The following is a 288,358-nucleotide window of genomic DNA, read 5'->3' as shown; positions in this document are numbered from 1 at the left end:
ACTGGTCATCTTCAGCGCACAGTGAGCTTTGCAACTCTGAAACACACATTGCTGTCACTCCTCACTTCATCTCCTAATAGTCCCTTTGAATCCATGGTCTCTCGCGCCCTCTCTCGTTTGAACAGCAGCAGTGACAGGTGAACACGAGCTCTTGGCCTCTGCTCCCACAGCCGAAGAGCCAGTAGTGAAAGCTCCGGCTGGGCATCATCAGCAACTAGTCAGCTTTGCAACTGTGACACATATATTGCTGTTGCTCCTCACTTTCCTACCTCAAAGTCCAATTGAATCCAAAATCTCTGGGCCCTTTCTCTGCTGGGCAGCAGCAGACAGAGTAGAGCCGGAACGTTTTGTCCCTGCTAAAAGAGCAGAAGAGCCAGGACAAAATGATCCTGCAGATCATCTTCAGCGCACAGCGATCTTTGCAACTCTGCAACAGACATTGCTGTCACTCCTCCCTTTCCTGCCTGAAAGACCAACTGAATCCACCATCTCTGTGCCCGCTCTCTGCTGAGCAGCAACAGAGAGAGTAGAGCAGGAATGTTGAGACTGTGCTAAAACAGCAGAAGAGCCTTGCAAAAAAGCTCCTGCTGATCATGTTTAGCACACAGCGAGCTTTAAACTGTGACACAAACATTGCTGTCACTCCTCACTTTATCTCCTAAAAGTGCATTTGAATCCAACGTTTCTGGGGCGCTCTCTCGTTTCGAGAGGAGTTGTGACAGGGGAGGACGAGCGCTTGGACTCTAATCCCACAGCCGAAGGACCAGCAGGGAAACTCCTGCTGGGCATCTTCAGCACACAGTGAGCTTTGCAACTCTGCAACACGCATTGCTGTCACTCCTCCCTTTCCTGCCTGAAAGACCAACTGAATCCACCATCTCTGTGCCCGCTCTCTGCTGAGCAGCAACAGAGAGAGTAGAGCAGGAATGTTTAGACTGGGCTAAAACAGCAGAAGAGCCTTGCAAAAAAGCTCCTGCAGATCACGTTTAGCACACAGTGAGCTTTAAACTCTGACACAAGCATTGCTGCCACTCTTCACTCTTTCTCCTAAAAGTGCATTTGAATCCAACGTTTCTGGTGCGCTCTCTCGTTTCGAGAGGAGTTGTGACAGGTTAGGACGAGCGCTTGGACTCTAATCCCACAGCCGAAGGGCCAGCAGGTAAACTCCTGCTGGGCATCTTCAGCACACAGTGAGCTTTGCAACTCTGAAACAAACATTACTGTCACCTCTCACTTTCCTACCTCAAAGTCCAATTGAATCCTACATCTCCTGTGCTTGCTCTTTGTGAGCAGTAGCAGAATATAGCACTTACGTTTGGACTCTGCTGAAACAGCAGAAGAGACAGTCCAGAAAGTTCCCACTGATCATCTTCAGCGCACAGTGAGCTTTGCAACTCTGAAACACACATTGCTGTCACTCCTCACTTCATCTCCTAATAGTCCCTTTGAATCCATGGTCTCTCGCGCCCTCTCTCGTTTGAACAGCAGCAGTGACAGGTGAACACGAGCTCTTGGCCTGTGCTCCCACAGCCGAAGAGCCAGGAGTGAAAGCTCCGGCTGGGCATCTTCAGCAACTAGTCAGCTTTGCAACTGTGACACATATATTGCTGTTGCTCCTCACTTTCCTACCTCAAAGTCCAATTGAATCCAAAATCTCTGGGCCCTTTCTCTGCTGGGCAGCAGCAGACAGAGTAGAGCCGGAACGTTTTGTCCCTGCTAAAAGAGCAGAAGAGCCAGGACAAAATGTTCCTGCAGATCATCTTCAGCGCACAGCGAGCTTTGCAACTCTGCAACACGCATTGCTGTCACTCCTCCCTTTCCTGCCTGAAAGACCAACTGAATCCACCATCTCTGTGCCCGCTCTCTGCTGAGCAGCAACAGAGAGCGTAGAGCAGGAATGTTGAGACTGTGCTAAAACAGCAGAAGAGCCTTGCAAAAAAGCTCCTGCTGATCATGTTTAGCACACAGCGAGCTTTAAACTGTGACACAAACATTGCTGCCACTCTTCACTCTTTCTCCTAAAAGTGCATTTGAATCCAACGTTTCTGGTGCGCTCTCTCGTTTCGAGAGGAGTTGTGACAGGGGAGGACGAGCACTAGGACTCTAATCCCACAGCCGAAGGGCCAGCAGGGAAACTCCTGCTGGGCATCTTCAGCACACAGTGAGCTTTGCAACTCTGAAACACACATTGCTGTCACCTCTCACTTTCCTACCTCAAAGTCCAATTGAATCCTATATCTCCTGTGCTTGCTCTTTGTGAGCAGTAGCAGAATATAGCACTTACGTTTGGACTCTGCTGAAACAGCAGAAGAGACAGTCCAGAAAGTTCACCCTGGTCATCTTCAGAGCACAGCGATCTTTGCAACTCTGCAACAGACATTGCTGTCACTCCTCCCTTTCCTGCCTGAAAGACCAACTGAATCCACCATCTCTGTGCCCGCTCTCTGCTGAGCAGCAACAGAGAGAGTAGAGCAGGAATGTTGAGACTGTGCTAAAACAGCAGAAGAGCCTTGCAAAAAAGCTCCTGCTGATCATGTTTAGCACACAGCGAGCTTTAAACTGTGACACAAACATTGCTGTCACTCCTCACTTTATCTCCTAAAAGTGCATTTGAATCCAACGTTTCTGGTGCGCTCTCTCGTTTCGAGAGGAGTTGTGACAGGGGAGGACGAGCGCTTGGACTCTAATCCCACAGCCGAAGGGCCAGCAGGGAAACTCCTGCTGGGCATCTTCAGCACACAGTGAGCTTTGCAACTCTGCAACACACATTGCTGTCACTCCTCCCTTTCCTGCCTGAAAGACCAATTGATTCCAACATCTCTGTGCCCGCTCTCTGCTGAGCAGCAACAGAAAGAGAGGAGCAGGAATGTTTAGACTGGGCTAAAACAGCAGAAGTGCCTTGCAAAAAAGCTCCTGCTGATCACGTTTAGCACACAGTGAGCTTTAAACTGTGACACAAACATTGCTGCCACTCTTCACTCTTTCTCCTAAAAGTGCATTTGAATCCAACGTTTCTGGTGCGCTCTCTCGTTTCGAGAGGAGTTGTGACAGGGGAGGACGAGCGCTTGGAATCTAATCCCACAGCCAAAAAGCCAGCAGGTAAATTCCTGCTGGGCATCTTCAGCACACAGTGAGCTTTGCAACTCTGAAACACACATTGCTGTCACTCCTCCCTTTCCTGCCGGAAAGACCAATTGATTCCAACATCTCTGTGCCCGCTCTCTGCTGAGCAGCAACAGAAAGAGAGGAGCAGGAATGTTTAGACTGGGCTAAAACAGCAGAAGTGCCTTGCAAAAAAGCTCCTGCTGATCACGTTTAGCACACAGTGAGCTTTAAACTGTGACACAAACATTGCTGCCACTCTTCACTCTTTCTCCTAAAAGTGCATTTGAATCCAACGTTTCTGGTGCGCTCTCTCGTTTCGAGAGGAGTTGTGACAGGGGAGGACGAGCGCTTGGAATCTAATCCCACAGCCAAAAAGCCAGCAGGTAAATTCCTGCTGGGCATCTTCAGCGCACAGTGAGCTTTGCAACTCTGGAACACACATTGCTGTCACCTCTCACTTTCCTACCTGAAAGTCCAATTGAATCCTACATCTCCTGTGCTTGCTCTTTGTGAGCAGTAGCAGAATATAGCACTTATGTTTGGACTCTGCTGAAACAGCAGAAGAGACAGTCCAGAAAGTTCCCACTGATCATCTTCAGCGCACAGTGAGCTTTGCAACTCTGAAACACACATTGCTGTCACTCCTCACTTCATCTCCTAATAGTCCCTTTGAATCCATGGTCTCTCGCGCCCTCTCTCGTTTGAACAGCAGCAGTGACAGGTGAACACGAGCTCTTGGCCTGTGCTCCCACAGCCGAAGAGCCAGGAGTGAAAGCTCCGGCTGGGCATCTTCAGCAACTAGTCAGCTTTGCAACTGTGACACATATATTGCTGTTGCTCCTCACTTTCCTACCTCAAAGTCCAATTAAATCCAAAATCCCTGGGCCCTTTCTCTGCTGGGCAGCAGCAGAGAGAGTAGAGCCGGAACGTTTTGTCCCTGCTAAAAGAGCAGAAGAGCCAGGACAAAATGTTCCTGCAGATCATCTTCAGCGCACAGCGAGCTTTGCAACTCTGCAACACGCATTGCTGTCACTCCTCCCTTTCCTGCCTGAAAGACCAACTGAATCCACCATCTCTGTGCCCACTCTCTGCTGAGCAGCAACAGAGAGAGTAGAGCAGGAATGTTTAGACTGGACTAAAACAGCAGAAGCGCCTTGCAAAAAAGCTCCTGCTGATCATGTTTAGCACACAGTGAGCTTTAAACTGTGACACAAACATTGCTGCCACTCTTCACTCTTTCTCCTAAAAGTGCATTTGAATCCAACGTTTCTGGTGCGCTCTCTCGTTTCGAGAGGAGTTGTGACAGGGGAGGACGAGCGCTTGGACTCTAATCCCACAGCCGAAGGGCCAGCAGGGAAACTCCTGCTGGGCATCTTCAGCACACAGTGAGCTTTGCAACTCTGAAACACACATTGCTGTCACCTCTCACTTTCCTACCTCAAAGTCCAATTGAATCCTACATCTCCTGTGCTTGCTCTTTGCGAGCAGTAGCAGAATATAGCACTTACGTTTGGACTCTGCTGAAACAGCAGAAGAGACAGTCCAGAAAGTTCACCCTGGTCATCTTCAGAGCACAGCGATCTTTGCAACTCTGCAACAGACATTGCTGTCACTCCTCCCTTTCCTGCCTGAAAGACCAACTGAATCCACCATCTCTGTGCCCGCTCTCTGCTGAGCAGCAACAGAGAGAGTAGAGCAGGAATGTTGAGACTGTGCTAAAACAGCAGAAGAGCCTTGCAAAAAAGCTCCTGCTGATCATGTTTAGCACACAGCGAGCTTTAAACTGTGACACAAACATTGCTGTCACTCCTCACTTTATCTCCTAAAAGTGCATTTGAATCCAACGTTTCTGGTGCGCTCTCTCGTTTCGAGAGGAGTTGTGACAGGGGAGGACGAGCGCTTGGACTCTAATCCCACAGCCGAAGGGCCAGCAGGGAAACTCCTGCTGGGCATCTTCAGCACACAGTGAGCTTTGCAACTCTGCAACACACATTGCTGTCACTCCTCCCTTTCCTGCCTGAAAGACCAATTGATTCCAACATCTCTGTGCCTGCTCTCTGCTGAGCAGCAACAGAAAGAGAGGAGCAGGAATGTTTAGACTGGGCTAAAACAGCAGAAGTGCCTTGCAAAAAAGCTCCTGCTGATCAGGTTTAGCACACAGTGAGCTTTAAACTGTGACACAAACATTGCTGCCACTCTTCACTCTTTCTCCTAAAAGTGCATTTGAATCCAACGTTTCTGGTGCGCTCTCTCGTTTCGAGAGGAGTTGTGACAGGGGAGGACGAGCGCTTGGAATCTAATCCCACAGCCAAAAAGCCAGCAGGTAAATTCCTGCTGGGCATCTTCAGCACACAGTGAGCTTTGCAACTCTGGAACACACATTGCTGTCACCTCTCACTTTCCTACCTGAAAGTCCAATTGAATCCTACATCTCCTGTGCTTGCTCTTTGTGAGCAGTAGCAGAATATGGCACTTATGTTTGGACTCTGCTGAAACAGCAGAAGAGACAGTCCAGAAAGTTCCCACTGATCATCTTCAGCGCACAGTGAGCTTTGCAACTCTGAAACACACATTGCTGTCACTCCTCACTTCATCTCCTAATAGTCCCTTTGAATCCATGGTCTCTCGCGCCCTCTCTCGTTTGAACAGCAGCAGTGACAGGTGAACACGATCTCTTGGCCTGTGCTCCCACAGCCGAAGAGCCAGGAGTGAAAGCTCCGGCTGGGCATCTTCAGCAACTAGTCAGCTTTGCAACTGTGACACATATATTGCTGTTGCTCCTCACTTTCCTACCTCAAAGTCCAATTGAATCCAAAATCTCTGGGCCCTTTCTCTGCTGGGCAGCAGCAGAGAGAGTAGAGCCGGAACGTTTTGTCCCTGCTAAAAGAGCAGAAGAGCCAGGACAAAATGTTCCTGCAGATCATCTTCAGCGCACAGCGAGCTTTGCAACTCTGCAACACGCATTGCTGTCACTCCTCCCTTTCCTGCCTGAAAGACCAACTGAATCCACCATCTCTGTGCCCACTCTCTGCTGAGCAGCAACAGAGAGAGTAGAGCAGGAATGTTTAGACTGGACTAAAACAGCAGAAGCGCCTTGCAAAAAAGCTCCTGCTGATCATGTTTAGCACACAGTGAGCTTTAAACTGTGACACAAACATTGCTGCCACTCTTCACTCTTTCTCCTAAAAGTGCATTTGAATCCAACGTTTCTGGTGCGCTCTCTCGTTTCGAGAGGAGTTGTGACAGGGGAGGACGAGCGCTTGGACTCTAATCCCACAGCCGAAGGGCCAGCAGGGAAACTCCTGCTGGGCATCTTCAGCACACAGTGAGCTTTGCAACTCTGAAACACACATTGCTGTCACCTCTCACTTTCCTACCTCAAAGTCCAATTGAATCCTACATCTCCTGTGCTTGCTCTTTGCGAGCAGTAGCAGAATATAGCACTTACGTTTGGACTCTGCTGAAACAGCAGAAGAGACAGTCCAGAAAGTTCACCCTGGTCATCTTCAGAGCACAGCGATCTTTGCAACTCTGCAACAGACATTGCTGTCACTCCTCCCTTTCCTGCCTGAAAGACCAACTGAATCCACCATCTCTGTGCCCGCTCTCTGCTGAGCAGCAACAGAGAGAGTAGAGCAGGAATGTTGAGACTGTGCTAAAACAGCAGAAGAGCCTTGCAAAAAAGCTCCTGCTGATCATGTTTAGCACACAGCGAGCTTTAAACTGTGACACAAACATTGCTGTCACTCCTCACTTTATCTCCTAAAAGTGCATTTGAATCCAACGTTTCTGGTGCGCTCTCTCGTTTCGAGAGGAGTTGTGACAGGGGAGGACGAGCGCTTGGACTCTAATCCCACAGCCGAAGGGCCAGCAGGGAAACTCCTGCTGGGCATCTTCAGCACACAGTGAGCTTTGCAACTCTGCAACACACATTGCTGTCACTCCTCCCTTTCCTGCCTGAAAGACCAATTGATTCCAACATCTCTGTGCGTGCTCTCTGCTGAGCAGCAACAGAAAGAGAGGAGCAGGAATGTTTAGACTGGGCTAAAACAGCAGAAGTGCCTTGCAAAAAAGCTCCTGCTGATCAGGTTTAGCACACAGTGAGCTTTAAACTGTGACACAAACATTGCTGCCACTCTTCACTCTTTCTCCTAAAAGTGCATTTGAATCCAACGTTTCTGGTGCGCTCTCTCGTTTCGAGAGGAGTTGTGACAGGGGAGGACGAGCGCTTGGAATCTAATCCCACAGCCAAAAAGCCAGCAGGTAAATTCCTGCTGGGCATCTTCAGCACACAGTGAGCTTTGCAACTCTGGAACACACATTGCGGTCACCTCTCACTTTCCTACCTGAAAGTCCAATTGAATCCTACATCTCCTGTGCTTGCTCTTTGTGAGCAGTAGCAGAATATGGCACTTATGTTTGGACTCTGCTGAAACAGCAGAAGAGACAGTCCAGAAAGTTCCCACTGATCATCTTCAGCGCACAGTGAGCTTTGCAACTCTGAAACACACATTGCTGTCACTCCTCACTTCATCTCCTAATAGTCCCTTTGAATCCATGGTCTCTCGCGCCCTCTCTCGTTTGAACAGCAGCAGTGACAGGTGAACACGATCTCTTGGCCTGTGCTCCCACAGCCGAAGAGCCAGGAGTGAAAGCTCCGGCTGGGCATCTTCAGCAACTAGTCAGCTTTGCAACTGTGACACATATATTGCTGTTGCTCCTCACTTTCCTACCTCAAAGTCCAATTGAATCCAAACTCTCTGGGCCCTTTCTCTGCTGGGCAGCAGCAGAGAGAGTAGAGCCGGAACGTTTTGTCCCTGCTAAAAGAGCAGAAGAGCCAGGACAAAATGTTCCTGCAGATCATCTTCAGCGCACAGCGAGCTTTGCAACTCTGCAACACGCATTGCTGTCACTCCTCCCTTTCCTGCCTGAAAGACCAACTGAATCCACCATCTCTGTGCCCACTCTCTGCTGAGCAGCAACAGAGAGAGTAGAGCAGGAATGTTTAGACTGGACTAAAACAGCAGAAGCGCCTTGCAAAAAAGCTCCTGCTGATCATGTTTAGCACACAGTGAGCTTTAAACTGTGACAAACATTGCTGTCACTCCTCACTTTATCTCCTAAAAGTGCATTTGAATCCAACGTTTCTGGTGCGCTCTCTCGTTTCGAGAGGAGTTGTGACAGGGGAGGACGAGCGCTTGGACTCTAATCCCACAGCCGAAGGGCCAGCAGGGAAACTCCTGCTGGGCATCTTCAGCACACAGTGAGCTTTGCAACTCTGCAACACGCATTGCTGTCACTCCTCCCTTTCCTGCCTGAAAGACCAATTGATTCCAACATCTCTGTGCCCGCTCTCTGCTGAGCAGCAACAGAAAGAGAGGAGCAGGAATGTTTAGACTGGGCAAAAACAGCAGAAGTGCCTTGCAAAAAAGCTCCTGCAGATCACGTTTAGCACACAGTGAGCTTTAAACTGTGACACAAACATTGCTGCCACTCTTCACTCTTTCTCCTAAAAGTGCATTTGAATCCAACGTTTCTGGTGCGCTCTCTCGTTTCGAGAGAAGTTGTGACAGGGGAGGACGAGCGCTTGGACTCTAATCCCACAGCCGAAGGGCCAGCAGGTAAATTCCTGCTGGGCATCTTCAGCACACAGTGAGCTTTGCAACTCTGGAACACACATTGCTGTCACCTCTCACTTTCCTACCTGAAAGTCCAATTGAATCCTACATCTCCTGTGCTTGCTCTTTGTGAGCAGTAGCAGAATATAGCACTTATGTTTGGACTCTGCTGAAACAGCAGAAGAGACAGTCCAGAAAGTTCCCACTGATCATCTTCAGCGCACAGTGAGCTTTGCAACTCTGAAACACACATTGCTGTCACTCCTCACTTCATCTCCTAATAGTCCCTTTGAATCCATGGTCTCTCGCGCCCTCTCTCGTTTGAACAGCAGCAGTGACAGGTGAACACGAGCTCTTGGCCTGTGCTCCCACAGCCGAAGAGCCAGGAGTGAAAGCTCCGGCTGGGCATCTTCAGCAACTAGTCAGCTTTGCAACTGTGACACATATATTGCTGTTGCTCCTCACTTTCCTACCTCAAAGTCCAATTGAATCCAAAATCTCTGGGCCCTTTCTCTGCTGGGCAGCAGCAGAGAGAGTAGAGCCGGAACGTTTTGTCCCTGCTAAAAGAGCAGAAGAGCCAGGACAAAATGTTCCTGCAGATCATCTTCAGCGCACAGCGAGCTTTGCAACTCTGCAACACGCATTGCTGTCACTCCTCCCTTTCCTGCCTGAAAGACCAACTGAATCCACCATCTCTGTGCCCACTCTCTGCTGAGCAGCAACAGAGAGAGTAGAGCAGGAATGTTTAGACTGGACTAAAACAGCAGAAGCGCCTTGCAAAAAAGCTCCTGCTGATCATGTTTAGCACACAGTGAGCTTTAAACTGTGACACAAACATTGCTGCCACTCTTCACTCTTTCTCCTAAAAGTGCATTTGAATCCAACGTTTCTGGTGCGCTCTCTCGTTTCGAGAGGAGTTGTGACAGGGGAGGACGAGCGCTTGGACTCTAATCCCACAGCCGAAGGGCCAGCAGGGAAACTCCTGCTGGGCATCTTCAGCACACAGTGAGCTTTGCAACTCTGAAACACACATTGCTGTCACCTCTCACTTTCCTACCTCAAAGTCCAATTGAATCCTACATCTCCTGTGCTTGCTCTTTGCGAGCAGTAGCAGAATATAGCACTTACGTTTGGACTCTGCTGAAACAGCAGAAGAGACAGTCCAGAAAGTTCACCCTGGTCATCTTCAGAGCACAGCGATCTTTGCAACTCTGCAACAGACATTGCTGTCACTCCTCCCTTTCCTGCCTGAAAGACCAACTGAATCCACCATCTCTGTGCCCGCTCTCTGCTGAGCAGCAACAGAGAGAGTAGAGCAGGAATGTTGAGACTGTGCTAAAACAGCAGAAGAGCCTTGCAAAAAAGCTCCTGCTGATCATGTTTAGCACACAGCGAGCTTTAAACTGTGACACAAACATTGCTGTCACTCCTCACTTTATCTCCTAAAAGTGCATTTGAATCCAACGTTTCTGGTGCGCTCTCTCGTTTCGAGAGGAGTTGTGACAGGGGAGGACGAGCGCTTGGACTCTAATCCCACAGCCGAAGGGCCAGCAGGGAAACTCCTGCTGGGCATCTTCAGCACACAGTGAGCTTTGCAACTCTGCAACACGCATTGCTGTCACTCCTCCCTTTCCTGCCTGAAAGACCAATTGATTCCAACATCTCTGTGCCCGCTCTCTGCTGAGCAGCAACAGAAAGAGAGGAGCAGGAATGTTTAGACTGGGCTAAAACAGCAGAAGTGCCTTGCAAAAAAGCTCCTGCTGATCAGGTTTAGCACACAGTGAGCTTTAAACTGTGACACAAACATTGCTGCCACTCTTCACTCTTTCTCCTAAAAGTGCATTTGAATCCAACGTTTCTGGTGCGCTCTCTCGTTTCGAGAGGAGTTGTGACAGGGGAGGACGAGCGCTTGGAATCTAATCCCACAGCCAAAAAGCCAGCAGGTAAATTCCTGCTGGGCATCTTCAGCACACAGTGAGCTTTGCAACTCTGGAACACACATTGCTGTCACCTCTCACTTTCCTACCTGAAAGTCCAATTGAATCCTACATCTCCTGTGCTTGCTCTTTGTGAGCAGTAGCAGAATATAGCACTTATGTTTGGACTCTGCTGAAACAGCAGAAGAGACAGTCCAGAAAGTTCCCACTGATCATCTTCAGCGCACAGTGAGCTTTGCAACTCTGAAACACACATTGCTGTCACTCCTCACTTCATCTCCTAATAGTCCCTTTGAATCCATGGTCTCTCGCGCCCTCTCTCGTTTGAACAGCAGCAGTGACAGGTGAACACGAGCTCTTGGCCTGTGCTCCCACAGCCGAAGAGCCAGGAGTGAAAGCTCCGGCTGGGCATCTTCAGCAACTAGTCAGCTTTGCAACTGTGACACATATATTGCTGTTGCTCCTCACTTTCCTACCTCAAAGTCCAATTGAATCCAAAATCTCTGGGCCCTTTCTCTGCTGGGCAGCAGCAGAGAGAGTAGAGCCGGAACGTTTTGTCCCTGCTAAAAGAGCAGAAGAGCCAGGACAAAATGTTCCTGCAGATCATCTTCAGCGCACAGCGAGCTTTGCAACTCTGCAACACGCATTGCTGTCACTCCTCCCTTTCCTGCCTGAAAGACCAACTGAATCCACCATCTCTGTGCCCACTCTCTGCTGAGCAGCAACAGAGAGAGTAGAGCAGGAATGTTTAGACTGGACTAAAACAGCAGAAGCGCCTTGCAAAAAAGCTCCTGCTGATCATGTTTAGCACACAGTGAGCTTTAAACTGTGACACAAACATTGCTGCCACTCTTCACTCTTTCTCCTAAAAGTGCATTTGAATCCAACGTTTCTGGTGCGCTCTCTCGTTTCGAGAGGAGTTGTGACAGGGGAGGACGAGCGCTTGGACTCTAATCCCACAGCCGAAGGGCCAGCAGGGAAACTCCTGCTGGGCATCTTCAGCACACAGTGAGCTTTGCAACTCTGAAACACACATTGCTGTCACCTCTCACTTTCCTACCTCAAAGTCCAATTGAATCCTACATCTCCTGTGCTTGCTCTTTGCGAGCAGTAGCAGAATATAGCACTTACGTTTGGACTCTGCTGAAACAGCAGAAGAGACAGTCCAGAAAGTTCACCCTGGTCATCTTCAGAGCACAGCGATCTTTGCAACTCTGCAACAGACATTGCTGTCACTCCTCCCTTTCCTGCCTGAAAGACCAACTGAATCCACCATCTCTGTGCCCGCTCTCTGCTGAGCAGCAACAGAGAGAGTAGAGCAGGAATGTTGAGACTGTGCTAAAACAGCAGAAGAGCCTTGCAAAAAAGCTCCTGCTGATCATGTTTAGCACACAGCGAGCTTTAAACTGTGACACAAACATTGCTGTCACTCCTCACTTTATCTCCTAAAAGTGCATTTGAATCCAACGTTTCTGGTGCGCTCTCTCGTTTCGAGAGGAGTTGTGACAGGGGAGGACGAGCGCTTGGACTCTAATCCCACAGCCGAAGGGCCAGCAGGGAAACTCCTGCTGGGCATCTTCAGCACACAGTGAGCTTTGCAACTCTGCAACACACATTGCTGTCACTCCTCCCTTTCCTGCCTGAAAGACCAATTGATTCCAACATCTCTGTGCCCGCTCTCTGCTGAGCAGCAACAGAGAGAGTAGAGCAGGAATGTTTAGACTGGGCTAAAACAGCAGACGTGCCTTGCAAAAAAGCTCCTGCTGATCACGTTTAGCACACAGTGAGCTTTAAACTGTGACACAAACATTGCTGCCACTCTTCACTCTTTCTCCTAAAAGTGCATTTGAATCCAACGTTTCTGGTGCGCTCTCTCGTTTCGAGAGGAGTTGTGACAGGGGAGGACGAGCTCTTGGAATCTAATCCCACAGCCAAAAAGCCAGCAGGTAAATTCCTGCTGGGCATCTTCAGCACACAGTGAGCTTTGCAACTCTGGAACACACATTGCTGTCACCTCTCACTTTCCTACCTCAAAGTCCAATTGAATCCTACATCTCCTGTGCTTGCTCTTTGTGAGCAGTAGCAGAATATAGCACTTATGTTTGGACTCTGCTGAAACAGCAGAAGAGACAGTCCAGAAAGTTCCCACTGATCATCTTCAGCGCACAGTGAGCTTTGCAACTCTGAAACACACATTGCTGTCACTCCTCACTTCATCTCCTAATAGTCCCTTTGAATCCATGGTCTCTCGCGCCCTGTCTCGTTTGAACAGCAGCAGTGACAGGTGAACGCGAGCTCTTGGCCTGTGCTCCCACAGCCGAAGAGCCAGGAGTGAAAGCTCCGGCTGGGCATCTTCAGCAACTAGTCAGCTTTGCAACTGTGACACATATATTGCTGTTGCTCCTCACTTTCCTACCTCAAAGTCCAATTGAATCCAAAATCTCTGGGCCCTTTCTCTGCTGGGCAGCAGCAGAGAGAGTAGAGCCGGAACGTTTTGTCCCTGCTAAAAGAGCAGAAGAGCCAGGACAAAATGTTCCTGCAGATCATCTTCAGCGCACAGCGAGCTTTGCAACTCTGCAACACGCATTGCTGTCACTCCTCCCTTTCCTGCCTGAAAGACCAACTGAATCCACCATCTCTGTGCCCACTCTCTGCTGAGCAGCAACAGAGAGAGTAGAGCAGGAATGTTTAGACTGGACTAAAACAGCAGAAGCGCCTTGCAAAAAAGCTCCTGCTGATCATGTTTAGCACACAGTGAGCTTTAAACTGTGACACAAACATTGCTGCCACTCTTCACTCTTTCTCCTAAAAGTGCATTTGAATCCAACGTTTCTGGTGCGCTCTCTCGTTTCGAGAGGATTTGTGACAGGGGAGGACGAGCGCTTGGACTCTAATCCCACAGCCGAAGGGCCAGCAGGGAAACTCCTGCTGGGCATCTTCAGCACACAGTGAGCTTTGCAACTCTGAAACACACATTGCTGTCACCTCTCACTTTCCTACCTCAAAGTCCAATTGAATCCTACATCTCCTGTGCTTGCTCTTTGCGAGCAGTAGCAGAATATAGCACTTACGTTTGGACTCTGCTGAAACAGCAGAAGAGACAGTCCAGAAAGTTCACCCTGGTCATCTTCAGAGCACAGCGATCTTTGCAACTCTGCAACAGACATTGCTGTCACTCCTCCCTTTCCTGCCTGAAAGACCAACTGAATCCACCATCTCTGTGCCCGCTCTCTGCTGAGCAGCAACAGAGAGAGTAGAGCAGGAATGTTGAGACTGTGCTAAAACAGCAGAAGAGCCTTGCAAAAAAGCTCCTGCTGATCATGTTTAGCACACAGCGAGCTTTAAACTGTGACACAAACATTGCTGTCACTCCTCACTTTATCTCCTAAAAGTGCATTTGAATCCAACGTTTCTGGTGCGCTCTCTCGTTTCGAGAGGAGTTGTGACAGGGGAGGACGAGCGCTTGGACTCTAATCCCACAGCCGAAGGGCCAGCAGGGAAACTCCTGCTGGGCATCTTCAGCACACAGTGAGCTTTGCAACTCTGCAACACACATTGCTGTCACTCCTCCCTTTCCTGCCTGAAAGACCAATTGATTCCAACATCTCTGTGCCCGCTCTCTGCTGAGCAGCAACAGAAAGAGAGGAGCAGGAATGTTTAGACTGGGCTAAAACAGAAGTGCCTTGCAAAAAAGCTCCTGCTGATCACGTTTAGCACACAGTGAGCTTTAAACTGTGACACAAACATTGCTGCCACTCTTCACTCTTTCTCCTAAAAGTGCATTTGAATCCAACGTTTCTGGTGCGCTCTCTCGTTTCGAGAGGAGTTGTGACAGGGGAGGACGAGCGCTTGGACTCTAATCGCACAGCCGAAGGGACAGCAGGGAAACTCCTGCTGGGCATCTTCAGCACACAGTGAGCTTTGCAACTCTGAAACACACATTGCTGTCACCTCTCACTTTCCTACCTCAAAGTCCAATTGAATCCTACATCTCCTGTGCTTGCTCTTTGTGAGCAGTAGCAGAATATAGCACTTACGTTTGGACTCTGCTGAAACAGCAGAAGAGACAGTCCCCACTGGTCATCTTCAGAGCACAGCGATCTTTGCAACTCTGCAACAGACATTGCTGTCACTCCTCCCTTTCCTGCCTGAAAGACCAACTGAATCCACCATCTCTGTGCCCGCTCTCTGCTGAGCAGCAACAGAGAGAGTACAGCAGGAATGTTGAGACTGTGCTAAAACAGCAGAAGAGCCTTGCAAAAAAGCTCCTGCTGATCATGTTTAGCACACAGCGAGCTTTAAACTGTGACACAAACATTGCTGCCACTCCTCACTTTATCTCCTAAAAGTGCATTTGAATCCAACTTTTCTGGTGCGCTCTCTCGTTTCGAGAGGAGTTGTGACAGGGGAGGACGAGCCCTTGGACTCTAATCCCACAGCCGAAGGGCCAGCTGGGAAACTCCTGCTGGGCATCTTCAGCACACAGTGAGCTTTGCAACTCTGCAACACACATTGCTGTCACCTCTCACTTTCCTACCTGAAAGTCCAATTGAATCCTACATCTCCTGTGCTTGCTCTTTGTGAGCAGTAGCAGAATATAGCACTTATGTTTGGACTCTGCTGAAACAGCAGAAGAGACAGTCCAGAAAGTTCCCACTGATCATCTTCAGCGCACAGTGAGCTTTGCAACTCTGAAACACACATTGCTGTCACTCCTCACTTCATCTCCTAATAGTCCCTTTGAATCCATGGTCTCTCGCGCCCTCTCTCGTTTGAACAGCAGCAGTGACAGGTGAACACGAGCTCTTGGCCTGTGCTCCCACAGCCGAAGAGCCAGGAGTGAAAGCTCCGGCTGGGCATCTTCAGCAACTAGTCAGCTTTGCAACTGTGACACATATATTGCTGTTGCTCCTCACTTTCCTACCTCAAAGTCCAATTGAATCCAAAATCTCTGGGCCCTTTCTCTGCTGGGCAGCAGCAGAGAGAGTAGAGCCGGAACGTTTTGTCCCTGCTAAAAGAGCAGAAGAGCCAGGACAAAATGTTCCTGCAGATCATCTTCAGCGCACAGCGAGCTTTGCAACTCTGCAACACGCATTGCTGTCACTCCTCCCTTTCCTGCCTGAAAGACCAACTGAATCCGCCATCTCTGTGCCCACTCTCTGCTGAGCAGCAACAGAGAGAGTAGAGCAGGAATGTTTAGACTGGACTAAAACAGCAGAAGCGCCTTGCAAAAAAGCTCCTGCTGATCATGTTTAGCACACAGTGAGCTTTAAACTGTGACACAAACATTGCTGCCACTCTTCACTCTTTCTCCTAAAAGTGCATTTGAATCCAACGTTTCTGGTGCGCTCTCTCGTTTCGAGAGGAGTTGTGACAGGGGAGGACGAGCGCTTGGACTCTAATCCCACAGCCGAAGGGCCAGCAGGGAAACTCCTGCTGGGCATCTTCAGCACACAGTGAGCTTTGCAACTCTGCAACACACATTGCTGTCACTCCTCCCTTTCCTGCGTGAAAGACCAATTGATTCCAACATCTCTGTGCCCGCTCTCTGCTGAGCAGCAACAGAAAGAGAGGAGCAGGAATGTTTAGACTGGGCTAAAACAGCAGAAGTGCCTTGCAAAAAAGCTCCTGCTGATCACGTTTAGCACACAGTGAGCTTTAAACTGTGACACAAACATTGCTGCCACTCTTCACTCTTTCTCCTAAAAGTGCATTTGAATCCAACGTTTCTGGTGCGCTCTCTCGTTTCGAGAGGAGTTGTGACAGGGGAGGACGAGCGCTTGGACTCTAATCACACAGCCGAAGGGACAGCAGGGAAACACCTGCTGGGCATCTTCAGCACACAGTGAGCTTTGCAACTCTGAAACACACATTGCTGTCACCTCTCACTTTCCTACCTCAAAGTCCAATTGAATCCTACATTTCCTGTGCTTGCTCTTTGTGAGCAGTAGCAGAATATAGCACTTACGTTTGGACTCTGCTGAAACAGCAGAAGAGACAGTCCCCACTGGTCATCTTCAGAGCACAGCGATCTTTGCAACTCTGCAACAGACATTGCTGTCACTCCTCCCTTTCCTGCCTGAAAGACCAACTGAATCCACCATCTCTGTGCCCGCTCTCTGCTGAGCAGCAACAGAGAGAGTAGAGCAGGAATGTTGAGACTGTGCTAAAACAGCAGAAGATCCTTGCAAAAAAGCTCCTGCTGATCATGTTTAGCACACAGCGAGCTTTAAACTGTGACACAAACATTGCTGTCATTCCTCACTTTATCTCCTAAAAGTGCATTTGAATCCAACGTTTCTGGTGCGCTCTCTCGTTTCGAGAGGAGTTGTGACAGGGGAGGACGAGCGCTTGGACTCTAATCCCACAGCCGAAGGGCCAGCAGGGAAACTCCTGCTGGGCATCTTCAGCACACAGTGAGCTTTGCAACTCTGCAACACGCATTGCTGTCACTCCTCCCTTTCCTGCCTGAAAGACCAATTGATTCCAACATCTCTGTGCCCGCTCTCTGCTGAGCAGCAACAGAAAGAGAGGAGCAGGAATGTTTAGACTGGGCTAAAACAGCAGAAGTGCCTTGCAAAAAAGCTCCTGCTGATCACGTTTAGCACACAGTGAGCTTTAAACTGTGACACAAACATTGCTGCCACTCTTCACTCTTTCTCCTAAAAGTGCATTTGAATCCAACGTTTCTGGTGCGCTCTCTCGTTTCGAGAGGAGTTGTGACAGGGGAGGACGAGCGCTTGGACTCTAATCGCACAGCCGAAGGGACAGCAGGGAAACTCCTGCTGGGCATCTTCAGCACACAGTGAGCTTTGCAACTCTGAAACACACATTGCTGTCACCTCTCACTTTCCTACCTCAAAGTCCAATTGAATCCTACATTTCCTGTGCTTGCTCTTTGTGAGCAGTAGCAGAATATAGCACTTACGTTTGGACTCTGCTGAAACAGCAGAAGAGACAGTCCCCACTGGTCATCTTCAGAGCACAGCGATCTTTGCAACTCTGCAACAGACATTGCTGTCACTCCTCCCTTTCCTGCCTGAAAGACCAACTGAATCCACCATCTCTGTGCCCGCTCTCTGCTGAGCAGCAACAGAGAGAGTACAGCAGGAATGTTGAGACTGTGCTAAAACAGCAGAAGAGCCTTGCAAAAAAGCTCCTGCTGATCATGTTTAGCACACAGCGAGCTTTAAACTGTGACACAAACATTGCTGCCACTCCTCACTTTATCTCCTAAAAGTGCATTTGAATCCAACGTTTCTGGTGCGCTCTCTCGTTTCGAGAGGAGTTGTGACAGGGGAGGACGAGCCCTTGGACTCTAATCCCACAGCCGAAGGGCCAGCTGGGAAACTCCTGCTGGGCATCTTCAGCACACAGTGAGCTTTGCAACTCTGCAACACACATTGCTGTCACCTCTCACTTTCCTACCTGAAAGTCCAATTGAATCCTACATCTCCTGTGCTTGCTCTTTGTGAGCAGTAGCAGAATATAGCACTTATGTTTGGACTCTGCTGAAACAGCAGAAGAGACAGTCCAGAAAGTTCCCACTGATCATCTTCAGCGCACAGTGAGCTTTGCAACTCTGAAACACACATTGATGTCACTCCTCACTTCATCTCCTAATAGTCCCTTTGAATCCATGGTCTCTCGCGCCCTCTCTCGTTTGAACAGCAGCAGTGACAGGTGAACGCGAGCTCTTGGCCTGTGCTCCCACAGCCGAAGAGCCAGGAGTGAAAGCTCCGGCTGGGCATCTTCAGCAACTAGTCAGCTTTGCAACTGTGACACATATATTGCTGTTGCTCCTCACTTTCCTACCTCAAAGTCCAATTGAATCCAAAATCTCTGGGCCCTTTCTCTGCTGGGCAGCAGCAGAGAGAGTAGAGCCGGAACGTTTTGTCCCTGCTAAAAGAGCAGAAGAGCCAGGACAAAATGTTCCTGCAGATCATCTTCAGCGCACAGCGAGCTTTGCAACTCTGCAACACGCATTGCTGTCACTCCTCCCTTTCCTGCCTGAAAGACCAACTGAATCCGCCATCTCTGTGCCCACTCTCTGCTGAGCAGCAACAGAGAGAGTAGAGCAGGAATGTTTAGACTGGACTAAAACAGCAGAAGCGCCTTGCAAAAAAGCTCCTGCTGATCATGTTTAGCACACAGCGAGCTTTAAACTGTGACACAAACATTGCTGCCACTCTTCACTCTTTCTCCTAAAAGTGCATTTGAATCCAACGTTTCTGGTGCGCTCTCTCGTTTCGAGAGGAGTTGTGACAGGGGAGGACGAGCGCTTGGACTCTAATCCCACAGCCGAAGGGCCAGCAGGGAAACTCCTGCTGGGCATCTTCAGCACACAGTGAGCTTTGCAACTCTGCAACACACATTGCTGTCACTCCTCCCTTTCCTGCCTGAAAGACCAATTGATTCCAACATCTCTGTGCCCGCTCTCTGCTGAGCAGCAACAGAAAGAGAGGAGCAGGAATGTTTAGACTGGGCTAAAACAGCAGAAGTGCCTTGCAAAAAAGCTCCTGCTGATCACGTTTAGCACACAGTGAGCTTTAAACTGTGACACAAACATTGCTGCCACTCTTCACTCTTTCTCCTAAAAGTGCATTTGAATCCAACGTTTCTGGTGCGCTCTCTCGTTTCGAGAGGAGTTGTGACAGGGGAGGACGAGCGCTTGGACTCTAATCGCACAGCCGAAGGGACAGCAGGGAAACACCTGCTGGGCATCTTCAGCACACAGTGAGCTTTGCAACTCTGAAACACACATTGCTGTCACCTCTCACTTTCCTACCTCAAAGTCCAATTGAATCCTACATTTCCTGTGCTTGCTCTTTGTGAGCAGTAGCAGAATATAGCACTTACGTTTGGACTCTGCTGAAACAGCAGAAGAGACAGTCCCCACTGGTCATCTTCAGAGCACAGCGATCTTTGCAACTCTGCAACAGACATTGCTGTCACTCCTCCCTTTCCTGCCTGAAAGACCAACTGAATCCACCATCTCTGTGCCCGCTCTCTGCTGAGCAGCAACAGAGAGAGTAGAGCAGGAATGTTGAGACTGTGCTAAAACAGCAGAAGATCCTTGCAAAAAAGCTCCTGCTGATCATGTTTAGCACACAGCGAGCTTTAAACTGTGACACAAACATTGCTGTCACTCCTCACTTTATCTCCTAAAAGTGCATTTGAATCCAACGTTTCTGGTGCGCTCTCTCGTTTCGAGAGGAGTTGTGACAGGGGAGGACGAGCGCTTGGACTCTAATCCCACAGCCGAAGGGCCAGCAGGGAAACTCCTGCTGGGCATCTTCAGCACACAGTGAGCTTTGCAACTCTGCAACACGCATTGCTGTCACTCCTCCCTTTCCTGCCTGAAAGACCAATTGATTCCAACATCTCTGTGCCCGCTCTCTGCTGAGCAGCAACAGAAAGAGAGGAGCAGGAATGTTTAGACTGGGCTAAAACAGCAGAAGTGCCTTGCAAAAAAGCTCCTGCTGATCACGTTTAGCACACAGTGAGCTTTAAACTGTGACACAAACATTGCTGCCACTCTTCACTCTTTCTCCTAAAAGTGCATTTGAATCCAACGTTTCTGGTGCGCTCTCTCGTTTCGAGAGGAGTTGTGACAGGGGAGGACGAGCGCTTGGACTCTAATCGCACAGCCGAAGGGACAGCAGGGAAACTCCTGCTGGGCATCTTCAGCACACAGTGAGCTTTGCAACTCTGAAACACACATTGCTGTCACCTCTCACTTTCCTACCTCAAAGTCCAATTGAATCCTACATTTCCTGTGCTTGCTCTTTGTGAGCAGTAGCAGAATATAGCACTTACGTTTGGACTCTGCTGAAACAGCAGAAGAGACAGTCCCCACTGGTCATCTTCAGAGCACAGCGATCTTTGCAACTCTGCAACAGACATTGCTGTCACTCCTCCCTTTCCTGCCTGAAAGACCAACTGAATCCACCATCTCTGTGCCCGCTCTCTGCTGAGCAGCAACAGAGAGAGTAGAGCAGGAATGTTGAGACTGTGCTAAAACAGCAGAAGAGCCTTGCAAAAAAGCTCCTGCTGATCATGTTTAGCACACAGCGAGCTTTAAACTGTGACACAAACATTGCTGTCACTCCTCACTTTATCTCCTAAAAGTGCATTTGAATCCAACGTTTCTGGTGCGCTCTCTCGTTTCGAGAGGAGTTGTGACAGGGGAGGACGAGCGCTTGGACTCTAATCCCACAGCCGAAGGGCCAGCAGGGAAACTCCTGCTGGGCATCTTCAGCACACAGTGAGCTTTGCAACTCTGCAACACACATTGCTGTCACCTCTCACTTTCCTACCTCAAAGTCCAATTGAATCCTACATCTCCTGTGCTTGCTCTTTGTGAGCAGTAGCAGAATATAGCTCTTACGTTTGGACTCTGCTGAAACAGCAGAAGAGACAGTCCCCACTGGTCATCTTCAGAGCACAGCGATCTTTGCAACTCTGCAACAGACATTGCTGTCACTCCTCCCTTTCCTGCCTGAAAGACCAACTGAATCCACCATCTCTGTGCCCGCTCTCTGCTGAGCAGCAACAGAGAGAGTAGAGCAGGAATGTTGAGACTGTGCTAAAACAGCAGAAGATCCTTGCAAAAAAGCTCCTGCTGATCATGTTTAGCACACAGCGAGCTTTAAACTGTGACACAAACATTGCTGTCACTCCTCACTTTATCTCCTAAAAGTGCATTTGAATCCAACGTTTCTGGTGCGCTCTCTCGTTTCGAGAGGAGTTGTGACAGGGGAGGACGAGCGCTTGGACTCTAATCGCACAGCCGAAGGGACAGCAGGGAAACTCCTGCTGGGCATCTTCAGCACACAGTGAGCTTTGCAACTCTGCAACACACATTGCTGTCACTCCTCCCTTTCCTGCCTGAAAGACCAATTGATTCCAACATCTCTGTGCCCGCTCTCTGCTGAGCAGCAACAGAAAGAGAGGAGCAGGAATGTTTAGACTGGGCTAAAACAGCAGAAGTGCCTTGCAAAAAAGCTCCTGCTGATCACGTTTAGCACACAGTGAGCTTTAAACTGTGACACAAACATTGCTGCCACTCTTCACTCTTTCTCCTAAAAGTGCATTTGAATCCAACGTTTCTGGTGCGCTCTCTCGTTTCGAGAGGAGTTGTGACAGGGGAGGACGAGCGCTTGGACTCTAATCGCACAGCCGAAGGGACAGCAGGGAAACACCTGCTGGGCATCTTCAGCACACAGTGAGCTTTGCAACTCTGAAACACACATTGCTGTCACCTCTCACTTTCCTACCTCAAAGTCCAATTGAATCCTACATTTCCTGTGCTTGCTCTTTGTGAGCAGTAGCAGAATATAGCACTTACGTTTGGACTCTGCTGAAACAGCAGAAGAGACAGTCCCCACTGGTCATCTTCAGAGCACAGCGATCTTTGCAACTCTGCAACAGACATTGCTGTCACTCCTCCCTTTCCTGCCTGAAAGACCAACTGAATCCACCATCTCTGTGCCCGCTCTCTGCTGAGCAGCAACAGAGAGAGTACAGCAGGAATGTTGAGACTGTGCTAAAACAGCAGAAGAGCCTTGCAAAAAAGCTCCTGCTGATCATGTTTAGCACACAGCGAGCTTTAAACTGTGACACAAACATTGCTGCCACTCCTCACTTTATCTCCTAAAAGTGCATTTGAATCCAACGTTTCTGGTGCGCTCTCTCGTTTCGAGAGGAGTTGTGACAGGGGAGGACGAGCCCTTGGACTCTAATCCCACAGCCGAAGGGCCAGCTGGGAAACTCCTGCTGGGCATCTTCAGCACACAGTGAGCTTTGCAACTCTGCAACACACATTGCTGTCACCTCTCACTTTCCTACCTGAAAGTCCAATTGAATCCTACATCTCCTGTGCTTGCTCTTTGTGAGCAGTAGCAGAATATAGCACTTATGTTTGGACTCTGCTGAAACAGCAGAAGAGACAGTCCAGAAAGTTCCCACTGATCATCTTCAGCGCACAGTGAGCTTTGCAACTCTGAAACACACATTGCTGTCACTCCTCACTTCATCTCCTAATAGTCCCTTTGAATCCATGGTCTCTCGCGCCCTCTCTCGTTTGAACAGCAGCAGTGACAGGTGAACGCGAGCTCTTGGCCTGTGCTCCCACAGCCGAAGAGCCAGGAGTGAAAGCTCCGGCTGGGCATCTTCAGCAACTAGTCAGCTTTGCAACTGTGACACATATATTGCTGTTGCTCCTCACTTTCCTACCTCAAAGTCCAATTGAATCCAAAATCTCTGGGCCCTTTCTCTGCTGGGCAGCAGCAGAGAGAGTAGAGCCGGAACGTTTTGTCCCTGCTAAAAGAGCAGAAGAGCCAGGACAAAATGTTCCTGCAGATCATCTTCAGCGCACAGCGAGCTTTGCAACTCTGCAACACGCATTGCTGTCACTCCTCCCTTTCCTGCCTGAAAGACCAACTGAATCCGCCATCTCTGTGCCCACTCTCTGCTGAGCAGCAACAGAGAGAGTAGAGCAGGAATGTTTAGACTGGACTAAAACAGCAGAAGCGCCTTGCAAAAAAGCTCCTGCTGATCATGTTTAGCACACAGTGAGCTTTAAACTGTGACACAAACATTGCTGCCACTCTTCACTCTTTCTCCTAAAAGTGCATTTGAATCCAACGTTTCTGGTGCGCTCTCTCGTTTCGAGAGGAGTTGTGACAGGGGAGGACGAGCGCTTGGACTCTAATCCCACAGCCGAAGGGCCAGCAGGGAAACTCCTGCTGGGCATCTTCAGCACACAGTGAGCTTTGCAACTCTGAAACACACATTGCTGTCACCTCTCACTTTCCTACCTCAAAGTCCAATTGAATCCTACATCTCCTGTGCTTGCTCTTTGCGAGCAGTAGCAGAATATAGCACTTACGTTTGGACTCTGCTGAAACAGCAGAAGAGACAGTCCAGAAAGTTCACCCTGGTCATCTTCAGAGCACAGCGATCTTTGCAACTCTGCAACAGACATTGCTGTCACTCCTCCCTTTCCTGCCTGAAAGACCAACTGAATCCACCATCTCTGTGCCCGCTCTCTGCTGAGCAGCAACAGAGAGAGTAGAGCAGGAATGTTGAGACTGTGCTAAAACAGCAGAAGAGCCTTGCAAAAAAGCTCCTGCTGATCATGTTTAGCACACAGCGAGCTTTAAACTGTGACACAAACATTGCTGTCACTCCTCACTTTATCTCCTAAAAGTGCATTTGAATCCAACGTTTCTGGTGCGCTCTCTCGTTTCGAGAGGAGTTGTGACAGGGGAGGACGAGCGCTTGGACTCTAATCCCACAGCCGAAGGGCCAGCAGGGAAACTCCTGCTGGGCATCTTCAGCACACAGTGAGCTTTGCAACTCTGCAACACACATTGCTGTCACTCCTCCCTTTCCTGCCTGAAAGACCAATTGATTCCAACATCTCTGTGCCTGCTCTCTGCTGAGCAGCAACAGAAAGAGAGGAGCAGGAATGTTTAGACTGGGCTAAAACAGCAGAAGTGCCTTGCAAAAAAGCTCCTGCTGATCAGGTTTAGCACACAGTGAGCTTTAAACTGTGACACAAACATTGCTGCCACTCTTCACTCTTTCTCCTAAAAGTGCATTTGAATCCAACGTTTCTGGTGCGCTCTCTCGTTTCGAGAGGAGTTGTGACAGGGGAGGACGAGCGCTTGGAATCTAATCCCACAGCCAAAAAGCCAGCAGGTAAATTCCTGCTGGGCATCTTCAGCACACAGTGAGCTTTGCAACTCTGGAACACACATTGCTGTCACCTCTCACTTTCCTACCTGAAAGTCCAATTGAATCCTACATCTCCTGTGCTTGCTCTTTGTGAGCAGTAGCAGAATATAGCACTTATGTTTGGACTCTGCTGAAACAGCAGAAGAGACAGTCCAGAAAGTTCCCACTGATCATCTTCAGCGCACAGTGAGCTTTGCAACTCTGAAACACACATTGCTGTCACTCCTCACTTCATCTCCTAATAGTCCCTTTGAATCCATGGTCTCTCGCGCCCTCTCTCGTTTGAACAGCAGCAGTGACAGGTGAACACGAGCTCTTGGCCTGTGCTCCCACAGCCGAAGAGCCAGGAGTGAAAGCTCCGGCTGGGCATCTTCAGCAACTAGTCAGCTTTGCAACTGTGACACATATATTGCTGTTGCTCCTCACTTTCCTACCTCAAAGTCCAATTGAATCCAAAATCTCTGGGCCCTTTCTCTGCTGGGCAGCAGCAGAGAGAGTAGAGCCGGAACGTTTTGTCCCTGCTAAAAGAGCAGAAGAGCCAGGACAAAATGTTCCTGCAGATCATCTTCAGCAAACAGCGAGCTTTGCAACTCTGCAACACGCATTGCTGTCACTCCTCCCTTTCCTGCCTGAAAGACCAACTGAATCCACCATCTCTGTGCCCACTCTCTGCTGAGCAGCAACAGAGAGAGTAGAGCAGGAATGTTTAGACTGGACTAAAACAGCAGAAGCGCCTTGCAAAAAAGCTCCTGCTGATCATGTTTAGCACACAGTGAGCTTTAAACTGTGACACAAACATTGCTGCCACTCTTCACTCTTTCTCCTAAAAGTGCATTTGAATCCAACGTTTCTGGTGCGCTCTCTCGTTTCGAGAGGAGTTGTGACAGGGGAGGACGAGCGCTTGGACTCTAATCCCACAGCCGAAGGGCCAGCAGGGAAACTCCTGCTGGGCATCTTCAGCACACAGTGAGCTTTGCAACTCTGAAACACACATTGCTGTCACCTCTCACTTTCCTACCTCAAAGTCCAATTGAATCCTACATCTCCTGTGCTTGCTCTTTGCGAGCAGTAGCAGAATATAGCACTTACGTTTGGACTCTGCTGAAACAGCAGAAGAGACAGTCCAGAAAGTTCACCCTGGTCATCTTCAGAGCACAGCGATCTTTGCAACTCTGCAACAGACATTGCTGTCACTCCTCCCTTTCCTGCCTGAAAGACCAACTGAATCCACCATCTCTGTGCCCGCTCTCTGCTGAGCAGCAACAGAGAGAGTAGAGCAGGAATGTTGAGACTGTGCTAAAACAGCAGAAGAGCCTTGCAAAAAAGCTCCTGCTGATCATGTTTAGCACACAGCGAGCTTTAAACTGTGACACAAACATTGCTGTCACTCCTCACTTTATCTCCTAAAAGTGCATTTGAATCCAACGTTTCTGGTGCGCTCTCTCGTTTCGAGAGGAGTTGTGACAGGGGAGGACGAGTGCTTGGACTCTAATCCCACAGCCGAAGGGCCAGCAGGGAAACTCCTGCTGGGCATCTTCAGCACACAGTGAGCTTTGCAACTCTGCAACACGCATTGCTGTCACTCCTCCCTTTCCTGCCTGAAAGACCAATTGATTCCAACATCTCTGTGCCCGCTCTCTGCTGAGCAGCAACAGAAAGAGAGGAGCAGGAATGTTTAGACTGGGCTAAAACAGCAGAAGTGCCTTGCAAAAAAGCTCCTGCTGATCAGGTTTAGCACACAGTGAGCTTTAAACTGTGACACAAACATTGCTGCCACTCTTCACTCTTTCTCCTAAAAGTGCATTTGAATCCAACGTTTCTGGTGCGCTCTCTCGTTTCGAGAGGAGTTGTGACAGGGGAGGACGAGCGCTTGGAATCTAATCCCACAGCCAAAAAGCCAGCAGGTAAATTCCTGCTGGGCATCTTCAGCACACAGTGAGCTTTGCAACTCTGGAACACACATTGCTGTCACCTCTCACTTTCCTACCTGAAAGTCCAATTGAATCCTACATCTCCTGTGCTTGCTCTTTGTGAGCAGTAGCAGAATATAGCACTTATGTTTGGACTCTGCTGAAACAGCAGAAGAGACAGTCCAGAAAGTTCCCACTGATCATCTTCAGCGCACAGTGAGCTTTGCAACTCTGAAACACACATTGCTGTCACTCCTCACTTCATCTCCTAATAGTCCCTTTGAATCCATGGTCTCTCGCGCCCTCTCTCGTTTGAACAGCAGCAGTGACAGGTGAACACGAGCTCTTGGCCTGTGCTCCCACAGCCGAAGAGCCAGGAGTGAAAGCTCCGGCTGGGCATCTTCAGCAACTAGTCAGCTTTGCAACTGTGACACATATATTGCTGTTGCTCCTCACTTTCCTACCTCAAAGTCCAATTGAATCCAAAATCTCTGGGCCCTTTCTCTGCTGGGCAGCAGCAGAGAGAGTAGAGCCGGAACGTTTTGTCCCTGCTAAAAGAGCAGAAGAGCCAGGACAAAATGTTCCTGCAGATCATCTTCAGCGCACAGCGAGCTTTGCAACTCTGCAACACGCATTGCTGTCACTCCTCCCTTTCCTGCCTGAAAGACCAACTGAATCCACCATCTCTGTGCCCACTCTCTGCTGAGCAGCAACAGAGAGAGTAGAGCAGGAATGTTTAGACTGGACTAAAACAGCAGAAGCGCCTTGCAAAAAAGCTCCTGCTGATCATGTTTAGCACACAGTGAGCTTTAAACTGTGACACAAACATTGCTGCCACTCTTCACTCTTTCGCCTAAAAGTGCATTTGAATCCAACGTTTCTGGTGCGCTCTCTCGTTTCGAGAGGAGTTGTGACAGGGGAGGACGAGCGCTTGGACTCTAATCCCACAGCCGAAGGGCCAGCAGGGAAACTCCTGCTGGGCATCTTCAGCACACAGTGAGCTTTGCAACTCTGAAACACACATTGCTGTCACCTCTCACTTTCCTACCTCAAAGTCCAATTGAATCCTACATCTCCTGTGCTTGCTCTTTGCGAGCAGTAGCAGAATATAGCACTTACGTTTGGACTCTGCTGAAACAGCAGAAGAGACAGTCCAGAAAGTTCACCCTGGTCATCTTCAGAGCACAGCGATCTTTGCAACTCTGCAACAGACATTGCTGTCACTCCTCCCTTTCCTGCCTGAAAGACCAACTGAATCCACCATCTCTGTGCCCGCTCTCTGCTGAGCAGCAACAGAGAGAGTAGAGCAGGAATGTTGAGACTGTGCTAAAACAGCAGAAGAGCCTTGCAAAAAAGCTCCTGCTGATCATGTTTAGCACACAGCGAGCTTTAAACTGTGACACAAACATTGCTGTCACTCCTCACTTTATCTCCTAAAAGTGCATTTGAATCCAACGTTTCTGGTGCGCTCTCTCGTTTCGAGAGGAGTTGTGACAGGGGAGGACGAGCGCTTGGACTCTAATCCCACAGCCGAAGGGCCAGCAGGGAAACTCCTGCTGGGCATCTTCAGCACACAGTGAGCTTTGCAACTCTGCAACACACATTGCTGTCACTCCTCCCTTTCCTGCCTGAAAGACCAATTGATTCCAACATCTCTGTGCCTGCTCTCTGCTGAGCAGCAACAGAAAGAGAGGAGCACGAATGTTTAGACTGGGCTAAAACAGCAGAAGTGCCTTGCAAAAAAGCTCCTGATGATCACGTTTAGCACACAGTGAGCTTTAAACTGTGACACAAACATTGCTGCCACTCTTCACTCTTTCTCCTAAAAGTGCATTTGAATCCAACGTTTCTGGTGCGCTCTCTCGTTTCGAGAGGAGTTGTGACAGGGGAGGACGAGCGCTTGGAATCTAATCCCACAGCCAAAAAGCCAGCAGGTAAATTCCTGCTGGGCATCTTCAGCACACAGTGAGCTTTGCAACTCTGGAACACACATTGCTGTCACCTCTCACTTTCCTACCTGAAAGTCCAATTGAATCCTACATCTCCTGTGCTTGCTCTTTGTGAGCAGTAGCAGAATATAGCACTTATGTTTGGACTCTGCTGAAACAGCAGAAGAGACAGTCCAGAAAGTTCCCACTGATCATCTTCAGCGCACAGTGAGCTTTGCAACTCTGAAACACACATTGCTGTCACTCCTCACTTCATCTCCTAATAGTCCCTTTGAATCCATGGTCTCTCGCGCCCTCTCTCGTTTGAACAGCAGCAGTGACAGGTGAACACGAGCTCTTGGCCTGTGCTCCCACAGCCGAAGAGCCAGGAGTGAAAGCTCCGGCTGGGCATCTTCAGCAACTAGTCAGCTTTGCAACTGTGACACATATATTGCTGTTGCTCCTCACTTTCCTACCTCAAAGTCCAATTGAATCCAAAATCTCTGGGCCCTTTCTCTGCTGGGCAGCAGCAGAGAGAGTAGAGCCGGAACGTTTTGTCCCTGCTAAAAGAGCAGAAGAGCCAGGACAAAATGTTCCTGCAGATCATCTTCAGCAAACAGCGAGCTTTGCAACTCTGCAACACGCATTGCTGTCACTCCTCCCTTTCCTGCCTGAAAGACCAACTGAATCCACCATCTCTGTGCCCACTCTCTGCTGAGCAGCAACAGAGAGAGTAGAGCAGGAATGTTTAGACTGGACTAAAACAGCAGAAGCGCCTTGCAAAAAAGCTCCTGCTGATCATGTTTAGCACACAGTGAGCTTTAAACTGTGACACAAACATTGCTGCCACTCTTCACTCTTTCTCCTAAAAGTGCATTTGAATCCAACGTTTCTGGTGCGCTCTCTCGTTTCGAGAGGAGTTGTGACAGGGGAGGACGAGCGCTTGGACTCTAATCCCACAGCCGAAGGGCCAGCAGGGAAACTCCTGCTGGGCATCTTCAGCACACAGTGAGCTTTGCAACTCTGAAACACACATTGCTGTCACCTCTCACTTTCCTACCTCAAAGTCCAATTGAATCCTACATCTCCTGTGCTTGCTCTTTGCGAGCAGTAGCAGAATATAGCACTTACGTTTGGACTCTGCTGAAACAGCAGAAGAGACAGTCCAGAAAGTTCACCCTGGTCATCTTCAGAGCACAGCGATCTTTGCAACTCTGCAACAGACATTGCTGTCACTCCTCCCTTTCCTGCCTGAAAGACCAACTGAATCCACCATCTCTGTGCCCGCTCTCTGCTGAGCAGCAACAGAGAGAGTAGAGCAGGAATGTTGAGACTGTGCTAAAACAGCAGAAGAGCCTTGCAAAAAAGCTCCTGCTGATCATGTTTAGCACACAGCGAGCTTTAAACTGTGACACAAACATTGCTGTCACTCCTCACTTTATCTCCTAAAAGTGCATTTGAATCCAACGTTTCTGGTGCGCTCTCTCGTTTCGAGAGGAGTTGTGACAGGGGAGGACGAGCGCTTGGACTCTAATCCCACAGCCGAAGGGCCAGCAGGGAAACTCCTGCTGGGCATCTTCAGCACACAGTGAGCTTTGCAACTCTGCAACACACATTGCTGTCACTCCTCCCTTTCCTGCCTGAAAGACCAATTGATTCCAACATCTCTGTGCCTGCTCTCTGCTGAGCAGCAACAGAAAGAGAGGAGCAGGAATGTTTAGACTGGGCTAAAACAGCAGACGTGCCTTGCAAAAAAGCTCCTGCTGATCACGTTTAGCACACAGTGAGCTTTAAACTGTGACACAAACATTGCTGCCACTCTTCACTCTTTCTCCTAAAAGTGCATTTGAATCCAACGTTTCTGGTGCGCTCTCTCGTTTCGAGAGGAGTTGTGACAGGGGAGGACGAGCGCTTGGAATCTAATCCCACAGCCAAAAAGCCAGCAGGTAAATTCCTGCTGGGCATCTTCAGCACACAGTGAGCTTTGCAACTCTGGAACACACATTGCTGTCACCTCTCACTTTCCTACCTGAAAGTCCAATTGAATCCTACATCTCCTGTGCTTGCTCTTTGTGAGCAGTAGCAGAATATAGCACTTATGTTTGGACTCTGCTGAAACAGCAGAAGAGACAGTCCAGAAAGTTCCCACTGATCATCTTCAGCGCACAGTGAGCTTTGCAACTCTGAAACACACATTGCTGTCACTCCTCACTTCATCTCCTAATAGTCCCTTTGAATCCATGGTCTCTCGCGCCCTCTCTCGTTTGAACAGCAGCAGTGACAGGTGAACACGAGCTCTTGGCCTGTGCTCCCACAGCCGAAGAGCCAGGAGTGAAAGCTCCGGCTGGGCATCTTCAGCAACTAGTCAGCTTTGCAACTGTGACACATATATTGCTGTTGCTCCTCACTTTCCTACCTCAAAGTCCAATTGAATCCAAAATCTCTGGGCCCTTTCTCTGCTGGGCAGCAGCAGAGAGAGTAGAGCCGGAACGTTTTGTCCCTGCTAAAAGAGCAGAAGAGCCAGGACAAAATGTTCCTGCAGATCATCTTCAGCGCACAGCGAGCTTTGCAACTCTGCAACACGCATTGCTGTCACTCCTCCCTTTCCTGCCTGAAAGACCAACTGAATCCACCATCTCTGTGCCCACTCTCTGCTGAGCAGCAACAGAGAGAGTAGAGCAGGAATGTTTAGACTGGACTAAAACAGCAGAAGCGCCTTGCAAAAAAGCTCCTGCTGATCATGTTTAGCACACAGTGAGCTTTAAACTGTGACACAAACATTGCTGCCACTCTTCACTCTTTCTCCTAAAAGTGCATTTGAATCCAACGTTTCTGGTGCGCTCTCTCGTTTCGAGAGGAGTTGTGACAGGGGAGGACGAGCGCTTGGACTCTAATCCCACAGCCGAAGGGCCAGCAGGGAAACTCCTGCTGGGCATCTTCAGCACACAGTGAGCTTTGCAACTCTGAAACACACATTGCTGTCACCTCTCACTTTCCTACCTCAAAGTCCAATTGAATCCTACATCTCCTGTGCTTGCTCTTTGCGAGCAGTAGCAGAATATAGCACTTACGTTTGGACTCTGCTGAAACAGCAGAAGAGACAGTCCAGAAAGTTCACCCTGGTCATCTTCAGAGCACAGCGATCTTTGCAACTCTGCAACAGACATTGCTGTCACTCCTCCCTTTCCTGCCTGAAAGACCAACTGAATCCACCATCTCTGTGCCCGCTCTCTGCTGAGCAGCAACAGAGAGAGTAGAGCAGGAATGTTGAGACTGTGCTAAAACAGCAGAAGAGCCTTGCAAAAAAGCTCCTGCTGATCATGTTTAGCACACAGCGAGCTTTAAACTGTGACACAAACATTGCTGTCACTCCTCACTTTATCTCCTAAAAGTGCATTTGAATCCAACGTTTCTGGTGCGCTCTCTCGTTTCGAGAGGAGTTGTGACAGGGGAGGACGAGCGCTTGGACTCTAATCCCACAGCCGAAGGGCCAGCAGGGAAACTCCTGCTGGGCATCTTCAGCACACAGTGAGCTTTGCAACTCTGCAACACACATTGCTGTCACTCCTCCCTTTCCTGCCTGAAAGACCAATTGATTCCAACATCTCTGTGCCCGCTCTCTGCTGAGCAGCAACAGAGAGAGTAGAGCAGGAATGTTTAGACTGGGCTAAAACAGCAGACGTGCCTTGCAAAAAAGCTCCTGCTGATCACGTTTAGCACACAGTGAGCTTTAAACTGTGACACAAACATTGCTGCCACTCTTCACTCTTTCTCCTAAAAGTGCATTTGAATCCAACGTTTCTGGTGCGCTCTCTCGTTTCGAGAGGAGTTGTGACAGGGGAGGACGAGCTCTTGGAATCTAATCCCACAGCCAAAAAGCCAGCAGGTAAATTCCTGCTGGGCATCTTCAGCACACAGTGAGCTTTGCAACTCTGGAACACACATTGCTGTCACCTCTCACTTTCCTACCTCAAAGTCCAATTGAATCCTACATCTCCTGTGCTTGCTCTTTGTGAGCAGTAGCAGAATATAGCACTTATGTTTGGACTCTGCTGAAACAGCAGAAGAGACAGTCCAGAAAGTTCCCACTGATCATCTTCAGCGCACAGTGAGCTTTGCAACTCTGAAACACACATTGCTGTCACTCCTCACTTCATCTCCTAATAGTCCCTTTGAATCCATGGTCTCACGCGCCCTGTCTCGTTTGAACAGCAGCAGTGACAGGTGAACGCGAGCTCTTGGCCTGTGCTCCCACAGCCGAAGAGCCAGGAGTGAAAGCTCCGGCTGGGCATCTTCAGCAACTAGTCAGCTTTGCAACTGTGACACATATATTGCTGTTGCTCCTCACTTTCCTACCTCAAAGTCCAATTGAATCCAAAATCTCTGGGCCCTTTCTCTGCTGGGCAGCAGCAGAGAGAGTAGAGCCGGAACGTTTTGTCCCTGCTAAAAGAGCAGAAGAGCCAGGACAAAATGTTCCTGCAGATCATCTTCAGCGCACAGCGAGCTTTGCAACTCTGCAACACGCATTGCTGTCACTCCTCCCTTTCCTGCCTGAAAGACCAACTGAATCCACCATCTCTGTGCCCACTCTCTGCTGAGCAGCAACAGAGAGAGTAGAGCAGGAATGTTTAGACTGGACTAAAACAGCAGAAGCGCCTTGCAAAAAAGCTCCTGCTGATCATGTTTAGCACACAGTGAGCTTTAAACTGTGACACAAACATTGCTGCCACTCTTCACTCTTTCTCCTAAAAGTGCATTTGAATCCAACGTTTCTGGTGCGCTCTCTCGTTTCGAGAGGATTTGTGACAGGGGAGGACGAGCGCTTGGACTCTAATCCCACAGCCGAAGGGCCAGCAGGGAAACTCCTGCTGGGCATCTTCAGCACACAGTGAGCTTTGCAACTCTGAAACACACATTGCTGTCACCTCTCACTTTCCTACCTCAAAGTCCAATTGAATCCTACATCTCCTGTGCTTGCTCTTTGCGAGCAGTAGCAGAATATAGCACTTACGTTTGGACTCTGCTGAAACAGCAGAAGAGACAGTCCAGAAAGTTCACCCTGGTCATCTTCAGAGCACAGCGATCTTTGCAACTCTGCAACAGACATTGCTGTCACTCCTCCCTTTCCTGCCTGAAAGACCAACTGAATCCACCATCTCTGTGCCCGCTCTCTGCTGAGCAGCAACAGAGAGAGTAGAGCAGGAATGTTGAGACTGTGCTAAAACAGCAGAAGAGCCTTGCAAAAAAGCTCCTGCTGATCATGTTTAGCACACAGCGAGCTTTAAACTGTGACACAAACATTGCTGTCACTCCTCACTTTATCTCCTAAAAGTGCATTTGAATCCAACGTTTCTGGTGCGCTCTCTCGTTTCGAGAGGAGTTGTGACAGGGGAGGACGAGCGCTTGGACTCTAATCCCACAGCCGAAGGGCCAGCAGGGAAACTCCTGCTGGGCATCTTCAGCACACAGTGAGCTTTGCAACTCTGCAACACGCATTGCTGTCACTCCTCCCTTTCCTGCCTGAAAGACCAATTGATTCCAACATCTCTGTGCCCGCTCTCTGCTGAGCAGCAACAGAAAGAGAGGAGCAGGAATGTTTAGACTGGGCTAAAACAGAAGTGCCTTGCAAAAAAGCTCCTGCTGATCACGTTTAGCACACAGTGAGCTTTAAACTGTGACACAAACATTGCTGCCACTCTTCACTCTTTCTCCTAAAAGTGCATTTGAATCCAACGTTTCTGGTGCGCTCTCTCGTTTCGAGAGGAGTTGTGACAGGGGAGGACGAGCGCTTGGACTCTAATCGCACAGCCGAAGGGACAGCAGGGAAACTCCTGCTGGGCATCTTCAGCACACAGTGAGCTTTGCAACTCTGAAACACACATTGCTGTCACCTCTCACTTTCCTACCTCAAAGTCCAATTGAATCCTACATCTCCTGTGCTTGCTCTTTGTGAGCAGTAGCAGAATATAGCACTTACGTTTGGACTCTGCTGAAACAGCAGAAGAGACAGTCCCCACTGGTCATCTTCAGAGCACAGCGATCTTTGCAACTCTGCAACAGACATTGCTGTCACTCCTCCCTTTCCTGCCTGAAAGACCAACTGAATCCACCATCTCTGTGCCCGCTCTCTGCTGAGCAGCAACAGAGAGAGTAGAGCAGGAATGTTGAGACTGTGCTAAAACAGCAGAAGAGCCTTGCAAAAAAGCTCCTGCTGATCATGTTTAGCACACAGCGAGCTTTAAACTGTGACACAAACATTGCTGTCACTCCTCACTTTATCTCCTAAAAGTGCATTTGAATCCAACGTTTCTGGTGCGCTCTCTCGTTTCGAGAGGAGTTGTGACAGGGGAGGACGAGCGCTTGGACTCTAATCCCACAGCCGAAGGGCCAGCAGGGAAACTCCTGCTGGGCATCTTCAGCACACAGTGAGCTTTGCAACTCTGCAACACGCATTGCTGTCACTCCTCCCTTTCCTGCCTGAAAGACCAATTGATTCCAACATCTCTGTGCCCGCTCTCTGCTGAGCAGCAACAGAAAGAGAGGAGCAGGAATGTTTAGACTGGGCTAAAACAGAAGTGCCTTGCAAAAAAGCTCCTGCTGATCACGTTTAGCACACAGTGAGCTTTAAACTGTGACACAAACATTGCTGCCACTCTTCACTCTTTCTCCTAAAAGTGCATTTGAATCCAACGTTTCTGGTGCGCTCTCTCGTTTCGAGAGGAGTTGTGACAGGGGAGGACGAGCGCTTGGACTCTAATCGCACAGCCGAAGGGACAGCAGGGAAACTCCTGCTGGGCATCTTCAGCACACAGTGAGCTTTGCAACTCTGAAACACACATTGCTGTCACCTCTCACTTTCCTACCTCAAAGTCCAATTGAATCCTACATCTCCTGTGCTTGCTCTTTGTGAGCAGTAGCAGAATATAGCACTTACGTTTGGACTCTGCTGAAACAGCAGAAGAGACAGTCCCCACTGGTCATCTTCAGAGCACAGCGATCTTTGCAACTCTGCAACAGACATTGCTGTCACTCCTCCCTTTCCTGCCTGAAAGACCAACTGAATCCACCATCTCTGTGCCCGCTCTCTGCTGAGCAGCAACAGAGAGAGTACAGCAGGAATGTTGAGACTGTGCTAAAACAGCAGAAGAGCCTTGCAAAAAAGCTCCTGCTGATCATGTTTAGCACACAGCGAGCTTTAAACTGTGACACAAACATTGCTGCCACTCCTCACTTTATCTCCTAAAAGTGCATTTGAATCCAACTTTTCTGGTGCGCTCTCTCGTTTCGAGAGGAGTTGTGACAGGGGAGGACGAGCCCTTGGACTCTAATCCCACAGCCGAAGGGCCAGCTGGGAAACTCCTGCTGGGCATCTTCAGCACACAGTGAGCTTTGCAACTCTGCAACACACATTGCTGTCACCTCTCACTTTCCTACCTGAAAGTCCAATTGAATCCTACATCTCCTGTGCTTGCTCTTTGTGAGCAGTAGCAGAATATAGCACTTATGTTTGGACTCTGCTGAAACAGCAGAAGAGACAGTCCAGAAAGTTCCCACTGATCATCTTCAGCGCACAGTGAGCTTTGCAACTCTGAAACACACATTGCTGTCACTCCTCACTTCATCTCCTAATAGTCCCTTTGAATCCATGGTCTCTCGCGCCCTCTCTCGTTTGAACAGCAGCAGTGACAGGTGAACACGAGCTCTTGGCCTGTGCTCCCACAGCCGAAGAGCCAGGAGTGAAAGCTCCGGCTGGGCATCTTCAGCAACTAGTCAGCTTTGCAACTGTGACACATATATTGCTGTTGCTCCTCACTTTCCTACCTCAAAGTCCAATTGAATCCAAAATCTCTGGGCCCTTTCTCTGCTGGGCAGCAGCAGAGAGAGTAGAGCCGGAACGTTTTGTCCCTGCTAAAAGAGCAGAAGAGCCAGGACAAAATGTTCCTGCAGATCATCTTCAGCGCACAGCGAGCTTTGCAACTCTGCAACACGCATTGCTGTCACTCCTCCCTTTCCTGCCTGAAAGACCAACTGAATCCGCCATCTCTGTGCCCACTCTCTGCTGAGCAGCAACAGAGAGAGTAGAGCAGGAATGTTTAGACTGGACTAAAACAGCAGAAGCGCCTTGCAAAAAAGCTCCTGCTGATCATGTTTAGCACACAGCGAGCTTTAAACTGTGACACAAACATTGCTGCCACTCTTCACTCTTTCTCCTAAAAGTGCATTTGAATCCAACGTTTCTGGTGCGCTCTCTCGTTTCGAGAGGAGTTGTGACGGGAGGACGAGCGCTTGGACTCTAATCCCACAGCCGAAGGGCCAGCAGGGAAACTCCTGCTGGGCATCTTCAGCACACAGTGAGCTTTGCAACTCTGCAACACACATTGCTGTCACTCCTCCCTTTCCTGCCTGAAAGACCAATTGATTCCAACATCTCTGTGCCCGCTCTCTGCTGAGCAGCAACAGAAAGAGAGGAGCAGGAATGTTTAGACTGGGCTAAAACAGCAGAAGTGCCTTGCAAAAAAGCTCCTGCTGATCACGTTTAGCACACAGTGAGCTTTAAACTGTGACACAAACATTGCTGCCACTCTTCACTCTTTCTCCTAAAAGTGCATTTGAATCCAACGTTTCTGGTGCGCTCTCTCGTTTCGAGAGGAGTTGTGACAGGGGAGGACGAGCGCTTGGACTCTAATCACACAGCCGAAGGGACAGCAGGGAAACACCTGCTGGGCATCTTCAGCACACAGTGAGCTTTGCAACTCTGAAACACACATTGCTGTCACCTCTCACTTTCCTACCTCAAAGTCCAATTGAATCCTACATTTCCTGTGCTTGCTCTTTGTGAGCAGTAGCAGAATATAGCACTTACGTTTGGACTCTGCTGAAACAGCAGAAGAGACAGTCCCCACTGGTCATCTTCAGAGCACAGCGATCTTTGCAACTCTGCAACAGACATTGCTGTCACTCCTCCCTTTCCTGCCTGAAAGACCAACTGAATCCACCATCTCTGTGCCCGCTCTCTGCTGAGCAGCAACAGAGAGAGTAGAGCAGGAATGTTGAGACTGTGCTAAAACAGCAGAAGAGCCTTGCAAAAAAGCTCCTGCTGATCATGTTTAGCACACAGCGAGCTTTAAACTGTGACACAAACATTGCTGTCACTCCTCACTTTATCTCCTAAAAGTGCATTTGAATCCAACGTTTCTGGTGCGCTCTCTCGTTTCGAGAGGAGTTGTGACAGGGGAGGACGAGCGCTTGGACTCTAATCCCACAGCCGAAGGGCCAGCAGGGAAACTCCTGCTGGGCATCTTCAGCACACAGTGAGCTTTGCAACTCTGCAACACGCATTGCTGTCACTCCTCCCTTTCCTGCCTGAAAGACCAATTGATTCCAACATCTCTGTGCCCGCTCTCTGCTGAGCAGCAACAGAAAGAGAGGAGCAGGAATGTTTAGACTGGGCTAAAACAGCAGAAGTGCCTTGCAAAAAAGCTCCTGCTGATCACGTTTAGCACACAGTGAGCTTTAAACTGTGACACAAACATTGCTGCCACTCTTCACTCTTTCTCCTAAAAGTGCATTTGAATCCAACGTTTCTGGTGCGCTCTCTCGTTTCGAGAGGAGTTGTGACAGGGGAGGACGAGCGCTTGGACTCTAATCGCACAGCCGAAGGGACAGCAGGGAAACTCCTGCTGGGCATCTTCAGCACACAGTGAGCTTTGCAACTCTGAAACACACATTGCTGTCACCTCTCACTTTCCTACCTCAAAGTCCAATTGAATCCTACATCTCCTGTGCTTGCTCTTTGTGAGCAGTAGCAGAATATAGCACTTACGTTTGGACTCTGCTGAAACAGCAGAAGAGACAGTCCCCGCTGGTCATCTTCAGAGCACAGCGATCTTTGCAACTCTGCAACAGACATTGCTGTCACTCCTCCCTTTCCTGCCTGAAAGACCAACTGAATCCACCATCTCTGTGCCCGCTCTCTGCTGAGCAGCAACAGAGAGAGTACAGCAGGAATGTTGAGACTGTGCTAAAACAGCAGAAGAGCCTTGCAAAAAAGCTCCTGCTGATCATGTTTAGCACACAGCGAGCTTTAAACTGTGACACAAACATTGCTGCCACTCCTCACTTTATCTCCTAAAAGTGCATTTGAATCCAACGTTTCTGGTGCGCTCTCTCGTTTCGAGAGGAGTTGTGACAGGGGAGGACGAGCCCTTGGACTCTAATCCCACAGCCGAAGGGCCAGCTGGGAAACTCCTGCTGGGCATCTTCAGCACACAGTGAGCTTTGCAACTCTGCAACACACATTGCTGTCACCTCTCACTTTCCTACCTGAAAGTCCAATTGAATCCTACATCTCCTGTGCTTGCTCTTTGTGAGCAGTAGCAGAATATAGCACTTATGTTTGGACTCTGCTGAAACAGCAGAAGAGACAGTCCAGAAAGTTCCCACTGATCATCTTCAGCGCACAGTGAGCTTTGCAACTCTGAAACACACATTGCTGTCACTCCTCACTTCATCTCCTAATAGTCCCTTTGAATCCATGGTCTCTCGCGCCCTCTCTCGTTTGAACAGCAGCAGTGACAGGTGAACACGAGCTCTTGGCCTGTGCTCCCACAGCCGAAGAGCCAGGAGTGAAAGCTCCGGCTGGGCATCTTCAGCAACTAGTCAGCTTTGCAACTGTGACACATATATTGCTGTTGCTCCTCACTTTCCTACCTCAAAGTCCAATTGAATCCAAAATCTCTGGGCCCTTTCTCTGCTGGGCAGCAGCAGAGAGAGTAGAGCCGGAACGTTTTGTCCCTGCTAAAAGAGCAGAAGAGCCAGGACAAAATGTTCCTGCAGATCATCTTCAGCGCACAGCGAGCTTTGCAACTCTGCAACACGCATTGCTGTCACTCCTCCCTTTCCTGCCTGAAAGACCAACTGAATCCGCCATCTCTGTGCCCACTCTCTGCTGAGCAGCAACAGAGAGAGTAGAGCAGGAATGTTTAGACTGGACTAAAACAGCAGAAGCGCCTTGCAAAAAAGCTCCTGCTGATCATGTTTAGCACACAGTGAGCTTTAAACTGTGACACAAACATTGCTGCCACTCTTCACTCTTTCTCCTAAAAGTGCATTTGAATCCAACGTTTCTGGTGCGCTCTCTCGTTTCGAGAGGAGTTGTGACAGGGGAGGACGAGCGCTTGGACTCTAATCCCACAGCCGAAGGGCCAGCAGGGAAACTCCTGCTGGGCATCTTCAGCACACAGTGAGCTTTGCAACTCTGCAACACACATTGCTGTCACTCCTCCCTTTCCTGCCTGAAAGACCAATTGATTCCAACATCTCTGTGCCCGCTCTCTGCTGAGCAGCAACAGAAAGAGAGGAGCAGGAATGTTTAGACTGGGCTAAAACAGCAGAAGTGCCTTGCAAAAAAGCTCCTGCTGATCACGTTTAGCACACAGTGAGCTTTAAACTGTGACACAAACATTGCTGCCACTCTTCACTCTTTCTCCTAAAAGTGCATTTGAATCCAACGTTTCTGGTGCGCTCTCTCGTTTCGAGAGGAGTTGTGACAGGGGAGGACGAGCGCTTGGACTCTAATCGCACAGCCGAAGGGACAGCAGGGAAACACCTGCTGGGCATCTTCAGCACACAGTGAGCTTTGCAACTCTGAAACACACATTGCTGTCACCTCTCACTTTCCTACCTCAAAGTCCAATTGAATCCTACATTTCCTGTGCTTGCTCTTTGTGAGCAGTAGCAGAATATAGCACTTACGTTTGGACTCTGCTGAAACAGCAGAAGAGACAGTCCCCACTGGTCATCTTCAGAGCACAGCGATCTTTGCAACTCTGCAACAGACATTGCTGTCACTCCTCCCTTTCCTGCCTGAAAGACCAACTGAATCCACCATCTCTGTGCCCGCTCTCTGCTGAGCAGCAACAGAGAGAGTAGAGCAGGAATGTTGAGACTGTGCTAAAACAGCAGAAGATCCTTGCAAAAAAGCTCCTGCTGATCATGTTTAGCACACAGCGAGCTTTAAACTGTGACACAAACATTGCTGTCACTCCTCACTTTATCTCCTAAAAGTGCATTTGAATCCAACGTTTCTGGTGCGCTCTCTCGTTTCGAGAGGAGTTGTGACAGGGGAGGACGAGCGCTTGGACTCTAATCCCACAGCCGAAGGGCCAGCAGGGAAACTCCTGCTGGGCATCTTCAGCACACAGTGAGCTTTGCAACTCTGCAACACACATTGCTGTCACCTCTCACTTTCCTACCTCAAAGTCCAATTGAATCCTACATCTCCTGTGCTTGCTCTTCGTGAGCAGTAGCAGAATATAGCTCTTACGTTTGGACTCTGCTGAAACAGCAGAAGAGACAGTCCCCACTGGTCATCTTCAGAGCACAGCGATCTTTGCAACTCTGCAACAGACATTGCTGTCACTCCTCCCTTTCCTGCCTGAAAGACCAACTGAATCCACCATCTCTGTGCCCGCTCTCTGCTGAGCAGCAACAGAGAGAGTAGAGCAGGAATGTTGAGACTGTGCTAAAACAGCAGAAGATCCTTGCAAAAAAGCTCCTGCTGATCATGTTTAGCACACAGCGAGCTTTAAACTGTGACACAAACATTGCTGTCACTCCTCACTTTATCTCCTAAAAGTGCATTTGAATCCAACGTTTCTGGTGCGCTCTCTCGTTTCGAGAGGAGTTGTGACAGGGGAGGACGAGCGCTTGGACTCTAATCGCACAGCCGAAGGGACAGCAGGGAAACTCCTGCTGGGCATCTTCAGCACACAGTGAGCTTTGCAACTCTGCAACACACATTGCTGTCACTCCTCCCTTTCCTGCCTGAAAGACCAATTGATTCCAACATCTCTGTGCCCGCTCTCTGCTGAGCAGCAACAGAAAGAGAGGAGCAGGAATGTTTAGACTGGGCTAAAACAGCAGAAGTGCCTTGCAAAAAAGCTCCTGCTGATCACGTTTAGCACACAGTGAGCTTTAAACTGTGACACAAACATTGCTGCCACTCTTCACTCTTTCTCCTAAAAGTGCATTTGAATCCAACGTTTCTGGTGCGCTCTCTCGTTTCGAGAGGAGTTGTGACAGGGGAGGACGAGCGCTTGGACTCTAATCGCACAGCCGAAGGGACAGCAGGGAAACACCTGCTGGGCATCTTCAGCACACAGTGAGCTTTGCAACTCTGAAACACACATTGCTGTCACCTCTCACTTTCCTACCTCAAAGTCCAATTGAATCCTACATTTCCTGTGCTTGCTCTTTGTGAGCAGTAGCAGAATATAGCACTTACGTTTGGACTCTGCTGAAACAGCAGAAGAGACAGTCCCCACTGGTCATCTTCAGAGCACAGCGATCTTTGCAACTCTGCAACAGACATTGCTGTCACTCCTCCCTTTCCTGCCTGAAAGACCAACTGAATCCACCATCTCTGTGCCCGCTCTCTGCTGAGCAGCAACAGAGAGAGTACAGCAGGAATGTTGAGACTGTGCTAAAACAGCAGAAGAGCCTTGCAAAAAAGCTCCTGCTGATCATGTTTAGCACACAGCGAGCTTTAAACTGTGACACAAACATTGCTGCCACTCCTCACTTTATCTCCTAAAAGTGCATTTGAATCCAACGTTTCTGGTGCGCTCTCTCGTTTCGAGAGGAGTTGTGACAGGGGAGGACGAGCCCTTGGACTCTAATCCCACAGCCGAAGGGCCAGCTGGGAAACTCCTGCTGGGCATCTTCAGCACACAGTGAGCTTTGCAACTCTGCAACACACATTGCTGTCACCTCTCACTTTCCTACCTGAAAGTCCAATTGAATCCTACATCTCCTGTGCTTGCTCTTTGTGAGCAGTAGCAGAATATAGCACTTATGTTTGGACTCTGCTGAAACAGCAGAAGAGACAGTCCAGAAAGTTCCCACTGATCATCTTCAGCGCACAGTGAGCTTTGCAACTCTGAAACACACATTGCTGTCACTCCTCACTTCATCTCCTAATAGTCCCTTTGAATCCATGGTCTCTCGCGCCCTCTCTCGTTTGAACAGCAGCAGTGACAGGTGAACACGAGCTCTTGGCCTCTGCTCCCACAGCCGAAGAGCCAGGAGTGAAAGCTCCGGCTGGGCATCTTCAGCAACTAGTCAGCTTTGCAACTGTGACACATATATTGCTGTTGCTCCTCACTTTCCTACCTCAAAGTCCAATTGAATCCAAAATCTCTGGGCCCTTTCTCTGCTGGGCAGCAGCAGAGAGAGTAGAGCCGGAACGTTTTGTCCCTGCTAAAAGAGCAGAAGAGCCAGGACAAAATGTTCCTGCAGATCATCTTCAGCGCACAGCGAGCTTTGCAACTCTGCAACACGCATTGCTGTCACTCCTCCCTTTCCTGCCTGAAAGACCAACTGAATCCGCCATCTCTGTGCCCACTCTCTGCTGAGCAGCAACAGAGAGAGTAGAGCAGGAATGTTTAGACTGGACTAAAACAGCAGAAGCGCCTTGCAAAAAAGCTCCTGCTGATCATGTTTAGCACACAGTGAGCTTTAAACTGTGACACAAACATTGCTGCCACTCTTCACTCTTTCTCCTAAAAGTGCATTTGAATCCAACGTTTCTGGTGCGCTCTCTCGTTTCGAGAGGAGTTGTGACAGGGGAGGACGAGCGCTTGGACTCTAATCCCACAGCCGAAGGGCCAGCAGGGAAACTCCTGCTGGGCATCTTCAGCACACAGTGAGCTTTGCAACTCTGCAACACACATTGCTGTCACTCCTCCCTTTCCTGCCTGAAAGACCAATTGATTCCAACATCTCTGTGCCCGCTCTCTGCTGAGCAGCAACAGAAAGAGAGGAGCAGGAATGTTTAGACTGGGCTAAAACAGCAGAAGTGCCTTGCAAAAAAGCTCCTGCTGATCACGTTTAGCACACAGTGAGCTTTAAACTGTGACACAAACATTGCTGCCACTCTTCACTCTTTCTCCTAAAAGTGCATTTGAATCCAACGTTTCTGGTGCGCTCTCTCGTTTCGAGAGGAGTTGTGACAGGGGAGGACGAGCGCTTGGACTCTAATCACACAGCCGAAGGGACAGCAGGGAAACACCTGCTGGGCATCTTCAGCACACAGTGAGCTTTGCAACTCTGAAACACACATTGCTGTCACCTCTCACTTTCCTACCTCAAAGTCCAATTGAATCCTACATTTCCTGTGCTTGCTCTTTGTGAGCAGTAGCAGAATATAGCACTTACGTTTGGACGCTGCTGAAACAGCAGAAGAGACAGTCCCCACTGGTCATCTTCAGAGCACAGCGATCTTTGCAACTCTGCAACAGACATTGCTGTCACTCCTCCCTTTCCTGCCTGAAAGACCAACTGAATCCACCATCTCTGTGCCCGCTCTCTGCTGAGCAGCAACAGAGAGAGTACAGCAGGAATGTTGAGACTGTGCTAAAACAGCAGAAGAGCCTTGCAAAAAAGCTCCTGCTGATCATGTTTAGCACACAGCGAGCTTTAAACTGTGACACAAACATTGCTGCCACTCCTCACTTTATCTCCTAAAAGTGCATTTGAATCCAACGTTTCTGGTGCGCTCTCTCGTTTCGAGAGGAGTTGTGACAGGGGAGGACGAGCCCTTGGACTCTAATCCCACAGCCGAAGGGCCAGCTGGGAAACTCCTGCTGGGCATCTTCAGCACACAGTGAGCTTTGCAACTCTGCAACACACATTGCTGTCACCTCTCACTTTCCTACCTGAAAGTCCAATTGAATCCTACATCTCCTGTGCTTGCTCTTTGTGAGCAGTAGCAGAATATAGCACTTATGTTTGGACTCTGCTGAAACAGCAGAAGAGACAGTCCAGAAAGTTCCCACTGATCATCTTCAGCGCACAGTGAGCTTTGCAACTCTGAAACACACATTGCTGTCACTCCTCACTTCATCTCCTAATAGTCCCTTTGAATCCATGGTCTCTCGCGCCCTCTCTCGTTTGAACAGCAGCAGTGACAGGTGAACACGAGCTCTTGGCCTCTGCTCCCACAGCCGAAGAGCCAGGAGTGAAAGCTCCGGCTGGGCATCTTCAGCAACTAGTCAGCTTTGCAACTGTGACACATATATTGCTGTTGCTCCTCACTTTCCTACCTCAAAGTCCAATTGAATCCAAAATCTCTGGGCCCTTTCTCTGCTGGGCAGCAGCAGAGAGAGTAGAGCCGGAACGTTTTGTCCCTGCTAAAAGAGCAGAAGAGCCAGGACAAAATGTTCCTGCAGATCATCTTCAGCGCACAGCGAGCTTTGCAACTCTGCAACACGCATTGCTGTCACTCCTCCCTTTCCTGCCTGAAAGACCAACTGAATCCGCCATCTCTGTGCCCACTCTCTGCTGAGCAGCAACAGAGAGATTAGAGCAGGAATGTTTAGACTGGACTAAAACAGCAGAAGCGCCTTGCAAAAAAGCTCCTGCTGATCATGTTTAGCACACAGTGAGCTTTAAACTGTGACACAAACATTGCTGCCACTCTTCACTCTTTCTCCTAAAAGTGCATTTGAATCCAACGTTTCTGGTGCGCTCTCTCGTTTCGAGAGGAGTTGTGACAGGGGAGGACGAGCGCTTGGACTCTAATCCCACAGCCGAAGGGCCAGCAGGGAAACTCCTGCTGGGCATCTTCAGCACACAGTGAGCTTTGCAACTCTGCAACACACATTGCTGTCACTCCTCCCTTTCCTGCCTGAAAGACCAATTGATTCCAACATCTCTGTGCCCGCTCTCTGCTGAGCAGCAACAGAAAGAGAGGAGCAGGAATGTTTAGACTGGGCTAAAACAGCAGAAGTGCCTTGCAAAAAAGCTCCTGCTGATCACGTTTAGCACACAGTGAGCTTTAAACTGTGACACAAACATTGCTGCCACTCTTCACTCTTTCTCCTAAAAGTGCATTTGAATCCAACGTTTCTGGTGCGCTCTCTCGTTTCGAGAGGAGTTCTGACAGGGGAGGACGAGCGCTTGGACTCTAATCGCACAGCCGAAGGGACAGCAGGGAAACACCTGCTGGGCATCTTCAGCACACAGTGAGCTTTGCAACTCTGAAACACACATTGCTGTCACCTCTCACTTTCCTACCTCAAAGTCCAATTGAATCCTACATTTCCTGTGCTTGCTCTTTGTGAGCAGTAGCAGAATATAGCACTTACGTTTGGACTCTGCTGAAACAGCAGAAGAGACAGTCCCCACTGGTCATCTTCAGAGCACAGCGATCTTTGCAACTCTGCAACAGACATTGCTGTCACTCCTCCCTTTCCTGCCTGAAAGACCAACTGAATCCACCATCTCTGTGCCCGCTCTCTGCTGAGCAGCAACAGAGAGAGTAGAGCAGGAATGTTGAGACTGTGCTAAAACAGCAGAAGATCCTTGCAAAAAAGCTCCTGCTGATCATGTTTAGCACACAGCGAGCTTTAAACTGTGACACAAACATTGCTGTCACTCCTCACTTTATCTCCTAAAAGTGCATTTGAATCCAACGTTTCTGGTGCGCTCTCTCGTTTCGAGAGGAGTTGTGACAGGGGAGGACGAGCGCTTGGACTCTAATCCCACAGCCGAAGGGCCAGCAGGGAAACTCCTGCTGGGCATCTTCAGCACACAGTGAGCTTTGCAACTCTGCAACACGCATTGCTGTCACTCCTCCCTTTCCTGCCTGAAAGACCAATTGATTCCAACATCTCTGTGCCCGCTCTCTGCTGAGCAGCAACAGAAAGAGAGGAGCAGGAATGTTTAGACTGGGCTAAAACAGCAGAAGTGCCTTGCAAAAAAGCTCCTGCTGATCACGTTTAGCACACAGTGAGCTTTAAACTGTGACACAAACATTGCTGCCACTCTTCACTCTTTCTCCTAAAAGTGCATTTGAATCCAACGTTTCTGGTGCGCTCTCTCGTTTCGAGAGGAGTTGTGACAGGGGAGGACGAGCGCTTGGACTCTAATCGCACAGCCGAAGGGACAGCAGGGAAACTCCTGCTGGGCATCTTCAGCACACAGTGAGCTTTGCAACTCTGAAACACACATTGCTGTCACCTCTCACTTTCCTACCTCAAAGTCCAATTGAATCCTACATTTCCTGTGCTTGCTCTTTGTGAGCAGTAGCAGAATATAGCACTTACGTTTGGACTCTGCTGAAACAGCAGAAGAGACAGTCCCCACTGGTCATCTTCAGAGCACAGCGATCTTTGCAACTCTGCAACAGACATTGCTGTCACTCCTCCCTTTCCTGCCTGAAAGACCAACTGAATCCACCATCTCTGTGCCCGCTCTCTGCTGAGCAGCAACAGAGAGAGTAGAGCAGGAATGTTGAGACTGTGCTAAAACAGCAGAAGAGCCTTGCAAAAAAGCTCCTGCTGATCATGTTTAGCACACAGCGAGCTTTAAACTGTGACACAAACATTGCTGTCACTCCTCACTTTATCTCCTAAAAGTGCATTTGAATCCAACGTTTCTGGTGCGCTCTCTCGTTTCGAGAGGAGTTGTGACAGGGGAGGACGAGCGCTTGGACTCTAATCCCACAGCCGAAGGGCCAGCAGGGAAACTCCTGCTGGGCATCTTCAGCACACAGTGAGCTTTGCAACTCTGCAACACACATTGCTGTCACCTCTCACTTTCCTACCTCAAAGTCCAATTGAATCCTACATCTCCTGTGCTTGCTCTTTGTGAGCAGTAGCAGAATATAGCTCTTACGTTTGGACTCTGCTGAAACAGCAGAAGAGACAGTCCCCACTGGTCATCTTCAGAGCACAGCGATCTTTGCAACTCTGCAACAGACATTGCTGTCACTCCTCCCTTTCCTGCCTGAAAGACCAACTGAATCCACCATCTCTGTGCCCGCTCTCTGCTGAGCAGCAACAGAGAGAGTAGAGCAGGAATGTTGAGACTGTGCTAAAACAGCAGAAGATCCTTGCAAAAAAGCTCCTGCTGATCATGTTTAGCACACAGCGAGCTTTAAACTGTGACACAAACATTGCTGTCACTCCTCACTTTATCTCCTAAAAGTGCATTTGAATCCAACGTTTCTGGTGCGCTCTCTCGTTTCGAGAGGAGTTGTGACAGGGGAGGACGAGCGCTTGGACTCTAATCGCACAGCCGAAGGGACAGCAGGGAAACTCCTGCTGGGCATCTTCAGCACACAGTGAGCTTTGCAACTCTGCAACACACATTGCTGTCACTCCTCCCTTTCCTGCCTGAAAGACCAATTGATTCCAACATCTCTGTGCCCGCTCTCTGCTGAGCAGCAACAGAAAGAGAGGAGCAGGAATGTTTAGACTGGGCTAAAACAGCAGAAGTGCCTTGCAAAAAAGCTCCTGCTGATCACGTTTAGCACACAGTGAGCTTTAAACTGTGACACAAACATTGCTGCCACTCTTCACTCTTTCTCCTAAAAGTGCATTTGAATCCAACGTTTCTGGTGCGCTCTCTCGTTTCGAGAGGAGTTCTGACAGGGGAGGACGAGCGCTTGGACTCTAATCGCACAGCCGAAGGGACAGCAGGGAAACTCCTGCTGGGCATCTTCAGCACACAGTGAGCTTTGCAACTCTGAAACACACATTGCTGTCACCTCTCACTTTCCTACCTCAAAGTCCAATTGAATCCTACATTTCCTGTGCTTGCTCTTTGTGAGCAGTAGCAGAATATAGCACTTACGTTTGGACTCTGCTGAAACAGCAGAAGAGACAGTCCCCACTGGTCATCTTCAGAGCACAGCGATCTTTGCAACTCTGCAACAGACATTGCTGTCACTCCTCCCTTTCCTGCCTGAAAGACCAACTGAATCCACCATCTCTGTGCCCCCTCTCTGCTGAGCAGCAACAGAGAGAGTAGAGCAGGAATGTTGAGACTGTGCTAAAACAGCAGAAGATCCTTGCAAAAAAGCTCCTGCTGATCATGTTTAGCACACAGCGAGCTTTAAACTGTGACACAAACATTGCTGTCACTCCTCACTTTATCTCCTAGAAGTGCATTTGAATCCAACGTTTCTGGTGCGCTCTCTCGTTTCGAGAGGAGTTGTGACAGGGGAGGACGAGCGCTTGGACTCTAATCCCACAGCCGAAGGGCCAGCAGGGAAACTCCTGCTGGGCATCTTCAGCACACAGTGAGCTTTGCAACTCTGCAACACGCATTGCTGTCACTCCTCCCTTTCCTGCCTGAAAGACCAATTGATTCCAACATCTCTGTGCCCGCTCTCTGCTGAGCAGCAACAGAAAGAGAGGAGCAGGAATGTTTAGACTGGGCTAAAACAGCAGAAGTGCCTTGCAAAAAAGCTCCTGCTGATCACGTTTAGCACACAGTGAGCTTTAAACTGTGACACAAACATTGCTGCCACTCTTCACTCTTTCTCCTAAAAGTGCATTTGAATCCAACGTTTCTGGTGCGCTCTCTCGTTTCGAGAGGAGTTGTGACAGGGGAGGACGAGCGCTTGGACTCTAATCCCACAGCCGAAGGGCCAGCAGGGAAACTCCTGCTGGGCATCTTCAGCACACAGTGAGCTTTGCAACTCTGAAACACACATTGCTGTCACCTCTCACTTTCCTACCTCAAAGTCCAATTGAATCCTACATCTCCTGTGCTTGCTCTTTGTGAGCAGTAGCAGAATATAGCTCTTACGTTTGGACTCTGCTGAAACAGCAGAAGAGACAGTCCCCACTGGTCATCTTCAGAGCACAGCGATCTTTGCAACTCTGCAACAGACATTGCTGTCACTCCTCCCTTTCCTGCCTGAAAGACCAACTGAATCCACCATCTCTGTGCCCGCTCTCTGCTGAGCAGCAACAGAGAGAGTAGAGCAGGAATGTTGAGACTGTGCTAAAACAGCAGAAGATCCTTGCAAAAAAGCTCCTGCTGATCATGTTTAGCACACAGCGAGCTTTAAACTGTGACACAAACATTGCTGTCACTCCTCACTTTATCTCCTAAAAGTGCATTTGAATCCAACGTTTCTGGTGCGCTCTCTCGTTTCGAGAGGAGTTGTGACAGGGGAGGACGAGCGCTTGGACTCTAATAGCACAGCCGAAGGGACAGCAGGGAAACTCCTGCTGGGCATCTTCAGCACACAGTGAGCTTTGCAACTCTGCAACACGCATTGCTGTCACTCCTCCCTTTCCTGACTGAAAGACCAACTGAATCCACCATCTCTGTGCCCGCTCTCTGCTGAGCAGCAACAGAGAGAGTAGAGCAGGAATGTTTAGACTGGACTAAAACAGCAGAAGCGCCTTGCAAAAAAGCTCCTGCTGATCATGTTTAGCACACAGCGAGCTTTAAACTGTGACACAAACATTGCTGCCACTCTTCACTCTTTCTCCTAAAAGTGCATTTGAATCCAACGTTTCTGGTGCGCTCTCTCGTTTCGAGAGGAGTTGTGACGGGAGGACGAGCGCTTGGACTCTAATCGCACAGCCGAAGGGCCAGCAGGGAAACTCCTGCTGGGCATCTTCAGCACACAGTGAGCTTTGCAACTCTGAAACACACATTGCTGTCACCTCTCACTTTCCTACCTCAAAGTCCAATTGAATCCTACATCTCCTGTGCTTGCTCTTTGTGAGCAGTAGCAGAATATAGCACTGACGTTTGGACTCTGCTGAAACAGCAGAAGAGACAGTCCAGAAAGTTCACCCTGGTCATCTTCAGAGCACAGCGATCTTTGCAACTCTGCAACAGACATTGCTGTCACTCCTCCCTTTCCTGCCTGAAAGACCAACTGAATCCACCATCTCTGTGCCCGCTCTCTGCTGAGCAGCAACAGAGAGAGTAGAGCAGGTATGTTGAGACTGTGCTAAAACAACAGAAGAGCCTTGCAAAAAAGCTCCTGGTGATCATGTATAGCACACAGCGAGCTTTAAACTGTGACACAAACATTGCTGTCACTCCTCACTTTATCTCCTAAAAGTGCATTTGAATCCAACGTTTCTGGTGCGCTCTCTCGTTTCGAGAGGAGTTGTGACAGGGGAGGACGAGCGCTTGGACTCTAATCCCACAGCCGAAGGGCCAGCAGGGAAACTCCTGCTGGGCATCTTCAGCACACAGTGAGCTTTGCAACTCTGCAACACACATTGCTGTCACTCCTCCCTTTCCTGCCTGAAAGACCAATTGATTCCAACATCTCTGTGCCCGCTCTCTGCTGAGCAGCAACAGAAAGAGAGGAGCAGGAATGTTTAGACTGGGCTAAAACAGCAGAAGTGCCTTGCAAAAAAGCTCCTGCTGATCACGTTTAGCACACAGTGAGCTTTAAACTGTGACACAAACATTGCTGCCACTCTTCACTCTTTCTCCTAAAAGTGCATTTGAATCCAACGTTTCTGGTGCGCTCTCTCGTTTCGAGAGGAGTTGTGACAGGGGAGGACGAGCGCTTGGAATCTAATCCCACAGCCAAAAAGCCAGCAGGTAAATTCCTGCTGGGCATCTTCAGCACACAGTGAGCTTTGCAACTCTGGAACACACATTGCTGTCACCTCTCACTTTCCTACCTGAAAGTCCAATTGAATCCTACATCTCCTGTGCTTGCTCTTTGTGAGCAGTAGCAGAATATAGCACTTATGTTTGGACTCTGCTGAAACAGCAGAAGAGACAGTCCAGAAAGTTCCCACTGATCATCTTCAGCGCACAGTGAGCTTTGCAACTCTGAAACACACATTGCTGTCACTCCTCACTTCATCTCCTAATAGTCCCTTTGAATCCATGGTCTCTCGCGCCCTCTCTCGTTTGAACAGCAGCAGTGACAGGTGAACACGAGCTCTTGGCCTCTGCTCCCACAGCCGAAGAGCCAGGAGTGAAAGCTCCGGCTGGGCATCTTCAGCAACTAGTCAGCTTTGCAACTGTGACACATATATTGCTGTTGCTCCTCACTTTCCTACCTCAAAGTCCAATTGAATCCAAAATCTCTGGGCCCTTTCTCTGCTGGGCAGCAGCAGAGAGAGTAGAGCCGGAACGTTTTGTCCCTGCTAAAAGAGCAGAAGAGCCAGGACAAAATGTTCCTGCAGATCATCTTCAGCGCACAGCGAGCTTTGCAACTCTGCAACACGCATTGCTGTCACTCCTCCCTTTCCTGCCTGAAAGACCAACTGAATCCACCATCTCTGTGCCCGCTCTCTGCTGAGCAGCAACAGAGAGAGTAGAGCAGGAATGTTTAGACTGGACTAAAACAGCAGAAGCGCCTTGCAAAAAAGCTCCTGCTGATCATGTTTAGCACACAGTGAGCTTTAAACTGTGACACAAACATTGCTGTCACTCCTCACTTTATCTCCTAAAAGTGCATTTGAATCCAACGTTTCTGGTGCGCTCTCTCGTTTCGAGAGGAGTTGTGACAGGGGAGGACGAGCGCTTGGACTCTAATCGCACAGCCGAAGGGACAGCAGGGAAACTCCTGCTGGGCATCTTCAGCACACAGTGAGCTTTGCAACTCTGCAACACACATTGCTGTCACTCCTCCCTTTCCTGCCTGAAAGACCAATTGATTCCAACATCTCTGTGCCCGCTCTCTGCTGAGCAGCAACAGAAAGAGAGGAGCAGGAATGTTTAGACTGGGCTAAAACAGCAGAAGTGCCTTGCAAAAAAGCTCCTGCTGATCACGTTTAGCACACAGTGAGCTTTAAACTGTGACACAAACATTGCTGCCACTCTTCACTCTTTCTCCTAAAAGTGCATTTGAATCCAACGTTTCTGGTGCGCTCTCTCGTTTCGAGAGGAGTTGTGACAGGGGAGGACGAGCACTTGGACTCTAATCCCACAGCCGAAGGGCCAGCAGGGAAACTCCTGCTGGGCATCTTCAGCACACAGTGAGCTTTGCAACTCTGAAACACACATTGCTGTCACCTCTCACTTTCCTACCTCAAAGTCCAATTGAATCCTACATCTCCTGTGCTTGCTCTTTGTGAGCAGTAGCAGAATATAGCACTGACGTTTGGACTCTGCTGAAACAGCAGAAGAGACTGTCCAGAAAGTTCACCCTGGTCATCTTCAGAGCACAGTGATCTTTGCAACTCTGCAACAGACATTGCTGTCACTCCTCCCTTTCCTGCCTGAAAGACCAACTGAATCCACCATCTCTGTGCCCGCTCTCTGCTGAGCAGCAACAGAGAGAGTAGAGCAGGAATGTTGACACTGTGCTAAAACAGCAGAAGAGCCTTGCAAAAAAGCTCCTGCTGATCATGTTTAGCACACAGCGAGCTTTAAACTGTGACACAAACATTGCTGTCACTCCTCACTTTATCTCCTAAAAGTGCATTTGAATCCAACGTTTCTGGTGCGCTCTCTCGTTTCGAGAGGAGTTGTGACAGGGGAGGACGAGCGCTTGGACTCTAATCCCACAGCCGAAGGGCCAGCAGGGAAACTCCTGCTGGGCATCTTCAGCACACAGTGAGCTTTGCAACTCTGCAACACACATTGCTGTCACTCCTCCCTTTCCTGCCTGAAAGACCAATTGATTCCAACATCTCTGTGCCCGCTCTCTGCTGAGCAGCAACAGAAAGAGAGGAGCAGGAATCACAGAATCACAGAATCCCAAGGGTTGGAAGGGACCTAAAAAGATCATCTAGTCCAACTCCCCTGCAAGAGCAGGGTAACCTACAGTACATCACACAGGAACTTGTCCAGGCGGGCCTTGAATATCTCCAGTGTAGGAGACTCCACAACCCCCCTGGGCAACCTGTTCCAGTGCTCTGTCACTCTTACAGTAAAGAAGTTCTTCCTGATGTTAACGTGGAACTTCCTATGTTCCAGTTTACACCCATTGCCCCTTGTCCTATCACTGGATATCACTGAAAAAAGCCTAGCTCCATCATCCTGACACCTACCCTTCACATATTTGTAAACATTGATGAGGTCACCCCTCAGTCTCCTCTTTTGCAAGCTAAAGAGACCCAGCTCCCTCAGCCTCTCCTCATAAGGGAGATGTTCCACTCCCTTAATCATCTTTGTGGCTCTGCGCTGGACTCCTTCAAGCAATTCCCTGTCCTTCTTGAACAGAGGGGCCCAGAACTGGACGCAATATTCCAGACGCGGCCTCAGCAAGGCTGAGTAGAGGGGGAGGAGAACCTCTCTTGACCTACTAACCACTCCCTTTCTAATGCACCCTAAAATGCCATTTGCCTTCTTGGCCACAAGAGCACATTGCTGGCTCATGGTCATCCTCCTATCCACCAGGACCCCCAGGTCCCTTTCCCCTTCACTACTTTCCAGCAGGTCAACCTCCAACCTGTACTGGTACATGGGGTTGTTCTTCCCCAGATGCAAGACTCTACACTTGCCCTTGTTAAATTTCATCAAGTTTCTCCCCGCCCAACTCTCCAGCCTGTCCAGGTCTCTCTGAATGGCAGCACAGTCCTCTGGTGTGTCAGCCACTCCTCCCAGTTTTGTGTCATCAGCAAACTTGCTGAGGGTGCACTCAGTTCCCTCATCCAGGTCATTGATGAAAATATTAAACAGCACCGGTCCCAGCACCGACCCCTGAGGAACTCCACTAGTCACAGACCTCCAGCTAGATTCTGCGCCATTGACCACAACTCTGCCTTCTTCCTTTCAACCAGTTCTCGATCCACCTCACTACTTTATCATCAAGCCCACACTTCCTTAGCTTATCTATGAGGATGCTGTGGGAGACAGTATCAAATGCCTTACTGAAATCAAGAAAAACTACATCTACCGCTCTACCATCATCCCTCCACCTAGTCACTTCCTCATAGAAGGCTATAAGGTTGGTCATACATGACTTCCCCCTCATAAAACCATGTTGGCTGTTCTTAATGACCCCCTCATCCTTGATATGCCTAGTGATGGAGTCAAGAATAAGTTGTTCCATCATCTTTCCAGGGATGGAGGTAAGGCTGACCGGTCTATAATTACCCGGGTCCTCCTTCTTGCCCTTCTTATAGATTGGTGTGACCTTTGCCATCCGCCAATCCTCAGGCACCTCGCCCATTTCCCACGACTTACCAAAGATGATGGAAAGTGGCCTAGCAATGACCTCCGCCAGCTCCCTCAGCACCCGTGGGTGCATTCCATCCGGACCCATCGATTTACAGATGTCCAGTTTGCATAGCTGATCCCTAACCCAATCCTCATCTACCAAAGCAAACTCCTCCTTTGTCCTGACTCCTTCTGGGGCTATAGAAATCCGGGGCCCTCGGGGAGAGTCTGCAGGAGTAAAGACAGAGGCAAAGAAGGCATTCAGCACCTCTGCCTTCTTTATATCCTCTGTCTCCAGGGTACCCACTTTATTCAGCAGTGGGCCTATATTGCCTCTTGTTTTAGTTTTATTTGCTATGTATTTGAAGAAGCCCTTTCTATTGTCTTTAACCCGACTAGCAAGATTGAGTTCCAAGGAGGCCTTAGCTGTCCTAATTGCCTCCCTACATCCTCTAACAACTGTCCTATATTCCTCCCAAGCGGCCAGCCCCTCCTTCCATAATCCATGGATTCTCCTTTTCCACTTGAGTTTGCCCAGCAGCTCCTTGTTTAACCACGCCGGTCTCCTAGATCCCTTACTTGACTTCCTACTCATTGGGACGCTCCGATCCTGAGCTTGGAAGAAGCGGTCCTTGAATGCTAACCAACTATCTTGAGCCCCTTTACCGCCTAGTACACTTTCCCATGAGACTTCCCTTAGCAGTTGACTGAAGAGGCCAAAGTTGGCCCTTCGGAAATCCAGAACTGTGGCTTTGCTAGGTATTCTATTCCTCCCACACAGGATCCTAAACTCCACCATCTCATGGTCACTGCAGCCAAGGCTGCCATTGACCGTCACCACTTCGACCAAACCCTCCTTGTTGGTGAATCTAGCAGCGCTGCTCCCCTAGTTGGTACATCCACCATTTGCATTAAGAAATTATCATCAATGCACTCGAGGAACCTCCTAGACTGTGAATGACTGGCTGTGTGAGTCTTCCAGCAAATATCGGGGTAATTAAAGTCCCCCACGACGACTAAGGCATGTAGTCGCGAGGCTACTTCCAGTTGCCTGTAGAAAGCCTCATCAACTCCTTCGTCCTGATCAGGAGGTCTGTAATAGACCACCACAACTGTATCACCCGTGCTAGTCAGCCCCTTGATTCGTACCCACAGACATTCCACTTGCTCCTCATCCGACCCCGGACAGAACTCAATACATTCTAGTTGCTCTCTCACGTAAAGAGCAACTCCACCACCTCGCTTTGCTGACCTATCTTTCCTAAAAAGGACATAGCCATCCATGACCACATTCCAGTCATGTGAACTGTCCCACCATGTCTCTGTAATCGCCACTAGATCATAACCTTTAGCCCGCACACAGACTTCTAACTCCTCCTGTTTATTCCCCATGCTGCGTGCATTGGTGTACAGGCATTTCAGGGAGCCAGTCCTAGTACCCTTTTTCCCCTGGGGGACAGGGTCTAAAGAGCTATCCTTTCCCACAAGTGAAACAAGAGATTGATAGTCCTCCTTAGCCCGCCATCCTTCAATCCCTAGCATGTTCCTCTTGGGCTTGTCCCCAACAGGCCCAGTTAAATCCCCTCCCCCTTTCATAACTAGTTTAAAGCCCTGTCAATAAGCCCTGCTAACTCCTGCCCCAAAACCCTTTTTTTTCTCTGGGACTGGTGTATCCCACCTGTCACCAGCAAACCAGGTGTCCCATACAGCAGCCCGTGACTGAAAAACCCAAACCCCTGCCTTTGGCACCAGTCACGTAGCCATACATTAACCTGCAGAGTCTTCTTATATATCCCTTCACCCTCGCTTGCAACAGGTATGGAGGCAAACACCACTTGCGCTCCAGACCCTTTAACCAGCCGTCCCAGGGCCCTGTAGTCTCTCTTCATTGCCCTTACGTTCCTCGTAATAATTTCGTCACTGCCAACCTGAAAAACCAGCAGTGGGTAGTAGTCAGACGGCTGCACCAGTTCAGAGAGCTTCTTTTTAACATCTCTAATCCGAGCCCCAGGCAGGCAGCAGACCTCCCTGTGGGGTGGATCTGGTCGACAAATGGGCCCTTCTGTTCCCCTCAGAAGGGAGTCACCCACCACAATTACTCTTCTTTTCTTCTTGGTTGGGGAAGTTCTGAGGTATGTGGGTGAGTGACTAGCCCTGGGTGACTCACTAGATAGATTTGCCTCACCATCTCCATTCACCTGGCCCTGAATTTCCAAGACCTCGTACCTGTTATTCAAGGGCAACTGGGAGGGAGGAAGGGATTGTGAGGGTTTTCGCTTACCTCTCCGAGGAGGAACCTCCCTCCATCCATCCTTGTCCATTAAGCTCTCTCCTTCTGTCTGATGGTAGGAGGGAAGGTGATCCATAGCTTGTTGAACCACTTCCCTCTGCCCTTGCCTTAGGGTGTGGTTCCACCAATCTATTTCACTTTCACACTCTCTAATGGCTCTCAACCTTTCAACATCCTCCCTCAGTTCAGCCACCTGCCTGAGCAGGTCATTTATTTGCTCACAGCGAACACAAGCAGTATCACTGGCTCCCTCCAATACAAGTGCCAGGCTCAGGCATTCGCTGCAGCCAGAGACCTGCACAGCTGCATGTCTGCAGGAAGGCTCAGTCTGGATACCCACATTAGTACTCACTACAGCTTTCGATCGTGTTGTAACCATGATCTATCTGGGCAATCAATCCGTCTACGTCCCTCAGCACTCCTTCCCCCTCCTGTACTCCAGGCGAGTCCTCTCGATGAGGCGGTTGGAACGCTTCCCTGCCCGCTCCCCTGCCCGCTCGCCTGCCCGCGCGAACTGCCGCACAACCTGCCACGACCCTCTGCCTCGACGCTCTCTGTTTGCCGGCTCTGTTCGCCGCGCTTCTGGTCGCCGCGCTCCCTGGGAAGGTTTTTTAGCCACTCCCAGCTGGTGCCACTCCTCCTGGCTCCGCCCCCTGTGAGTCAGCCCCTCGCGGGAGCTGAGCTTCCGAGTCCTGGGCGAGTCCTGGGCAAGTCCTTTTGAGGACTTGAGGCTCCCTCCTCAGTGGCTCTTGTCGCTCTGAGGTGAGGCTCCTTGACGCTGATCTCTCCCCTCTCCGCTCCGGTGTTGCAGGCGTCCTCTCTCAAGCTACTCACCTCAGCAACTGATCGAGAGTGGCCCTTGATGGCCGGTTTGAATCTGACACCGAGCCTCCTGGCTCCGCCCCCTGTGAGTCAGCCCCTCGCGGGAGCTGAGCTTCCGAGTCCTGGGCAAGTCCTGTTGAGGATTTGAGGCTCCCTCCTCAGTGGCTCTTGTCGCTCTGAGGTGAGGCTCCTGGACGCTGATCTCTCCCCTCTCCGCTCCGGTGTTGCAGGCGTCCTCTCTCAAGCTACTCACCTCAGCAACTGATCGAGAGTGGCCCTTGATGGCCGGTTTGAATCTGACACCGAGCCTCCTGGCTCCGCCCCCTGTGAGTCAGCCCCTCGCGGGAGCTGAGCTTCCGAGTCCTGGGCAAGTCCTGTTGAGGACTTGAGGCTCCCTCCTCAGTGGCTCTTGTCGCTGTGAGGTGAGGCTCCTGGACGCTGATCTCTCCCCTCTCCGCTCCGGTGTTGCAGGCGTCCTCTCTCAAGCTACTCACCTCAGCAACTGGGCTAAAACAGCAGAAGTGCCTTGCAAAAAAGCTCCTGCTGATCACGTTTAGCACACAGTGAGCTTTAAACTGTGACACAAACATTGCTGCCATTCTTCACTCTTTCTCCTAAAAGTGCATTTGAATCCAACGTTTCTGGTGCGCTCTCTCGTTTCGAGAGGAGTTGTGACAGGGGAGGACGAGCGATTGGAATCTAATCCCACAGCCGAAAAGCCAGCAGGTAAATTCCTGCTGGGCATCTTCAGCACACAGTGAGCTTTGCAACTCTGGAACACACATTGCTGTCACCTCTCACTTTCCTACCTGAAAGTCCAATTGAATCCTACATCTCCTGTGCTTGCTCTTTGTGAGCAGTAGCAGAATATAGCACTTATGTTTAGACTCTGCTGAAACAGCAGAAGAGACAGTCCAGAAAGTTCCCACTGATCATCTTCAGCGCACAGTGAGCTTTGCAACTCTGAAACACACATTGCTGTCACTCCTCACTTCATCTCCTAATAGTCCCTTTGAATCCATGGTCTCTCGCGCCCACTCTCGTTTGAACAGCAGCAGTGACAGGTGAACACGAGCTCTTGGCCTCTGCTCCCACAGCCAAAGAGCCAGGAGTGAAAGCTCCGGCTGGGCATCTTCAGCAATTAGTCAGCTTTGCAACTGTGACACATATATTGCGGTTGCTCCTCACTTTCCTACCTCAAAGTCCAATTGAATCCAAAATCTCTGGGCCCTTTCTCTGCTGGGCAGCAGCAGAGAGAGTAGAGCCGGAACGTTTTGTCCCTGCTAAAAGAGCAGAAGAGCCAGGACAAAATGTTCCTGCAGATCATCTTCAGCACACAGTGAGCTTTGCAACTCTGCAACACACATTGCTGTCACTCCTCCCTTTCCTGCCTGAAAGACCAACTGAATCCACCATCTCTGTGCCCGCTCTCTGCTGAGCAGCAACAGAGAGAGAGGAGCAGGAATGTTTAGACTGGGCTAAAACAGCAGAAGTGCCTTGCAAAAAAGCTCCTGCTGATCACGTTTAGCACACAGTGAGCTTTAAACTGTGACACAAACATTGCTGCCACTCTTCACTCTTTCTCCTAAAAGTGCATTTGAATCCAACGTTTCTGGTGCGCTCTCTCGTTTCGAGAGGAGTTGTGACAGGGGAGGACGAGCGCTTGGACTCTAATCCCACAGCCGAAGGGCCAGCAGGGAAACTCCTGCTGGGCATCTTCAGCACACAGTGAGCTTTGCAACTCTGCAACACACATTGCTGTCACTCCTCCCTTTCCTGCCTGAAAGACCAACTGAATCCACAATCTCTGTGCCCGCTCTCTGCTGAGCAGCAACAGAGAGAGAGGAGCAGGAATGTTTAGACTGGGCTAAAACAGCAGAAGTGCCTTGCAAAAATGCTCCTGCTGATCACGTTTAGCACACAGTGAGCTTTAAACTGTGACACAAACATTGCTGCCACTCTTCACTCTTTCTCCTAAAAGTGCATTTGAATCCAACGTTTCTGGTGCGCTCTCTCGTTTCGAGAGGAGTTGTGACAGGGGAGGACGAGCGCTTGGACTCTCATCCCACAGCCGAAGGGCCAGCAGGGAAACTCCTGCTGGGCATCTTCAGCACACAGTGAGCTTTGCAACTCTGCAACACACATTGCTGTCACTCCTCCCTGTCCTGCCTGAAAGACCAACTGAATCCACCATCTCTGTGCCCGCTCTCTGCTGAGCAGCAACAGAAAGAGAGGAGCAGGAATGTTTAGACTGGGCTAAAACAGCAGAAGTGCCTTGCAAAAAAGCTCCTGCTGATCACGTTTAGCACACAGTGAGCTTTAAACTGTGACACAAACATTGCTGCCACTCTTCACTCTTTCTCCTAAAAGTGCATTTGAATCCAATGTTTCTGGTGCGCTCTCTCGTTTCGAGAAGAGTTGTGACAGGGGAGGACGAGCGCTTGGACTCTAATCCCACAGCCGAAGGGCCAGCAGGGAAACTCCTGCTGGGCATCTTCAGCACACAGCGAGCTTTGCAATTCTGAAACACACATTGCTGTCACCTCTCACTTTCCTACCTCAAAGTCCAATTGAATCCTACATCTCCTGTTCTTGCTCTTTGTGAGCAGTAGCAGAATATAGCACTTACGTTTGGACTCTGCTGAAACAGCAGAAGAGACAGTCCAGAAAGTTCCCACTGATCATCTTCAGCGCACAGTGAGCTTTGCAACTCTGAAACACACATTGCTGTCACTCCTCACTTCATCTCCTAATAGTCCCTTTGAATCCATGGTCTCTCGCGCCCTCTCTCGTTTGAACAGCAGCAGTGACAGGTGAACACGAGCTCTTGGCCTCTGCTCCCACAGCCGAAGAGCCAGGAGTGAAAGCTCCGGCTGGGCATCTTCAGCAATTAGTCAGCTTTGCAACTGTGACACATATATTGCGGTTGCTCCTCACTTTCCTACCTCAAAGTCCAATTGAATCCCAAATCTCTGGGCCCTTTCTCTGCTGGGCAGCAGCAGAGAGAGTAGAGCCGGAACGTTTTGTCCCTGCTAAAAGAGCAGAAGAGCCAGGACAAAATGTTCCTGCAGATCATCTTCAGCACACAGTGAGCTTTGCAACTCTGCAACACCCATTGCTGTCACTCCTCCCTTTCCTGCCTGAAAGACCAACTGAATCCACCATCTCTGTGCCCGCTCTCTGCTGAGCAGCAACAGAGAGAGAGGAGCAGGAATGTTTAGACTGGGCTAAAACAGCAGAAGTGCCTTGCAAAAAAGCTCCTGCTGATCACGTTTAGCACACAGTGAGCTTTAAACTGTGACACAAACATTGCTGCCACTCTTCACTCTTTCTCCTAAAAGTGCATTTGAATCCAACGTTTCTGGTGCGCTCTCTCGTTTTGAGAGGAGTTGTGACAGGGGAGGACGAGCGCTTGGACTCTAATCCCACAGCCGAAGGGCCAGCAGGGAAACTCCTGCTGGGCATCTTCAGCACACAGTGAGCTTTGCAACTCTGCAACACACATTGCTGTCACTCCTCCCTTTCTTGCCTGAAAGACCAATTGATTCCAACATCTCTGTGCCTGCTCTCTGCTGAGCAGCAACAGAAAGAGAGGAGCAGGAATGTTTAGACTGGGCTAAAACAGCAGAAGTGCCTTGCAAAAAAGCTCCTGCTGATCATGTTTAGCACACAGTGAGCTTTAAACTGTGACACAAACATTGCTGCCACTCTTCACTCTTTCTCCTAAAAGTGCATTTGAATCCAACTTTTCTGTTGCGCTCTCTCGTTTTGAGAGGAGTTGTGACAGGGGAGGACGAGCGCTTGGACTCTAATCCCACAGCCGAAGGGCCAGCAGGGAAACTCCTGCTGGGCATCTTCAGCACACAGTGAGCTTTGCAACTCTGAAACACACATTGCTGTCACCTCTCACTTTCCTACCTCAAAGTCCAATTGAATCCTACATCTCCTGTGCTTGCTCTTTGTGAGCTGTAGCAGAATATAGCACTTACGTTTGGACTCTGCTGAAACAGCAGAAGAGACAGTCCAGAAAGTTCCCACTGATCATCTTCAGCGCCCAGCGAGCTTTGCAACTCTGTAACACACATTGCTGTCACTCCTCCCTTTCCTGCCTGAAAGACCAACTGAATCCACCATCTCTGTGCCCGATCACTGCTGAGAAGCAACAGAGAGAGTAGAGCAGGAATGTTTAGACTGGGCTAAAACAGCAGAAGAGCCTTGCAAAAAAGCTCCTGCTGATCATCTTCAGCGCACAGTGAGCTTTGCAACTCTGAAACACACATTGCTGTCACTCCTCACTTCATCTCCTAATAGTCCCTTTGAATCCATGGTCTCTCGTGCCCTCTCTCGTTTGAACAGCAGCAGTGACAGGTGAACACGAGCTCTTGGCCTCTGCTCCCACAGCCAAAGAGCCAGGAGTGAAAGCTCCGGCTGGGCATCTTCAGCAATTAGTCAGCTTTGCAACTGTGACACATATATTGCGGTTGCTCCTCACTTTCCTACCTCAAAGTCTAATTGAATCCCAAATCTCTGGGCCCTTTCTCTGCTGGGCAGCAGCAGAGAGAGTAGAGCCGGAACGTTTTGTCCCTGCTAAAAGAGCAGACGAGCCAGGACAAAATGTTCCTGCAGATCATCTTCAGCGCACAGCGAGCTTTGCAACTCTGCAACACGCATTGCTGTCACTCCTCCCTTTCCTGCCTGAAAGACCAACTGATTCCACCATCTCTGTGCCCGCTCTCTGCTGAGCAGCAACAGAGAGAGTAGAGCAGGAATGTTTAGACTGGGCTAAAACAGCAGAAGCGCCTTGCAAAAAAGCTCCTGCTGATCATGTTTAGCACACAGTGAGCTTTAAACTGTGACACAAACATTGCTGCCACTCCTCACTTTATCTCCTAAAAGTGCGTTTGAATCCAACGTTTCTAGTGCCCTCTCTCGTTTCGAGAGCTGTTGTGACAGGGGAGGACGAGCGCTTGGACTCTAATCCCACAGCCGAAGGGCCAGCAGGGAAACTCCTGCTGGGCATCTTCAGCACACAGTGAGCTTTGCAACTCTGCAACACGCATTGCTGTCACTCCTCCCTTTCTTGCCTGAAAGACCAATTGATTCCAACATCTCTGTGCCTGCTCTCTGCTGAGCAGCAACAGAGAGAGAGGAGCAGGAATGTTTAGACTGGGCTAAAACAGCAGAAGTGCCTTGCAAAAAAGCTCCTGCTGATCACGTTTAGCACACAGTGAGCTTTAAACTGTGACACAAACATTGCTGCCACTCTTCACTCTTTCTCCTAAAAGTGCATTTGAATCCAACGTTTCTGGTGCGCTCTCTTGTTTTGAGAGGAGTTGTGACAGGGGAGGACGAGCGCTTGGACTCTAATCCCACAGCCGAAGGGCCAGCAGGGAAACTCCTGCTGGGCATCTTCAGCACACAGTGAGCTTTGCAACTCTGAAACACACATTGCTGTCACCTCTCACTTTCCTACCTGAAAGTCCAATTGAATCCTACATCTCCTGTGCTTGCTCTTTGTGAGCAGTAGCAGAATATAGCTCTTACGTTTGGACTCTTCTGAAACAGCAGAAGAGACAGTCCAGAAAGTTCCCACTGATCATCTTCAGCGCCCAGCGAGCTTTGCAACTCTGTAACACACATTGCTGTCACTCCTCCCTTTCCTGCCTGAAAGACCAACTGAATCCACCATCTCTGTGCCCGATCACTGCTGAGAAGCAACAGAGAGAGTAGAGCAGGAATGTTTAGACTGGGCTAAAACAGCAGAAGAGCCTTGCAAAAAAGCTCCTGCTGATCATGTTTAGCACACAGTGAGCTTTAAACTGTGACACAAACATTGCTGCCACTCTTCACTCTTTCTCCTAAAAGACCATTTGAATCCAACAACTCCGGTGCCAGCACTCTGCTGAACAGCAGAGTAAGCAGGAATGTCTGCAATCTGTAAGACAGTGGAAGAGACAAGCCAGAAGGCTGCTCTTGTGCTTCTTCAACACACTGAGCTTTACAACTGTGACACACACACTGTTGTCACTCCTCATTGTAGCTCCTAAAAGTGCATTTGAATACAGCGTTTCTGGTCTCCACTCTCGTTTCAAGAGCAGCAGAGACAGGTGAGCACGAGCGCTTGGACTCCGCTCCCACATCCGAAGGGCAGGGAGGGAAAGTCCTTGCAGATCATCTTCAGCGCACAGTGAGCTTTGCAACTCTGAAACACACATTGCTGTCACTCCTCACTTCATCTCCTAATAGTCCCTTTGAATCCATGGTCTCTCGTGCCCTCTCTCGTTTGAACAGCAGCAGTGAAGGGTGAACACGAGCTCTTGGCCTCTGCTCCCACAGCCGAAGAGCCAGGAGTGAAAGCTCCGGCTGGGCATCTTCAGCAACTAGTCAGCTTTGCAACTGTGACACATATATTGATGTCGCTCCTCACTTTCCTACCTCAAAGTCCAATTGAATCCCAAATCTCTGGGCCCTTTCTCTGCTGGGCAGCAGCAGAGAGAGTAGAGCCGGAACGTTTTGTCCCTGCTAAAAGAGCAGACGAGCCAGGACAAAATGTTCCTGCAGATCATCTTCAGCGCACAGCGAGCTTTGCAACTCTGCAACACGCATTGCTGTCACTCCTCCCTTTCCTGCCTGAAAGACCAACTGATTCCACCATCTCTGTGCCCGCTCTCTGCTGAGCAGCAACAGAGAGAGTAGAGCAGGAATGTTTAGACTGGGCTAAAACAGCAGAAGCGCCTTGCAAAAAAGCTCCTGCTGATCATGTTTAGCACACAGTGAGCTTTAAACTGTGACACAAACATTGCTGCCACTCCTCACTTTATCTCCTAAAAGTGCGTTTGAATCCAAAGTTTCTAGTGCCCTCTCTCGTTTCGAGAGCTGTTGTGACAGGGGAGGACGAGCGCTTGGACTCTAATCCCACAGCCGAAGGGCCAGCAGGGAAACTCCTGCTGGGCATCTTCAGCACACAGTGAGCTTTGCAACTCTGAAACACACATTGCTGTCACCTCTCACTTTCCTACCTCAAAGTCCAATTGAATCCTACATCTCCTGTTCTTGTTGTGAGCAGCATCAAAATATAGCACTTACATTTGGACTCTGCTGAAACAGCAGAAGAGACAGTCCAGAAAGTTCCCACTGATCATCTTCAGCGCACAGTGAGCTTTGCAACTCTGAAACACACATTGCTGTCACTCCTCACTTCATCTCCTAATAATCCGTTTGAATCCATGGTCTCTCGCGCCCTCTCTCGTTTGAACAGCAGCAGTGACAGGTGAACACGAGCTCTTGGCCTGTGCTCCCACAGCCGAAGAGCCAGGAGTGAAAGCTCCGGCTGGGCATCTTCAGCAACTAGTCAGCTTTGCAACTCTGAAACACACATTGCTGTCACCTCTCACTTTCCTACATCGAAGTCCAATTGAATCCAAAATCTCTGGGCCCTTTCTCTGCTGGGCAGCAGCAGAGAGAGTAGAGCCGGAACGTTTTGTCCCTGCTAAAAGAGCAGAAGAGCCAGGACAAAATGTTCCTGCAGATCATCTTCAGCGCACAGCGAGCTTTGCAACTCTGCAACACGCATTGCTGTCACTCCTCCCTTTCCTGCCTGAAAGACCAACTGAATCCACCATCTCTGTGCCTGCTCTCTGCTGAGCAGCAACAGAAAGAGAGGAGCAGGAATGTTTAGACTGGGCTAAAACAGCAGAAGTGCCTTGCAAAAAAGCTCCTGCTGATCATGTTTAGCACACAGTGAGCTTTAAACTGTGACACAAACATTGCTGCCACTCTTCACTCTTTCTCCTAAAAGTGCATTTGAATCCAACGTTTCTGGTGTGCTCTCTTGTTTTGAGAGGAGTTGTGACAGGGGAGGACGAGCGCTTGGACTCTAATCCCACAGCCGAAGGGCCAGCAGGGAAACTCCTGCTGGGCATCTTCAGCACACAGTGAGCTTTGCAACTCTGAAACACACATTGCTGTCACCTCTCACTTTCCTACCTGAAAGTCCAATTGAATCCTACATCTCCTGTGCTTGCTCTTTGTGAGCAGTAGCAGAATATAGCACTTACGTTTGGACTCTGCTGAAACAGCAGAAGAGACAGTCCAGAAAGTTCCCACTGATCATCTTCAGCGCACAGTGAGCTTTGCAACTCTGAAACACACATTGCTGTCACTCCTCACTTCATCTCCTAATAGTCCCTTTGAATCCATGGTCTCTCGCGCCCTCTCTCGTTTGAACAGCAGCAGTGACAGGTGAACACGAGCTCTTGGCCTCTGCTCCCACAGCCGAAGAGCCAGGAGTGAAAGCTCCGGCTGGGCATCTTCAGCAATTAGTCAGCTTTGCAACTGTGACACATATATTGCGGTTGCTCCTCACTTTCCTACCTCAAAGTCCAATTGAATCCCAAATCTCTGGGCCCTTTCTCTGCTGGGCAGCAGCAGAGAGAGTAGAGCCGGAACGTTTTGTCCCTGCTAAAAGAGCAGAAGAGCCAGGACAAAATGTTCCTGCAGATCATCTTCAGCGCACAGCGAGCTTAGCAACTCTGCAACACGCATTGCTGTCACTCCTCCCTTTCCTGCCTGAAAGACCAACTGAATCCACCATCTCTGTGCCCGCTCTCTGCTGAGCAGCAACAGAGAGAGTAGAGCAGGAATGTTTAGACTGGACTAAAACAGCAGAAGCGCCTTGCAAAAAAGCTCCTGCTGATCATGTTTAGCACACAGTGAGCTTTAAACTGTGACACAAACATTGCTGTCACTCTTCACTCTTTCTCCTAAAAGTGCATTTGAATCCAACGTTTCTGGTGCGCTCTCTCGTTTCGAGAGGAGTTGTGACAGGGGAGGACGAGCGCTTGGACTCTAATCCCACAGCCGAAGGGCCAGCAGGGAAACTCCTGCTGGGCATCTTCAGCACACAGTGAGCTTTGCAACTCTGCAACACACATTGCTGTCACTCCTCCCTTTCTTGCCTGAAAGACCAATTGATTCCAACATCTCTGTGCTTGCTCTCTGCTGAGCAGCAACAGAAAGAGAGGAGCAGGAATGTTTAGACTGGGCTAAAACAGCAGAAGTGCCTTGCAAAAAAGCTCCTGCTGATCATGTTTAGCACACAGTGAGCTTTAAACTGTGACACAAACATTGCTGCCACTCTTCACACTTTCTCCTAAAAGTGCATTTGAATCCAACGTTTCTGGTGCGCTCTCTTGTTTTGAGAGGAGTTGTGACAGGGGAGGACGAGCGCTTGGACTCTAATCCCACAGCCGAAGGGCCAGCAGGGAAACTCCTGCTGGGCATCTTCAGCACACAGCGAGCTTTGCAACTCTGAAACACACATTGCTGTCACCTCTCACTTTCCTACCTCAAAGTCCAATTGAATCCTACATCTCCTGTGCTTGCTCTTTGTGAGCAGTAGCAGAATATAGCACTTACGTTTGGACTCTTCTGAAACAGCAGAAGAGACAGTCCAGAAAGTTCCCACTGATCATCTTCAGCGCCCAGCGAGCTTTGCAACTCTGTAACACACATTGCTGTCACTCCTCCCTTTCCTGCCTGAAAGACCAACTGAATCCACCATCTCTGTGCCCGATCACTGCTGAGAAGCAACAGAGAGAGTAGAGCAGGAATGTTTAGACTGGGCTAAAACAGCAGAAGAGCCTTGCAAAAAAGCTCCTGCTGATCATGTTTAGCACACAGTGAGCTTTAAACTGTGACACAAACATTGCTGCCACTCTTCACTCTTTCTCCTAAAAGACCATTTGAATCCAACAACTCCGGTGCCAGCACTCTGCTGAGCAGCAGAGTGAGCAGGAATGTCTGCAATCTGTAAGACAGTGGAAGAGACAGGCCAGAAGGCTGCTCTTGTGCTTCTTCAACACACTGAGCTTTACAACTGTGACACACACACTGTTGTCACTCCTCATTGTAGCTCCTAAAAGTGCATTTGAATACAGCGTTTCTGGTCTCCACTCTCGTTTCAAGAGCAGCAGAGACAGGTGAGCACGAGCGCTTGGACTCCGCTCCCACATCCGAAGGGCAGGGAGGGAAAGTCCTTGCAGATCATCTTCAGCGCACAGTGAGCTTTGCAACTCTGAAACACACATTGCTGTCACTCCTCACTTCATCTCCTAATAGTCCCTTTGAATCCATGGTCTCTCGTGCCCTCTCTCGTTTGAACAGCAGCAGTGAAGGGTGAACACGAGCTCTTGGCCTCTGCTCCCACAGCCGAAGAGCCAGGAGTGAAAGCTCCGGCTGGGCATCTTCAGCAACTAGTCAGCTTTGCAACTGTGACACATATATTGATGTCGCTCCTCACTTTCCTACCTCAAAGTCCAATTGAATCCCAAATCTCTGGGCCCTTTCTCTGCTGGGCAGCAGCAGAGAGAGTAGAGCCGGAACGTTTTGTCCCTGCTAAAAGAGCAGACGAGCCAGGACAAAATGTTCCTGCAGATCATCTTCAGCGCACAGCGAGCTTTGCAACTCTGCAACACGCATTGCTGTCACTCCTCCCTTTCCTGCCTGAAAGACCAACTGATTCCACCATCTCTGTGCCCGCTCTCTGCTGAGCAGCAACAGAGAGAGTAGAGCAGGAATGTTTAGACTGGGCTAAAACAGCAGAAGCGCCTTGCAAAAAAGCTCCTGCTGATCATGTTTAGCACACAGTGAGCTTTAAACTGTGACACAAACATTGCTGCCACTCCTCACTTTATCTCCTAAAAGTGCGTTTGAATCCAAAGTTTCTAGTGCCCTCTCTCGTTTCGAGAGCTGTTGTGACAGGGGAGGACGAGCGCTTGGACTCTAATCCCACAGCCGAAGGGCCAGCAGGGAAACTCCTGCTGGGCATCTTCAGCACACAGTGAGCTTTGCAACTCTGAAACACACGTTGCTGTCACCTCTCACTTTCCTACCTCAAAGTCCAATTGAATCCTACATCTCCTGTTCTTGTTGTGAGCAGCATCAAAATATAGCACTTACATTTGGACTCTGCTGAAACAGCAGAAGAGACAGTCCAGAAAGTTCCCACTGATCATCTTCAGCGCACAGTGAGCTTTGCAACTCTGAAACACACATTGCTGTCACTCCTCACTTCATCTCCTAATAATCCGTTTGAATCCATGGTCTCTCGCGCCCTCTCTCGTTTGAACAGCAGCAGTGACAGGTGAACACGAGCTCTTGGCCTGTGCTCCCACAGCCGAAGAGCCAGGAGTGAAAGCTCCGGCTGGGCATCTTCAGCAACTAGTCAGCTTTGCAACTCTGAAACACACATTGCTGTCACCTCTCACTTTCCTACATCGAAGTCCAATTGAATCCAAAATCTCTGGGCCCTTTCTCTGCTGGGCAGCAGCAGAGAGAGTAGAGCCGGAACGTTTTGTCCCTGCTAAAAGAGCAGAAGAGCCAGGACAAAATGTTCCTGCAGATCATCTTCAGCGCACAGCGAGCTTTGCAACTCTGCAACACGCATTGCTGTCACTCCTCCCTTTCCTGCCTGAAAGACCAACTGAATCCACCATCTCTGTGCCTGCTCTCTGCTGAGCAGCAACAGAAAGAGAGGAGCAGGAATGTTTAGACTGGGCTAAAACAGCAGAAGTGCCTTGCAAAAAAGCTCCTGCTGATCATGTTTAGCACACAGTGAGCTTTAAACTGTGACACAAACATTGCTGCCACTCTTCACTCTTTCTCCTAAAAGTGCATTTGAATCCAACGTTTCTGGTGTGCTCTCTTGTTTTGAGAGGAGTTGTGACAGGGGAGGACGAGCGCTTGGACTCTAATCCCACAGCCGAAGGGCCAGCAGGGAAACTCCTGCTGGGCATCTTCAGCACACAGTGAGCTTTGCAACTCTGAAACACACATTGCTGTCACCTCTCACTTTCCTACCTGAAAGTCCAATTGAATCCTACATCTCCTGTGCTTGCTCTTTGTGAGCAGTAGCAGAATATAGCACTTACGTTTGGACTCTGCTGAAACAGCAGAAGAGACAGTCCAGAAAGTTCCCACTGATCATCTTCAGCGCACAGTGAGCTTTGCAACTCTGAAACACACATTGCTGTCACTCCTCACTTCATCTCCTAATAGTCCCTTTGAATCCATGGTCTCTCGCGCCCTCTCTCGTTTGAACAGCAGCAGTGACAGGTGAACACGAGCTCTTGGCCTCTGCTCCCACAGCCGAAGAGCCAGGAGTGAAAGCTCCGGCTGGGCATCTTCAGCAATTAGTCAGCTTTGCAACTGTGACACATATATTGCGGTTGCTCCTCACTTTCCTACCTCAAAGTCCAATTGAATCCCAAATCTCTGGGCCCTTTCTCTGCTGGGCAGCAGCAGAGAGAGTAGAGCCGGAACGTTTTGTCCCTGCTAAAAGAGCAGAAGAGCCAGGACAAAATGTTCCTGCAGATCATCTTCAGCGCACAGCGAGCTTAGCAACTCTGCAACACGCATTGCTGTCACTCCTCCCTTTCCTGCCTGAAAGACCAACTGAATCCACCATCTCTGTGCCCGCTCTCTGCTGAGCAGCAACAGAGAGAGTAGAGCAGGAATGTTTAGACTGGACTAAAACAGCAGAAGCGCCTTGCAAAAAAGCTCCTGCTGATCATGTTTAGCACACAGTGAGCTTTAAACTGTGACACAAACATTGCTGTCACTCTTCACTCTTTCTCCTAAAAGTGCATTTGAATCCAACGTTTCTGGTGCGCTCTCTCGTTTCGAGAGGAGTTGTGACAGGGGAGGACGAGCGCTTGGACTCTAATCCCACAGCCGAAGGGCCAGCAGGGAAACTCCTGCTGGGCATCTTCAGCACACAGTGAGCTTTGCAACTCTGCAACACACATTGCTGTCACTCCTCCCTTTCTTGCCTGAAAGACCAATTGATTCCAACATCTCTGTGCTTGCTCTCTGCTGAGCAGCAACAGAAAGAGAGGAGCAGGAATGTTTAGACTGGGCTAAAACAGCAGAAGTGCCTTGCAAAAAAGCTCCTGCTGATCATGTTTAGCACACAGTGAGCTTTAAACTGTGACACAAACATTGCTGCCACTCTTCACACTTTCTCCTAAAAGTGCATTTGAATCCAACGTTTCTGGTGCGCTCTCTTGTTTTGAGAGGAGTTGTGACAGGGGAGGACGAGCGCTTGGACTCTAATCCCACAGCCGAAGGGCCAGCAGGGAAACTCCTGCTGGGCATCTTCAGCACACAGCGAGCTTTGCAACTCTGAAACACACATTGCTGTCACCTCTCACTTTCCTACCTCAAAGTCCAATTGAATCCTACATCTCCTGTGCTTGCTCTTTGTGAGCAGTAGCAGAATATAGCACTTACGTTTGGACTCTTCTGAAACAGCAGAAGAGACAGTCCAGAAAGTTCCCACTGATCATCTTCAGCGCCCAGCGAGCTTTGCAACTCTGTAACACACATTGCTGTCACTCCTCCCTTTCCTGCCTGAAAGACCAACTGAATCCACCATCTCTGTGCCCGATCACTGCTGAGAAGCAACAGAGAGAGTAGAGCAGGAATGTTTAGACTGGGCTAAAACAGCAGAAGAGCCTTGCAAAAAAGCTCCTGCTGATCATGTTTAGCACACAGTGAGCTTTAAACTGTGACACAAACATTGCTGCCACTCTTCACTCTTTCTCCTAAAAGACCATTTGAATCCAACAACTCCGGTGCCAGCACTCTGCTGAGCAGCAGAGTGAGCAGGAATGTCTGCAATCTGTAAGACAGTGGAAGAGACAGGCCAGAAGGCTGCTCTTGTGCTTCTTCAACACACTGAGCTTTACAACTGTGACACACACACTGTTGTCACTCCTCATTGTAGCTCCTAAAAGTGCATTTGAATACAGCGTTTCTGGTCTCCACTCTCGTTTCAAGAGCAGCAGAGACAGGTGAGCACGAGCGCTTGGACTCCGCTCCCACATCCGAAGGGCAGGGAGGGAAAGTCCTTGCAGATCATCTTCAGCGCACAGTGAGCTTTGCAACTCTGAAACACACATTGCTGTCACTCCTCACTTCATCTCCTAATAGTCCCTTTGAATCCATGGTCTCTCGTGCCCTCTCTCGTTTGAACAGCAGCAGTGACAGGTGAACACGAGCTCTTGGCCTCTGCTCCCACAGCCGAAGAGCCAGGAGTGAAAGCTCCGGGTAGGCATCTTCAGCAACTAGTCAGCTTTGCAACTGTGACACATATATTGATGTCGCTCCTCACTTTCCTACCTCAAAGTCCAATTGAATCCAAAATCTCTGGGCCCTTTCTCTGCTGGGCAGCAGCAGAGAGAGTAGAGCCGGAACGTTTTGTCCCTGCTAAAAGAGCAGACGAGCCAGGACAAAATGTTCCTGCAGATCATCTTCAGCGCACAGCGAGCTTTGCAACTCTGCAACACGCATTGCTGTCACTCCTCCCTTTCCTGCCTGAAAGACCAACTGAATCCACCATCTCTGTGCCCGCTCTCTGCTGAGCAGCAACAGAGAGAGTAGAGCAGGAATGTTTAGACTGGGCTAAAACAGCAGAAGCGCCTTGCAAAAAAGCTCCTGCTGATCATGTTTAGCACACAGTGAGCTTTAAACTGTGACACAAACATTGCTGCCACTCCTCACTTTATCTCCTAAAAGTGCGTTTGAATCCAACGTTTCTAGTGCCCTCTCTCGTTTCGAGAGCTGTTGTGACAGGGGAGGACGAGCGCTTGGACTCTAATCCCACAGCCGAAGGGCCAGCAGGGAAACTCCTGCTGGGCATCTTCAGCACACAGCGAGCTTTGCAACTCTGAAACACACATTGCTGTCACCTCTCACTTTCCTACCTCAAAGTCCAATTGAATCCTACATCTCCTGTTCTTGTTGTGAGCAGCATCAAAATATAGCACTTACATTTGGACTCTGCTGAAACAGCAGAAGAGACAGTCCAGAAAGTTCCCACTGATCATCTTCAGCGCACAGTGAGCTTTGCAACTCTGAAACACACATTGCTGTCACTCCTCACTTCATCTCCTAATAATCCGTTTGAATCCATGGTCTCTCGCGCCCTCTCTCGTTTGAACAGCAGCAGTGACAGGTGAACACGAGCTCTTGGCCTGTGCTCCCACAGCCGAAGAGCCAGGAGTGAAAGCTCCGGCTGGGCATCTTCAGCAACTAGTCAGCTTTGCAACTGTGACACATATATTGCTGTCGCTCCTCACTTTACTACCTCAAAGTCCAATTGAATCCAAAATCTCTGTGCCCTTTCCCTGCTGTGCAGCTGCACAGAAGAACGTTTAGACTGTAGAGGGAACGTTTAGACTCTGCTAAAAGAGCAGAAGAGCCAGGACAAAATGTTCCCACTGATCATCCTCAGCGCACAGCGAGGTTTGCAACTCTGCAACGCACTTTGCTGTCACTCCTCCCTTTCCTGACTGAAAGACCAATTGAATCCAACATCTCTGTGCCCGCTCACTTTATCTCCTAAAAGAGCATCTGAATCCAAGTTTTCTGGTGTTCTCTTTCAATTCAAGAGCAGTGTGACAGGGAGCACGATCGCTTGGACTCTCATCCCACTGCCAAAGGGCCAGGAGGGAAAGCTTCAGCTGGGCATCTTCAGCACACCGTGAGCTTTGAAACTTTGAGCTTTGAGATCTGTGAACAGCCTGCTTCATAAAATGAATTTGAAAAGACACTTTGCCTTATACAGCTCTGAGATCAGTGTGCATTCTGCATTGGGAAATGGAAAGTAGCATCACCAGTGTTTTGAGACTGGGAAAAGCGTTCTTTTTATATGGCAACTTTTAATTAGCTAATAAAAATAGCTTTCCGATATTGTCCTAGGTTCAGCAGTAGCAGTCATTTTTCTCCTTCTTGGTAGCTGGTGATGTGCTGTGTTTTGACTTTTGGCCTGGGATCAGCTCTGATCCCACTGATGTTTTTCAGTTACCACTCAAATGTTTGAGTCTGACCAAGGACTTTCTGAATCTCATGCTCTGCCAGGGAGGAGGGGAAGCTGGGAGGAAGCGAAGACAGGACACCTGACCCAAACTGACCGAAGAGGTATTCCATGCCACAGCACGTCATGCCCAGGAAGTAACTGAGCATGACCCCGAAGGGGTATGGCACTGTAGATTTGAAGGAGGTATCGATTGGTGCTCGGTCGGGTGGGGTTGGGCGAGTTATCGGTTGGCTGGTGCTGATGTGTTTTATTCTCTTCCCTTGTTGTTTCCTTTATCATTATTATTATTATTGGTGGTAGCAGTGGTGGTTTGTGTTATACCTTTGTTGCTAAACTGTTCTTATGTCAACCTGTGGGAGTTGCATTCTTTTCAATCCTCCTCTCCGAGTGTTTAAACCACGGCAGTTCTTTTTGGTGCCCAAGATGGGGCTCGAAGGGTTGAGATGACGACTGATTTGACCAGATTAATAGTCACTCATCACCATGCTGATTTATTGGCTCTCAAAGTTGTTTCTCTTGATGTCACAGTTTCAGAATGCTGTACATGACTTAGAACCGGTATCTGCTGTGTTAGTGTTTATCTAGTGTGGGGCTTGGGCTAAGGTTCTTGTTTCACTGTACTTTATGGCTTGTCATAGGGGCGGGCTCCATCAGCAAGGCGTGATGGCCGTGGCCGTGGACTTTTACCTGGCCATCCAGCTGCTCTTCACCCTTTTTTTTCTCTTGCTTTCCCTGAAGCAGTTCTTTGAGTTTCCTGTGACCCGCTTATCCCTTTTATACAGGTTAGAATAACAAGGCAATGAATTTGGATGTTGAAGTGAAGCAGTCCTCCATTTCAGAATTTGTCGTCTATCAAGGCTGACCATCAGATGTATTTCCATTCCTTATTTCAGGGTGTCTGTACCTGTGGAAAGACCTTGCCCGCTGTAGTGGTTACATTTGGCTTGAATATGGTAAGAAAGTTTGCAATTATTAAGACCCCTGTGCTTATCTAACAAAAGGTCTGCCTATATCTGGGGAGCTGGAGGTGCACGAAGAGGCGTTCATGCAGCTGCCAGGCCCACATATGACATTATGCCTGGGTGCAGCTGTAATGACAATGATGGTGGTGAGATGGGACTACATGGAAGGATGCATTGGCACAAACAGGAGATGTTTTTGCCATCTGGCCCACTGTGTATGTGAGAAAAATACAACTTGCAGCAGCTCAAGCTTCTAGGTTCTTCAAAATGCTTTTTCTTCCTAAGGTAGTTTGCATGTAGTATATGTTGTAGTATATTTCTGAATTTGACTTTATATGTTTCTATTGACATTCTAGTTCTAATGCTAGTTATTGACACATTTCTATTTACACATTTTATTTCTTGGAGATTACATACTTCTAATTAAGTAAGGCTTCTCAATGATGTGCCAGCTGCACTGGGAGAACAGATTTTTCTTGCTTCAAGTGACAAGTGTAGATGTCATTGTAAAGATGACTGCTGAAATATGGCTTATATAAATATCTAGTAACATTCTTCTGGAAGTCTGTAAAATATGTGCCATGTAGTGTTATATGTGTGTGTGATAACAGAAAGGCCATGTTCTTCTGATTCTTGCCTCTGACATATGGTTTCCATAGGTGCATCTGTTTAACACCCTTCTTAGCTGTTACTGGTGTTGGTCCATAGCCAGAGTCTGAAAGACCATGCAATCTGAGAACAAAGAGCTAGAAAGTATATATATATACTGGTAAAGTGCAAAAATATATACTACTAAATATCATGCTAAAACTGCATTCTCGGCCATACTTGAATTTGAAAGAGCAGATCTGAGGTAAAAACGTCTCAAAAAATCTTGCCTACTGCATCTCTGTACAGCAGCGTCGTGGCATCGCTCAGGCTGTAGGTGGCACCGTTGCCGCACATAAAAAGCCGTCTTGGTCCTGCTCTTCCTTACTTCTAAGAGAATTGTCACCCTACAGGCTTTTGAAATAACGTGTCTGATGATAGTATCAGGAAAGCGTTTACTAGAGATGCCATTTCCCTAGAATTAGTATTAGGAGGAAACATGGAGAGAGGTATGATATTATTTCCTCTTTCCTTTTGTATGATGGTGCTTTGAAATGCATTGATTACACAGCTTTTTCTGTGGTAGTGGTAGTACAGACTTGGTCTCTTATTTCTGTTCTCAGTGAAAGCTGACAAGGAATTTCCTAAATTATTTCCTTACTTTCATTTTAGGGGTTTCTGTGCTATTTTGTGTGATTCTGCTAACAATGGTACTATAGCCATGATGTGTTTTGAGGATACTGAAGCTCAATGCTTACACTTTACTAATTTTGTCAGCTTAAACATCTAAAGCCTCTCTTAGAACTCTAAAATGATGGGGTATTTTCCTGCAGAAAGATGATGTCGTGGGCAGGAAAGGGAATGGGTCTGCTCCTATGCAAGGAACAGGGCATTATTAACAGACCAAAGAGTCTTTGGGCTTAGCCTCTACCAGAAACAGTGGGAGGAAATAAACCTGAGCTAAGGAGTTAGAGCTGATGAGTGGCCAAGAATCAATGCTATAAACAATCTGATAGAAATCAGTTTAATTGGGCGTTTGTTGAGTCTCACCTGACATGTTTATTTTTTCCTTTCTGAGAGGAACATCTGTAAGTTATCCCCTTTTGCTTTGGAAAAACATCTGTTTTCCAAACCAAATACCACTCTGAGGTCTGCCTTTTTTTTTGAAATTGAGCACTTGAAACATAAATTAGTGAATGGCTATAAAAAAAAAAAAAATAAAAAAAAAATAAAAAGGGTCAAGGCTCTTGGAAATCTTTCAGACAACACATTTCCAAACTCTGTGGTGTGTACTATAAAGCTGTAAACATCTTGATTTCCGGATCTGATAATATAGAGGGGGCAATAGCGAGAGGGAGAAATTAAGAGTTATTTATTAGCAATCAGGAGAAATCTTGGTTCTGAAATGGTGAAGTTAAATATGTAAAGAGTCTCAAAAACAATTTGTTGATTTGTTTTGCAGTCAGCACAGATATTCATTAAAATGTCATGCACAGAAAAAAGAAAAAAGAAATCAACCTCTAAAATCTCAAAGGGAGTGGGGGAACATTGTGGTTGAGTTAAAAAAGTAAAGAAATAGCTTTTTGTAGGAGAAAAAAAATTAGCAGCTTGTCAAAATCTGCTGTAAAATGTAAGTCTTGCCATAGTGGTCTAAGTTAAAGCTCCATGAACTAATTATTACTTGAAGCTGTTAAGAGTGTAAATGGAGCATAAGAATCCTGGTATCCAGGGTAACACAAACCATGAAAAAAAACTGGAAAGTCTTTGTCATTTGCACCATGCTTATGATCAAGTTCTTCAAAGAGCTGTTGATGCATGTTTATAAAGTCCAAAGTGGAATAAAACCACTTTACTGACTAGAGTGGGGGAGCACAGAAGGACATGGCACAAAAGTGTTTTGGTTTTTCTTGTTTGCTAAGTAACCTGGAGAGATAAAGGAAGTTGTTGAGTTCACAGTAAGCTCTTTTGAATGGAAATGATTGATAATTATATGAAAAGCAAGGGAAATGCTGGTGGTTTTGGGGGGGTTGGTGGTATGTGCTTTTGGGTTTTTTTGTTAAGGAACATACTAAGAAAATACTACTTTTCTTAGCATATGGTGTTTTCTCCTCCAAAGGAAAGTTGTACAGTTTTAACATTAAAGAGAAAAATATCAAGAAAGCCATTGGTTCCTTCATCATCTATGAAGATGATCTAAAACAGGGCCAGCAATAAAGGAGCTTTAGTCATACTCATTTGCTTTTGTACAGATTTGGGTTGGATGTTCTTGGAAAGCAGTAATATATCAGTTTGCAAGAGTTGCTTCTTCCTGTCAATGGTTTTTAGCAATGCTGTTCTGCTTCCACTGCTTTTGCAGAAGCCATCTTATTACTTCCTGGTTTTTAACATATTTTAGAGATCACAAATGCTCCTGAAACTTTTCTTCCCAGAAGCTGTGCTGCAGTTGTTGGTATCTGGTTCATTTATGTTTGATAGATGACCCTGAGCTTTTGAGATACTACCACTGCATAAAATACACAGAAGCCTTATTCTGAACAGTCTTATTTTTTACCCATCTATGCAGAATCACTTAGTTGGTTGTTATAGAAAATGTAAAATGACTGCTTCTCAGGGATTTTATTTGGACATGTTATAAGCTATTACTACTGCTATCATCGGATCACCTAATAGTTAGGGTTGAAAAGGACCTTAAGATCATTTAGTTCTAACCCCCTGCCATGGACAGGGACACCACACACTAAACCATATCACCCAAGACATGGTTTAATGTACCAGTCAATCAGATAAAACACTTCAACTTCACCTGTCATGATTTGTTTTAATTGTATACTGAAGAAATAAAGCCAGTATGATATATGTATTATATTTTTTATAAAGTAGTCTCTGTATTAAACTGATACGTTGATTATACCAGCTTTTGTCTTTTGGACTATCTTTTTGTCTCATAAAGCAAGTATTTGGCCCATAAGAAAGACGGCAAACAAAGCCCTCATATTTCCTATACATAAGCTTGTTAGAGCAATATTACAAATTTAGGTGGAAACATTATATATTTGATTACTTTTTCTATTTTAGTTTGCAGTGGAAGCTGTTTCTGCTGTAAATCAAAATATAAAATTTCTAATGGCATTCAAAATGATTTTTAAAGAATATGCATAAATACTGTGTGTTTGTTTTGTTTTTGGGTTTTTTTTTTTTTTTGATCAAATGGCATCTTAGGGTGCATTAGAAAGGGAGTGGTTAGTAGGTCAAGAGAGGTTCTCCTCCCCCTCTACTCAGCCTTGGTGAGGCCGCATCTGGAATATTGCGTCCAGTTCTGGGCCCCTCTGTTCAAGAAGGACAGGGAATTGCTTGAAGGAGTCCAGCGCAGAGCCACAAAAGATGATTAAGGGAGTGGAGCATCTCCCTTATGAGGAGAGGCTGAGGGAGCTGGGTCTCTTTAGCTTGCAAAAGAGGAGACTGAGGGGTGACCTCATCAATGTTTACAAATATGTAAAGGGTAGGTGTCAGGATGATGGAGCTAGGCTTTTTTCAGTGATATCCAGTGATAGGACAAGGGGCAATGGGTGTAAACTGGAACATAGGAAGTTCCACGTTAACATCAGGAAGAACTTCTTTACTGTAAGAGTGACAGAGCACTGGAACAGGTTGCCCAGGGGGGTTGTGGAGTCTCCTACACTGGAGATATTCAAGGCCCGCCTGGACAAGTTCCTGTGTGATGTACTGTAGGTTACCCTGCTCTTGCAGGGGGGTTGGACTAGATGATCTTTTGAGGTCCCTTCCAACCCTTGGGATTCTGTGATTCTGTGATATGCATGGGATGTGGTGTCAGCAAGCACGGCTGGTTCTTGGAGTGGAACTGTCCATAGAGTGAGCAGCCTCCCTGCAGGAGTACTCAGCAGTCTTCTCTCAGCTGATCAGAACTCTGCTCCTACCTAGAAATTCTCTTCAGTCTCAAAAAACATGATGGGAAGCTCTGGGCATGTCCTCTTTTTAGCTCTCCTCCTAATATTTTATTCAGTTGTTCTAAGCATAAAGGCAGCAGGTAAGCCTTCCAGTTCTGTCATGTTTGTAAGCCTTTTTTGTGCGGCCAGCAGATAAGCACACACACAGATGTTTGATCAGTTCTCCCAGTCATTAGTGCATGATGTTTTTGGGAAGCTTCGATAAGTCTTCTACCAAGAAATATATAGTTAGACATGCCATGAGGACATTACCTTCTACTGTTTTTTTTTCAAACTCTTCCTTGCACAAAATACTTGCTGAACCATTGCTATAAACTGTATGAGTCCCTTTGGAGGGACAGAATAGCTGTTAAGATGTGTCCTTTTAGAGATGTGTTCTTGGCACAGTGTTTGATATCAGGACCTGTAAGGACAGAATACAACTTACCATCAGACAAGCCTGAATCCACAGCCTTAATTCATAGTTCAGGTGTGCAATTTAGTGTGATTTTGTGATAACAGAATGGCAAAAACCTTAGCTACGTGGCTTAATTTTGTCCAAAAGTATCTCTGTCCAAGCTGGATTGTGCAGACAGGACAAGGTTCATTAACAATTACATTGCCTGCTATCACTTTGCAAAGCATTTAAAGGATTGTTTTGTCCTTCCTGCTTCTTGTGGAAAATGAAATGAGGGGGAAGTGATCACTTAAGAAGGGTCAGTACCTAAAAGCTAAGCATTAATCTGCTTAGGTCAGTCCTATGGATCACAGTGTGGGCAGGTTGGACTTGGCTGCTTGTACTGTGTGGAGCGTTTGTTGGAAGCTGACATGTAGCACAGGGATGGGGTGAGCTGACTAATTTCTGCAGCAATTAACTACAGTGCACTGGCTTCCAGGCTGTAAGTAATGCGAGTATATATAATGTCCTTGACTCTAGGTCAGTGAAATGCCTCTGCAATGTTCATCTCTGAGTAAATGTCATCTACTAAGGCTGTAAATGATTGATTTTTCAGAGAATAGGAAAAATTAGGCATTGAAATGTAATTCCTACTTGAGAGTTCTGGCAAAGATGGTTTGCAAATGCTAATTAACCCTTATCTCAAGTCAGTTGTGATTTGTTTCAAGAAAGGGAAATAATTTTTTTTATCCAAGTAGTTTTGAATTTATACTTTGTTCATGTAATTAGTTAGAAAAGGCCTTAAGCAATAACTGTGAATGAGGATATTGCCATGCCATCATATCTGATGTTAACAGCTATTTGCAAAACATGTGTGTACCTTTCAGGGACAGGTGTGATTGTAAAAGAGGAGTCTAAAACTGTGTATAATGGAAATAAAGTGAGACAAAACATCATTCCTGGTATTAGCATGGAACTGAGGCAGAGCTGATGTTCCTCTCTATATGAGGAGTCTGAAAGGGGGGCAGTGAATCTTTCGCCGACTCCCTCTATGTAAATCGTAAAACCCATGGCAATTTTTTTTTTTAGCTAGTTCATTAAAAGTTAATGCCTGAAATTGACTTGCATTTCCCATTGATCTGTATGTACTTGGTTTATTCACTGTTCAAATTATTAATAATTATAAGCCTAGGTGCTTAATAGATCAGAACTTAAAGGGTAGCACTGGACAGGCATGCTTCTGTTCAGATATTAGCTGTATTTCCCACCACACCCATTTTTTTTAATGGTTTTGGGTTTTTTGTGTGGTTTGTTTGTTTTTGTTTTCATGTTTTCAAAGTTGTCTAACATGCTTCATAGGAAGTGGAAGCAAAAATGGGGAGGTTGAGGATTTTGGTTGATGCATCTCTAGTGACACCTTGTGGGATGTTTCACAGCATCTTCTGTAACTCTCTTCTTGGGGAAGAAATAAACTGAAAGTCTTGTTGGGCAAAAATTCCAGATATGGTTGAACTTGTGCACCCGTCTGTAGTTTTCCAGGATTATCCTTGTAACTTATGTTTTTCATTCTGTCTATTAACCACAACATTGAAGATGCTATTTGGCAACAAATGACAGCAGAGAAATGAAAGATGACACTTTTGCTGTCAGATTTTATGGTGTGTTTGGATTTTCCTTCAGTGCAGTTGCTTGAATTACTACTTTATGAGCCAAAACGTCAGATTAAAAATTGAGATTTCAGAACTGATATATCAAATCATTTGAATAAGTTGTTGATCAAATCAGCTAAGCAGAAATCTAGCAATTCTTAAGATTTTTAGAGAGAAAGAAATTCCATTTCTTTATAAGTTACAAGCAAAGCATATTAGACTATTTGGCCTAATCTTAACTGATTTCGTTGTTGTTGTTGATATTATCTATTGTTGTTTCTTGGAATAATCTAAGCACAAAGCATAAAGACTCAGTTTATACCTTTTAATTGGAATGCTGGAAGGAGGCAGCCATACAGATTTGCTTTTTGGATGTAAACAAAACTGAACTATTTGTATGTTGCTTTTTAATTTGACCAGTTCAGCTTAAAGTCTAATGCTACCTTATCAAGACATCCTTAAATAGCAAAGTGATTTCTCCATTTTCCTCAACATATAATATTGTTTAGACCAGAAAATTCATGTTTCCTCCTACAGTCCAGAAATGGATTTGTTTCCTCACAGTAACACTTGAGTTTTAAAAAGAGACTCACTACTGGTTTTACAGTGTATTGTTGTAGAGGAAATAATAAAAGCCACACAGATGTGCAATTTATTATGGCCTTTAACTAACGCTGTAAGAGAGAAGACTTGAAAAAATACACTTGACTGAAGGTGAGGGGATTTCCTTTGGAAGAATGCTTTTAAGGGGCCTTGCTCGAAACTGGTGTCTCGGGAGGTAGTTGTTTCCTAGCAGCATGAAGAGTGTGCTGATAAGTGGGAGGATATAAACACCTCAATCCCTCAACCTGCAAAATACTTTTGGGTTTACTTCTCCTCAAACGTCTTTAAGTAATTAAGACTCAGAATCTCATACCAATGCCCTATATAGTCTAATTTGATTAGGGGGGGTCATCCTCTTAAGGTAACATCCATACTTATCTTACAAACACCATACTCTGAGTGAATGAGTTGCTGAGGATGAAGTAATGCTATTCCCTTGTTAGTCAGCCATCCAGTGGAAAAGAAAAAAAAAATCATTTCACCTCAGACATGTATCTCTTGGCTTTGTGTCATGGTTTAAACAAAATCAGCCATAAATCACGCACTCGCTCTCTCTCCCCCCTGCTTCTTGCCCGCCCCCTACACCCGGAGGGTTGGAGAGTAGAATCGAAAAGAATGCAATTCCCACTGGTTGAGATAAGAACAGTTCAGTAGCTAAGGTATAACACAAATCACTACTGCTACCAACAATAATAATAATGATAAAGGAAATAACAGGGGAAGAGAATACAACACCTCAGCACCAGCCAACGGATAACTCGCCCAACCTCACCCGGCCAAGCACCAACTGATGACCTCGTCCAACCCTGCAGAGCACTAGCTCTTCCCGGTGACCCTCTGTTACATGCCGGGCATGGCGTGCTGTGGTATGGAATACCTCTTTAGCTAGTTTGCGTCAGGTGTCCTGTCTCTGCTTCCTCCCAGCTTCCCCTCCTACCTGGCAGAGCATGAGGCTCAGAAAGTCCTTGGTCAGACTAAAACGTTTGTGTTATCAGCAATGTTCTCAGGCCAAAAATCAAAACACAGTGCTGCACCAGCTACTAAGAAGGAAAAAAAATGACTGCTACTTCTGAACCCAGGACACTTTGATTTCTTTTCCTGCTTGTTAAGATTTGAGTACATGCCACTTACTTCCTGAGACAGTGCTCTAGAGAATTGCTACTGAGCTTTTGCTCTTGGATTGCTTTCAAATGTCCCCTGTGGAGGCTGTTATGCTTCTTATAAATGCTTAAATAAAACTAAACTAGAGGTCAGAGTAAGAAAAAGAGACTGATGTGGAGCTGAGTGAATAGGATACTGTTCTGAGAAGTGGAAGTTGCTGGTACCATTGGGTTTTGGTGGAGTTTTAAAAAATACTCTTTTAATCTTCACTGGCAGACATTAAATCTGAACTCTGTTGTTAAATGTCTGAATCATCAAACTGAAGTCATTGTTTTTTTTTCTAACAAACGAACAGTAAATGCTTCATACGTAGTAGAAGACTGTTATTGCAAAAGACTGAAGAAGTCTCCCTGCAACTCCAGCAGTTACAACATTTATCCAGGAGTTACAAACACAGTTTAACTCCCTTCAGGGAAAGGCACGGGAAGAAGTTGAACCTTGGTTTCCCCCATCCTGACCCTGACCCATTGTTTCCTCTGCTATAATTGCAAATGCCTCCAGAATAGAATTGTGTTAACAAAACTGCAGTGAATTGAATGTGAATTTGCAAATTGTATGCTCACATGTGAGGAGTGGAGTGTAAATGGTTTGACAGAAAAAATCCATCCTGCTGTACTGAGCACATGTGATTTTTCTGCTGGGAGGATGAAAATCCACTCGAGGAGGGCAGTTAGATCACTAGTACTTCCAACCCAGAAGGCAACAAAAGTCTTCTAAAAATGTTTCTGGTCCTTGGTACAAAACTGCACAGGTTTTGTTGTCATCAAAACTGAAAGCAATACAAGAATCGGGTTTAGAGATTAATCTTTTTTCTGAACATAATTATCATGAATCTTTCACTTCGAGGTAACAGCGTGACAATGTTAACTTTTATCATCTGTAAAACATGATTAACTCCTGCGTGCAGCAAGAAATGATACTTACACCCTTGTAAATGTCTCATCACTTCTTGTTTGGGTAAAGGGAAAATGTTTCTCTAGTCCCCACCTTTATTAAATGCCTCATCACTGCTTGTTTAGGTAAAGGGAAAACATTTCTGTAGTCCCCAAGTTTATAACACCCTCTTCCTCAGAAAGAAAATGCAATAAGAAAAGTTTCTGTCTCAGGGCAGAGCTGAATGTCACTCATGATGAGGAGACTGTAGCTGGTTGGATGAAGCCTTGTGTAGGATGGTTTATTGTGAGGTGTCCCTGTCCATGGCAGGGGGGTTGGAACTAGATGATCTTGAGGTCCTTTCCAACCCTAACTATTCTATGATTCTAACTATTCTATGATTCTATGGTTGAAGCGATTCCCTGATTCTGCAGGGAAACCTTTAGAATAAAATATAACTAAAACGCATTCCTAGAAATGGGCTCCTGACCGCTCTGCCACTCACAGTAAATTATTCTACTTTGAGGTTAATATTTGACTTCTTTACCTTTTGAGTTGATGCAACTTTTCCACCATGCTAGACCAGTGCTTTTCCCACAAAGCACCTTTTGCTTCAGCGTGGGTGTGCCATTGTGTTCCATGGTACTCTGAAGAACAAGAGGGTATCATCTGTGGTCTCTTACAAGCAGTGCTTTCAAGTACCTCTGTGTGGGCTGTGTTTGTTTGAGAGAGTTGAATATGCTGTCAGCGTTAGAATGACTTTAAGAAAGGGGTTTCCATAAGCCTAGGGTTAAACCTTTAGAGAGAGAGATACACACACATACTTTTGCCTTCAAACCACTTAGTTCTCATTTGATTCAGAGAGTCTTTGTTGAGAATAATACATCCTAACTTAGCATCACTGAGACGAATATCTTCCCTAAATATGGTAACTTCTGCATTAATTTGAAACTCGTATCAGCGGGTCTCTGCCTAGCCTCAAAATGAATTCATGTAACTCTTCTCGTCATCTACCAAAGAAGACCTCGAATCCAAAATCTAGTAATTTAATTTTGATTTCTAAATGACTTCTTAATTTCTTCATTATTTTTATGTAGCTTACCTATGGCAGAGTTCTCCTCCTGCACAAAGCTGGACAGTGAAAGGAATAGGGAGGGACTATAACCATATAAAGCATTAAGGCTTTGTCAAACAGTTATTTTGGGGTAACTTAGTGGTTTAAGTACTGTGTTTTACCTACATAGCTTCCTACAATAGCGCTTTTGCTACAATAGCGCTTCTGCTGAGACCTTTGGAAGTTTTATCTGTTCTGTAGAGTTTAGGATGCTCCCTGTGCTACTGATTCTGACTGGAGCAGGCACAGGTTTCCCTTAGCTGGGTCTGTCATTAGGAGACAGGCCTTTTATCCTCATCTGCTACAAACTGTTTTCTGTAATTCATGTAGCATTTGAGGCTGGAGTAGGATTCTGGGCTGGGAGGTGTTCTGGTTGCCTTGTTGCTGTGAAATAATATAAACACTGTGTCTCAGAACAAGTTTTGAAGCATTCCAACCCTGAATAAGGAATACATGGAGCTGTTATTGTAAATTTTAAGTAGTATGTTTTGAATTAATAAGTATAAATGAGGTGAGCTTTGAGGACTGGTGAGATTAGATTTATGTAGAGGGGGGAAAATAAAAAGGTATGTGCTTTTTCCCCTCCTTGTTTAAATTGCTCCTTTGATAGAAACATAAAGCTGCAGTACTTCTTTCCATCATAAAAGTATTAGGATATTCCATATCATCATCCACAGAAGCAACCCTTCTCTTTCCAGAACCAGCACAGTTTGCTGCCAGAGGGGACACGTACTTGTGGTATTTCCTACCTGTAGTAGGAACTCGAGACTCTACTGCCATGCTCTGAGAATGAAGCAGAAATTGTCAGTACAACTGTGTAGATTACAAAATGCTCACATCAAACCCTTTAGAAGCTTGGAGAAAGAGAGCTTCTTAAAAGGTCACCTTTCCTTGACCTGCTTCTGGATCCTTAGAGCACCATGGTATGTCGCTGGCAGTGTCCTGATTTCTAGCAGCAACAGTACTATGTTTTCAGGAGCACACTGGAATATATGGAAAACAACATGCTTTTCTGAGTTGCTTAGGAATGGTATTCCTGCCAGCCAAACAATGCCTTGTTCTGGGTTTTGCAAATGGTTCTTTTTTAAACTGGGATTTTGAAGCTTGGCTAGAAAACAAATTTCAATAAACCAGGGATGCATTCCTCATCTAAATCAGAGCCTTGTTACCTTCTGTTCCTGGGTTCAGCAGTAGCAGTTATTTTTCTCCTTCTTAGTAGCTAGGGCAGTGCTGTGTTTTGATTCTTTGGCCTGGGAACAGTGTTGATAAGGCTGATGTTTTCAGTTGCTGCTCAAATGTTTGGTCTGACCAAGGACTTTCAGAGCCTCACGCTCTGCCAGGGAGGAGGGGAAGCCAGAAGGAAGCCAGACAGGACACCTGACCTAAGCTAGCCAAAGAGGTATTCCATACCACAGCACGTCATGTCCAGGATGTAACTGAGAGCTACCCGGAAGTGCTGGGGGACCGCAGGGTTGGACAAGGTATCGGTCAGTGCTTGGCTGGGGGGAGTGGGGCCAGTTATTGGTCGGCTGGTGTTGAGGTGTTGTATTCTTTCCTCTTGTTATTTACTCTATCATTATTATCATTGGTGGCAGCAGTAGTGATTTGTGTTATACCTTAGTTACTAAACTGTTCTTATGTCAACCCGTGGGAGTTGCATTCTTTTCAGTTCTCCTCTCCGTCCCTCCTGGAGCAGGGGGAGGGCAAGAAAGGGGGGGAGTGAGTGGACGAGCTGTGTGGATTGGTTTAAACCACGACACCTTCTCACTGTTAAACTTTTGTTCTTGTAGTGGCACAACTTTTTGTAGGTAGTAGATCTGCCTATAACCTGAATTTTTTTCTCACAGCTTTATTTCCTTCCCAGACATGTGAGCCTTGTAGCTGGAGTGATCTGTTACTGTGCTTCCTCTTTATACTGCAGAACTCAATTCCAAAGCTATTGTACCTGGTAAATCTTACATCTTGGCTTGGGTTGCACAAGAAAATTACATCATGTCTTTTTCCTGTCATAAAATCACTGTTTCACTGTTATGAGATCTCCATTAAAAATTGTTCAGAAAAAAACATCTTGCGCACTATCAGTGAATATCATAGATATTAATCTTGCTTTTATCCAGCAGCATTTTTCCATTTCACTTCTGTATTTTTTCTTGGAAAGTTTCTTGTCCATACTTTCGCAGTCACTTACAATGAAGAGTTTTTTTTGTTTGTTTGTTTTTTGTTTTTTTTGTTTTTTTTTTTTACTGCATAATTGAAAGCTGACAAATACTTAAAGTACTTCCTTCCCATCTTGCTCACCTCCAAATAATTTGTCATGCTAATTAAGGTTGGATATAGATCAGGAGCAAATACCATTTGAAAGGCTCATGCAGAGTTATTCCATGAAATATGCCTAGTTTGCAAGTGTTTTTTTGAAGATTTCTGTATATTTGACAGATCTGTGACTGCTTGATAAATGAATTTTAAACAAATCAAAACTATTTGTTGAGAGTTTTATTTTGCCAACATATTATACTTTTTTGAACTAATTTGTATGTTATTAACACCAATTTGTTTTCACAGAAATTTTATACAATAGGTATGTTCAAAGTATCATTGACTTTGCCCCCAGACCTATGCACACTAATTGGCTTGAGTCAAACCTAACAATTTCCAGCGAAGAATATATTTCTTTGTTTATTAAAAAAATTATTAAGTATTAAAAATATTGTGTATTAAAGTATTAAGAAGAATTAGAGTATAAAGAGAAGTATTAAAAATGATGAGTTTATGTGCAGTATCTGAAAATCCATGAGAGCTGCATTTAAATATCAGAGGGGCTCAGATAACTTAAAAGGTAAAATTTGTTTCGAAATACAGAAAAGTCTTGGGGTTTTCTTCAGGTGACATCTTTGGTTGTCATCCTACATATTTTAGCAACTTCTTAACATGTTGTAAACCTCCCCAAAACAAAAAGCATAAATCCTTCCAACTCCTGAACTCATCACCTTTTAATAATTAGAGGTTAGTGGTTTTTTCTTTCAAATTTTGTGGCCTCTGGTGATTGGAGAGAGAGGGTGACTATAGGCATCCAGAGAAGCAATGAGGCTGTTTGGAGGTATGCTATGCGTGGCTTTGATGGCTTGATGATAATTTCGAGCTTCCTCTGGTCACTTCTTATGTGACTCTTATGAGTGTTGGAAGCATAGTCATGATATCTTTGACACTGAACTCATGTTTTGAAGCCTTTCAAATTAGCTTGTATGCTTTAAACTCATCTGTGCGAATGACCATGTGGAATGATTGATATGGTAAGCTCAAATGCAGGTCTGTGTCACCCAAGCCCTGGGCATGACTGTGGTTATTTTTTAGTAACATTTACGCCACTAATTCCTACTTGAAGAAGTGATTTATATTTTGGGGAGTAATTTTCTCACTTTTAGATGACGGTTCTTGACATCTTAAATACAAATGTGTTTAGAAATTGTTAAATTTACTGATTTACGGAGAGAAATATACCTGAAAATTGGTTTTCTGTTTCAACTTAGTAAAAAAAAAGTGGTATATTGATTTTTAACAAGACTGTCTAGTTTAAAGTGTTTTGTACCTGCTACTTCAACTAGTTTGTGTGCGTCAACAGAAGCATTTTCACACAGCCAGTGGTACAGGCCCACCACTGATAGGACTGAAGAGCTGTAGAGCAGACACTGTCTCCCTGTGCAAAGTCACCCTGCTACATCCAGTACAACAAAGCAAATACAGAGATTACATTGCACATTTTCCTTCCCTGGACTGATTCCAGAGAACCCACAGTACAGAGCTGCTCTGGAATCCCAGCTGTTCTATGCTGAAAGCCAGGCATTCAGTTCTGGATAGAAATGTGTGTAGCAGTTAACAGCTCCTCGGTCTGGTCCACTTCAAGGGTTTTTTGTTATTCTGGGTTTTAATTTACTTCGGCTGCTGCATATTAACTCAAGAAACATAAATAGACTCCTTATGCAGTTGTGGAGACATCACAGCTTCATGAGAGGGCATCTGCAAATTAAGTTCTTTGGGGCAGTCGCTGTTCTGAATCTGCTGTTACCCTAACCAAGGGGAATTGTACTTACTAGTGAGAACAGTTTCACATATTTGACATTAAATCTTCCTGCATCACGTAGGGCTGGTACCAGTTTCATTTTATCTGAACAAAATAGGGTAAGGCAAAATTGAGGAACCTAACTACTCTTTATTTTTGGCAAAAAACAGGCTTTGGATTTTAAATTTTGGTTATGGACTGTCTAATATTGAAGTTTCAGCACTTCATCAGGAAATAACAGGGGAAAGAGAGAACTGGCAGATCATGCTCTGTTTGTGGCTTTTTCTTGTGCTGCATTTACATGACTGAAGCTGCATTTTCAACAAAGAGCATTGAATGCAAAAGCAGACGGCCATGGAATGCAATGGCTGTTTCAAGGTTGGCTGCACTGCTCAGTAGTGCTATTAGAGTATCAAACCTGGAAATATCTAGGTAGGAAGAGGTCACAGAGATGTTACAGATTCTATTTCTTAAGAGAAAAAAAATCTTCAGGACTTTATTCCTCTTTCAGATTAGTTTCAGTGAGTGTTGTTTAGGATCTCTTTTTATGTTTTTTTATTTCTTCAGTAGTTCTTCCATTTTGATCACATTTACTGTAATAATCCATTTCTTCCTCCCACTCCTCCTACACAACACCCACACACAATTAATGTATGACCTACTGGTTTGTTTATCAACAGCATTTACGATTATATACGTTCCACTTTGTTTCAGGGGTATTTTGCAATATGAGTAGTACTTAAATGAGGTAAGTTTACTCAGTCTGGCTATGACATGCCCTGGATATTTTGCAATACAAAAATGGGTATCACTGAAAGGCTAACTTGATAATGGGTTTATTCTTTATGTACAATTTGCTGGTATATGCTTCCATTTATTAGATGTATTAGCTATTTTCTGCTCTCTCCACTGTGACAGTATGTCCCTTTATGGTAATGGTCTGTAAAATTGAATCACTGAGCTGACCTAGGTAGGAAAAAAAAAATCAAAAATCTCCTTTCCTTTCTCTGCGTCTGGCTGGCTTATTTCTGACACTCGTTTTACATTGCATTCCAACAAAATATTGCTTTGGTACAGCTGAATAACAAGTGAATTACAGAGTGGGGTGGGGGGAAGTAAGCAAAGCTTTAGGAAAATAGAATGGTCTTAAGCTAGAACTGGACTTGGACAAAGCAAAAGAGAATGGGTCAAGAGTGGTGTAGGATTTAACATTTCCAGTATGCATGTCTGTGAAATGCATTTTGCGTAACATGCTAAAACTCCAGTGTGATGAGTGCCTGTCTGGTTGTGATTGCCTTTAAAATTAAGGTTCCATTAGAATTCATGAGTCATCCTGTCACTCTTGAGCCATGTATTTTTGCTGTTTTGAAATGTGACTTTTATATGTGTAAGACCTGATTATTTTTAGTGCAAATTAATACACTAACCAAAAAGTGCTTTTTGGGACCTATTTGGGTACATATGTAGGAAGTACTCAAGGCTTGTACCACTGATAAAGGAGGTGGGTGAGCATCAAGGAAATCTCACACACTTTTTACTGAACATTTTCAATTATTGTGAAACCCCAGAAATATGTGAGCAAAACTATTCCCGTTTTGCTTCAGGTTGTTCATGTTCTTAAAACCCTTGACAGAAAGCAGAAAATTTATGTAATTCTGAGCAATCCTTTACATGACCAATATAACCCCTTTCTTCAAGAGTCTTAATATTTGAGGTAACTAAGTTTTATCCATCTTGATTTTAATTTGCCTGGTCTAATAAAAACCTACAGCATTACATTGCATATTATAGTTGTAAAAACACTTGTCTTGGTAACAAACACTTGCACATGGTATGATAACCTGGTTGCATCTCTTTCATTCAATTTCATAAGTGTAGAATTAGATTTAGCACAACCTGTGCTACCAACACAGGTCAGACTCATTGCGGTAATTTTTTTTTTTTTTTTTTTTTTTTGTTGTTGTTGTGAAGAATTATAGAATCATAGAATAGACTCATAGAATAGTTAGGGTTGGAAAGGACCCCAAGATCATCTAGTTCCAACCCCTCTGCCATGGGCAGGGACACCTCACACTAAACCATCCCACCCAAGGCTTCATCCAACCTGGCCTTGAACACTCACAGGGATGGAGAACTCACAACCTCCCTGGGCAACCCATTTCAGTGCCTCACCACCCTAACAGGAAAGAATTTCCTCCTTATATCCAATCTAAACTTCCGCTGTTTAACCCGTTACCCCTTGTCCTGTCACTACAGTCCCCGACGAAGAGACCCTCCCCAGCATCCCTATAGGCCCCCTTCAGGTACTGGAAGGCTGCTATGAGGTCCCCACGCAGCCTTCTCTTCTCCAGGCTGAACAGCCCCAACTTTCTCAGCCTATCTTCATACAGGAGGTGCTCCAGTCCCCTGATCATCCTCGTGGCCCTCCTCTGGACTTGTTCCAACAGTTCCATGTCCTTTTTATGTTGAGGACACCAGAACTGCACACGATACTCCAGGTGAGGTCTCACAAGAGCAGAGTAGAGGGGCAGGATCACCTCTTTCAACCTGCTGGTCACGCTCCTTTTGATGCAGCCCAGGATACGGTTGGCTTTCTGGGCTGCGAGCGCACACTGCCAGCTCATGTTCATTTTCTCATCGACCAACACCCCCAAGTCCTTCTCCGCAGGGCCGCTCTGTATCTCTTTGCCCAGCCTGTAGTTGTGCCTGGGATTGCTCCGACCCAGGTGTAGGACCTTGCACTTGTCATGGTTGAACTTCATAAGGTTGGCATCAGCCCACCTCACAAGTGTGTCGAGGTCCCTCTGGATGGCATCCCTTCCCTCCAGCATATCAACCGGACCACACAGCTTGGTGTCATCGGCAAACTTGCTGAGGGCGCACTCTATCTCACTGTCCCTGTCAGCGATGAAGATGTTAAACAAGACCGGTCCCAACACCAATCCCTGAGGGACACCACTCGTTACTGGTCTTGAGCCGGACATTGAGCCATTGACCAGAACTCTGTGTGCGGCCATCCAGCCAGTTCTTTATCCACCGAGTGGTCCATCCATCAAATTGATACCTCTCCAATTTAGAGACAAGGATGTTGTGTGGGACAGTGTCGAACACTTTGCACAAGTCCAGGTAGATGACATCAACTGCTTTACCCTTGTCCATCAGTTCTGTAGCCCCATCATAGAAGGCCACTAAATAGGTCAGGCAGGATTTCCCCTTAGTGAAGCCATGCTGGCTGTCACCAAGCACCTTGTTGTTCTTCTTGTGCCTTAGCATGCCTTCCAAGAGAATGTGCTCCAAGATTTTGCCAGGCACAGAGGTGAGAATGACTGGTCTGTAATTCCCCGGGTCTTCCATTTTCCCCTTCTTGAAAATGGGGGTTATATTTCCCTTTTTCCAGTCATCGGGAACTTCACCTGACTGCCATGATTTTTTCAAATATGATGGCCAGTGGCTTAGCAACTTCATTCACCAGCTCCTTCAGGACCCGCAGGTGGATTTTATCAGGTCCCATGGACTTGTGCACGTTCAGATTTTTAAGATGGTCTCGAACCAGATCCTCTCCCACAGTGGGCCCAAGGTCTTCATTCTCACAGTCCCTGTGTCTACCTTCTAAGACTTGGGTGGTGCAGTCAGAGCCTTTGCCAGTGAAGACCGAGGCAAATAAGTCATTCATAACCTCAGCCTTCTCCAAATCCTGTGTAGCCAGTTCTCCCGAGAGCTTCCTCAGGGGGCGTATATTGTCCCTAGTCTGTTTTTTGTTTGCTATGTACCTGTAGAATCACTTCCTGTTATTAGAAATTATTAAGAAAAAAAAAAAAAAAGGCTCTTCAGAATTGACATGCTTTACCTAAAAGCCCATCAAAAAGGAAAGGCAAAGCCATTATTCTCCAGTAGCACTCCCTTGTGTATCAATAGTTTGGGAAACAGTGAAGGCAAATCGAAGTGAGTGACAATGCTGTTGAGCTGCCATTAGCCTGGCCATACTCAGCTGTGCCGATCTTGCTGGCTTCAGTGCAGACACTTTTTTACTACTTTGCCCTATATCTTAGACTGGGTAGAAGAGGATGGATGTACTCCATGCAATAGCTTCTGATAGCTGTGCTGGCTTGTATAGGCATGCATTAAATCAAGGTGCTCAGCACTGAGGGACACACTGCAACATCTGCATGTAAGAGTCAGAAGACATACAGCATATTTTGTCAAACCGCAGGGGTGGAGGAGATGCCCCCACCCCAGCAGACGTTAGTGATAGGACTTATGGAGAGCTGCTTGTTTGTGCTGGCTGGGTGTGCGGCTGGGCCACAAAGCAATTTGGGAATTGATGGCTTTAGCAGCTTCTTTCTGTGTGTTTTCTCAGCTCTGCAGAGCTGCGCCTTGGAAAACCTGGAGCACCCACTACAGGTTTCCAGTAGAGGAGAGTGCAGCAATCTCCCAAATCTTGCTCATCATCCCGTCACTGCAGAACAGGAACTGACATTATCTTTCTCTATATTCTTCACTGCTTTCTTTTTTTCTTTTTTTTTTCTTCCCCTTCAGTTTTTCAGAACTTTCTTTGCTTCTTGCATGAATTTTAACAATATAGGTGCTGTCTTTTCAGTAACTGCTAACCTGTATCCCTTTCACGTGGCCTGTTTTCCAGCATATGGCCTGCAATGCTGTGTGTAAATTGTCAAATGCAGCTGAGACTGCCAAAATGTCTAAGCCCAGTGAGATGAATTAGAGGTTCTGAATTAGAATTAGAGGACATTCTGAAATCTGAAGGATTTTTTTTTTTTGTTTGTTTTTTTAATTCAGACAAGCATGGTCAGATTTCATTTAGTAATTTTATTTTTTGTTGTTGTTTCAGTGGCTGCAGAGGGGTTTTCATTCTAGATCAATGTTTTTGAAACTTCTTCAGTCAGACACCTAAAATCCAAGTTTAGGCACTAAGATTAGGCTTAATTCTCATTAGTACCCTGTATTTGCAGCTCCCACTTATAGCAAACAAATACAGCTTTCCATACTTCAGCATCTTTTTGTTATGATTAAACAGACACTCATAAAACAGGCAAGCTGGAGTCAAGTTTCACAAGAAACTGAACTGATCTTTTTGTTAATGGGATCCTTGTAATTAGTGATTACCAGATGCATGTGAAATGTGTGAAATGCCTGCAGGAATGGGAGTTAGGAGGGCGGAGTGATTCCAAACACCTCAGATCTTCTGATTGCAACCTTTCATTTTAAATTTCTGTTCTGCATATAGATGAAGCAGCATGGTTTCTATAAAATGTTGAGCTGTGTTTTCACATTAAGTTGATGTTACCAATAAAGAGAGTGACTTGTAAGTGAAATCTTACTTGCTTATAAATAGCTGGTTTCACTCTTGATGGCTCCCCACCTTTTTCCAGTGGTCACAATTGTAAGTATCCTTACAATAAGTCTTATGAAACCTGTCAGTCTTCTAATTCCAGCAACTATCATATGCTATGGTTTGTAATTTTGATCTGAAGAGGAGAATAAGTCTTCTGGGCTCCTTTTCTATAGAGCTAGAGATGTCCCACATAGCCTGCAGAAACATACCCAGGGCTGTTACCCACCTGCAGCACAGGAGGATAAAAATTCCTCTGCATGAGGGGGCATTGGCTCATTCATTGTGCCTTCTGTTCTCCCACTTGTGATGGAGAGTGGGTGGTGCCTCATACAATTAAGAAAAACGAAACACCTAAACATTACTGTTTTCCGTCTTTGGAGTTTTCATCCGAAAAGGAATATCTGAATATGGACTGCTTACTTTTTCCCTGGTGCGTGTCCTGTTCTCTGGGAGGGGTGTTTTATTCTCTCCTTTCTTTTCAGAAATGCAGTACTAGACACTAAGTGGCCCTGACCAGAGGGAAAGTTGTTAGGAGATTTTACAGTTCTTGAATAACATGCTTGTGCGCAATAACTCCTTTTCTTTTCTCTCCAGGTGATCACAATAAGACATATTACTCAAATTCTTTCAAATTTGGAGCAGTAGTTTTACTGGACGCTTCCATGAAGCATATGAATTTTCTCATTAGTGTGAAAACATACATAAACTCCAGAGTATGTAAGATAGTTGATTCTTGTAGGATGAATAATAAAAGCCCTTCCTGCAAGACTTCCAATGTTCCTCTGACTGCTGACACCTTTGTTCCTTGGGTAGACTCTTGCCACTGCACCCAGAGTTACTGTTCCTACCCTTGCAAGACTGTCCCTGACAGATTGGTAGACTTGAGAAAGGATCATGCTGGGAAGTAGACTCTTGGCTTGCATATCAGCCATTTGTAGTATATGAATAGAAAAGCAGAAATGTGGGCAAGATACAGTTCTCTCTTCCCATTGTAATCATGTACTTAAATTTTCTTCCTAGACTTTGAATTTTTTTTTTTTCTTGAAGTCTGTTTTTTTTTCCCCTCCCTGTTTTTAATAGGTTCCCTGAGAGCAGCTCAAGAGGAAGAATAAAGACACAGAGGATCAACTAGAATTGTGCCCCCATCAGTGTATCGAGATGGAAAGGTATTAACTACCTTAATTTTACATGGAGAAACTTTTATTTTTTAGAAAGTAATTTACATTACATTACTAGAAATATATAGTTGTGTTTTCTGCATATGTCAATTGTTTTCTCTTCCAGAGATCCAGGTTAGTACATTTTTATTTTTTTTCCCTTATTTCCACCCCCCACCGCCTTTTTAATCTGTCCTGTGGAGATCTGTATCAGTTCTGATAGATAAGTGAAAGATGGTACTATAATGAGAAGAGCAAAATCATAGAGAATAATATAGGTTGGAAGAGAGCTCTGGACATAATCTGGACTGACCTCCTGCTCAAAACGGGGCAAGTTAGGTCAGATTACTCAGGGCCTGTCTAGATGACCTGTCAACATCTCCTAATATGGAGATCGCACAAGCTCTTTGAGCACCTGCTTCATTATGAACTAGTATCGGTTCTAATGGTAATGGCAATAAAAGAGATTGTTCATGGTTCTACTGATAATGGTAGTAAAAGAGTAAAAGAGTAGGATATAAAGAGGCCAAATTATGGCTGCAGCCTCTAATGAGGCTGTGATGATGGCAATGCCTTTCTAAGACTGTCAGTGACTAATAAGGAGCTTTAAGAAAAGTGATGGTGCCAAGTATTTCCATGAATGCTGAATTCTGCAAGACAACCTCTGACCAAAAGCAAGTAAGTATTTTTGAGGTAGCTGAGAAGGATTAAAAAGCATTAAGTATAGTGTGTGGGTTTGAGAGAGAGAGAAAAAGAGAAATTGTTTTAAGGTAACTGTAAATTGTTTGGGCAAGCTTAAGAAATAATAGCTTAGTCTCCTTTCTTCCTGTAAGAAACATGTTTCTCAGGTTAGTTTGTTGTGAAATAACTGGATTTGAAATCCCTTGCGGGATGGGATTTCACATTTATTTAGGACATTTTGAACGGCTGCCAGTGTAGTTTGACTCCGACCTGTGAAGAGAAGGAGGCCCCAGGTTCCCATGTGGCGAGGGTGAAACTGTATTCCAGTTCCTGGCAGTTCAAGCCCCAGACCTGTGGTGCAAACAGCTGTGCAGCAAGCTTTTTCTGCCTTTCAGCTCTGTTGCCTAACAGCTACCACCAGCAAGAAGTTGGCTTGACTTGACAGTCCTCCATCAGCTACTGTACGTTAAATTTCCTGGCTGCATTTCCAAATGGTGTTCATCTGTTGATTTTGCTAGCATTGTTAGTACATTACTGAAAATAACTCAGGCCTGTGTGGGAGGCAGACCCAAATGAATCATGGACTTGCTTTCCTTCAAGGGTGCAGCCCAGCTGTGAACCCAGGTCATTAAGGTGTTGGTGATGCATTCACATCCTGGCTGAGGCTGAACTACAGGGTAAATGGGCTGGGCATAGGTCCTGTTCTATTTGTGGTAATGCCCAATTTAGGAAAAGAAAGAATAGTAGTGGAAAGTGCCAGTTAAAAACGTCAGCCATGTAATCCCAACAGAATCATAGCTTCCCACAGAAATCAGTAAATGTAAGACCTGAATTGACTCATCATGCTCAAGCTATATCTGAAGGGCAAGCAGCTAGTCAGAAAGGGCTGTGGAAGGGAATCCTTTCAACAAGGTGCCTACTGAGGCTAAGAAAGTGTCCCAGAAGGCATACAAGCTTTTCTAGCTGTTTGACTTCATAGAAAAAGAGCAAGCACTGGGGAAAAAAAAACAAACAGACAAACAAATAAAAAAAACCCAAAACCAAACAACAACCAACCAACCAAACAAACAAACAAAACACAAAAAAATCCCCAACCAAACCCAGATTCGTCACTATTCTTGTTTTTTAAACTCTTAGTTTTCAGTTCTTTCAATGCTTTCCTGCCATCTCCCACTAACTTCCTGCATGTGTGCATTTCAGTGGGGGAATTCATCTGCTCAGAAAGCACATGCTTGCTCTGCCTGTCTGAGCTTTCCATTTGATTGATTTTCATGACAAAACTTCAGTTCCCTTTCCATTAGAGCTCCACACACAACTATGTGAGTCCTGGGTGATTGATGAGTCAGGGTGAGAGTGATTGTCCTGGGTTCAGCAGTAGCATTTTTCTCCTTCTTAGTAGCTGGTGCAGCGCTGTGTTTTGACTTTCGGCCTGGGAACAGAGCTGATAACACAAATGTTTTAGTCTGACCAAGGACTTTCTGAGCCTCATGCTCTGCCAGGTAGGAGGGGAAGCTGGGAGGAAGCAGAGACAGGACACCTGACCCAAACTAGCCAAAGAGGTATTTCGTATCACAGCACGTCATGCCCAGGATGTAAACTGAGAGTTACCCAAAAGGGCTAGTGCTCTGCAGAGCTGGACGAGGTATCGGTCAGTGCTTGGCCGGGTGGGGTTGGGTGAGTTATCGGTTGGCTGGTGTTGAGATGTTGTATTCTTTCCCCTTGTTATTTCCTTTATCATTATTATTATTGGTGGTAGCAGTAGTGATTTGTGTTATACCTTAGTTACTAAACTGTTCTTATGTCAACCCACAGGAGTTGCATTCTTTTCAGTTCTCCTCTCCATCTCTCTGGGAGTAGAGGGAGGGAAAGAAGCGGGGGAGTGAGTGGACGAGCTGTGTGGCTGGGTTTAAACCATGACAGTGATGCATTTACTGCTTCTTTAGAGAGACAGACACTTGTAACTCGCTCATAGCTCATTTAAAGCCTGAGAAAGTTCATAAAAAAATTTTGATTGGCTTTCCTGAGGTTAGAACTCAGCCCAACTGCTGTCCATCAGGAAGAAATTCAATTATGGTCTTGGTAGTATAATTAAGCAGAAGATCCCAATGAAGGGGATTGACACATTCCTGATGTATGGTCTATATAGTGTGCAGGAGTGATGTGGCAGCATTGAAACCCCATCCCAGAGAACAAGAACCTCCAGGCTCAGAGGAAAAAAGGAATGTGTGATAAGGAATGTGACGTTTAATGTGAACCAGTTAGTTGTTGTCTTTTTACATGTTGCATATTTGTTGAGATGAATAGTCAAAGGCTGAGAGACACTAAGTGCCTGTGTATCAGTTAGCTTCACTTCTCTACTGAGATGGGATGGATTATAGGTGCGGTTTCACTTAACCACTTCCCTCCCCCTCTTCCCGCCCCCCCCCCCCATTATTTTTTCTTGCTTATTTTCAGAGAAACCAGATGTGTTTCCATTAAGAACATGCACCTCTTGTGTTGTTGTGATTTGTATAATTCCTAAAATTAAGCAAAACTATTAAAGAATAATTGTTTCTGTTCAAATTAACAGCACACAGCTTCTCCAGATTTGGCATTTGACAGCCAAACAGCTGCTGGCTATTAAATGTGCCTTAAATGTACCTTCATTCCTTTGTTGCAAAGGGAACAGAAGTGTAGGGATGTTTATGGGGTGATAGGCAGATGCGTTGGCCACATCAGATTCGAGCAAAAGTTTAGCTGGTTTCTCTGCTATAGTTGCAGTACGTACATGATTTAACCCCTATCATACACCTTGCCTTATGGAGCTCTCTTCTTGGGAATGGAGTAAGATTATTTCTAATCTCATACCTCCCAAGGAACAGTACCAGCACTTTTTTTGCAACACCTGGGACATCTTGCTCCAAGGGCAATGCAGTTCTTTTGCTAGGTGGCTGCTGCTGCTAGTGGCTGGCTTTCCATCTCTCTCTCCCTTTGAAATACTGGATGAATTTTTTGGTTTTGTGAAACTTAAGTGAAAAATTAAGTTGGAAATAATTTGAAAAGATATATTGCCATTTTTTTAAAAGCTTACTTTTAAAGTATTTCTTCCTAATGGCAAAAGGCAGGTGTTCTTTTCTGTTTGTACCAACATGTGACTTTTTGCCCAATAAACTTTTTTTTATAGTGGTACATTTGAGGTGGGACGTAGAATGAATGAAGCTCAATTTCAAGAGATAGGGCTCGAATTCCTAAGCCTGAACTCTGAGTGGAGATATACTTGCTGGGTGTCAACTATTGTAATAGCACCACTGATCCTTGGGGAGCAGCACCACACTGTAATTATTCTCTATGAGCTCAAAATCTACTAAACTTGTAAGAGCTCAAGAGGATGCAAATTTTTTTCCTCTAAAAAAAGTATTTTGTTTTCTTGGCAAAATTTTGTTCCTCACATTGCTTGTTGGACCGTAAATTCTTTGTTATTTAGTCTTAACTGGGTAAGATAATAATATAAAAATCCTAATGTATTTACTTGAAGAAAATCTAGGAATTCTACAAAAGTGGACTAAAAGAGAGTAAAAATCCTGTAAAATAATATGGAACATGAAAGAAAAAACTTGTTCTACAGACAAACTGTTATTTTTAGGATTTATATGCCTAATTTTATTCTTAATTTAACTCTTTCTAATACAAATTAGATTAAATATTATGTAATCCAGGTCTCATTCTCTCCCGTATTCTAAAGGCTTTATTTCTGCAATGGAATACATTGTTATAAATAAGGGGGATACTACCTGAAACAGTTTGCCTTGAAAACTGCCACGTTTTTTAATCTATCCAAACCAGCTCATCCTCTATAATTCAAATGCAGAAACTAATTCCTTTCTCTGGATCGGCTTCTTAGGCTTAGCCAAGCAAGAATCTGATGTCACAAATGCCCACTCACAGAGCTGAAGCATGTGTTTAACCCCTAGACTCTGGAATTAATTTCCTGTCAAAACATGACTCTGTGGTATTGGCATCTGGCATAGAATAGTTAGGGTTGGAAAGGACCTTAAGATCATCTAGTTCCAACCCCCCTGCCATGGGCAGGGATATTTCACACTAAACCATCTCACACAAGAAAACCATCTCACCCAAGGTAATGGTATTAATGATGCAGAAATGTACCTGTGAACGTCACAAAACCAAAAGCAGTTTTGAAAAAACTGCTTTCTGCAGAAGCTCAATACTGTATGCCCTCTAGAGCTCACCAGAGGAAGATAGGGTAATCCTCAAGAATGTCATGTTCTGGTATAACTCATTATCAACAGTGTCTTGAAGACATATTCAAGCATTCACATCATCTGCATGCTCTGAAAGTCCAGGCTGTAAAATGGGTCTGTACACCAGATAAGTGTTTTGCATCTCAATAAATATATTCTTCCAGTTATGAGAGTGGCTAATATTAAAATACAGATACTGTTACTCTGTAGTAAGTTTCTGGTCAGAAACTAAGGGAAAATCTATGTACTGGTCTAGAAACTGAGGGAAAATCTATGTACCAAGTGCATGTACAATTGGAGAAATCCAGTCAGTTGAGAGAATTTTTTTACGCTCATGATGCCATTGAAACACATGAATATTGTGGAGCAGCAATCAGTTTGTAGGCATTTGAGTCTTTTGTTTTTCCCTTGCTTTTAGAAGGTCTAGTTGGTTCCTGCTGTTGCCCAGGTATTACTAAAACCCAGGAAGGAGAATGCACTGAGATAGCCAGAGTGGCCAGATGTGAACATTATTTACAGCCACAATGTCAGAGAAACAGTGCAGAACAGAGCAGAGGAATGAACACTTCCTGGCTGAAAAGAAATATTTAAAGACAAACAGAGGGGAACAGGGCAGAGGAATGAAAACTTCCTGTCTGAAAAGAAATATTTAAAGACAACCCACCATCTTTATGGGGTTATTTCTCAGCCTGATTCACACTCTGATCTCAGGAGGCTGAAGTCACCCACCTCCTTTTTACTGTGGCTAAGCTAGCAGCAGAGATGAGTGCAGCCTGCCTAAATACTTGCTCCTGCACTCCTAATAGGGTCCTCAGGACAGCAACTAGGCTTTATTTTAAACAATTGTTTTAGTCTAAGCTGCTTTATTTGATTTCAGAGAATTTAAGAAACCCTGACTACTTTGACCAAGCCTGGAAAGTGGGTTTTGCTGGCAGTTGGCAATGGTAATTTGCAGTAAAGAAGCAGTGAAGGTGGAAAGTGGCTGGGGCTGTAGAGGAGTTAAACCCTGGCTGGTTTTGCTGCAGCTGAAGCAGGATGTGTGACTGCAACCCTCGGCAATGAGTGAAATATCTTTTATTAGAAGCTGCTTCTGGGCCAGACTTTTTTCTCTCCTCTAAGCAGTAAGCTGGTTGCTTTACTGATCTCACAAAGGAGTTGTATGGAGCAAGAGAAGAAATCAGCTAGCCTACCTTTTGTTGGCTGCCTAAGCAGATAAAAACGTGAAGTTTTAAAAACTCAGTTTGAAAATACTGGCTTATACTTGAAAATACTGGTTTAAGCAGCTCTGTCTGATACCCCTCAATACTGTGTAGTAACTTTTCACCTCGCTTTAGTTAACCTCTCCCTTCCTCTAGCCATATTTCTAGGGGCTTTAAGGAGACTGCAGCTAGAATTTCTCCGTTAACATGAAAATATAATTTCATGTACTTTTCCTAAAATTGCACTGTGAGCAGCTGCTGCTGTGCTGTGGCTTTTCAATTCTTCTGAGCGTCCTCCAAAGCACTGAGTGATCTACACAGTGTGCATCTTGTTCTGTTGCACAAAGAGATCTTGGTCTGTGTCAGGTGTGGGAGTCCAAATGAGCTGAAGGTGCTGTTTTCCAGAGAAGTGCACTTGAGAGAAGAGTGGCATTGCTACTGGCATTGCAAAGTTTGCATTATGTAGCTGATTAAAAATTAAGGCTTTAAATTAAGGCTTGGTCATGCTGCTGCCTGAGAACTTACTGTCTGGGAACAGAATTTCTTTAAAAGAAGAGCTACTTGCACTCATCTATCCAGGATTTTGCTATACTTAGTGAGACAGAAAAGGGCTGGATTTCTTTCACAAGGTTTGTTGTTTTCCTCCTGTGGTTTTCTTCCCGTGGTGCCTATGCTGCTGAGCTCACCTGCCACCACACGCAGCTGAGGCTTTGAAAGCTGCTACCAAGTGTTGAGAGCTGCAGCCTGCTGTACCAGCTGTCCTGAGGTCCAGAAGATGTGCAGCAGGAAGGTCTTCCTCTTAACTATCATGGCTTTGAGTGGCTGTTATTGCCACCTAAAGTGGCATAACAAAAGACAACACTCTCTTCTGTTGGCTACTCTGTTTCTTTGAACTTGCACTAGTTGCTATATTGTTAAAAAAAAAAAAAAAAAAAAAGAGAGAGAGAAAAAGGTGAAAGTTTAGTGTGAGGAAAGACAAGACATTTCTGTAGAGAAGAAACATCATGTGATCTGTTGTAATGCCTCAGGCTGTTCCAGCACTACAAAACTCTAGCCTTGATTCTTTCTCTAGAAGTCCTATTTCCTTGTGCCATAGGTCTAACTCTTGAAACTCATCCAAATACCCTGTTTCTGCTGTGAAACCTGTTTGGTTTTGGTGCAGGCTAGCTTCATGGCAGCTCTGAAACTGCCATTAAATTCCAGCTTGTCCAAAAACTATGCAGCAATTTAAAAAAAGTTCTTGAGTTTTACGTGTCCTTATTTGCTACTGCTGGTATTTTATTGTGATACCTCTGCAAATTATTTTGGATTCATGCTTAACAAAAATACATTTCTGTTATAGTCTGCGGTGTAAATATCGAGAATAAAATTAATCATTTTATGCTACCAGCAAGAAATTTGCCATACTTATTTACTCCTATGATTAGAATAGATGGGTTTGTTTACTGGATAATTTTTTTTTTTTTTTTTTTTTTTTGCCATCTTAAGAGTTGCTTCAGATCCTGTAGTGCAATCCCTGTGGATTGCCTGTCTAAACTGCAAGAACTTATACAGTCTTACTGCCTTCAGTTTTTCTGGTAGTTCAAATGCAGAATTTAATATATTCATCTAAATCAAGAAGTAATCTTACCATAACAGGTTGATAATATTATTGAGGCTTGCAGTTTGCTTTCTGGTCATGCATTACTTAGATTTGTTTCAAGCTGACTAGAAATGAAGGTCTGAGCTTACAGAAGAGACAAGTATTTCTTGAAAATCTGGGTTGCTCAAGGGCTTTGAGGGTCGGTTTTAATTATGCCCCGGTCCATATTCTAAAAATCTCATTCCTTCCATTGTAGTGTATGAAGTGAATCAGCCCTCACTGCTAATTAGCTCTGAGAATTTTGAGTTAGCCCTTAAATACTGTGTGACGTTAGCAGAGAGACCAAAATAAAGGAATTTTCCCACCATTTTAGTGTCCTCAATAGACCACTTTTACAGGGAAAAGTTTTTTAAAAGGAGCTTTCAGGAGAAAAAAGTATTGAAAATTCGTGTCAGGTATCCATTACAAATTGTTACAGAAAACAAAGTGTGCCATCAGAAAACTCCGCAAACTGAGCACCTAGTTTTGCTGTTGAAAACTAGTTTAGCCATTTTGATTGCAGCACTTGGAGACAGACTGTGTGACACTGCCCTAGCACTCTGTGATTGCATACCAGGAAGGAAGGTAGCAGGAGCTTGCTGCAGGACTAGTTCTGCTGTCTGCATTGTCAGACTGGGAAGACAGCTGATAAATTTACCTTCTCTGTGCTTCTAGCTTTCATGTGAAGTTTAACATTGCTATTTCTTTCAAAGCAGGTGTGAAAGCCAACAGCTTGAGGTTGAAATAAGGAGTCTGATACAGAAGAGTAACACTTGCCAGTCTGGTGAAGACCCCAAACCTATTGCCCAAGAGAGTGCAAAACCTCAGAGACCTTCATGTTCCCTTAAGGTAAACCACAGGCTGCTTTTGCAGTGTTTATCTGCCAGGAAAGAACGTTCAGGGGATATTCCCTGGGTGACTTGATTTAGAGTTTTTAAATGATGCAATGAACTTGCTACACGTTTTTGTTTTTGTTTTTGTTTTTTCTAATACAGCTTCTTTCTGTTATGAGGAAGAATGAGGGAGAAGATACGTTTTATAGTGCTTTAAAATGTCACCTAAACCCACTGCTGATCCAAAGTGGCAGTCCCTGTAGCCAGTTGTGCTTTTTGGATTGTGCTTTTTGTCTCTAAATTGGAGAGACATCAATTTAATAGATGGACCACTCAGTGGATGAAGAACTGGCTGGAAGGCCACACGCAAAGTGTTATGGTTAATGACTCAATGTCCAGTTGGAGACCAGTAACGAGTGGTGTCCCTCAGGGATTGGTGTTGGCACCGGTCTTGTTCAACATCTTTGTCGGTGACATGGACAGTGGGATTGAGTGCACCCTCAGCAAGTTTGCTGATGACACCAAGCTGTGTGATTTGGTTGATATGCTGGAGGGAAGGAATGCCATCCAGAGGGACCTTGACATGCTTGTGAGGTGGGCTGATGCCAGCCTTATGAAGTTCAACCATGCCAAGTGCAAGGTCCTACACCTGGGTCGGAGCAATCCCAGGCACAACTACAGGCTGGGCAGAGAAGAGATTCAGAGCAGCCCTGAGGAAAAGGACTTGGGGGTGTTAGTCGTTGAGAAACTGAATGTGAGCCAGCTTCAGCGTGTGCTCGCAGCTCAGAAAGCCAACTGTATCCTGGGCTGCATCAAAAGGAGCATGACCAGGAGGTCAAAGGAGGTGATTCTGCCCCTCTGCTCTGCTCTTGTAAGGCCTCACCTGGAGTATTGTGCACAGTTCTGGTGTCCTCAACATAAAAAGGATGTGGAACTGTTGGAACAAGTCCAGAGGAGGGCTACGAGGATGATCAGGGGACTGGAGCACCTCCTGTAAGAAGACAGGCTGAGAACATTGGGGCTGTTCAGCCTGGAGAAGAGAATGCTGCGTGGTGACATTATAGCAGCCTTCTAGTATCTGAAAAAGGCCTACAAGGATGGTGGGGAGGGTCTCTTCATTAGCGACTGTAGTGATAGGACAAGGGTTAATGTGTTCAAACTTAAACAGGGGAAGTTCACGTTAGATATAAGGAAGAAGCTCTTTACTGTGAGGGTGATGAGGCACTGGAATTAGTTGCCCAAGGAAGTTGTGACTGCTCCATCCCTGGAGGTGTTCAAGACCAGGTTGGACAGAGTCTTGGGTGAGATGGTTTAGTGTGAGGTGTCCCTACCCATGGCAGGGGGGTTGGAACTTAAGGTCCTTTCCAACCCATAGAATACTTCAAATACTTTCTTGTTTTGTAGAAAAGGCCATTCTGTTTCATAGGTCTGAACAGCTTTTGTCTAAAACGGTCTGCCTAAAGTGGCCTAGTGAGGAATGCGTTACACTGTGAGAGAAGCTTATACATTGCTATTTTCTTCAGGGTCTGATTCAGATCTTAGCTCCCTTCAATGTAAGATGAAAATAGCCATGCTGAAAGTGAGAAAAGAGAGAAGTCTGGCAAATCTGTCCTAATAACTCCTATAAATTTCTATAATACCATCTTGAAAGACTAGTGTGTAAGTTGTGCTGCACCTGTACTTTGCTGGGATGGCAACAGTGTAGTCACAAACACTAGGAAGGGTCAACAACAACTGTGATGGGGTCAAACATAGTGGATTTTGAAGTCTTCCTTGGTAACTTGGTAATCCTTGAGTGAACTGAGACCTGCCTCAGCTCACTCTACACTCAGTGTAGTGGAAAAAACCCTCAGACTATGTGATACTGAGGTCTGGTTTCATCTTCAGTGTTGTATAACAGTGTGAACTGCTGGGACTTTACCAGTGCTTAGGCCTGGCGTTAACACTATAAGTAAGTAAGAATACTACAGGTCTGGGATAATCATCCCAAACTGGTAGTGATCTGGTTGGTCTGCCAGCTTTCTCATGTCTTAGTTAAATATTTAAAATAGCTTATTTACTTTTCATTTCAAGTATCTCATCATAATTTGGTCAGCATTTTATTTTATTTTTTTTTTAACTAGTGGAACAGTAATATCTTTATTTCTTCCATAAATTATTCTAAACCAGCCCCACCTTTTATCAGTTCAAAGTGGTGGGAATTTTGGAAGAAATATATTCTAGTTACATCTTTGAATATTATCTTTAGTAGTGTTTAGTCTCCATTTTATACATGGGAACCCAAATCCCCTATGACATAATTATCAATAATTTGCTAGTGACCTAATAACAACATTACAAAAGTTTACATACACACAGAGAGCTTTTCTCAATCTTCTTACAACCTTTCTTTAAAGATTTTGCTCTGGGTTTAGTATGACCCTAAACCAGTTCAGCTTTATTCATGTTGCAGTTTTGTATTTTATTTGAAATGATAAAATAGGTTCTTGCAATATTGCTTCTAAATGTAGGTTTAAAAAAGTCCTCACCTTATTTTTTTCTTAGAAGTTCAAATATTCTGGATTTTTCTGTGAGGTTTTTGTTGGGTTTTATTTGGTTTTTTTTTTTTCCTTCTCATAATTCTAAGATGTAGAATCTCCTCAAAAAAAAAAAAAAAGAAACAAACAAAAAAAAAGAAACTAAGAAATCCTGAAGAATTGGCCAAACACCTAATACATCTATATGATGGTATGACTCTACAAAATGAGCTGCAAGAAAAGTAGTCAATATAGTGATAACATATTGAACAGTAAGGCAAAAGGAGAATTAATCAGTAAGCTATCTGTATCTTCGTCCTCCCATGTTTATGTTCAACACATGTATTCACATGGAATACAAACTTGGCCACTACTAGACCAATCAATTTCTCTTTTGCACAATTCGTAGGGACAGTAGCTTATCAGATAAAAGGCCTCCCTTTTCTGTGTTCTCCATGGAAAATGCTAATGTTTGTGGTGGTTTGGTTTTTTTTTAATATGTTATTTTTTTGTTGGCCTTAGGATAATACTAATCCTTGGTTTACTTTGGATGCTGGTTCTCCTGCTTGGCCACTGTCCTCACTGCCTCTTCCCACTCCATATTATCTTCCCTCCTTCCCTTATGTCATGAATAGAATGTAGCCATATTATCTTCCCTCCTTCCCTTATGTCATGAATAGAATGTAGCCAACAAGAGAGAGCTAGGGATCATTAGCAGGAATTGAACTTTCAAAGATGTATGAAGTTAGCTGAGTCCACATTTTATGCAAGAGACATTGAACAGTACTGAATGTTATTTGTCCTAGAGTAAAAAAAATATGTGTATGTACAGTGTGTGGTTATAGACAAAGAGGGGTAAGAGCGATTTACAAACAATTCCAGACCAAGGGAGGTCTATGTAGTAATGCTGAAATTAAAAAAGATCTGCAAAGAACTATGGCAGAATTTGAGTGAAAAATAGAGCATTACCAGTGTAGTGTGTGTATTCATAACACCATCTAGTGACATGCTATAGAGACTACATAACTTCATCTCAGTCAGTGGGTTTCCTTTGGTTCCAGTTGAAGAAATTTATACTCTTCATGAAAAAAATGTTTCAGTCAGACTTCACTGTAGTTACATTTTAGGACATGTTTAAATGTTGCTTTAATCTTCCTGGGGTTTTTGTTTGCTTGTTTTTTGGCCTCAGCTGAGTTTAGAAACCTGCCTTTGTTTTCCCAATTTCTGATTTGCACAGGAAGATGGTGTTTATGAGTGAGATTTGCAGCCATGATTTCCATAGGTAAATGCTGGTTACAGTTAAAAGTAAAAAGAACAGTCCCTTAAACTGTCTCATATTCACAGATGTAATCTATGTGCTTTGAAATTTGGACTTAGTCCTGAAAATATGTTATTCATGTTGTTTTCATTCAGTGTATATAGTTGAAGCAACTGTAAGTGAAGGGAAAAAACCCAGAAGTTTGTGACTCACTCTAACGTGTTTATTTAGAGAGCATTCTAATAATTTAAAAAGAATGTTTTCATTTTCTTTTTTTTTTTTAATGTAGTGAATCTCTGATTAGTAGTTTTGCTGTATGACATTTTAGGCCCTTCTTGATGTGTTGAAAAAGCAGCACACACCTGTGCTTGGGACTGTTTCTGAGATGGGTGGCAGAAACAGCCTTGAGGACATGAGAACCCAAACTGAAGTTCTCAGATGCCAGGTGAGGATGGCCGGAAGTAAGCCTAGAGAGATTTCATACAGCATAGTTTCGCCTTTTCTCCCAAGAACTGTGCCTAATGGACTTACTAGATAGAGCTTTCGAAAGGAAGAACCAGTTTAGCCATAGTGTTGTCTAAGATGCTGTTGCCACAGCACGTCTACAAAGTGCAAATGAGTCCTTGCAAAAGACTGGAACAAGGACTTCTGCAGGATTCAAAGCAGCAGAAGGATTCTTCTGAACCTCAGAGACTTCCTGCCAGCTCTCTGTTAAGGGCTGAATTTCATCTAGAGGGAACGCTAAACTTCATGAGTTACTGATAGTGTTCCTTTTTTTTTTTTTCATAAGTTAGAAGTTTAGTGAATTATCTAAGAATCCTGGTTTTGTAAAACTAGAGTGTTGGCATTGCAGTTTTTCAAAGTGTAAGGCAAAGCATTTGCATCTGTAGCCTACATACAAATCACTATACAGAAGTGTATTTTTTTTAAATCTTTGTTTGGAGCAATTCAAGTGCTTTGTTCACTCTTTTTGTTTCCATATGAAAGAATCTGTTTAAAAACATGAGATTTTTCAGATTTTACATTTTAGGTCTCTCATCCTGGACAGTGTTAGAGTTAACATTATTGACACACAAATGGATGTGATGAGAATGGGGAATTTTATTCAGTGGGAATAAAATGCTTGTTTCTGTCATGTCTGACAGCAGAGCCATATTTTGCTCTCTAATGTAATGCTTGCCACATGCTGGAGGATAAAATCCTGCACTTGATTGTACAGTAATGAGTTATTTCATTCTACACAATAAAGCAGAGTAAATAATATTCTTTTTCAGAATTCTCAAGTGGTATCCATTTTATGAATATATTTTTCTAGTTATATAAATCATTATAGTGACTGCAGACTTCCTCCTACACAAAATGGAGCAGGATGCTCTAACTGTACGAAGGTGGGACTCTTGGCACAAACAGTGACGTGACAGAGTGTCGCTAGACCTAGGCTGTCATCAGCCTATCCCTGACTACAACAGAAGAGATGAAGGCATTCATTCCTTGGGAAGTGTCCTCTTTCTCAGGGCAACAGCATATATGGCGAAACTGTGACAAAGTGGTTCCCTTGCAGCTTCAGCAAGTCATAAACCTGAGGAGCGGGAGGGAGGTGGAATGGCAGGGGGGGAAATTGGGAGAGAAGAAATAAAGAAATACTGAGAAGCATGTAGATAGACAGGGGATCCAAGAGACCTAGATTTCTGCAAGTGACAGCTTTGCCTCTGCTTCGGAGGGTCAGGGGCATGCACAGCTCCTCCAGGCACAGACTGTGGAGCTGAGTTCCCACGCAACCACAGAGAAAGCTTTCATTCCTTTCACATAGTGTTATTCAGGGAGGGATTTGTATCAAGTGGGCGACCATTGAGTCCCAAAAGAACCCTGCAAAAATTACCTGCAACAGGCAAGTTGTGAAAATAATTTATAGAGCCTGTGTCATGGTTTAAACAGAGCCAAACAGCTCGTCCACTCACTCCCCCCTTTTTTTCTCCCTTTTTCTTACCTTCCCCGCCCCCCCCCCCCCCCCCCCCCCCAACTCCCGGAGGGTTGGGGAGGAGAATCGAGAGAATGTAACTCCCACGGGTTAAGATAAGAACAGCACAGTAAGTAAGGCATAACACAAACCACTACTGCTACCCCCAATAATAATAATGATAAGAGAAAATAACAAGGGAAGAGAATACAACACCACCGCCAAACGAGTTTGACCCCCCCGAAGACAGCACGTGCCCTTCCGGGTAACTCTCCATTACATCCTGGGCATGACGTGCTGTGGTATTGGCTAGTTTGGGTCAGGTGTCCTGTCTCTGCTTCCTCCCGGCTTCCCTTCCTCCCCAGCCGAGCGTGAGGCTCAGGAAGTCCTTGGTCAGACTAAAACATTTGTGTTATCAGCTCTGTTTCCAGCCCAAAAGTCAAAACCAGCTACTAAGGAGAAAAATGACTGCTACTGCTGAACCCAGTACAGCCCGTGAAGATTTTTTTTCTTCCCCTGAGTTAACATTTCTTTAGTCCTGTGAAGTTATAGTGCTGCTGTCAGCAAAAAGAAGACTGGGCATGAGCCACAGCAAGCAAATTCTTTGGAAACAGACTGTTATGAGGCTTTAGTCATCAACTGAGAGAACATGAAAGGACTTCTGAAAATTTTGGTGGTGGTTCCCACCCGGATGTGCTTTTGTTACTATTTTTCCATAGAAATGCCACCAGCCTCCAGCTTCTTACCAGGTGGATGTCTGCCCACTAGCTGAATTATTAAGCCAGTCAGCTTAACACCAGTTAATTTAGGGATTTGTGTTTTGCTTCTGAATCTGTACACTCATTGCCTGTGCCTGGGGTGGTCAGACATTTTAGAATGGGATGAAGCACTGTGACATAAGAAGAGCTAAACTTTCAGTCTGTGAAAGTTTATTGTCTATTAACAGTCTAACCTCCATGTTTCCAGATTGAATTCTCCATAGCATTCCCCTCTTCTTCTGCACTGGATTGAGCAGGTTCTTTGGGCTGAAGTTTGAGGGGATGAATTAGAAGCCTTATATTGCAGAAAAATGGTACATGGAGAAATTATTTCTTCCACATACATTTTTTAACATCTGGGATGCAACAGCCTTTTCTAGTTCTTGGGGTTTTTTCCCCACAGTGCTCCAGCCAAGGTCTAAATTTCTTGACAGTCCTGACTAGTCCAAGTCCTCTGGTCATTAATATGTGACCACAGCCCTAAATGCTACCACTTGTGCTGTACAGATTGATCCTATTGGCCACTTCTGCATATTTGTTTGGCTAAAAAAAGGCAGGATGTAATTTAATGATTGTGGCTTATCGTTAACGTTGGATGAGCTGGTGATGTTCTGTCAGAGTGCATGCTAGAAGTCAGGTTTTTGTGCTGTGCCAGCACCTCCCGTCTCCAGCAGGATGCTGACTTCTTACATATGAGATATAGGGAAGAGTTAAAAGTGCTCATAATTGAAGACAAAACTGGAAAGATGTTCGTAAAAAGTCTGTCCTGCTACTGTTTATCCCTTTAAAAAGATTGATGTCTTTAGTATTTGCTCTCTTATTTATAATATTTAAAACTGACATGTGCCAGATAGCCTTTTAAATGGCAAGGGTCTATGAATACTGAAGTTGAGAACTGTTTTGATTGATGGGTGCCATTGGAGAATAGCTACTACTTGTCATTTTGTATTGATTATAAAAAAAGACAAAAGAAACTTTTGGTTGCAGGATTATAAAGAAGAGGCATCCCTTTGGAATGCACCCTGCTGCTTGGCCAGTGTTTAAAAAAGCAAACAGGCAACAAAGTGGATGAAAGCTTCTATTGTGGTTCTGCTGAAATTCACATATTGGTCATAATGATTGCAGGTTCAAATATATGAAGAAGACTTCAGAAAGGAGAGATCTGATAAAGACTTAATGGGGAGAAAGAAGCATTGCATAAAATTTACAAGAAATTACAGTCTCAGCTGCACAAACTAACCTCTCAGGTATGAGTCAAAGAAAGTTACTATTGCCAGCACATATGTATTTTATTTTTATTTTCTCACTTTCCACACAACCCAAGGCTTTCTGGCTTCCATTAATTGACACCAGATTTTATGAGGTCACCACCTGGGATGAAATCATTCTGAAGTAATGCAGTTAAGAGGATGAGGAATGATCAGAGGTTACTTCCAAATAAAGTAGATGAAGGGAGTATTTATTGCAAAAACTCTTCAAATATGTCTTAAAATGGGGGAGAACCAAAAATAAATCCAGAGAACTGTTGATTGTTTCACTGACACTTGATATAAGAGCTGTAACATCAAACCAGCTTTTGAAATAAAAAGGTGCTGTAATTAATCCTGACCTCTGCAGTAGAATAAGAGTGATGTTAATGTCACTAAGAGGAAAAAAACACAAACAAATTTCTCTCCAGTCAAATTAGCTGAGCAGCCACTGCAATATTCTTTTTTTTTTTTTTTTTTTGCAACATCCTTTTTATCTCTTCACAGTAGTGTCACTATTCTGTTCACAGACATCCAGGAAGCCATAGTAACATCATGGCATACAAAATTCTGAGCTTTCTGATTCCCCCTTTAAAAAATGATGAAATTTTGAGGTTTCCTGTCTTGACAAAATTGTGCAGTGTTTTAAAAGAATGTCCCATTACCAAAATGCTCTGTGATGACTTATTGTGCTCCCAACATTGTTGTGAAACAGAAACTGCAGTATTGGCTTGTTCTCAACCAACCCATGCATCAGTACTAGTAGGGTGTTGAAATAGCATCAGAGGCAAGGTGCTGTTAAGCACCACTTCCTCCTGTTGGGGTGGAGAGCAGGTTGGGCATCCTGGCTGATGCTGGGCGCTGCTGCAGTGTGGGCCCCAAGTTGTCAGTGCTTTTATAAGTACTTCGAAGCATTTCATGCAAGTGTAAAAATAACAATACCAGAGGAAATGTAATGATCTGCCACTCAGGGCATCCCAGGATACGGAAATACCTTGGACAAATTTGTTAGCTTTGTATGCAATAACTTTAAGGTGTATTTCCCCCACTGGCCAGCCACTCCTGGGTGGTTCATAGAACCATAGAATAGTTAGGGTTGGATAGGACCTTAAGAACAGCTAGTTCCAACCCCTTTGCCATGGGCAGGGATATCTCACACTAGACTATGTTGCCTGAGGCTCTGTCTAAACTGACTTTGAACACTGTCAGGGATGGAGCATTCACCACTTCTTTGGGCAACCTGTACCAGTGCCTTACCACTATAGTGGTGAAGAATTTCTTCCTTATATCTGACCTGAACTTCCTCTGTTTCAATTTAAGTTTTAACCCGTTACCCCTTGTCCTATCACTACAGTCCTTAATGAAGAGTCCCTCCCCAGCATCCTTGTAAGCCCCTGCAGATACTGGAAGTCTGCTCTGAGGTCTCCGTGCAGTCTTCTCCAGGCTGAACAGCCCCTACTTTCTCAGCCTGTCTTCATACGGGAGGTGCTCCAGCTCCCTCCCTGATCATCCTCCTGGCCTTCTCTGCACTTGCTCCAACAGCTCCATGTCCTTCTTATGTTGAGGACACCAGTAGTGCACACAATGCTCCAAGTGAGGTCTCACAAGAGCAGAGTAGAGGGGCAGGATCACCCCCTTTGACCTGCAGGTTGAAGTAAGGTTAAAAAGAAAATGTTTTGTAGGAGAGAGTACTCAAAGACACCTTTCTATGTATTTTTGCATTGTCTAAAGACTGTAAAAGGTTAAATTTCTTGCACAACCCCAGTCAATCAGTGGACTCACAGCAGTGACAGTGAAGAGGGGGTCTACAAGTGGCACTGAAAGGCCTTTCCCACTCCTTTCCGGCCACTCTGGAAGAAGGAAAATGTGAACAGAACTGCATGTGTACAATATATCAGAAGGGCTGTTGAAGTGCTGTGTAACGTGTGTGTACAACATGACTGTCCCTGCATTGCATCAACAGTTTACACTAGAGATCATCTTGTTTGTCTTTTCCTGCCTTGGTATTTGATTAAACAGAACTTGTGAAGGATTTAAAGCATGAGTGGAACCATATAGAATATTTGTTATTTTGTTTTCTTAAGTCAAATTATTTAGTTGTGACTGATAGAATTGTAGAATAGAATCATAGAATGTTAAATCATGTTTTACCCCTCCTTGGTCTGTCCTTAAAGCATATTCCTAGTGACACTGCTGTGACACAGGGAACTTGAGAAAAGGCAGACAGACCTAAATCTCAAGAGCATCAGTTTTGGTCCTTTACCAAAATTATCTATTTTTCGTGCTATGCAAATGCATGTGTATGCAGTTCTGCTTCAAAATGTTAAAAACTAGTATGTGTAATGAAAACACTTCTTGAATATAGAAAACATCCAGAAATGTGCTTGTCATATCTTGAAGCCAATATTTTCTCACATAAAAAGTGTTTTGTGGCACAAAAAAAAAAAAAAAAAAAAAAAAAAAAAGCTTTCTTAAAGGATGTTTTACATCATGAAGTCTAAAGGGTCTAAACCAGCAGTGTTGCCACCTATGCCAAGAGAGGAGGGGATTTTTCTCCATTGATTATTACTGATGAATTTGTGAATATTATGTTCGCCATCATATCCTGCTGCTAATGCATTTCTTTTTGCTTGTCTTATTTTTTGACAGACAAGAGACCTCCCAGTACAGTCTGAGGGGCCCAGCTACCCACCTCCACTTTTCCTCTAACCATGTGTTAGTTACGGAAGTTGTGGTCTGGTTCTTCACTATCAAGATCCACGAGTCCATCCAGCGTCTCGCAGAGAACGAGCAGCAACAGCATTCAGTAAGATGCCCACCATCTCCCATTTCACAGGGGCACTGATTGGATCACAGTGTGGGTGACCACAGGAGAATAACCTGCTGCAATTTCAGTACCATCTTCACCAGCAATTAGTAACCAGTTATACCAGTTCAACCAGTAACCAGTTCTAGATCAAGATTTTATACTGGTTTATTAGTCCTGTGTCTGAAACAGCCTTGGTGATCTCTGTACAGTCTTTCTCCCCTTACTATCCGTAAGGGAAGAAATGCTGTTTTGTTTCTTGATAGCTGTATTCTTTTCTTTGCTGTTCCAGCATCTTTGGTACTGAATTTCACAGAGTAAAAATTCTCTGGAGCTCAGTTCAACATGGTGACAGTGACAAAAATGTGAATGTATCTGCAGTCAGCATTATTCTGATCTTTCCCTCTATTCAGTCTAAGAAAGCTTCTTGACTACACTGGAATGTTTCTTTCTCTGGGACTGTCTTTGGAAAAAGACTTTCCTTCTTCACTCACTGCTTCTGTATTCATAGGTAATACAATTGCCCTGCCATCAGGCAATACCACTGTAGCCAGACTTCACAAGCCCATGTTCCCTATAACAGTCTGGGGCGAGCAGGCAAGCTGTCAGCAGGTTTCACAATGTTGCTATTAAACCGGGAGGGAAAATCACGGGTGCTGTGGTTTGTACCCAGTAGTATCTTCCCTGTGGTATGTTGCTGTGAAACAGGGTTACGTGAGGAATAAGCTTCTGCTGAGGGTGAAGCACTGTGTTTCAGGAATGTGATTTTCCCAAGCAACCCTGTATATTGAAAAAAAACCCAAGCTGTCACATATGGAAAGATCCTCATTATTTGAGAAATTATAGCTGAATCTTTGCAACACATACATAAGGCTTTCAGACTGGAGAAATCCAGCAGAAAAGCTGTGGTCAAACAAGTCATACCTATGCTTCAGGAGTGTGCTTATCGCCCTGTTTATCAGAGTAGGAAGTATTGCAGAATATTTTCACTGCAATTTGGACACTGTCCCAAATTATTTTGGCTCTTCTCCATGAATTTTCATCATCTGGGTTTCTAATTCTTCAAGGGATCGCTGGGTTTACAATTTTGCCATTCCTGCCGGAGCTCTTGGGTCAGTTTGACTGGTTGTTTTGTAACTCCCAGTTTCATTCTGGGTTTTCTCTGAGGTTCTTTGTGTGACTGCAGCTTTGCTGCTCTGGGCTCTTGATAACTCCCTGAGCAATTTGTTAGCAATGAAGAAAGGTGTTAGAATTTAATGTGTCCTGAGTTAACTGTATGTAATCCTGGGTGTTTAGTCTGTGCTTTTGCTTTTTCTTTCCTTTCATATCTTGCACCTTTTGATTATTTTTTATATTGTTAGTAGAAGCATTTTGTTTAGTCTGACGTGAAACACCTCTTGTTTCTGAAACTCATTTGAGTTTGCATAATGTAAATAGTTATGAAGGAGATGAATAGATCAGAGAACAGAAAATTCAATAGAAACTAAAAAAAAGCAATGCAAGTAAGTGTATTTTGAGCAATCAGTGGAAAAACTATCTGTGCTTAAAGAAAAGCAATTTTGCTTTGTATGAAAGCCTATTTCAGTTGTAAACAAACACAGAATTAGTTAATAATTCCCATGGATGGTATAATTCAAGTGAAAATAGGATAGCTCCTTTTTTCCTGACAGAGGAAAAGTATGAGAGCAATTACTGCTGTGTAACTGTGAGTGACAGCATACGGAAAATGTAAACCTCTTTTCTGTTGCTAGAGCATCATTCTGCCATCTTAATTTAGGCAAAACTTCTTTAGAGGTCTATGAGATTTCCTCCCTGTAAGTCAAAATCTGTAAGAGTCTCCTTGGGATCACTCAGGATTTTATCAGGGCAATTTCTGCAAAGCAGGGCTTGTTTTTCCAGTTTAACTAATTTCAAGCAGTAATTATGTGGAATTTGACAAGTTTGCGTATACTACTTAAATTAGATAGACAGCTTAATACAGCTTCAACTGAAATATCTGGTCCCAAAATCGTTTTGTCTAGTAATTTGCTACTCATTTACCACGGTGTGTGGTATGAAGTACAATGCAGTAATTCTTTCTTCCAGGATTTCCCTGGACAAAGCTATGTTTGCCTGTATATAACCTTCCCAGTATTTCCTTTTATAAGACAGGATTTTTTCCCACCCTACAGTATTTTCAAGGAGTTATTTGATAACAGCCAATGTTATAGTAAGGCTAATGCTAACCTGTGGGGAAGGGAGAAGGGGAGAGAACTTTATTAAATGGGTTATTCCTGTCACACTGAAACATATTACAGATGTTGCACATATTCAGCTTCACCTGTCAGGTTGATGTGTACCAGGTTTCTCCAGGGGTTCTTTGGTACAGAGAATGTGATGCCTACTAATATCTTCTGGTGCATTTTATTCTTTAGCCCTTTTATAATCTGATTTGGTTCTGTTAACATTTCTTTTGATTTGTGGGATCTAGAAAGGTTTACACTAATATTTCAAATGAGTGCAGCATCTAAGCCACATGTCATAAAAAAGCCAAGCAAGCTGAAGGACTCGGAGCAGTGGAAATATAAAGCTAAATATATGATTCTTTCTTGTAAACTGCTTCTGTATGACTAACAAAAAAAACTTCACAGCACAATTATATTTTTGTCATGTCACTATTATTTTGTTTAAAGTGTCTATGAATTCCATATTGCTGTAATAATGTTTTATTGTTCTTTGCAGCCAGACTATCAGCGGTATGTTACTGACCAGTTTCCGCCAGATGCACAGTGCAAGGCAAATAGTAAGACAGCAGCTGTACAGAACATATTTTAGAAGCACTTTTTTAAAATTGGGGTCTTTGAGGGATGTAAAGTATTAATCTATTGAGTGTATATGTGACAGCTTTGCATTAGAGAGCTGAGGTTGGTGTATGTGGAACACAGGTGAGGTTTATAATGTAATACCATCTACATGACTGCTTTCAGCTTTGTTGTGATTTGTAAAATGTCTTTATTACACATTATAGGATCACACATTTCCCTCATTAGGCACCCTGTGACAGTCCTAAAGAAAAGATATGCTCAAAGTTGTCCTTAGAGCTTCTGTTGCTCCAGCTTAGATGAAATTTAATGATGTGCTGAAACTGGGGGGCCATGATGGGACAGATTTTGTAAGTCCTTGGTAATAAAGTTCAGGCTTTAGGATGTTGTTTCACCTTAAAGGCAAAATGCCCATTTGTGTTCTCGATCTGATCTGATAGTTCAAGGTACTGAGTCTGAAAGCTAAAAGCATGCATATGAAAAAAGTTAATTAGGTGCTGGTGAAAACTACCTTTTGGAAACCAGGAGTATTTAGTATTTGTACCTGGACTTAGAATCATGCCAAGTTCCTGGGTGTTTCGAAGTACTTGTTTTAGACTACTCAGAAGATGGATGCCAGAGAGTACAAGGACGAAGTGACATTGTTCTGTCTGGGAATCTTCCCCTCCAGATCTTCTTCACAAACTGCCTTAAAACGCCCCTTTTCTCTCAAAAGTGATTGAGAATTGTGGCACCTAAGGTTTCATGGTTAGCTCTGTTCTCACTTCTGGACCTTTTGTAGAGATACCATCTCAGATGATCATCCTGTGCTGCAGGAGGATCAGTCAAGTTTGCTGGTGTGCACTGCAGGAACATGTGCTTCATGTGTCTGACACTTTACAGTGTGAGTGGGTACTATATAGGATGGCAGGGACTCATCACCAAAAGCTTTTTTGTAACATCTAGAAGAAGATGATTGCTACAGAAGAACTATTACATTATTTATTGTTGTCCACATTTACACTGAAAAGAGGGTAGGGTGGAAACATAACTTGCTGAAATGGAGAATGAACTTCCCATAATTACATGGTGACTGGAGGGTTCTGATGTGGTTGTAGGGAAAGCAGTGCTGTGACTGTGAGACAGGAGAGGAGATTAATTTTATAGTTCCTCCTGCTTAAAGTGATTTATTGCACCAGAGAATACAGGGAGGATGTTTATAACTGAATGAAACAAGTCTGGCCACCAGCTGCAGCTGTGGTCCAGGGCAGTACACACTTAGGGGATGTGAAGAGAGTTCTTTTACCCTGCTTGATTATATGACTTTTTTTTTTCTTCAAATTCTGCTCTTTCTATTGCTGTTCCTTGTCTAGAACACCTTAACACCTCTTCTCAATGGGACATTGAGTAGGACACCTGTAGGTTTTCCTTCCCTTTTTTCTTCAGTCCGCATAAAGAAGAATTCTCAATGAGTCCCATCAGAGCACTGTGTAGGTTTTTTTGCTTTAACATCTTCAAGTCTATTTGCTGATAAACAAAGATTATTTTATTAGCCATTGGTCACAAAGAATTCCAAGTTCTACCATCAATTAAAAGGCACTAACCTGGGTTTATAGATTTTATATAGTCACATATATTAAATCCACATTGGAGTATTTTGAGAAAGGTTTCAAAGATAGAAACTCCAGAATATATGATGTTTTCTTGATGTTCCAATTTCCTTGTTCTGTTTTGTACAAGTGCTAATTACATTGGTGGGTTTAAATGAGCTACTATGTGCAGCAGTATTCCAGAGTGTCATTTCTCATCTTTCATTTCCTCTTTAGGTGATAAACTGGCCAATAAATCTTATCACTTCTGAGATAGGGCTTCATTATAGAAAAACAAAACAGCAGTGCAGCAACTTTTAAGCATGAGGCAGTTTCCTGTAGGAATGCTGTTTCAGTAGATTAATGTTCCTAGGGAAAACCCTTAAGTTTTCCTTAACAGTTTTTCCTTTGACACTGCTTATTTTTTCTTGAAGAATAATTACAAAATGCAGATGGTAACTTCAGGGCTGAGCACAAATGAAATGAATCAGTAAACTGATATTTTTTACAATATACCATCAAAAAAACCTGTTCTAAAGATATCTGATATCTATGAGAGCCTCTGCATTAACTTTAACTAGTCTGTTATAGTGTCAATGGGACTGCAAAGACATATTGATTCCAAGGAGGAATTACTATTTTTTTTTTTTACTATATTTTTGTGTAGATATATCTAGATTGTGTTTTCTTCCCTCTCTGCCCTCCTTTGTTAGGAAGTTATTTGCACCCAAGTACCAAAGTACCATTTGATTTAAGTTCTCCAGGTCCTTCTGTAACCAGGTCCTTCCGTAATCTCATGCTTTCTACTGCTTGTGTAACTCTATCTGTATGGCGTCTCATGAGTGACACCACTTTTTTTAGCTGCACCCGTGATCTTAAAAAGGCCATTTTAAAGGACTGCTGTCTCTGTGAAGCCTGGTTTGTCTATTTTCTGTAAGGAGCATCTCTTCGCCTGTATCTACAAAAATAGAATAATCACTGAATTATTTTTTTTTTTAACTGCTACAAAAATTTGATCTATCCTATTTTCTAAAGTTTCTACTTTAGTCTACTGTTTTCCCCACAGTTCTGTGTTTTGGTAGTTGACAGACGATTGCTTATGCTCAAGTCTGAGGAGCAAAGTGTGGTGGTTTGGATCTGGCGCTTCTTGATTTGAGCCCTTTCTAATTAGCCTGGAAGTAGCTTCATCAGAGTACAAGAAGGATGAGATGAATGGGGGGGCAAAATGAGGGAAAAAAAGGCACCTCAAAAAAAACTCTCTCCTTTTGTCCATTTAGCCTTTCTTTCCAAAATCTGAATGGCCAAGAGATGTTCCATAGTAACAAGACAGTGGTAATTAGGTAAACAAAATCCTTGCAGTTTAGCTTTATTGAGAGTGAAGCTGAAGGGGGCTGCCAGAAGTACAGCTATGAAGTATGCCTTTATGCAAAAAACTCATCCTTGTGTGTCTGTTCAGAGGTTGGAGTAGTGTACACCACTCATTACTTTATAAGTATACATCAGCTCCTTCTTTCCCAAGAAATTTGTCAGTTAAGTGAAGTTCAGCGATGTGCTTAGCAGTCCTCGGTTCTTTGACTAAAACACCTCAGAGCTACCCTGTGCTGCTTGCTGGTGAAGTAATTTGTGTGTCTCTGTATTTTGCAGCTAGAGCATCTATGGGTCATTTAAGGATTTAATACTATTGAAAACAGCATAATGAGTTGGTTTCAGTGATCTACCTCTCTGATTGAGTACTCAAGATTTGAATTATTTTGTCAATGATTATTTTTTTATTATTATTATTTGTTCACAGTTGCCCACACTTGTTGAATTGGCTTCTTTAACCAGAAGTTAATGATTTCCCCCTAGCCCAAGCCACTCAATTTGTTTTTAAAAGCATGTCTCTGGCTTTAGAGAGTTTACTTAAAAGTTAACAAAGAACCATTTAAGCCCCTTTGGCTTTGGGATCCTAGAAATGGTTTCAGTAGACTTCATAGGTTAAAAATCTCAGCCGAGAGTGGACTCTATCAGTAAGCATGGAGACCACTTGCATGGGACAGTGAAGGATTACTTACCATGTAAAATACAATTCTCCAATTGTATTTTGGATGTGGAAGAAAAAAATTCCATCCTTGTTAATGTGTTTAGTGAGTTGGTGTATTCCCCACCCTTGTATATTCACAGTGTAGAAGTTACTAGAGGCATGCCCAAAGTTTGGGATGGCTTTCACGCCAGGCAGCATGTAGTTGCCTGCCATCTGTATGTCTGTATGGCCATGGGAGTGTGAGAGGTAATAAAGGGTTAATGAAATTTTTCTTTCGCCAAGCATATGTGGCCTGCATGAGATAAAAGCTTATCAAACATGACCATCCTGTAATGTAACACCAGTGAGAGAAACTGAAAGAACTAACCAAGACTGGTCAGAACTGGCTCAAGACCCAGGGTGAAAAGTTCATCTTAGAGGAAGATGTATTACTTCATCCCCAGAGACCCTCGAGACGACCACCAGGAGGCAGAGAGCATGAGCCAAAAGGAGGAGATCAGGGCGGACTTATGAAAATCCTTTTGGAGAAGCAATTGTAATAATTCCTCCCTATTCTTGAGATAGCTATGAATATATATTCGACTGATGCAATATGGAATGGATCAAAAGCTTGTGTACGGGTATAACAGTACGCCTTTGGCTATGGTCATGCACCCAGCGCTGTTTTCTTTGATCCATTGACTTTGTCCCTAATAAATTTTTTTAGAAGTGAGCACTTTTCTCACAGGAAGATAAGGGTTTAACCCAGTTCCTGTCCTGCTTTTCATGCTGCAGTCTCATTAAGAGCTCTGTTTTCCACACCACCACTGGTTGCTGCACTGAACCCAAAAATATTGAGCAGGCAGTTTGCAGACAGGAGGGTGTGGGCCATGCTCAGGTTTATTAGTCTGACTTTACTAGCATTTTCTTCCCATTTGTTTCCAGAAAGTTTCATGTTACACCTCTTGCTAAACTGCTTAAAAACTCAGATAAATCGTACCAGAATCCAACTTGTCTGTCATAAGTATTTCTTCATATTTTCTCAAACATGAAACCGTCCAGTTGAAAGCAGTAGGGTGAGGAGATGGGTAGGAATATTTTGTGTCCAGCCATGCTCTGTAGGTGGGCTGCAATGGAGAGCAGGCTGCCAGGGAAAGACCACTCATGTAGTCTTCAAAGGGCTACTGGCCGTCTGCAAAGCATGACTAGAGGAAATCAGAGGCTTCCAAAAGCAGAAAAGGTGATTCCTTGAAGATCACAATAAAGAGAGGCAATGTGGAAAGGTAAGCTGTAGGAGACAGGTAGAGGTTAAGGAAGAAGATGATGAGGTGAGAGGCTTTATTACTGTAGCAAGATACTTCTTCCTGCTAGCCTCTAGGCTGGTCCCTCCTCAGGTACTTTGCTGTACAAAAAGCCTAGTCCTAAACTCTGTTTAAATCCCTCTAGCTTAGCCTTGTTTGACCAGCAACACTGCCTTCAGAGGGACATTAGATCCTAAGTCTCTTCATGCTCTGTCACTCAACATTCATGGAACTGGCTTCTGATCTTATTGTTCTTGGTTGGGGGGTGGGGGGTGGGTGGGTTGGTGATATTGTTGTTTGTTTTGGTTTGTATTTTTTCTGTTTCTTGTTTTCTCTTTAAGAAGCATGGCAGATAGATTTCCAGCAAATGTGCTTAATGTCACTTTATTTGGCAAGCAGTGTTGACTTCTTTCCTTATCCAACTATGCATAATTGAAAAGACAGTTGAAAAAAAGATACATTTTGGAGATTTTCCCTGAACCCAGATTTTTCATAAAAAAATCTCTGCAAAAGAGGTTTATTGCTCAAAGCCTACTCGGAGCAAGAAGCCTTTTGCATGCCAGAACTGCTGGCATGTGTTGCCTTTTTCACTTCCAAAATGAATTTTAGTGTATTATTTGTTTTCTTGGCAGAGAGATTCTTGGTATATGTATTTAAGAACCCCAGTTACTCCATCAGAACTACCATATTTTCTTGACCTGAACTGTATGGTTTAATTTTGGATCCAGTTATGCCAGGCTGGCATATGCTTGAAAGGCATATGCTTAAGAGGCACAAGGAGAAGCTGAAATGCAGCCTTTCCACTACCTCTCAGTTCAAGGGGTAGCTCTGGAGGGTTGTGGGTGAAGCAAGAGCATCTGGTCACCACACTTCTTGGCATGCCCAGGGAAAGCCTGCAAAGCCCTAAGGATGCCCAGATGAGCACATGAAACAGCAGGATGTGTCCACTTGCTTTCATTATAACAGCATCTCTTGTTCTTTTCCCCACTCTGCTGCTTTCCAGATTTTTGCCCTAAAGGTACCTACTTTGCTGCTAATGTTGTTACAATTACAGCTAATTGGAAGAAGAGGAGGGAGAAGTGTGGGGTTTTCCACTGAAAATAATGACATCTGTAGGGAGAACGGGGGGGGGGGGGGGGGGGGGTGGGGGGGGGGGTGGGAGTGTGTGATGACATCTGTAGGGAGAACGGGGGGGGGGGTGGTGGGGGTGGGAGTGTGTGGAAATGAAAAACTGAAAAATGGATTTGTGGAGGTCCTCAATACAAACCAGAGAGAAAAAAATAAAAAAAAAATCAATTAATTGACATCTTAATTTTCCAGGAAAAACTCCCAGGCTTTAAACATTTTTTATATTAGCTTGTCCTCAGTGCATACATTACATTAGAAATTATCAGTGCTCCCAACTAGTCAAGCCACACTTAATTAGCAGCTTGCCATCCCCCCTGGGAATGAAAATGTGATTATTTTCAGGTTTTTTACTGATACAACTTGATTTCTCCTACTGACGTGTAACAAAAGAGCCATTAGCACACCTTTCATTTTTGACTCCAGAAATGAGAAGTTGCCTTTTTTACAAAGGTATTGCTTTTAAAAGTCAACCTGAGCTAAAGATCACAGAATGTGCTGTCATTTTTCAGAGTACCAGGCAGAAAAGTCTCATGTGAAGAGAAATATTTAAAATAATTTAAACAGATTCATGATTTGATAATTTTATTTCTATGAAACAACATTTCAGGTTTTATCATTCAGTACCTGTTAGATTTTAAATGGCTTCATGTACACTGGCAATTTTTTGCCTTTGGGCATGAAACATAGGAAGAATCAAAGCATTTAAGACAACTTGCTTGAAAGGGGTTGTCAGTGGCGGTCTTCTGGTGATAAGTGATGTGGTAGCTGTTTTCATTAAATCATTCTCTTTCCTGGTGACTTGATGAAACATCCATCTGCTAGCTGACAATATCCTTAGCTCCTCATTGATCATTTAAGAAAGTGATGTAAAAATTCATGTCATGCCATTTCCAACTTCCTTTGCGTTGTAAAAGTACTCTGAGCTGGTCTCTGAAGCCTGATTGTGGTGCAAAATATCCAAGTTTTCTGAATGGTTAATGCTGTCCTAGGCGAGAGAAACTCTTTGGTTTTGGGAGCTGTGTGTTCTATGATGTTTGCCTTTCTTCTCTGGCAGATGGTGCCTGCAATGCTGCAGTATCTGCAAATTTGTACCAGCTGGGCAAGAACTTCAGGAGCCAAAAGCATCTTGGCATAAGCAGGGTGACCTTGGTGTGTCCCACTGGGACTAGGGAGGAACAAAACCAATTGAACGAAACCCACACTGTGTAGCTGCCTGAGGCGTTTGCATATCGAAGTCCTCTCTTTTACAAATTATATTTTTATATGAATACCAACATTTGATGCGAAGCTTGGAATCACATTTCTTGCAAGAGAAGTTTTGTTCCACCATCTTTGTTGTTACAGAGGCAAATAGCATGCAGTGGAATGAACACACAAATATCTGTATTTATCTACTTTGCACAAAGAACCAAACTGCTAATTGTTGCTCTTCCTGGTTTTTTGAACAAATAACACCAATGCTGTTAATACCAGCAAGGAAAAATGTCATCAAAATCGATGATTCACAATACAAATATGGACCTTTTGGATCAAGTTTTCTTTCACGTACATTTGGATATCATCAGCACTGCAGGTTTGGAAGTGAATGATGGGGTTACTTTGTAGCAGCTGCAGAGCAAATCTCCTTGGCGAATTCAAAACCCTGCTGGAAATATTTCACTGTTAATGTTTCTCTTGTAAGTGAAATACTGTGTGCACTTGCATGTGTGCTACCAGGGATGTTACAGAAGTTTTAGAATCTTTCAAAACTTCAGGAAGTATGTGTTACACTAGCAGTAGAATATTTCCTTCTAGCTCAAGTTACTATTAAACACATCTTTGAACCACAGACACCTACTTAGCCATAGGTACTGCCACCTAATTTTTCCCTCTGTTGTACTTATCTACTCTCTTTGCACACATAGTGCTAATGTATACCTATAAGCACTGCTGAAGGTCAGCTTCTCTTTTTAGGGGTCTAGAAAGATCTTACATGGGGACTTCACGTTGTTAGGCCCTGCTGTTTGATCTCTATCAACAGTCAGGACTACATGGAAGTTGATAGACAGACAGTGTGTGATATTCCTACTCTTTTGCTTGTTCACACTGCCATTTGTATTGGATTGATTACAGACTTGTAATGATGTACACTATTGGCTCTGGGAAAGGGGGAGGGTAGTGTATGCATGAGGAATAGAGGGAAATTAGTCATAAGAGAGTTGTGTTTCTCCATATCAAAATAATTTGCATTGATTTACTTTTGCACATTCATCCTTGGAGAAGGGAGGCCATCAGTGACAGGGAGGCCACCAGTGACAGCCTATAACCTGGAGAAGTGTAGACCAAAGACTGCAAGCTAGTCTTGCAGCTTAATTATTCTGTTTTGTTCTGGGGTTTTTTTGCCTCTAACTCCTTATCTCTTCAGTTCATGTTATTTATGCCAGGTGAAATCCCTGCAAGGACAATAGAAAAGCAGATCATAAAGGCTTATGACATTCAGGATCCAGTTATACTCTGCTGGGAAGTATTATTGCCTTTGTTCTGAAGATGCTGTTTGTGCTGTCTATAAGAATCTATTAAAAACCCTTATGAGAAAAGATGCAGCTGTTGCTGGGGATTCAGAGACTGTCACATCTGGTTTAAATTCAAGAGCTTTTAAGCCAAATAATAGTGTTGTGATACTTTTTTGTTTGTGAATTAGTCTTTATTTATTGGATTCCAGGGAATGATTTGTTGACATACCATCTTGAATTCTGTGTCCTTTTTCTTAGTTGTTTGGTAAAAAGGAAATCTATTTCACTGTTTTAACATGTTTTTGTGATTATCAGCAAGGTAACACTGATGGCAGGCCAGGTGGAAGGTTCCTGCTCCCCTTTTTCAGTCAAGCCCAGATCTCCTTTTGTTCTGGATCCACAATGACATGAAAAATGTGTTCAGGTTTGTTCTTGTGTGTGTGTGTGTACTTATTTATATCAGAAGAATTTTAGTAGAAATATTTAATGGGTTTATCCTCTCAGTGAAAGTGGCTTTCTATTTTTAAATGATTCTTGTAATGAATCTGAACATTGCTGTGTAACCTCTAACCTGAGAATAAAACCTGGCTTTTAAAATTAAATTCCATTTAGGTAATGAAACTTTTCCAGAAAATTGTGGTGAGTGTTCAGCAAACATTACTTTATAATCTACTTGCAAGATTGTCTCTTCCCTTCAGACTTTTATGAGGGCAACTGTTACAAGACAGGTACCTGAACCTGCTGGAATCCCCTCTGAAAGAAGGAACTGAGATTTTTGCACCATAAGGCTACATGAGATGTTCTGTGTATTTTCCTTATCCCTCAGAAGTAGTTAATATGAATTGAAGTTCCCACACAAACCTCTACTGGAGCTGTGCAAAGATAGAGTCATTAGTTACAAGATTGTCTGCATGTGTTATTTTTGCTTTTAGAACAGGTATTTCCATTCCCATCAATATACAAAGGCCTACAAATGAAAATAAATACCTTACAGGATTAAATACATTCAGCATTTGATTTTGGACACGATGGGTAACAGTCCATGGGAAAGGATTTTTCTGTTATATTTTACAGTGGTGCTGCTTTTGCCTACACTGATCAAAGAAACGACACTCCTCACTTTTATAATATGGACTAAGAAAGAATACAAGCAAAGCGGTGAGTGAAGCGGCCCCTGGAGAGAGTTTGTTTTTTTCATGAACTATTGAAAATTAGAGTCTGACTGCAACATCAGCTGCAGAATAGACTCCCATGTCTCTGTTAGAGAGAGAGGAGATTTTATCTCTGCATGAATTCAGAGCTGGCTTGCAGACGCTATAGCAGCAGATAGTTTAACCAGCAGACAATATAACTGTGCTATTCGTGATTAGTGATTTGGCTAATAAGGGTGAGATCATGGAAAATGCTAATGTGGTGCCTTCGGAAAATCCAATTATGATGTAAACTAATTCAATGCAAGCTCTCAGCAGGTGATCAATGCTGTGGGCAGAGCACCCCGCACTCAAATATGTCATGAATCCTCAAAACAGATGAGCTTCTGTGTGGTTGGTGTGGAAGGAAACAAATCCCCATCTCATTTATTAACACTCTTCCACAACTGGCTGCGAAGGTTGGTGCCTTCCATTTGTGGCGCTTAACTCATTATCTGTCAACTTGTGCAAGCATTATTTGGCCCAAGCAAATGATTTAACATGGATCTTTCACAGTAAGAAAATAGAGTTTACAGGTTTATCTTTCTTTCTGTCTGTTTAGTCACGGGCTTTTAATGTTTGGCTGGCTTAGGCACAGGACCATAAACTTTGACACACACAAATCCTAATCATGCCAAGCGTGGGGTATGCTTTGTATTATATGATAGAGAATTTTTATCTTTTAAAATGTATATAAAACACCTGTACAGTAGATTTTTCTCTTGATTTTCTTGTAATGATGTATGTTTCCCAAATGCAGGTGCTGTCATCTATTTGAATTAACATTGTCAGATTCAAACACCCCCAAAGGATATGCCCTCTGCAGTGACCCAGACAAGTTTGAGGGGGAGACTTATTTTAGTTAAAATTAAACAGAGTACTCATAACAGGCATTTTTCCTTCGTTGAGCTTAGCCAAAACTACCAGTTTTTTATTTGCACTACCAGTTCTTCCTCTGACCTTTTAAAGAAGCCTTCTGGCATTTCCCAGTCTTTGCTACATATTGTATTTTCCAAACAGATTCTTTCTATGTAGCATTTTCTGATATTTTTGTGTATCACTGGTGAGCAGACCAATTTCACAGTAAGGGTTAATGTGTTTGTGAAAGGCCTTCTCTTTTTTTTTCTTTCTTTACTGGTAGGAACCAGTCAGGGTTTGGAAATACTGGAATTCATATGAACATTATAAGAGGAGCAATTCATACATAGAGAGTAACTTTCTTTTCATACAAGACCAGGCATTTATTTGAATACCCAAACTTGTAACAGCAGTAATGAGCTGCACCTGTGGTTTGTGTCCCTGCTATTTCTTCACTCACAGTGGCTTTGGGAATCAGGGCAAGCATAAAGCGTCTCTCTGTCAAAACTTTCCAGCAGTCTAAGTGGATGTTTTCACTTACCTAGCAGAAAGACTTACATGTTCTCTGTGCTGGCCAGTCTGCCATCTGGTGAGATGTATAAGGAGTGTTTGACTTGTACCCCTATGTGACCACGTTCTAAGGACTTGACTGTCATAGTAAAAATGCTTACAAGGTGACAAACTTTTAGGAATGTGATAAGGAACTGGCCAATAATGAAGGTGATTACTCAATGTGTTAAAATGATGGGGGTCCAGGCATGGCTTGCAATCAGCCATTGGAAATTTTTCTATTATTTCTGGTGGGAGCACATGTGTTGATAAAATGTTTGTACATATTCTGAATGGTGAGTTGTGAAATCTGATAAACAGACAAAATGATATTAAATAACAGATTCTAGAGAACTTATTATGTATATTTTGGCTTGTGTTTCTCTTTCTGTAGACTTTTCTTCTGAACTGAACTTTTTCCATTTGGTTGCAGTCTTACATACTAAACATGCTGTGGGGAAATGTTCATTTCTGTGAATGAGAGCAAGTTTTCGTCAAGGCAAATTATCTGCTTACAATATTATTTTATATTATTTTCAACACACTGTGGTGGGTTGACTAAATGATGTTTTGATTACCGTAACAATAATTATCCAACATTAAAATAGGAGCACATTTGAATTCATGGAGTCATTAACACAAATGAGGTACTCAAAAGCTTGGGGTCTTTTGGTGAATTGTTGTCTCATTCTTTCTTCCTCCCCCACCCTTCTTGTTTTTTCTGTTTTTTTGTTTTTTTGTTTTTTTTTTGTGGAGCTAGCCGATGTGACATGAACGTTTTGATGACATGAAGCTTTCTCTTTTGATTCACCATTGTTTTACTTCTCAGGTATTTTAAGCCCTGTACTTTGTCAGAAATGTATCTTGTTTTAAAACTGTCTTTCTCTGAAGATACGAAGTGCTATTGTTGAGTTATACCAATACTTATTCCATTCTATTCCTATGGATATTTCTTTATACTCTAGTACTTACATAATGTGTGTCATGGTATAAAGATTTCATTGGTGATAAGTGATCTTTATAAATCACTAAACAGTTCCTTTCCTTAGTCTCAGGCTGTCATTTGTTTTTGGAAGGAAAATTGTTACTTTGAAATTGCTGGTAAAAGTTGGGAGCTGTTATAATTGCCTCAGAAACTCTATACAGGAGGAAGTGGATTCATGATAATGCCGTAAGCAAAGCACATAAGGTGCCCCAAATACACATCTACACTATCCTATCATAGAAATGCTAGGTATCAGAGCTAAGGAAGATTTACTGGATTACAAGCGAAATCCTGGATCATATTACTTCCCACCTTGGAGCCTTTCATTAGTTTCTATCTTTTACTGTATCAACATTAGATTTCTTGTCCAGATACTAAACCTTCATCTCTCATTTGTTTCCCACAGAACACTTCAGTCTCTCAGGCTCTCCAAGTTTCTTATCTTTCCTCTTGCCTTTTGGAGCATGCCTTTTGTGTCTTATATAAGATGATGCTGCTATTACAGTCTTCAGCTTCTTCCTGTCAGAAACACTTCTGTTTTCCTTCAAATCTCACCTGTAACCCACATCCCAACCTCTTCTGCTTATAATTAGTTTCTAAAGCTTCTTACCTTGCAATAGCCTTTCAAATTCTGGCATACTGTTCTTGTCTTTAAATAGTGTCTAGGAGAAGGTCAGGGCTTTGTTTTCTAGACCCACTGGCAAGGAATGCAATTCTACAGTCCCTTAAGAGGGATTAATGTGTTATCCACTGTAATGCAGTGTGTTATGTTGTTATATTTAGTCTCATGATTCATACTAAGAACACATCATTGATGCAATTATTTTCTTCTGAGTTGAAATGAATTATGTAAATAGTAGAACTAGAAATTCTTGGTGAATGCTGTGGAGGAAAAGAATGCTCTATGCCTTTTGGCTCTGGTTCCACACCCCCAAAGACTTCCACTTCGTTGACTCCATGTCATGCTCCCAACCTCCTACCAGTCACTGTTCTGTCAGTATTTCACTTTCCATGACAACATGTTTTGGGGTAATTAGGATTATGAGATGCCCCAAATTTCTGGTCTTCACCCCTCTCTCCCTTTCTATAGTCTAGAATAGAAGGAGAAAAAGCTGGTGGTGTATGACAATACCTTTTGGCCAAGCAAGATAGGTGCTCCAGCTCCCCCTATTCTTCCCTCTGTATTAAACTGGCAATGCACCCTTGCCTTAAGGAGCTGAAAATTCTGCTTTGCCCATACCCCTCAGGGCTGAGTTAAGAGTATTTCTAATCAGGTTGAAGTTCTCTCTCTTGTTAGGAAAAGAAAAATCCTCAAGTATTGAAAATGGTTTCTGTATTTTAACTTTGTTGTGAGAATGACTGAAGAATTTCTCTGATTTTTGCAGATGCAAGTTTTAAGGTCTGCAAGACACCACAGGGAGGAAAGTATTTTTTTGATTAATTAAACACTTTCCCACCAGGAGCCAGGATGCTGGCTAATGCTGTGTTTTCACTTAAGGCAGCAACAGCATTGCTTCCACCTGCCCTATAAATGGGCAACACGCAGGTGCTTCCTGTTCAAGGGCTGCTCGTGGGAAAGCCAAAGGTCCATACTGGCCACTGATTATGAATGGGCTGGTGGTGGTCAGAGCAGGGCTTGAGTGCAAGCAGATAGGGTATGTGATGGGGCACAGTTCCTGATGCAATCTGGTGATCACTCTATGTGTTAAGGTCTTGCAAGACTGAGACTGTAGTTTGCAACACTGTTGGTCTAATGGGGGTATCAGACCTAGGAGGGTATGTGGCTCTTCCCACTCTCAAAGGAAAGGATTGGGAGAACGGAAATCTCATTGAGTGAAATCAGGATGTGTGCTGCTAATGCTTGTATTGCATGACCTGACTAAGAGCGAAGTTAGAGCTCTGATGACAGGTAAAGATCCTTTGTTGGCATTTTCATCATCAGGTTGGTTATTCTCAATTATTTGGTTTAGCTAAGAGGAGACAGGGAAATATTTTGATCTTCTTGGAAGAAGCTTTCATTTTGTGCCTTCCTGTGTTCAGGCATCCTGTATCTTAGCTCTTAGTCATGTAAATGCCATGTTAATCCATTTAAGGCAACGGCATTACCCTGTAGTGCTGATGCATGTGCAGGTCCTTTGGAAATTATCCACAAAACCAACTATCTCTGACTAAATATAGAAGTCACTTAAAACTGTTTCTTAAGCCTAGGCATAAGGCACTAGCCAGAATATTTCCCTATACTAAAATTTGGGAAAGAGCTGTATGTTTCTAAAGTTGAAATAAAAGCTGGTGTTTTTGTAATTCTTTTTTCCTCTTTCTCTGCAATGCCAAATTTGCAGCCTATCCTTTGTAGTCATAATCCTGCATAGAAACTGTAGAAATAAAGTGTCAGAAGTAACAATCCTGGTTGTGTAGCTATGATACCAAAAATCTATAGTCATCAACACCAAAGAGCAGGATATTTCAATTAAAATTCTTTCTGCATAAATGATCTGTTTAGACACCAAAACAGCTTTGGGGGCAGTTAATCTCCCCATATTTTCAGCCTTCTTTCAGGAAGGAACATTATGACCGTACAGAAGAAAAGCTGATCACTTACAAACTGATAGAACAGTGCTCTCTTACGTTGGCAGTAGCAAGGGAGGGATTACTTTAATCCCTGTTATAATTCCGCTGTTGTCAAGAATTAGTAAGGGTGGGATAGAAAACAAGGAACTTGGATCCTCCAGTGATGTACGTGCTCTAGAAGGGAAGGGAACTCACTAAAATCAGGTTTGAGGCACGAATATTGCATTATGGTTAACTAAAAGCAAGCTTGAGTCTGGCTCAGTAGTGCCAGCAAAACTGTTTGCTGACAGGGATTGTTCCTAACCCTTAAGAGCAACAATTAAAATTCAAAGCATGTGTGTGATGTTGTTATCTCACTGTTCATGACTTCTGAAGTGAGCTAACTTCCCTGAGGATTTGGGTGTGTTTGGGTCAGAGCACTGTAGCTGCTTTTCTATTTCTGCCTGATAAATTAGACGCTTAGGACTTTGAAACACAGCTAAGAAAAAGCTGCAAATCCAGAAACCCTGACCACCAAATCAAACCCACTGTATTACAGGCTGACCTCTGTGAACCACAGTTCTGCATTACAAGATACCTGGTGGGCATCTGGGAGAGAAAAAAGAACACCAACAACAAAAAAAAAGAACACCAACACCCCCCCCCCCACCCCCCAAAAAACACAAAAAACCCAACAAAAAGACCCCACAACAGCCTACAAACAAAAACACGGGGAAAAAAAAAAAAAGGCTATTAATGTGAATGTGCTGTTAATTTAATAGTATTCCCATGGGGAGCCTTAGACAGTTCTACTATTCAAAAGCTTGCCGTAACTTCCTACTGTTCCACAGATGCTTGTCACAGGCTCAGCTTTTCATGCTCATTCCTCTGAAGTCCTTTACTTTGGAGTCACAGCAAACCACCTATTTGTGTTTTTTTGAGTCAATGAAGGTTTGTGGAAAGTACCTCCTCCCTTTGGAGGAGAAGTTAGAGAAGTGGTGCCAAGAAACTTTGTTAAATAACTGAATTCCTATTAACAGAAATTTTCATTTTGATGGATGCAAACATTCAAGCTGTAGTATGTTGTGAGCCTCTCTGTATCTGAAAGCACAGATAAGAGATGTGGGAAAGGCAAATAACAAAAACGTCTGAGTAGCACCAGGGAGGGGAGGATATTAATAAAGAACGAACATTCCTTATGGGTTTTTTGTTTGTTCTGAGTCATTCAGCCTATTATGCCAAATTTTGTTTAGTTTCTGTATGTAAACATCACTACTATTTATAAGCAGTATTCATTTTTATTTTAGAATAGCTTAATCTTACAAAGAGACTGTAAACCTTTCCTCATCTGAGAAGAAAATGATACAGATACTGCACCTTGATTTATGTATTCTCATAGGGTGTAACACTGACATGTTTCATGACTACTAAGCCAATGCCATACATCAATTGTTGTTAGAAATATTACATTTCAGTTGCAGGCGTCTAAAATTCCATTAAATTCTTCAGGCTACTTAAAACTTCTGCAGATTAGTCCATGAAATTCTGCAGGCTTTCTGCCTCTGCAGTTCCCAGAAACCCTGTGGGGCTCTGCAGAGCCAGGCTGATTCTGCTTGGGTTCTTCCAGGTGATCTCTAAGGACTGTACATGCAGATGGTGACCTTCATGTTCATGTGAACACATCCCAGTGCATGCTTGTATGTGTACTTGCATATTTATATTGTACACATAGAAAATAAGTGTTCAGTTATGAAGGTTTGAATATAAGAGCTAAATATATAAATATATGTGCTCTTTCGTCTAGGAAAGATCTTGCAGGATTGGTAGCACTTAAATCTGGACACATAACAAGAATCAGTATGCTGTGTCCTGAGGGGAGAGTGTTGTTGTAAAGGAAAATGAAGATTTTTTTTTTTAACCTGGAGTTCAAGCTTCCCCAGCTCTGATTTTTAAGTCTTCCCAGGCTAAGAAGCTTTGCCTGTGTTAAGGACACATTGTATTCAGGGCTGGCAGTTTTCTTCCTGCCACCATGCCTGCTTTCGTAGTGCCAGCTTTCTGTTTACACCCTGGTGAGGGAAAACAGTATTTCCATTGATGTTTATTCACTCTTTTATAAGAGTACTTCGAGTTTACTAGAACAGTTTAATTGGGCTCCAAAGCAGTCTATCCTGCTCACAAAAGCCACTTCTGTTTTTTGAGGATGAGAGGCCTCCAGAGCTAAGCCACCTTCTGCTCTCTGCCCTCAGGCTGCAGAAAGGCTTGTGGTGCACCCCTGTGAAGTGGAATGACAGGTAGTGGGCAACACCTTTCCTCTCTTTGGCCTTCTTTGCCCTGCAACATGTGGTGTTTCAGCAGGAGGAAGAAGGTCAGTGCCTCTCCAGCAGAGCTGTATTTGCAGCCAAAAGGAAGGCTGGATTTATCTGAAATGACATAATTTTAAACAAGCCTGAAAAAAATCCCGCTCCTGGCAATTTAAACACCTCTCCTTTGTAGTAAGAAAGTACAGTATAAAAATTAACTTCTTCAAAGGCTTTCTGGGCCATTCCCTCACTTCACAGAGCTGTTTTCTGTTGTGCAAGGCACAGGCTCTTAGTTACAGGAGTTCCCAAACACAGGTATGACACTGCCTTACCCTTGCACAGAGGGGAAGGGACCCAGGTGGAACAGGTCCATGCTCTTTCACTGGTTTTCTACAGATTCATATTTATGAAACTGTGCTGGTTCTGCACACGCGTCTGCCAGGCCTTCCCAGTGACTTTGTAACATCTCCCTAGGACCATGTCACATTTGCCAGCTTCAGGCAGATTTGATAGAAAGCCAGCAGGTCTCGAGGGTGTTAGCTTTGTAGAGGTGGGGAGGTAGAAGATAATTATGGAGTCATCATGATGTTTTTCTTGATATTGCAGGCTGAATGATCCGAATCTGGCAGAATTAGGCATGCGAGGTTATACTGTGAAGTTATACTGCAGACCATACAGACATTTTTCTGATACATGTATTGTTTCTGTAAGAGTATTTTGTTTCATAGTCTTCATTTAGTATAGGAAACAGTCTTTCGAAAGGCTGTCTGATAAAGCCATAAAAGGCAGATAGGTGGGTAAGAGTGATCAATCTTTATTTCCATTATGGTCATGTAACACAAGGCAGGGTTACCTGAGGTTACACTTATGTAACATGTTAGGTTTGTTTTCAGTGTTTCCAGTTGACTAATGTGTCAGTGAAAGAACACTCCATTCAGTGCTCTGAAAGTGTATGACAAGGGGAATGCACACCAAAATAGTGTAACCTCATATAAATTAAGCCTCTATTCAGGAAACTGAGGCATTATTATTTTTGGTAGTCATTCATTGATGTAATCATATGTCAACAGAACAGTGAAATAAGAACATAAAGTGTCAGTAATGTACGTGCCCATTCATGTATGTATGCATAAAAACCAGGGCAAGTTCAGAAGATGGAGCCCAACCTGTCTGTTCTTATCAGTGGGAACTTTGTCTGACCCTTGTGGGTCACTGCTGTACAGACTCATATCTGCTTTGTTGATCATAAAATTCTTCAGACAATTGCATGTGTGATGTTATGCTGGCAAGGAGCTTTACTGACTCTAGAGTAGACAAGCATATAAAATGTAGAAAATTCGTAATCCAGATCTAGGTCGATTTGGAAGAAATTGGTAAGGTTATCAGTGAAGTAGGAGAACATTATATATTTGTGCATGATAAATGAGCTGATGGGCTTGCAGCTAATTTATGGAATAAATTGAAATGTTGTTATTGATGCCAGGCTGAAGTTGGTGCAGTTGAAATGCTTTGATGCCAGGTGGAGAATGTCCTTATCTTTGGGAACTTGTCCTTGGGACACTTGATAGCATCAACTCTTAGTTGTACGTGAAGGCTTTGCATGACTTTGCCCTCTCTGCCTGTGTTAGTTGGTTAGCACTGTGCAAATAAAGTGTGATAGAGCACTTTCCTCTCCAGGGGGTGCATGTTTGCTGAAGGGACCTCTTTTTCCAAGTTTGAATTCCAATTGTCCCCAGAAACATTAGCAAAAGAGGAAGAAAGAAAGAAGGGCTTCCCATGGGCAAGGGCTTCCCGTGGGCCCAGAAGAGAGTAGATTCCAGTAAGAAATTTGGGCCTTGTGATTTTTTTGCCTGCATGAATCTTATATTCAGTATAAGAGTTTTTTAAGCAGTGATCTCAGTAACACTCCTCAGAGCCTTCCAGCAGAGAAGGTTGTGGTGTTTACAAACAATAAATGCTGGTTCTGTGTGGAGGGGTGGGAGAAGAAATTGGGCTTGTACAAAACACCTTAAAGCTGGTGCTGAGAAAAATAATTGTCTTTAAGCAAACAATTCAATTTGGAATAGTAATACCCCTAAAGTATTTCTGGCCATTTAGTTCAGGGGTGCTCTTTCCACTGTGACTCTCTGCTTTAGTTGACTCACTGCATTCCTCCAGCTGGTAGTGTAAAAATAGAGGAAAGATTCAATAAATGCATCCTGTGAATTCCTCCTTGGCCTTTGAGGTTTTGGTGGTAAGCTCATCTGCACAGAGTCCTCAATGTCTTGAGGCAAGCCATGCCATATATAGGCTTTCCTTAGGACCACACACAGACATTCATTTCTCTTCTGGCACTATTCTGTTAATTACCCATCTTCTAACAAGCAGTTCTTGCACTTCTCAGGAGTCCCAAATAACTCTTTCAATAGCTGTGATGTGTTTAGCTACAAGGAAACCATACAAGGGTCTCTGTTGTGCCTTTTGCTCTTCTCAAGATATGAATACTGTGAAAAAACAGACAAACTAGTTGGGCTTGTTGACTACATGGCACATCTGAGGCTGTGCGCAAGCCATTCACATAGCCATAAGAATACTGCTACCGTGCCTCATTTGCGAAGCCTCTTACCAGAGACAACACAGTGACTGTTCTGAAGGCAGACAAGTTATGTAGGTTCCCATGTACTGTATTCTTTAGTCAGAGAGAAATTTCTGCTGTTATATAAGATATTGGGTTTTAAGCTTTGTAAATTGTGTTCCATATCATTTTGATCTTCTGTGTTTTTAAATTTTGATATCCTGGCTAATGCAATTTATTACAACTAACTTCAGATCTTCTGTATTGGTCTTCATCATCTATTCACTGGAGATGGAAAACAATTATAGATCTTTGAAATAGATGTCCTACTTAGCAAAATATCTCTAACAGGATCCGATGTTTAAATAAGAGAGGATTAAAATCTATGGTAACATCCTAAAGTGCAAACTTGGGAACTTTGTTTCCTGAGCTCTGCTGTCTCCCATTGATGCAGCTGGGGGAGCAGCTGGAGAAGGTGCTGAGGGATCAGAGCTCCTGCCATTGGTTTGTCATGTGACCAGAAGAAAGTCACACCTGGCCCAGTTTATTGTCTAAAGACAGTCATCCAATGCCATTTGAGATGCCACTGGCTATCCAAAATGTCTGCAGATGCAATACTCGGCAATGGGAGGCTTAGGCTCTTCAGTACAGGCAGCCATGGCCACATAGAACCCGTGGAAATGTCTCTGAGGTGTTAGGTTCCTCTCTTCTGGAAACCAAAGTAGCTTTTAGTCTCCTTGTGTTTCTTGTTTACTCCATCAGTAAAGACTGATACTGGTTGCACTGGGATGCTGTAGGGCTTGGCATAGGAAAATGCGTTTAAGACAATTCCATAGATTATGATTAGAGCATAGAAAGTCAAGAGTCTCTCTCTGACGCAACCAGTCCTGTCAGTTCTCGTTGGAGGGGTTTGTAACTCCGGGTTTGATCCTGAGGAACAGAATCAATCCTTTCATCCTCTGAAGTAAGGTATGAGTGAAATTCGTGTGTGGAGTTGTGGCACCTGAATTTGGCCCGGGAGGGCTAGATGGGTGCTTCGGCGTTTCGGGGAAGCCCACCAGATGGAGCTCTCGGTTGAAGGATAAAGCTCCAGCAGGCTGCTGCTGAAGCTGAGAAAACAGGACATAGACCTCGTTTTTATTGGGTTGTTTCACGTAACGGGATTGGCTAGAGCAAGCCTGGCTTCGCAAGCACTTGCTTTTAAAAGGAAACGTTCGATGCTAAAGGTGCAGAAAAAGGAAATGTTCTTTTGCAGCTAGAAGTGCTTGAAGCTTTCACTGATGTTTTAATTTTCTTGTTTTAGCACTCATTTCCTCAAATCTTTCTGTCCCTTAGTATGCCTCTCGTATTTAATTGTAATAATTATGCCCCTTAGCTATTAAACCCATATAAAATCAAAGCACTGAAAAACTTGCTTAGTGGTTTAGATGGAAAAATTTTTTTTTTTTTTTTGTGGGCTGTGAGAAGAAAAAGTATTCAACCTTAAACTTAGTTACCTAAAAGACAGCTAATAAAAGTTTAGAGTGTGGCAAAGAAAGCAGAATTAAGCATGTCTTAGTCTGTGAAGTTTTCTGAAAGACGTAATCCATGAATTCAGAAGCCCAGCTACGTGCTATTGCCAGCACTAGTTTGCTATGCACTTCACCTTGCAGATTGGTGCCTCAAAAGCTTTTAAAAACACATTTTTAGAAGCGTGTTTGTTATTTATGTAATCAGACTACTACAGTAATACATCAGAGAGCAATGTAAACACTCCAGCTACAAGGATGTTATGCTTCAACATGGGCGGTATGAGCACTGATGAGTTGTGGCCCCTGTTCTGTGCAGCATAAGTCAGTTATAAGCCACGTTATTCATGGAAAGCAGAATGAATTAATATCACTAATTTCACCTTTTGATGAGCCAGACAAACCATGGAAGCCCACCTCTGTTCTCCATAATGCAGCGTAGCCATCCCGGTGGCACTAGGGTTGTCCTGGGGGTAATGTAAAGCTGAATTTGACTCTCTTGCTATCAGATTTACATTAAGCTCCACCAATCAACCAGAAAATGCATTCAAACTGAATGGCCTCTAGTTTCAAACCACATGAAGTAGGCCTACCGCCTTGCACTATGGGATTTCACGGTTTGTATGATGAAAAACAGTCAGTCAGATGATCTCAGATGAGTCATGTAGGAGAAGTTTCCCTTCAATAATGCCTTTAGAAGAACTATTATATAGCTTGCCATGCCACTGTTGTTGCCTGAAGCTTTGAAAATTGATAATGTTGAAACCTGGGGCTTCCCAGAGGAGAAAAATTAAGAGTTTATTTCCTCATTAGTCCTTACCAATGTTTATGGAGAATGAAACCTTAGCTCTCTAAGATTCTCCCAGCGATGGTGTCATCTGTTCAATGACTGACAATTTCCCTTTTGCTCTTTCTTTCTCAGTGTTTTCTGTTTATTATGTAAACTGCATATTCTGATTTCCTAGGTATCATGGGTGTCTGCTGATTAAATGCACTCAGAAACATGGGTCAACACTTACTCAGGGCTACTCTATCAAGAGAACACCATGCCCACTGCATGCAGCAATGGTTTGTGTCATAGATGTATAAAAATGCTAAGAATTCTGAGCATCTTCATGTAACACTCAGCTTGCTACCTTCTGGAAAAAACATTGTCATACGGGTGATTTGGGTGTTTCTGCTGCATAGAGTTTGTATTTTTTTTTTTTTTCTTCTTGTCACTATTAACCAGGAGAGAAGTCTCAGTCTTGCAATGGGAGCTGAGGACACTGAAGTCTGATCTTCACCTTGAGGGAGGAAGGAGAAGTAGGAGGAAGGAGGTTGACATCGTGATTTTTCAGTGGCCTGGAAGAAATTAGGATGCTACGGACTCCCCTTGCCTGTCCTGTGTGAAGGCAAATCCTTCTCAGTCAGTTGTCATCAGATTAACCCAAAATCAGTTATTCAAAATGCTTTACGTTTCCTGCCCTGCAGGTTGCAGTCTCCTGTGTTTCACGGAAAAATATTTATCGAGTCCTCAAATGGGCCCAAAAATTACAATTGCTGCTTTTGCACTAAGGTTTTATCAGGAACAGTATGTCGTATTTGTCCACATGGGTGCAGAAACTGTATATGTAGTTGAAGCTTAGGAAAGCAAAGGGAAAATAAAAGTGTTTAGTTTCAAGCAGCATTTCTGAACAGCTGATTCTTCTTGCCAAGGAAAGCATTCATGTGAGTGTATAATACTGGGGTCGAAAATAGTGACTTGGATAAACACTTTGCAATGACATGTCTAAAACAGTTATTCTTTGAAGACAGGAATATAGCTAGAACTTAGGTCTGGGCTGTGTCTGTGGAAGCACCTAGCCACATAAGAATTAAAGAGTGCATGTTCTAGATCAAAGTGGCCTATATTTCATAATGCATCTAATTATCATACCATTGTCCTTTGTAAATTAATTTGTTTTAATTAGATCTATTGCATCAGAGTTTAAGGGAGTCTGTTGGGCACTTGAGATGAAATCAGTGGTTTATTAACAATTTTATCTGGAAAGTAGATTAGATTATTTAAATTATGTGAAATAGCATTTTTTTCTTAGTAGAATGAGGTTAAGATTAAGAAATAATGCTTGGAGCATGAGAGCTTTGCTTGCCATTATTTTTTACATGCAGATTTGGGACTTTACACCGAAATTGGTCATCTTTATTCTGGTTTTATTATATTGAAATTGGCAAAATCAAACAAGTGCTACAGTAGAGTCTAACAGCAGGCTTTTTCCAATGATGATATGGGAAATGCCAATGCTGGCTACTCAATTCAATAGGACCATAATTTAGCTTTGTGTTTTCACTTTTGTCCTGTTAGAGTAAAAAGTCTTGTTAATCAGTATGATTAAAAAGCTTGCACTGGAAGTATTAAATAGTCAACACCAAGAAAGTTTAAAGATTATCTTAATAAATACACCATAATTGGATAAAATATGCAAGTAATGAGTTAAGGGCACCCCAAAAGTGTAATTTCTTGGGGTCAGTAGCAATGTGCCAGTTTACACCTCAGCTGGGTAAAGCCTAGAGGGCACGTAACAGGGTGTCACAAAGTTGTATTACCTGCACTCTGCTCTTCAGGTGTCTTCTATCCTTCTCCCACCAGCACTTTCAAGTGATGTAGGAGACACACTGAGGCAAATCACAAGCTGCACACCAACTACTGCACGTACTTCCAATTTTTCTCAAGATAAGATATAGAAAATGTCTTTTATTAGAACAAGAGGCCATCATTGATGCTAGAAGGGAGCCAGCAGGGTGCTTGCAGGATGCCCACACCACCCTGCACTGGTCGCAGTAGCTCTGGGTTTTTGGTGGAATTGTGTTGGGCACACTCTGTCTGTCTGCCTGCCTGCCTGCCTGCCTGGCTGGGCTGTGCTTGGCCAAGCAGCAGTACACTGGAGCAAGATGTTCTCACAGGCTCACGCTTTGCCCTGTAAGGCCATTACTTCCTATACAGGTCACTCTCCTTCAAGCAGCACCTTCTTGCTGTCTAACAGGCAGAAGGAAGACTTGACCTCTTACTCAGATAAAACCTGTGGCTGAGCCTCAGGCAAGCAAAATCAGGGTTTCTACTAAAAATAGAAGCATCATCTTTATGCTTACAGTGAATTATTTCAGTTTTATTGCATACCTGCTTGCTGTTGCTGCTCAGACTGTACCTGGGCATTCAGTCTTGCTCTGCTGGGGAAGGCAGTGGCAGCCATCGAGCCAGCTGCTTCCTAGGTGTCTCTCGAGGCCCCTGCTGCCAGTCTGTGCCTCTTCTGAGAGAGTGAGCACTATGATGCTGCATAACTAAAACCCGTCATGGCCTGTGAGGCATAGTTGATTGATAAGTCTGGGTTAGTATCTCTTTTTCTGGGGTTATTAGGTAATGACACACTTTCCCAGCAACAAATGCTAATTGATGGATTACTGATAACAGATCTTCAGATCTGCATCACAATGAGAACCACATAATTGGGCGAAAAAAGTTATATATACACTCAATTAAACGCACGCATGCAAGCACACAGTGTCATCTGTCCTCCGTACCAAATGCACAGCAGCACTGTGTGTTAAAATTTGCAATTAATTATTTATATGATGAATTATCCCTCTTTCTCTCCTCCTAGAATATACAATTGCCCATTTCCATTTTTGTTTTGGAAAGATGTATTATTCAGATTTATTCACTGGATAGCTTGTTAAATATTTTCCCCTCTTTTTCCCCATAATACATAATATACAGCATATTTTCTGGTAGCACCTATCCATCTGCTCTAGTAGGGTCTCTCAGCATGGTGAAACCGTGAAGAGTGCAATTGTTACCCAGACAGTTTACAGTCGCCTTTGTGAACCAGTTACAGATGTTCCAAATTTTGGGTATTTATTTGTTTCACTTGAGTCAAAACAGGGTCAGCCCTCGAGTAAATGATTCACAGCTACAGCCAACGACTGTGACTGCATGTGAATGAATAATTTGGTTCTCATCAATATTTAGCATGCAGCTCTTGAAATTGCGCCCACTTTTGCTGGGCATTTCAGTTCCCTGGAAGCATTGGAGAGGATGGAAGGAGAAGATGAATGCCCAGAGACAAGTCATTTGAGGTTTGCTGATCTTCTTCCCCTTTAGTTTCTCAGGTTTGCCACATCAGCTTAAGGAACAGCATTTTGCAGTCAAAGACTTCACTTCCAGCGTGTTGTCCCTGCCATGCCTGGGTCCTGTTCGTGTGAAGACTGTACAAACATGAAGCATCTCTGGATTCATGGGGTAGCATCTCAATACCAGTTTCCTTGGTGCTGGGTTAGCACCTGGGACAGTTGAAAGAAATCACCCACCCACAAGAATTTTCCGTATTCTGGGTTCTCATTGGTTTCCGTTTAACTGGCTGCCCTAGTGCCTCTCATGCATTAGCATGATTTTCAGCATTTAAATCCCAAACCAGCCTTCCATAGCTGTGTTTAATATTTCTGTACCTTGTAAATTCTGAGAATGAAGGAGCTTGTTCTGAAAGGGCTTTAACTGCTATACTTTAAATCACAACAAAACTTTACTATTGTGATAGAGGTGAAACTGCAAGCATCCAAAAAAAGAGTTATCTGTGCGCAGAGGAGTCAGTCTTCACATACCTCAGTAAATAATATCCCAGGGATGTCATCTTGCTTCTGCTGAAATCACAAACATTAATACCCTCTAAGAACAATAGCACTAAAACTGTCCTCAGGATAAAAATAATCAGTTTGCCTGTGTGTGGAGTGCAGAATTTCAAGAGCTCTTCATCTGTGTGGCAATATTTTACCTCTAATGACCTCAAACCAGAGCCAGCCTTTTTTGCAGGCTCTGCAGAGGGCTGTTGTGCCATGAATAGTACCCGAAGGTAGCTACCTGTCTCCACTTCAGCACATCCCCTTCGGCTGGCTCCAGCACACTCCAAGGGCTTGTGGGGAAACTAAGCAGAATGCATTGAGGTTTCTTTACTAATTTTGGCTCTCTTAGTTAGTCAGATCCCCCCACTTTTTGGATGATTGAATCTCTGTGTATTCTGTAGTGGAAGAGGAGCATATGTGGTTTGCTGGGATTTTTTTTTTTTTTTTTTTTTTTTTACCAAGGTGCTGCAGCTGGAGGCAAAAAATCCTCTAGAAAGGAAGAAGTCCGGATGCTGTGCACAAATACCAGGTATTTTTAGGTTTTCCTTAAACATGCAGAAATTAATGCTCAACTTCTCTGTCTTTCCTCCCTTCCCCAAACTCCTACCCTTGAACCTATTCAAAAAGGATCAATATGGTTGTGAAATATGTAAGGACGGGTGTGAAAACAGGAGGATAACGGCTGGGGGCTCCCAGGGGGCTCTTTTTCTTAATCCTGGGTTTCTTTCAGTGAACTTGTATTTTTGAGCAGACCCTGGGGCAGATTGCTTGCTGGCTTGCTGTGAAAAACCCGGCTACTCTTCGAGTTGACATAGTGGGAGGTAAGTGGCAGTAGCTAATGGCAATTAGTGGAGGTCTGGACAGTTATGTGTCCCCGGAGACATGAGCTCTTTTGGGGATTGTGGCTTCATAGAGTGAAGCTGATTGTCACCCCACAGAACATGATAATGCGCATCCCTCCACTGAGGCTTTGTCATCAAATTTGTTCAGCAGCCTTTTGAAAAAAATGTGGGTTTATTTTATTTTCGCTGCCCAAATCCGTTGAAGTAGTAGTGAAGGAATGATTGCCTTCAGGGAAATTACCAATCAGCTGCTGTTGGTAATAATCGTTTCATGCTTCTGTAGCACTTGATGGTGTTACGACTGATGTGCCAAAAAAGAAACAAAAAGAGAGAGGGGTTTGGTGTTAACTGGCCAAGGATACTTTCTACCTTTTCGTTGCAACTCCCAGTTAATAGTAAGAAAAATGTCCCTCGATCCCAGAATCTGAAAGCTGCCTCTGGTAGAAACATAACGAGGGAGAGGGGGAGAGGTTGCAGTTGGTAAACTGCAGGCGTGTTTACTAAATCCCATTTCTCACGCATCCTTGGCCACCTCTCCCGTATCCATCGCTGTTGGGATGTTCCGCAGCATTCCCTCAACCCCAACCCCTTCAAGCAGCGGCAGCGTGAAAAGGAGAAGCGGGAGCACTGTCCTCCCCCAATTTTCTCCCACACTGTGCCCGTCCCACAGAGCAGTCAGTCCCGACTTTCGCGCAGGATAACGCTTCCAAGATGGATGTGCAATTCCTTCTCACAAACCCGGCCGGCTCTGCTCCTGCGCTGCTCTGCGCGGAGGATGGTGATGGTGGGGACACCCGGGGCCGCGGGTCTGGGCTCCCCGGGAGCCCGCCCCTCCGCGGAGCGGCACGGTGGCGGGGCGGAGCGGCCGCGCCCGCGGGGCACCCCTGCCCGCCCCGGGCGGCAGCAGCGAGACGGTCCGGGCGCCGCCGTTCCGCGCCCCTCCGCGCCGCTCCTGCAAAGTTTTCCCAGCGCTCGGGCGCCCTGCAGCTCTCCCTGGGAAGCGAAACCGGGGCCGTGACCTCGCCCAGAGCGGTGGCGGGTGCCCTGGGGGGTCCCGGCTCCTTTTCCCGGGGTTGGATTGTTTTTCCTCCTTTTTTTTAATTCCTTTTTTTTTTTTTTTTTTTCTGCCGCGGGTAGGGGTGGGCAAGGGAAGAGGCAATAAAGCGCGAAGGGACGTGCGGGACAGAGTCCCCGTTGCAACCGTTCCCCGCCGGAGCCTTAGGTAGACAGCCGCACCCCTAAAAAAAAAAGAACCTCCTCCCGCAAGAGAGGACATGACGGGACGGGACGGGACGGGACCGGATGCCACAAGGTAAGCCACCGGCCCCGGGGCGGGGGAGCGGGGCCTCCTGGGTAGCCTGGCCCCCCGATTGCCGCTGGGGCAGCGCCTTCGGGAGGAGGGTGTCGGGTGCTCCCCCCCAGCTGCAGGACCCCTCGGCCAAAGCGGGGCTGGCGTGGAACGCGGCCACACCGGCACGGCGCGGTCCCTCCAGCCGCAGCTGCAGAGCAGAGATCTTCGCCCTTGCACTGCTCTGCTGAGGGCTCGCCGCGATGCTGCAATGGGACCTCGGTGCCCCTTCGATCCTCCTCTCCTCTTTGAGGTTTGCGTTTTTTCCTCTCCGGTTTTGCTCTCTTTCATCCCGCGGTGGCCAGTGCGCCGCAGCCTGCTCTGCCCCCGGAGCCCCAGTTCGACCTTCGGAAGCCCGGCGCCGCCGCCGAGAGGGTGTGTGCCAGGCAGGCAACGGCTCCGGCTTTATCCACCATCGTACGTTGTTCTTGGGGGAAAGAAAAACGGAGGGGGGAAAGCGTCTGCCAAAAAAGTACACAGAAAACTCAACCGTGGCTGAGTCGTGATTTTATTTCGACAGCGTGGAGTCAATGGCTACAAAGTGTTTTTAAATCACTTGCAGATATAACTTTAATGTATTTAAACCTTCATAGTTAAACGCTAGTGCAGAGTTTTGAGAAGCAGTGATTTTCTGAGTCTTTTTATTCTGGGTGTGTTTAACACTTGAGTGGTAACGTTCCCCGATTCCCCAGAGCTGTTAGCTTGATGCCAGGGGTGAGAGGAGTCGTCTGTGCTGCGCTGCACAGGCCTGCTCAGGAAATCATCCCGGCAGACACCTATCTGGGTGAGGGGGCTCCTGCAAAGCTGGTTGCAGAGAGCAGGTTGCAAAGCTTGTAGTGTCCCTTGGACTTTCTCTCCCCACGGAAGGGTCTGGTTAGCATCTTGTTACAATCTGTAATTAAAACGCCTAAGCAGTATTGCTCTTTTTGTGGCTTGACTGAATTGCAGGAGGCAAGCTCAGAGGGGAGGCAAGGTCCCCAGTGTAAATACACAGCTCTCTCTGGCGTGGCTGGCTATTTGCAAGCAGACAGCAGGCAATGTTCAACGACATAAGTGTGGCACTGGCTCTCCATTAAAGCATCCTACAGTCAGGCTGCACTGGCAGCCCCATTGAGCACCATCTTCAGATGGGCTTCTAGCCTAGCTGTACCAATTTCATGCTTGACCGAGCTGGTGGAGTTTTATGTGTGTAAAACTGGAAGATACGAGCGATTTGAGGGTGAATTCCTCCCTGGGCAGTTGGTGGTAAGTGATTTATACTCTAGTGACCCTAATGGGGCACTGTTGGCTTGGCCAGAACCTGCTTGGGTGTTAGACATTGGCAGCATCCTTGGCCATGCTGTAACAGAGCAGGGAGAAAAACTTTGTGATTCGTTTCAGCCTACTCCAAAAATCGCTGATTCTTAGCTATTTTATAAATGGCATCTCAGATTGCTTCTTGCCAGGAATGGCTCACCCTCCCATCCTCTCTCCTACCTTGTAGCAAACCGCATACCTGCAAGAGGAGAGCTGTTGAGGTCAGCCTTCTAGTACCACTAAAAGTCCCTGTGAGTACTTAGAGTAATGTCTAGAATTTAAAACTTGTTAATATTTGAAGGAAGAAAGGACTTTTAAAGCACCGAGAGATTTCTGTGTTATAGTTCAACCACTGAAAGTGTGACGAAGCAGAAATGTGCAGTATTGTGGGTACTGCATAGATGTATTTGGGGTCCCCTGGCTGTGTTTCATCCCGCTATGAGGAAAATGATACCTGCTCTTTGTGGACTTTCTGTGTCAGCAGATAATGAGTCCACTTAATTTGAATGAGCTTTATGATACCTCTGAAAAATTTCTTCAGCCTTGTCACATTCCCATGATGAGGACTGTGGGTGCACCACACTGTCCCTGTGGATTGTGAGCACCGCAGAGTGTCATCACAGCCCTGCATGTCCTGCACCTGCCCTGGGATGTGCAGCGCCTGCTCGAGGAGCCAGCTCCTCCTTGACACCAGCCACCCCTTGCAAGAGATGGGTGGCATGCGGGTGATGTGGTGTCACTGGCCAGCGTGTTACCTGCCCCAGCCCCCTGGGAGAGTTCAGTGGCAGTTGGAGAGGGAATGTGAATGTTGCGTGGGATGCTGATCCCACAGAGATAAATATGGACAGCGTTTTTTGATTTTTAAGGAGGTTGTCACAGAGGTGAGGCAGGACTATGTAGGATAGCCCCGCATGCCTCTTTTGTTGTGGATGACTACTTCGGAAACTCCAAAGCAAAGCGTTTAGGTTTCCCCAATGTTTATAAATACAATATGGTGCAAACTGTCAAGCAAGCTGTTCAAAATCACATAACGCCTGTGCTGCCTTCCCGGTTCGGCTGGAATGCCTTCACCACATACTCGGCATTCAGCTGACATTTAAAGCTCCCAGCACACAGCTCCGGCCCATCTGTGCAGGTTTTCCAGCATGCCTCTCCTCCTCCTGTGAGCTGGGCTGGGGATGTGGCATTGTGAGCACAGTCAGTGCTACAGCACCACTTGCACCACAACTTGCTCCTTGGATTGGTGCTGCACTGATCCCAGCCAGCTTGGTGAGAGCCTGGGCTGCTCTGAAAGGTCTCAGCTTGTATGCCAAAACCACGTTTAGGGGCAGAAATGGTGTCTTCAAATCCACTTTGTCCTCCCTAGGTTTTTCCACCTAAGGTTTCTCCACCTTAGAGTCCCCTGGAAATGAAGGGGTAAGTCCCTTCCTGGGAGGTGGTCTGAGATGTGAATCTAACAATGGGTGGGTTAATGGTGCCTGGGGATTAGGGGCTCATCTTCTGCAGTGTGGTTTTGAGCTTCTACCCGTGCAGTGGCCTTCAGCTCCCCATCTCACAGCTTTAGCAGGGCTGGATGGAGCCTCTTTGCTGGGTGTTTTACTGTGGAGCATGCCAGGGCCTTCTGCTTTAATATATATAAAAAGATGAGATGTTTATTAAACTCAGACCCTGCCTTTTCTTGTACAATTTATGTTCTGAAAGGCTGGTGATAAACAGTTTATTAAAAAGAAATCATGATTTATTTCTGCAAACAGTTACATTTCAAGCTGGTACCAACTGTTTTGGTAGACCACCTTTTATGCTTCCCATTGCAGTTTAAAAGATTGCTAGAAAAATAATCAAGAATTTAAGTAGGTTTGGATAAAGGCAAGCCGGGACTGCACATCAGGGTCTGTGGCGCTTTTATGCAGAAAAGCAGCAGATTTTACCACAGAACATCTGTGTACTGGCTTCAGTTACAGTACAGATTTTAGTGGGATAACAAGTCTTGTTTGGTTTTGCCTTCATTTTGAAGTCACTAAACTTTGTATGAATAATAAAACTCTAAGCCCATTACTTCACTATTTTCCAGGGCTATTTCATTCCTCCTTCAGGGTCTTGCCTATTTCTAGAGCTGGTTTTATTTTGTTTTATGAAGTGTGTATTTATCTTTTCAGTTTGTGCTTGCTTTTGCAGGAGGCAGATGCACTGATTTGTACCGATGGACACACCGGAGATGTCAGGTTTCCATTCAACCTTGCTGAACATGCATCTTTTCTGCATTAAGGGCAGTCTAATGAAAACTGCATGTCAGTGCATCCAAAGGGGTTGATGTTATTAGTGTGGAAGACTATTTAGCTGCTCTGGGCTATCAGTTCACCCACTAGTGAGAGTTAAAGTAATGGGGGAAGTTTTGCTTTCTGTCTGATTAGAAAATGCAGAGAAGGGTAGACTTGACAGGAGGGAAGGACTGCCTCCTTCATGTGAGAAAGCAAGTTTGCAAGCCATTATAAAAGGGTGCACATATGGGCGGGAATGCCCAGCAGCATGAAGGATTATAATCTTGACTAATTATATATCAAGAAATCTGTGTTTTGATAAGGCTTGTGTGAGAGTGTATAGACAGCCCATAAGACTAATATTTATTGTGCTTCTGGAGAACCCAGCATGATACTGAATGCTGACAAGCTCTCTGTTTTGGTGCCACTGACTGTGACTACAGTGAAGTGAGAATAAATCAAAATTATGTTAAGGGAAAGAGAATATCTTGGGTAAGACCAGTGAGAAGGGATGCAAGTACTGCTTAAGCTCTGCTAAATACGGAGTGGTGCAGTGAGTGAGCATTGCCTTGGAGAAAAGGCAGTGTAGAAGCTGTGTTCCCTGCTCTTTGTTTTATACCGTGATTGAGAAGATGCTGCTTCTATGACAAAAATCTTCATTATATCAAACAGAGATAGTTTCTGCCTAAGAGAAAATGACTCAGATAAGCTAACGCTCATGGATGGGTAGAAGGAGCTTTCAAGGCTGAGATGTTATGTTTGAAAACTTTAACAAGATGTCATTAGGAGAGGAACTATTTGCCCTTGGATCTGGAAATAGGTCAGGGTAATAGATCATAACTCCAGAATGTGCTTGAAGCTAGAAATAAGATGGGGTGAGAAAGTAAATATTAAAAAGTTTGTTCTTTCAGAATTAATTATCTAATTTGCAATATGCAAGGACATGCACTGAACAGGAGAAAGGTAGATGTTAACACAGGGTTGTAACAGGAACCAGCCAAAAATCTTATGACCGCAGATGGCTTTGTTTGCACCCTGGGGAAGCACGTCAGTCTTGCAGGACATGTCAGAAGCAGGCAAAGTGTGATCTTTTTCAGTTCATGTCTGAGATAGCTGATACTATAATCTCACCAAAACCATGATGAGCTTCCGGGAGACATTTTACAGGATGGGTTTTAAATGTCGTTCAAGTAATCAGCAACACAAGTGGCCTGAGCAACCAGCCCCCAGTCCGTGACTGCTTCAGTAAACAAAAATATACCCGAGTTACCAGGGGATGCAGGTGAGTCCTTTGCTGGCCATCTTTCATGGGCTGCGTCCTTCTACCAGAGCAGGGGCGAGCCCTCAGGTGACCACAGCGTTTTCAGCATTTCTCATGGATTGCTCCAGTGCACGCAGGGCTTTTCAGGTTTTCGCTCGAATCAGGACCACTCTGATTTTAGGGTAATTAAATTCAGAAGTTGGAGAGATGTTTGTTGCTTGTGTGACAGCTGAAATAAGAAGCAGTGGGTCCTTACTGCGAGCACCTGGAAATCTGAAAAACAAAAGGCAATAATTTATCTTTCCCACTTCATTCCCCTCTTCACGGGTCCGGATATGAGTGCCCCTCCAGCATGACCCTCCCTCACTTGCAATGTGACACACCACCGAGGCTGACACTTCCCCTGTGATTTACAAGGGAAAAGCATTGTTTCCCTAATTGAGCGTATTGCTTTCTGATAGAATTTTTGGGGTTTCTTTTTCCTTTTTTTTTGATTTAAGGAAAAGTAACTTTAAAGGGGTTGAAACTTTATTAGGGTGTGAGGAAAATGATGCTTTTTATCTTTCTCACTTCTAACTTTCTCAGTACCAAACCAGAGCAGTGGTAGACCAGCCACCGCTCCTGCTGCAGAGGCTGCAGGGGGAGGCCGGCAGTAGGCGCGATGGGATCTCGTGTTCTCCTTACACGCCTGCAGGGATTATTAAACAGGAGAGATGATTTCTGCAAAGCAACCAGAACACTGCGGAGAAGTGAGCGTGCTCTCTCTCTCTCGCTACTTTGTTTAGGTGCAACGGATTTACTGCTAATTTGTTTATAGTCAAACAGTCTAAATGTGTCTCAGCATTTTGAAATCCAGAAACCTGATGCAAATTAAGCCATTTACAGACTGGGATGATGATTGTGTGGGCAAGCCAAGTGTCTCAGAGCTGCCAGCTGGTCTCTGGATGTGAAGGAAAATATCAGTGAGCAACATTAAGGGTTTCTAACCCCCATTCTTTCTCTACCTTTGGCTACTAAATCTGTATTTAATTCCCCACTTTTCTTTTTCTCCTGGGTAAGAATTACTTACTTGAGTATGATTTGTAAGATTAATAGGATCTTATCCTTATTTGAGGAAGACCCTAGGAGCTCTCAAACTGATTTTTCTGTAATGAGAAAAAATGAATAAAAATTTAACAGTCCTAGGGGGTATTAAAGCTACAGTTTTGTAGGAAAGATTTAATGTCAGTCAATTAAAACTTCTATTATCCTGTTACAATACAATAGTTGAAAAAAAATTCGTACTAGGAAAAATAAATAGGTTTATGTGAACAAATCTGACTTGACAATTGATTTAAGAAGGTATTTAAAGCAAGGGTATAAGACATCCCTTGCAAGAATGTGATAGCAGGGCAGCAGGCTCAGGGAAAGAAATGTTCTATGTTAATTTATGGAGTGTGTTCTAATTTCGACTCATTCAAGACAAAGCAATTGCAAAGTGTTTATAAGAAAATGCAGGCAATGAGGGCTTTAACACAAAAATGCAGAATTCATGCACATCAGCAAGATGTACTTGCAATAGGTCAAAACATAGTTCTGGCTCAGTCTTTTGTTCCCTTGGTTCATGGCTATACCCACCTGGTACTATGGGCTTGGCGTGGTTTGTTCATCCAAACACTGTGTGGACCCCAGCATATGACCCTCCGTGAAATGTGCATGTGGGGCGACAGAGCAGAACCAGGGGGCATTGTCCCCACAGGCAGAGCTCCCTACCCAGCTCCAGCCCAAGCCCCTTGGGCCTGCTGAAATGCCTTGAAGAGGACAAAGCACCAAAGAGCAGATTTTTTTTTTTTTTCAGCTTTTTGTTTTTTACAATGCAACATTGTGATGTTGAAATGGCACTTTGTCATTTAGCAGATCCTCATCCAAGGATCTTGCAGCCATTTTCAGTTGCTGGCCAAGAGACATCCCCAGAAGGCAACACTGGGTCCCACACCACAGTTCTCACCACATCTTCCCTCTTTGGGAAAGGAAATGCCCTTGGCGTGCCTTTCAGCCATCTCTGAGTATACAAATTCCTTTTCTTCTCTCCCCTTCCTCTCTCCCCTTCTTCTCTCCCCTGCTGTCAGCCAAGGATATGGTTGCCATAAGAAGGCTTGAAGGTTTTGGGGTTGTTTGGATGTTCATTCACCCATGACAGCCTGGCCTATCTGCCTATATGAGTTTCCTCTGCTTTTGTTTGCAGTAACTAGAAAAAGGACTAACCTTTTGCCTGCCAGCCTGGACAAATAAACACTAGCCCAGTGTAGAGTGGAGCTGAAACTGACCCTTTCAATAATCTGATTTCTGAGATCCCTTATCACAGCTCTGCAGTTGACCCTGGCATATTTGAAACTTTTGCAACACATCCCTTTAGAGCGTCCATCTTTTTGCACTTGGGAAAAGACTTTTCAGCAGAAGTCCACTGTTTAGAGAACCCAGAAAATGTTAGAAAGCCACCCTGAGGACTGGCAGCTCCCGAACACGCTCTATCCTGCTTTGATACAATGAACTGGAGAGCAGTGTTTGGACTCGAGGTGTCTCATAAACTCTTCGGACAGATGCATGTGTTAGCTCTGACCGTAGGCCCAGCTGTGGCAGCAGTCTTCATGGCTGTGCCACATCTCCCTGGGTATGTACTGTTCTGCCCCTTGGAGGTGAGTCCTTTCTCTGCCGTACGGCTCCTTAGCCCTGGAGATGTCCAGTGGCACTGGGTGAGCAGCTCAGGATGTGGGCTGCAAGCATCCATAGCTCCTCCAGCATGTGGCCACACTTGTCTCAATTTTTTTGTCTGCTTCTGCAACAACCTTGAGTAACCTTGGGAACCATCCCTGCACCATACAGTTGCACTCCTCCAGTGAGGGTCCCTGCTCCCTCATGATCATTGAGTGTGCTCACTGCTTTTGTTTGTCCCAATGGGTAGTAGATTAGGAAGGGGGGATAAAGCTAACAGTTTTCACTAATTTGCTGAGTTGCTCTCCACAGGAATCTGAGTCTTATTTAAAGCAGGATACTAAGCAAGTAAATGCCAGTAAACTAAATTTAGCCAGCCTAAGCATTCCTGCTTTTTCTTGTCCCTACCCAGAGAGCATACAGAAGCGAGCATGCAAAAGAGTCAGTTTTCTGACACCCAAGAGAAGTGGTGAGGCTGATTGTCCTCCCTGTAATGAGGTCCACTTGCAATGGGCTGTCCTTTGCTCTCAGCCTCAGAGGGAGTCACCAGAGCTAATGATGTGATTCAGAAATCATGTGTGCTGCTTTCTAGGTATGGTGGAGATCAGCTGGGGGGACAATACCCATGCTGAGTCTTGGAAGGTCTTTGTTGCTGTAACCATGGCTGAGGTCTGGCAGCTTTAATGTTGAGCCTACTGCTAGAAATATGTAAATATCAATACCTTTAGCACTACATTTGATACTTTCCATTTTCAAGCACTTGACAAATGTTTACATTTTTTCAGCAACCCTTTTCCAAATAGGAAAAAATGAGACACAACATCTGTGAATTACCGCGATGCATACAAATCATTATGAGAAAGCACCTCACGGGTTCATTAAGGACTTGTAGGGCCTAAGATTTCCTCTTCATGCCTTTAAAGTTGAAGGCAGATAGTATAAAAACTGAATAGAGTTTTGGACAGTAGGTCCCATTAGAAAAAATTGGATTCTGATGATAATAAAAGAATTGTAAAGTTTTGGGGATCACCTATAAGCACAACATGTATTAGTGTGGTTGTAAGTAATAAGGGCTAGATCTTTGATTTGGTAGAAGTCATAGTTTCTTTGAAGTCAGCTGAGGATCTGGATTACATGATTCAGGTGTAGTTAAAAGTGACACAGAGACAAGACTGAAAAAATGCAGGAAAACCATAATAAAATAGAAATAACTTCTCTCCTCTGTTCCTATAAACTGTATTTTCTCCTTAGAAGGCAGCTATGCTCACCACTATATCCTTCTCCCCTATCTAGCGTTCCTGTATTCAAAAAAAACCTAGAATCCAACTTTACAATAGCATTTGGTGCCAGATGCCTGTTACAGTTTCTATTTGAGTTCATCACAGCATCTTTGCTCTGAGATACCACTGCAAACTAATGTGGGGTCAGAGAATCACCTCTTGGGCATGAGCACTGTAATAGGGGTTGTTATTGGAGCTGCTCTCTTGTTTGCTCTTCCAGCTGCCGGAGAGCAGCTTTTCCAGCTTCCTGGAGAGCTGCTGCTGTTACTGTCCATGTTATTGCAGCCGTTACTGGTCATTGCTGCTTAGCCTGAAAGCACCAAGAAACCCTAGGCAATAAAAAGGAAGACATGGTAAAATTGCAAATGGGAATTTCTGTGTAGCTGGTTCAGGAAGACTGTGTGTGTAGAGCTACGGAAGTGCGCAGGAATACTAACGTACTTGGGCTGGCTGCGGTTTGTAATCCTATGTACATGCGTGGTGGTGTTCCTGATGCCAAAGAAAGCTGCATGTCTGATGGAAGCTGAGGAAATCAGCCTCTGTGCACTTAGGAGGGTTTCAAAGTAGTCAGTGATTTTTCCCTTTTTCAATCATCCACCAAAAAGCAGAAGGGAAGAAGCAGGGAAGCAATTTCAGTGTGCTTATGACACAGCTTTCCACAAACTGGGAGTGCTCCAGCTGTTACTGGAGCTGCTGAAAGCTCAGCTTCCCCCTGCTCCTGCCCTGCAAGTGCGCTGGTGACCTGCAGCCCTTTGCCTGTCACTGCCTCTCCCGCAGCTCCCTTCTCTGCTCCAGCCCCTTGTTTTCTCCCCTTTAACAAACACCTTGTTGGCTGTGTGCAGCTGCCGGGCCAGCCGTATTCTCCACATCCTAAGAATGGCTCAAGCAACTTTAACTCCTTCAGTGGTTAATGCAGTTAATGACTTCAGGTTTATATTTTAGCATTTTCCAAACTTCTTTCTGACCTTCAGCCACAAGCTCCAGTGGTCTAAGGATGTGACGGCAAGCTGCATGGACCCCAGTTCTGTTCCTGCTCTTTATTATACCCTGACACTTCAGTCATCCCTGCCTCTGGCGGGTTTTGGCAAGGGCACTTGCTCATAATGCCATTAAGAAGTATTCCAGAGAAACAGTGGGAAACGCCGTACCGAATACCAACATGCTTGTGTAAATTACAACAATTTATAAGTGTTCGTATGTTCCTCCCCACTTATCCGCTTGCTGAAATTCATTAGGGAGAGTCAGTAACGTGCACACAGATTGCTGTGCTGAAGGCAGAATGACTTGGCCGAGGAAATCAGCTATTGTTTTATGATTAAAGGAAAGGATTATATTTGGATTTCCTTGAACAGGGAAAGTAGCTGCCCCACTTTTATTGCTTGTAACAAGGGAATAACAACTACTTTCCATTATAAAACACCTCCAGATCTTCTGATGAAAGATTTGTGGTAGAGCTGCATGGCATTTGGGGTTGGTTATCTTAAATGGCCTGGAGTTGTACAAACTAAGATTTCTCTGCCTTCTCTTATTTCTTCTACTGGGGCTCAACCCCTACAGAGACTATGGAAAAAATTCCCCTTCTCTGAGTTGGGTGTGTGACATGAACTTTTCCTCTGGCAGAACTGGTACCATCACCTGTCCCATGATGCTTGCCCTTTCTGGGAACAGTGTCTGGCTGCCTGGTGATTTTGTATGGGCTTGGGAGGATGAGAAGGCAAAACGGTGAGGACATTGGGCAGCCCATGCCGGAACGGCCAAGGGAAGTAGATATGGGGGCAAGTCACCAGCTGGCTGACACCCAGTACTCCAGCACATCACTTCTTCCCATGCCTCTGCCATCCTCTCGCAAGGAGAGCTAGGAGAGAACAAATGAACATTGTAACAGGGGCTGCTGGGGGCATGCTGTTTGGTTTTGACACTCAGTGCTGAGCTGCGTTGATCAAAATAGCTGTGAAGGAGGGAAGTGCTGGTATGTGATTAAAACAAGAAAAACTACAACGCATTTCCTCAAGTGTCCCAAATGCATCTTCTGGCTCAGCTGTTTTCTGAAGCATCCAGCTACCACCAGCTCCAGGATGGCAAATTAAGTGTAATCAGAGTTGAATTTGTTTCCACTTAGAGTGGAAAAATAAATACTGCTCAGTTTAGAAACAAAATAGTCCATGTAAAATTTGATGTTTTGATACTGTATCTCCCTGAGTTTGTTTGCTTTTCAACATGTCTAATTTGAGACAGCTCTGCATTTTACAGTGTTACCCCTTTGCAGTAAACCTCACTCCTAAATTGTAGTTTTTGTAATTTGTTGCCACTGTTGTTCATTAAGACTTGGTGAGAATGTACTCTTATTTCTTCATACCTTCTTATTTTTACATAGTTTAATATTTTCCCTATGCTACTGTGGTTTGCTTTGCTAAAACAATACTCTCAGCAAAGGAGAATTGCAGGTTGAACTGGAGTTTCAAGAGGCTGTTGGTTGATCCACAGATTACTGACACGGTGGACCCTAAATGCTTCAAAGGCACTATTATAGGACATCATGTTTGTGTGTTCTTGAGGAGCTTTAATCCATGGATTACAGGACTGTAAATATTACTGCCCTCCCAGTTGCAGCCGTTCCTGTCAACAGGAGCTGCCATGTAAAGCCAGATGTTTCACTTTAAAAGCCACAGAGACAGTGCTACACCCCTGCATCCCTATCGGTGCTATGCTCCTCATCCCACCCTGTTTCTTAGGGAAAGGCCTTAGGCTAGTTAGTGCTTGCCACCGGCAGATGGGCTGGCTGGGGCTGCACTGCCCGAGCTCCTGGTGAGGCTCCTGCAGCCCTGAGTGGCCCATGCTTTTCCCCAGGCACGAAGCAGGACCGGACAGTAAGTTTTCAAGAGTGCTGCTTTTAAAAAATAAACCAACCCAAAAAACCCAAATGAAAAGCATACCAAACATTTTCCAGATCCTTTAGGGATTAGAAAGTATTAAATATCAAGCCTTCCCTTTTCCTTTTCTGGTCTCCTCCTAAACAAACAAAGCAAGCAGCTCTCCATAAGTACTTAAAATTCAAAGGCATCGTTTTGTCTTGTTTGCACATCAAAAATAACTAATTATATTGCAGTTGGAATTGGTAGGCACTTTTAAACTCCTCTGTTGCTCAGGTGATAACTTTGTGCGCTCAGGTGCATTTATTTGTGTTATGTATCTCTGGAAATGAGGTGTATAATGGAAAAGCTCACAGCCTTTTTACTTGCAGCATTCCTCTAATAAGTCAAAGAACTCACACAATGCTCTTTTGTTTCTGAAGCTGCACTTAAATCACATCAATAAATCTACAGATTTATTACGAGAAGCAGCATGGGTAATGTAAACAACAGAAAAAAAAAAATAAATCCCAACACACAAAAATAAGTGTAAGGAGGGAAAAAAGTGAACCATTCATACACTAAGAAGGCAAGAAACACAAAGCAAAAGCACTGTGGCAGGCAGTACCATGAAATTATCCTTGCTAAATTACAGTCCTGCACTTTTCATTCTGAGTAATTCTAAACATCAGGGTTTATTTCTTCCAGATGCATTTGCTTCAGGTAAACCCTAATCTTTTTGTTTTGTTATTCTAAATCCTCTGACCTGCAGATATTTAAGAAGTAAGGCAAATGATTTCCCTAGATTGAGGAGCTTGAAGCTGACTTGCTACTAGCACTGGCACTGCACATGGTGAAGCCAGTGCTCTTGCAGCCTTTTGGTGGAGTGTAGGTGTACCTTATGACATTGAGCCTTCCTGGCAATAAACGCACAGTGAAGTCTAAACAGGAGGACACAGCTGCTCTGACCCCAAACAGCTAAACAAAAGGGATTTTTGGCTTGTTGGGTGAGTTCTATGGTGGGATGTTAGAAGGGAGCCTCTGATACCTCCTGCACAACTGCTATGTTTTGCTGGAAAGAAAAGTCTTGCTTGAGGCAGACAGAAAATACTGTAGGCTTGCTCTGTGAAATAAAAAATGAGATGATTTATCTGTCCATGGGGCCACCTGGTTTTGGCTTTGGTTGAGGGTTGTGCCTGTCCTGCTGATCCCAGAGCCTGCGGGGAGAGCCTGTGAGGTGCTGCCACAGCTCCAGCCAATCTGTCGCAGACTTGGAACACAAGTCGGGTAAAAATCCCATTATCCTCTCTGCTTCTGCTTATAATTGCAGTTTACCTAGACACTACCAATGAGCCTTTTGTAGAGATGAAGCTTGTTATGCAAAGGTCTTATAGGCTGGGCAGAAGGCTTGTGTACATGGGATTTTGGAAAGACTGGGTAAGGCTCACTGCCCACATGGAAACCATTTGAAAGATACGAACGAATTGTAATCATCATCATCAAATCTGTGATCTGATTTAATGATAATTTTCATATATGTGCTTATATCTTAGATGTATAGTATGTCCAGACTGCTGCTTTTGTTTGCTTATACTTTCTGAAGGGAAAAAAGACCAAACCCAAACCTCTGGCAAGGTGGTAAATCCTAAGGTGTTCAAAATAATTTACATCTCACTCCAAATGTACAGCATGCTTTTCTCATCTATTTAGATCAAGGCATACAAGTTCATTCAGTACCTTCCAAGTATTTTTCTAAGAAGTAGCTGTTGCTACTGGAGTGTTTGTGCAGGCTGGGATCTGCTCACCTGGTGACAGGATTGCCACCTTCCAGCTGAAAATAAAAGGGGAACTCTGGCCACCTGCCACACTCTGTTTAGGCAGAATTGAGAGGTAAAGCTGGGCCATTAGAGGGCAGTTTTGCAGTCCTGGAGAAGGAAAACTGTACTTACTATTTCACTTAGGACTGTTTATCTTGGCACTCAATTAAATTTGGTGATAAACAGCAGGCAAATCCTCCAGTCAGCAGGAATATATCAATAAAATATTGACTCAGAGTTTAAAAGAAAAAAAAACAAGATGAACTTGTAGAAAAGGGAGCAAACAGCATTTAGGAGGTGGCACAGGCTGGAGAACAAAAAATCACACAACATATTTCATGTCATTTGTATGGCTTCACAGTGCAGCACTTAGGCCTGAGCTTGTACCTGGCTTCTAAAAATGCAGAGTCTCAAGGAATGGCAGACAGAGACAAGAAAATTGTTGGAAGTTTGAAGGCTGGGTGGGAGAGCAGAAATTCATGTGCTCACATGCAGCAAGTGCATTTTCTGAATGACTCTGTAGAGGTAACTGCCCAGCACTGAACTTGCCCAGAAAGAAACATGGGACGAATAGATGAGTTTTTTTGCTTTCCTCTTGGCATTTTGTGTTAGTGAGCTATAGAGGATTTAGCTTAAAACTAACAGATTATAATGACTGTGCTGCAAAAAATAAATCTGTTTATTAACTGGTGTGAAAGGGTGGTGTAGCACTGACAGCACGTTTCCCAGAAGCTGAGTGCTTTTTGGATGTCTCTTTGCTGTTGAGGTATCTCACTTTTGGAAGTGTTGTGCATGAAAACTGGGGCTATATTAAGCCTCCAAGATTTGGATATATGAAAATCAAAGCACTCAAAATTGTATTCACTTGTAAAGGAGTGAGAATTATTAAAGTTTTCCTTTTCAGGAACAGTTGTCAACTTTGCAAGCAATTTCATGTATGAGATGGGCCAGTGTAGCCTGCCCAGGCTGGGCAGGGATCACAAAACTACCTTTAGTGAGTCTTTTGTACTTTTAAGCCAAAATGCTTTTACAATTAGATAAAGAAACTGGGGACAAGTCTGTACCTTGTCTCTGTGCCGTGGCTGTTAGCAGGGACAGAAACACTGTCTACAGGAGTTTTTCGAGTGAATTAGCTAGTGGAATTATTGAATAAGTGAAGCCCAGCCTGGGTAGTCCTATAATCAAAAATCATTTATTTTAATAGAGGTTACATTGCACTGGAACTGTCTGTGGGAATACACAAGGCTGCAATTTCAAGGGGGTCATGCAGAGGACACTGCAGAAAGTGTCAGAGTTTCTTACCTAACCAAATAATCTGCTGTAACTGTCGTGATTAAGTTGGAAAGAATTTCTTCCCTGTTGGCCAACAATAATGCTTGAAAAATCAATAAACAGCGTGTTAGAGCACATGGAACTTGTCCTGTGTTGTGTGAAAGGAGGTTTCTGCTGACTTTGGTGACTCAAATCAGCAAGTATTTTGACTTACAATCTTTGCTCCCTGAGGCCAAAAGTCAGCAACTTTGCAGATAAGTATCAACACTTCAGTCTGAATTTGAGGAAATATGTCTGTTGTCATCAAAAGCTAAGTCAGGATGTGCTTGGGATAAATTTTGACAAACACTGGGAATGTTAAATCAAGATTTAACTAGAAGTAGCAATTGCATGTCTTAGGTAATGCCCTTTTCTCCTTTCCCTTCTGCAGGGGAGAGCACTGCAGTGACCTGTTATTAAAACATCCCAAACAGTAACAAAATGCACAGTTTGAGACCTGTGAGTGCCAGAGATGAAGCATTACAAGTCCTGCAAACAGGGAACTGTGGCCATGTGTTACTGTCACCAGTTTATTGCCGAATAACTAAGGGTGCAGCCTTCTCCAACTGCAAAACAACTTTTGGCAGCTGTGGCAGAGGCAGTGCTTCCCTGCAAGACAGTGGGGCCATCAACCAGCAAGCTCATGGCAGGGTTCCCTGGCATGCTTGCCGCTCACTGTCTTGCAGAGGTCATGGAGCTCCTCTACAGCCCCCATGCTGATCTGGGCCGTGACTGCAGGGGAAACTCTGCCAGGTGAACCTCAAGCTTTTGCTTTCATTTTTCCCTTGGTTTTCCACTCAGGAAGGTGACGATCTGGCTGCAAATATAGGAATATGTGGTGTGCTGGGGATGGAGAAAGCTGAGGAAGGCACAGCAGTCCTTGGTGTGAGCAACAGCATGAGTGAAAGGAGGTGAAGATAAAATTGCATCCTGGCAAGGGAGTTTTCAGTATGTCGCACTTATGGCTTACAGTTATTTAGCATTTTTATCATGCTTCTCCCCAAAGCCAGTGGCTAACACAGTTTAGGTAATGCTCTAACCTCTTTTTTTTTTTTTTTTTCCTATTTTAATAAATGTTATCATTTAAATTCACTGTACTTGTACTAGAAATGGGCTTTGCTTCCCCTTTACCACCCCCCCCTATAGCAGAGCCATTATGTATGAGATCATCTACTGTACTGAAAGATTTCCAGGCTGTCTCACTGTATACGTTAGGGTAGTCATTACTGACCTAGCTGTAGAAATACTAATGAAAAGCTAAGATTATGAATTATTATGCCTAATTTGTAAGAGATTCTCTGCTTTTGTGTTTTGCAATTACCATCAGGCTTGAGGATTAAGCCCTGCTGAACTGCATGTTAATACCAATGTGCTTTGAATATGTGTGGGTTTATATCACGTTTTCCTATTCACTGTTTCTATAAAGAACAATTTCACTGGAAATACTTTTCAAAGGACTATTGGAGGCCTGACCAAAAGTTCCTGAGGAAAAAGGAGCTGATACACTCTATCTGCTCTGTGCTTACTCCTGCTCCCATGTCTAGTGAGCTCTGTTTCTGCTGTGGCAAAACATTGAACTATAGTGCTACCAGAGTATATGGAAGGCTTTTGCTCTTTGTTAAGGAGAGGGAGTGATCCCGACATGAAAGCTGTGTGCAGGCTTGCGTTCGGTTACAGCTCAAAGTTAAAGAATCTTATTAACATAAGTTGATCCAAGTGCTGTGACAATGCAAGCTTAGTCCTTACAGTCTGTGTTCCTAGTGCTTGTATGACTCTACAGGGAAGGTGCCTGCAAAACATAAAGCACATGCAATGTTGTTAGAGGTTTCAGCAGTAAATCAGCGCACAAGAGCCACACCACTGTGCAGCTAGCCAAGTCAGCGGCTGCAGGCCACAAATAACCCAGTGTTTCACCATGATCTCAACCACTGGTGTGGGACAAACTGGCGGCAGCTCCTGCTGCATGCAGTGCAGCCCTTCTCAGGTGGGACTCCCTGTCGTTGCTGTAGGATGTTCCTGCTGTACTGCCCGCTGCTCCTGCTGCTGCTGCCGCTCAGCTCTAGGCCCCAGAAGTTACCTACCAGAGACGAGGAGCTCTTCCAAATGCAAATTCGGGACAAGTCATTTTTCCATGATTCGTCTGTCATCCCAGATGGAGCTGAAATTGGCAGTTACCTCTTCCGAGACACCCCTAAAAGGTATTTCTGTCTTGTCCAAGTGAGGAAGTTGTACTTTGAAGATACTAGCTTTAATTGCTGGGTGTTTTGAGATAAAAATCGGATCCAAACCAGAAAACCATGAATGCCAGTCTTCTGTCTGGTGAAATAACTATGCCAATTTCCATCCCAATCTGGCCTCCCCAACTGAGGGTCTACCCAATTTATTTGATTTCTGGGATAAGCCCAGAGCTTCCACAGACCGCAGAAATTCCCTGAAGTGGGGCCACTAACCATCTCTGGAGGCAAAGGGAAAGAAATTAGAAACTACAGGCTTACCTCACCACACTTGTCTCCCTTCATTATTTCATATTGTGCTTTAAAGAAGCAATGTAATCCAGTCTGGTCTGAACTCCCTACTTCCCAGCCTTGACCCTAAGGGTCAGAAAATACTGAGGTTAGACTGGGAAGGAACCTGAGGCTTCAAAGAGTTCAGGGAAGACCAGCATTGCCACCTTCATGCTCATGTCACATACATCCTTCAGACTTCATCAGTGAGAAACACCTTACAATAACTGACAGTTAGTGCTTGGGGGGATGCAGGAGGATAGTGGAATGCATCTATCTGTATGTGCTTCTAGGGCCCTTACCCGGACACAGCATAAAATGCGTGTCCTGCTTGAAACAGTATATCCCCAAATTCCAGGACAGATCCTGTTTCCCTCATTTATAGCTTTGTGACCATTTGTATGGTATATATTTAGTGTAGGTGCAAAACATGAAGCTGACAGAGGGGAAGACAGGAGGCCAGAAACCCTTCTGCTGTGTCTTCACAAGCAGAGCATGATCTCTGTACCAACATGTTCATGGGGAGACACCCCTCACCTCCTTAGCACTTGCTCACCAGCCTGTCCACATTCCCTCTGCACATGCTTGCCTGTAAGTAACACTTTTGTCTCTGTTGCCTAATTAAGATCAAACTCAGTCATGTCAAGTCAGTCCCTAACAGTTGGCTGCCTTCAGGATTTACTGACATATGGGTCTGTTACCCTTCCTCTAGGTATTTCTTTGTGGTTGAAGAAGACAACACTCCCTTAGCAGTGACAGTAACACCATGTGATGCCCCTCTGGAATGGAAACTGAGTGTGCAAGAGCTCCCTGAGGAAGTTAGTGGAGAAGGTTCAGGTAACAAACTATTGACAGCTTCCATTGCACCTTGGAGACCTGCTTTTCTCAAGGATTTGAAGCCCCTCAAACATGACAAGGAAAAGAGCTGTAGAAGTAAAAGCTGAGATTACCATTAGAGTGCATTGGATGCTGCCACAATAAACTGTGTTTCCTCAGAGTAACCTGGTTTCACTGGGGCTTTGCTGTGAGCTGTATATACAAGATAAGAGCTGGACAGACACTGCAGCAGGACTGAGCTCATCTCTTGGAGGGTACTTGTCTGTAGACATGGAGCTTATATGGAAATGGCCATATAACTGCTACTCAAGAGAGAAAAGGTCTTTAGTTTCCATACCCTGTCACACAAGTACTGAAATGTCCATGCTGTATGGTGTGTACACCTTTGGCCTCTGCTTTACTCAGGAACAAAATTTTAGCAAGTCCAGAAACAGGCAGTGGAGCCAGTTCCCCCTGGGAACTGCACGTTGGGTGCTTGAAGATAGTGGTACTCTAGTGGAAGGTATTAGCTACTATTCGCAAGACTCTGTTACTCCGTTAGTAGTGGTCAGGTGCAATTTCTATGGTGTTTGGCTTCAATCTGAGTGCCAAACCAATTCCCTCTCTGATTTGACAGAAGTATTCATTATATCTTACTCAGAAGATAAAACTTTATTTTTCCATCTTACTTCTGTATTTTATGAAGTGTCTGTTAGAGTTTTATTTTCTCATATTCACAGACTGCGTCTCTACTGTTTTTCTTTGCTTCTAATTTAGGTGAACCAGAGCCTCTTGAGCAACAGAAACAGCAGATTACTAATGAGGAAGGCACAGAGTTGTTTTCTTACAAAGGCAATGATGTTGAGTACTTTGTGTCCTCTAGTTCCCCATCTGGTTTATACCAACTAGATCTGCTGTCGACAGAGAAAGATACACATTTTAAAGTGTATGCAACCACTACTCCAGAGTCAGACCAACCTTACCCTGAATTACCTTACGATCCCAGAATCGATGTCACTTCTCTGGGACGTACAACAGTGACACTGGCATGGAAACCAAGTCCTACCGCCTCCTTACTGAAACAGCCCATTCAGTACTGCATAGTTGTCAATAAAGAACACAACTTCAAAAGCCTCTGTGCTGTTGAAGCCAAGCTCAGTTCTGATGATGCCTTTATGATGGCTCCAAAACCAGGTCTGGATTTCAGTCCATTTGACTTTGCGCATTTTGGCTTCCCCTCAGACAATAACTCTGGCAAAGAACGCAATTTCCTAAAACCATCATCAAAGTTTGGGCGCCAAATATCCTCAAAGCCAAGAGTTGACCTCCATAAAGTTTGTATTGGGAACAAGAACATCTTCACAGTGTCTGACCTGAAGCCTGACACGCAGTACTACTTTGACATGTTTGCAGTAAATACCAACACTAACACTAGCACTGCATACATAGGCACCTTTGCCAGAACAAAGGAGGAGGCTAAACAGAAAACAGTTGAACTGAAGGACGGCAGAGTTACAGATGTGTTCATCAAGAGGAAGGGAGCCAAATTTATACAGTTTGCTCCCGTTTCATCTCACCAGAAAGTCATCTTCTCCATTCATTCATGCCTGGATGCTGTTCAGGTCCAGGTTAGAAGAGATGGAAAACTTCTCTTGTCTCAGAATGTGGAAGGTGTGCGGAAGTTCCAGCTTCGGGGAAAAGCAAAAGCCAAATATCTGATTAGGCTGAAAGGAAGCAAAAAAGGTGCTTCTATGCTGAAGGTCCTGGCTACAACAAGGCCTAACAAGCAGTTGTTTCCTTCTCTTCCTGAAGATACACGAGTCAAAGCCTTTGACAAACTCCGCACGTGTTCTTCGGTCACAGTGGCGTGGCTGGGCACGCAAGAGAGAAACAAGTTCTGCATCTACAAAAGGGAAGTGGATAACAGTTACAATGAAGAGCAGAAGAAAAGAGAGCAGAACCAGTGCTTGGGACCAGATACGAGGAAGAAATCGGAAAAGGTCCTCTGTAAATACTTCCACAGCCAGAACATCCAGAAAGCGGTAACCACAGAGACAATCAGAGGCCTGCAGCCTGGCAAGTCCTACCTGCTGGATGTTTATGTGATAGGGCATGGTGGGCACTCCGTGAAATACCAGAGCAAACTGGTAAAAACGAGGAAGTTCTGTTAGTGCCCCTGTACATAGAAATATATGGAACTCTGGTCTGAACATTATCCTACTTCCAAGTATACGGATTGACTACTTGCACAGCTGAGAAGTTGTGACCTGTATTTGTACTGTGTAGAAAAGATATCAACTTGTGTATTTATGTTTACATAAGTAATTGTTTGGAGGAACTGAGGCTGGGGGTCTCCAGTAGCATCTGGCAATGGTATTATCATGTGTCTAGTGACCCACATGTGATGCTGAGTAGATGTCCAAGGTAGCAGGAAACCTTGAAGGAAGTGGCACTCCTTTGCTTCCATATTGCATGATCTGCTTCTAAATTATTTTATACTTCAAAGGCTGAAATACATCATTCGTCCACCTTGTTCCTCACACACAAAACTCACAGATGTATACCCCTTCTCTCTGCATAGATGGTAGGGTTTCTGTAAATTATTTCATAGAGTCTTGTTTTAAATGTTTATGTTTCTATGATTGTAAACAAATAAAATCTCTCCCCAGTAAAGTACAAATCTAAACTATTAACTGGACTGCACATGAAGCAGTTTCATTGCAAACGTAAATTCTTACCTAGCTGATTTTCATGTTTAAATACTGTATGTATTTCATGTATAAAATTGCCATAATGTTATATTCCTGTACATAAAATTAAAAATACTAGATTATATATTATTTCATTTTTCTTGACATTTGAAGGGGGCAAGCAGACTTGAGGACAAGAAGAGGTATGCTGAAACTTGAACTCAGCTAGGATGTGCCTCCCTTTTACTGTTGTTGACTTTTTCGGGCAAGGTGACTCAAGTCCGTTAGAATTACTGATGTTACTGAGTCAGTTAAAATCTGCAAAGGAGCACAGGCCATTGAGGGAGGGGTATTTGTGGCACACTCTGAGTCTGCAGTGACATAAGCTCTTAAGGAGCAGGGCAGCATGGAGGAGCTTCACTTGTCCCAGGTAAGAATGGATCCTGCTCTGTCATGGTTGTGAGCGCCACCAGCACTTGGCAAGGAGCGCACAGTCTGAGTTAGAGAGACCATGCTATCCAAACAACACACCAGAGAACCAGTTGTTATTTTTGTTGGATTATCATTGAAAACATTCGCTTTCTGGATGCTGCTGGGTTTGACCGCAATAATAATAAGCTGAGAGGATTATTTTTTTCCATTTACAAGAATGGTAGTGCTACGAAAAAATATCTACTTTCATTTAAGTTGCAGTTATTTCCATTGTGTAGATTTCTTTAAAATATTGAATGTCTGGATCTCATCTTTTCTAAATTTTCTTATTTGTTTTTCTTCATCACCTTCATGACTCAAAACGTCATGTAGAGCTGCTTAATGGAAAACACACTTCTGAGCATCAACTAGGCTAGCCCATTTGAATTGGCTAAGAGCAGGATGCATGCTGCCTCAGGACCAGTATTACAGTATGGTCAGGGCCCCAGGACAGGTAACTGAGACCCTTTTTCTTGGTCCCATTGTATGTCTCAGCCCACAGCGCTCAGGCAGTGGATGTCAGGGCTTATTCAAAGACAGTCTCTGTCTCTTTCTTAGGTGCCTGTACACAAAACATCTCACTGCTGTGACTTTGGCACTTACAGCCCCCTCAGGGCTCTGAAGATATGTGTGGAGAGACCAGGGCATGAGGGAAAGGGGCCAAAATCCAGTTAAAGGCCAAAAGCAGATTCCTTTCAGGCTGCTCATATGGGAGATGAGAACACTCCACCACTGCAGAGGTGAGCTCCAGCTTTCCCTGTCCCTGCAGTGCTGAGCTGCTCAGGTGTTTCTTTCTGTGTCCCCAGCATATTTCATTTCGCAGGCTGGTGGGCAGCAGCAGAGGATTTCATGGCTGCAGAGGCTCCCACACCATTCCACATCTGAGTTTGTTGTGATGAATCTTCAGGAAAGGGGCAGATGATACCAAATGGAGACTGATAAGAAGATGCCTGCTGTGTTTAATGTAATTATATCATAAACCCAAGAACTGAAATTTAAGTTTCTCCAGAGATGATCTTTCCTGATCTGAAAAACATCCCTCTGATTTCTTAAATGCTTCAGTAACACACACCTGCTAGATAACTGTGCCAGACGGTAGGTGAGCAGTATGTGAGTGCAGCTGGGAATCCCTCAAGAAGGGGACTGCAGTACCAGTGTTGGCTCGCCAGCTGCCAGGAAGCTATCTTGCCTACATTTCACTGTCTTAGAAGCAGCTACTGAATTCTTCAGTTAAAGGCAGCCCTTGACATTCTTAAGCATTTCTCTGTTTGCTGCTGCCATTTTTGTGGGAAATGATGCCCCTTCCATTGGCCTATTTCGATGTTTACTTGAAAACTTATGTTTCATCACCATTCCAACTCTGTTTGTTTCCTGTAGCCAGATTTCTCTGTTTGGATATTCATCCAGCTCACTTGGCTTTTCTGCCTGCTAACCTTATGTTTGCAGTATGTCACAAAATGAAAACATTCCCCAAGATGCGTGCATCTTCTCTTTCTGAACACATTTCTGAAAATGTCACAATATTTGCCTTTACTCCCACTGGAATTCTTCTTTCCCCAAACAACTACCCCTATTTATTCTTCTGGATGAAAATGAGACCATGGTAGTATCACATTTACTAATCCTGTTATTATTCAGGTTTTCATGGAGTCAAGAGGGTCTGAGAGAAGCAGTTCTTGTTTAGAAGGATGGAGTAAAAATAAGGGCAGCAGTCTTATACAGTGGAAATGTAAGTAACTTGTAAGTGCGAAGTGACTGAAGGTGGGTATTAAAGTAATAGGTATCACCTACTGGGAAAGCTCCAGCCAAGTCCACAGACTCCTTTCACACAGGCCATAGAACAACAGTCACTTTGAACTGCTGCTGCCCCTACATTGAGTCTGACTTACTCACAGATCTGGATCCTGTTATTAATCCACTGTCACGTCTGTATCCCTAGTTTCACATCAAAACATAGATGGAAAACTTCTCAAAGACTATAATAGATGGATACCTGGCATAAAAGGCCAAAAAAAGCCAGTATATCAAATACACACATAAATACACATACATACACATACACATAACAAATACAACGTTTTTTAAACAAAAGGCTGGAGAGGTAATTAAAATAGAAACACAAGCTTAAAAATAGAAGGTTAAATGGAGTTCAGCATTCACATTGATGGTGACTTTCCCTTTAGTTAAAAAACGCCCTGTAGAATAGCCAGTTGAGGAACATGCAGGGCTAGGGGATACCAGTATACAGTGGTCCACCCTGGTGGCTGTGCCTCATTAACACGTTATGTACTGCAGGACTGTGTAACAAAGCAATCCTCCACAGATTGTTGTTGTTGTTTCAAAACCAGTAAAGAGTCATTGAGCCATTGTATACCACAGCAAGATAAAATCTTTAACATCTTCATCAATCAAAGTGGAGCTTATCTAATTTTATCAATTTACTCACTGACAAATTTGGCCGCAGGCTAACAATGTAAGCCGCAAAAAGCCCAAAGGACAATACAGTCTGTGAGTTATAGAGCACAAGTTAAGGTTACAATGATATAAAACTGCAGAATAAATCTGTATACACACAGTCCTTATATACACAGACACACAACTTCATTTCAAGAACTCCATTTGTAAAAACAACACATGGGGCTTACTTATTTCAGTTCTAAGTAGCAATTTTAAGACTGATCATATACCAGGGTGAAAGAAAATTGATTCCCACTGAGGCAGGGATTGCACACAGGCTGTCGGCACTACTGGTGATTTTCTTCCCACACAGCTGGCATATGACAGCTGCAGTCTGGCCCCATTATTATTGCTGTGTTTATTCTCCTTAATTTCCCATCACACAACTGGGAAGTTGAATCCAAAATAAATGCAAACACATTTACTTCAAGTTATTTTGCATAGAGTTATAATTAGAAGCTGGAGACAACTCTCCCTGTTTGTTGTTCAATGCTAAGGCATTGATCTTCCTCTTGGCTTTTCTTTTCCCAAGTGCTGTCTCTTCATAGCCATTCTTCCACAGACCAAAAGTTTTGGGTTTCTTTTTCATGTTTGGCACATTTAATGGGTAGGTATGTTAAGCTAATGCATATATTGTGCTGTTCTAGATAACTGGTTTAGTTTGCCTTGAGAGCAGGAGCAGCTGCAGGCTGCCTGCAGATGTTGGCTGGATGGACGGCTGCTCAAGAGTGATTCCCTTATGCTCCTCAGATCCCTCTTTAAGTCATGTTGGGCAACTGCTCCTAACCTCTAATGGCTTCCTTATGTTCTCTCACCACCTTGTGTTCAAACTGTGCAGCTCGTTGCTGGGGAGGACAGGGCAGTGACAATGGCTGGTGCAACACAGGTTGCAGGCAGATGATGCGTGACAGTGTATAGACAATACTGTGGTTCTATTTCCCCTGTAATTAGTGTCTGCTGAGTGCTGGGTAATTTGTCTTATCCCATCTCCAGGACTAAAGTACATGTAGAAAAGGCAATACTGGCTGCTTTGGCTAGAGCAGTGGGTTAAATCAAGTTAGAATTCTTTCTAGATCTAGATCTTTTTAATTGTAGTTTCCCTGTTGGTATTGAGAAAGCCCCTTTTCTTGTGTTTTGGAGGTGTTTGATCACTTTCCTCTGGCCTTGCTCCAGTGGCATTACACCTGACTCTACAATAATTCAGTCTAGCATTTGTAGCATGTTTTGCAGGAGGCTCTGGCCAGACATTTGGGTCAGTAGCTCCTAGTTCAGATGGAGTATGGAGAAGTGGAGAAAGAACAGAAAAGTTACGGAAGCTTTCTTACTAGAGCCTCATGCTGACCTTATATCCAAGTGTGAAAGAATTGCTTCTGACATCATAGCTCTTTCTGAGCTCAAATTGTGCCTTTGTGCACAGGTTGTGATGCTGTCACTCACTCACCCTTCTCTAGGAGGTACAGATTACAAAGCCACTCCTCATATGTTGCACGCAGTAGCTGCTAAGTTTGTCATCAGAATTAAACAACAGCAAAATATGTCATTAAAAAAATAACTAAAAAAAAAAAAAAATTAAAAAAAAATTGAAAAACTGTGACCAGATCTTTGAGGTAGGCCTGTCCAGACCTCTTCCCTCAAAGAGCATTTACACTCAAACCTCAGTTTTTGTTTGAACAAAGCCTACATCAGACAAACATCTTACAACAGAGATGAGAGAAAAGAGAGACTAGACATGGGGAAGAGTTTATAAACAAATCTCCTGCTGCTTACTTTGTCCCTGCTTCCAGTCTTGGTTTCAGAAAGCTCTGTGGCTTTCAGGGTTGAAGCAGACTGTGAGTCCACTATGGACCCTAGGGAGTTTTTTCCATTGTCATTGGAGCTTGTTTCTAGCTTGTCCTGTTGCTCTTGGCTATCTCCTGAGCCTCAACTGCATGCTCGTATCTCCTTGCTGTTTGCTTCTCCCAACCTTAAGCATACCCGCTAGCTCTCAAATGAAGCTACTGCATCCTTTTCCCTGCAGAGAGGCCGACTTGACTCCTCATTCTCTTGAAAGAGAAATAATATACTAAGAGAAACAAATAAATGGATCCTAGCCCCTAACAGAGATATTTTTCTGGGAAGAGTATGTTGTGATAAATGTGAAATGTACAGTGTGAATATTTAGCTATTGTTAACTTGGCTGTTCATGTTTTCTGGATATCTTTTCAAAGTTGTTCGTGTGCTGCTTTGTATGATTTTTCTAATATTCTTCTCCATCTCAAAATACAAAATCATTTTTTGAGTTCTCATATAATGGAGAAAATGTACAATTATCTTACAGTTATGCAACGATGAACTGTGAGATCTCTGACTGCCTTGTACCTCAGCTGGAATTCATGCTTTTGAGTCCTTAATAGTCTTTCTGTCTTTTTTTTTTTTCTTTCTTTTTTTTTTTTTAATGTTCTCTAGGCTTCTTATTTCTGTTAGTTCAGCTGATGTGCCCTCAATGAAGAGTGGAGGTTCAGCATTTGTTGCGTTTTCTCCATGGGATGAATAACTTTGCTCAGTTCTGGTACTGTTGTAGTAGACCTTTCGTGTGAATGCAAGTGTAGGTCTGCTCGGTGTAGGTGATTTGATCAGATGGGGAAGAAATATCTGATGGGTAGCTATCTGAGGAGGAGTTCCTGAGAGGCGTAACAAGTCTTCATCTGCTCAAGTAATGCAGCTCCCACATGGCTCTGCAAAATGAGTATAGTAGCTTTTATCCTACTCCAGTCTAAAACTTCCTAATGAGTTCAGAGAAGTTATGATGGAAACATACCCATCTGTAAATAAACCACTAGTGTAATGAAAACTCGTGCAAATCTGTAACTGGCAACTAGAAGAACAGCAAGATACTTCACAATAGGATGACAAACAATGATATTGAGGAGCAGGAATGTACATGAAAGAAACAGTCAAACAACTACAATAATAGAGGCACATTTTCACTAAATGAAAACATCTTAAACAATGACCTTTCTGACAAACCACAGAAAGAGCAAACATGCAGCCTTTTTAATAACTGCTTCATACTGCAATTTGGCACAAATATGCCCGGGAACTTTAATACAGTCCAAATGTCTATCACTTGGGTAAGACCTGTGGGTTTATGCTCTTTGATGGCTGAAAGAGCAAGTGAAAGCTTGGAGGTTATTAAAACCTGCAGAAAATCCATGTTCCTGATGATCCTTCTCTCCATTCGAATGTGAATTTTTCTCATTTGATGTTTTCTTAATCCTTGCCATTGTTTTTATGGGATGGATGTGAGGGAGAGAGGGGAAATAAAAATGTTAATAAGTGATCTGTCATAAGAGGTATGTGTAGTCTCTACTAAAAATTACCTGTCTTTGAATTTAGTCCAAACCCGCTCTAATTCCTACTGGTGTTAGGCTGCTGTAGCACTTGTCAGTGTCATACTGTATTTAAAATGGAAAAATGTCTTAATTTATATGACAACAGGATTTTGGGTTGCTTTGTGCTCTTAGGCAGATACTGTAAGATGGAAAGAGGCACCCAATACCATGTAGGATGACATTAAAGTCACTAGCTGCTCTTTCCTAGATTTCTCATAGCAGTAGATTTTTTTAATAAAGTATTTCAAATTTATTTCTAAGTTGATTAAAACCTTTTCAATTCTTACTTCTTGCTAACAACTTTTGTTGATGGGATCTGTCAGGTCAAATAATCACTCTTAAATCAGGGATTTATTTGGTGGCTCGAATCTGTTGTAATACCAATTTTCAAAAGCCACCTCAAGAGCATTAGATGAGTTGTGTTCAACTAAGTGTAGACTATTAACAGTTAAGACAGAATCATAGAATAGTTAGGGTTGGAAAGGACCTTAAGATCATCAAGCTCCAACCTCCCTCCCTCACACTAAACCATGTCACCTAAGGCTCTGTCCCACCTGGCCTTGAACACTGCCAGGGATGGAGCATTCACCACTTCTTTGGGCAACCTGTGCCAGTGCCTCACCACCCTCACAGTAAAGAAATTCCTCCTTATATCTAACCTGAACTTCTCCTGCTTAAGTTTGAACCCATTACCCCTTGTCCTATCACTACAGTCCCTGACGAAGAGTCCCTCCCCAGCGTCCTTACAGGCCCCCTTCAGATACAGGAAGGCTGCTATGAGGTCTCCATGCAGCCTTCTCTTCCCCAGGCTGAACAGCCCCAACTTTCTCAGTCTGTCTTCATACAAGAGGTGCTCCAGTCCCCTGATAATCCTTGTGGCCCTCCTCTGGACTTGTTCCAACACTTCCATGCCCTTTTTATGTTGAGGACACCAGAACTGTACACAATATTCCAAGTGAGGTCTCACAAGAGCAGAGTAGAGGGGCAGGATCACCTCCTTCAACTCCTTTTGATGCAGCCCAGGATACTGTTGGCTTTCTGGGCTGCGAGCACACACTGGAGCCAGCTCATGTTCATTTTCTCATTGACCAACACACTCAAGTCTTTTCCTGCAGGGCTGCTCTGGATCTCTTCTCTGCCCAGCATGTAGCTGTGTCTGGGATTGCTCCGACCCAGGTGCTGGACCTTGCACTTGGCATGGTTAAACTTCATAAGTTTGGCATCAGCCCACCTCACAAGCGTGTCAAGGACCCTCTGGATGGCATTCCTTCCCTCCAGTGTATCAGCTTGGTGTCATCAGCAAACTTGCTGAGGGTGCACTCAATCCCACTGTCCATGTCACTGACAAAGATGTTAAACAAGACCGGTCTCAACACCGATCCCTGAGGGACACCACTTGTTACTGCTCTCCAACTGGACATTGAGCCATTAACTACAACTCTTTGCGTGTGGCCATCCAGCCTGTTCTTTATCCACCGAGTGGTCCATCCACCAAATTGATGTCTCTCCAATTTAGAGACAAGGATGTCGTGTGGGACAGTGTCAAATACTTTGCACAAGTCCAGGTAGATGACATCAACTGCTCTGCCCCTGTACATCAGTTCCATAGCCCCATCATAGAAGGCCGCCAAATTGGTCAGGCAGGATTTCCCCTTAGATTGCTGCAATGGACAAAATGCTTCACCTATCCCTATGTAATGTTTTACTCCCAACGTTTTGGACTGTTCTAGGTTTTTTCCATGTCTTTTATCAGAGTTCAATGCAAGTAATTATAAACATTTTCCAGTCTTCAAAGCTTCATTGGAAGTAATGCTTATTCCTACTGCCTGCGTTCTGTAAAGGTGTAAAACACATGAGATAAAAATAAGCTACTGTTGTTCTTGCTTGATGGTGTTGTATCAGGATTAAAATCTATGGTCTATAACCCAGTAACTTGATGCAATTTGTAAACTAAATGGAATTAATGCAGTGTCAAGGACTATTGCAGAAATGATAAAACTCATCAGCTGCAAAAACACATTTTCTTTCTAAGAAAGCTTGAAAAGGGAAATGGAGACTCTGCTTCTGTTGTTCTTTGCTGGGGGCCTTTGTGTGCACAGCGGTGTGCCTGTGTCAGGAACAGGTTGGGTGGGTTCAAAAATCCACTGGTCATACAGGCAGGACTGTAGCAGCAGCTCCATACTGAGTGCACCGTGCTTCCTTCTCTCTCACTTCTTTCTTAGGCTCACTTGTTGCATCTTGCTTGAGCACAGATCAGGCAAAAACATGTTTGTTGTGTGGCATCCTGTGACTTTGCACACGTTAATGGCTTTCATCCACATCAACACAACAATGAGGTGTGTTCAGCATGCAGGTTGGCCACAGCCATGTTGTACGACCAGAGCTATCTATGGCTGCTTCTTGAGAGCAGACAGGGCTTTATTCAGCCTTTCTGTGATGAATTATTATAGCTTGGACAGACTTTCATATAGTTTCAGAAAGGATATGTTAATGTCTTGTACCTCTTGAAAGACACTATTAAAGAAGCTGCAGCTGCATTGTATTTTCAATGTATATTCCATTCACTTGCTGCTTGAAAAAAGATGACAAACTCATTTACGGCAATACTGAGCAGTAATAACCTTAAATTTATAGGGCACCCAGGGTCTAGATGCCTTAGGGGGCCTGACGGGCTATGACTTAAAATGTAACTTTTTAAGAAAAGTAGTGGGATTTACACAATGGAACCAATGGAGAAATGGAAACCCTATCATGTGATAAATAGAACAGTGTCCTACAAACAATATCAAATCCAAACTCTCCACAGCCTGCCCCAGAGGGGTGCCATTGTTTTCTCTGAAATGTCATAGAGGAAGATGCATTAGAGCAAAGAAAAAGCATTTATATAGGCAGGCTTCGCACATGGTAAAATGGACCAGCTACAACTTTAGGCTGAGTGGTAGGGTTTGTTGGTCTTGTTAACCAAGGATGAATACTTCAGAAAGGAAGCAACACTGTGGCAGACATCTTTAAAATATTTTTCTACAGCTGTTACTTTTGTCTGAAAAGCATGCTTTTCACAGTACATTTGTCCTTTTACTAAGTATTAGATTATTCTGTACATGTATACACATTTTTTTTCATCGGTTCTTCTCTACTAACTTCAGGTAGTTACAAAACTTCTTGCTGACTTTAATCTGCTCTCAAAATAAACTTTTGCCCAAAGTGTAGATGTAACAGGCTTGTATAAAGCTTTTTTTATCAACTTCTGTTCCTGGTGAACAGTGAAGTAGCTCCTGGGAGGATCACAGAATAACAGAATCACAGAATCCCAAAGGTTGGAAGGGACCTCAAAAGATCATCTAGTCCAACCCCCCTGCAAGAGCAGGGCAACCTACAGTACCTCACAGAGGAACTTGTCCAGGCGGGCCTTGAATATCTCCAGTGTAGGAGACTCCACAACCCCCCTGGGCAACCTGTTCCAGTGCTCTGTCACTCTTACAGTAAAGAAGTTCTTCCTGATGTTAACGTGGAACTTCCTATGTTCCAGTTTACACCCATTGCCCCTTGTCCTATCACTGGATATCACTGAAAAAAGCCTAGCTCCATCATCCTGACACCTACCCTTTACATATTTGTAAACATCGATGAGGTCACCCCTCAGTCTCCTCTTCTCCAAGCTAAAGAGACCCAGCTCCCTCAGCCTCTCCTCATAAGGGAGATGTTCCACTCCCTTAATCATCTTTGTGGCTCTGCGCTGGACTCCTTCAAGCAATTCCCTGTCCTTCTTGAACAGAGGGGCCCAGAACTGGATGCAATATTCCAGATGCGGCCTCACCAAGGCTGAGTAGAGGGGGAGGAGAACCTCTCGACCTACTAACCACACCCTTTCTAATGCACCCTAAGATGCCATTTGCCTTCTTGGCCGCAAGAGCACATTGCTGGCTCATGGTCATCCTCCTATCCACCAGGACCCCCAGGTCCCTTTCCCCTTCACTACTTTCCAGCAGGTCAACCCCCAACCTGTACTGGTACATGGGGTTGTTCTTCCCCAGATGCAAGACTCTACACTTGCCCTTGTTAAATTTCACCAAGTTTCTCCCTGCCCAACTCTCCAGCCTGTCCAGGTCTCGCTGAATGGCAGCACAGCCTTCTGATGTGTCAGCCACTCCTCCCAGTTTTGTGTCATCAGCAAACTTGCTGATGGTGCACTCAGTTCCCTCATCCAGGTCATTGATGAAAATATTAAACAGCACCGGTCCCAGCACCGACCCCTGAGGGACTCCACTAGTCACAGACCTCCAGCTAGATTCTGCGCCATTGACCACAACTCTCTGCCTTCTTCCTTTCAACCAGTTCTCGATGCGAGTTCCAGTTTCCTCCGGTTAGTTATTTCCCCCAGTGTCTCCAGACATCTGCTTTGTGAGGCTAACTAAACCTCTAAAGTTTAAATAGAAGGCTTTGTCTGAAAGAGTGAACTTGTTTGAATCATTCTACCACAGCTTGTAAGGAAGAATGTGTTTCTTATTTCTGTCTCAATTTTGAAAACAAAAATAATGAAGCGAATAAAAAGGAAAAAAAGATTCTTGTTTTCAGTCCTTCTGGTGCTTTCAAAACTGAGTGACTTCATCAAGCGATGTCAAGCTGTGCAAAATACCTGTAGTAACACAACTTCATCTTTGAAACAGCTATTGATTTTCTTATTTTTCTTTTATTGTTTGCTCATTTTTCTAATGTACACAAGTCATCTTACAGTTGATCCTCATACACCTTGGCATCAATATTTGGAAATCATTTGAGCCCTAGTTGTATACTTGATGATTGATTCTTCCTATATTGTTTTAGAGCCTAGTCTGACATTCTGCATAATACAGACCTGGAAAGAAGACTCCTACAGTTAAATACACCATCCTATGAAGTACTGCGAAAGACTATCCTGTGTAACCTTTCTAATAACAGAAATACTATGTTTGTAGTTTTCTTATTGTGACTGTATCCAGGGGGTGGGTGAGTAGCATCATGCAGTGTCTACAGCCTAGCACACAATTTCCAAAACAGTGCATTTCACGATCTTGTATCTACCTCATGGCACCTCAGTTGAATAATGTTAACAAGAAATAGTGCACCATTAAATTCAGTAGCCATAATCTTGCCCATTGTGGCATCAAAAATATTTCTATCTGTATGATGGATAGCAGAATTTTAGATAGCCATGTGCTAAAAATAAGTGTTACTTACAAAGATTACTTACAGAGGCTTTAAGAGGACAAAATTTTACAGAAATTGATGCTCTTCAGTGAGTGGTCATAAATCGGAACAATTGTGATTGAAATCAGTTCAGAATTTGTTTTGAAAATATCTCCAATCCACAATCTCAATATTTAAGATGACTCTCCTCTGTTTATTTGGCATTCCACAAAATTATAGCCTATAAGGCTGGATATGTTTCTTGAGGAACGAAACAAACCCTGCAAGCATATACAGCACATACCAACAGACAGCTTGCAGCTCTCTTTGTCTCTGATCCTACACTTTCAGCTGATTTGTCTTCTGAATGTTTGGGACAGAGTTGCTCAGTATCTGTGGTGTCAGATGGAATATAACGAGGATTAGAGTTTTTAAATAGAAACATTCAATAGAAAAGCTATTTTCAAATATTAATCCTGCATGGTTTAATGAAAACCTAATTCCTAACAAATGGTGGTCATTTGGTTGGTTTTTCTGAGGCTCAGTTTATTCTAAACATAGGTGCATATGGCACCCCTGATGACACAGGACCTTAAAGCTATATAAAGCAGCTTATGACCATGAGTGTTGGTGGAGCTGGGTCTGTTGAGGCCTGTAGGTTGGGAACTCTCAGATTTATTTTAAATTTTTAAATCCAGAATTGCCTTCTGGCTTCTTTTACAGAATACAACATGATTTAGATGGAGTGAAGCAAAGATCCACCAAAGAATTCAATTCTCTGTACCTCTAGGCCTATGTAAAAGCAGTAAAAATCTCCCATTCTTCCAGAGGAATTTGTTATGGCAATGAGAAGTAAGTATTTCCTGGGGGAATATGTCATTAACTGAGAAAGTGACTTTAGTGGAGGTCAGGCAGGTAGAAGACTGAAAAACAAGGAAAGCACTAAGTTGTGTTTAGGATAGTTCTTGCCCACTCAAGTTAGTAGCTCTCATTTTGGTGTGTGTTCTAAGGAAATGTTCTTTGAAGAGTTCACATAATAGTGCTAAAATGGTTTAGAACAGTATTTTTTATATCTGAATTTCAAAGAACCCCACAGTTTATGTTTGTCAAGAAAAAAATCTGTGTTCTTAAAACTGACCAGAAGACAGATTCTTTGCCATGTTAATGCAACTTTCCCAAATATTATAACCTCGTAATTTATAGATGGTACACAATTACCAGAAATCTAACATAATTTAAAATAAAAATTACAGGATAACTTAAGGAACAGTATTCCAAGGTGTTTCAGCTTAGAATCAAAGCAGAGCTCAATACTAATCAATTATTTTTCACAGTAGTCTCGGGACCTAATCCTCCTTTTAACATTGTACTGTGCTCAAAATTGACTCAAACCCCAAAACAAACAACATTCTATTTATGGGGCTGAATGTCATGTTGCCTCTTATCAGACACCTCAACTTACGTGGTATGCTGATTTCAATAATATTCCCACATACTTGACTCCTGAAGTCAATGAGAATTCTGCCTGCATTTCACATCTACTGCCTCCATCCCTAACGGTGTGGCCACCTTGTTTTTTGTCTAATATCTTAGGTCAAATACCATTGCTAGATGTAAATTCAACACTTCATAAAACAGGAGAAAAAAAAAATCAGTGTTTGCAAATGCTGGAGGCATGTGATGGTCCTTGAAACAAGGGGAAGTATTTGGCTGCTCAAAGTTGAGGGCCTTTTCTCAGCAGAAAGGACTACTAGAATGAAACAGGAATCAAGACACGATTCCTGTCCTTGAAGCAGGAATCAAGACACATGAGTAAAGAGGATGGCAAGGGGTCAGAAGTGAAAGTAGTAGGTATGCAGGCTGCAATGCAAGAAGGTCATAATTGCTCATGGGATCTGGTACACAATGATTAAAGCTATGGAAGTATTGCCTTTTTAAGGGACCTTGGAATAAGGCTTAGCTCCCAAACAAAGTGATGTAGATGTATACGTATTCCCATTTCCTTCAGGCCTTAGAGCAAACTGTTCTCTTCTGTGACCAGGGGAACTGAATTGCTCCAGCTCACAGTTGAGGAAGAAACTAACAAGTATGTACTGTGGATAATCATGGAGTTTAAACCCTCCACTGGTGGTTCAGACACAGCTAAACTGGATACCAAAAGGTCAAAAGTAGTGGACATTCATGAAGTTGAAAAGAGGGTAACTCAAAGGCTGTTTTTCTGAGAATGGGAAGACAGTGAGGCCAAAAAGTATAATGAATTGTGAATGAGGACCTGAAACAAGTCTCTGAGCAAAGGATAGGACATATGTTGAAAATGTACTTAGAGTTGTCCTCTGTCTGCTATAATAATATTAACAAACCACTGTAAGTTCATAGTACAATAGTCAGCTGTCTTCCTGCCACAAGAAAACTCAACATGATGTGTCAGCTTCTATGTTCTGTTCAGGAATCATGGGAAAACGCTTCACAGCATTAAAGCTCTTTCACAGTTCTGTGAGAGTTTATCGCATATTTAGATTGACAAATACAGTGAGTTAAATGATAGGCAAAGAGCAGGTATTGAAAGGGAGCCTAATTTCAATGTTTTTTCAACAAATAAAAATAGTTGCAGAGAGTAGTAATCAGCTTGGTGACAAAGCTCATGTTACGTGAATATCCCTCTCAAGATTAGGTTGCAAGTAGAAGAGGAAGTAGGTAAATTTTAGACTTACTGCTCCCAGAAGGAGCTTATGATCAACTCAACGTAAGGCCTAATGGGAAACGGGGCCTGAGAAGCTATGACCTTTATGCAGTGGGACGTGTGTTTGAATGGTTACGATTCAAAGAACTAGCTCACCAGGTAGTAACTGATCTGGAAAGTCCCTTCCCATTAATGAAGGCGAGGAAGCGGGGGGGACGCGGTGGGGGGGATGGGAAGTGACCTGATCATGAAAGGGCTGATAGGAAAAGCAGGGTGAGTGAGATTAGTTGAGGAAGGCACTCCTGAGCTGAAATTTATCACTGAGCTAAGGAAGACACTTTTACAATGTGTAAGGTTGTGGCCTGGGAGTTCACTTGCCACCGCACAAAGTTATTCTGTCAGTTCTGTCACTGAAGAAAATGGAGATGACTTACACTAGATGTTTTAAAACATGCAAATATTTTTGTGTGCTGAGGCTGAACCAATACTGAAAATTATTTTTATCTTGCAGTCTTTCATGCTGGGGTGTATAAGTAAGAGTAAATATACATATATAATATATATAATATATATAAAAATACATGAAATGATTTAATATATTTTATATATAAAATATATAAAATATAAATATAAAATATATAAATATATATATAAAATACATATAAATATATATAATATATATAAATATATATAAATATATATAAATATATATAAAATATATAGCTATTTTTCACACCAGCATAACAACTTGGGCTCAAATTCAGCTCAAGATAGATACACTGTTGCTAGAGTTGCTATTTTTCTAAAGAGGTGCTACCTGAGCACTTTTATGCTCTATGCCTTTTGCTTATGTTTTATAGCTATGAGATCTTTCCACTACTGAACAGCAACCTGATTTATCAGATCACACCTTGAATTTGTCAAGATAAAAATGTAAACACTACAGGGGCTCTGGGTAGAGCCTGCAATTCTAACAGCAAGTTACTGGTACTCAGTATTTTTAACCATTTTCTACTAGCTCTTCAGACATATATTGCTTATGTGAAGTTGTCATGTGAGATAGCAAAACTCTACTACAGTCAAGTTGTATTGGGCTTCTTTTAGGTCCATATAGCATGATGTGGATTAAGTGGTCATTCCTTAACACATTACTGTGAAACCTGCATTACTAGTTTAATCTGCTATTCAGTTAACATTTTGCCTTAAGATTTTTATTTATAACCTCTAGTTTAAAAAACTCAAGAGTAAACACTTCATATGCAGTCAGCTTGGGAACGGAAATGCAAACATGTGTATGTATTTTTTATATTTTCAAAGGGGAATGAGAAAAATCTTAATTCTGAAATCTGGGAGCTAACTTCCAGGACTTCAAATATTTGAGAAAGAAACTTTGACAGTAACAACTCTGTACATGTAAGCAAGGAAAGAGACAAGTTAAAAACTAATCTTACCGTTTACTGCTTTGTGTGACCTTGAGTATCACAACATAAGAAGTCTGTACTGGTTTACAGAGAAAACCAAAAGGCCAACTGTGCATTGATTAGAAGAAGGATTTGGTGAGGAAATAATTCTTTAGGTTCAAGTGTTTACTGAATTCAAAATGCTCTGAAAGAATCAGTGTAGAAAAAAACAAGCAGCCACAAAACAAGAAAGCAGTCCTTAAAAATAACTCTGAATTTTCCTCAGAAAATCAAAGTGTGTTAGGGATAGAATAACATAAGTTTATCAGATGACTGGAAAACACAGACAAAACAAACATGCTTAGAAGTGGAAATAAAAAAAAACAACCCAACCCAAAGACATAGAGTAGATGGGGCTTATTGTCATATTTTCAAAAGCTAGACTTATTTGGTTTAGAAAGTAGATTGTCTTACATATAAGAGATTGAGTTTTTAGTTAGTAGCATAACACATGGTTTAAGTTGGCTCCATGTCAACACAATTTGTTCCAGGTACTTAGAGTCACTGTGCTGGTGACTAGTAGCAAGGGTCCAATTCAGTATTAGCAAGGGTTCAATTGGTCACAAAGCAGGGTAGATTCTAAAGGCATACACAGCTGTTACTAAGCTATGTTACTTCATCTGCTGCTAGTTTCTAAATATTTAATTTAAGAGTATTACACTTGGACTTATCTTCAGAAACAATGAAAGACTCCTGTCTGTATGCACTGGCATCTTGTGGGGACTAAAGCAATATGGTTTTGTATTCAGCTTGTCAGCATTGTATACTGCAGTTGCTTTAAAGAAGGAGAGATTCTTTTTTTCCCCCATATATATCAGTTGGTTTCTTTGGGGAATGCAGTAGACAAAAAAATAAGAAGATAATTTTAGGCTGAATTCTGTATAGCAAAAGAACAAAAACCCCTGAGAGATCTGTATGGTATTCCTCTTCCCATCTTCTCCTCGGGTTCTATCATTAGTCAAGCTGAAACCTTTGCTTCCTGAAAACTTCAGTGCAAAATGAAAGTGCAAAGCCCTTTTTTCATCCTGGTCCAGATACTGCAGCGTAGGAGATCTGGGAAGAACGATGATCCTGTATGTAACTAGTAACAGAAATGGGCTTGGCAAATTTCAGGGAAATATCTGACTGAAACTATACCTGGTCAAAGCTAAATGTTATTTGCACACTGGAAATGTGCAGATACACAAGAACAAAAAGAAAATAGTCTGACATGATACTGTATATGTCCTGCAAATGGGGTACAATCCAGATAAACCAAAGATTGTTTTTCAAGTACTGCTCCTGATCTTACCAGGTTAAGAGGAAGTAGATATGGTTGTGAATGAGATATGTAGATCCAGGAGAGAAGTTCTCAAAACAGTAGCAGCAAACTCTTATTAATTTGCATTGCAGAAATGTTCCGTGGACCAATGAATGTACAAACTGGGAGAGCCATTACCATGAATACCCTTTCTGAGATCTGTCAGGTGCCAGAATCAAATTCTGATATTAATATGGATGCTGCAAAAGCTAATATTCTAATACTTAGGGATGCAAGGAACTCTCAGAAGGATAAAAAAAAATTTGCCTCTCTGCTTTTAGTCCAGCTGCCTGAGGGGCAGGAAGAGTGAGGAAAGAAATATTAAGTCCCTGAAAACTTTTAAGGATGATATTATACCATCTTAAACAAGGGATTAGCTATGAAAGAACATCCTTTCTTCTGGAGAACATATTTTCCTTCTAAGCTGCTGGATACTTCAGTGGCTGGCATGATTACTTTCAGAACCTTCAAGGCCATTTTTGTCTTAAATCTTTCTGTTCCTTAGAATGTGACATGTAACTCAAGTATGACCCTCAGTTAACTGGTTCTCTGGTGGAGGGAGTATCATACCCTGCTTCTGGTATAGCGTTGCAACTAGTATTGTAACTTCAGACAACTAACTCTTGTAATTATTTTGTTTGTCACCACACATGGATTCCTGCCATGAATTTAATTTTGGGCACAGCAGCTTCCATAACTATGTAAGAGTTTTCTTCTGAAAATACCTCTTCTTCTCTCCAAGGAAGTTATGTAAGTAGTTGGACACCATTAGGCTTCAAACCTGAAGGCTGCTGGATGCCCTTGTATTTCTTCTTACCATTCCACGTAGCTCTTAAACAAGCCACTATGGAGTAAAACAGAAACAGTGCTGAGCACGTTCAGTTTCTCTGTGCTAGACTGCAAATGAGTTACAGCTCAATGTTTGCTCTTTGAGGAGGGGAGAGATTTTTCAGCTGCTATTCCAGCAAACCCTGGTGTATCTGCAGAAATTGCAACAGAAGTTTGTATGCAGTGGTTCAATTGGACACTTTAGAGCTATGCCAGCAAGAACATTCTTTTCACTTGTGTATGCTGTGTCCTCAGCTGAAGGCAATGCTGGCATAGGTATGTTCTGCAATCAGTTCTGTTCATGACAGAGAACTAAGGGAGGCTATACGCACCTAAGCTGTGTACGTACCAAACACAGAAGAGTTATGTTGAAACTTACCAGGCTCCGGTCTTACCACTGGCTAATGATCAGTGTACATTTAGCACCCCGTGATGTCTTTCATCTCTGTTCTGTCTGATTTGCTTCATTTGGACCTCACTCTCCTTGCCACTGCAGCTAGGACAAAACACAACAGAACTGTAACATACATGTCTACCTGAGTAGCAGTTCTCAGCTCAACAAGGCTGACTTTATTCCCCCCACTGACCTTTATATAAACCAGAAAGGACAAATGCTGACACCAACAGCATATGAAACACATTTATAAGGTGTTATGGTCAATGGCTGATTAATTTAAATAAAAGAAAATGCTGGTACAAGTGGCCAGACAGTTGTAAATATGTTTAATGTCATAACACCCATTATGCTATGAAAGGAGACTGATCTAAATCTCCCCTCTCTCAGCTTAAAGCCATTTCCCCTTGTCCTATCACTACATGCTCTTGTCAAAAGCACCTCTCCATATTTCTTGTAGGACCCTTTTAGGCACTGGAAGCTGCTCTGATGTCTGCTGGGGCCTCTTCTTATCTAGGCTGAACAACCCCAGCTCTGTCTTCTAGAAAAAGTTCAATGTTGCAGTTTTATGTTTTTTATGTATTGCAGTTTTATGAAAAAGAGTAGTGGTGTGTTGTCATGAATCTGCTAAAATGTAACTTCTTTCTCCCTGTTCAAACTAGATTGCATGCAGTGTTAGTTGGAATACAATGCCCCTGCTAGGTATACAGTGAAAACATATGCTAATCTTCAGATAAACACAATTAGACAGAATGTCAAGGTTCCTTTAGAAGTGCCAGATTTCTGTCATTCCCTCCTTTTTCCACCAAAAAATGTCTCCAAAAGTGAAGGATTATGTGGTTTCAAAACCTAATCTAAATCTGAATTTGCCCATTCCTGTAATACAAAAATAATGAGGATAAATGTGTGCTGTTTTGAGACAATACAGTGTTTGTGGAAAGTGTTACTATGTAACTGTGGATTGAAGTGTGGGTATTGTTTCTGGTGAGAATACCCCTTCTCTCTAGCACTCATATCTGTAAGTGCCAGCAGCTATTATTTAAGCATGTATGTGAGAGGTCCCAGTTCTTAAATACACAAAAACCTCTGGGTTTTTGTGACAGGGTACAGATTGTCCGCCTCTGCTGGGGTCCAAGAGGTGGTCCCCAGACCCTATGCCGCCTGCCCACCTTTCTGCTCTCCCAGCTGCCTCTGGGTCACATGACTGCAGCAATGCGAGGGATGAGCTCGCCGGTGCTAGACCGTAAGGCCACGACTGTGTAATGAAGAGCCATTTGCTCTGGACACGAAAACCAGGCCGCGGGTGAGGAGCGGGCCTTCATGCCTCTGCAGAGCACATTGCTTGTGCGTGAGCACACATGAGGAGGCCGCGGGTGCCATGACCCTCGCTGAGGCCAGGCCTCAGCCGTGGGAGTGTTGAAAGCCCGAAGGCCTCGTATTTCTTGCCCTGACATTGGCGCGCCGCCATCTAACTGGCTCGCGCGCGCCCCCTGCCGCCGCCCCGCCCTGTTCCCCCTCGCGGGCGGCTTCGCTCCTCCCCTCGGCCTGAGGAGCCAGGGAAGCCCGGCAGCTAGCTCCTCTTCCTACTCCCTCCCCCGGCCCGGCGGTCTCGGTCGCTCTCCCGGTGGGATGGAAGTCCCCGGTGATCCTTCTTCCCGGTAGCAGGCGGCGGCCCGAGTCGGTGGAAAATGCTGGGCATGTACGTGCCAGACAGGTTTGCCCTGAAATCGTCAAAAGTGCAGGACGGGATGGGGCTCTACGCAGCCCGCAGAGTTAAGAAGGTGGGTGATGGCCGGGCAAGCGGGGTAGCGGCCTGGCCCGGCCTGAGCGGGCGGGGAGCGGCTGCCACGTATCATAGGAGAGTGGGGCGACTCCTCCCCTCCTTGCTGCCACCGACCTGGCTGCCGCGATCTGACTTTACCTCAGAGCCACTTTGTGGACGCTGCCTCGACTTTCCGCTGTCCTGCGCGCTCTCCCCTCGGGGGAGGCACCCCCCGCTTTCCCTTCCCCCCAAAGGGTTCGTCCCGGGATGCTGCCGCCCGGGGGGGAGGGGCGTAGAGCCCTACCCTATGCGGTCGGCGGAAGGTTTTCACTGTGCGTTTCTGTGCCACCTATTTTGTTTAAACTCCGTCGGTATTTCTGGCGATGGGGTGAGGGTAGGGCTGGCTCCCCAGTCACTGCTCGCCTTCGGGCCGCGGCGCCCCTCTGCGGCCCCCTTCGGCCGCTGGCTCCCGCCGCCTTCCTCACCTGAGGGCTCGGCGGGAACAGTGTTTGAGTCCGTCGTTTCGAGATAATAAAGCCAGGCCTGTGAAAAATACCGTTCAGTTGTGGTGCACTACTCTCCTGCCCTAACCAGGTATAGTCCCTTGACATATAATTGAATTGAAAGTCTCTTGATGACCTGCAATCCCAATTATAACTGCCCAGGTGGCTTGTTAACACAGATAAAGGCATATCTAAAGTTACGAACCCTCATTAGTATACACTTATATGTATTTTCTGTGTTTTCATCTTAGTCCTGGTTTTGGCTCTGAGTGGTTTGGGAGGGCTGCCTAATTTTCCAGTAGTTTCATCAACAAAGCTTAGACACCATTGGTAGGGGGTCTCTCATTTTTAAAGTGCCTCTCAGTATTAATAGAGGGTGGAAGTGAAAAATTTCATAGCACTGGGCATATTTGGTTTTTTTGGGCTTTTTTCCACAGAGGTTCTGATCTTTGAAAACTGGGACTTCACACAGCAGGGAAGTCTCTATGCTACTAGCACTTTTTAATCTTTGGACTCTGAAATAGAGTGAGCTCTAGACTGAAGCTCAAGGAAATTATCATCTGCGTATGGTTCTGAATTTCAGTTCAGGGTCTGAGCCCCCTTCCTTTACACTGTTGACAGTTGGACCATTTCCTTACGTGAATTACTCCACGTTGCTTTTGAACTCTGTTACACTGGTAAAGTGTATGCTATCAGAGCTCTGCCAGTGTGAGCACATCATACAGGACATCCTGCAAACCTGAAATGGTGCCCGTGTGACATGTATAGCATGTGGGATGCAGAAAGGCAGAGGCAGTTGTAGTAAGATCTGTTTGTATTAGGAGTGTCTGTTAGAGGCTTGTCCTTTATTTGACAATGAATCCCCTGCTGGTAGCACAGAGGATTGCGGTATGCAAATCCCTGATCAGAAGTCTGTGTCTGACAGGCGGACTTTGGTCTTTGATAGGCTGAGGAACCAGCTCTTGAGTTGCTGTGTGGGCAGTGGTTGAAACAGGTATTCCTAAAATGATTGGAGACTGAAGCACTGTGTGTTGCCACAGCTGCTCAGGGAAGGGTGGATGTGTAACAAGTGACATGGATGACATGTTGGATACAGCCAGCCTGTTACTCTTTTCCACAAAAAGAAAAATCACATCTTAAGTGCTGTCAGCATATTTTCTTCTCTGGTACTGAGGCAACAGTACTACACTTCATGGCTGTGATAAAGTAGCTAATAGCAGGTAAATCAGTTCTTTGAAGCTTTGGGATTGGGAGGAGGTGTTGAATATGACTTGACTGAAAGTAAAACACATTTAAAACTATTTCGTAATCAGAAATTGCATGGGCCAACTCTCCAAGTGCTAAACAATAATGAATTAGGCCTCTGAAAGTTCTCCTATTAGCAAAATTTTAGTGATAATACATTTTGAATGGCTGTCGTCTGCCACCTGCTTTGTGCCTTTAGGTATTATGCTGTGCTTTGAAGTTTTCATCTGTAATCATAAAATGTGGAAACTTTCTGTTTTGTTACTTTTACCCAAGCTGTGATTCTGTTGCAACTTTTTTTCTTCAGCGGCTCTCCTTTGGTTACAGCATGAGTATTATAGGGAACTTGGTATAATCATCAGAGAACCACTACATTTCTCAGTGTTTTGCTAAGACCAGAAGATTTATCACTGCTCCTTTCTTGAAAGCAACTGTTGAAAATAGCTTTTTTAATGTTTGAATGATCTGCCTTCATGTCTTGAGTAATTAATGTGTTTGACTTCAGGCTGTGTTGTATGTCTCACTTTTATTAATCAGGGAGGAATTTGAAGTCTTAGTATGGTTTTGATTAATATATGACATATGACTGCATGTTTATTGACTAGGACTAATACACATATATATGAAGAAAATGCTCTGAAAGGCTAAATGAATAATTACACTTCTCCCCAGGGACCTTCATGATCCAAGACATGAAGTTTTGCAGTCTCTAAATTCTTTCTAAATTTGAGAAGCTAGAAAGCTTCTGAATCACCTATTATTTATGTTACATTCATTTTACATTTAGAGCTGGACATCTTGCCTTTTGCTTTTCCTATTGTTTTGAGCTTCTAGAAGGTCTTAAACATACTACAGTAGAGGTTTATGTGTCCAGAGTAGCTTAGATAGGAATGCTATATGGTGTTCCTTGTTTTGAGTCAGTATGTAGTGTTAAGCTATTGCCGTGCATCCCAGAGGTGATGCGTGCTTCGGTGATGGGTAAAATTAACACTGCAGATGCTTTACAAGGTACCTAGGGATCCTTTGGATTGCAAGTATGAAGGTATTTCTGACATGAGGGTTGTGGAAACCTCCAAAATACTTAAGGAAGTAATTAATCTCTTCAGGTTGTCTTAAAAGGTGTTATTCTACCACTGAAATGAATGCGGGAGACTAGCATTTTTAGGTTCCTTATTTATTATGTCTTTAAATAATTTCCAGAGTAAACTTATGTTACTGTTTTTCTTTTTTTTCTTTCTATAGAAGTAATCTAGATTATAGTCCAATAGGATTCTTTCCATCTTGATAATTGCTATGAGTAATGAAAGATTCTGCAGATAAAACTGCACCCTTTTAGACCTCAGCAGTTGTCGTGAGCTCTTTTCTCTGTTGCACCAAGCCTGTTACTTTCTGAGTGAATGGGGAAAGCCAGCTCAGCTTGGCAGGGGGCATTTGCTCGAGAAAGGGCCTACCTTATCTTTACTGAGTTAGACAGGACCTTGCTGTTTCCAGAGAGGTTTTCCTCTGCAATCACCTTGGCTCTTCCTCCTCCTTAATCTGAGAAAACAGTGCAATTTAAGCAAATTGCCTTTTATGTAACACTTGCATGGCACGTATTAGTATGTTTACTGGGGTGTCACTCGGCTTCAGCTGAGAAGGTTTATGGCTGTACACATGCAAGTGTATTGAAGTATTTTTACCTTCATTACTGATAAGATTGAGGGATTCTTAATAGAATCGTAGAATAGTTAGGGTTGGAAAGGACCTCAAGATCATCTAGTTCCAACCCCCCTGCCATGGACAGGGACACCTCACACTAAACCATCCCACCCAAGGCTTCATCCGACCTGGCCTTGAACACTCACAGGGATGGAGCACTCACAACCTCCCTGGGCAACCAATTCCAGTGTCTCGCCACCTTAACAGGAAAGAATTTCCTCCTTATATCCAATTTAAACTTCCCCTGTTTAAGTTTTAACCCATTACCCCTTGTCCTGTCACTACAGTCCCTGACGAAGAGACCCTCCCCAGCATCCCTATAGACCCCCTTCAGATACTGGAAGGCTGCTATGAGGTCCCCACGCAGCCTTCTCTTCTCCAGGCTGAACAGCCCCAACTTTCTCAGTCTGTCTTCATACAGGAGGTGCTCCAGTCCCCTGATCATCCTTGTGGCCCTCCTCTAGACTTGTTCCAGCAGTTCCATGTCCCTTTTATGTTGAGGACACCAGAACTGCACACAATACTCCAGGTGAGGTCTCACAAGAGCAGAGTAGAGGGGCAGGATCACCTCCTTCGACCTGTTGGTCACGCTCCTTTTGATGCAGCCCACGATACGGTTGGCTTTCTGGGCTGCGAGTGCACACTGCCGGCTCATGTTCTTTTTCTCATTGACCAGCACCCCCAAGTCCTTCTCTGCAGGGCTGCTCTGAATCTCTTCTTTGCCCAGTCTGTAGCTGTGCCTGGGATTGCTCCGACCCAGGAGTAGGACCTTGCACTTGTCGTGGTTGAACTTCATAAGGTTGGCATCAGCCCACCTCACAAGCGTGTCAAGGTCCCTCTGGATGGCATCCCTTCCCTCCAGCCTATCAACCGGACCACACAGCTTGGTGTCTTCAGCAAACTTGCTGAGGGCGCACTCAATCCCACTGTCCATGTCAGCGATGAAGATGTTAAACAAGATCGGTCCCAACACCGATCCCTGAGGGACACCACTCGTTACTGGTCTCTAGCCGGACATCGAGCCATTGACCACAACTCTTTGTATGCGGCCATCCAGCCAGTTCTTTATCCACCAAGTTCATCAGGGACTGTAGTAATAGGGTAATGGGTTTAAACGTAAATAGGGGAAGTTCAGGTTATACAAGGAAGAAGTTCTTTACTGTGAGGTTGGTGAGGCACTGGAACAGATTGCCCAAAGAAGTGGTAAATACTCCATCCTTTGCAGTATTCAAGGCCGGGTTGGACAGAACCTTGGACAACATGGTCGAGTGTGAGGCATCCCTGCCCATGGGAAAGGGGTTGGTACTAGGTGATCTTAAGGTCCTTTCCAACTCAAACTATTCTATGATGAAGAAGAAAATTTCAGTTTGAGTATTAAATCGCAGGCAGGCAGAAATGGAACTGGGAAATGACTGGCAGGGGAGGAGCTGTGACCTCATTTGATTAGCAAAACAGTGAAAGGCAGTATGGGGATCAGTGAGAGGTGAAGGACCTGAAGACCCATAGTGCCACTTTTTTGCTGTCACTGCCCCTTTCTGTGTCTCCAGAATGGATCCAGTTGTTGTCCTTTTACCTTGTGCTTTGTTGTTCTTTCCAATGAAATCTTTGTGCACATTTATAAATATTTATAAATATTATATAATAAAATATTATTATATAAATATTAATAAAAATAAAATATTATTATAAATATTTATAAATATTATAAATATTTCTGTGACTAGTGGAGTTCCTCAGGGGTCGGTGCTGGGACCAGTGCTGTTTAATATTTTCATCAATGACCTGGATGAGGGAACTGAGTGCACCCTCAGCAAGTTTGCTGATGACACAAAACTGGGAGGAGTGGCTGACACACCAGAGGACTGTGCTGCCATTCAGCGAGACCTGGACAGGCTGGAGAGTTGGGCGGGGAGAAACTTGGTGAAATTTAACAAGGGCAAGTATAGAGTCTTGCATCTGGGGAAGAACAACCCCATGTACCAGTACAGGTTGGGGGGTGACCTGCTGGAAAGTAGCGAAGGGGAAAGGGACCTGGGGGTCCTGGTGGATAGGAGGATGACCATGAGCCAGCAATGTGCTCTTGCGGCCAAGAAGGCAAATGGCATCTTAGGGTGCATTAGAAAGGGTGTGGTTAGTAGGTCAAGAGAGGTTCTCCTCCCCCTCTACTCAGCCTTGGTGAGGCCGCATCTGGAATATTGCGTCCAGTTCTGGGCCCCTCTGTTCAAGAAGGACAGGGAATTGCTTGAAGGAGTCCAGCGCAGAGCCACAAAGATGATTAAGGGAGTGGAACATCTCCCTTATGAGGAAAGGCTGAGGGAGCTGGGTCTCTTTAGCTTGGAGAAGAGGAGACTGAGGGGTGACCTCATCAATGTTTACAAATATGTAAAGGGTAGGTGTCAGGATGATGGAGCTAGGCTTTTTTCAGTGATATCCAGTGATAGGACAAGGGGCAATGGGTGTAAACTGGAACATAGGAAGTTCCACGTTAACATCAGGAAGAACTTCTTTACTGTAAGAGTGACAGAGCACTGGAACAGGTTGCCCAGGGGGGTTGTGGAGTCTCCTACACTGGAGATATTCAAGGCCCGCCTGGACAAGTTCCTGTGTGAGGTACTGTAGGTTGCCCTGCTCTTGCAGGGGGGTTGGACTAGATGATCTTTTTAGGTCCCTTCCAACCCTTGGGATTCTGTGATTCTGTGATCGGCTCTCAATTCTGTTACCTCGTCCCGCAATGACAATTTGCTTTCCCTTTATTTATTGGCTTTCAGTTTCAATTTTAAATACAAGGTTGGGTTTTTGGTGGGTTTTTTTTTAGGTTTTTTTGTTGGTTGTTTTCTCAGAAGAATGATGCATTCTTCTTCCTCTCCACTCTACCTGTAGGCAGTCTGTAAAAACTAAGCAAGAGACAAAACATGTAGCAGGCTGTTACTGGGATTATGGAATATGCCTGGGGGAAGGGACAAGTAGACAAGATCAATACTTCTATTAGTCATAATAGCATTATTTTTAAAGAAACACCAAAGTTGATTTTCATTATATATTTATAATCTGTAATGCTTAAAAGTATATAGAGCTTTTAGACTTGAGTACTGCTTAAAGGAACATTGTGCATTCCAGTTTGTAGGGCTTGTCACTGTAAGTAAGGGCAAGGTTGGGGGAATGGGGAGGAGCTAGGCCTGTATTAGAAGAAAGTCGTATTTAAATTATTTACCCTTCTGGTAGTGTGACACCTGTGAAGGAAGAACGTATCAATGGATGCTTCCACAGTATGTGTTATGACTAGCAGGTGGTAAAACATTTTAATTTTATTTATGAAAGCTTGAATTAATTCATAGACATGTGCATACTCCTTTTGTTTTTAAATTAATCTCTCTGTATGATCAGACTCTCAGTGTTTTGATTTGTGGCACTTGAAAAAGTAGTATTGCAAATAATCATGCAAATAAATCTAATGTAAACTTTGTGCTTGCCAAATACTTCATGCCTTTGTTGGCTGCCTATTGCAAGGTACTTCTTGAAAATTTTGTGAGAAATGTCAGAAATTTCACCCGTAAATTTCAGCCTTGTTTAAAATTAAGAAAATGCTGTTTCCCAAAGGGGAAATAAGCATACAGAGAAAAGGTACGGTTTTAAGAGATTGTCCAAGCTACGAAAAGAATGGGAATGAGTTTGAAGTCTGAAGGGTGCGCACCCTTGTGGCATGTAGTTGGTTGACAAAGGAAAACTGTCCTTTGCCATTTAAAGCTGAAAGTGATTCCTCTGCTGGAGTTTGGTAATTCACTTGCCTTTATTCAATTTTTTTTCCCACTAATTCTTTTTCTTTTGTAATTGTTCCTTTAGGGTGAAAAATTTGGCCCTTTTGCAGGGGAGAAACGAATGCCTGAGGAGCTGGATGAGAGCACAGACTGCAGGCTCATGTGGGAAGTGAGTAGTCTAAAATGACATTAGCACACCTAGCCAAAAGTGTTTTTGGAATTAAGATTTACCATAACAAGTCCTTTTTCTTTTTTTTTTCCCCTTAGCTTAAAGATACTGTAATGAGATTTTGTACTTACTGATGCTTTTAAAACTTTCTGGGTGGAGGGGGATTGACTTACTTAAAACTGTAAAGAAAGAACAAATGATAGTTTCTAATCATAGAAACATAGAATGATTTGGATTGCAAGGGACCTTAAAGATTATCTTGTTCCAGCTTCTTGCTATGGATAGGAACACCTTCCACTATACCAGGTTGCTCAAAGCCTGTCAATGAAGTGTGAAAAATACCAAGTAAAGCAAACCAGAAAAATATAACAACATTGTGAAAATTATTGAACAATGATAAAAAAAGATTAAAATAGTTTGAATATGGAAAGATTATTGTAAGTTACTGAAATACTGATATATGCTGATTAACAGGTGTCAGTTCATGGCTTACTCCAAGTGTAATACAAAACATCTGCTGTGACACTTCTAGAGTTTGGCAGTTGTGTAAGGGAAGTTTTCAAATGTTAGCAACTTTGTAATGCAATGTGTAGTTGTGAGATCTTGTGCAAAACCTGGTGTTGTGGGCAGAGAAAGGTATAGTGAGTTTCGGGACTCTTTAAAAATACTTTACACATGTTAGGCAGCAACAGTAGTTTATAAACTAGGTCTTGTAATTAGGTCCCTAATCCAGTTTATATCCTGTCATAGCTGTGTTTGCCTGTAGTAAATATCTATCAGTTGAGCAACTGAAGAAATTACACTAACTGAAAAATACTTGTAATAACAACATTTCCAACTTGTTAGAAGCACCTGCTCTTCAGTGCTTCTGTCTTTATTATCTTTCTTTTATGCTGTAGTTCTTTGAGCAGAATTCCTTTTCTTCCCCTCATCCCCCAGCAGTTTCTATTGAATGATATTTAGTCCTCGTCTGCACCGAGAAGGGGACTCACTTCCTGATTTTGAACCTTTCTATGGTTAGAGGTGTAAGGATGACTTATTTTTCTGTCGTGTGGCACTGTACAAAAAATGCTTATGTTTGACATGTGGCTTGAAGAACTGTTTATGCATTTATTACACAATAAATGTTTATTTGGAAAAAAAATCTCTTCTAGCATTAACATCGCTGAGCGGCTTATAAAGAGCATAGTATTGATACAATCTTAATAGAGCTGTAAATGGATTCTATGCTCTGGAACAGTGAGTGAGAGAATGCTAAAAGCCTGTCACATTAAACCCAAATTCAATAGAAATATAACGAGTGGCAAAATATTCCTAGATGAATGTTAGGTCTTTGAATGCCTGGGCTTCTGTTTTCCCCTTTTCCCTTTTTAATTTTCTTAAAAAAAAAAAAAAAAAAAAAAAATCTTAGGGTGTGTCCAAAATATCCTTTCCCAGAGAGGAGGTGTGGACAGTTTGTTCCCCTCTCTGGTTATGTACTCAGAGCAGCTGGCTTTATCTCCTTTGTTCTCAGTTGATAACAAAACAATGTAGTGTGCTTTTATTAGATATATTTGCTGTACATGTTAATGTGCCCTGGCTCACTTGTCTTTTCATGGTTTCTGCAGGTTATTTGAAAGCAATAAAATACTTGAGTTAGAACAAGGTTTTCAGAAGGGACAGTGGGTGGATTATAGAAATGACAAGGTCTTTACGTTTGTTGGAAAGCCATACGATTTTCCAGATTCCTCATTGCTGATGCTTAAATGAGATTTACCTCTTCATGTAAGACAGAAAATATAAAGCAAATACAGGGATTTACTGATGACACTAATATGACCCCATCAACAGCAGACCAGAAAATGAGTTTTTTATGAGCTGTTTGAAAACCTTTTCGTAATATCTTACTGCAACGTAGTTTTGAGAGCCTTGGAAAGATTCCTGCATACCAAATTTTTTGACTTCCTGAATGTTTGAACCCAAGTTGTTCATGTTTACTGAGGTTGATCTGAGCGTGAGCTTTATAGTACAATGTAAATCATGCTGAGTCTTAACTTCTTTCAAGTCTTAACTTGAAAATCAAGACCAGGAATGCAGAAGGTAGAAAGCTGAACACTGCAAGTAGATGGTTATTGCAGAGACTGTGGGAGGCAGTCACAGCAACTAGCCAAGTTTTTGGGTAGTCAGCTGTACTGAAGATATGAAAAATAATTTGAGCAGTGTTGGATGAAGGCATGCTAAAGCCTGGCCTCGCAGTCTGATGGCAGTCAAAATAATGCATTTCCAGAGAGGACACCTTTAGGAAGAAAGCTAAGTGGTAGAGGCTTTTTCTAAGTCAAGTAAAAGTGAACATTAGTGAAACATTTCATTTCTTGGCATGTGATGCCTGGGATCTGAGCTTCAATTTTGTGGAATAGTTTTCTGTGAGGAAATTTACCACATGCATTTCTAGTTGTGTAGAGTAATGGTCTGTGATGTAGTCTCTTTTGATCAAGCTATTCCTTTTTTTCCAAGACAAGCATTTTGTGTTGGCATCTTTAAGGTGTCATGTTGAGACAAAATTGTACACGTTTTCTTTTGGTCTTCAGGAAAACATGGAACCCAACAAATATATTGTGTCCAGTGATTTTGTTAAATAAAGTTCTGAGGATATTAGAGATTCTGTTTGAATTAAACCTAGCAGAATGCCATTAGCCTGGCTGTAACTTGCAGAGTTTTGAAGAAATCAAAGGCTTACACTTGCTCGTTTAACAGATGCCAGAGGACCGGTGGTGGTGGGGGGAGGTATCTTTGATCTTGCTGTTATCTGTTAAAGAGCTACATGCTGAAATGTTTTACTTACAAGTGATGTGAAAGGGGAAAACCCCCACAAACCTGTGGTACACATAAAGTTAGGAGTAGTAATAAAAAGCCAAGAAAATGTCCAAATGTCTTCCTGCTTTTTCTTTCTTTCTGTCAAAACCCCACCTTCTCATTATTCCCCAACCCCCATGTCATTATCTCTCAGCCTGAATTGCATGTTAACGCTACTTAAGCAGGCAGCTAGTTGCTAGTGATGTTTTGTTTTGTTCTTATTAGTATCCCACTAGCACCTTGATTAAATACAGCTTTGTTGGTCTGTATTAGTATACTTGGCATAGAAACTTTAAATTAATGTATTTGCTGGAAGAGCAAGTGCTTGAAGGCACAACCAAAATAATCTTTAGGTGTTGAAGTTCACAGAAGTTTTTGCCTCTGAAGGCTCAGATGTCTCTTTGCAAAGGGAAGGTGTCTGTTCAGTTTGTTTTCTTTATTGTTGCTCACCAAGAAAGTGGCATTCATTGGATTGTGGCAAGCATATACTTTTGGTGATGACTTTGGCAACTGTTAAAACAGGGAGGGCTGGAAAGTCTTAGTCCTTCTTCAAAAACTCTGATATACCATGAAGAAATGTTGGTCAGGGTTGGATGGCATATAATATTCTCTGTAATGCTGAATGTTACATATTTCAGGTTTGGTTTCTATCTATCTGCCAGGATTGTTTTCTTCATTGTTATGTTAAAACCAAGAAGAACATGCTGGAAATGAATGCATTACTGAAACCAGTAATGAGTGGTGTCCCTCAGGGATCGGTGTTGGGACTGGTCTTGTTCAGATCTTTGTCGGTGATACGGACAGTGGGACTGAGTATGCCTTCAGCAAGTTTGCTGATGACACCAAGCTGTGTGGTTCGGTTGGTATGCTAGAGGGAAGGAATGCCGTCCAGAGGGACCTTGACATGCTTGTGAGGTGGGCTGATGCCAGCCTTATGAAGTTTAACCATGCTAAGTGCAAGGTCCTACACCTGGGTCGGAGCAATCCCAGGCACAGCTACAGGTTGGGCAGAGAAGAGATTCAGAGAAGCCCTGAAGAGAATGACTTGAGGGTGTTGGTTGATGAGAAACTTAACATGAGCTGGCTCCAGTGTGTGCTCACAGCCCAGAAAGCCAACAGTATCCTAGGCTGCATCAAAAGGAGTTGAAGGAGGTGATCCTGCCCCATTACTCTGCTCTTGTGAGACCTCACTTGGAGTATTGTGTACAGTTCTGGTGTCCCCAACATAAAAAGGACATGGAAGTGTTGGAACAAGTCCAGAGGAGGGCCACAAGGATTATCAGGGGACTGGAGCACCTCTTGTATGAAGACAGACTGAGAAAGTTGGGGCTGTTCAGCCTGGAGAAGAGAAGGCTGCATGGAGACCTCATAGCAGCCTTCCAGTATCTGAAGGGGGCCTGTAAGGATGCTGGGGAGGGACTCTTCGTCAGGGACTGTAGTGACAGGACAAGGGGTAATGGGTTAAAACTTAAACAGGAGAAGTTCAGGTTAGATATAAGGAGGAATTTCTTTACTGTGAGGGTGGTGAGGCACTGGGTTGCCCAGTGAAGTTGTGAGTGCTCCGCCTCTGGCATTGTTCAAGGCCAGGTGGGACGGAGCCTTGGGTGACATGGTTTAGTGTGAGGTGTCCCTGCCCGTGGCAGGGGGGTTGGAACTAGATGATCTTAAGGTCCTTTCCAACCCTAACTGTTCTATGATTCTAAATAAGTCTTTTGATGGAAGCTAATATTCATGTTTATCTATATCAGAAAATGCCTGAAAACTGGTGAAGGCAAAATGAAATCTGCTGTTGGGTACAATTCACTTTAGATCAGACCTTTAATGTTTGAGATTGAGGTATGAGAAGTCAAATGCTTTAAGCTAATTGTGGTGTGGATTTTTTTTTTTTTGTTTTTTTTTTGTGTGTTGTCTTTTGTTGGGTTTTTTTGTTTTCTTTGATATCTTTCCTGTAAAATGTGGTTCTTGCATAGGAAGGCATTGTCATATGATGCATTAAGTCAAATTGTGTCCTTAGTTTCATGATAAAATAAATGTTAATCTGAATAATTGTGTTTGCTCTTAAGATGAATGTAATACTAGAAATCTAGTTCTTAGCAATGTAATCTCTTACCTTTTCTGTATGAAGGCAACCTTCCCAATTATTACTCCTCAGATAGTATTCACATTTACAATTGTTTGCTTGTAATGTTTTTGTGGGAATTTACTTTTCAGTAATGTTTTTTTTTTTTTGTCTCATTTCTTAGACAAATGCGTCTGGATGCATTTTTACACAAGTTGCATTTAAAATGACTTGCCACACATAAGTCAGACATTGGTGCCCTGTCTCATTTTCAAGTTTGCATCCTCTTTTTCCATTTTTGTTAAATTGGTAGATAAGTGTCAAAAGTAGATATGAATATTCCTACCAGTTTGTTTATTTAGCTAAGTTTCATTAATAAACTCCTTCAGAGTTTGATTTAGTAATTTTTGTTAAGTGTATGACTTCGTATTAATTTTAATGACTTTTGGAACTAGCATCTTAATTATCTTCTGGTTTTGGTGATGAAAACAATCTACTCCTGAAAGTGACTTGAGATTGTTAGCCTTGCATCTTCAATTATGCGATTTATTTAAGGTGTTAGTATGTGATCTACTTAAGGAGTTAGAAAGCACGTGTTGATAGGTTGAGGTGCTAGTACTCTAATCTGGATTAGTTATAGAAGATCACACACAGTTTGCTTAAGTAGAGTTGGGTATCCTTCCAGTGAACATGAAGTTCAACCCTTCTTATGAAAGCTTTGCATAATGTTAGCAGAAATCTAGGAATGAACCTTCTGTGCAGTACTGTCTCTGACAAGATCAGATAACCTCATGCACCAGAAGGAGTTTCATTAGCATAAGAAGCTGTTGCTGTATGTTTTGTCCGAAGAAAAGCATCACACACTGCTATGTCTCAGCACTTCTTAATGAGTAAGCAAAGCAACAGTAGCTGCCTCAGGTTTCCTTTCCAAGTGTTTATTTTAATACTTTCTATAGCAGTGCTAAAATGTGAGTTTCTACTCTGCAGTGAGCTCTGTGATGGAAGTCTGAAACTGAGGATGCAGAAGCATTGCAGCTAGCTGTTTTGTGCCATTAACAATAAAAATCATGTTTTCAGCTAATAAAAAAAAAATTGCAATAAACAGTACTTTTCTTTATGTGATTGTTTGAATGAACAAAGATTTTTAGATTTGTAAATGTTTAGAAAATGGTTTCCAGAAAGCAGGCAGTGTGTTTATTGCATTCATCAAAGATAACCATCTGCCTGTTTTCTGTGAAGTTTTTTTCTCTTCTTTTGCCAGGTGTCTGTGGCAGAGCATTTGGAATTGCACTCGTGAGCATTTTGAAGTAGCATACTTCATGTATGCATGACGACTTTGCATGTATTTTGAAAATCTGGAGATTTCATTGCAATATAAAAGGCTAGCAGATGGGGTAGTGCATGTCCTTGGTGAACATTACAAGCAGCTTAGACATTATTTAGGCCTTTCTAGGGTTTCATATGGCAGCTTATGCAATGACTAAGGACACGTCTGTTTTTCTGAATATTTGTATAGTCACGTTGTGCTTGTGTCGTGGTTTAAACCGATCCTCACAGCTCGTCCATTTGCTCCCCCCCTTTCTTGCCCTCCCCCTGCTCCTGGAGGGACGGAGAGGAGAATCGAAAAGAATGCATCTCCCACGGGTTGAGATAAGAACAGTTTAGTAACTAAGATATAACACAAACCACTACTGCTACCACCAATAATAATAATGATAAAGGAAATAACAAGAGGAAATAATACAACACCTCAACACCAGCCGACCAATAACTCGCCCCACTCCCCCCAGCCAAGCACCGACAGATAGCTTGTCCAACCCTGCAGTCCCCGCCCTTCTGGGTAACTCCCTGTTATATCCTGGGCATGATGTGCTGTGGTATGGAATACCTCTTTGGCTAGCTTGGGTCAGGTGTCCTGTCTCTGCTTCTTCCTGGCTTCCCCTTCTCTCTGGCAGAGCATGAGGCTCAGAAAGTCCTTGGCCAGACCAAACATTTGAGCAGCAACTAAAAACATCGGCGTTATCAGCACTGTTCCCAGGCCAAAAAATCAAAACACAGCACTGCACTAGCTACTAAAAAGGAGAAAAATGACTGCTATTGCTGAACCCAGGACAGCTTGTTAATGTGACATAATTCAGTGGTGTCCTGACTGATCTTAGAAGTAAAACCCCCTGTGTGGTAAAAGTGTCAGGTATTTCATCTTACTCTGAAGACATTTGACTAAATTAGTTAAATGCAACCATTTGTGCTCATTCTGCGGATGATAATTCTTAGGCATTTCAGTCGAGGTGCTCTCGTGACTGGTGTGTGCTTTGGATATATGCATGCATTTTAGGCATTTGATTATGGTGAATGACCAAATATTGTAGAAAAATTGAAAGATATCTTGCCAGGGGTTATCAGGTGTGAATTTGAATGTTTGTGTTCTAGGCTCATGCCAAAGTCTGCTTATACTTAAGCATAGAACTAATTGCTATTAATTACTTAGCTTGGGAAATCAAAGGGAACTGCATGTCTGGTCACATCAGTCACTACTAGTAGAAACACCAAGGTACCTCTATCGCTTACAGAAACTACAGAAATATCTTGGTCTCAGTGGTCAAAGGGTCTCAGCAATAAATGGGTCCTAGACCTGTGCCTGAACTACAGGCAGTCTCAACTTTTTGGTTTTACCCCCTTATTCAGAGGAAATTGGGATAAGGTCCTGTCATTCTGTAATGTTTTATTTAAAAACAACATCACCTGCTAGTGGCTAGGCTTTTGAAGTCTATTTCTAGCTCTTTCCCTGATTCTGCATTTTGACCATAGGCATATGATACAATTTTTCTAGGTCTCTGTTGACTTATGAAGGTGACTTTACTATTCAGCAGTGCTCTCATGACTTTGAGCATTTTTAGTTTGTTAGCCTTAGAACATCAATCAGAAATACTTTTGTACTTGTGTTCAGGTCCTGTTAAAGCAGTTTTTAAATTCCTTTCTGGATTAGCCACTGTAGCTTGAGGATCTTAAGGACCACACCTCAAGCTAACTGAATTATTTTGTTTAGTTCAGGTAATACTGACTGTATAGAACCTGGGGAAAATAACATTCAAACATGGAATTATTCATGTAGGTGTCAGGTTAAATTACGTGACAGGTTCAAATGTCACAATTTTTAAATATGTTCACTAGCATTGTGAAATTCATACCCCTTCATAAAATTACCAGGGAACCTTAGTGCTGTAAAAATCTTTTGCCTCTACTTACAACCATAAAAGATGTGGTTTAGTTCAGGTGTGTGCAGGAAATGCAGTAATTTGCTTGCAGAAACATTAAGAAAAATTTCCTTGAAGAGTTTTCTACTTTAGTTTGTCATATGCAAAAGCATTTTTATTTTCCTCTCCTTGAAATACATGCTCAGTTTTCTAGCAGTTTCCAGACGGCAGTAGTTGTGGTAGGTAGGTTGTCCCGAAGATTCCTGGAGAGGCTGGGTGATTGGAAAAGAATCTCCTGGGAGGAGACTGGAAGCTTTGTTGCAGAATAAATACTGTTCAGTTCTCCAGGTCTCGTATGGAGTAACTGGTAAGGGTTTGTGGGAATATTTATAAAAGAGAGTTCTCAGAGATAAAGAAAGCCCAGAATCCTTATCCAATATGGGGAGTTGTTTTGTTGTGCTCCAGAAATGTACATGCTGAGTTCTAGTTCTGTATGTGCACAAAGATACCTTGCTCTTTTAAGAAACTCGCCTGTCCATGCAATCGGTGAGGAAAGGACTGGTGAATATCACCAGTCTAGTCTGTGTTAAGTAGAGTGTTTTGACTGTTTTTGTTGACTTCTGTTCCTCACATGTGTGTATTTGATGCAGCATTATTTCTTTATGAGATGAAAAAAGCAATAGAAATATAGGAAGACTTTAAGGGATTTATTGTATTCTTTTAGCAAGAGTTTCCTTATATGTTAAGTCTTTGCTTTGTGTTTGATAACTCTTTATGGATTGGCAGAGACTGAGAAAGCACAACTGAGAGGATCATGTATCACTGAAGTGAATTTAAGTTTTTCTTGTAGAATTTAAGTTATTCTTGTAGAATTTAAGAATCAAGAAATGAAGAAGAATGGATGAAAAGGTAGGTAGTGTAGCATATGGTTTTGTAATAGGATCTTGATTGCTTCTCTTTCCAATTCAAGTCAAGATCTGATGGAAAACTCTACAGGACCTACCTGGTGGGCTTCTAGAACCCATACTTTGGTAGCTGAATTGCAAAACCATTAGCTTGACTTTATTTACCCAATATACTAATCTGTTAACCATTTTCTTAATGCTCAAAGTGAGTTTCTGCTCTGTGGATTACCTATTTGGAACTGGATGATTGTTACAGTGTATTTAGTGCAGCATTTCTGCTTTGTAGGTGGCTTTCCAGGATGTGCATACACTGTTAGCATGTATTTTTCGTGTACATTTGGAGCTTGCTTTTAGGATTTGATTGCACTCATTCTGCCCATATTCCTAATGAAAACAATGGTTCCAATATTGAGCAGGCATTGCTTCCCGAGGTGACAGTCACAGAATGACAGAATGGCTGAGGTTGGAAGGGACCTCTGGAGGTCACCTGGTCCAATGCCGATGCTCAAGCGGGGCTGCCTAGAGCCAGCTGCCCAGAACAGCTTGTGAGTATCCACATCTTTGAGGATGGAGACTACACACTCTGTCTGGGAAACCCCAGTGAGGGTGTTAGTGTGTTAGTGGTTAGTGTTAGATAATACAGTTTCCAGGTGCATGTAAATATGTAGGTTTGACACTTTTCACTGTGGTTAATCTATGTGAAACAACTTTCCAAGTTAGAAATGTTGGTACTTTTTCCATGGTGTGTCCTTAAGATGTGATGTTTTCCTTTAGAAGAACAGTAATAACTTTTAAAGACTTTTATTTTACTGTAATTTGCAGAATTACAGTATTTTTTTTTTTGTTTAATCTGAGAACAACATGCTGTCACCAGCTATTATTATAGTGGCATACAGTTTTTTATTTCTGATATCTTAAATGTTTAGGTAGTTTAAGCGCTCGTACTGAAGCGATATGATATTGCATCTGTTACCATAGAATCATAGAATAGTTCGGGTTGGAAAGGACCTCAAGATCATCTAGTTCCAACCCCCCTGCCATGGGCAGGGGCACCACACACTAAACCATCTCACCCAAGGCTTCGTCCAACCTGGCCTTGAACACTGCCAGGGATGGAGCACTCAAAACCTCCCTGGGCGACCGATTCCAGTGCCTCACCACCCTAACAGGAAAGAATTTCCTCCTTTTATCCAATCTAAACTTCCCCTGTTTAAGTTTTAACCCATTACCCCTTGTCCTGTCACTACAGTCCCTGACGAAGAGACCCTCCCCAGCATCCCTATAGGCCCCCTTCAGGTACTGGAAGGCTGCTATGAGGTCCCCACGCAACCTTCTCTTCTCCAGGCTGAACAGCCCCAGCTTCCTCAGCCTATCTTCATACAGGAGGTGCTCCAGTCCCCTGATCATCCTTGTGGCCCTCCTCTGGACTTGTTCCAGCAGTACCATGTCCTTTTTATGTTGAGGACACCAGAACTGCACACAATACTCCAGGTGAGGTCTCACAAGAGCAGAGTAGAGGGGCAGGATCACCTCCTTCGACCTGTTGGTCATGCTCCTTTTGATGCAGCCCAGGATACGGTTGGCTTTCTGGGCTGCGAGTGCACACTGCCGGCTCATGTTCATTTTCTCATTGACCAGCACCCCCAAGTCCTTCTCTGCAGGGCTGCTCTGAATCTCTTCTTTGCCCAGTCTGTAGCTGTGCCTGGGATTGCTCCGACTCAGGAGTAGGACCTTGCACTTGTCGTGGTTGAACTTCATAAGGTTGGCATCAGCCCACCTCACAAGCGTGTCAAGGTCCCTCTGGATGGCATCCCTTCCCTCCAGCCTATCAACCGGACCACACAGCTTGGTGTCTTCGGCAAACTTGCTGAGGGCGCACTCAATCCCACTGTCCATGTCAGTGATGAAGATGTTAAACAAGACAGGTCCCAACACTGATCCCTGAGGGACACCACCCATGGACTTGTGCACGTTCAGATTTTTAAGATGGTCTCGAACCAGATCGTCTCTTACAGTGGGCCCAATGTCTTCATTCTCACAGTCCCTGCGTCTACCTTCTAAGACTTGGGTGGTGTGGTCAGAGCCTTTGCCTGTGAAGACTGAGGCAAAGAAGTCATTCAGAACCTAAGTCTCCTCCAAATCCTGTGTAGCCAGTTCTCCCGAAAGCTTCCTCAGGGGGCCTATGTTGTCTCTAGTCTGTTTTTTGTTTGCTACGTACCTGTAGAATCCCTTCCTGTTATCCTTAACATCCCTGGCTAGGTTTAATTCTGACTGGGCCTTAGCCTTCCTAACCTGGTCCCTAGCTTCCCAGGCAACATCCCTGTACTCTTCCCAGGCTGTCTGTCCTTGCTTCCACTTTTTATAAGCCTCTTTTTTCCTTTGAATTTTCCTCAGCAGCTCCTTATTCATTCAAGGAGGTCTCCTGGCCCTCCTGTCGCACTTTCTTCTTGTTGGGATGCAGCACTCCTGAGCTTGTAGCAGGTGATCCTTGAATATCAACCAAGAGTCTTGGGCCGCCCTGCCCTCCAGAGCTATATCCCATGGAACCTTACTGAGCAGGTTCCTGAAGAGGCCAAAGTCTGCTCTTTCGAAGTCTTGGACAAGGAATCACAGAATCACAGAATCCCAAGAGTTGGAAGGGACCTAAAAAGATCATCTAGTCCAACCCCCCTGCAAGAGCAGGGTAACCTACAGTACCTCACAGAGGAACTTGTCCAGGCGGGCCTTGAATATCTCCAGTGTAGGAGACTCCACAACCCCCCTGGGCAACCTGTTCCAGTGCTCTGTCACTCTTACAGTAAAGAAGTTCTTCCTGATGTTAACGTGGAACTTCCTATGTTCCAGTTTACACCCATTGCCCCTTGTCCTATCACTGGATATCACTGAAAAAAGCCTAGCTCCATCATCCTGACACCTACCCTTTACATATTTGTAAACATTGATGAGGTCACCCCTCAGTCTCCTCTTCTCCAAGCTAAAGAGACCCAGCTCCCTCAGCCTTTCCTCATAAGGGAGATGTTCCACTCCCTTAATCATCTTTGTGGCTCTGCGCTGGACTCCTTCAAGCAATTCCCTGTCCTTCTTGAACAGAGGGGCCCAGAACTGGACGCAATATTCCAGATGCGGCCTCACCAAGGCTGAGTAGAGGGGGAGGAGAACCTCTCGACCTACTAACCACACCCTTTCTAATGCACCCTAAGATGCCATTTGCCTTCTTGGCCGCAAGAGCACATTGCTGGCTCATGGTCATCCTCCTATCCACCAGGACCCCCAGGTCCCTTTCCCCTTCACTACTTTCCAGCAGGTCAACCCCCAACCTGTACTGGTACATGGGGTTGTTCTTCCCCAGATGCAAGACTCTACACTTGCCCTTGTTAAATTTCATCAAGTTTCTCCCCGCCCAACTCTCCAGCCTGTCCAGGTCTCGCTGAATGGCAGCACAGCCTTCTGGTGTGTCAGCCACTCCTCCCAGTTTTGTGTCATCAGCAAACTTGCTGAGGGTGCACTCAGTTCCCTCATCCAGGTCATTGATGAAAATATTAAACAGCACCGGTCCCAGCACCGACCCCTGAGGAACTCCACTAGTCACAGGCCTCCAGCTAGATTCTGCGCCATTGACCACAACTCTCTGCCTTCTTCCTTTCAACCAGTTCTCGATCCACCTCACTACTTGATCGTCAAGCCCACACTTCTTTAGCTTATCTATGAGGATGCTGTGGGAGACAGTATCAAATGCCTTACTGAAATCAAGAAAAACTACATCTACCGCTCTACCATCATCCCTCCACCTAGTCACTTCCTCATAGAAGGCTATAAGGTTGGTCATACATGACTTCCCCCTCATAAAACCATGCTGGCTGTTCTTAATGACCCCCTCATCCTTGATATGCCTAGTGATGGAGTCAAGAATAAGTTGTTCCATCACCTTTCCAGGGATGGAGGTAAGGCTGACCGGTCTAAAATTACCCGGGTCCTCCTTCTTGCCCTTCTTATAGATTGGTGTGACCTTTGCCATCCGCCAATCCTCAGGCACCTCGCCCGTTTCCCACGACTTACCAAAGATGATGGAAAGTGGCCTAGCAATGACCTCCACCAGCTCCCTCAGCACCCGTGGGTGCATTCCATCCGGACCCATCGATTTACAGATGTCCAGTTTGCATAGCTGATCCCTAACCCAATCCTCATCTACCAAAGCAAACTCCTTCTTTGTCCTGACTCCTTCTGGGGCTATAGAAATCCGGGGCCCTCGGGGAGAGTCTGCAGGAGTAAAGACAGAGGCAAAGAAGGCATTCAGCACCTCTGCCTTCTTTATATCCTCTGTCTCCAGGGTACCCACTTCGTTCAGCAGTGGGCCTATATTGCCTCTTGTGTTAGTTTTATTTGCTATGTATTTGAAGAAGCCCTTTCTATTGTCTTTAACCCGACTAGCAAGATTGAGTTCCAAGGAGGCCTTAGCTGTCCTAATTGCCTCCCTACATCCTCTAACAACTGTCCTATATTCCTCCCAAGCGGCCAGCCCCTCCTTCCATAATCCATAGATTCTCCTTTTCCACTTGAGTTTGCCCAGCAGCTCCTTGTTTAACCACGCCGGTCTCCTAGATCCCTCACTTGACTTCCTACTCATTGGGACGCTCCGATCCTGAGCTTGGAAGAAGCGGTCCTTGAATGCTAACCAACTATCTTGAGCCCCTTTACTGCCTAGTACACTTTCCCATGAGACTTCCCTTAGCAGTTGACTGAAGAGGCCAAAGTTGGCCCTTCGGAAATCCAGAACTGTGGCTTTGCTAGGTATTCTATTCCTCCCACACAGGATCCTAAACTCCACCATCTCATGGTCATTGCAGCCAAGGCTGCCATTGACCGTCACCACTTCGACCAAACCCTCCTTGTTGGCGAGTACTAAATCTAGCAGCGCTGCTCTCCTAGTTGGTACGTCCACCATTTGCATTAAGAAATTATCATCAATGCACTCGAGGAACCTCCTAGACTGTGAATGACTGGCTGTGTGAGTCTTCCAGCAAATATCGGGGTAGTTAAAGTCCCCCACGACGACTAAGGCATGTAGTCGCGAGGCTACTTCCAGTTGCCTGTAGAAAGCCTCATCAACTCCTTCGTCCTGATCAGGAGGTCTGTAATAGACCCCCACAACTGTATCACCCGTGCCAGTCTGCCCCTTGATTCGTACCCACAGACATTCCACTTGCTCCTCATCCGACCCCGGACAGAACTCAATACATTCTAGTTGCTCTCTCACATAAAGAGCAACTCCACCACCTCGCTTCGCTGACCTATCTTTCCTAAAAAGGACATAGCCATCCATGACCACATTCCAGTCATGTGAACTGTCCCACCATGTCTCTGTAATTGCCACTAGATCATAACCTTTAGCCTGCACACAGACTTCTAACTCCTCCTGTTTATTCCCCATGCTGCGTGCATTGGTGTACAGGCATTTCCGGGAGCCAGTCCTAGTACCCTTTTTCCCCTGCGGGACAGGGTCTAAAAAGCTGTCCTTTCCCACAAGTGAAACAAGAGATTGATAGTCCTCCTTAGCCTGCCATCCTTCAATCCCTAGCATGTTCCTCTTGGGCTTGTCCCCAACAGGCCCAGTTAAATCCCCTCCCCGCTTCATAACTAGTTTAAAGCCCTGTCAATAAGCCCTGCTAACTCCTGCCCCAAAACCCTTTTTCTTCTCTGGGACTGGTGTATCCCGCCTGTCACCAGCAAACCAGGTGTCCCATACAGCAGCCCGTGACTGAAAAACCCAAACCCCTGCCTTTGGCACCAGTCACGTAGCCATACATTAACGTGCAGAGTCTTCTTATATATCCCTTCACCCTCCCTTGCAACAGGTATGGAGGCAAACACCACTTGCGCTCCAGACCCTTTAACCAGCTGTCCCAGGGCCCTGTAGTCTCTCTTTATTGCCCTTACGTTCCTCGTAATAATTTCGTCACTGCCAACCTGAAAAACCAGCAGTGGGTAGTAGTCAGACGGCTGCACCAGTTCAGAGAGTTTCTTTTTAACATCTCTAATCCGAGCCCCAGGCAGGCAGCAGACCTCCCTGTGGGGTGGATCCGGTCGACAAATGGGCCCTTCTGTTCCCCTCAGAAGGGAGTCACCCACCACAATTACTCTTCTTTTCTTCTTGGTTGGGGAAGTTCTGAGGCATGTGGGTGAGTGACTAGCCCTGGGTGACTCACTAGATAGATTTGCCTCACCATCTCCATTCACCTGGCCCTGAATTTCCAAGACCTCGTACCTGTTATTCAAGGGCAATTGGGAGGGAGGAAGGGATTGTGAGGGTTTTCGCTTACCTCTCCGAGGAGGAACCTCCCTCCATCCATCCTTGTCCATTAAGCTCTCACCTTCTGTCTGATGGTAGGAGGGAAGGGGATCCATAGCTTGTTGAACCACTTCCCTCTGCCCTTGCCTTAGGGTGTGGTTCCACCAATCTATTTCACTTTCACACTCTCTAATGGCTCTCAACCTTTCAACATCCTCCCTCAGTTCAGCCACCTGTCTGAGCAGGTCATTTATTTGCTCACAGCGAACACAAGCAGTGTCACTGGCTCCCTCCAATACAAGTGCCAGGCTCAGGCATTCGCTGCAGCCAGAGACCTGCACAGCTGCATGTCTGCAGGAAGGCTCAGTCTGGATACCCACATTAGTACTCACTACAGCTTTCGATCGTGTTGTAACCATGATCTATCTGGTCAATCAATCCGTCTACGTCTCTCAGCACTCCTTCCCCCTCCTGTACTCCAGGCGAGTCCTCTCGATGAGGCGGATGGAACGCTTCCCTGCCCGCTCCCCTGCCCGCTCGCCTGCCCGCGCAAACTGCCTCGACCCTCTGCCTCGACGCTCTCTGTTTGCCGGCTCTGTTCGCCGTGCTCCCTGGGAAGGTTTTTTAGCCACTCCCAGCTGGTGCCACTCCTCCTGGCTCCGCCTCCTGTGAGTCAGCCCCTCGAGGGAGCTGAGCTTCCGAGTCCTGGGCAAGTCCTGTTGAGGACTTGAGGCTCCCTCCTCAGTGGCTTTTGTCGCTCTGAGTTGAGGCTCCTGGACGCTGATCTCTCCCCTCTCCACTCCGGTGTTGCAGGCGTCCTCTCTCAAGCTACTCACCTCAGCAACAGTGAGCTTGCTGCATGCTCTTCTCACTGTCCTGGGGATCTCAAACTCGACCATCTCATGATCGCTTCATCCAAGGCAGCATTAGAAACAAATACAGCAAGAGTGTGAACTATTTAAATACAAAACCATGAAGACTGTCTCATTTTGATCTTATGTAGCTGAAATCCCTAGCTTTTAGGGAATACTTGCTCTGGATACTTCTTGTTGTCAGATGAAAAAGAAAATATGTTCACTATCTAAATTAATCACATGGAATAATAGTGTGGCTGTATGACCTTTTTGCATGGCTTTTTATCTTCTGCATCAGTGGAGATTCAACTGATTTATTATTTAAAATAAAATAAGCCATTTTTTATATGGCAGTGGCAGCTGTATTTTTTCCAGGAGTATGTTTGTTTATTTTGAGGAGGAAGAATGACTTGGTAAATACTAAGTTTCTATTACTGTAATTTTTTTTCAGTGTAAGCTGGAATTTTGCCATAGAAATTCTGTGGCTCTGTAATGATGGCTAAAATTGTGTGCACAATTCTTTTTTTTAAAAGTGGCTTCTTTGCTTTGTGGACAAAACCTGCATGTGTTTGTTCCCTCTACTATGTAATTTATGTCCCTTCACTTACATAGTATACTAATCTGTTTACTGAAATAATCTGTTCTGGTAGAATTTCAGCCAGGCATAGTTAAGGCTGCTTGCTATTCACTGCTGCGTATTTATATTTCTTTTAGAAAGGCATATATAAAAGTTGTTCAAGTGAACTGTAAAATGGGATCTGTGGGATGAATAAATGTGGTTATATTGGTCCTTGATCTGAAGATTTTTCTCCATCCAAGGGAAGATGTAGTTTGTCCTTGCTAAAGGGAAAAAAGCCCAACCCAAAACCGAAGCAACCAACCAAAAGCAAGAAAGCCAAACCCATATAACACTTGAAGGGGAAATGAGGACTATGATTTTCAATACTAAACTTTCAGTTTTACAAGTTTCTGGGATATTTAGGGTTGGTGCGGGGCAGTAAGAATTAACAGTAATGAAAGCATATCTGCTGGATTTGGAATTTGAAGAAGAAAAGTTATATTTGGTGATAAAGAAGCAAAAAGAGAACATAGTGATGAAGCGGTGGGATAGGAATGGAAACAACTGATAATTCATGTTGGGAGTTTGTTGAGTAACTGATAAGATTACAGAAGAGGGAAGCAGTAAAGATAGTGGAGAAGTTGAATTCATATATGGACATACTTTGCAATGAGTGTGTCAGTTAAGATGCTTCTAGAAATATGAATGTAGACAGAAATAGATGGATTTATGAATTGCTGCAGAGGATTAACAGGATCTGTTAGAACATAATGAGCAAAGGACAAGCGAATCTAGAGGAGTATCAAGTATGAAAAAAGTGAAGGGTGAAGAACTATTATTGAATAGCTGTGGGTGATTGCAGGAATGCAGAAGCTCATGAAAAAAAGCCTTAACTGCTTGATACTGAAACTAAAATGGCAGTTGGAACAATTGCAGGATTAGAGAATGTCCTATCTCTTTTATCCAAAAGAAAGTTACTGTTGGCCTTGTCTGTAGTGTCAGCAAAAGAGAAACGCTTCAAAGTGAGGTGAGGAGTGAGATACAGGATGTGTATAAGGTACATAAGAAAATGGTCCACTCTCGGACAGTGTGTGGGAGAAGGAAGGTAGTACAATAATACTAAGTTGTGAGGAACTGGAGACAGGAGAACTTAAAACTGTAGTTTGGAGGAAATGAAGACAGACTGAATGATAAAAGACAGGGAAGTATAAGAAGAATTAGGTAGACTGTAAGACTAAAATGCCGGCATCAGAACACATGAAGGAGAATTCAGAAAGGATATCTGGAAAAGAGATCATAGGGATGGAATGGAAAGGACCTCTCCAGTTTTTTTTAGAATCATAGAATAGTTCGGGTTGGAAAGCACCTCAAGATCATCTAGTTCCAACCCCCCTGCCATGGGCAGGGACACCTCACACTAAACCATCCCACCCAAGGCTTCATCCAGCCTGGCCTTGAACACTCACAGGGATGGAGCACTCAAAACCTCCCTGGGCAACCGATTCCAGTGCCTCACCACCCTAACAGGAAAGAATTTCCTCCTTATATCCAATCTAAACTTCCCCTGTTTAAGTTTTAACCCATTACCCCTTATCCTGTCACTACAGTCCCTGAGGAAGAGTCCCTCCCCAGCATCCCTATAGGCCCCCTTCAGATACTGGAAGGCTGCTATGAGGTCTCCACACAGCCTTCTCTTCTCCAGGCTGAACAGCCCCAACTTCCTCAGCCTGTCTTCATACGGGAGGTGCTCCAGTCCCCTGATCATCCTTGTGGCCTTCCTCTGGACTTGTTCCAGCAGTTCCATGTCCTTTTTATGTTGAGGACGCCAGAACTGTACACAATACTCCAGGTGAGGTCTCACAAGAGCGGAGTAGAGGGGCAGGATCACCTCCTTCGACCTGTTGGGATCACCTCTTTCAACCTGCTGGTCACGCTTCTTTTGATGCAGCCCAGGATACGGTTGGCTTTCTGGGCTGCGAGTGCACACTGCCGGCACGTGTTCATTTTCTCATTGACCAGCACCCCCAAGTCCTTCTCTGCAGGGCTGCTCTGAATCTCTTCTTTGCCCAGTCTGTAGCTGTGCCTGGGATTGCTCCGACCCAGGAGTAGGACCTTGCACTTGTCGTGGTTGAACTTCATAAGGTTGGCATCAGCCCACCTCACAAGCGTGTCAAGGTCCCTCTGGATGGCATCCCTTCCCTCCAGCCTATCAACCGGACCACACAGCTTGGTGTCTTCGGCAAACTTGCTGAGGGCGCACTCAATCCCACTGTCCATGTCAGCGATGAAGATGTTAAACAAGACCGGTCCCAACACTGATCCCTGAGGGACACCACTCGTTACCGGTCATCGAGCCATTGACCACAACTCTTTGTGTGCGGCCATCCAGCCAGTTCTTTATCCACCGAGTGGTCCATCCGTCAAATTGATATCTCTCCAATTTAGAGAGAAGGATGTTGTGTGGGACAGTGTCAAATGCTTTGCACAAGTCCAGGTAGATGACATCAACTGCTTTACCCTTGTCCATCAATTCTGTAGCCCCATCATAGAAGGCCACCAAATTGGTCAGGCAAGATTGTTTCTGGCAAGATCATAGAGAAAAAGAGGAGTTGAAGGAACAAGGAGAGAAGAAAGAGCATGAGCACCAGTGACCATACAAGCAGATTAGGGAGACCCAGAAGTCAATTTTAATACTTGTTCACTAAAAGAATGGCTAAGTAAAAGAGAGTGGAGCTCAACAAAGGAAGCTGACACAAGTTGCCAGATTTGTGTTCTCCCTCTGATTCTGAGGTGAAGGAATATGCTTAGAGGAGAACTTGACTGCACCACAGCTGTGAGTACCTGTTGAATGCAAGGTTCACTTACTGAACACAAGCATGCCTTTAGCATTTTGGCCGTTTGTGTGTGTTTGGTTAAACAATTTAAATTTTGATTGATTTTAATATTGTTTGTTTTTATGTTTCAGGTTCGTGGGAATAAAGGTGAGGTCCTTTATATCCTGGATGCAAGCAATCCACGCCATTCTAATTGGCTGCGGTTTGTCCATGAGGCTCCATCACAGGAACAGAAGAACCTGGCAGCCATCCAGGTAGGTTTGGTGAATTCCTACTGTTTGCTTTGTGTAATTGATTTACTAATTTGGTCTCCTCTTTATCTCAGTAAAATTGCAGGATTTAAGAAAAGTAGCAGACTGCTTTCTTTTCCTACCTTTCTTTCCAGAAGTGAACTCTTGTGCTTAAATATAATACCATAAATAAGATTGATAAAATAAAGCACCAAAGAGGTCCTTAGAAAAAGTGCTAGTGAAGCCCTAGCATGTAGTTCTGTAAAAGTTGCATTACTGCTGTACTTTGCCCTGCCCCTTCCTCTCTATTTGTACTCAGTGGGAGTACACTGGTAGTTTCAGTTTCTGTGTTGATGACCTGTCCAACTCCTGAAACCTGCTGCTGCCAGAGGGACTGGTTTGCTTATTTGGATCTTAAGCAAGCACTGCCCAATGAGATGGGTGCTGCCAATTACCCTGCAGACCTAGTATCAGCTTCTCTTCCTGTCCCAGCTGTGAGCTTTCCTGTGATTTCCATTCCACTGTTGTATTTCCTACTATGCCTCTTCTGCCTGGCTTTTCTTCCATTATCACAGTTGAATGCTCCTGTTAGCAGTGTACTGTGTTGGGAAACCTATGTGCTTATCTGCCAGCCATTGCTTGATTTGTGCCTCCTCCTTTCCAAAGCTCTAGTATTACTGAATGTCAGTCTGTGACACTCCGTCACAGATTGATGGCTGAGCATGACCACATGAGTAGCTGCCTACACTGTTTTCTTGGACCTTGTTGCTGTTCCTGTTTTAGGTCACTGTTGAGCAGCTTTGTCATCTGCTTTTTCTCTGAGCCTGTACTCTAGGTTGACTTTGGGTCGGACCTCTTTAGGTCTTAACATCTAGGCTACAGTTGAATTTTGAGTAACAGGTAAGAAAAAGTGTTCACCATTCATTCAGCAAAAGCTAGTCAGCAATGACTGACTGCTTTATTATGCTCTTCCTGATGTCTGTGGCAAATCAGTGGTTGGTTAATAACTGAAGTACAACTACTGCTTATGCAATTATTTCTATATGTTTTCCTTCTGCTTTGGTCACTCAGGTATACCATGATCTGTCAAAAGATTTGTTGTCCTGCTTATAGTACCAGATAATGAGAGGTCCTCAGACATGAGAATTCCCAGGCATTAGCCAGTGGTTAGCATGGCATCAGCACACAGGCAGTGTGATAAATTACAGTCAATGTTAGCAAATGCAAAGTAAGGTTCGCAAGATGTTGCCTAAATTTTTAAACAGTGTGAACAATTAATGTTCATTATTATATTTTAAATAAAGCAGTCAGTAAAATGACCTGAAATTCTGAATAGAAGCCATAATGGAATATCCAGTGCAAACCAGTGGTTTTTTTTTTCATAATGAAAACAATTATTTAAATAAAGAAATGGAAAGACTGTTATGCTGTGTCATGTAACATTGTACCTTGCTTAGAGTGTGCTTAGTGCTTTTTGCATGACTTTTAGAAGGATCATACTGGAGTTAAAGGATAGTTGAAAAAGGAAAAAGAGTGGCAAGAATATTAGTCCTGTGAAAGCTTCCACAGAAAAATATTTAGAAAAATTACAGAGAAAAATAGAATAAACACTATCAGCATGTACAAAATTATGAAAAGGATGGGGAAGGCAAACTTAGGAGAACGAACAAAAAATTTATCTCATAGGGTATTTTTTAGTATTGTCAGTTATCAGCTGCCAAAGTAACTTGTGTATTCCATGTGACTGACCTTGAAGCTGTAGAGATACGTGTATACTTGTAAATATTTAATTTAAGAATAGGCACTACTTGTGTTGAAAAAAGCTGAGTATGGGTGTATTTCTTTGCAGGGTTTGATCTTATTCAGTAGATGGTAATGCAAATCCCAAAGCTTATTCCTTTAGGAGGGAAAAAAAACCAAACCCAACCCACAAATCCTTCATTATTTTAATTTCACAATCTTTTCCATTAATGATAAGCAGATTTAAGGCCTCTTGGTGCAACAGCACTTTGTTTTATGAAAAAAAAAAAGTGGGCAAAGCATTGGTGGAATGTTTCCATTAACGATACCTTTTAATTTGAATTGAGAGTTGCGTGCTTGCCACCAAGATGATAAAATTATATTTTACAAAGAGCAAGAAGTTATGAATTACATCAGTAAAGTTGTTCTAGTTTCATTAGAATTACTCAGTTTAGCGTGGCTGTGAAAAATAGTTTGTATCAACCATGAAAGTTCATAATCTTAAACTAACTGAATCAACTAAAATCTGTCTGCGTATTTATAAAAAGGGCTAATTTACTAAGAGGAGAAAATAAAATAGTTAGAGATGGGTGGAAGCTTTGTGTCTTAACTAGCACATTTCAATTACCTTTGTGAAATGCAAATTTTCTCTAGACATTTGTATTTTATGAAGACTAATGTGATGTTGCCTAAATTTTTAAACAAGTATTTGAATTTTCTGTCTCAGTTCTGCTGCTTACTCTTTAAAGTGAATCTTTTTCAGGGAATCTCACAAGTTAAAAATTGTTTCCTTGAGAATATTTGACTGAGAGTAATGATATGATAGCCTATAAAATGTGAAAATAAAGCACAGTGGTAGAACGGGGGCTTCTTTTGCTTGTCCTAAGTCTGTTCAACGAATGCTTAAGAACTTCATGCTGGTTGTGTGCTTCAGAGCTGTCCCTCTGCAATTTTCTAGTAGACTTTGTATGAACTAACAAAAACATGAAGGGAAAATAATGATTTGTTTTGTTCATACCCACTAATGCTAATGCCAACTAATTATCTTTCCCACTAGTTTTCTTTCCAGTCTCCAAATACTCCAAGGATCTGCTTGGTCTGCTCTGAGAACATTTCCAATTACTCTAACAGTACCTACATGTTTCCTGGATTGAGGTTTCTGCCCTCACAGACATTGCTGAGGTTGATTTTACTCTGGGCAGCCTGACACCCTGGAGCTGCAGGCAAAGATCAAGGGAAACTTGGTAAGGATTAGGAAGGCTGGGTTGGAGCAAGCTGATCAAGCTCTGGAGGATGGACAAGCCCTACTCTTTCTAAAGTAACACAAGACTATCTGCGTCCTCCTTTTCCTGTGTTTTCAGCTTTCAGGAGTGATGACATATGTCTTACACTTTTGGATGGAAGTGTGACAAGCTGTGAATGCTTCCTGGCCCATGTTCCCTTTCAGTCTTTCCTCTTACAAAGCACATGTGAAGGTGTGTAACTGTGGAAAAGCCAAGAATCTGAGTGAGATATGCCTGTAGTGGAGCAAAAATGGGCTAGCAGAGCTGTTGGAACAAGAAAACTTATTTGCTGGGCAGGTCAGTGTGGCTCAGAGCTTAGAAGATGACAGTCAAGGCAGAGGGTGAGAGAACCAAAGTGGAACAATAAATCAAGAAAAGCATGAAGGTAGGTTGTGATGCAATCATGACCAGCACTTGGAGTTTTCTCCTAAGGACCATTGTGGCTTGCTGCAGATGAGCATGGTTAGCAAAACAGCCAGTGAAACAACCAGCATGGCCTAAGCAGATAGACAGGGGGAACAACTGCAGATGAGTTCTTAGAAATGGGAGGATTATTAAAGTTATTTAAAATATTTCTTGCTACATTTGCTGTCTCTGTAAGCATGTAGGTAAATGTGCTTCATTCCGGAGCTGCTGGTGGGAGGAGAGACTTAAATTCCTTTGTGGTTTCTGGAGATACTCCATTGATTTCACTGAAAATGCTGCCTTGGGGGGCTACTACAGTGTGGGTGTATCTGGATTAATTAGTGCTCTGAATACCTGACTATTAGCGTTTGTTTGGCTGGTACACCCAGGCAAATTAGCCTTGGAGGAGAAATGAGTTTGAGCTGTGTTTTAGTGTGGGCTGGCACCGGAGCTAATTTCTTTTCAATGTGAATGCAACCAAGAGCACTCCTTTGTCCTTCTTCCATTACTCTTTACTATTACTCTCTTTACTAACCAAAAGTATGCAAATGGGAAAGAACCAGTCTGTTCTTAGGCATGAGCTATAAAACAAGCCCTGGATATACATAAGGGAAGTGCAGAGATGGTGACGATGTAACAGTATCAATAACAGCTTGATTGTTGGGGTTCTTACACTTGGTCTAGGTTAACCTGAATAATTCTGGTTGCTGTTTTTCCAGATTTACTGTGTGGTGTAGGATGTGTCATGTATGACTTAATAGTTTGGGGTTTAATTTTTGCCTGGGATATGTGGCTTTTTCTTCTAATTTTTTTTCCCTCCCTTTGGCAAGCCATTAATAGGTGCATGCTTCCATTTATAAGGTTGCCTTGCTTTTAGCATAAGGTTATCCTAAACAGTGATGTACTGAAGGTTTACCCCAGCAGTTTTATCCTGTCTAAGTGGAGACTGAGTGTAGAAAGACCTTTTACTTTTCCTCGTGTCAAGAGTTTCACTACGTGGTTTGTTTTGAGTTTAGACTGTAGCAAATTAAGGGGTCTGTGCAACTTGACAGAGGCATATGAAAACCAGCAACTCTTGGACGTATGCAGAAGTTAGGGTGGCATGCTGATAGATATCTGGACTGCAGAATGTATCTTGAAAAAAAAATGCATAATTTATTTTTTTTCAAAAGCTGCTGTTGAGATAAGGACAGAGAAGTGCTGAGTCCTTCAAAGCAGCAGCTGTATCAAGTCTATTGAATTAAATAGGTTTCACTCTGGTGTGACAATATCTTGTGTAATATACAACAAACCTTCTAAAGCTTGAGGAATACTACATCCCTGTTAACAGTTTAAATTAATCTTAGGATATTGCAAAAATTAAAAATCATTATCGTGCCTTGTGCTAGAAGCTTGTTGCAAAATATATGGCTAGATGTAATATAAAGAAGCATCAGATAACTTTTCTGGATGCTAATCAGATAAGCTTTAGGATTTATGATTGAACTTTGAAACCTTAATTGCATGAAAACAAATCTCCCTTGATACCTTGGGTAGTACCTAGAGGAGTTGGTTCTCGTATGGGAAGGTAAAAAAGCAGCAATGTGTATCAGTTTAGGAGGGAGACAGTTTTGTTGTAGAAGCCCCTCTCGTGTCCCTCACTCAGCCCTGTGCCAACCTTCGTGACTTTAATTAAATAGTCAAAGACCAAAGTTGTTAGCTTATGTATCTTATTTGGAAGCTTGTTTATTCATTGGGGTGAAGGTTTTGGAGCTTATCAGTACATAGCTTGTCCTCTTGTACGGAATCTGGGCTGGATCTTTGGCCTTCTGTGGATCTGTGAATCTCTGCTGATTTAAACCAGCAGAGGGTTTTGATCTAGTGGTTTAAAGTGTGTTTTACAGATGTTCCTGCTAACTTGATAGTGAAGATAACTGACCAGGGGTGAAAGCCTCTTCATGAAAAAGGCTGGGAATCTTACAGGGAAGCGAGACAAAGTAAATAAAAGTATGTGAACATGCCACTGAAAGCTGGGTTACATAATTTATGCAGCCAGCAGCAAATGGAGCTAAAGCTGTATTGGTTATTTAAAATTGGTTATTTTCTAATATTCAAATGTTTCATTTTTAAACTTCGAAGTTCTTGTCAGGCGGAGTGGCAGGAGAGGAGGACTTTAATACCACCTTCACCTTGGTGTAGGCTACGGTACCTATTGGAAAAGCCTCACAGGTGAGGCAGGGGGATATTTCCACAATACAAGGGTGCTTTGTCCATGCAGCCACCCTGGGAAACAAGTCTTAGAAAGGCAGTTCTAGCGTTGTGTGCCCTGAGGAATTGAGCCATCCCTTCCGTAGCTGAAGGCTAATATTAGTTCAGGGTCCCATACTTGTCTCTAGAATTTTCTGACATAATTATTTATTGCTTCTACTTACTATTTGCCACAGGAAGGGGAAAATATTTTCTATCTGGCTGTGGAAGATATTGAAACAGACACAGAACTTCTGATTGGATACTTGGACAGTGACATGGAAGAAGAGGAGGAGGAGGAAGAAGTAACTGTTACCCAGGAAGATGATGGCAGTGGCAACAACAAAGAAGTGCAACCAGCAGGTGAAAAAGTTGCAAGGGAGTAATATTTTAAAAAAGGGTAACTTGGGAGCTTAAAAGAAGAAAGAGAATGCTAATTGTGTAGGATTGGGGAACTGGAAGGCTTACCAGGTTTAGTCTGAGCTCTTGTATGACTTTTATCTGTCTATTTTGGTTTGAGTTGAGGTTCTTTTCTTTGCCTAATAGGAAGCAGCCACTCCTGTGAATTAGTGAGTAAGTGAGCCTAGATTTCATGAGAAGCTACCATTAATTTTGGAACTAAAGACAGAATGAGTTTCATCTGACATACAAGTTTATGGAAGTTAAGCTTTTGCTCTAAGAGGGGTAGTTTCTCTTTTATTAGATGGAAGAGCAATAAAACTTCTCATAAAACTCTTCAGACAGTCCTAAAGTAAAATGTCAAAGAAAAGGTGAGCTGTCTGGTGAGTTCTCCACATCTTTACCAAAGCAGAGACAATCTGGATGACTAACTTAGGCTAGCACCGTAACTCACACCCAACTTAATACTTTGCATCCATTTGCAATTATGTTGGTAGTAATCCACTCAAGATAGGCTATGATCTATTCAGAGACAAATGTCTTTTGTGAATTTTGCGATTCCATTTTGCATGTAATGTAACCGAAATATTCCCTGAAAACTATTCCTTTACTGGTTTTGCTTCCAATCATGCAGATACCCTCACCTTTAATGAAGAGCATGCATGCCCAAACTGTGAATCCAGTTTTGCTAGCCAGGAGATTCTAGCTGAACATCTTCAGACTTTGCATCAAAAACCCAGTGAGGAAAAGGAATTTAAGTGCCAAAACTGTGCAAAGAAATTCCCTGTGAAACAAGCTTTACAAAGACAGTAAGTAAAATCAGGAGTGGTTTTTTTCAGGGATTACTTAAATCAATTTCATTCAGTCATTTCTTTCTCTTGGCTTAAACACTAGTTAGTAGTTTAGGAGATGTAATTTTTAAGCTGTGGGTGTCATTACAGAACTAAAGAACAATTTTGAAGAAAATAGACGGTGATCTAGAAGGACAAAAAAAGGGGAAAACAGTGCTTCATATTTGCTTAATTATTTGGGTGATTGAAAAAAAAAACCCAAATTGAAACATGAAAGACATGAGATTTAAGAGCACATCTGTACTGTCTGTCCTTGATAGTGTAAATGTGCAGTTTTGTCACTAACGTAATATATGTTGCAGTAACACTTTTGTACAAACCCAGAACTGTTTGTCTTTTGTATATGTATTTTTCTGCTTGCATTTAAATAGGTCTATTACTTCTACATTTAATTACAGATAGTATATAAAATGCTTAAGTGATTATGGGTAGTACATTTAATTTATCTTACATTGGAACAACCAGACTCATATTGCATAGAATGTCTCTAAGGCTGCTCTTGTAATAAATTGGTCTTCCTTACATCTGCATAATGTGAACATTCCCAGAACTGGCAGCTCTACTTGAGCTCTGTGTTCTTTCATGGAAATAAAAAAAATCGTGTAGCAGAGAAGTATTTGTTGGAGGCAGTTAAGCAGTTTCTCTTGAATTTAGACTTGTTGCTTCTCATCTATAGTGGAAGTTGGATTTGTGCTGTATAGCTAGTTAAGTAAATATTTGCAACATGTGAAGTAAGAATGATCTGCATGAGGATACAGCAGTATGATCCTGACTCTTGCTGTTTATGTATTTGATTCGTCCCACTAAGTTCCAGGAGACTTCACATATGAAAGAGATAGTTCACCTACTTGAGTGCTTGTAGAGCCGTGTATTTTTTTAGCTACTGCAAGCCTGTGTAAGTTGTAGAATGTTCCCCTAACTCTGTTGTTTTTATTTTCCCTTAGTGTACTTCAGTGCGCAGAGAATATCAGCCCAGGAGACACTTCAAGCAGTTTTCAGTGCTCTGTTTGCAATACTTCCTTCAGCTCAGAATCGAGGTTTTGTGTCTGAGTTAGTGGATTGCTGTCATATCATTGCTGGCCTCCCTTTGCATGTTAGCTTTCAAGCTTGTTAGTTTCTGTGAATCCTAACAGTGAAAGAAGTCAAATGCTTTTCTTTCTCTTTGCTGTAAGTAACGCATGAGATGGCCTCATAACTGCAGTGCAGCATGTGTTAAGCTCCGAGTACTTGCTCTGTGTCTGTTTTTTGTAGATACTGCTTGATGTGTTGCCTTTTGTTTTGTTTCGGTTTTTTTTACTGGTTATCGCATATAGTTATGAACAGCACAAGGAGGCATGCAGAGGGGATGCCAGGTTCATATGCAAGGCAGATAGCTGTGGGAAGAGGTTCAAGAGTAAGGATGCCCTGAAAAAACATAAAGAAAACGTTCACAGTGGTAAGACATTTAACATTTCTTTGGAAAAAACCTCTCTTAACATGTAACTAGCCTTAAATTTGCAAATCAGAGTAAGCATTGTCTTTGGTTTCCTTTTCAATGGATTCATTTGTTTCAAAAAGAAAATCGAAAAGTAACTAATTGCAAGAGTTCCTCCCCCAGGGAGAAATTACTCTATACCAGATGAATCATTAATCTGCTGCAGAAAATATAATATGAATTTGGGGAAGTTTAAACAAGGCAAATAATAGATAAAGCAAAACATTTCAGTAGTGAGGAAAATCAGCTACTGGCACAAACTGCTACAGAAAGTGGTGAGTTCTTGATCTTTTGGTATTTTCGGGACACAATGGGATGCCTTTCTGGAAGACATGCTTCACGAACGATTAGGCTCGATGAGGGTATGGCATAAAATTCTGTAGCCTCTGTTGTGCAGGAAGCCAGACCAGACAATCCAATAGTCCCTTTAGGCCCTAGCATTTTTGTATCTGTGCACTATGAATCAATACTTTTCAATCAAACTTCACTCTGTTTCCATGAAAGAGCAAATTACTGCTCTCAGATCCACAATGCAGATCTCAGTTCTGGCATTCTGCTCTCTCTGTATGTCCCCTCTCAATATCAATGGAAGATCAGTATCTGTGGGGACAGCAAATTACCAGGGTGCAAAGAAAACAGTCTTTGGTTGATGATGACAGCACTGAGATGCTTTGTAAGATTTTCATTACTTGAAAACTCTTTTTTCTGCCAAACTTCCAGTGTAAAAAATCTCTTCCATTACCTTCCTTACAAAAGATTATCCATGAGCATTATTATGTTTAGGCTTAGCTTTGGCCAGTTATGTGGTTGTATACAAATTCCACAATTCTTTTGAATGATCACTTCAGACACGACTGAGAGCAGACGCCTGAAGGATATTTTTGCTCGGCTTGCACAATGAGTGGAGCTTTTATTTTACCACTGGGGAGTCATAGAAATCACATCTGGTGTCAGTGCAGGAAGGAAAATAACCTACTGCTGTTGAGGGACCGTTACAGAACCCCTTCTTGTCGTGTGTCACCAGGAGGCAAGGGAAAGTAGAAAGGATTGTTACGTGTGCTGCCTGTTAGACAAAGGTATGAATAGATATTCATTATTACCTTCCTCTCCTCTGAAAAAGGCTTATAAATGTTCTTGTAAGTTGAAGTGTATTCCTTTATCTATGGGTATATCAGTATATGTAAATACTTGTCATAAGTTTTAGAACAGCAAAAGCATATGTGAGATTAAGTTGGGTTTTTTTATACTACAAATTTAAATATTGAACCAATTGATTGTAGTAAGAAGAAACAACATAATATGAATTCTTAGGACAGCAGGAGGAGGAAAGGTGTAGGATGCTGAGAGTCTTGAAAATTGAGCTAGAAGTCATCTAATGAGTTAGTTTCTGATCCATACTTACTTTGTGCTTGACTCCCCTTCCATTCTATGTCCATTCTTTTAATCTTTGTTTATATAAGTTAGGAAATACCTTGCATGGGCATGTAATTCTAAACAAAGAATTAGGTTTGTGGTGGCTTTGTCTTGTAATAAGACAGCTTTGTGGTTACTAAAACGAATTTCAAAGTGTAAGTAATAGATAAGTCCCACTAAATGCTCTGTCACTTTTTGAAACAACTGTGAAAAGGGAAGGAAAAGACATCCAGTAGCTGACCTGTAGCTTGTTTTTTAATTTACATTTTAGATGAGGTTTTAGAGGTTTCAATTCATGATGCAATTTCCTTGTCTTGTTCAGTTTTAACTGAAGTCCATTAAAGGTATATTATTTTATATAGTAGAATGCTTAATGCTTGTTGAATAAAGAAAAAATAAGAAATGGTGGTTTTGACTTCAGTTTGGGAACTATTTGTCACTGCTGCACTAACTCCTGAATTGACTTCTGGAAGAAATCAACTGTTCAGTTGTAAAGTGAGTTCTTAGTTGTGAATTATGCTCTTCATATTGGATTGGTGATGCGTGATAACATCTATTTGAAGGTTTTTTTTCTTTACTGTTCTAGTTTTCTTGATTTACATTCCATCAGTAACTGGTTTGTTGAACACCCACAGAGAACTCCTGATTTGAAACAGTTTGAAGATGGGATACAAACATAAAAATCTTATGTCAGTAAAATGACCTGTGAAAAGTCACAGACTCAGTAGAAATATTCAGGTTTGTTCTTAGCACTTCCTTTTTTTAGATGTTGGCGGTAGTTTGTTTCTGTTTCAGGGAATTCTAGGAAGAAGCTGATGTGTTCAGTGTGCAATAAGAAATGTTCCTCAGCAGCAAATCTCCAAGAGCATCGAAAGGTCAGTAAGATGAAGGCTAACTCACAGCAGGCTTTAACTTCACTAAGATGTGAGACTGTGGTGCTTAGGTCACTTGAAAGCTGCTGTAATGCAGAACTTTTGCGTAATCTCTTTCATGGCTACAGAACTAATTTATTTTATTGGAGGTATTTTTTTTTGTAATCACAATTAGTTAAACCAAAATCTTCCTAAAGTTTTAATGCATCTTTTACCAAAATCAAAGATGTTTGTGCTTGGATCATTTTATGCATTCCATCATGAAGTCAAAGTTGCCTGCTGTTCTTAGGTGTTCTTAAGTCACTAAGCTAAATGTAAAAGTATGTTATATAATGACGTGATTCATACAGACCATAAAATAAGTTCAGGAGCCTTCAGGTTTTGTACAAAATACAGTGAATCTTTCATATTACTTTGTGACGTACCATTAAAAGGGTTACTTGTAATTTAGTTATGCAGTAGTAAAGCTTTTTTCTCCTCAGAACCAAATTGTTACTGTCTTCTTGTTTATACCCCTAATCTTTTATAACCAGAACAGGAGGGGTTAACAGTTTGAAAAGCATCTGTTGCAGATAAATACAGATGGACTATGACTATGAGATTCTGAATCCATTGTACCCAAAGGAAGCCCCTTCAAGATTAATTTAATAAATGACTAAAACCTGGGAGATTCTGTTTTTACAAAAAGCTACATTGTACTGTTTATCAGATTAACTGTAAGTCTTTAATAATGCCCTTGTTATAACCTGAATCCATTGAGGGTATATATGATATCAATTAAAATATGATGTTGCAAAGAAAATGGTGGCCCCCTTCTTTTTAGTTTGTCTTTCTTCTTGCTTGTATTACTGTAACTGCATTTATTGTGTAACAGAGCTATATTTTATTACTCCTCAGGCCAAATCTTGGTATGCCTTGCAACATGTAATTGTAATATTTACACATCCAGTGCACCTTATGTTGGCCCTGAAAATAAAAGATACTATTGTTAGGGTGTGCATTTTACTCAAATGTTTGGTTTGTTTCTGTGCAGATTCTCTGATGCACACTAACAAGCTTTTCACGTAGCATTGATGGTTGCTCAGGTGAGCACTTAGCTTACAAATCACCAGGAAGATTTCATGCATAAAACTTTTTTGCCTCTTCTTTATTGGCTCCTCTTTTATGACATCCAGTAAATAGATATTCTGGATTCACACACCTACATCAGATAGTGATGGAGATGGCATGTAGGACTTAAGACTTCTGTTTACTTGATTTACTTTGCATTTCTAGGTATTGAGGCTAGAATCACAAATATTGCCATAAATACTTCTACAGGCAAAAAAAAAAACCCAGTAAGAAAACAATGGGTGAAACAGATAGGAAAAGAGACTTTTTTTTCAGCCATTTCCTGTCAATGTAAAGAAATAAAAGTGGAGAATATAAAGGTAAAGTATAGGAGATAACAGAAAATAAGCCCAAGCAGCAGAGAGAGAAATCTGACTGAGAAAGAAGGTAAAGAGGGTGGCTGTAGGGAAGATTAAGAAATCTGTTTACTTTCTGAAGAGATGGTCATTCAGATCTCTATCTTTCATGTCATCTTTGATTTAAACCCATTTTTACCGATGTGTGTCTTGTGGATTGCTTGCACCTTAAATGTCTAAAGATAAGCCCCTTCTCAGCCATGCACAATTAAACTCTGCTGTCATCATTGTCTGTCATTTAGTCTTACCTTGTTTTCTAGGCTGTTGCTTGTACCGTGCTAATTTTTGGTAACATGACCTTTTTTTGTTTGTTTGTTTCGTTTAACCTCAATAAATTCAAGGTGGTACAGGCCTGGAAGTGATCTCTGGAGGTTGTCTAGCCCTCTGGTTCACAGAGGGGAGTCACTGGATACCTAAATCATTCCAGATACGTGCTGTCTCATCTCCTGAAAAGTTCCACTAAAGAAAATTCTACCACCCCCATAGAGTGTGAGGTGTCCCTGCCTATGGCAGTGGGGTTGGAACTAGATGATCTTGAGGTCCTTTCCAACCCGAACTATTCTATGATTCTATGTCTCTTTGTATTCTCTCTTTCAGCTTCAGTGTTTTTTTTTTTTTCTGGTGTTTACTAAAATCTTCTTTATTGCAAATTAATTGCTCTTTGTCTTACCTGAGAGAATGCTGAGAAAAATTCACCATAGTCTTCTCTGTAACAGCACATTGCAAAGTTGTTCTGGACTCCATTTGCAATTTCTAGGCTGTACAAACACACTTACCTCAATCTTTCTTGATGCATCTGTCTTTCCAAACTGCTTTTTCTTCCTGTGGATTCTTTTTTTCACCTATGTGTTTCTCGAAATCAGCTGCCCAGACAAGAAGAGCATTGATGTTTAGTTGAGCCTTTGGTAGTGTCAAGAATAGAAGAATGATTGTCCTAAGTTTATTAACACATAGAATATGTTTATTGATACAGAATGACAGTGCTTTCTGACAGTAGCCTTTATCTCGTTATTCATACTTTGGAATTCATTAAACTTTTCTGCAGTGGTGCTGTATGTAAGCTGTTGGTCATCATTTGTGCATTTGATTTCTTCTTTCTAAATATTGAGCTTCATTCAGAGTGTAAAAACTGTTTTGAATTCTTGTCTTACTGATTACAATCCTAACCAGAACAGCCTCATCTACATTTTTAATTTTATATTTGATTTCCAAAACTGCTTACCATAATACTACCCTCCTGCATGATGCCTACAAAACTTTAACAACAGTTATGATGCATGATGCCTACAGAATTGAACAGTTAGGATGTCGATCCACTGATGATTGCTTTTTTTTGGTGATCAGTATCTTTTTGATTTCCATTTTGTCTATCCACCTATTCTCTTTTATCTTTTTCTCCAATTGTAAAGTACCATCCTTCTATCTGGTATTTATAGTAGTCTGTGCTGAGTGATATGGTAGTCTAAACAAACAAACAAACAAACCCTCAGCAAACACAACTAAGGCAGTGCTGTACAGGAGCTTACAGAAGACTGGGTAATAGAGTGAAAAAGTTTGTTGTAAAATCTCCTTTCTGCAGGTTTGTGATTTCTACTGCCAGGGAAAATGCAACACATATTTCGATACTAAGCTCTGAAATTTAGGTAAAATGTAGAACTCCCATCATTGAACAATGATAAAAGTGAGTAAGCAAGTGAGGAGAGTGTTGTCTTCATTGATGCAGATTATTGCTAAAGGGTTCCCTTTGTACCTTTGAATATAGCCACCATGTTTTGAATTTGAATTGCGCACAGGAACTTAAACTTCAAGGTGAGCATGTGCATGTGAATAGCACAGGCTGCCAGGCCTCTCCGCTGAGGCTTACTGTTCTCTAAGTGCAAAGGGAAGAAAAATTCAGGCAACTCTCAGTGTTGATGGTTTCTTTTTCCAGGATGATGCAGTCAGAATTAATAGTGCTACACTTTCAGTACTTGTAGGGTGTGTGTGGGGTTATGTCTCTTTCTGGCTATAGAGCTGTGAGGTGAGTTTCTGATTGTAGTTGTAGGCAGGTGTTTTGAATTGTGAAGTAGCGAATTCTTTTATGAGAAGGCGGCTAAGGACACCTTCGAGTGTAAGACAGGAAACTTTTTTGCTTTGAAGAAGGTCATAAAATTAATGCCTGTATGAAACGCAGGATTGTGCTCCAGTGGTAAGACTAGTTTGTGCAGTTGGCCTTCTGGATTTCTTGGCAGATTTCTTATATGAATCTGTAAGGTTCCAGTAAGAGGCATGCTGTAGCATGGTCTGCTGCGGAGAAAATGACAGAAGAAAGAAAGATTCTATTCGTTGTTAGAACAACGATCAGAGATTGAGAGTGTTTTATTGCTCATGAAAAATCCTTGATTCTTTCTTAACTTTCTTTGTTGTAGAGCTGGACTTAATGTAAAATTTTGGTGAAGAGAGTCACTCTTAAACATCGTCTGTGATTCCTGCCCTCCCTCTCACCTTTTTTCATCACAGTGTCTCTGTGTCAGGGTTTTTCTGCCCATTTCTTTAACACTGGGCAGTGTTTAGTTCTACTTTGCAATTTTCATTTTTCACAATCACTATAAGAGCCTATAGAAAGGTAGAAGAAACCAAATTTTGAACACCGCTTTAAAATCATCAGTAATATTTCATAATTTCAATTGGGTGCAATATTCTCATATCCTTGCTCTCTCAAAGCACTGCCTTCCAGCATATGGAGTCTCATCCAGTTCTTGGAGTGGTAGATTGAAATGCATATTAGTTTCTGGAAAAGCTGATCATTGATTACTTGCATCTTCAAAGTTTTAGCTCAGTTGCTCCCCCAGAACTCTTTGAATCACGTTTTGCTTTTCAAGAGACCTCATGAAAATTTTAAGATCATCACTCCTGTAAGTGAAGGAGTGTATTTATCTGTGCATATGTTAATCTTGTTCAGATGCTTGCTGTTTTGTATAGCTAGTAGTTTTCTGAAGGTGTAGCTTTCAAGTGCCTGTGAAACTATTGTATGTTCTGACTTTAATGTAGCAAAGGTTAATGTTGATAGCTGTTACAGCCCTCTAAGGAGACTAATTTTGTTACACAAATAAATCATTGCATGAGCACTTGTCTGTGGTATTACAGCCTGGATGCTCATGAATCATCTTATTGGACAAGTTTTCTTACACTGAAAATCTGTTTGAACATAATTATTAATTAAAATATTTGCTATATTTTATTACTGTTGTTTTACCATGTAATGGTGTACTTTTCTAAAGAACTGATTAAGGAGTGCCAGCAGAATATGGTAGCTACAACTATTTAATGCATGTGCACACAAGCCTGTCTGATTCTTTTCTGAAAAATTGATTAAAGAGTAGCAGCTATAGAATACATACCTAATAGCTGTAGCTTTTGAATGCACATGCATGGAAGTCTCTGTTCTGATGCAAATGTGTTCAATGAGACTGCTAAACCATGCTCATAAGTTGAAATCAGACATTTGTATGGTGTTAAGGCACAGTCTGGGTTCTGATGCATTAAATACTGTGTTTAAGAATACCTTGCAAGTTATTTCAATTGTGGCTGGGGGGATTCTAATAGGTAGCACAATTATATAAACTACATACAACCATCTAAGTAAAAAATGTTACTTTTATTTATGTCTTACTGACTAGAATGAAATGTTTTAAAAAGGTATTCTGCATCTGGTTTTATTCATACTTTCATAATAGTAATATTTTACATGGATCATGTGCTGCAAATTTGCATGACCCATTTTTCTGTAGGTACTTTTAGTGATAATTTTTTGTTTGCAATGATGAATATTTATTTTTTGAGAGATACTATTGTTTACCAAGGTACTAGCAAGGGGGAAATCACAGAATATTTGTGAGTGTAGCTGCTGGCTAAGAAATAATTACAGTCTGTTAGAGAATATCTGTATATGTAAGATGTGTGATCTTGTTGGCGACACATATTTAATTACCATTAAACACTTACTTTGTAGGTCCATGAGATCTTTGAGTGTCAGGAATGTGACAAGAAATTCATTTCGGCTAACCAGCTAAAGCGCCATATGATAACTCATTCAGGTAACGTACAAAGGTAACAGAAACATATGTATATGTGTATGTATATGTATATGTATTTAACAGACATTGAATTTTACCTGAATTTTATCTGAATTATTACCTGATAGAAGGCTTGGTGAATTCTGTGTTGCCTTGAGCTGCTCAAGAAAATCTCATGTTCCAAGGAAACCATGTAAGCTATCTTCCTAAGCCTTTCAAAAACCAAGTGTAACACTACAGTCTTCTTGCTGTTGCTGCTTTGTCGAGCTATTTTTTCATGCTAGCTGGGATAGATGATGTCAGTTAACTGGGTTGGGGCAAAAGGTTGCTATTTGGTTTGTAGAGGAGGTGAAGAACCATTGGGTAAAGTCTCGTGTTGAGGAAAACGTGAGTAAGGGTATGGTGTCAGTCAGAGATCTGTGACAAAAAGACAAACATTCATTCATACATACACATGTTAGTGGACTCATGCACATAGGTTCCATTTGAAGGAAAGTGGCTTGTACTCCACATCATTTCACAGACCACACACAACTGTTTCATTGTGCCTGTCCTCTTTTGGAACAGGTGACTGTGAGCAGGGAGTGGCCTGTCCATAGTTTTGGCAGTATGATACAAATTGGTCAGGATTTCTGATCACTGCAGTCTAGCATTTCTAGTGATTAGAAACATCAGCTAACACAATGGAAACATAAACATTTTTCTGTCAAATACATTAGCATTTTAAATACACAGGTTTTTACAGCTGCAGAGGCTTAGAATTGAACTATTTTCTTTATATCAGTCTGCACCAAAAGCTCATTTCTCATAATCTGTATCTCAGAGTCTTCTAGCTTTCTTTTGACACTTTTGGATGAGCATTAATGTAGCTAAGTTGCAGTCACCAGTTGAAGCGTAAAGGCTTTTTGCATAGGAACTTTTGGGTTTGGAAGCTAATATGTATATTGTTAATTAAGTTTTAAAACATTTAAACTGTCATGCCCTCTTTCACATTTGTAATCTGGAAACAGAGTTTTCCTCTTTGAAGTCATTCTCTTTTGATTTATGCTAATTAATCAGAATTTAGTTTTAGCAGTAATTATTGCAAAGAATGTGCCAATTTCTTGAGATACACTATGGCTCATCTCTTGTGAAGTGACTTAACTGTCTAACATAAAGGGCATTAGATGTCTTTCTAATTGGTTTAATCTTAATTGGGTTGACTTAATTGCAAAAATCTCTCAGAGGAGATGACTGTCTCTGCCTTTCATCTTCTCCCCCTGTGTAAGCAGGAGATTAAATGTCCCCCACTCATTTTCTGCAGAAAAACGCCCCTACACCTGCGAGGTTTGCAATAAGTCCTTCAAACGACTTGATCAAGTGACTGCCCACAAAATAATACACAGTGAAGATAAACCTTATAAATGCAAGCTCTGTGGAAAGGGATTTGCCCACAGAAATGTTTACAAGAATCACAAGAAGGTAAAGCACTCTGCTGTTGTTGTTTACAGGTCTGCCAGCCTCAGATTTGCAGATATTTTTCTTTTAAGTGGTTCATCATTAAGCTCTGACATGCTTATAAACATGGGATTGACTTATTGGAGAATGTATTTTTTGGGGGTTTTTGTTACATCCAAAATCTCAAAATACTGAATGAATTCTAATAAGAAAAAAAACCCACCACCAACCCAGTGAAATAAGCAGAGTATCGCAGTTGCTTGGTTAAAAGCATCAAATGAATCCCCATTTTGACTTTTTTCCCCTACTTTTTATCAAGTTATAATGTAACTGAACTAAAATGTCTTCAATTTTGTATTTTTTTTAGTACCATATTTGAATAAAACTAAGTATGCAGCAGATGCTTTCAGACTACAGTGTATTTTCACTGGGTAGTGTTCACACATTAAAACAACATCAGAAGAAACATTACCTGAAAAATAGGTTCATGAAGGGATGCTGTATTTCTGTTGATTTAAGCTCAAATCTGCTTGACCTAATTTCTGTAATGACTGTCATTATTTTTAACCTGGGGTTAGATTTTTAATGGCTAGGCTATACCTATCACTGCCGTTTCAGAAATGCGAGACTGTATAAAAAGGAAGAAAACTAACCACTGATATACCCGCACTTACAAGCCTTTCTCAGTTCAGCTCATGTTCTTTGCCATCTGTGAATTTGGCACAGGATCTTTGCACTATCTCTCACACTTTCAAGCATAAATCATGTAAGAGTAATAATAATGCCTCTTGCAGGATGAAGTGGTGGTGACTGTCTAATACAGAAAGCATGTAAAAGCCTGCTGAAGGACTCCCCATATTATGCTGTGATTGTATCTCATGTTTTAGACTTTATTAAGAAAATGGGGCAGAATCTTGCCAATTGGGTCTATTTTAAGGAAAATGTATAAAATACTATCTGGAAAGATACATCTATGTCTTAAGTGAATACTTTTTACATGTTTCCTTATGTTAATTTGCAGTTGATGACTGGTAGGAAGTTTGGGCTAAAAAAGGACTTCAGGAGTAAGTGTGAATGAGTAAACACTGTGACCCAATTCTGTGTTTAAAGCAGCATCACCAGTAGCATAAGAAGGATTAGAGGCTCCACTTAATAGGAATAATATTAAAGTTTAGACAGATTTAGTGAGTATCTAATTTTGACAGAATTCCTTTAAGCATGTTGGAATACTTCCTGAACCTATTGGCACATGGTACTGGCTGTAAATCAACCCTGTCCTTATAATGAAAGGCACTTACTCCTTTTTTTACATAGAGTTTACCCAAACAACTGTGAATATTCATCCATCCATACTTAGGTCTCTGATTTCGCTTGCTAAATGAAGAGATGAGTGTGAGAGACAAGGAGACTGACACAGATGTCTTGATTTGCTTTTTTAGACATGCCTTTCTCCATTGAGTAAACAGTGTAATCAAAGAGAGGTAGTAGATAATTGAGTGGAGCATGGATGCACAAAACCAGTTGTAAGGTTTAAGATAAGGATGCAGTAGTTTGGGATGCCAAAGTAATTTTAAGTGACATAATTTTAAAAGGGCTGCACTACTGCAAAGTGAAGAGGATGATAGTTCTTCTGCTTATTCATAGGAATAGCAATCCAGTAACAGTGGAAATTTAAACCTTTACTGTGTATTACACTGCTGTGTATTTCTTCACCTTGGGTTTTTAGTGATTATGTGTGTATTCCGTTAAGACATCTTCCTAGGTTCCATTTTCTTTAGAAGGAAGAAAAGTTGTACTCTGAATTATTTCACAGTGCCTTTTTGAGTTACGGGATGCAGTTACTGTGCTATTAGCAGGGAGCTTAGAATCCTGCATTAGGAATGATGGGTATAGTGGTTAAAAATACTTAAATCAACTGCATTTAACAGAAAACATGCTTTCAAGTTTGATAGCAACACACTTGAAAAAGTGTTTTGGGTTTTACAGTAGAGCCACATAATTCTTATTTATAATAAGCAGGATGCATATTAATTTTGTGCCTTTGAATTTTTGTGTTTTAGGTGGAAACTTGTTGCTGTTGTTTCTGGGATTCTTTTATGGGGGTTATTTTATGTTGGGAGTATCAGAGTAAGAATGACTCCCACAATGTGCTTTTAAACATCTTCCAGATATGGACGAATGTTGGGTCATTTCATGAGAAGGAGATTAGTTGCTCACATTTCACAGGATTTCACTGGGAGGTGGACAGTGGAATTGCTAAGAGTATATCTGCTCCGTTCAGTGGAGCATTATAATGGGAACCCTAACTTACCACTCTTACGTCTTCCTGTGGTACCTCTCTAATGTGCTGATTCTGCACTACACTGCTGAGTGTAGGGTACATGTGCGAACTTGCTTTGTCACTTCCTTGGAGATGTCAGCACTGGGAAGTGTGAGGTGGAACTAGCTCAAATGTCTTTTCAAAAAGCTTGGACTATATGACCATGTGATCATATGAAGAATACGGTTCCATTTTTGTGACAAGGGAAGAGAATAGTATCTGAAATTGAGGCAAATGTAGCACTGGATTATGCTACAGATAAAAGTAGTCAATGTTCTGTGCCATATAATGCAGATTACTTCAATACAGAAGAAAGCAAAGGTTTTGTTCCATCTGCTCCATTGTGCTATGTATAGAGGATGAGTTCAGAGAATAAAATATGAGGATATAACAGTGAGCAGATATAGGTCAGCAGACACAGGATTTTAAAGGGTTTATGGTTAATCCAGGGTTATTTGGTATTGGGGAGCATAATGAATTTGAACAACCATATTCCCTCAGTTTCTCTGTTGAGAATAATTGGGCTGGGTTTAAACTTCTATAAATGTTTTGTTAGAAATGGCAGATACGAAATATTCCGTAAGAGCCCCTCCTCAGTTGCTTTGATTGTACACCTGTCTTCTGCTCTGACTGAATGGAAGCCATTTCTGATCTGGAACCTGTTAGTAGGACAAAAAAGGGACAGTATTACAAGTAATATGGTTGTCTGGTGGGGATACCTCACCTCATTAGGACTTGCATGTCTTTTTGTGGTAGACTTAGGTTGGTTTTGGACCACTCACAAAAGAGGCAAATGATCTCTGTATCCTTGCATGAGGGTATGCCTGCGTAGGTGTTTGTAGTGAAGTTAAGATGTACAGGTGAATATTGTATTTTGGTCAAAAGACTAGGAGAACTGTCAAGGAGATGATAAGGAATTCTGTACAAATCTCCGATCTTCAGAACTATCACTCGAGTGGTGAGTGTTCTAAACCATTTTTTGAGTAAGCAAGAGGAATTTTGCGCTCGTGAAAGGTGCCAGATTGACAGCCCTAGAGACTGAACCCTTCTATTTATCCACAGAACAGGTACAGCACAGACAGCAGCACTGCAAGCTTCCCCACAGTGTCTCATCAATATATCTCAACCCTGTTCTGGAGGAACCACCTGTTGAGGTGAGAAGGTAGTTCAGTCTCTTCATGTACTGTCAATCCTTGGCCTGACTTCTGAGATTGCCAGTCAGGGTGTCCTCTGATGCAAACTGATATAAAATTGTAGAATCTGGACTGAATAATTCAGCAGGTTTTATATGTGATACTTTCCACACGTTTGATGATGCTTCAGTTGCCTTTTTGCTTTAAGTGACATAGGCTGAGGTCCAGGGAATGACTTTGAATCCAAAGACTCTGTATGCCTTTGCAAGTACTCTAATGTTTTTATACTGTTGTGTATGTAGGAGGACATTTGTGTTAAAATACATCTAGGTTCAAGGCCCTCAGTCTACATGTAAATAATTATGCTGACTGCCCACAAATCCCTTTTTTTCCATAGTTTAAGGGATAGCTATAAATGTTGTATGGTATTATGAATAGCAGAAATAGATTATCTAAATATGTACTATGCTAATGTGTACTCTTATTTACCTAATTTTGTGCATATTATAAAACACTGCCCCTTTTCCTCTTGGCACAGCAGCTTCTACTTAAGATCTAATACAAGTTTAAACTTGATGTCCTTTGCAAAAATAGTAGGAAATTGGCTAGATAATAAATTGTATGGTTTAATTTGCTATCTGCAGTGGGACAGCATTTAATAACACTAGGAAACAGGGAAAGTGCTTTGAAATTTACAGAAGTAGAATGAAGCTGGATGTTTAACAAACTCCAGAAAAGAAATCTGCTTCAGCAACTTTACAGTTTGAGAGATTAATCCAAGCTTAGGCGCTTTTATTTTATGTATGGCTTTGAGGCTGTTTCTCAACTATAACTTCTTCTACAACAAGCAAAACCCTCAGTACTGATACTCCTATTTATTTTTTTTCTTTTTTTGTCTTTTAGTATAAGAAGCTGACACAAGGATATGTAAGACTAGGTTCATGATTTGAGAAATTTTCTTGGCCAGATTTTAGATACTGTCTTGAGATAATCAGATCAGATTTACCTTCAGGCTTAACAGAGGGAAAGGTTTTTGTGTACGTTTAATTAGAATCATAGAATGGTTAGGGTTGGAAAGGACCTTAAGATCACAGAGTTCCAACCCTCCTGCAATGGGCAGGGACACCTCACACTAAACCGTGTCACCCAAGGCTCTGTCCAGCGTGGCCTTGAACACTGCCAGGGATGGAGCATTCACCACTTCCTTGGGCAGCCTGTTCCGGTGCCTCACCATCCTCACAGTAAAGAACTTCTTCCTTAGATCTAACCTGAACTCCCCCTGTTTCAGTTTGAACCCACCACCCCTTGTCCTACCACTACAGTCCCTAATGAAGAGTCCCTCCCCAGCATCCTTATAGGCATCCCCTTACAGGCTTTCAAGCATTTATTCGTATTAGTAAGTACTTAAGGCCAGTGTGAGTACTGATGACATAGTGCAACTGAGCTTTTGGTGGTTTTCTTTCCTGGTTATTCTATATTTTGCTTCTGTTTAAATGCGTACCTCAGAAAACAGTTTTGAGGACTGGAAAGGCATATTTATTCAGTAGCTGTTATGCTGATTTTTGGGATTCTCGATAATGGCAGAATGATTGTTAATTCTTCATCCCCTGATGTTTCCAATTGTTGTGATATTCCCTCCTGAATCCAGACTAGTGAATTAGCTATAATTACTGTAATGAGAGCTAATTGATTTCCTTGAGCTTTTCCCTCTTACATGTTGTCTTTCATCTGCAGACCCATTCTGAAGAGAGACCATTCCAGTGTGAGGAATGCAAAGCTTTGTTCCGAACCCCGTTCTCTCTACAAAGACATCTGTTAATCCATAACAGTAAGTGCTAAGAGAGGGAAAAGAACTTCCTCAGTTCTCACATTTGACTGAGTAAAGCAGACATATGGCACCTTGCTCCAGTATGCAATTTGCTATATTAAATTACTATTGAGATTCAGCTCTAGCCCCAGGGAGTTAGAAGATTCAGAGCCAAGTTCCAAACTTGTCTTTAAATGCACTTAAATGCAAATCCAAATATGCTGTATAAAATTTAGCAATGACTTGGGGTCTGATGGCAGATTTATTTGTGCATAAAGCATGACAGTGTTACCTCCATTTTAAGAAAGAAGAAATGGAGGCATCAAAAGGAGCGTGACCAGCAGGTCAAAGGAGGTGATCCTGCCCCTCTACTCTGCTCTTATGAGACCTCACCTGGAGTATTATGTGCAGTTCAACATAAAAAGGACATGGAACTGTTGGAACAAGTCTAGAGGATGCCACAAGGATTATCAGGGGACTGGAGCACCTCCTGTATGAAGACAGGCTGAGAAAGTTGGGGCTGTTCAGCCTGGAGAAGAGAAGGCTGTGTGGAGACCTCATAGCAGCTTTCCAGTATCTGAAGGGGTCCTGTAGGGATGCTGGGGAGGGACTCTTCATTAGGGACTGTAGCGACAGGGCAAGGGGTAATGTGTTAAAACTTAAGCAGGGGAAGTTTAGATTGCATGTAAAGAAGAAATTCTTTCCTGTTAGGGTGGTAAGGCACTGGACTGGGTTGCCCAGGGAGGCTGTGAATGCTTCATCCCTGTGAGTGTTCAAGGCCAGGTTGGACGAAGCCTTGGGTGACATGGTTTAGTGTGAGGTGTCCCTGCCCATGGCAGGGGGGTTGGAACTAGATGATCTTAAGGTCCTTTCCAACCCTAACTATTCTATGATTCTATAACTTGATGGCTTACTCAATTTTTGTAGGTAGTCCTGTTTAGAGCTTGAAACTCAGATTCTCTGTCCTGTGCCAGATCAGGCTAGTATTTCCTGCCTGTGTTGTAGAACTTGCAGCCAAGAGAAATGCTGTGGCCATTTTCCCTCTTGAGTAACTTGTTCTTGGCATTCTGTACTATTTTTTAACTGCCTGCATAAAGATTTATTTTTGGTGGAATTTTCTCAGTCTTTGATATTGACAGAGCCCAAGACTACCATTCAACAATGTGAATATCAGCAATTTAGAGTTTAGAAAATATTCATGGTCTGAAATCCTTGAAGCTACAAGGCTTCAAGAAGGCAGTACTTTGATTTGGGGAATATTTAAGTTGGTATTATTAAGAACACAACTAAACTTTCATTTGTCAGTCCCGTAAATGGTGTTTATGTTACATGAAGTGTTAGACGGGTGTGTTTAGTTTGTTGTTTTACAGTTATCTTTCAGAACTTCTGTGATTTCATAAAGCATTGAATTTAAACATTTTTTCTAGTGTTAAATGTTTAAAAATGATGGCAGGGGGTGGGGTAGTTAAAAACCTGTTTAGCCGTGTATTTTCTAATGAACCAAGCATTTGCAAAATATCCAAAAGCAGTAAATTCACAGTGCAGAGAGTAGTCTGCCTTGGTAAAGGTCTCTCTAAAAACATATCCTATGACTATTTTTGAAGAGGATGGGAGCTCAGCAAATTTGAGTTCTTTGAGCTAGGGTTATGATTTGTGCCAGGTTTAGTTGTTCGTGAACCACCAGTATTTAAGCAAATACAAAATATATCAGACTGTGAAGTGCACTGGCACAGACACTGTCTTGTCAGTCTTCCTTGGTGCAAAAGGAAACATACCTGCTGAAGTACAGAGTAGGTGTTTGAAAGCGGTAACTTCTGCCATCATAAGTAAAACCACCTCTAAAATGAGTCCAAGTGTTAAACTGAAAAGACTTGCATTTTTATTAATCACAGGAAAGATTTTTAAAATTTTTTTTATTTCTTACTTTTGAAAAAAATGGCTCAACAACTGGGCAACTTAATAAGGAGCCTTTAATACAGCAGAATATAAGCAAAGTTTTTACAGTCATACTGCATCTCTCATCTGTAGAGTCCAAAAAAAGAAGTGCTGACAGACCAATAGCAAGGTGAAAGTCATTACTAGGATAAACTGAAGAATAAAGAGTTTTTAGTTCAAGGCTGTGGTTAAAACAAGGGGCTTTGCTGTTGTCTGAAAAGAGCTTGTCTTCCCAGAGAAGAAATGTAGAAGTCTTCTCCTCATGACCTGACTCTGAGACTGAGAAGTTGTGATGGCATGATAATAAGCCTTTCATATTTGAAGTAACTCAAAATTACTGGCATTGTCCTTCTACAGCTGAATGGTAGTCCCTCTCATAGCTCTGAAATATATGTGCTCTGTAAAACACAGGAGGGAAACAAACCGGAACTTCTAGATGTATTAATCTGGCTTTATTGTTGTGTGCTGTAGGAAAGAAAAAAATTGTTTGTGAAGCTTGAAATTTGAAGGGAAAATTGAAGGTCATTCTACATCTTTTTTTTTTTTCTTTTTTTTTTAAATTCAGTATCCCCTTATTGATTTAGAGGCAGGCCCTCTGCAGAATGATGTAGAATAACTTAAATTTTATTTTACAAACTAAATATACTGGAAAAATTCATATTTTGTAAACTAATTTTTCAGGTGTTCCTGTCTTGAAATTGGAAAAGTCATCATGAATAAAACTTTACAAATTGAATATCAAGTATGTCTAACTAACCAATAATAATAAAAATCCAAACTCTTCTTTCTACCCTCCCTCCCCAGGCTTTGGCTGTAGAAATGTAACCCATCTTCTGAGAGTCAGACAAATTTTTTCTCCTAGGCATGCTGCTGATAATAGTTTTAGTAACTGTGTTCTCATGTCACTGTCAATGTTGGGGCTAACCCTTTATTCTTAGCTATAGTGTTTAGGGAGGATATAAGGTACATAAGTGTATAGTACCTCATACCTTGCTAATGCTAGCTCATGAGGCCGTAAGAGGCTTGGTTAACAAGAATGCGTAGTCCTGAGCATTTTTACTTGGATGATTTAGTTACTTAGGATTGTGGAGACATGCATGAACATGATTGCATTTGTCGAGGAGGATTAATCCTCATTATGTATTTGCTTTCCAGGGTAAAAATCTGCATGCAGAATGTTTGTTAGTAGGAGAAATACTGATTAGCTACTGCTACAGGGGTCAGCAGAAGTGGGCACTGAAGATCACTCATTTAAAGTAAAGAATGTGTAGTCCTGATTTTAATTTTCTTGTTTTGTCATAAAGAGACTGCATCAGTGGAATAGATAATGTCATTCCTAGGAAAGATACATTTGTGTTGTGTATTCCTGGGGGAAAGCACTGTAGGATATATTATGCTAGTGCTCTGTTTTCATCTTGGGAGACATTTATCAATATTGTTAACAGTTTCAGGTCAGGTACTCTGAAAAAGTTTCCTGCCTTCAGTGGTTTCAAGAGCTGAGTCAATGATAAACTTTCTTGTTTACTTCCGTTGTCTAGGGTGCCTAGGCCTGAAGAGAATCTATGTCTTATCTTTTGCTATTTTATTTTGTAACAAACCTCTAGATCTATCGCAGTGCAAATATGTTGACTGAAAATACAAAATGGAAATTCTTTATTTTTATACGTTAATATTAGGAATATATTTGGAATCATTAGTATTACTCTTATCTGCCAGAGTTTGTTTTTGGCAGTGATTTTTCTTAAGCGTCAGACATGTTTTTACATTTATGATATGAAACGTGGTTGTTCTTTATCACAATGAGGTATTATGAAATAGGTTGCATATCAAATGATCTTTAAGGTCCATTCCAACCCTAACGTTTTTGTGATTCTGTGATTTCCAGAGCTGCTCAGGAAGTTTTAGTACATCTTTTTGCAAGCAGTTTTGATTATTGCTTTAGGCTGTTGAGAAACCTTCAAAACCTCCTTGCATTGTTGTGTACTACTGGTATTTTTAAACTAAGTTTTCATGTATCTTTATGGTTTAAAAAAAAACCCCAAAACCAGTAAGGTGTAAAGACTGTTCAGTGAGCCGGCTTTGCATGGAGATAGTGCAATATCAGATGGCTCCTCTGTAATGAGATACAGGGTTTCTGCTAAATAAGGAAGCTGAGGAGAAACACTGGTTATTTTCCTTCATCTAGAATAGCACTTAAAAAATCAGCAAATTCTAGGCTTCCCATTGCTTTGCATGTTGAATTTTGTTAAACTTTTAGCCAGAAGTTGGCAAAATACATACTTGGTGTCGTAACTGTATATGGTTGAAGAGTATTATAAATTCAGGAAGATGTCTCTTGCCGTTTAAGTTTCAACAGGTTAAGCCTGTTGCATCTTTTTGCTTGTTACTATAAGCAGAGTCTGTTAAAGAGGTTCTGATAAAACCTGTGCTTCATCTCACTGGCAGCCGTTTCCACTGGATGCCATTTTGCCTTTGGCTATAGAGTTTAATTTCACATTTCTGGCTACATTGTTGTCAGGACTACTTCCTTAATTTCCCAGTGACATTTTTACCTGATTTGATGTTCTTTCTGTTCTCAGAACCCAGCTTTTAATTTGTCTTTACTGCTTTTATTCATTATTCTGAAACAGGAAGTATTAGTGTATTTCCACAAAAATATGATATCTTTAAGCACTGTTTTTCTCTTTATAAGGTGAGAGGACTTTCAGGTGTGATCACTGTGACGCTACTTTCAAAAGAAAGGACACATTAAATGTTCATATTCAAGTTGTACACGATGGACATAAGAAATACAAGTGTGATCTCTGTGACAAAGCTTTTGTGACACCCTCAGTCCTAAAGAGTCATAAAAAAGTGAGTAGAATAAGTTCTGTCATACTAATTTGTTCTGTGTCTTTAAGATGGTAATAAACATAAAATCCCCAGATGCTTCTGCATTTCTGGCTTTTCAGTAGAAAGCTATGATGGTGGTTCACATCCTAAAATGCTTATTGCAGTAGTGGGATTCTTGGTGGCATGCAGAATCTGTAGTGGGTGCATATGTATAAATCCAGTGTAGGTACTCCAGCATCCAGTGTGTGGGTGGACTTGCTGCACTACTCTTGCCATACTCCTTCCCACTGATCTCTGTGGTGGAATTGGGGTAAACTTTAGAAGAAACCTTGTTCCCTAGTTGTGCATGAGGTCAGGTTTATGTTACAGCAAAGAAATGAGAAGAAAGTAATTGAATCGAGAACAAATCAGCTGAGGCATTGCCGCCAAATGCAGATTGCGAGATTTTATTGAAAAACATGATGCATACATTGTTTGCCATGTAGTATGCTCTTCATATATGCATGTAAAATTTTAGTAAGAAAACTGGGTGTAACTGAATTATTTAGTTACAACATTTTCAGCACATAATTGTGGTGAGTCCTATGCATTACAACACAAATATATATTCAAAATTGAAGAAAAAATGTAAGGGAGTCTTCCAATGTCTCTCCAGCCCTATGTATTACAGCTGTGGGAACTAGTACACGTCTTTAGAGCCTAAACCAAGTTACTGGGAGATAGTAGACTGTTGAAATCTCTAAGGTAGTGGATGGCATTGTCTCCTTAATGTGCAAAAAGTATTTGGAAAAAGTATTGGAACCAACTGTGAATGAGGTCTCTTTAGTTTCTTTGTGGTCTTTTAAAGATCTTGATCTTCCATTAAATGTATGTTGATGCATTTGCTGTCTGTCTGCCTTCAGTCTAAGTGCTGCTTGTCCCATATTTAATATGCATTAAGTTACTTAGTAATTATAGTTGCTGGAAAACAGTTTCCTGTGATTGAGTGACTTAACTGTGTAAACAAGATACGTTCCTCTCAGATATGCTTAGTAGAAGGTTTTTGCCTGTTCTTCAGAAGAGCTTAAATGATGTGGGTTGCCTTGTTTGTAGACTTCAGTACACGTACTGTAAGATAGCTGAGATTCAAATAACCAGGTTCATCAGTTGTTCAGCCTATTCTATGAGTTGAATTTTGCTGTAACAGAGAGAGATCTTTATAAGGTGTTCTTTTTCGGAGTATTAAAGCACATTTGTTTTTCAAGCCTGAATATATTGGTCCAAGGAACTAAAAACCAAATGGTGTGCAAAACAAAATTGTGATTTGTTTCTCATTGTGTTCTTGGGGAGCAAGACTTCAGGGGGGAATAGTATCATTCATTAGGCAAACTGATTTCTTTGGGAAACAAGACTGCTTTTCAGACACACAATCCTTTTCATCCTTAATCTACTTGTTCTAATCACTTGAGTTAACAGACCTAGCTTATAATACTGATACATTGAATTCAGATCAATTATTTGTGAAGGATGGATTGTAAGATCCAAAAGTCAAAGTATTACCTGGAATCATTGATGTGCTCTGCATAATTTTTTTTTTAATTTCCCTAAAGTACTTTCTAAAAAATTCAGTGTGACTTACTATTTCACATTAAAAATGGCTGTGTGTACCTGTATTTTAATGGAAAGTCCCTGGTGTTTATTGTTTATCCCTGTTCTCTCTTTGGCATTCCTTCTTAATTGTAATTGCTATTGCTCTATGCTGCTGTCAGACTAAGACTAGCTGTATGCTTGTGAGCCTTTTAGTTGTACTGTATTGCTCCGAGAAATCCTTTCTGGTAGTTTGAAATATATTAAGTGAATATGGTATTCCTTAATATTGCTGTTAGAGAGAGAAGTGATTTCTAAAGAAATCTATCCTAATCAAGAAGGATTTAACATTGATACCCCTGATGTTAGGGAATAAAAATTGTGCAAGTGCATCCAGTGTTGAAATGACATCTCATTTACTCTTCCTTCAGCTGCAGTGTAATATGTACGATGTGCGATAAGGTTTTTATGATGTAATGAAGACTTTTATGTCACTTCAGTGTCTTTCATGAAAATAAGAATTAATTTCCCTATCTGAAGAGAGTCATGTGCAAAGCTTGAAACCCAAATAGTCAGCTGTGCATATGATTTAATGTGTTATCTTTCCTTTCCTGTTTGAATGAGCACTTGTAAATGAAGGGATTCAAAATTCTTCACTAAAGGAGTGTCCTGGGTTTACCAGGAGCCGTTTTGCTCCTTCTTAGTAACTGGTGCAAGCTCTGTGTTTTGACTTCCAGCCTGGGCAGAGAGCTGATAATAGCGATTGTTTTTAATTGTTGCTAAGTAATGTTTATTCTGGCCAAGGACTCTGTGAGTCTCATGCTCTGCTGGGGACGAGGGAGGCCGGGAGGAAGCAGAGACAGGACACCTGACCCAAACTAGCCAAAGAGGTATTCCATACCATAGCACGTCATGCCCGGAGGGGGAACTGGAAGTTACCCGGAAGGGGCAGGCTCTGGCTCTTCGGGGGGGTCGAACTCGTTCGGCGGTGGTATCGTATTCTCTTGTTATTTTCTCTTATCAATATTATCATTGGTGGTAGCAGCAGTGATTTGTGTTATACCTTAGTTACTGGGCTGTCCTTATCTCAACCCATGGGAGTTACATTCTCCTGATTTTCCTCCCCATCCCTCCGGGAGTGGGGAGGGTCGGGGGGGGGGGTGAGTGGACGACCTGTGTGGATTGGTTTAAACCACGACAGTTCTTTTTGGCGCCCAACGTGGGGCACGAAGGGTTGAGATAACGACAGATCTGACCAGATTAATAGTCACTCGTCACAATGCTGATTTATTGGCTCTCAAAGCTGTTCCTCTGGGTCTCACAGGTTCAGAACTCTGTACATTACATACAGCCGGTATTTGCTGTGGTAATGTTTTTCAAGTGTGGGGCGTGGGCTAAGGTTTTTATCTCATTGTACTTTTTTATAATGACTTGCAATACAATAGAATCATTGATCATGAAACTGATCGGTCTTATGCTCCCAGTGTGGTCACCACCTTTATACTTTGGGAGGTATATAATAAAGGTGCTTAGCAATTTCACATCTTTTTTCTCCTTCTCGGGTGGTCAACCTGCGAAGGAAACACTCTTTTACCCTCTTAGCCCCCCTCTCAGACCAGCTACAGCATCATTTGAGAGTTTTGAAGTTCTTGAATGGCCTTTTAATATTGTTGAGACCTGTTTCCTGATTGTGATGGGGATTTCCATGTTGGCCCGCATACGGAGTGTGTTTTACCCACAACCATCTCGTCTGATTTCAAGAATTAAGCAGAGTCAGGTTTGGGCCTTGTCTGGGGTTAAACGACAATATAGGAGGACCAAGAGATTTTCCCCGGGGCTGGACAGCCATGAGTGGCAGGGTGTGTGGGATAGCATGGGCAAGTATCTAGGTCAGTGGGCTCCTCCAGTACTTTGGAACTTCACCACCGAACAAGTGCAAAATCCGGAAGAATTAGTAAAACACTTAAATGAGGTGTGTGGTCAGTCTGGCCATACCAGAGACGGACAAATCACGGCAACGTGCTGGGGCTTGGCCTATGCTTACAGGGCTTTGTTCAACACTATCCAGCACCTTCAAAAGGAAAAAAATGCCCCTGCATCTGAGGGCAAAGCAACAGTCAGTGCAGCTACTCCAGCTCCAAGTACAGCAGCTACACCACCCCCAGCGACGAGTACAGTCGCTACCCAAACTCTGGCTGCAATAGACAGCACGGCTACCCCAGCTCCAAGTACAGCGGCTACACCATCCTCAGCGACAAGTACAGTTGCTACCCAAACTTTGGCTGCAACAAACAGCACGGCTACCCCAGCTTCAAGCACAGCAGCTACACCACCCTCAGCGACAAGTACAGTAGCTACCCAAACTTTGGCTGCAACAGACAGCACGGCTACCCCAGCTCCAAGTACAGCAGCTACACCATCCTCAGCGACAAGTACAGTTGCTACCCAGACTTTGGCTGCAACAGACAGCACGGCTACCCCAGCTCCAAGTACAGCAGCTACACCATTCCCAGCGACAAGTACAGTTGCTACTCAAACCACAGTGAAAATCACTGTAGCTAAACCAGAGGATCAGTTTGTACCAATATCAGTTGCCCCTGTACGCAAGAGAAAAAGCAAAAAGGAGGCAAGAAGGGTGAAGCAAGATGAAGAAACAATGTATTCACCACCTGGTCCAGAATCTGAGGAGGAGTCATCATCGCATGATGATGAAGAAGAAGAAGAGGTGACTTCTCGACCTCGGACCTCAACTGAGCTACGGAATATGCGAAAAGATTTTACCCGTCAACCAGGGGAGCACATCGTCACCTGGTTGCTCCGATGCTGGGACAATGGGGCCGATGGTCACGAACTAGAAGGTAGTGAAGCCAAGCAGCTGGGATCACTTGCTAGAGAAGGGGGAATTGGCAAAGCAATTGCAAGAGAGAAAAAGTCCCTCAGTCTTTGGAGGCGGCTCTTGGCAGCTGTGAAAGAAAGGTTTCCATACAAGGATGATGTTATGAGTCGTTCGGCTAAGTGGACTACTTTAGACAAAGGCATCCAGTCTCTGAGGGAATCAGCCATCGTAGAGATGATCTATCACATCAAGCCGAATAATGGGGATGTACCCATAGACCCAGATGAAGTCGAATGTACACGACCCATGTGGCGAAAACTAACACGGAATGCACCGTCATCATATGCCCATTCATTGGCAACAGTAACCTGGAATGGTATAGTACCACTGACAGTGGATGAAATGATTCATAGACTCCGAGAGTTCGAAGACAACCTCACCCCTTCCATCATATCAGCTGTGGAAAAACTGTCCCAGGATCTCAAACAATTGAGGGACGATCTATCTGATTTATCCAGCTCCTCACGTGTACCAACACACGTCTCAGCTATTAACAAAAGGCGTCCTATTCTTCGAGAGAGAAGATACAGGAGGTATATGCCACGGGCCACCCTATGGTTTTATCTGCGGGATCACGGAGAAGACATGACAAAGTGGGACGGAAAACCTACTTCAGTTTTGGAGGAACGAGTGAGCGAATTGAAGAGGGGAGCAAGGCCCAAGACTCATCATCCCATGAGAGCTGCGGCTTCAGTCTCTGGTGAGCAGGCCCCCAGATGGAGTGGAAGAGCTGACTTTACTCCAGCTCCTGTGATAGCGAAGAATAATCCCTTTCAATATGACTTAAGTGTTCAAAGTTGTGATGACTATTAGAGGGGCCCTGCCTCCAGCCAGGTGGAGGTAGGGGATAATCGGATTTACTGGACTGTGTGGGTCAAATGGCCTGGCACATCAGTCCCACAGAAGTATAAGGCTTTAGTAGATACCGGTGCACAGTGTACCCTGATGCCGTCAAGCTGTCAAGGGGTGGAACCCATCTATATTTCTGGAGTGACAGGAGGATCCCAAGAGTTGACTGTATTGGAGGCTGAAATTAGCCTAACTGGGAGGAAATGGCAAAAGCACCCCATTGTGACTGGCCCTGACTTCCCTCCAACCGTCATCCCAACAAAGAATGAATTCTGATAGAACCAGACAAGTTCTGCAGTGAAGAATCATCACCAGCAGGCAACAATCCAACACTGCACACAGCTTTTCCTGCCCTGAAAAGACTGTTACAAAGGATGGAACCTGACATCATGGACCGAATGGACTCAGCAGCTTTATAAGGACTGGTCTATGCACTAAGAGTGTACTGGGATAAGACTGATAGTATACTGAAAAATGTGGGATCTGAGCATGATGTGAATGGTATGGAATAAGGGGTGGATACTGTCCTGGGTTTACCAGGAGCCGTTTTGCTCCTTCTTAGTAACTGGTGCAAGCTCTGTGTTTTGACTTCCAGCCTGGGCAGAGAGCTGATAATAGCGATTGTTTTTAATTGTTGCTAAGTAATGTTTATTCTGGCCAAGGACTCTGTGAGTCTCATGCTCTGCTGGGGACGAGGGAGGCCGGGAGGAAGCAGAGACAGGACACCTGACCCAAACTAGCCAAAGAGGTATTCCATACCATAGCACGTCATGCCCGGAGGGGGAACTGGAAGTTACCCGGAAGGGGCAGGCTCTGGCTCTTCGGGGGGGTCGAACTCGTTCGGCGGTGGTATCGTATTCTCTTGTTATTTTCTCTTATCAATATTATCATTGGTGGTAGCAGCAGTGATTTGTGTTATACCTTAGTTACTGGGCTGTTCTTATCTCAGCCCGTGGGAGTTACATTCTCCTGATTTTCCTCCCCATCCCTCCGGGAGTGGGGAGGGTCGGGGGGGGGTGAGTGGACGACCTGTGTGGATTGGTTTAAACCACGACAAGGAGCAATCACATTTATAAGGAAACATTATTCGATAGGTTGGTAAATCTTCAGTTCAGAATAGGGCGTAGAAAATATAATGTCAAAACCAATGAGAAGCTGTGTTTCTAACTTAGTTCAAGGTGGTCTTGCTGTTGACCTCCAAGGTTGGATGGGAGAGTTTGAGATTTTTTTATTTATTTATTTATTTTTATTTTGAAATAATTCTTAGCAGCAAGGTGCTCTAGCCTGAGCAGCTTAATTTCATAAGACAAGCTCAGTGTATAATTTAGTATTGGTGACACTTACAATATTATTCTTGTGATAATTCTCTAAATGCAGTCTGATTCTCGAATTTAACACAAGCTAGGCAGTGTCCAGTATGCAGGTTGTGTTGACTGAATTATTGAGAACTTGCACTTTGAAGGATTGCTGTCCATAATACTTCAGAGGAACTGGTGGCTGTCTTTCATTTGTATGAGACAAAAACCATATGCACAAATCTCCACATAGACCTTTTAAAGTTCTAGTTCAAGTCTGTAACAGGAAGAGTAATGTTAGGTTAGGTAAACTATTTTCACTACAGTTCATAATGTAAGAAAATTCTGTGAAATTATAAGCTGTTAAAAATAGACCCGTTTATGAAGATTAATTTTATTAGGTAACCAAATTAACATTTGTTGGAAACCACTATCACAGATACCAAACTGAAAAATAGGTGTCTTATTCTTGCAATCATGAAAATAAAGAGTTGAATAGGACATTTTTAATAGTAACTATTTTTAGGAAATAGTAAATTTAAGAACTGAAAAGGCAGATTATTTTGCCATTAGTAATGAGAGTCATTGAGAAGTTTTAGAAGAAAAATGAAAGAATCTCTGCTTTGTATGATGGTATAACATGTATAATGGAGATAATAGTGGTCAATACAGTTGAAATATTCCATGTTCCACTTCCTTTAAAGCTATGCTGAAGCTTTCATTCTTGTCTTTCTCCACCCCATGTAGACTCACACAGGAGAAAAAGAGAAGATTTGCCCATATTGCGGACAAAAGTTTGCAAGCAATGGAACACTGAGAGTTCATATTCGAAGCCATACAGGTACAGTGTTGTTTATTATAATGAACAGAAATTACTTTCTCAATATGTATCAAAGTGTAAGTATATCCATAATTTGTATATCTACAAACAGAAATGCAAATTTACAGGTGGGCCTAACACAGTATCTTTTTCAGACATTTTACCTGCTTCATGTGTAAAAGCAGATTCTGTTCTCAACTATGATTATATACAAGAGTGTGTATGTATGTGTATGAATGTTTTTATGTATATACAATGTGAGTTCATCTTTCTGGTAGCAAAGGTGTTTTGACACTCTGACTTCATATTAATGTAACTTCTGACCTTATCACAACTTGCATGCTACCCAAATTAGAATCTTCTACCTTGTGTATGCTTTAACTCAAAATTTATTTTCTTTTGCAACATGTGATTCATTCTGCAGGTCTCCTAATGTTCCTGGGTCTGATACATGCAACTTATTGCCACCCAGACTGCATTACTGTAATGCTGTTGTGTTATATATGTGCATCATACACACACTGAAAATAAATTTCATGTTGTAAGGTTTCATTTTGTGAGCTTATGGTTTCATTCAGGTAAGTGGTGGCATCTGAAAGGGGTTTCATTGTGATAATTTGATTCCAATATAAAATGGTATAGATTTGCCTTTGGCAGTCAAAGCATCAGTTAACAAATAGCCTTCCTATGACATTCCATTCACTTGGCATAAGCAAATTTCATTTCTAGGGAGATGACAAGAATTTGTGCTTTTAGTAATTTGTCTTTCTACTGTGTTTGGAAAAGTCTGAGTCACTTCAATCTGTCAAGAGTCACTTCAATCTGTCAAGACCACCTCTTAAGATTACAGGTTTACTCGTTTTTGATATATTGGGATTTTTTGGATTTGGCTGCTATAGACACTAGCAAATTTTTATCCTGTTCCTGCAGGATAGAAGGCTAAAATTGACTTCTATCTTTAGCTCTTATTCTTTACTAAATTCCATTTTTGGAACATTTATCCTTCTTAGCAGCAATATAAAATCATATACATAGAAGCCTCTGTATGCATTCTGCTCATGTTGTTTACATACACTGTATAATCACTGATACAAAAAACAGTAGGTCAAAGCTGGCAAGACCCAAAATCTATCTGTTGCTCTGCTTTGTTGACATTCTTTCTTCTACGCACCTTATCAACTCCTTTCAAAGCCCTTCCTGCACAAATTTTTTTTTTTTTGACTTCCTGATGATTCATATCAAACATTATTCTAATTCTTCATTAAAATCTCTGGATTCACATTTCAACATTTTTTTGCAGGCAAGTCTGCTTTATGGCCTTCGCTAGTGTGACACTTGTGTTTTCTTATTTCACAGGCCCTTTCCTTAAACTTCAGGTATGTTTTCTGCGTACTATGAATGTTATACATCAGTTTGCACAGAGTACAAAGGTCCTAGATTTTCAAGTTGATAGTGCAGATAGCTCTTGGGGAATATGCGTTATAGCTGTCTGGGTGAAAATGCTTTTCACACATGTGCTGCTACCAGTTCAACTTAATGTTTCAGCTTTCAAGCAGGCTTTCCTAAATTTAGAAGTTAGGCTAAGCTGATGTTCATGAAACCACACACCAGAGACCTCTAACCATGACTACAGAGACTTGCAAAATTTGTAGCCAGTATAACATGAGAAATGGTAACTATGACATTTTGCATTTATTTGAAGTAGAAAGGCACTGAAGATTTTCAACTCATTCGTAAATTAAGTGTGGTGGGACAAACTGTCTTGCCAGGATATGATATACGTTGGAATTAAGGGGATATGCAGTGTGGAAACAACCCGCTGCAGGAGGAGGGAGAGTTCAAGGCCTGTTTCTTTACCTAAAAAGCTAGAGGCACTCATTTTGAAGAGGGTTGCTAATTCAGGAAAATGGTTTAAAAAAATAATCTGTAAATTACATGGCAAAATGCCTTATGTGAGTTTTAGTGAGAACATACTGTAGTTAGATGCATGTTGGACTTTTGGAGAGGTTGTTTTGACTTGTGCTGTACCTGAAGACTTTAGCTAAGTTGATCATGATCATAATAGATGCAGGCTAATCACAATAGGAAATTGTTGTCCAATGTTCAGTGGGCCTGAGGAAGCATAGCTTTCTGAAAAATAGCTTGCATCATTTCTGAGAAAGCAGGGATAGTTGATGAAGGGAATCTGTGTCATCTGCAAACAGTACAAAAATACTTGAAGTACTCATTTGATGGCTTTTAGTAATAAAGTTCACTGCATTGTGAAAATCCTTGACAACTTCTTGGGGATTTTTCTGAGTGCCAAGAAATTTGCAGCTTGTCAAACAGTGGAGCCACAAATTCACTTTATTCAGCGACGGATGTTTGGTTTCAAAATGCCGCTGTATTGAATACTTCATGCTCTTGATATCTATTAAGTTCCGTGGTTTTGAATTGATCAGTTAAAAACTGTGCTCTCTTTTAATTTTTTTTTTACTTCGAAGTATCACTTTTCATTCTAACCTAGCAGTGAAACAACCAGCAGCCATGGTCTGCTTTCAAGAGATGGATCATCTTTGTGAATAAGCCTTCAGCTAGGGCTGAACTTTGTTGCAGCTAAGCAGTACACCATAAATGTAAATATTGCAAAGACCTTCATGTCTTAGTGATTACACCTGATTAGTTTGAGGTCTTGGTGCAGAGATACGTGTTACACTGCTGTGCATGTGGTCAGCTAGACTTTGTTTTATTAGCTACTTGGTTCTGTATTTAAAAAATAAAGCCGACAGAGTTCTTTTTAAAGAGAGTCGTGTATCAGTTTTTATCCTTTTTTTTTTTTTTTTTTTTTATAAAGCTGTTTTTGATAAAAAGTCAAGGTTGTTGATTCTGCTTTGGAATTGTATTTTCATATGCTTAATAATCCATACAAAAAGAGAAGCTCAGTGGAATTTTGGCTTATATTTAATACACAGCAGATGTTCTTCAGTATTGTTACTCACAGATGTATGCATGCTTCCTTGATAAGAAGTTTCCTTCCCTCTTTTATCTTATAGTAAGACTCTGTAAATGAGCCCTAACACTTCTTGGCCTGTTGCAGAAACTGAGCTTGTTTGGGGTGAGTGAACATGTCTGCATGTGCATGTACAGAGGGAAGGGGTTGATGTTTGCATCTGAACCTAACATATTGCTCTGTAATTCATCATCTGGGTTTCAGCCTTGGCATGACAGAGACAGCGCTCGGTAGGTCAGCTGAAACACTATAGCACATTCTCCCTTTGCTGTATCCTATTGGTTTATGACTTCTTAGGGTCGGAGGGAACTGGGGTTAATTCGGCAAAAGAATTGTCTGACTGTGATGTAAATTCCTTGGCTTGTTCATAAATTGTAAAAGAAATTCTGTGGTCTGCTCCTTGGGCTTGAAAACTAGGGGCCAGGAGGTTAATTACTTCCCTAAAGTTTCCCTAAAGTTTTCGCTAAAGCAGCTTCAGTGTTAACAGTTAATGGCTGTAGCTTGTGCAACTTCTCAGTTTCCTTATGCATAGCTATTTAGATCTAGTAATTGCTGTCTTGTGTGTTTGTGTGTGCATGTATTTGTATGTGCCTATGTTATGTATTTATGCACATGCATTTTATCTGTCTGATACTTATACTATTGCTTTCCTAATTAGTTGTGTCCTAATCCCTTCCATCATTGTGATGTAGCACATCAGGTTGTTGTTACAACAGTTGTTCTATTAGTAGAACAACTAGTAGTAGTAGTTGAGGTAGTTTATATTTGCAGGTAATTTTTTTTGCTGTGTTAAGAAAATTAAGTGTTTAAACTGTAATTCCACCCTTTGCATGCTGTCTTTTTCTACTACATTACATAGGGACTGGTGAGGGACAACTAATGACCATACACGTCTTCCAGAAAATGCTTATACATGCAAATATAGGTTAAGACATAACCTTTGTTTTTGCTTTTTTCATCACAGTTAGTCAAAGTATTGCTAAAAAGTCACTAAGATTGCGATGACTTTATTTTGTCCTAAGTGTTTTCTGAAAAGATGAATGTTTCTATTCTATGTCATTTAAAAGCCATGACTTAATGTGGCATTCTTACATGTTACAGTCTCTGGTATGTGGAAAAGCTGCTTTATTTTGTAAGTATGAGTTGAGAAGGTTCTTTATTAATTTATTTCCATACACATGAGTAGGAGATAATGCCAAGAGATTGCATTAGGACAGTGAAAAGCATTTGGACCGCAGACTTCCATAGCCTTTGTGTCAACACAGTTAAGCTTACCTTTTCAATTTCCATTTTCGTAACTAAAGACTCCTTTATAAGCTCATGAAAACATTTCATTTTACTTGCTCACTGTAACTTTAGGTGCTGGTTGCCTTCTTGAGATGTTTGTCATCCTCTGCATTGAGGATCTGATGTTATGATCCTCACTTTGCCATTGTAGTCACATTTCTACAGTTTGATTAACTAGTCATTTGAGCTTTCAGATCATATTTATGGTCCAACTGTTTAAAAATCTAGGCCTAAATTTTGCACTTTTATGTAAAAATTCCTGAGTAAACAATAAAATATTAGTTGTGGAGTTATAATAATGATCTTTGCTTATTAACAGTAGTTGAATCATCTGCGAGCAAAAGACTTCAAAGTAGTTGAAGGAAGAAGTTGAAGAACAGTTTAACTTTAGTTTAGTACTGTGTAAAATACGCCCCCAAAGTTTTAATAGCTAAAGAAGCAACTGTTTATTCATGTACATAAGAAATAATGTACAGCCAGGATCCTTATACTAGAATATCTTCTGGCGAATCACCGTATAAGTAATACATGTTTTGTTACATTAAAAAAAAAAAATAGAAGCTTAAAGGAACTTCCTCTTATACCACTTTGAATTATGTGGAAAAACGTATCTGTGTCTAGTCAGTGAACAGCTAGCAGATGTCTACAGATAAACAGGTTGTTTCTAATCAGTAACTTATAAATGATCTCTCTTTTGTCTACTGAATTTAAAAAGGAGCTTACAGAAGACCTCAAAGGTAAGGATTCTGCATTTTTAAACTTTTCAGTTTATAAATCATTGTTGTATTTATCTCCAGACAACAGTTAAATCTTTAAAAATACCTGTAAAGTTTCATACAGCTGTCAGCTTCTTGTTTTCTGCTTCTATGAATGAAGAAATGTTCTTGTAAGGGATAGATTGTCAAATCTCAACATCACTGTAGAACTGATGAAAGGCTAAATAATAGAGGTAGTTGATGTTTTATTGTACAGATTCAGACAGCTGACTTATTTCATAGGGTCCTTTACTAGTCTTTATAGTTCATTTAGTTACAGATAGCTAAAACGTCAATTATATCATGATAATTTTTCTGGGCCAGAGAGGACAAACACTTTGAGTATTGGTCTTGACTAGGTAATATGAATTCTCTGAATAAACCCAAAAATTAGCAGAAAACAAACTTTCTCAGCTGTCAAAATACTACTTCTGCTCCTCAAAGAATAAGGCATGGATAAGAACTTACAAGGATGTATTATATAAAAAAAAAAAAAAATAAATGGTTAAAGCAATTTGGTTTTCTCTTACTTTGAGAAGAATAGCACTGGAGTTTTTTGTTATTAAATATATGACCATTTTTAGTGAATGGCAGATGCATTTGGTTTACTCAAATAAAAGCAATTCTGGTTTTCCCTGTGCCTGAAAAATACACACGTATTGGAGCTCTGTTAGAAAACATTCAGAAATCCATACGCTTACTGACACTATAATCATTGGTGAAGGGAAAAAAAAGCAGAAATATTTCACTTCCTATCTGCAGAGCCTGCCAAGTTTGAATGGTTGTTGAAGTGAAGAAAGAAATTTCTAATTAACCCATACATGAGTACTGTATTTCCATTTTTCTCAGGCAACAAGCCTGTTCTAAGATCAGTCAAAAAACCATCCCTTTCTACCCTGTAGAATGACATGTGTGTGTGGTGTTTCTGGGTTTTGCCTCACCTGGCATTCACAAGTATTTTACCTTTCTAATTACCAAGTTGTTTGGCTCTTGGCATGAGAAAGCTGCTCCTGTGTGGGTACTTCTGTACCTTTTCCAGTGCTAAATTTTGAGTGTTTAATGGTTGAAAACCTGGCAAGCCAGAATTTTGTATAGGCCAGATCATTATTTTTATTGTTTGTCCAGGTGTTGTAAAGAGAGCAGCTCGCTGCTGGAATTAGCCAAGCTTCTTGGTTGCTCTTCCATTATTTTCACTTGCTAGAATCCCTGGTCAGAATTATAAAAGTGCTTAAGGGACCTGTGGTATTAAATGCTTTTGAAAATGCTAGATGGTGCCTAGAAAACTGCCATGTCTACACAAGAGGAAATGTAATATTTTGAAGAAGTGTTTGTCTCCTCAAGGGCCATTTGACATGCTGTGTACCACCAAGGTGGGAAATATACTGAATATTTTCTTAAAGTGTGAATATTTAATTTTCATTCAGTAACTGGTTTTCTGGCATTTTCTAATTTAAGTTCTTTTGAAATCACTTGGTTCCTGGAGTTCCTATTTAACTTAATTTTAATTCCTAATGAAGTTCTTCTCATGTAGGAGAAATTCAGTTCTGTGGACATGCATGTATAGTGCCTTAACTGAATTCTGTGAAGTTAAGGACACAAACTTCTCTTTTAATTTGATGGAAACACCATATACAGAGCAACAGCAGCGGAGGATAAATGTGTAAAGCTGTGAAGTGCTCTATATGGACAGATAGTGTTCTAAAGCATATGTCACAGATTATAATTTTGTTATATCCGTTAACCTTTTGCCCATCCTTACTTGCTGTTGAATGCTGTCATCACCCCAGATTATCTCTGACTTAAAAAACCTTCTTGCAGTTCCCATTCTGGGCTGCCCTGTTGATCATCTGGTATGGAGTGTTGCATGTGTGATCCAGATGGCCCCCTTGCCTCTGATTTCCTCCCCAGGTGAACTGTTGTCTTTCCTCCATCGTTGGTCGATGCTGGAGTCTCTTTTTCCCCTCTACCCTACCCCAGTCTGAAGTTATGTCTTTAAAAAGGATTTTTATTTTTTTTAAATTGACATTTTTAAATAATACTCTCATATATGTGTTTATTCTTTTAAAAAATAATCTTCTAATTTTTGTACTATGTAATTCAACATGTGAAAAGGAGCTAATTCTAGAAGGTGATAAATGGTCTGTGGAAGATTCTGAGGGATCACATTGCATCAATTTTTTATAGAAAACCATTCCTTTTAAGCTGCATACACTGCACATGATCTGATGTTAAGTGCAGTCTCTCATAAGTCTTTTTCTGATGTTCGTGAGTGTTGCCCTAGACCAATGGTGCTAAATACCCCAATGCACCAAGCATAGACATATTAAAAGTATAACACCTCCACCTTGATCATTTCACAGCATAATTCAAATTCTTCATTCCTTAATACAGCAGTTTAGTTCCAATGAAGACAGAAAGCCAGAAAGTACATGATGACTGACATACATATAACATTGTACACAAGTGAACAAGCAAGCCACATGGGAATGGCAAAAGTAAATATGACCCCAGATTTAACGGAATGAAATAGAAATAATGTCTGTATATGGTTTGAAAGAGCTCTGTGAGGCTGCTGCCAAAACCAAATACGGTCGTTCATCAAATGTGTACTTTAGCGTGCTGTTGAACATCTCTGCCTTTTTCAGTTTGCTGATTTCTTCCCACAGTTTTGTTGTATCTCTTCAGATGACTTTCTCCTGTTGCATGTTTCATTTGTTTCAGTTTATGGGATTACATTTGTCACCTCTAACTTACTTATTTGGTAGATCTAACTTGAGGTCACTGTTTCAAAGTAATTGCGAACACTGGGGTTTATATCATGTTTCCACCTGATTTTGTAATTAGCTTTTTTTGTGGCTAAACTGCCTACAGGGAATGCAAAATACAGTGTGAAAACAGCAACACATATGACTAATTTGAATTACTGTTTCTCAGAGTCTTTATTATGTGTCTGGCTATAGCCACTGAAATCTTGATGAAGAAATGCGTGTTTCATGTTGTTTCTGAATTGTTTTGCTCACAGGCATATGTGAGTTTGGAAATCTGGGTGCTGAACTCACTGTAAATACTACCTTACAGCACCTTTGATTGCAAATGTCTTATGGGAAGTGTCCATCCCAAGTTGAACAGAGATGGAAGAATCTGGTGTTTAACTTGTTATGGTACATTAAGGTCCAGTAGGTGTTGTGATCTCAAGCTAGAGATTTACACACTTGAGGAAAAAAAAGATACCACTTCTGTCATGACATATTTTCAGACCAAAATCCCATATGGTTTTCAATCATAGAATTGTTTTTCGTAATCCTTGTATTAGGGTGAAAATTTATTTTTATCATGTTAAAAGCTGGTTTTTTTGTTCATAGAAAAATCTGGAAGTAGAATGTCTAGACAATGAATTATATTAAATCCACTGCAGTTTATCCAAGGATTATTTATTTAGGGTTATTTATACAGAAGTACCATTAATATGTTGAGCAGTTCGTTGTTGGTCAGCAGGGACATGACAGTCAGCTGTAACTTGAGGGTGAACATAGCATTTATTATGTCTGTCTTACTTGAGTGTACTGGTATTTTAATTATAGCAGTTGTTCTTAGTTACTGTTGCATTCCTAACATTACTTCTGGGCATGTTGACTGGACAAGGTATCAAATTAAGATGTATTTAATATGCCTACTGGATTTTGATACTGTACTGAAGTAGAAAGCCTGATGCAATGTTTTAGTATAAAGTGCAGATCGTATTCTCTGTTGCAGTTTAATGGCAGATTTGCAAACAGTAACATAGAAGGCCAGGGCTTTTTTCAGATATTTTCCTAATGTGGAGTGTTAGGATTAAGGCTTGGTAGTGTATTTGGAAGTTAAAAGATTTTTCCTCCACATTCTCCATATTTTTGTACATAAATCAAATCTAAGAAAAAACAACCAATGGCCCTCACTTTGTGAAATAATACCTTTGAAAACTTACTCTGACTGAAATGAAAAGGCATTATAGTAAAAAAAAATGGTGCACTGATTTACTTCAGTTATTATCCCCTGATAAGGATTTATCATTGTCTTCAAACATAAAGATCTTTATGTTATATAGATATATATATATTTAAAATATGTATGTTTATATAAAAAACAGAGTGGAAATGGCATAAATGTTAATTGACATTAACAACTTTATCTCTGGCGTACCCCCTCCCTCTTACTATGATGATATTCCGTATTGACACTGTATCTCCTAAGCATGCTTCTAGTGGTAAATCCAACAAGAAATTGTTTGTCACAGGGAAAATAGCTTTCGTTCATTGTGATGCTTAATAAGTCCTTTTTGTAAGGACAAGAGAAATAGAGATACATGACCTGCAGCACCATGTTGTTTGTTTATCTTTGCCATTCCTTTCTTCTCCTAGAAACAGATCCATTCCTTTTCTGATCAGAGAAGTTTTACATCTGGAAATCTCCAAGTATTTATTGTGTGTGGGTTGATCTGAAGTTTAATATTCCAGTGCTTATACTTGAGTTTTGGTGGCCTTTGCTTGATTGCAGATGAACATGAAAGCACTGATGTGTAATGTCACTTTCCCAGGAACTTCTATCACATCACACTTGCTTTCCAAATTTTCTTAGTGACAATTCTAAACTTTGTTGAAGCACAGAACCTTCTTATTTGTGGACACTTGCAATAGTTCTGTATGAAACAGGGCACTTCAGCAAATCTTCCTGTGTGGGAAAAATATATTTAGCATTTTTTATTTCAAATCTGTTTTTTCTCTGTTGTCATCTTATGCCATTTGCATTTTGCAGTATTAGAGACAGGATCCACTGCTCCCATTTGTCCCACACGACTTAAAGTGGGATAGAGTATCTAAGACTTCTCTTGGGGAACACCTGCTTCCCAGTAGTCTCAGTGGCAAATCTGTTCCTGAGATCTTTATTACAAGCAACTGACTGGTAGCATGAATAATGTTTGCCTAGTCTAGTGCTGAAGCAAGACAAGAAGTTAATTTTTACCAGAGATAAAGTAGTTAATAAGTAGGATTGTGATAATCTTGCCAAAATCTGCTGTCCATAAATTCAGACATCTAATCTGAGTTAATTGCCTAGGTTCCTGATACAGTAAATAGTGAAAAAGATGCATTGATTGAGGATAGATCTTTCAGTTCTCAGGCAACAGAGGCCACTTTTGGAGAGTAGCTACTGCTAGCTTTCATTTATCCTTAATTTCACTGGGATTCAGGACAACTACTTAAAATTATATGTTACAATTTTACATGGCTGATGTAAAATGAGAGGAATCTTGACTCTTGTTCATAGATTAATTTTTAAATAAAAGTTAATTTTTATTGAAAGCCATTATAAATATCCATATATTTCTTACACAGTGGCACAAACTCATCTTTGGACTGTTTACAGAGAGACTAAGAATTTTTTTCTAGAAACTCGGCTATTGCAAGCACAGATTTTTTTTTTTTTTTTAATAGCCCACAGTTAATTTTGTAAATCTGAGGTAGAAGGTAAGTTACACAGTTAAAAGATGTGTGTGCACAGGGGAAACAGTTGTTTATGCAAGTGCAAGGGCACTTACATGTGTTTTGGGCATACAGGCTACAAAGATTAGGTGAAATAACATAAAAAAGTAAGAGCAACAGTAAAATCACTGGAAATGATCTCTTAAGTTGTTTTATTGGCAATTATTAATGTACTACTGCATAAGAAATTGCTTCTATAATTTTGAAAAACAGGATGTCACCAGCAATCAATGTCAAGTGGGAGTCTCAGTCTGTGTTACATAGTAAACTTGTTATTTTGGAACAGTGAAGACTTTTGAAAATTTACAGTACATAACAGCTGCTTGAAGCCAGACTTTTTCAGGTGTAGCATGTTTATATGCAGTCATACTGTTGCCCTCTACTGGCATCTGCTAAAAGCTTTTAAGACCTTACTCATCAATACCGTGGTCTTCATGGCTAAGTTTTGAAGGATGCAGTTAATCCATTTCAGACAAACTCAAAATACACCATCTTTTGAAAGCAAAAGTTTTTCTCTTTAAAGAGACTCAGGGTTGGGGGAGAAATGGAGGAGGGGCACAACTCCTACCTGTCAACACTCATCTGCTTACAAACTGCTGAAAACTTTAGCTTCTGCATTCAAAAGCCCTAAAACATAAAAATGCCAGCTGAATTAGTTAAATATTTGAGTACTGACAACTGTCAGAGTGTTTGAATTTTGGAAGCATGGATTAAAGACATCAAGGGTCATGACAGTATCATATTTCAAACTGCTTGGTGAAAATACAGCTATAACACAGTGATTGTTGCTGTTCTAAAAAAAGAAAGCCAAATTCATAAAATTGTGCTTTCTGACAGATGGCAGAATACAACAGAGAAAAATATTTTTATTTCACAAGTACTTTTCTACAGTGTCTTGCTACTGTCATTAACTAAGCTGTCTAAACAGGAGTAAGACACAAAAGAGAAAGATAATTTATCTACTAAATAGGGTTTTTTTTCTTTAGATGATTATTTAACTAAGACGCTTAATCTCAACTGCCCTCAAATCTCTACACAATTTGGGACTATATGGAGATTTTATGTACAACGATGGCTATCAGTATTGTACTATATTTGGAGTCAGTCCCTCTGAAGAGTTGTTTCTGTAAGCTGTCTCCATTAAATACTTTTTGTGATCCTTTGACTTCTTGTTCCCAGAAATAAAACATCCAGTATCTTCCCACTGAGCAGTCATGGAGGAGTACCTCATGTGGAGAAAAGATGAGGTATGAGGGATGAGGCTTCCTTCCCTCAAATCAAGATGTCATTAGGCACTGTGGAGCTTTAAATGCTTATCTCTGTTACTGCCACTGTCTTGCACTCTCTTTGGCATATCAATGAAATATGTGGGGGAGGGGGCGGGAATTAATTGTAAAGTATATTTATTCTTACTTACCTATTTTCCAGGATTGACTATGAGTGTTGTTAATTGTTTGCCATTTGTACTATGTTTAATCTCTCTATACATATAAAGCTTGTTTTGTGAGCAGAAAGCAGTGTGTTAACTTAGTGGAATAGGCTTTGCTTAACTCATATTTTCAAATAAAGGTTTGTTACACCTGCAGCATTATGATTGTGTATAACAAATTCCATTTTATTAATAGAAAAATAGTTATTTTGTCCTTAGTTTGTTGAACTGTGGTTTTGTACTAGAAACAACCTAATATTTGCTTTTAAAGTGTTGTGTACAGGTAGAGGAGGCAATAGACTCAGATTCCACTGTGTTGCCTAGAGAGTTGAAAATTAAAATGCCCTTAGGGAATGATAAAGCTTTATTACTTCTTCCAAATTATGGAGTTAGTTTATAAACTCTTCACTTTTTGATTCTGAACAGCTCAGTATGCAGATTTCATTAATGTGAGTTTGGGAAAATTGATGCTAAATGACACCAGTTTAATGAAGCATCAAACAAAATACCTTTAAGATATGGGATGCTGCAAGGAAGATTCTAAGAACATTCTGTTTCCATTTCAGTCATAAATTGTGATACAAAAATTGCAGAGACTTTTAATTAACTAGGTTCTAACAAAGTTCAGATACAGCATTAAAAAATAGTAGATTTTTTTTATTTCATTGGGATCCAGAGGACTCTAATAACGGCCATATGTGAAATAGAAGAAATATTTGGGAGCAGTTAATGCCTGAACATAAAAGTGACCGCGTGTAAATCACTGTAGAATGTGCTTTGAGCAAGGGCAGTAGGTGTTGGTTTTGTTGGTTTTTGCTTTTTTTTCTTTTTACCCCACAAGGCTCTCTGTGTGTATTCATATATTGCTAGAAAAAAATCACGCAGCAAATACGAATATTTTGACCCAGCTCAGGTGGACCTTTATATGTAATTTTCATAATGCTTTGATCTTTTCTTCTTTGAACTGAGTGTGAAGACAAGGCCACAAAGAAGTACCTCAGTTTGACAAATAAACGTGCTGTAAGGCATTCATATACTGAGGCCATATTTATGGACTCTGTATTTCTTGTTTTCAGGTGAGCGTCCTTACCAGTGTCCTTACTGTGACAAAGCTTTCAGCAAGAATGATGGATTAAAGATGCATATTCGCACACACACAAGGGTAAGTGTAGCTTAGTTTTTACGGTTACTTAAGGATTGTCTATGAATCATGTGGCTAAAAGTAAATAATTACTGATTTTTGTAGAATTAGGCTGTACCAACCAGGATGTTTTATATTTACAAGTGCATAATAAGAGGCAAAGATTTAAGTAATTAACTGTTTGATTATAATTACAGCTCCCTTACTGACCTTCTATTTTTTCTTTATTTCTTGCGTGTTGAAATAATAGCAGTACAAACTTCTTCCTTTAACCTGTGGTTTTTATAGATCTAATATGTTTGTGGTTGTTTACTGAGTAAAAAATTCTGTAAAGTTGTTGAAACTTCAATATCCAGTGTTTTGATTCTTGCCATCTCTTCAAAATCCAGTCACTGTGAGCTTTTCAGAGCCTGTACTTTTCTGATGGATGACACATACTAAGCTGCAAATTTACTGTATTTAAATTTTATTTAACTGAAGGCAAAATAAAAGGCAAATTGCAGATGTCGCCAGGATTATTTTTGAACCTTTAGTCTCAATTAGCACAGAGGTTCCCTTTTTAGGGAAAAGTCTTGTATATATATTTACTAGAGGATAAAGGTGAGATCTTGGCCCCACTCAGCCAGCATAGAGGTGGATAGCTGTCTTCAGTCAGCCAGATGTGAGTTCCCTTAGTGAAGGGAGATGTCCAGGTGAAGTTAAGCTGGTGTAGCGTTCCGTATGCTACCTGCCTCTGGCCTCCCCATCCACCGTAAGAAAACAAACAAAAAGTTGAAAGAAAGCTGTAGCTTTTACTACTAATCCCTTGAGAGCTGTTACTGCTTAAAGGAGTCAAGGCAGTCTTGAGGCCAAACAGTGAAAGTTTATCTGTTAGGGAATAGGAAGGATGATAGTTAATTTACTAGTCTTCATATTCAAATATGTGCACAGAATAGTTTTCTAAATAAGTGAAGATATGATCAAAACTGTTTGCTTAATTTTCTACCATTCTACATAGGACTTGAGGGTGTTAACTGGAGCTGCTAGGTAAAGTTTTAGCGCAAACTTTAGCTTAGAAGTAATCAGTAGTTTGTGCAGTGCTTCCTTGTGGTTCATTGTGAGCAGACTAGTCCCATATTATATGTTGTTTCTTCTTCTTTGCAGCTATTAAATAACTTTTAAAAATGCTATAAAGTACTTTTCTTTTGTTACTGTCATGTTTTACTGGTTTTGCACCAAGCGAAATTTTATTACCGTGTATGTTCTACAAGGCTCTGAGTGGGAGGAGTAGTAAACAAGACCTGCTCTGAAATGGTGCAAGTTTATTTTTGCCCTGATTTGTCATAGTGTTGGAATAAAATCAACAAATCCTATTATTTACCAGAGCAATTGTGTGGTTGGCAGGAATATGAAGATTTATTTAATGTTTGTAGTAGGTTGATGCTTGTCAGGAATGTAGTGGTTGACATTCAGGATTTCATTACGAGACATTAAAAGTTTAGAATTCATCCTCGTATGTTTGGTGTTGCTTATGCATCATTTTTAACTTCGTAAGAGTGTTGAGAAAAAAAGAAAAATCTACAAAGCTATCGTACAGGATCAGGAAACAAAACCAGCCCCTTCAGTAGAGAAACAGCTACTGAGTAGGTAGGTTCTATAATACTTTTGTAAGATTGCCTGCCTTGAAGTTTCTTTGAACACAAAGGTGCTAGCTAAAGGGGAAATCTCTGCACTGTGAGGATGTTGGCTATGCCTTTTCTTACCTTTTCCTACATATAAATTTTATTTTTAAATTTCTTCTTGCATGCAAAATAATTATTCAAAGGAAATTAACAAGATATATAAACCAAGAAGGCACTTTTGTGTCAGCTGAGCTATGTGGAAATAACATCATTGTAGCACTCTTCCTCAAGGGCTAGTCTTGTGTAAATATCTTGGAAAAAGAGTCTGGTCTTTTAGGAAGACAAATTGTGAAGTAGCGTAAAAGTAATAATATGACATTCAAGAAGGAAAATGTCATTGTAGTGATTAAATCTAGATGTATTTTACCAGTGGGATTAAATGCCAAACCTGACCCTGTGGATCAGGGAGGGCTGCTGGAAAAATCATTTTAGAAAGTTGATTAAGGTCTGGCAGCTGCTGAACTGAGTAGAGCCTGGGTGGCCACAGGTGTCAGCTCACTCTGGAGTAAACAGAGAAGGTAAGCCAAAACCCCTACTGACAATGTAAGGATTAAAAAATACCAACCACCTAATATTAAAATGTCACCTGAGCACTGATTTGTTTCTATGAAAGTAGATGTGTTTGGGGTTTGTTTGATTTATTATTTTTTTTTCCTTAAGAAGAAATACAACAGCATAAGAAAACTATGCATAAATGAGGAACTCGTTCTTGATGAATGAATTTACAAGCCGTATCAGCTTTGAGGAAGTATATGCATACTTCTGATCTTCACAGAGCAGCAAACTTCAGCTCTTTCCTAAGGCTTTATTCAGTGCCTGACATAATACTATACAGTTTGAGCTTAAACATCTAGAGAAATTATTGTACGTTACTGCAATATAACTGTTAATATTTGGAAATACAATCATTGATAGGTCCCAGAGTTATTGTCACATAAATTGATGTTTCCATTACATCTGAAAATGGTACTTTAGTTACAGTTTATTTCAGTTAAATACATGGCAGTGATGGAAAACAGAAGGAGTAGAAGCCACTTGCAAATGGTTTTTCATCACATGGTTTGAATATTTCATATTTTTACTTTGAAGGTATAACAGATACATGTAATTTTTATAGCTTGTTTAAAAGCCCGATTTCTGGTGGTTGAAAGGCTGGTGGCTGTAATGCTCAAATTGTGTGTTGCCAAGATAATATTTTAAACATAGAGAAATTAGAGAAATTGTAGGGATAGGTCAAGGGGGAACTGGTTAAAACTTAGACAGGGGAAGTTCAGGTTAGATATAAGGAAGAAGTTCTTTACTGTGAGGGTGGTGAGGCCCTGGCACAGATTGCCCAAGGGAGTGGCAAATGCTTCATCCCTGGCAGTGTTCAAGGCCAGGTTGGACACAGCCTTGGGCGACATGGTCTAGTGTGAGGCACCCCTGCCTATGGCAGAGGGTTGGAACTGGATGATCTTAAGGTCCTTTCCCACCCTAACTATTCCATGATTCTATGGTCTGCTGTCACGAAAATGACTTCAGTATAAAGATAGCCTTAGAAGGTAAGGACCTAAGTGCCTGATGCAGTATATGCAAGAATTAGTGTCCTGATTTTGGATGGGATAGAGTTTATTTTCCTCCTAGTAGCTGGTTTTGTATTTTCTTCCCTTGTTATTTCCCTTACTGTTATTATCAATAGTAGTAGTAGTAGTAGTTTTGTATTATACTTTAGTTATTGGACTGTTCTTATCTCAGCCCATGGGGTTTACAATTCTTTTTATTCTCCTCCCCATCCTGCCTGGGACAGGGGGAAGTGGTGGATGAGCTAGTGGCTGTGTGGTGCTAAGCTACCAGATGGGTTTAAAACATGACAGCCAACCTTGAGTTAATTCTGAGTTTTATTTATGAATTTCATGGGAATAGTTATAAGTCACAATAGGTATGGAAGCTAGGCAGTCTCTTGTAGAGATTCTTGTCTTGAAGTCAGTGTTTCAGCTTGCTGCTGGGACAGTACAAAAAGAAAACTGTCCTTGCCCAGATCCTGAGTTAAACAGCCTTTCCAAAGCACTCATTTGGAACTTTAAACAGCACCCTCTATTATTTTTTTTAACTCAGAAGAATATTAAAATAAAATATTGGAAAAAAGGTTGAAGAACAGTATTGACAATTGTGACATAATTTCCCTTGTTCTGTTTCCCAGGAGATATTTGGGCTTCACAAAGTTTTAACGAAGGTCATGTGTTCTAGAAACATCATACTATGCTATGCCCCTCCTCAGCTCCCCGCTTACATTGAGTACTAAATATAGTCCTCTATGCACATGACAGTGTGTAATGAAATAAGATGAGGCGTTGATTGAATTTTGGTTTTTTTTCAGTATTTCCCTATTGGTGAGACATGAGTGAGTCCCCAAACATCTGTCTGAGGATGATGACTTTGCCAGTGCTCTGGTTTCCTTGCCTGTGGAATCTGTGTTTGTGTACAGAATACAGAAGGTTTTAATCCCACTGCAGCTATATTTTAACACTTTTTTTTTTATGTAATGTTGACTGATGATCATCTTTTACTCATAGATTGAAAATGTTTTGGTTTTTTTTTTTTTATATAGATACTGTTCTTTTTCCAAGAGCAGGTCAGCATCTGTTGAATATTCATCATGGCTGATTCAAATAAACCCTCCATCACTAAATCTTAGGAAGAGTGGTTTATTTATTTATTTATTTCAGTGGTTTAAAAAACCCCAAAGAAGCAATCTTTAAAGATTGTAGGTAGCAAATAGTTAGAACTACTGTGGAAAATGGGAAGTTAATGGTTTTGTAAGGTCCAACTAATTGCATATGCTACAACTTTTGAACAAATAACCCTTTTTTTTCTTCTGGCAGCGTTTCAGTTAAGATGTGTGGTTTTATTTGCATTACAAGTTTTATTGCAAGAATTTCAGATAGTATTTTTTCAAAACTCCCAAAACTGAATTGAGAACTTTTTGAACAAAAACATCAGTCATTTCTAATAAAAGTGACTTTTTATGTACATTTGCCAAATCCTGTCTGAATTGTTTCAGCAGGAATGTTTCTGTGCCTACTCTAGTTATTGGAAATATTTTTTTTAAAGGCTTTTACTCCCCAAGTGAAGAAAAGTACTTGTAAAGTGATTGTTTATTGAGTTTTAATTATTGTAAAATTCAAGTCCCTACTACTTGTGCAGAGTTGTAAATTCTCATCAGCCTTTGTCTTCCTGTGTCAACTTTATTTTAGTAATTTAATGCAAGTCTTAGTAGGCAAGTCTTTAATGCAAGTTTAAGTAGGCCTCTGTCTGTGGGTGAGCCACTTGCTGTAACTTCCAAACCCCTCCCAATTACTAAGAGAGCATCTTGTTAGTTCTTGCACATTTTTCACACTGAAATATGAAACTGGACTCCATTAACTCGCACCATCTGTGATCTGAAGTGCCTTAGCCTCGCTTCTCATCAGGGGATGTGTTGCTAGTGGTGATGACCTAGCAGAAAGTATCATTGATGTTTTTTTTCTGACATTAATCATATTTGCCCTTTTTTTTTTAGGGCTGAAATGGAGGAAAGAAGGAGGCTGTTAACCCAGGAAGCTGGGAAATAGTAACAAAAAAAAAAAACAAACAAAAAACAAACAAACAAAAAAAAAACACACACAAAAAAAAAAAAAGGAGGAAGAGGACAATTAAAAGCAAGGGGCTTCCTCCTAAATCTGTTGTCCCCACCCAGAACTGCTTTGCTGTCCTGCAGGGGGCTAATGAGGAAACACACTTGCGCCATGAACAGCCTACTGATGCACTGGTAAAGAAGATCGCTACTGGTGCTGCCAGGAAAAAGTGGCGGGTCATAGTAGTAGGAGACTCTACTTTGAAAGGAGCAGAGGCACCCATCTGTCAGCCTGACCCAGTCTCAAGGGAGGTGTATTGCCTACCAGGATCATGGATCAGGGATGTTGCAGAAAGGCTGCTGTTCCAGTAAGTCCCACTATTACCCACTTCTAGCAATCCATGTGGGTGCTAGTGATATAGATAGCAGTAGCCTGGAGAACATAAAGAATGACTATAGAGCCCTGGGAGAGGTGGTTAGGGGCTCTGGAGCTCAGATAGTCTTTTCGTCAATTCTCCAAGATAAGGGGGAGGACCTTAAAAAGGCTAGGAGGATTGACCAGGTTAATAAATGGTTAGAATGGTGGTGCCATAATCAGGGGTTTGTGTATCTAGAGCATGGGACTCAATTTAGTAGGCCAGGTCTACTGGAGGCTGGTGGAGCTGGTCTGATGAAGGGGAAGAGTGGTTTTGGTAGGAGGCTTGCCAGACTGGTCAAGGAGGCTTTAAACTAGATGTGTTGGGGGAGGGGGGCATCATTCCATCACAACACACCCAGTCAGTTACCAGCACCTATAATAAATGCTCGGAGCAATGTAGAGATATTCCAGCTACTCCTGCCAATGAGCTGGCTTCATTTGGAGCTCAACTCAGATGCCTCTATACAAACATCTGTAGCATGAGGAACAAACAAGAGGAATTACAGATGTGTGCATGTCTACGGAGGTGTGATATGATAGGCATCACAGAAACCTGGTGGGACAAGGGGTAACATGTTGAAACTTAAACAGGGGAAGTTTAGATTGTATATAAGGAAGAAATTCTTTACTGTAAAAGTGGTGAGGCACTGGAATGGGTTGCCCAGGGAAGCTGCGAATGCTCCATCTCTGGAGGTGTTCATGGCCAGGTTGGACAGAGCCTTGGGTGACATATTTTAGTGTGAGGTGTCCCTGCCCACAGCAGGGGGTTTGGAACTCAATGATCTTAAGGTCCTTTCCAGCCTTAACTATTCTATGGTTCTAAATGTAACTAAACATCGTCTACATAAGCCACCCTTGTTTCAGTAGGCGCTTTACTGTCTTTCTTAAGGCATTATACCTTAATTCCCAGCCCTTTAATTAAGATGAAAGTTGATCTTTTTAAAAGAATTGAGTGATATATTGCATGTCACCACTTCATTGACAGTGATACTACCCATCACTCTTCTTAAATGTAGAAGAAACCTGTGCATTGACACTGGAATTTGCTGAGGCTCAGAGGTTTTACCACAGCTGCTATCTAACAGGTTTTCTTGTAAAGAATTACTCACTTGGTCTGGCCCTCAGCATTTTCTGATGCTATCTGTGGGGGTTTTTAGACCAAGCAGAAAGATCTGTCCAATTCTGTAGGACTTCTGTCATTCGTCACTGTTCTGTTTAACTTTTGGTAGAACTTTGCTGTTAGCGAGTGTCTACAAGTTAGGTTGCAGGTGGCATATGGGCTGTGCATCATGAGCTCTGTTTTAGGTTGCCTTTGATTGGACTCTTTTCCAGGCTCCTGAGGTCATGCTTTTCAGGCTGTTGGAGCCTTGAACCTTCTTTCAGTTCACATTCAGGTGGAGTTTTGGAGAGGATGATACCTGTCATGTGCAACTGGCTAGAGAGCTCCTGAGTGTGGTTTGAGGGACACATCAACATGAATAATTAGTTATAATTGAAACAAAGTTCTCCTGATATTAAGAAAAGGCTTAAAACACACAAAGCAAAGGGTTTATATGAAATACACGTGAACTCAGCATCATTGCCTCAGTGCCTAAGGTGCCCTTTAATAACGCTTCCTGAAGTGTGTATTTGTCACTGTCATCCTGGAATGTAAGTGGGGAGAACTGCTGTCTTTTCTGCATTTTCAATTGGCAAAGCTATAAGATTTCCAGGATGCTGTTGGAGCAGTTAGCTCTTGGTAGCAGCAAGCCTGACTAGTGTATTTTAATGTTGTCTGGCTTGTCATGTTTGTTCATTCCGGGCCACAGTTTTCCATTCTTGCTGATTTTTTTTTTTCAAAAGGATTCTTTTTCTAACCCTGTGTTCAAGCGATAATGCAAATACATGTAGCAGCAAATGATATTCATTAAGAGTGTACAAATATTTTCAAGTTCCCCACATAAGTTTTGAAAGCAGATGTTATTGTACCTCCATCTCATGTACATGGCATTGTAAGACTTTAGGAGCAAAGAAAAGCTCTTTGGTTTAGAATAATGAAAGAAATTAAAAACAAGAAGAAAGAAAATTAAGTAAGCTAGTGTACCAACCTTATGGCGAAGCACCTTCCAGAATACCAAGTCCCATTTGGGTTCTCCTTCGCTTTTCTTTTTTCAGAAGCAGGAATGTTAAAAATCCTGATCTACATGTTTCATATTTATATCTGATATAGTTTAAAATGTAATATTAAATCACTGCAGTATCAGCTACATCCTGTCTTCCTCACTGTCCCTGCTCCCTTCCTCATTTATGTCATCAATAAAAGAAAACATGTAATCCTTTGGCTTTGCTGCCACCATAGTCATGGCCTTGCAGATACTTTTTGAACAGAAGGTAGATTTATAGTACTAGCAGTTGCTGACTCCTTTGAGGTCAGACTTAAATGGTCTTCCCAATGACCTAATTGTTGACAATTAGCAGGTTTTTCCCTTTGCTTGATTTTTTTTAAATTTGTCCAGCTTTCTTCTGATCTTGTCACTGGTCCCTATTGTCCTTCTGTGGTGGCATTGGTTTTCTTTCAGACTTACTGCTGTGGGTTTTATCTGTTTGGGGTTTATTTTGTGTTTGCATTTAGAGCAGTAGTGCTTATGCCAAGCCAACATCATCTTTCCCATTTACAAATGTTGCCTTCAAGTATTGTGCAATGGAAATTTGTTATGAGGGGAAGAAGCAGGAAAGGGGAAAGGAAAAGCACAGAATGTTTTGTTTTGAAGAAATTAGTCTCTGAGAATGATGTCTTCTTCAAAACCGACTAAGTCTTTTTCTCTGGAGAGTGAGATAAGGCCAGGTTTTGCTCTGGACAACACTACTGATTTTACTGAAATGGACAGACATGCATGAAGGGCAGCTTAGTTTAGGGGAGAGGCAGCTAATGTGAATCAGAATTGTGTCTGCTGAAGTCGTTGGAATATACAGATGTAAGGAATATACAATTAGATCAAAGACAGCTTTGGATGTGTTTTTGGCACAACGTATGTGAATTTGAATACAAATGCCAAGGGGATGGTTAGATATACCCTTTTTGGCCATAGGGAATAGTAAAAATAGTCATACATAACTTTGGGGAAGATATTACAGCCCAGGTTTGTGATTTCAGCTTTCCTGAGTTCAGAATGGCTGTTCCTCCAAAATGGAATCCTGAAGTCCATTTCACTCTGAAATCAATAACATAATCATAATCAATCATAATAATACCTGAAGAACAAGATGATAAAAAGGAGCAAGTACACCTGGTACAGTTTGCAATAATGAATGTTTTCATAGGTGTTGAAGATGTGCACATCATGTAGTTTACTTTGCGCTTTCTGTGGAACAACATACACAGAGAAAGGCTGTTCTCAAAGAACTCACAGAAAATGCAGTTTATGTTAACCACAATGCAAAATCAATTAAGGGGGGTGTTGCACAAACCTGCTTTACATATTTGCATATCATTATTGCATATTCATACATTTCCTTAAAAACTACAAACCTGCTCTGAGATGTCTTTAGTCAGTCTAGCAGAATTCCCTGAGATACGAATTTTTTGGTCCAGGTGATGATTTTTTAAGATCAGCTCAGATATCCTTTAGGTAATTTGTCATGTTTTACTCCATGCTGAAGAATCATGGAAATTACAAAAAGATAATGATGAAAAAAACACAAAGATGATAAAGATGTGTAGGGAGAATCTTTCACAGAAAAGCTTATTTAGCAGCTTCCCTTTAGACCAGTTTGATTATATGCAGCTGGGCACCGTATACTCAGCCTCTGTCAGTATAAAGGTTTGTCTTGCATCATGCTGAAATGTACTTAATTTGTCTCGTGATTTACTCATGTCTGAAATTGAAACTGCTGGAGAAATGCTTTTTCCTGTGTACAGTACTTAGGATGTGGTTTCAGTGAGCTCGAGGACTCCTGCTACTACAGGATGCGAAGTTTATGTCCTTGATGCTGCCTTTTCTAGGAAACCTCATAGGAGGGTACTCCATAATAAAAAACCCACTGTTCACCCGCACTGCTATCTCTGGATCTGCAAAAACCTACCCTACTAAAGAGAGAGCCTGGGACATACCCAGAACAACAGTGGTTTGTAGTCCATTGTGTTATGTGTACGATTTATGCTGAGTACCTAGCAGGATTCAGCAAGATAGAGACCTGATTTTCCCCTACTAGCTGAGAACAGTAATTAATAACCAGAGAATTTTTTCACTTTGTAGCTTCAGCACCTAAGCTGAGTTGTTCTTTCTCACTTATCCTTGGATCCCACGTTATTTCCCAAAGGACCATTAAGATTGCTGCCTATTATTTGTTAATTCATAGACTTGTCATTTTTATTGCTTATTGATTTTCAGTCTTGGTTTCAATTGAATTTATTAAAATGTAAAATTTTACTAAACAATAACATCATTGCCTAAAATACCCGTCTTTAGAACTTAAGCAATACAGAATTAGAGGCCACAGGAAAAAAAAAAAAAGAATGAAAGAAGTGTGATTGATTAAAAAATAAAGATGCCTCTAGAGCATCAAAATTTTAATGAGGCAATGTGCAGTGCCATAATACTAACTTCTACATTTAGCTGATTTATTTAAATGTTTTCCATACAGTTCTTTTATCATTTTAGTGAAATAAAGGAGGAATTATACCTTATGTAATTTCTATATTAAGGAAGAACTTTACAGAAGAAAAGCTTTATAGAAGTGGTTTTCCATAAATACATCTATTTGAGGCTAGTGAGCTTGCAACTTTTATAACATCATGTGTTACAGTAGCTGCTAACCAATAGTTCTAATAAAATTACAGATGGCTTGGTTGCCATCTGCTCTTCTTTTGAGATTCTGCAATGAATATGTGATCAACCGTCTGTCACCACTTTTCAAATTAGTTTTTTCTCTACCACATGGTTTCCTTGTATCCCTTCTTCCTCTCCTCACCTCTTTATCTGTTTGGAAACATGCTAACAAACCTGAGGTTTTTATAGTTATCTTACTTCTCCTTATGCTTTAAGCTTCTGTGGATGATAAAGGAAAGTACCTTGGAATTTTATGTGTCTGTACCTTTCACATTACAAAACACAGATTCCCAAAATGGCTGGTTTTGAAAGACTGGAACAGATAATTAATTCGTAAGTGGGTGTTAAAGTGGAAACTGTCAGGCCACGGCTTTACCAGCTTTACCTTAATCATTTGAAAGTAGTTTTCTGTTGTTTTCACTAACTATAATCCCTCAGAGAGAACATAAAACTTGCACCATCCAGGATGGAATTTCATTCCTTTAATGACTTGGGCTCTGCATTTACTCACTTTCACTCACTTTCACTCGCTGTTGTCATTTCATACAGGAAAAGCCGTATCAGTGTTCAGAGTGTAACAAGGCTTTCAGTCAGAAGCGTGGCCTAGATGAGCACATGAGAACCCACACCGGAGAGAAGCCATTTCAGTGTGATGTGAGTCTGTCCCTTTGTCTTCTTGACTTCAACGCAGCAGCAGGACTTGCAGTGAGACTATAGCCTTGCACCTATTGGCTGTGGCATGAAGTTACACTTTGTAGAGTCTTTGATTGCCTGACTAATGAAAGACCATTCAGGAAGTTTAATGTACCTTCTCCACTTGACAGAAGCTTTGTCCATCCTCTTATTTTATGGCTTTGGATCCCTTAAGAGTTATTTTCACCATTAATGGAATTTGGATGTTGCAAGTTACAAGTACATGCTGGTTAGGTTCCTGTACATGTTGTATGACAGATTAATATTTGGGGATTAGTTTATACAGGAAAAGGTATTTAATTCATTACATGTAATCTGAATGCTTCTGATGTTGGATGACACAAATATGAATTCAGAATTTCCAGTTTCTGTTTACTGAAATCTGGTCTGGTATTTTCAACATCTGTTCTTTTTTTTTTTAATGTTCATTGAAGAAAGCATGGATGTTGTATATGCTTACTGAAATGCAGCATATTATGTTACAGTTCATAGATCACTGTCAAGTCCCTCTCATTTAGCATATCCCATTGTGTATAAAGCGTATCTCACAGCTTTTTGGAAGGTAGGTGGGGAGGCTGAGTGTGCAGAGACTTTTGGAAAAAAATGTTGAGAATTAGCAAAAGCCGGAAGGTAAGTTGTTTCTCAAGGGTTTAGAGGGTATCAGGTTAGGATATAGAACTGGTGCTTTGTTTTGTGATACTAGCTCTTAATGAACTAGTCACAAATGAACCACCAGCTTTCAGTTATATCTTAGGTCACTCAGTCTGAACAGCTGTAAATATGTTAATATTAGATGCAAAATTAGAATAACTACTTGGCATGAAAGTCACAACGGTCTGTTAAATGATCTGTGTTTTAATAAATAATCTGGTGACATTTCATTAAGAATAAAATGTATGAAAGGTTTTGTCTGCAGTATTTTGCTGATGTCTACAAGTCAGGAGATTTTGTGTATTCTTTTGGGATAATCTCAGCCTGGCTCTTGGTTGGACCCTGAAGATTTTTCTAATTCCAAATCATTGTCAATAACTTTTTCAGACTTCTATACTGTTTATATGACAAGGAGAGGTGCCATGCTTGACGTCGTGCTCACCAACAGGGAAGGGCTTGTTAAGATTGTCATGCTCCAGGGCAGCCTTGGATGCAGCGATCACGAGATGGTCAAATTTGAGATCCCCAGGACAGTGAGAAGAGCGTGCAGCAAGCTCACTGCCCTGGACTGAGAGCAGAGCAGACTTCGGCCTCCTCAGGAACCTGCTTAGTAAGGTTCCATGGGATACCCCTGGAGGGCAGCGGGGCCCAAGACTCTTGGTTGATATTCGAAGATCACCTGCTACAGGCTCAAGAGTGTTGCATCCCAACTAGAAGAAAGTACAGCAGGAGGGCCAGGAGACCTCCTTGGATGGATAAGGAGTTGCTGAGGAAAATTCAAAGGAAAAAAGAGGCTTATAAAAAGTGGAAGCAAGGACAGACAGCCTGGGTAGAGTACAGGGATGTTGTCTGGGAAGCTAGGGACCAGCTTAGGAAGGCTAAGGCCCAGTTAGAATTAATCTTGGCCAGGGATGTTAAGGATAACAGGAAGGGATTCTACAGGTACGTAGCAAACAAAAAACAGACTAGAGACAACATAGGCCCCCTGAGGAAGCTTTCGGGAGAACTGGCTACACAGGATTTGGAGAAGGCTCAGGTTCCAAATAACTTCTTTGCCTCGGTCTTCACTGGCAAAGGCTCTGACTGCACCACCCAGGTCTTAGAAGGTAGACGCAGGGACTGTGAGAATGAAGACCTTGGGCCCCCTGTGGGAGACGATCTGGTTCGAGACCATCTTAAAAATCTGAATGCGCACAAGTCCGTGAGACCTGATGGAATCCATCCGCGGGTCCTGAAGGAGCTGGCGAATGCAGTCGCTAAGCCACTGGCCATCATATTTGAAAAATCATGGCAGTCAGGTGAAGTTCCCAGTGACTGGAAAAAGGGAAATATAGCCCCCATTTTCAAGAAGGGGAAAATGGAAGACCCAGGGAATTACAGACCAGTCATTCTCACCTCTGTGCCTGGTAAAATCTTGGAGCACATTCTCCTGGAAGGCATGCTAAGGCACATGAAAAACAACAAGGTGCTTGGTGACAGCAAGCATGGCTTCACTAAGCGGAAATCCTGCCTGACCTATTTGGTGGCCTTCTATGATGGGGCTACAGAATTGATGGACAAGGGTAAAGCAGTTGATATCATCTACCTGGACTTGTGCAAAGCGTTTGACACTGTCCGACACCACATCCTTCTCTCTAAATTGGAGAGATATCAATTTGATGGATAGACCACTCGGTGGATAAAGAACTGGCTGGATGGCCGCACACAAAGAGTTGTGGCCAATGGCTCAATGCTCAGTTGGAGACCAGTAACAAATGGTGTCCCTCAGGGATCGGTGTTGGGACCGGTCTTGTTTAACATCTTCATCGCTGACATGGACAGTGAGATTGAGTGCACCCTCAGCAAGTTTGCCGATGACACCAAGCTGTGTGGTCCGGTTGATATGCTGGAGGGAAGGGATGCCATCCAGAGGGACCTTGACACGCTTGTGAGGTGGGCTGTTGCCAGCCTTATGAAGTTCAGCCACGACAAGTGCAAGGTCCTACACCTGGGTCGGAGCAATCCCAGGCACAGCTACAGACTGGGCAAAGAAGAGATTCAGAGCAGCCCTGCAGAGAAGGACTTGGGGGTGCTGGTTGATGAGAAAATGAACATGAGCCGGCAGTGTGCGCTTGCAGCCCAGAAAGCCAACCGTATCCTGGGCTGCATCAAAAGGAGTGTGACCAGCAGGTCGAAGGAGGTGATCGTTCCCCTCTACTCCACTCTTGTGAGACCTCACTTGGAATATTGTGTGCAGTTCTGGTGTCCTCAACATAGAAAGGACATGGAAGTGTTGCAACAAGTCCAGAGGAGGGCCACGAGGATGATCAGGGGACTGGAGCACCTCCCGTATGAAGATAGGCTGAGGAAGTTGGAGCTGTTCAGCCTGGAGAAGGGAAGGCTGTGTGGAGACCTCATAGCAGCCTTCCAGTATCTGAAGGGGGCCTGTAAGGATGCTGGGGAGGGACTCTTCATCAGGGACTGTAGTGACAGGACAAGGGGTAACAGGTTAAAACTTAAACAGGGGAAGTTTAGATTGGATATAAGGAGGAAGTTCTTTCCTGTTAGGGTGGTGAGGCACTAGAATCGGTTGCATAGGGAGGTTGTGAGTGCTCCATCCCTGGCAGTGTTCAAGGCCAGGTTGGATGAAGCCTTGGGTGAGATGGTTTAGTGTGTGGTGTCCCTGCCTGTGGCAGGGGGGTTGGAACTAGATGATCTTGAGGTTCTTTCCAACTCTAACTATTCTATGATTCTATGATTCTATTAGCTGTTGGCTAGTTTGCAGTATAAATGCGATTTTTCTCACACTGTGGATCCAAAATTCACTGGTCTTGGATTCACAGTGTGCTTTTTCAGACCAGTTTGGTCTGGTGGTTCTATTTTATTCTTTTTTCTTTCTTTAATCGAAAATAGGAGCTATATGAAAGCATACATTCCTGCTTCAACTATTCCTTCACTTTTCCTCATTATTAGATAGAACTGTATTTTCCTAACCATAGTATGTCTAGAAACAGCTGTAATGTGTATCTAGTCCTAATACTTCTCTGAGAATTTTTATATATATGCCTTCATTTACTCGAGATTATTTTAATACTTTAAATTACTGCCATGTTTCGCAAAAAATTACGCTTTAGCAGTAGTCTTTTGCCAGCTGCACATTTCAGAGATTGCTGGCTTTTAGGGGTTTGGACATAAACAGCAGATGCTTCTAAAATTCATTCATCCCTTTTCAGTTGTCCAGGTGCCTATCATGGTGTGCTACTTACTAGACACTTGGGGAGTGTGAAAGTTTTGTTTTCAATAGTTACTCCTTATTTCATGTGTATTCCAGTTACACAGGTGCTGGGGATATAGGAAATGTTACACATAACAGACCGTTCCTCCAGAGCTTTCACATTGCATGTTACCAGATGTTTCAGCAGAAGTTACAGGAAATCCAGTAGTGGGCAGTTATAGAAAAATGTACCTATGGGAGACATTTATTGTTGGCTCCCCAATACTTTTTACACTCAGATATTCTCACCTACAGTTTTTTGTCCTGCTACGGATAGCTGTAAGTGTGCTTATTATTTTTGTTTAAATGACTTTAGTGGTAATTTATGGCACAACTTCTGCAAATTGTTAACTGTGGATTTTGGGGAGGAGAGTGTATGTCAGGTTACTGTAATGGAATTTCAATACCTGTCTTTTAGTTCTTTCATTAACAGAAGCAGCTAATAGGGGTTCCATTCATTGTTCTCTGTACATGTGCCATGTTCCTTCTTAGTCAACTCCTGTGAAGTTTTTTTTTTTTCTTTTCCAGCGCTTTCCATGATGTTTTCCCATGTTCATAATAATTTTTGTTACTATTTTCTGGATTTTTTTTTTCCCTGTTCTTGGATGTTTTAAGGGAGTAGTAATATTACTGGCATAGCCTTACTCGTTAAAGTAATTGGCAAAGTCCGTAAGACAAAGCCCAGACCTAGTAAGAATCCTTTAAAGGTGAAAAACAGGCTGTGTTTTCATTAATTAGCATATGCATAACTGTAATCATACATGAAGCCATACTGAAAGACAGAAGTTGTAAGAGAGTTGTTTGCTTGTTTCCTACCTGGCATTAGAAGCAGTTGTAGAAGCTATTCAGCTCTCTAAGTATATATCAACATTTAACAAATTGCACATTGATGACATATTAAAGAACATTTTCTATCAGAATTTTCTTTGTTTCTTAGTACATTTACATTTACAAGCAGGAATTGCTTTCAATGTCAAAGAACTGAAAAAGGAAATGTTTGGCTATTGAAAAAAAAAAGTGTTCTGTGAAGGTGCTACAGTTTATTTATGTGCTTATTTCTGTCATCAAAAGCATTTTCAGAACTCAAGGACTCAAAGCTCACATATCCACTGATGATAGTAGGAATTGAATATTTCTATTTTAAGGTGGAAACTCTAATATTTATCAGAAAGGACAGTGAAAATAACTGAAGTATGGAAATAGATGATCCCCACCCCCCAATAGATTGGATTTCTGTCCTTTGAAGACCAGCCTGTTTTTTACTGTAAGGCCAACTGAACTTCAGTTGACTCAGAGACCACAGATTATTCTCTGGGGGCAGAAAGGTCAGGGTACTGCCTGTCCTGGTTTCTTTCCAGTACAGTGTTTCCCTCCACTCTCCCTTTAGTTGACCCTACACTTACTTTCAAATGTCAGTCTCTTCGATCAAAACTTTGATAATTTTGAAGAGATAGATTTCAGGTGCACATTAGCAGGCATGGTTGTAAATCTCTAAAATGTCAGTCTTACTTCTAAACTTGAAATCTGAAGCAGACTCTTAAAAAACATCCAGAAACCAATACTTTTGTGCATAAGCACAGCACAAGATGTATCATATGATCCTGTGCTTTCCGCGTTCTTTTTGAAGAAGTTAGGTAGTAGAACATGCTAGAGCCCTGAAGGAACATCAGGACACATTGTACTAGTTGCATGAGCATTATAAATGAAAAAATGTAGTTTAGGACTCTGTTAGAAGCTGTTTACTTTAAAAATTAAGAGAGGCGTGTGTAAGGTACAGAGATCACGTGTACCTTGTATGTGTGTATATCCTTGATCGGCTTCCAAGAAACGTGTTTACAAGTATATGATACTTCTGACACATTGAGTCTTGTGAGCAAGCATGTTGTTACAATTAGAAACATTATGAGTTCACTTTTTGTGCTGTGTGGAAGAGGAACAGGAAATGGTATTTGCAAAAGCAGTATTAAGCCTCACCAGTGGATGATGTAGATGATATTCATTGTCACATAACAAAAGGGTGACTGTTGCTTGGGTCTGAAAGAGGCTGGAGAGTTACATTTGCTATATAAAAGTACTTGATCATGTGATAAATCCAAAACTATTTGATCGTAACTGCACATGCAGTGTTCTTGTTTGGGGAGAAATCATTTTTGATACAAAATTTGCCTCTGGCTATTGCCCTTTTTATGGTTATTGTATGTTTTTGCCTTAATTGGCATAAAATAAATATACTGTAGGTCAACATTATCTACTTGGTTAGTCAGCACTATTTGTCCTGGTTTCAAAAGGAATCAGTAATAATTCAGCATTTTCATTACTAGATTGGTACCAATGTAAATTTAAAACTTTATTTGCAAAAGGAGGGATTGTGCTGGATTTCTTCTCTGTGGAAGACATTTTGCCTGGAATGCACCTGGTATTTGAGGATTGCAAGCCTATGGGTGTTCATTCTTAATTCCTATTTCGTTTGCCAAATCAGGAATCGGGAGCATGCTTCCTTTCTCCTCCCCACCCCCCAGGAAATACATGCATACTGTATGTACCTGGATGGAAGGTGTAAGATGGCGGAAGATAATGTAACTGCATGCTTTCAGTTGATTTAGTGTCTTCCCTACAGATTCTTAACTGTTCATTCTAACTTCTCTTGGCTGGACTTGTTCTTGACCTTTCATTTTGACTTCAGAGTCCTCTATAATAATTACTAACCTTTCTTGCAGTCTTCAGAGCTTCTTTTTTTCTCACTTCTCCCTCCTTGTAGCTGAGCAAGTTGAACTGATTTTTTAGGAGCACACAGATGTCATTCTGGAAGTCAGGAAGGGAATACTTCATATGAGGTTGAATTACTGCATCCCAGATAGAATAATAGGTTAAAAAAAAAAAAAACAAAACCCCGAACCAAACCCATACACAGTACAATATAACTGGGACACCACAGTGTGTTGATATTTTGAAGACTAGATCTTTTTCGTTTACTAGCCCCCATGCCTGTGGTACCACTGTTATTGTGTGGCGTTGAAATATACCAGACAGAGTAAGGTGCTTTCTGAAGCAGTTATTCTTCCAAAGACCAGCTCATTTATTAAGTGTTGCAGTTACATGTGGCTGTGGCCTCAGCGATAGAACATAAAGGGTTCTATACATGCTTGAAATTTTAAGGCTTCTTTTTTCTTTGTCTTCACTGCCTTAGGTTTGTGATCTGTCCTTCAGCCTGAAGAAGATGCTGATCCGACACAAGCTGACTCATAACCCCAATCGACCGATGGCAGAATGCCAGCTTTGCCACAAGAAATTTACTAGAAATGACTACCTCAAAGTGCACATGGAAAATGTCCATGGTGAAACCGACAGCTAATTGTGGCATATGTGAGAGGAAAGGATCTCATGCTCTGAAGTGCTCCATTTGCATGTGTACCAACTCCAGACATTATCACCTGACTTGTAAGCATAGTCAAGAGAAACCATGGTTATGTGTTCGCAAATTATTTTTCCTACTTTTTTTTTTTAATATACTAGTAGGATAAAAACCAAAGAAAGACATTTACCTAAAGTAAAACATAGCTTGAAAATAAAAAGATGAAGATTAAAGAACTTTGGTAAAATTTTACCCTCAGAAAAATGAAACTAAAAAAAAAGCTGTAAGCAAATTTCACCTTCTCAGTTACAGCATTACAAACCTAGATATTAGTACTGTTACCTGGAAATAGTGGATATTTGGAACTGAACCCTTGGCTGTCTGCGACTGTATTTCTGTATCTAAGTTTCAAGAGTCCATTAAAATTCTTTAATTTGAAACCATGCAGAATTTGTCATTTTGATTGACTGCTGATTCCATCCAGGCATATTTTACCCAGATCTTACTTCTTCACTTTGTTGTAACATGATTGTGTCTTACTTTATTTCCAGCTTTCTCATTACTACATGAAGCTCGTTGAGTTGGTTCTTGAGATGCAAAATGTACAGATACAGAAACAATGGAAATCTGTCACATTAAGTATTTTTGTATAAGCATTAAGAAGGATTTATTCTGGTTACATGAGACAAGACTGAAGTGAAAACTTTGAGCAATTTATTTTAAGTACTGTATTCATACTCATCATTGTGACTGGTAAGGGAACTGGAAAGACATCTGAATAGAGTGGCTTGAGCAGCTGCAGTTACCTAGTTAACGTGTATTTGGTTTCCTGGTGAACAGCTGGTTCCCAGTGTTCCTTCCTGCTGAATCAGATGCCCTGGATTTCTACATTCCATTTAACTACTTTTCTTCTCTTAATTCTGTTAGTGAACACTGGGAAAAATACTGCTTTACAACAAAGTAACAGTCAAGTTCTTCATGTTATCAGATTGAGCTGTTCGCTACAGTAAAAGCTCCCACAGTTCCTCTTGTACTACAACTAGATTACCAAGAAATTTTTATCTACAAGGACAGTAAAACTGTAACTTCTGAGTGTGATTGCATGTGAAATTCCTGATTTATCAGCAGTTAATATTAAGGTTCTGTCATAAGTAAACTGTTCGTATATATTCTGGACCTGTCAAGTTTTTGTAAAATGAACTTGAACTGGGACATCTTCAAGTTTTCATCAGAAAAGAATTCAACTTCCTTATCAACTGTAGTAGGGATAATTATGCTGAAGTGAACACCATAATTCTTTATCTTTTCTCATGGTAGACTCTACTCAAATCTGATTATCATATGGTTGTTTTTCTACTCAAGAGCAAAAAGAAATAGCAGTAGCAGTATTGCTAGCAGTGGAAATCACTAGCAGTAGAAAATGTTAGTATATTTAGTGATTACCAATTCCTTCCTTCTCTACTGATAGTTTGGATTCCATTCTTCTGCATAGACATCTCTACTTTACATGTTCAATTTCGAGACCCAGCACTGCATCCCAGTAGTAATCTTTGCCAAAGTCATTGCTTTTCTCCAGAAATAAGCAGAAGTCACTTTGTTTTTCTTACAAGCTGAAGAAGGCATGCCACTTAATAGGGGTAATTATATTTATAGGGTCTATATCAGAAGGTCTTATTTTTTGCTATGTTTTGTTATGAGACCTTTTGTCTTCAACCTCTTTTCTTTTGTAAGCCTATAATATTCCATGATAACAAACTAACAAGTTTATAGGTTTCTTCCCATCTACAAGGAAGTTGTACACTCAGCTTTCCAGGTTCCCTTCTTAATGAAGCCAGGTGACTTCCTGCGAGCAATTGTAATGGAGTTGCTCAGGGACAAACAGGAACTATCACTGCTTTCAGCTACAGAAAACTTCGAAGTGATATCTTCCTGTTTATTTCAAAGGTCCTTGGTTCAATTTACGTAGGACTAGTAAGGCTTGAATGAGCCACTTGCAAGGTTTCTGCAGGCAAAGGGGTAAGCTTCAGCTGTATCTGCAGATTTGAAATTGGAATCCAGTGTCTCCTAAGTTGATCTGAGTTGAAAAAAAAAATGAAGTATAGTAAAGCAACAGACATAGGTCTGGACAATAATGTAATTGTACTTTAGTAGGCCACAGCAGTTATGCATGTGTAAATCCATATGAGGAGGATCCTGGTGAAGACCTGCATATGGAGAACCCAACTTCATATAATTTTGTTCTGAAATGTGTTGGTTCAGCATGGAAGAAGTGCCTTAGTTGTTACACTGGCATGTGACAGTAAAGTTTATCACTACCTGTATGTTTTATGTAATTTTGTATTATGTTGTAGCTGCTATGGTGTTACATAATAACGTTTATGCTCTTGTTAATTTTAATTAAATATAAAACTTATTTTCCTATAACTTCAGTAGTTATTTGCAGTATTAGTTTTGAAGGGAAACTGCATGGTTGATTTTTCATAATTTATAATTATTCAGTAACACTTGAATATCTTACTGCATTCAGTTTGCATGTTGAAATGCATATACTTTTCTAAATTGTATAGGATTCCTGCAGATTTTGAAGGAGGAGTGTAATTATGAGTATTTCACTTCTTTGTGACAACCACCTATGTGTAAAAGCATACTAAGTTGTCTTCATGCCCTTTTTGTTGCCTGAGAGGTATGTAAAACTTGGGAGTCTTTGCCAGTTCCACACAAATCATTTGTTCATATAAATAAAATACATTGTATGTGTGCAAGACAAGTATAGTAGAAAAAGGCATTATAAAGCTGAGTAAAGAATACTTCCTCTCCTTATTAGGAGAGCTTTTGTTACAGAGTTTGTCAGACTAGTGTATTTCTAAGTCCAGAGAACTTAAACTTATTGCTACAGGTGTTACGAAAATTAATATAATTTAAGTGTTCAGGTAGCAAAATCAATCCATACCAATGCATGTGTTTTAGTTGTAGTATTCTTAATTATCTGCAAGGAGAAATAGTTCAGCGACTTTTTTTTACATGTCTGGGGTGGGACAGCATTGCAAAGGTGATTTTTTGTTTGTTTGTCTGCTGTTTTGACATCAGTAAAAGCCAAGAGTTTGGTGTTAGAAAAACTGAGATCATATTTTTTTATGTTTTTCTTCCTTTATATTTCTTTTATGTTTTTCATTCTAAGGCACAGAAAAAAAAAACCCTGCAAACAAAAAAGTGAAGATTTTTTCTGAGCATTTTGAGAGAAGATGCTGTTAAAAAACAAGGAAATCCTTGGCGGGAGAGGGTGGGGTGGAGGTAATTGAACATGTATTCTACACAGGGTTTAGAGACCTTTGCTGCAAAATTGTACTACATGTTTAGGATTAATAACTGTCTTTGAGAAAAATTGCTAGTTGTTGAAAGTGAGTACATGAAGAGGAGAATGTACTTTCTTTTTTACTTATTTCTTGATAAATTACAATATACCTATTAAGATTAATCATGCTGTGTATAATCCATAGCAGTAGTTAACTAACTGAAGCATTGATCTTGATAATTGCTTCAATAGAACAAGGAATAGAAAGATCAACGTGCAAGTGAAACACCTTCGTGAGAAACACAGAAAGTAGGTGCAGGAGGTTGAAGGCCAGCTGCATGTGATGACTCTTTGACTGTGTCCTCCAGGAGCTTTCTCTTCGGGTTAAAGTGGCTGCAGGCCTGCCTGAGCTTCTACAGGTCCAGCACCTGGCTCAGCAGCTACAAGTGTTTCCATGGCAAGAAATGCCTAGTTCTTTACATGAGGTGCTTGAACTTACTGCACTCGGAGTTAATATGATTTGGATTCACATGAATTCATGTTGCTGAACTGTATAAATGATTTTATATGTAATGCAATATATTTCTATTTGGTTGTAGGTTTTCTTGTTTGTGTTTTTTTTTTTTTTTAACAAAAATGAAGAAACAAGGCCAACAATGAACACAAAAACAATAAAAAAAAAAACAAAACCAACAAACTTTCTTCTTTAAGTGGGAATTTCCAATGACAGCCTCCCAGTTGGTATAACATTTGGAAAAGATAGAAAGCATTCCCTTCACATGATTTTGAGCAATGAGAATTTGAAACCCATTGGTTTAAAGGTAATGGTTAATAGTTTAGTGGGTGTCTGTTTGTTTTACTTTACTGTCTAGCATGGCAAATGGACAAAATTGATTATTAATGAAAATACTGACTTTTACATGGTAAATTGTGCCATGCAGAATAACATGAAAAGCTATAGGTAATCCTGAAATAACGTGCAATCACTACACTTTTAGAAGGCTGTGGTTATTTTTTACCCCTTCTACTTTGTGGGATATTCTGCAGATCATAGAATCATAGAATAGTTAGGGTTGGAAAGGACCTCAAGATCATCTACTTCCAACCCCCCTGCCATGGGCAGGGACACCTCACACTAAACCATCTCACCCAAGGCTTCATCCAACCTGGCCTTGAACACTGCCAGGGATGGAGCACTCACAACCTCCCTATGCAACCGATTCCAGTGCCCCACCACCCTAACAGGAAAGAATTTCCTCCTTATATCCAATCTAAACTTCCCCTGTTTAAGTTTTAACCCGTTACCCCTTGTCCTGTCACTACAGTCCCTGAGAAGAGTCCCTCCCCAGCATCCCTATAGGCCCCCTTCAGATACTGGAAGGCTGCTATGAGGTCTCCACACAGCCTTCTCTTCTCCAGGCTGAACAGCCCCAACTTTCTCAGCCTATCTTCATACGGGAGGTGCTCCAGTCCCCTGATCATCCTCGTGGCCCTCCTCTGGACTTGTTGCAACACTTCCATGTCCTTTCTATGTTGAGGACACCAGAACTGCACACAATATTCCAAGTGAGGTCTCACAAGAGTAGAGTAGAGGGGAACGATCACCTCCTTCGACCTGCTGGTCACACTCCTTTTGATGCAGCCCAGGATACAGTTGCCTTTCTGGGCTGCAAGTTCACACTGCCGACTCATGTTCATTTTCTCATCAACCAGCACCCCCAAGTCCTTCTCCGCAGGGCCGCTCTGAATATCTTCTTTGCCCAATCTGTAGCTGTGCCTGGGATTGCTCCGACCCAGGTGTAGGACCTTGCACTTGTCATGGTTGAACTTCAAAAGGTTGGCATCAGCCCACCTCACAAGCGTGTCAAGGTCCCTCTGGATGGCATCCCTTCCCTCCAGCATATCAACCGGACCACACAGCTTGGTGTCATCGGCAAACTTGCTGAGGGTGCACTCAATCTCACTGTCCATGTCAGCGATGAAGATGTTAAACAAGACCGGTCCCAACACCGATCCCTGAGGGACACCATTTGTTACTGGTCTCCAACTGAGCATTGAGCCATTGGCCACAACTCTTTGTGTGCGGCCATCCAGCCAGTTCTTTATCCACCGAGTGGTCTATCCATCAAATTGATATCTCTCCAATTTAGAGAGAAGGATGTGGTGTGGGACAGTGTCAAATGCTTTGCACAAGTCCAGGTAGATGATATCAATTGCTTTACCCTTGTCCATCAGTTCTGTAGCCCCATCATAGAAGGCCACTAAATAGGTCAGGCAGGATTTCCCCTTAGTGAAGCTATGCTGGCTGTCACCAAGCACCTTGTTGTTTTTCATGTGCCTTAGCATGCCTTCCAGGAGAATGTGCTCCAAGATTTTACCAGGCACAGAGGTGAGAATGACTGGTCTGTAATTCCCTGGGTCTTCCATTTTCCCCTTCTTGAAAATGGGGGCTATATTTCCCTTTTTCCAGTCACTGGGAACTTCACCTGACTGCCATGATTTTTCAAATATGATGGCCAGTGGCTTAGCGACTGCATTCGCCAGCTCCTTCAGGACCCCGCGGATGGATTCCATCAGGTCCCACAGACTTGTGCACGTTCAGATTTTTAAGATGGTCTCGAACCAGATCGTCTCCCACAGGGGGCCCAAGGTCTTCATTCTCACAGTCCCTGCGTCTACCTTCTAAGACTTGGGTGGTGTGGTCAGTGCCTTTGCCAGTGAAGACCGAGGCAAAGAAGTCATTCAGAACCTGAGCCTTCTCCAAATCCTGTGTAGCCAGTTCTCCCGAGAGCTTCCTCAGGGGGCCTATGTTGTCCCTACTCTGTTTTTTGTTTGCTACATATCTGTAGAATCCCTTCCTGTTATCCTTAACATCCCTAGCCAAGATTAATTCTAACTGGGCCTTAGCCATCCTAAGCTGGTCTCTAGCTTCCCGGACAACATTTCTGTACTCTTCCCAGGCAGCCTGTCCTTGCTTCCGGTTCTTACAAGCCTCTTTTTTCCTTTGAATTTTCCTCAGCAGCTCCTTATCCATCCAAGGAGGTCTCCTGGCCCTCCTGCTGTACTTCCTTCTAGTTGGGATGCAGCACTCCTGAGCTTGTAGCAGGTGATCCTTGAATATCAACCAAGAGTCTTGGGCCCTCCTGCCCTCCAAGGCTATATCCCATGGAACCATTCAATTTGTTCCCTTTATTTTTCCAGCGCAGTTGGCCCCTCTTGGAGAGAGCTCCATCTCTGATGTTAAGAACAACAGCAGTCTTGCTAGTTCCTTTTGCTTTCTATTTTGATCAGGTATCTGGCCAAAAGCTGATACATATAATTAATATGATAAATATCCTTTGCACTAGCTAATGTTACAGTTGTGTTTTGTGTGTCTGATTGTGAGGGATTTGATGCATCTTTTCATTTCCACCAGCAAGTCCTAATTAGAAATCAGACAAAGGAGGAAATAGTGTAAGTTAACATGGTACTGGGCATTTTATGTTGTTATATTTGAATGTACAGACATAGCTTAGTGAGAGCAATTTGTATATTCTGTGAGTCAATTTATGATATTGATTATACTTTTGATGTGTGCTTTAAATTAGAACATTTCGTTCTCTGCATTTGTGTTTATATGTACCTCTTCAAAGACCTCTGACTATGGTTTATTTTAATTTTTCAGTTTAAAAGACATAGCATAATAGTAACTCTAAAGCATCACTTTTGGGAGGTGGAGGAGCTCTGTGCTGTTGTCAGTTTATGATCAGGTAATAATGTTTTAAGTTCAGTTACATACATGTTGCACACAACCATAGGGATTCCCTTCACACTGAGATTTGAAATCTGCCCATTTGTTTTTTTAGGCTAGTATTAGCTCAGAATATGATAGCACTTCCAGCTGTAAAGCTGTAATCTTGGACATGTTTGAATTCTGACAGCTTAGTTTTGTGTCTTGTACATATTGTGGCACATCAAGAACATGGAGTAATATAGGATGTGCAGTAATGGCTGAAACGTTGTCACTGATAAACAGTTTCCTTGACCTTGGAAATGTTTGTTGAGTTCAACCTGGGACTGCCAGTTTTGATTTTATTTAATAGTCATTATCTATTTTTTTAGTCTGTTTTTAATTCCATTCCCTTGTAACCTGATGCTGAATACGTAACACCCCATGAACAAGGGCAGACAGTGTACTGGCAAATTTGGTGTTTGCAAACATTTACTGGTCTGCTGTGTTACTTTCACCAAGCCCTGTTTCTTATGTTCAAGTAGCATGCCTCTTTGAGTTTACTAACCTCAGCTATCTCTCATATTGCAACAGGAGTGCGATCAGAGGCTGTGCTTGATATATAAACTGTCATCACCCTCCAGTGATTAAAGAAACCTGGGAGAAACCCTCACCCATGTCACAAGTGGAAGAGAGACTTAATAGTCCATTTGTTTCTGTGGACTCCAGCTGAGGCAGTCAAGAAAATATTCTTGAATCGCCATCACTGGGTGTGTCCTGGGCCTGATCACCTCAGAAAAATTGAGATAGTAGGATGGAGGAACTAAACTAATTGCTACCAATTGGTAGCAACGTATGCATGTATGTCTCAGTTTTCATTTGATACTTCTTTTGTTAAAAAAAACAAACACCAAAAACAAAACCCCCAGCAATCAGACAAAACTATAACCTTTTATTAATGTGTGATGTCAGTTCTGTGTAAGGTGAATTTCCCATGAGACATACACATCACAAGCAAATACATGGTTAGCTATGGTATTTCAGCTTTTGGGCAATATAGTTAATGTACTTCAACTGTCATTGATCATTTGTTCATGCCCTTTGACTATAAAATCCCTGAAGTAATGAATGTGTCACTCAGCATGTTTATACAGCAGCTAGCATCAGGTAGATCTAGCAAGCAGTAAACTATGAATAAGTGGTTCACAGTTTTCTCCTTCCATTTGTTGTACAGCAAAGCAACATGGTGTTTGCTGAACAGTAATTGCGGAGAGGTTGTTTTCATTTCTGTTTTAATTTGAGAAGAGCATTCAGCAAAATGGAACCATTAGTAGAAGTTGCTATGGGTTTGTGGGTTTGGTTTGGGGATTTTTTTTTTTTGTTAACCTTTGTTGTGGTTTAAGCCCAGCCAATAACTCAGTACCATGTAGCCGTTAACTCACTCCCCCCGCCCCTTCCAGCCCCTGCTCCCGGAGGGATGGGGAGGAGAATCAAAAAAATGTAACTCCCACAGGCTGAGATAAGAACAGCCCAGTAACTAAGGTATAACACAAATCACTACTGCTACCACCAATAATAATAATGATAAGGGAAACAACAAGGGAAGAGAGTATAACCACTCATCACCCGCTGACCAATACCCAGCCTGACCTTGGCAGTGATCTAACCCTTCTGGGTAACTGCCTCCAGTTACTGGGCATGACATGCGGTGGTATGGAATACCCCTTTGGCTAGTTTGGGTCAGGTGTCCTTCTCTGCTTCCTCCCGGCTTCCCCTCCTCCCTGATAGCATGAGACTCGGAAAGTCCTTGGTTAGAGTAAACATTACTGAGCAGTAACTAAAAACATTGGTGTTATCAGCACTGTTCCCAGGCTGAAAGTCAAAAACACAGTGCTGCACCAGCTACTAAGGAGAAAAATCACTGCTACTGCTGAACCCAGGACAACCTTTTACAAGGAAAAGACTGTAAGCCTTTAAATCCACAAGTTCATTTCCAGTTTAACAGCTGTTCAGACAGAACTGGGAGGAAGTACTGCAACAGGTAATGTTGCTGCTGGATTAGAGACCTACACTGCAGCATTATCTAGGTTAACTCTTTCGTACTAATACTGTGGTCATTTTTTGAGCCATGCCTCACACTTTAAAATATTCTCTAACAAATTTTATCTGCCAAATTCAAATCAGATCATAAATCTGCTTTGCAAGTGAAGACGCATCAAAGCTGTTTCACAA

At 42.9% G+C, this 288,358-nt stretch overlaps 3 protein-coding genes and 1 long non-coding RNA gene across 36 annotated transcripts; 3 read left to right on the top strand and 1 right to left on the bottom strand.

Annotated features, from left to right (window-relative positions):
- The first annotated feature begins 85,831 nt into the window (after nt 1-85,831).
- TNIP3 (TNFAIP3 interacting protein 3) lies at nt 85,832-116,909 on the top strand. The gene is given in 11 exon segments (XM_065664267.1): nt 85,832-85,895; nt 94,902-94,987; nt 103,434-103,569; nt 103,716-103,812; nt 105,077-105,132; nt 107,656-107,772; nt 111,168-111,207; nt 111,210-111,289; nt 113,939-114,072; nt 114,074-114,095; nt 116,817-116,909. Coding segments are annotated over 10 exon segments (783 nt in total). The 5' UTR covers nt 85,832-85,895; nt 94,902-94,979.
- Nucleotides 116,910-141,743: 24,834 nt separating this feature from the next.
- On the top strand, nt 141,744-165,644 carry NDNF (neuron derived neurotrophic factor). Of its 8 annotated transcripts, XM_065685992.1 has the most exons (7): nt 141,744-142,154; nt 142,994-143,060; nt 143,283-143,352; nt 144,511-144,685; nt 161,494-161,682; nt 162,701-162,825; nt 163,582-165,644. In XM_065685992.1, the coding sequence occupies exons 4-7, from the start codon at nt 144,648-144,650 to the stop codon at nt 164,973-164,975; spliced, it is 1,746 nt and encodes a 581-aa protein (XP_065542064.1). In that variant the 5' UTR covers nt 141,744-142,154; nt 142,994-143,060; nt 143,283-143,352; nt 144,511-144,647; the 3' UTR covers nt 164,976-165,644. The 8 variants fall into 8 exon arrangements, with proteins under 8 accessions (XP_065542064.1, XP_065542072.1, XP_065542048.1 ...); XM_065685976.1 differs by lacking the exons at nt 141,744-142,154; nt 142,994-143,060; nt 143,283-143,352 and adding an exon at nt 160,286-160,395 and having other exon boundaries at nt 144,659-144,685; XM_065686000.1 differs by lacking the exons at nt 141,744-142,154; nt 142,994-143,060; nt 143,283-143,352 and having other exon boundaries at nt 144,280-144,685.
- On the bottom strand, nt 147,734-185,676 carry LOC136017612 (uncharacterized). Of its 2 annotated transcripts, XR_010614012.1 has the most exons (4): nt 185,543-185,676; nt 183,607-183,723; nt 150,606-150,681; nt 147,734-149,809 (listed from the first exon to the last, which is right to left on the bottom strand). It is a non-coding gene; the product is annotated as an uncharacterized LOC136017612 (long non-coding RNA). The 2 variants fall into 2 exon arrangements; XR_010614011.1 differs by lacking the exon at nt 150,606-150,681.
- On the top strand, nt 185,172-279,568 carry PRDM5 (PR/SET domain 5). 25 transcript variants are annotated; one of them, XR_010613949.1, is made up of 22 exons: nt 185,172-185,402; nt 192,670-192,753; nt 212,408-212,530; nt 218,358-218,523; nt 219,194-219,368; nt 220,355-220,447; nt 220,724-220,845; nt 223,093-223,172; nt 228,627-228,711; nt 229,994-230,151; nt 233,515-233,601; nt 235,315-235,408; nt 240,015-240,175; nt 247,508-247,601; nt 248,005-248,158; nt 248,937-248,956; nt 250,613-250,674; nt 250,774-250,799; nt 251,671-251,701; nt 252,572-252,593; nt 259,307-259,374; nt 260,633-260,652. XR_010613949.1 is itself a non-coding variant. In XM_065685832.1 (17 exons), the coding sequence occupies exons 1-17, from the start codon at nt 185,310-185,312 to the stop codon at nt 279,123-279,125; spliced, it is 1,971 nt and encodes a 656-aa protein (XP_065541904.1). In that variant the 5' UTR covers nt 185,172-185,309; the 3' UTR covers nt 279,126-279,568. The 25 variants fall into 25 exon arrangements, 10 of the variants coding, with proteins under 10 accessions (XP_065541904.1, XP_065541920.1, XP_065541911.1 ...); XR_010613970.1 differs by lacking the exons at nt 250,774-250,799; nt 260,633-260,652 and adding exons at nt 254,430-254,519; nt 255,003-255,106 and having other exon boundaries at nt 259,307-259,367; XR_010613983.1 differs by lacking the exon at nt 248,005-248,158.
- Nucleotides 279,569-288,358: the final 8,790 nt, after the last annotated feature.

The sequence above is a fragment of the Lathamus discolor genome, chromosome 1, assembly GCF_037157495.1.
Source record: "Lathamus discolor isolate bLatDis1 chromosome 1, bLatDis1.hap1, whole genome shotgun sequence".
Taxonomy (NCBI): Eukaryota; Metazoa; Chordata; class Aves; order Psittaciformes; family Psittacidae; genus Lathamus; species Lathamus discolor.
Note: the sequence above shows the minus strand (reverse complement) of the source record. Positions and strands in the feature narration are given on the sequence as shown.

What these genes read in the sequence shown, in the direction of transcription:
- NDNF (XM_065685966.1), top strand. Translation starts at nt 160,128, where the DNA reads ATGGCAGGGTTCCCTGGCATGCTTGCCGCTCACTGTCTTGCAGAGGTC. An exon ending in TTCCGAGACACCCCTAAAAG is followed by an intron (nt 161,683 to 162,700) that starts GTATTTCTGTCT and finishes CCCTTCCTCTAG; the next exon opens with GTATTTCTTTGTGGTTGAAG. An exon ending in AGTTAGTGGAGAAGGTTCAG is followed by an intron (nt 162,826 to 163,581) that starts GTAACAAACTAT and finishes CTTCTAATTTAG; the next exon opens with GTGAACCAGAGCCTCTTGAG.
- PRDM5 (XM_065685832.1), top strand. Translation starts at nt 185,310, where the DNA reads ATGCTGGGCATGTACGTGCCAGACAGGTTTGCCCTGAAATCGTCAAAA. An exon ending in TTTACAAGAATCACAAGAAG is followed by an intron (nt 230,152 to 233,514) that starts GTAAAGCACTCT and finishes TCCACAGAACAG; the next exon opens with GTACAGCACAGACAGCAGCA. An exon ending in TGGAGGAACCACCTGTTGAG is followed by an intron (nt 233,602 to 235,314) that starts GTGAGAAGGTAG and finishes TTTCATCTGCAG; the next exon opens with ACCCATTCTGAAGAGAGACC.